Source organism: Xiphophorus couchianus, chromosome 2 (assembly GCF_001444195.1).
Source record: "Xiphophorus couchianus chromosome 2, X_couchianus-1.0, whole genome shotgun sequence".
Taxonomy (NCBI): domain Eukaryota; kingdom Metazoa; phylum Chordata; class Actinopteri; order Cyprinodontiformes; family Poeciliidae; genus Xiphophorus; species Xiphophorus couchianus.
This window is the reverse complement of record NC_040229.1, coordinates 21623556-21851637: the sequence shown is the minus strand read 5'-3', so window position 1 is coordinate 21851637 and position 228082 is coordinate 21623556. Positions and strand designations below refer to the sequence as shown.

At 38.7% G+C, this 228082-nt stretch overlaps 12 protein-coding genes and 1 long non-coding RNA gene across 21 annotated transcripts; 6 read left to right on the top strand and 7 right to left on the bottom strand.

The window, feature by feature from the left end:
* Nucleotides 1-4617: 4617 nt before the first annotated feature.
* On the bottom strand, nucleotides 4618-23509 carry mbtps1 (membrane-bound transcription factor peptidase, site 1). Its single transcript, XM_028027859.1, has 23 exons — nucleotides 23336-23509; nucleotides 19627-20152; nucleotides 18432-18695; nucleotides 16410-16625; nucleotides 16210-16320; nucleotides 14352-14461; nucleotides 14116-14232; nucleotides 13672-13739; nucleotides 13275-13377; nucleotides 13008-13159; nucleotides 11805-11966; nucleotides 11190-11334; nucleotides 10825-11013; nucleotides 10333-10505; nucleotides 10104-10219; nucleotides 9733-9889; nucleotides 8103-8227; nucleotides 7937-8014; nucleotides 7642-7782; nucleotides 7431-7562; nucleotides 6752-6878; nucleotides 6316-6446; nucleotides 4618-5423 (listed from the first exon to the last, which is right to left on the bottom strand). The coding sequence occupies exons 2-23, from the start codon at nucleotides 19868-19870 to the stop codon at nucleotides 5221-5223; spliced, it is 3264 nt and encodes a 1087-aa protein (XP_027883660.1). The 5' UTR covers nucleotides 19871-20152; nucleotides 23336-23509; the 3' UTR covers nucleotides 4618-5220.
* Nucleotides 23510-30694: 7185 nt separating this feature from the next.
* Nucleotides 30695-37063, bottom strand: pskh1 (protein serine kinase H1). The gene is made up of 3 exons (XM_028035081.1): nucleotides 36924-37063; nucleotides 35669-36592; nucleotides 30695-32314 (listed from the first exon to the last, which is right to left on the bottom strand). Exons 1-3 carry the CDS (start codon nucleotides 36990-36992, stop codon nucleotides 31997-31999), a joined length of 1311 nt encoding a protein of 436 aa, XP_027890882.1. The 5' UTR covers nucleotides 36993-37063; the 3' UTR covers nucleotides 30695-31996.
* Nucleotides 37064-41304: 4241 nt separating this feature from the next.
* On the bottom strand, nucleotides 41305-55036 carry LOC114155248 (protein mono-ADP-ribosyltransferase PARP12-like). Its single transcript, XM_028035047.1, has 12 exons — nucleotides 54613-55036; nucleotides 53620-53755; nucleotides 53259-53529; nucleotides 52984-53145; nucleotides 52714-52897; nucleotides 52287-52461; nucleotides 51008-51234; nucleotides 50806-50893; nucleotides 50516-50643; nucleotides 50211-50362; nucleotides 49857-50103; nucleotides 41305-42029 (listed from the first exon to the last, which is right to left on the bottom strand). Exons 1-12 carry the CDS (start codon nucleotides 54933-54935, stop codon nucleotides 42020-42022), a joined length of 2103 nt encoding a protein of 700 aa, XP_027890848.1. The 5' UTR covers nucleotides 54936-55036; the 3' UTR covers nucleotides 41305-42019.
* parp12a (poly (ADP-ribose) polymerase family, member 12a) lies at nucleotides 41311-47911 on the bottom strand. The gene is made up of 11 exons (XM_028035058.1): nucleotides 47526-47911; nucleotides 45688-45823; nucleotides 45333-45594; nucleotides 45071-45232; nucleotides 44780-44969; nucleotides 44511-44682; nucleotides 43084-43313; nucleotides 42897-42984; nucleotides 42642-42772; nucleotides 42373-42524; nucleotides 41311-42276 (listed from the first exon to the last, which is right to left on the bottom strand). Exons 1-11 carry the CDS (start codon nucleotides 47837-47839, stop codon nucleotides 42020-42022), a joined length of 2094 nt encoding a protein of 697 aa, XP_027890859.1. The 5' UTR covers nucleotides 47840-47911; the 3' UTR covers nucleotides 41311-42019.
* Nucleotides 45831-66516, top strand: LOC114155324 (uncharacterized). The gene is made up of 3 exons (XR_003597718.1): nucleotides 45831-47072; nucleotides 51389-51395; nucleotides 66507-66516. It is a non-coding gene; the product is annotated as an uncharacterized LOC114155324 (long non-coding RNA).
* On the top strand, nucleotides 55443-60567 carry cfap263 (cilia and flagella associated protein 263). 6 transcript variants are annotated; one of them, XM_028035100.1, is made up of 11 exons: nucleotides 55443-55598; nucleotides 56125-56260; nucleotides 56989-57150; nucleotides 57227-57376; nucleotides 57776-57898; nucleotides 58332-58430; nucleotides 58541-58648; nucleotides 59079-59234; nucleotides 59436-59516; nucleotides 60249-60286; nucleotides 60383-60567. In XM_028035100.1, exons 1-9 carry the CDS (start codon nucleotides 55528-55530, stop codon nucleotides 59454-59456), a joined length of 1026 nt encoding a protein of 341 aa, XP_027890901.1. In that variant the 5' UTR covers nucleotides 55443-55527; the 3' UTR covers nucleotides 59457-59516; nucleotides 60249-60286; nucleotides 60383-60567. The 6 variants fall into 6 exon arrangements, with proteins under 6 accessions (XP_027890901.1, XP_027890898.1, XP_027890922.1 ...); XM_028035097.1 differs by having other exon boundaries at nucleotides 60181-60286; XM_028035121.1 differs by having other exon boundaries at nucleotides 59082-59234; nucleotides 59436-60286.
* srgap1a (SLIT-ROBO Rho GTPase activating protein 1a) lies at nucleotides 60686-146812 on the bottom strand. Of its 4 annotated transcripts, none has more exons than XM_028035013.1 (22): nucleotides 146083-146805; nucleotides 119139-119334; nucleotides 111378-111540; nucleotides 104925-104987; nucleotides 100968-101120; nucleotides 99626-99754; nucleotides 97228-97449; nucleotides 96122-96223; nucleotides 89001-89198; nucleotides 88543-88627; nucleotides 86508-86535; nucleotides 85152-85260; nucleotides 82972-83032; nucleotides 82277-82354; nucleotides 81745-81879; nucleotides 79481-79586; nucleotides 79120-79344; nucleotides 76676-76755; nucleotides 70854-71034; nucleotides 68790-68927; nucleotides 64194-64554; nucleotides 60686-63168 (listed from the first exon to the last, which is right to left on the bottom strand). In XM_028035013.1, the coding sequence occupies exons 1-22, from the start codon at nucleotides 146144-146146 to the stop codon at nucleotides 62761-62763; spliced, it is 3285 nt and encodes a 1094-aa protein (XP_027890814.1). In that variant the 5' UTR covers nucleotides 146147-146805; the 3' UTR covers nucleotides 60686-62760. The 4 variants fall into 4 exon arrangements, with proteins under 4 accessions (XP_027890814.1, XP_027890820.1, XP_027890835.1 ...); XM_028035019.1 differs by lacking the exon at nucleotides 85152-85260 and adding an exon at nucleotides 84460-84493 and having other exon boundaries at nucleotides 146083-146802; XM_028035034.1 differs by having other exon boundaries at nucleotides 63044-63168; nucleotides 64118-64554; nucleotides 146083-146812.
* An 837-nt stretch (nucleotides 146813-147649) lies between these two features.
* On the bottom strand, nucleotides 147650-152486 carry rxylt1 (ribitol xylosyltransferase 1). Its single transcript, XM_028035068.1, has 6 exons — nucleotides 152248-152486; nucleotides 151953-152132; nucleotides 150376-150478; nucleotides 149941-150255; nucleotides 149635-149805; nucleotides 147650-148621 (listed from the first exon to the last, which is right to left on the bottom strand). Exons 1-6 carry the CDS (start codon nucleotides 152393-152395, stop codon nucleotides 148219-148221), a joined length of 1320 nt encoding a protein of 439 aa, XP_027890869.1. The 5' UTR covers nucleotides 152396-152486; the 3' UTR covers nucleotides 147650-148218.
* Nucleotides 152487-152614: 128 nt separating this feature from the next.
* On the top strand, nucleotides 152615-155245 carry LOC114155310 (cytochrome b-c1 complex subunit Rieske, mitochondrial-like). The gene is made up of 2 exons (XM_028035144.1): nucleotides 152615-152887; nucleotides 154446-155245. The coding sequence occupies exons 1-2, from the start codon at nucleotides 152776-152778 to the stop codon at nucleotides 155054-155056; spliced, it is 723 nt and encodes a 240-aa protein (XP_027890945.1). The 5' UTR covers nucleotides 152615-152775; the 3' UTR covers nucleotides 155057-155245.
* A 208-nt stretch (nucleotides 155246-155453) lies between these two features.
* LOC114155317 (protein C19orf12 homolog) lies at nucleotides 155454-158442 on the bottom strand. Its single transcript, XM_028035157.1, has 3 exons — nucleotides 158276-158442; nucleotides 157339-157499; nucleotides 155454-157258 (listed from the first exon to the last, which is right to left on the bottom strand). Exons 2-3 carry the CDS (start codon nucleotides 157496-157498, stop codon nucleotides 156993-156995), a joined length of 426 nt encoding a protein of 141 aa, XP_027890958.1. The 5' UTR covers nucleotide 157499; nucleotides 158276-158442; the 3' UTR covers nucleotides 155454-156992.
* A 3037-nt stretch (nucleotides 158443-161479) lies between these two features.
* LOC114158269 (uncharacterized) lies at nucleotides 161480-163737 on the top strand. Its single transcript, XM_028039622.1, has 2 exons — nucleotides 161480-162125; nucleotides 162558-163737. Exon 2 carries the CDS (start codon nucleotides 162601-162603, stop codon nucleotides 163663-163665), a length of 1065 nt encoding a protein of 354 aa, XP_027895423.1. The 5' UTR covers nucleotides 161480-162125; nucleotides 162558-162600; the 3' UTR covers nucleotides 163666-163737.
* Nucleotides 163738-168647: 4910 nt separating this feature from the next.
* On the top strand, nucleotides 168648-181831 carry uri1 (URI1 prefoldin like chaperone). The gene is made up of 11 exons (XM_028039613.1): nucleotides 168648-169030; nucleotides 172126-172160; nucleotides 175884-175962; nucleotides 176148-176283; nucleotides 177241-177332; nucleotides 177418-177481; nucleotides 177622-177817; nucleotides 179446-179680; nucleotides 179776-179927; nucleotides 180685-180925; nucleotides 181139-181831. Exons 1-11 carry the CDS (start codon nucleotides 168959-168961, stop codon nucleotides 181325-181327), a joined length of 1491 nt encoding a protein of 496 aa, XP_027895414.1. The 5' UTR covers nucleotides 168648-168958; the 3' UTR covers nucleotides 181328-181831.
* A 5609-nt stretch (nucleotides 181832-187440) lies between these two features.
* LOC114152835 (zinc finger protein 536-like) lies at nucleotides 187441-223390 on the top strand. Its single transcript, XM_028030908.1, has 4 exons — nucleotides 187441-187516; nucleotides 202195-203829; nucleotides 210501-211421; nucleotides 222945-223390. Exons 1-4 carry the CDS (start codon nucleotides 187441-187443, stop codon nucleotides 223178-223180), a joined length of 2868 nt encoding a protein of 955 aa, XP_027886709.1. The 3' UTR covers nucleotides 223181-223390.
* The last annotated feature ends 4692 nt before the right edge of the window (nucleotides 223391-228082 follow it).

Below are 228082 nucleotides of genomic sequence, written 5' to 3'. Positions count from 1 at the left end.
TAAGTCAATGGGAAAAATCCTACAAATACCCTATTTTTGAGGATTTTCTGTGTCGTCACGAATTCCCGTAGAAATGCCATTCAAATTTCATTTTGTAGATACGTCCGTGGCTCGTCGATACCAATTACGGTTTGTCCACAATTTGTCTCTAAGCGACCCAAAGTTTCTCATTTTTCCTAAAATTAGAGTGTGAATCTTATTGATTGCAGCTCCGCTAGAGTCAGAAATGAAGAGAATTTTTGACCCCAAAATAATTTTGAAATCGCCATCACGCCCACAAATATCGCACGATTGGTATCAAAATCGGTCCTGACATTGATACGCCTGTCTGCTCCGGTAAAATGTTTTCGAAATTTATCTAGACCGTACGGTTTTCTGTCACGGTGCTTCAGAGCAAAGTCATGCGACAGGATTTTCTGAGGCTGTCTCAGGCTCTCTCCCATATATTTCTCAAACATTTCAGATCTGGGCAAACCATTTCTTTCTCTCATCGCTGTAAATGCTCTGAGTGAGGTAGAGACATGAATCTCGGGACTATCGCAGAAGACACATAGCCCTCTCATACGCTTTAAAACGGTTTTCGAATATGTATTACGGTTCCCGAATGGAAAGGAGTTGTTTCCAATGCTTTTTTTGGGTGAAACTGGCTGGCTCAAAGAGAGAATTGTCTGCCCCAGCATGTATGACTCACAGCTCACACTTGCCTGAGACAATTATTTACCATAGCAACGGAACTCAGGAGGCTATTGGCTGGTGGTTAGGACTACAAATACGCATCACTGTAGTTCTATCTATGGAGGAAGACTCAGTTGAAACAGATCAGGACTGAACTGGCCTTTAGAACTACTTGCTGCTATGGGCTGTATATAACTGATTTAACTCAGTAACTGTTACACGTGGGATTAGTTTGGCCCTTTGAAATGAAGCATATTGAAAATTTCAAAATAAAAGCCTTGAATATTTTTACATCATGTAATTGCTCTTTTTGGGTTTATTTGACTTTTTCATCCAAAGCACTGTTACACATGTTATTAGTTTGGTCCTTTGAAATGAAGCATAGTGAAAATTTCCAATTAAAAGCCTTGAATATTTTTACATCAGGTATTTGCTCTTTTGGGCATTAAGTGACTTTTTTATCCAAAGCACTGATACACATAGGATTAGTTTGGACCTTTGAAATGAAGCTTAACAAAGATTTCAAAATAAAAGCCTTTCATATTTTTACATCAACTACTTCTGTTTTGAGCATTATATAACTAATTTAACCCAATGACTATTACACATGGGATTAGTTTGGCCCTTTGAAATGAAGTTTAACAAAAAAAGCCTTGACAAAATTTTAAATCATACTGAATGGTGCACGTCCACCTTACTTAACATTCTTGTGATTCTCCACATGCTATTGATTACATTGCAGCGTTCTTTAGCATTGATGCTAATTTCTAGCATGACAACGCCGGGCACACTTTTTACAGACCCCGGTTAAATTTCTTCAGGAATTTTCTAGTTTTAAAATAATATCCCGTGTCTAAGTAGTTCTAGCTAAAGAAAAGTTACCCACAGAGACAGTTGGCTATGGTTGTCTTTTGGAGATGGGCCAAAAAGTCTCAGTTTTTGCCCCAACATGGATTATGTTTCAGTAGAACATAATCCATGCTGTCTCAAAGTTTTGAGAGATTGTCCATTTGGGTCAAATCTGCTCTTTAAGACATGATTTTTGGGGTACTTTTCCTGACTGATACTAGTGCAATTAAATGGTTTTGGTTATTTTAAACCTCTCTGCAAAGTATTGCTTTTTATAAGGATGATAAAGAGCAAATGCTAATAAGATCCTGCAAGGTTGGCTGAACTTTTACAGTTCAATCAAAACAGTGACAGACACATACCAAAGACAGATGCCGAAATGGAAGCAAAGGGTGTTTAACAAAGTATTAGGGTCTGCAAACTTATGCAAACAGGTTATTCCACGTTTCTTTGTTCTTTTTACCTTTTTGTTCTCAAACAGATTTGTGTGACAGCTAAATAATGTAAGACATATGTCACATTAAAGGTTTGAGTAAGCTTTGAAAATATTTGTCTCCTAGCATAGGTGTTCACACATTTCATAACAACCAGCTGAAATTGGGCTTGGATGTAATCCAGCTAAAAGCTGCTTTTATGATTTTGACATTTGTCAAAATCATAAAAAGTTTTTCTCAACTCAACTCAACTAGAAACGCATTACGCTCAAGGAAACATGGAGTGTGGGCTAATCCAAAGACATGTGAGGAGGTGGGATGGGAGGGGGAGCAGGGGTGTAAGATGCAGAGTGGTACAGCACAACCACAGAACTTAAAATATTTCACCATGATTCTTCCAGGTGACCTGACTGGCCAAACAGGAAGTCCCCTAAATCTGGGAACGTTGCAGGGAAAGAGTGCATGTGACCTCCTCTCACCACCAGCTTTCCCAAATCTTGTTAGCATCTAGCCATCTCCGAGGTCATTTACCAGTTTCCCAAGGTTCCAAGAGAGATTAGCTTCAGAGCGGGGCCATCAACAAAGAGGACAGGTGACAGATTCACAGGCTGATCGCACCGATTAGACTCAGATAAAGAGCCTAAGCTGGGAGCCTGGAGCACCTCTGATGAAATCAGCCTGCATCACTGATTCCAGCCCATAATCAATCCCAACTCCAAGACTGGGATGGATTTGTCTGTTCAATCTGGAATTACTCCTCAGAAGGGAATGCAGTTATTTCGTCTCCGCACAGACCAGGAAATGTGTGTCGTTAAGCAGCAAGGTGAAAAGGAATTTCACATGGTAAACCTCATCTTTTTAATCAGTCTTTCACTCTGAAGAACTGCTAAAATAGTTTTTCATCACTTCTTCATGACACCAGCAGTGTAGCAATGTCTAAATGTTCAGGAAATATTAATTATGACAGCAGCTCCTCAGCAAATCACTGTAATTTCTCAATCCAGCTGGGACTTGATTGGAGTTAAACATGTTATCATCTGTGCTCCCACTCAGACATTGGTTGAAGCTAAATGTCACCCTACTTTTTTTTTTTCCTTTTACTCATCGCCAGTGATTAATAAATCCTTTTGTTCTTCGAGGTTTAGACACACACTAAAATAACACAAGTTAATAATCACAAACATATGGGCTCTAAACTATTTATAGTAAACTGCCATCGTAAAAAATAAATCACAGCCTCGTTAAGGCTTCTCCGTATCAGGACATTATTAAAAATGCCTCTGGTCTTCAGTAAAAATTAAATGATTAAAGATATTGGATCTCAAGTGTACAAAAACACACAACATATTCCATACCATCATTTATTAGGCATAAAAAGCTAACATGGAAAGGCTGTGTGTGAAAAGTTTAACTGCACTCTGTTACCGTGGGGTTTAAGTTAGATTAACAGCAATGTGCTGATAATCAAATACACTTGATTAGATGATCAGTGTGAGCACTTCTATAAAACCGTTTTTGTTCAGTTTGCAGTTTCTTAGCATGCAGGTGGGTTAACACCAAAACAGAGACACAGCCACACATAATTTTAAGAGAAGCAATTATTGTTGTCCATCAATCAAGGAAGATTTTATGACAGTAGTGTCCAAAGTCAGATTTCAAGGATGATATCTTGCATGCTTTCGTTCTCTGTGTGGTTCAACACACCTGAATAAAATAATGGCTCATTAGTAAGCCTCTGCTGCCGTTTGCCCTGTTCATGACCCAGTTTGAGTCAGACTTCAACTGTTAAAACAATCTCACAATTAATTGACTTTGGAATATTTTGTGAAAAATCATACTTTCACCACCATGTTGTTGGCAGATGAAACAAGGTGCCTGTACCAGTTTGGGTTTCGTGTCATGCATTATGTATCCAATTTGACCTGTGTTAATCTTCTTTAGGTTCTTTCAGATGTGACTTTTCATAGTATTGCTTTTAGAAAGGAGGCTTTCTCCTTTCCAAACAAGCACGTCATAAACTTCAACATGCTAACTCTGGCAAGGCGAAGGCTTTTGGCTATTTATATGGTGATTGGGACAGCTTAAAGGGACAGTATTATGTATTTTCCAGGCACATATTGCCATATTATAGCACAATCAAGTAACTATTTTACCTTTGGTTGTTATAAGAATGATGTATATATTAAACATAACTGAAAAGAAATGTAACTTTGTAATTTAACACCATTAAATAGGGCCTCTTTCTCTTTATGAAGCTCCTGCTGTATCACTCTACACAATATGCATATAACAAAGAGCTGCTTGGACTGCAACGTATGTTAGCTAATAAATCTGTCTGAATGTTGTCAAAGGTGCTCACACTGACAATATTTTATTTGCATCACCAAACTGTGACTCAGCCTACTAAAGACGAAGGAATCCACCTCGAGAACATGTGTCCTACATGTTTTAGATGCGTCTCTGCCCCAACGCAGCTGAATTAATAGCTGAATTGCCTCCTCTGTATTTTATCCAGTTTTGCAGAGGGCCAGTCACAAATCAGTCATTTGATTCAGGTGTGCTGGATCAAGGACACATTTAGCTCCAGGCCTGGATTTGAAGACCTCAGCCACAGACCTTTTTCTTGCTGATTAAGTCTGACAGTGAAACAAAAACACAATGCCTTTGATGATGCTTTTTTTATTATTGATGCGATATCTGACCAAGTCTGTTGAAGACACTGGAGTCCAAAAGGGAGGATTTCAACAGAAAGCCTGACCAGATGTATTGACTGTATAAAATATGAAAACAACAGTGATGTTCAACAGATAGGGGCAGGACTTGAAAAACCAGGATCAGGCAATTTTACCCTGTTTGTGTGCCAACTATTTAAAGAGTTACTGACAAGTGTAACACATGTTTTAGGGTAAGAACAAATTCAATAAATATAAAAGTAAGATATTTTACTTATAAAGAACCCATTTGGTCAAAGAAGAGAAAAGGAAATGTTGACACAATGTGTACTTGGACTGTAGCTGGACCTTTGGGGACCAGACTTGGGTTTTGTCTAACACTGTTCATTGGTCCACAAATACACAAAACACCAACGACGGCCTTAAACGGACAAGAGGCACAAAAAAAAAAACGTTTCCAGGAGATGTCTGGCGAGCTTTAAAAAGCAGTCCAACAGTCTGCCCAAGCAGTTCAACTCCTCTGACTTATCTCGTCAACGTCTCAGTTCTGGAGTTGGGCCCAGCTATTCGGCAGCAGTGCAAATATGCAGTCACACATTGGGGGTTTTCCCAGCTGTCGCTGTCTGCTGCTGGAGGTATGTGGGCCGTTTGATCCGGGGTTTCCTGCGCTTCGGTTTGCTCTTGGCTTTAGTGAGCTGAACCACGAAAAATGACAAAACAACCATCGCTCCCAGGAAGGCGAACACGGGGATGGTCTGACCAACTTCTTGGTTGTAGCGACCCGGCATTATCCCTAAAGGGAAAGAGAGTAAATGCCATGAACAGCTTTGTCCATCACAGGCGCATCTCCAACGAGGACATCAAATGCATTTCTGTAATTCAATTGAAAAAGTAAATCATATTCTTTAAACACAACTTTTCCACCACAATTTTTCCCTCTGTTTCTTATTATAATGAATGAATGAAGTACTCTGAAGAACCAGTTTCTTTGGCAACTGGTTCTCACCCTCCTAGTGGAGGTGGTCAATGACTGACAAACATTTGTCAAGTCAGCAGTCTTCCATCATTGTGTGGGTCACAGCATAACACTTCTGTCTTAAAAATCAGTCTCATGTAATCTTATAATATGAGAGGCTGCATAATTGGTTTTTATTCACTGTAACTCATAACCAACAAAAATTAACAAATAAGTATGCTACAAAGCTATGACCTTCACTTTTTGCTTTTAATTATTGAAATAAATTACATTTTTAAAAATATTTTAATTTATTGAGAAGCAGTTTAAATGTTTTGTACCTCATTACAGTAAGTTTTTTATTTATTCTGTTTAAGTCAATTGAAAAATATGACTTAAGATTCTTTAACAAAGTATTTTCCAAAATATTTCTTCTTAGTTAATTCAGTTTCGCTCTTGTGGCAAACTAATGTAGCTCTAGCAGAATGATTGGTAGTAACATCTTCTTGCTGGATATTATACTGTATATTTCTTTATGTCAGCAGTTGTTTACAACTGAACTTATGCAAATAGCACATGAGCAGAAACATTTACTTAAATGAGCTTAAACCAAATTCCTTCAAAAGCGTAAACAGTTAACCGACTGCCTTTTATTCTTCTATTCAGAGATCAATTCAGCAAAACTTTCATTTTAGAAAGCTGACAGTAAAAACTTGTAGAGCTCTGTTACCTCCTGGGATGTCCCAGGCCCCGCTCTCCCCAGGGGACAGGGGTCGGACCTGGGGACGGTATGACTTCATGTTAGGCACAGCCACTTTGTCCAGATCCACTGAGAGAAGCTTCTGGTGCTTCCAAAGGTTACTGGTGGAGAGGAGAAACATGAAGATAGCAGCAGAGAGTGAGTGTCAAATTAACATTTTAAAAGGAGGCAGCATGTTCTGCTGCAATTATCCTATTTTGGTTCACTCAAAGTTTGGATAAACAGCACGTTTTAATTCATTTTGGAAGCTTCAATGCATCATTCTGTCATTTAAAGAATCATTCCTACTTCACATATCCTGCTCTCATAAATAATCTCATCAAGGGAGGAAAAAACCAAAACCCATAAATTGTTAAAATAACATTACAGGTCCATGAAATGTAAACTAAATTGAACTTGGTTTCACCTGGGGGCCGTCTCATTGAGTGGCTGTGGCTTTGCCCAGGATAGGTGGGGACACGCTGGTAGGGGGCGTGGCTTGGGGTCACCCAGGTGAGCCTCCAGAACCTTGGAGTAACGGTACAGGTGGTTCCCTGAAAAATACAAGTAATGTTTAGTTATACCTACAAAAGCAGACAGAGAGAAAGAAGACGTGGAGTTTCTGTCAGTGACTGTTACATCTGAGATTCTTGTCTAAACTAAACATTTATGTCTAACCAGTTAGATTCAGTGGACAAATTTATGGAACATTATTAAAATGCAAACTAAAACCAATGACTAAATAAGCAACCATCTCCTTAAGGGAGATGAGCATGTGATTGAAAAAATTATCTACCGATAATTTAATCCAATAACAAAAATATGTCAAAATTTCAGCTATGCAAACACAACATTTTAATTTATTCAAATATAATTTTTTTTTATTGCATTAGCTGAAACTTTGCAAAAAGGACTTCAAAGATGACAACCCTTATCCAATTTAACCTTGGCATTTTGTAGAAAAAATAAACAGTTTCAGTGAAACTATTTTCAAAAATGTCAAACTTATCAGACTGTAATGAGAAAGAAAAAGAGGTATTTCCAATGAGATTTTGTTTCCTTAAAGATATGTTGTGGAGGAGAAGTTGAGCTGGGGTTTCCCTCACCTTCCAATCTCTGGGGCAGTGGCCGCTCTGCACCTGCAGGAGGCGCCACTCTGCTGTGGGAGTGGCTGAGGCTGGGGGGAGTCATACTGTAAGAAGTATACTGCAGCAGAGCATCCAGCAACCAGAAACAGTCTGAGGAACAAGCAAGACGCAAAAACATAAATAAGAAGTTCCAGATGTGTGAAAACAGATTAGACACGAGAGATTTCACCTTTTTGTCTGTGACTGTCGTCAATGCAGTTTGAGTCTCCATACAGAGCTATCCGACCTCCCCCCTCTGAAGGGGTTTGGTACAGTCCCAGGATGGGAATTCCCTCGACCACAGCAGTCTCCTGCTTCAATACTTCCAGACCTGCACAGCCACACACACACTGCAGTTTTCTTTCTTTCTTTTTTTATCTAACACACAGATTAAAATGCTTGTCTGACTGTATGTGGCTGCCCGCCAGCTCCCTGCTACACAGAGCTGTCTGACAGTCTTTAAACTTTAAGGGGGACCCTGGTACCTTGATCTTTCAGGTTCTTGGCAATTACAATTCCATCTTCTGGGAAACGGGCAATGCTGCAGCCTGAGGCGTAATACACTGCAAGAAAGCCAGAGACAAAAGCTTTATTTATTTTCTGTGCCAATAGAGCCTCAGTGCAAGACCAGAGGACTCTATAAAATCTTACTGTCATGATCAGCCAGGGTGAAGTCCCCCTCATACAGCCCGTCGCTGAAAGCCATCCCCCAGACTGAGATCAGGTCGTTCAAGGCTGGCACATTAGCGCCCCCTGTGTCCGGCATCCACCACTGTCTGCAGGTTGCAGCAAGAAGATGCTTCAGGTTTTCAAATTAAAGCATCAAAAAACACTTTAAAAATCTGATATAATTCATAACTGTTGATACTAAAGCCCTGTAAATAGCTACATTGATAAACATCTAACGTTTTCTCACCATCTCTGTAGGCAACTGGGAATAAGATGATTTAAAATGCAATAACAAGGCCAATTTCATATTAAAACAGAGCCACCAGTCACAATATTTTAAAGCCATGAAGTTTGCATTTATATGCATAAACTGCTTTAAATCTCTGGTAGGATCTAAATGGAGCAGCTGAGTAATGGTTATCTGCATGAGGAGCTCCGAATTGGAGAAGCCGTGATGTACGACATCTATTACAGAGAACGAACACATAAATAAAAGCACAGGGAGACAACCTGTGACACAGCAAGCTGCACAACACAGTTCATCTTGGGAGTGTTATCACACGATAAAACTCTAAGTGAACGTAATTGTCAGGTAATAGGACGTTCATCACTAAAGTGCTGAATAATGGAGTGACAGGACGCATTGTTTATTTCACAGACCTACCGACTGAACTGAGATGGATCTGCTGTTGATGCTAAACAATTTCAGCACAGACATACTAGAAAATATTCACATTATGAGCTGTGCAAACAAACACAGACAGATATAAAGTGTTGGACTATTGGGTGAAATTACTACATTTTGTTTTCATAATACTGAGAACAATATGTGCATCATTATGTGCATCTGTTCAGCCTTTTAGGTTGTTTTGCATCCACTTAAACAAGCATGTATCAGAGCTTTAATTGAATCACAATTTGCAATATGATAATTACACATAGTCCACAAAAAACAGAACATTAGGGACCTAAAAAACACAACAACAAACAATAACTGGAACCTCTGTTAACACTGGAAAAACTGTGCAATCTGTTTTCAGTTGTTGTAAAAAGAACAAACAATAGAAAAAAGAGTACAAATAAAGCATTATAATATGGTGTTAACTTTACTGATTCTCTTATTCATTTAGATTTTTCCTATGTCAGGTTTTCTATATAAACATCACACGTCTTAGTAACTCTTATCAAACTAAATTTGTATTCTTCTGCATATATTATGTGCACACTACATTATTCTATATTACATAAATAATCTCCAGGTCATGAAGAGCAATGAAATATATCAAATGGTGATTTCTAACATGTTGTGCAAGGCAACAAGAATTCATCACAATGCATTTTTCCCTTGCATAAATATGCAACAGATATGAGTTTGTACCAAACACTTCACTGAAATAAAAATAATCTAATGTCACTCAAAGTAGGTGTCTGCTGTTATCGTATGAGCCACACCTTTTTAATGACACGTTTTATGATCGACCTGATTTTGAGAAAGTGATAACTGCAGCACAATGCCAACAGAGGCAATTAAATTACTCATAAATCAGTCATTAAATGTGTAGTTAGACGTGTAATAACTTGCGACAGAGTTGTATGGTTCCCAAGTTGTTACCTGGTGTTTTCATCGTAGAACTTGACCTTCCTCATCACCGAGGTGTTGTACCAGTCGCTGAAGATGATGAGCGACAGCCCGTTGTCAATGTCTCTCCTCAGCTTGGTGATCTCTTCAGGAAAATACTCTTCCTCACTGTCCACCATTAACAGTGTGCCTACAGCAAAACAAGAAATATCACCCTTAAATCCTTTAGAATAAAAAATATAGATATATGAATCTTAAAAAATGTACAAGCAGAAAAGTCGTTTTCAATTGGATGTCCCAGTTTTAATATTCATTAGGAAATCTGTCCCAATAAAACCCAAGAAAAAACATCCAAAATGGTTAATCTATATTTTCGTATAGGTGTTGAGCTTCTATGTCCGTACCATACTGGCTGGCGTCGAAGCATGTCAGAGGTGCTCCCAGAACTTCCACAAAGTAGCCCATGCTCCTCAGATGCTGGTACATGTCCCTGAAGTTGGTGTGGATGTGATCCCCATTCCTGGAACCAGAATAATATCCACTAACCTTTAACCAAGCTGATTTACAGGAACAATCCAATAAAAATCTCTCATGCAAGATGTGAAAGATGAAGCAACTCCTGTAAATGTGTACCAGTCCAGCGGGTCGTTCTTCATGCGGAGGTTGTCACGGGGAAAATAGCCGGGTGGGTAGCGCAGATTGTGGTACTGGTCCCACAGCACCCTCTTACTGCGAGGTGGAGTGGGCACGATCTTTACTTTTATGGGTAGCTTGACTGTAGACGTAAGCTCCCCTCCAACTTCTGACTGTGAAAAAGAAACGACACGAATAATTACAGCACATCCATAAAGATGGACTCCTTTAAATGATCCATACTGGAGCTTTACAAAATATCCAAAAATATATATATAAACGGGCAAGATCTAATGGAATACATTTCCTACACAAAAAAAAGAAAGAAAGCTATTGGGGGCTAATGAAAGGACTACTGACTGCAAAACTAAAACAGCTAACAATAATTTCATAAATACATAAAGTACTAGAATATATCTTAACTAAATAATTTAAAACTGGAACTCAGCTCATGTGGGAGTTGTTTACTGTAGTGTTTTTCCTCTGACTTACATCATTCTCTGCAGGAGAGGCAACTGTCACCATTATATGACCTTGAGCAATGCCCTCCCACGATGCAGCTTTCTTGGCCACAGAGATGGACACGGCCAGGTAACCGGCCCACGGCCACAGCACAGGTGAGTATGAGACGGCCACATCGATGTTGTCACCGTTCTGAGGCAGGTACGGCTGCCAGATGGGCTGAGCAGAAATAAGCGATATTTACTGGCAGGGCTTAAAGAGAGGATGTTCATTTAATCTATGAGTTCATTACAAATACATAAAATAAAATAAACTAGAACGTAAGATCAGCATAGCCAGTCCAGAGTTAACATAAGGACCGTGATTCCCCTTTATTTACCATCTTGGTTGCCTACCTTGTCAATAATCCTGCCTGTGACCCCCATGCCATTGAGGATGGTTACGTTAACGATGGTGGGCATTCCTCCGTAGTAGATTGGCTGAGAGCAGTAAGGCCACATGTATGGACACTCTGTCAGGTCGATGTAGCTGGGAGAGAGACTGAAAGGAAACCTTATCAGTTACACCAAACACAAGGCTGGAATCAAGCTGTGAAATAATATCTAACATCATGAGAACAAAGATTAAATATGAGTTTTTTGTTTGCGTACAGGCAAACTGTTTCTCACACCAATTACACACATACAAGTGGATTATAAGATTATTCCACATCCAGATCAGTTTCTGCTGCTGATATTTACAGGGTGATAGTATAATAAAATTAAAACTGCTGTTCAAAACAAACTTTCCCTGCAGGTTCAACGTAAACATACAGTATGCATAAAATTCATCAAAGAGGACTCTAAAACCACTGGGCTGGTCAGTTACATCATCTTTGGGTGGGGGTGGGTGTGTGTGTGTGTGTGTGTATAAAAACAACATGACTTCAACAGATTCCTGCTCTCTGTCTGTGCACAACCCTCTGTTTCCTGCTTGTGTTTGTTTTTGTCAATTCACACTGGTGTGCTCACCTGGCCTGGGGTCTGTAGCTGTTCAGAATCTGATATGCTCGGATCAGGTCCAGTTTCCCGTGGCCCTGCTCAAACATGTTGACCCCGGGCAGCCTGCGAGCCGAGGCAATCAGAGCCTGTTTCATGGAGGCGGGGTTCACCAGCTCCCGGTTGAGAACGGTGCTGCAGGAGGAATCAGAACAGACTGAGTTCTTGTGACTCTACTGGTGTCGGATTCGCCAGGTTGCAACTCAGAGAGGAGAGTGTGTGTGGCTGTGATGTTTAACACAGCAATATAAGCTGACAAACTGGCTCAGTAACGGCTCTGCAACAAGAAAGCTTTTCACTGTGCTAGTATGTGATACTGAAAGACGGGAAATAACACCAAAAACAATCAGCAGCGTGCCTCCGCACTCATAAAGGATTACAAAACCAGAGATAATAACAAGGTTAAGCTTCAGCAATCTGGAATATATATCGTGAAATGTTACACTGAGCTGACAATTCACACACTGTTTAAAACACTCTACACAGGGATTCCTTGTAGAAATAATCTGTTATGTTAACAGAGGGAATCAGTTCTGGCAGCTTCTTTTTCAGTGTCTAACATTAAAGATGATTTCTTTTGTCTCTGAGGAGAGAAATATCCCATTAACCACAATCATTGACACTAAATTTATTGGCTCTGTCAAAATCTGACATTTCTCTGTCAGAAACCAATTTCATCTTGTTTTCTGGCACATAAATGCCAAACAACATTTCGTTTGCAAACAAACACAAGAGCAAAGAACAATAACAAATCCACCTGTAGCAGACTGGGTCAAGAAAAGCTTTCCCAGTCCTTCATGTGGAGAAACTGGAAACAAGCAGAATGCTTGATTGTTGGAGTTAATTATCTGCCCCAAGCAGAAATGTTCAACTTTCGGAGTATGGTGTTCATGTGTGACGCAAGGACAAAGTGGTAGATGGATAGACCAATCAGGGCTCTGTACTTTGGGTATCCTTCTATGCCCTTTTTTTCAATAAATGGCATTTAGCAGGTGCAACAGGTTGCATTTTGCAACCAAAATGTAACATAATTATAATTCAGAAGTGGAAAGCTCTTAGCAGTGAATGCAGGCATTACAATTTCTGTATCTCTCTCTTTAGAGATTGTTTGTGGGGTGTAAAACTAAAATATCGTCACGAAGACACAGCTAGATTAATCTGGCTTAAGAATCTCACCTGGCCAAAAGGGTGACGGCACCAGCAACCACAGGAGAGGCAACGCTGGTACCAGACAACGAGCGACATCCCTCCTTCAACCCTGAGCCTCGAACCCCTGAACCGTAGGTCACGATATCGGGCTTTACTCTGCCGTAACCCCCCGGAAGCTCCTGCACAAAGATACAATAATCAGACTGAACCCACTTCTGCATGGTACTAATGTTATAGACGTTATAAAATTGGCCGTGGACAAATTCTTTGGAGATCTCAATGTGTGTAACTTACCCAAGTTGTCATGCCTCTGGAGGAAAACCTGGCTATGTTGTCCTCAAAATCAATCCCTCCAACTCCAATCACATCCATCTGGTCAGCTGGATTGTTCAAGGTGCTGAAAGGTATCCCAAAATACATTTAAAAAGCTCAAGGGAGACATTAAAGGTTAATAGTAATAGCACTGTTTCCACAAGCAGTGGAAACTAGGCCCTCATGTCAGAAATTAAATTGGGAACTGCTGACCTATTGCTAAGTAATTGGTTCCAGTGCTAGATCACAGCTGGCCAACGTTTAGCTTCTCTGACGGTACAGCATCTTTCTAAGATCCACTGAATCAGTATTAACCAGATCAAAATGGGATTCCTTCAAAGAAGCACCAGCTGTGTGGAAGCTGAAAAGATGAACGTACCCATACAGAGGTCCGTCGTTACCGATAGCAGAAACCATGATCACTTTGTTGGCAGTCAGCTCCCACACCTGGAAGTCAAGCATACGAAACAATTGCAAAACAAGTTCAAGTGAATTCTTCAGCAAATGTTAAAAACAACAATAAACAGTATGATCTTTGATGGACCTAGTTTTCAATAAAAATTTGGTTAATTCTAGGAACACACGCTTTCATGTATACATGGAGGTTTTTTTATGTTTGATTCAAGACTAAAATGTCTGTTAATCTGATCAATATATATTTTTCAAAACTGACATCTTTTACAATATTACACAAAGAAGAACACCTTGAAGACCATTTGTTTGACCTGATTGAGCTGACTGTTGACCTGCTATGCCTCATTTACTTGTTGTAATAAAGAAGACTACATAGAGCTTCTAGGCAACACCCAGTTTTATGCTTCACCTTATCAACAAAAGGATGGTCCATGAAGTCAGGTCCACCAATGCTGAGATTCAAAACATCAATTTTCTTCAGGATGGCATAGTTGAAAGCATCCAGAAACCATGAGGTGTAGGAAACCTAAAATGTGAAAAAGGCTTACATTTTGGCTTGATTTGAGAATTAATTTCCATTGCATTTCTTTAAATGTAGATAAAATCAAACACTGCGCTTATATATTGAGCCTGTGCTGCAGGTACCTGGTTGTTTGTGAACACTCTGAAGATGTGGAGCTCAGAGTCAGGGGCGAAGCCCTGACACTCCCTCATACTGGCTATAACTCCTGCTACAAACGTCCCATGTCCCAGGCCTGAAAAACAGGATGAGCAGTTGATCACAATCTGAACTATTCAATAACAAGATGCTCAACCAGTCACACCTTAACATGTCTCTGCGTTCACAATACAGATTATGCCTCATTACACAAAATAATGTTTCAATTAAAATAAAGATTACTGATAATAATCAAGACTTCTACATGTTTCATGTAAGAACCTTAAATCTTTCCAGACTCAAGTTTCAAGAGCTTATTTTAAAATCTAAAACACTTAACACAACGAGTGCAATACAGATATTTCTACTGTGGTATAGCTTTAAACATAAAACCTGGCAAACCTGAAACTGGAAGCACAAAAACAAATGAAGGAATGAATAAATGAAGGGAGGAGTAAAGGAAAGAATGAATGGCATAAAGACAGAAGAAGGAGGGAAGGACATATGAAAGGAATGAATGAAGGGACGAAGAGAGGAAGGAAGGAAAAAATAAGAAGGAAGACAGGAAGGAAATAAGAAGGGATGGAAGGAAGGAAGGAAGGAAGGAAGGAAGGAAGGAAGGAAGGAAGGAAGGAAAAAGGATGTAAGGAAGGAGAATCAAAGAAAGGAAATAAGGAAGGAAAAAAGGTCATAAGTAGAAAGGAAGGATACAAAAAAGAAAGGAAGAAGAAATTATGTAAAGGAAACATTCAAAGAAAAGCATAGAGAATAAGTCTAAAGACAGAAATATGTTTTGATTCCTTTATTTTCCTTTTCATTCATATTCAGTGACAAAATATGAATTGTATTTCTGGCCTTTGGTCAGGTAATCAGATTACTTATAATCAGGTAATCAGATTACTTATAATAAGGTATTCAGTGTTGTGAAAGGTCAATGTACAGAGTTGTGCAATGTTTCATCTCAACAGAACTAGGTCAAGGTTCAGATCAGGCAGATTAAAATGAACAATTTTATGAGTTTACTACTTAAATGAACTAGTTTACAGCCATATACTGTTTTTATTACCTTAACTTGTTCTACATTCTGTAATATACAAAGGGTTCCTAGACTGAAATTTCAGTACATTTTCAAAATATAAAAAGAGCCTAAATCAATACAACTAAAATAATTATGACAAATAATCCTTTAACGCAATACTTTTTTAATGTTTTGTTGGTAGTTAACTTCTGTAAAATGTTTAGACAACTTCTGCTTTAGACTGAATATATTTTTATTTTTTTGTTTAGACTATATGCTGAGTTTCAAATATCAACTATAATTTGACCATGCAGAATTAGCAGCAAGCATGTCTGTTGTTTTACTTCACACCAACTAGTAATGTTTTGCCATGTAATCGCATCGTTTCCGCCAAAAACACACTGTATCCAATCTCAGGAGGGATTGCACTTGATTTTTCTCATTTTGAATTCTGTTTCAGGTGTGGTACGAGTGATTTGATGTCAGATACAGACTAGATCCAATATTCCCAGTTAATTCGGACCAGGTTGATTTTGATCTATCAAACACTGCAGGGGGTTCGGTGTTTTTGAAATTCATTTCATTTTTATTTTAGCTTCCATTACCCAGCCAAATATTTCTGCCCAAATTTTTGTAAAGCGAGATCAACTAGTCCTGTGTAAACAAACTGAGAACAACAGCCCAAACAGTCTTACCATTTCAGAATGAAAGAAATACAGGCAAAAGAAAGACCTTCAAAACCCCAAACATTATTATTCTAAGCTTCTCTTACCTCTGCAGTTAATAAAATAAGTAGTCATCTGACCTAAAAAGTTTTTCCTCCTCACCATCATCCAGAGTCTTTTCATTGGTCCAGTTTGTTCGTTCCTTGACGTTCTTAAAATGTGGATGCTTCTCACTCAGCCCTGTGTCAAAAACCGCTACCTTTACACCAGAACCTGAACACACACACAAAAAACTTTTATTGGAACGAAATGCTAAGATTATTATGTTTCTTTTTCCTTGGAAGTACAAGTCACTTTCTCACCTGTGTGTCCCATCTGCCACAGAACATCTGCCTGCAGGATCTGAGCAACGTGGCGGGGGATGGCACGCAGCAGCCGGCGGCTGGAGTGGCGACCGGTGGCGTGCCAAAAACCCGAGCCGAGCGACAGGCTGGTTCGCCTGAAGGGTCGAGAAGACTGCCACGACTGCCATTTTTGGGAGTCATGTGTGCCGTTGCAGGGTGCAGTAGGTTCAGGTGCTACAAGAAAAAAATTAAACAATGAACACAGAGAGCAAAATTAGTTTTAATCTCTACATAGTTTTTTGGAGTATGTCTAACAGTCAAATTCACTGTTATTAACTTGCAGACATGCAGCCAATCTTTTTGTTAGCATTATTAAACTGATTTCATTCTAAACACTGCCATTGTAATGTATTCATATTAAAATGTACGACTGATCACAGATGCCAAATTTGAAATTGTCTCCGCATAATCTGAGTCACTGAAAGAATAAATTATCATCAGTTGATTATTAAGCAACAGTAGAGCTCTGCACGTCTTTTTGAGGCTTTTAAAGCAGGAATCAGAAACCAGTATGAGATCCTTGTGGTAGCTTAATCCTGAGCAACAATACAACATTTACATGGTAATGCAGAAAATGTATAGCAATGATATATAACATGACCTTATTTTATTTAAGACATAAAAGCAACAACAGATTCAAAAGTAATGAAACATTATACTATTCCTTTGACTTTTATTTGGAACTATGTTTGATTCTCAAAAGATATCTTGGCTAGAAAAATCAGTCTTAAAATAAAGTTTTAGATGTTTGTTAAGCCTTCCTACCTCATGTTTTTCATGAATATCACCACAGATGTTGATTATACAGATATTTACCAAAGGTCTCGCAGGTCTAATTTCAATGAAAGATACTTCAAAGTACTGACTCAAACAGGCTGAAAACATATCTTTCACATAAAATAGATTGAAGTTTACGTTTTTAATGTAATATTAGTGCTGGACAATAAATCAACAATATATGTTACAACAGACAAGTTCAATATCAATAAATAATACATCTGATAGAATATTTAATAAATAGAATATTTATTCAACTCTAATATAGAACCACACAACATTCTGATAGATGTAGGCAGGAAAAGGGCTTTAGCTGTTCAACCTCTCATTATTGATATCAATTGGCACAAAATGTTTATATCATACTAGGTTTTTCAGCCATATTGAGATTGAGTCTTAGTACTCAAGTCATTATGGCTGAGTTGAGTACGAGGCACTGTGGGATCAATAAATGGTAGAAAGAAAAATAGTACTAGTAAAGATAATTCTCTAAGATATGACTGGGTTTGCATCTGGTGTATTCATAATGACACCTCTGAAATATTGTGGAGCTCATAAAGGAATGTGTTTCTGCATAATTTGGGAAGCAGATTAAAGTTTTACTTGTACTTGCTTTGAACCTTAAAAAAAACAAATAAAAACACCCTTTAACCTTATACCTTTTAATCTTTGTCACTTAAACTAGAGTAGCAGCACCATGGTTACTTATGACTTTAAAATCAACTGCAAACTTTCTCCAGAAACTCACACCACCCATAGTGACACAGCATGTTAATAAGCAGGCTGGTGGCACACTGAAGTCTTTCATCCAGTGCCAGGCTCAGGGCGTACCCCTCCTACTCTTCTCTGACTCACCTACTCCCACCCAAAGAGAGCTAACAGACGTTCTGTGTCCTACTTCCCATCACCCTTCAACACAAGCTAAGACCCATCAGCAACCCCCAAGCTGCTCCGGCACTTTGCATCAGGATTGTGTAGGTGCACTGTGCACCTACACTGCAGCACAGCATTCCCAGAGATTTCTCTGTCTGAGACAGAAAAATGCACCGTCTCTCAGAGCAAACAAAGCCAGTCTGTGAAAAGCAGCAGCTGAACTGCTTCCTGTTTCTGTTCAAGGTTTTGGATTTCTCAGACAGTCGTGCCAACCCTGAAAAAAAAACAGATTCTTATCCTTGCACAATGACACCCTACTGTACGACTTACAGGGAATGCACTTGAGGGATCGGAAAACTTTGCGTTGCGGCGTCACCCTCTTGATGTAAGGGTGATCCTCTAAGGTCAGCAGGCTGCTGGACGAAGCTTGCTTGATGTGGACCAGCTCGAAGTCACTAGGGAAGTCTGAAGCCGGGTTCTCTCTGGGAACGATGTGCCACTCTAGCTTTTTGTCTCCAACTCCCCTCAAGGCACTGCTGATGTACAGGCTGCGGGCCTTGGCTGAGAAGTACCCTGTAAACGCTACGATGTACTCTGCAGAGACACAGAGTGGACAGCAGTTAGAGAACAGGAAAGGAATCAGTGTTCCTGTGCATTCTTTGCAAAGTTTTACAACACTTAAATGTAGTTTCACAGAATTATTTCATAACTTGGATCATCATGCAGTTGAAAGATTTTTATTTTATCTTTCTAATTAAATGAAAGATTTTTTTTCTTTATAAGTAGATGGGTTGCATTTTTATCACATAATGCAGTCTACCAAGAAAAGAAAAGAGAAAAGGAAATTTAATTTATAGTGATTATGAGATGTTTTTCCAATAATCCTTCTAAAAGAAGCTCAATCTTTGTCTCATGTGACCACAGCATATAGGTACAGTTTAGTCAACTTTATGTTTACAAAGACACATTTCCGGCATGCAGCTCAAACAAAGAGGTTAGAATGTAGACATAGAAATGGCTGGATATCATTTCAATGCTTATCTCTGACATTTAGCTCCAAACCCCACAATTTCTAATTGTTACTGTGGTGCAAACTGATTTTTCTGTGACAAACTTTTGTTCCTTAACATATTTTTATTGCCACAATTGGTGTCAAACCCATTTTGGCATTCTGTGACGCTAAAAATTACATTTGGTGTTAAAAATGTCCAAAATACTTCTTCCATATTTTATGTTTAAAACCACCTTAATGTGCAGTTTTCAGGAAAAAAAAAAAAATATATATATATATATAAAATTGATTTACTGTCAGCTTATACATTTCTAAATAACCAAAAACAAAAAAGGGAAACTATAGTATTGTATTGTATTTCTTTCACTTTATGCAACCGTAATAAAATTTGAACATGTGGTAAATATTTTAAAAACATCTTAACCAGGGGTGCCCGTTATTAGTGCAAGGTGCATTTAGTCTTCAGCAGAAATGTTAAATGTCTAATAATAATCAATGAAAACAGTTTCCTACCGTGTTCTACCACCTCAGAAGAAAACTCCAGTTTCAGGGTCAACTGGGAGCAGTTTGAACTGGCTGGCGAGGGGAGGGGCTGCAGGTTGGGGGGCTGATAGTCAGATCTGGCGTTTGCCTCCCGTTCTGACCCCATCCCCACCACAGGCAAAAGGCCTGCCAGCGTTCCCAAAAGTGTGGATGCCAGCAACAAGAATAGAACCATTTTGCCTCGTAAAGAAAGTAGCACGAACTGTGATATCATATCAGAGGCCGAGACGGAGCATTTTCAGGTCCACAGCTCCAAAAATGAGTCCATTTTGCAGACAGCCTGGGCAGCTAGATTAATTTCTTTCTGCGTTTTTTCTCCATGGTGGCGGTCCAGAGCGGCGGCTCAGCGACACGGCCGGAGAACAAACACAGTTGCCATGTTGGGAAGTGGAGCAGTCGGAGGAAGAGGAGATGGCCGATGGGAAGATGGTAGTAAATGTGAGAGGGATGGCTGCTGGTGTTTTTCTGGAATTATACTGGATTCTTTTTTTTTTACCTGAAAAAAAAAAGAAGTCTAAGAATAAAAGCCTAATAAACACAAATTGTAGTGTGTGACAGTTCATACAGTTCAAAAATTATATTTCTAGCATGTGAAGAAAGTAGATTTTAGGAAACTGAATCAAGTGTTGACTGAAAAAATTTAACTAGTTGTACCAATCACTCATCCAGAGATTTGAATTGACCAACATTCACTTGATCCATAGTCCAAAATCTATCAAAAAAAAAAAATCAAATAGGAATATTCCCCCATATTTATGCAACAAAACTAATTACTACCCATCCACAAACAGAAAATGTTAGACAAACGTTAGGAATGTACTTAAATTTACAAATTACTACGGGGTTTTTTCCTGAATTTTATGTCAGCATAAAAGCCAATAGGTCTACTACAGAACCCTCAGCACATCTTTTACCAAATTCAAACTCACAATTCATAAAAGCCGAAGATCATCATATCTTAACTCAAAAAGTAGAAATTACTATCAGCTAGGAAAAGCCTGACCCTGCATCTCAACAGCATTACCTCCATCTTTTAAGATTAAGCTCGCAAAGACATTATTCAAAATCTAATCAAGCGTTGATCAGTTTCAAGGTTGAGTGGATTAAACCTGGAAAGTGATCCAAGTTTGAAAATCTGTAAACCAATTTCAATATTTGACATTCCCCTGCTGAAGAAAACAGCATTACTTTACAGGCTTTGAATACAGTCGGGAGTATTTCTTCCACTGTGCCAACGGGAAGGAAGGGAGGAGTTGTACAATGATGCAGGATTATACCCCTCCGTACTTTATTTTGTCATAAGAAGTGAAGTTGGTGCTGCACTCTGGGAACAGCCTTGTTACTGAACAGAGCATGCATGAAACATCAAATCTAATTCAGATTCACATTGCATTCTGACTAGCCTGAAATTGTGCTATATACAACTATGTGATTTCCCGAACACACACACCTGTGTCCATATAAAACAAAAGATTTGTGCAAGTAAAGATCATTCCCTTGTGGCCCGAGAGGTTTTTGACAACCCAGTAATGAAAAACATCACCAGAAATGTGAAACCCACAGAGTCCTCCATGTGTTGGTTACAGGTCAAACAAGTCATTCTTCTTTCCTGCACAGCCTGTCAAAGCCTCTGCTGACCTTTATGCCTGGAAAAAAAGACTTAGCATCAACACTGCTAAGTCCTCTTTTCCTACTTTGTGTTTTTAATGGTCTAAGCCCTCACCTGATCCTCACTCTAAACACTTGTTTTCTGGCTAATCCTTTAAACAAGCAGCATGAAGGCTGCAAAGATTTATCATGTTGAACTGTAACGACACAGTAAGCGTCACATGTTTAACTTAAATCTGCAGAACTGACTATTGTAAAACGTACAAACAAAACACAGACTCGCAGGTTTGTGTCCAACTGGTTGGATGTGTAAAGGAGACACAAAGAAAATCAGATTAAAGCGTTATATATGGTTTTGTTTAGAAATGGACGCGAGACAATTCGGTGAGCAGAACGCCCTCTTGGCATTAATACTGTTGTTTGAGCCACAAGTTGATATAACTTGCGCAGATTCAGTTGTACTTTTGTACATTTAATTTACCTTTGCAGTTAACTTTTATTTAGCATGTGTGTTTTGTTTCCGATTGGTGACGTTAATCAAGACACAATGCGCATAAAACCACACATTATTATCAAGAGCCTAATGGTTTCAGTTCAACTGACCTTCAGTCTCTCTTCCTCTGCTTAAGTCTTAATAACAGAGTTCAGATAAATCTTCAGGAATGCCCTTAAATAAGATGATAAGAGTGTATGTGATGTAATTAAAAGCCCCTGGCTGCTATTTGCCTAAAAGGAGGAGGATCAATCAGGACTTCCGTCGGAGCAGGATCCCTCAGGATTCAACAATAGGACTGGGAGTTGAAACTCAGTGCTGTAAAAACAGTCCAGGTCTGGTTGGGGCTCAGAAGTAAAACACAGGTTGGGCCCACTTGTGTCAACATATACACCAAACCACATAAAACATGCTGAAACAATAATTAGACAGTAGACAAAACTACAAAAAAAAAAGGTCAATCTGAAATTCTTGCTGTAAGCCAATGATAACAGTGGTAAACATAAGAAAAACAATGGAGGATGTTGAGTCAAATGTTTTTCTTTTCAGCAAAAAATCACTTTCGTGTAATATATGGCAATCCAACACATCTACAGTCAGAAAAGTGCTTGTATAAATTAATGAGCTGCTAGAAAATGATTTGTTGACGGACTAGGGTGACAGCTGAAAGCATGATGGATCTCCTTCAAGCAGGTCATTAAACAAAGTATGACCAAAGATGTTACCGTTCCCGGTCAGCTTTCTCAGAAATGTGGAGCATCAATAAACAAAATGTTCAGAAGGAGACATCTGGGTGGACTATGGAAAAAAATCAAAGCATCAGGACAGAAGACTCAAAGCAACATAGCAATGTTTGTGAGCAGACTTTAAGAAATCATCTAAAGAAAAAGAAGCCAAACTAGAATCCTTTATTTTCAGTTTTAATGGTTCCACTAACAACTTTAACAGGCCGGATAAAAGAGATTCATTGATACGTCTCATTCTGGACATATGGCAGTCATTATCTCACCATAACATGCAATGGTGGACATTTCTCATATATTTATTTTCTAATGCTATTGTCTTATTTTCTTTCTGAGTTGACTAAATGTCCTCCAAGGCCATTTATACAAAGTACTGGACCTCAACTGCAGTTGCTCTAGATATGTGCAGTGCCTTACTTTACATGTTCAACTAATAACGAATAATTAGCTTTGCACCAAATGTACGAACCACATGTCTGTGTATATACTCATATAAGAGCAAATCAAAGTGGGGCTAAAGAGAACCCAGTTTAAATCCTTCTATTGTTAAATATAAGCTTTTTCTGAAATGCTACAAACCACAACAGCTTGTGTTTCAACAGCCTATCCAGGATAAACAGGGCAACTATTATAACACGTAGAAAACAATAAACATGCCAGAGAAGAACAAAGCTATAGGTAGTAAATGTGCCCAAAAGCTTCACGTAGTCACTAGCTTTAGGCTTTGTAAACAGATTTTTGTTTCTGAGCGAGTTTATCACATGTACATTGTTAGCTGTTAGCTTAGCGGTATTTAGCAGCAGCTGTTAGAGGGTTGTGTGTTCTTCATACTCACCGACCTCACCTAACAAGGCTAGCTTTGCATTTATGTATGCGTTTGTTTCGTTTAGTGTCCGTGTAATGCGTAGTTCATGCCTGCTTGATGCCTGGTTCAACGTCCGCTGAACAAAAGCTACACAGAAGCTGGACGATTCAGCCGCAAAGTGCCTGGTCTGTGAGGGGCGCCATGTATGGCTAAATAGTTCTCCCAAATCTGGAGATGAGGTGAGCTTCTATTTACGACGTTAACGACTGATTTCTTGCATTTTTAAATTTATTTTTTTTAATCATTTCTAATAATAGCCTAATTCTACACACCTTTATTATCGTATCTTCCGTTTTTCTTTTAAATGTTTAATCACATTTTGTTTTGGGGTTTATGTCAAACCTGGCAACTCACTGGGCCTCCATCTGCTTCACTCCTGTCTCTCTGGTGTTCAGTCGATCTGCGTTTCTGCCAGAAGAGGGCGCCGTTCAACGTTAGAATACAGTGGAGAATTCTATTCCATTTGCTTTAAATTTCTCTATTTACTCTCTTAATCTAATTTAGCTTGGGACTCAAAATATTCTGATAATATTGTGAGAAATGAATGAATGGTTAATGTATAGTTAATCTGCTTATATTGGGGGGAAATAGAATATAATCTGTTTTGTAGATTCAACAATTTTAGATTTTTTTAGAGGAGTTTTTCAAGGTTTGTTGGAAGTAAGCAAATACATCACATTCATGTGAAGAGTCAATATTTAGGTTCTCAGTTGGGTTAAGATCTGCTGCGTTTCCTAACCACGTCTCCAAAATGTTAATGTCCTGACCTTTTAGTCCCTTTGTTTGACTTCAAACATGAAGTTCTATGTTCAGAAGGAGGACCTTTTATCTCCGTATTTGTCTTCACTGCTCATCCTGCAGAATTTCAGTCCATCCATAATGTACTTTTAGTTAACAGTTTAATCTGCATCTGTTTTTTTCTTCACTGTAATCCAAGTTCACAATGTGAACTATAACTGAAAGATCTCTCTTGCAAAAAAATAAAAAATACAGCCCAATTTTCACTTTAACATTTGCTTTCTGGGATGATCCCTTCACCTGATGAGTTCAGTTTTAAAAACATCGATGAGCACTAGCTTTTACTTTTTTTAATGGTTATTTTGCATCAAAAGTAAGTCATTTTAAAACTGAAATAAATTAGTATGAAAAGAAATCTAAGTAAAATATACAGTGGATGAGTGCTAGGCGGACACAGGTGCACTCAGTAGATTCACACATTTCTGGAAATATTAGTCAAACAAGTCTTTTTTATTTAAAACCACATTTAAAAATAACAAAATGAAACAAAGTTGTGTTTGAGTGCTCCAGAGGCATCAACAACTCTTTTTTTTATCTAGAAAGTAAAAGAGGAATCAGAGAGTTAATCATCACGATGATTAACTCCAAAAGAAAATAGCAATTTTCAGCTAACAGTGTTGAAATGAAAAGTAAGCATTTACACAAAATCACATAAACATAGAAATGTAAAAACTGTGCTCTTTCTGGAAAAATGAACTAATTTCAGCATTTCTTTGAACTTTATGTGCTCAGTCTTTTTTCTTATTTAATCAAAGCAAGTTCATCTAAATTGTTCATTTGTGACTTAACTACAAAAATTACATCCTCTTAAAGTGGATGACCTCATTCATATGAAATGTTACTTAAAATCACTTCAGCTGCTTTTTATTGCAATATTTTGTTTTTCTTTTTCTTTTTTTTTTCAAAAAAGAAAGAAAGAAAACTTATAATGCTGCTTGTGATAGAAAAAACACATGTTCTGGGTTCAGAAAAAAATGTTATGTGACTGATAGTTCTATGCAGGAATTTACATTAGGTCCAGTCTTTAGCAATAACCAATAGGACTAGATTAAAACAACATAAAGAAAGGAATCAAAAGAAGATCGAAAACTTGAGGTCAGCTGATGTAGCTCAATAATTTAACACGGGGATAAACAGAAATGATTCAGACTGTAATAGTCAGTATTAAGAGTGCAGAGTTTATCTTTAGAGCCAATAATTCTTATATGTTCAGCTCTAGTCTGTCTCTCTGTGAGTGTATCTAGGAATAAGATCATTCAAAGAAGAAATTATCTTCTCAAGTAAAAAACAATGAGGTCGTTTAGGGTGGATGGTTGTGCAGAAATTAAGGCAAGTTTCAAATTTCCTGTTAATCTTCAGAACATTTCTATTATCAATGTTCAGACTTTCTTTATTTCAAGATATTAAGACCCTGGGAGCCTTTGGACATAATGGCCTAGTTCTCTCAGGATAGCATAGTGGACATGATTATCTGCAATAACTATTTTCATTCTAAATTTGACAAAAACCCCATGTTTGTTTTGACATAATTTATTTACTTAGAGATAACAAGACCTTGAGAGAGTTTAGCTGCTAATAAGCTTTTCTATGGAGATCAGATAATTTTTTTTTTTAAATCATCTCATCTAGAAATATTTTGTTCTTTGTTGTGATAATGCCTTATCTTTAGACACTAGCTAAGTTTTAGGGAGTTTTACTTTAAGTTTTAGTTTTAGGGAACTAATCTGTCAGCAACAGCAAAATGAAAGTGAGAACTGTTTCTGCAGGCTGGGTTCTAACACAGGTTCTAATCAAGTTCAAATTTAATTAGAACAACAAAAACCTTTTAACTCTCATACTAAAGTTGGTCATGCAGGTAAAAACAAGATATTTGGTGACACTTGAAACTTTTAAAGTTTGTCTAATGACAAATTAGTTAAAAATGTTTTTAAAAACGATTGAAATAAGTTGTTCAGAATCCTGCAGGCCATAGCAGCAAACTAAACGTGGGTTGTGTTTCTATTTATCCGACTCAGCGCTGGCTACTTAAGTTTATAGATTATTACAATCGCAGAGATTTTCACCTGCTGGCTGTCGAACAGTATGCAGTTTGATTAACTTTAGCTTTTACCAATGGTCAACATTTTAGGCCGGACACCTCCGAAGAAAAAGAAAAAACTCTCCAAGGATTATCAAAACGTTGTGCAAAAATAACTGAAAGACTTTTAAACAATGATATGAGTTTCAGGTCTACTAAATCGCTTCTAACACCTGGTGCCTCCTTGAAAATGCAACATCTGCCAAACTTTTTCTGACCACTTTTGAGGAAGGAATGAAACTTTCTTTCTTTTAACCACAAACATAATTCAAGAGTTGCTGACAGTAGGCATGGGCAGGAATTTTCGAGTGACAAAGTTGTTAAAAGTTGATAAATTTGAAAAAACTGTTTTTTAGTCATTGTTTTAGTTGGCACTTAGTTGCTACCACTAGGTGGCAGAGACGGACCAAGCTCTTTATTGCACTAACAGGAGATATATCGTAACTAATCTACGTTATCTCCAAAAAGTTCTTAAATGTTAAAATAATTTTCAAACCCATATAAAAAACATAGAGGAAAAATCATTCAAACCAGAACTCTCAAAACGTTTTTATATTATTGGTTGTTAATTGACACTATTAATATACATATAAGGATTTTACAAATTGCTTTTTTATTTTGTTTAAATCAGTTACTCTCTCGTTTTCTTGACGTTTTGAATGACATCACATAAATCTTTTTTATATATATTTTATGTGATAATGGTTTAAAAGCTTATGAAGCTGTGCCAACTGTTAAAAGGGATTTCTACAAAGCTAACAAGCCAATGCAAACGACTGGTTGTCCTTTGATAACTTTATCAGCTGTTATAAAAAGCGAATATTCTGCAATTAAACTGGACTTCATGTAACTGAATCTCAATCGGCCTATATAGAAAGATCTTTGGAAATAAACCGAAGACATTTGCCTTGTAAAGTTCCTGTTGTAAATTAGAGCTATATGAATTTACTAAACTGACTTGAAATTATTTTGAGCAAGAAAAAAAATCTGTTTATATAAGAGTTTAATTTCATCACATATTCCACCAGAGAAACTGGACAGAAATTTCACATCTGAAATCAAAATACATTTAGTCTTTTTATGGAATTAAGACTGCAATTTACCTGCTTTACTTTTTAATATAGGGTAGACTCCGTAAACATAAAAAGAGCTTATTGATCACAAGCTACAAAAGAAAGTGTAGACTTTCTCCAGCTAAAAACAAAGTTAGCTGTATTTTGAAATGTTCCTTCCTGTTCTGAAAACACCGAGTAATTTTAATACTTTTTTTGTCTGCAAGGGTTCATTGGATTTCGCTAACCTCTGGTGTCACATTTTGGCACTGACTTCTTGAAACCCTAATTGTTATTCATTCGGAATAAATACACAACGGTATTTTTTCTTTTTCTTTTTACAATGAGTAAGACTGGCTGCAGATAACCCCTCAACTGAGCCCTATTGAAAAATACAAATCTGTATAAAATTTTTTATATTACTCTTAAAAACACTAGGAAGCGCATGTGTACAGTTTCACTTGGAAAATATTTGAGAACCAAACACTTAGACTTTATAAAACTCAAAATGTGACACACTTGATAAGATGCCTTAATTTGTTTCTCGCAACAGTAAAAAAAAGTGAAGTTTTAACTTTTAGCTGATGCAGCCAATGAATCAGAAGGTTTTTTCTGAATGTGATTTCTTTTATAATGTGCAGCTATAACTCAACAAAACAGTGCAGCTGTTTGCTTTAAAGGAGAGATGACAGCAGGAGGAGTTGAAGGTGGGGAACATTTTAGTGTTTAATACACCTAAGTTTCAATGATAACAGATTCACAATCTTGTGACAGTTCAGGAACCAGTTCAGAATAAAACTGATTAGTTAAACATCTAACAAACTAAAAATAAGCCTTCATGCTATCCTTCAGATGGTGATTATGGTTTACTATAATCTGAGTACCAACAACATCATGAGGTCTGTACAGAGAGTTCAACAATAAATTCACAGCACTTTTGATTGGAAACAAAAAGGGAGAATTTGTTCCTCCCTACTTCAAAGAACACACTGGGTGATTCTCACGAACCCAACCTGTCGAATGTCTTAGAAGATTTTAGGGGCATACTCATAAAAATCTCAAAATAATACACTTTAATTTGGACAATCATTATTTCTAATATTTGGCACAGATCATTGTTAGTTACTAAAATAAGTCTTTTAATGTTTTTTTAACTGTTTTTGGAGTCACAAATTCATTACCGTAATGTGTCCTAAGGGGGAAAAAAAGTCTTTCGCCTCAATTTATCATTAGAAATAATCAAGCAGATTTATAAAAAATATCGTAAATTTGTTTAAATATACATAAATGAATAAAATATGATAATATATAATAATTTTCTGTTAAGTAATTCAGAATATTTTAATAAAAGTGAGTGTCTGGAGGTGCAACTCTCATTACCGTTACACCGTGTTCAAAGTCCTGTAATATTCACAGCATTTTTTTAAATAAAGTTATTCTTACCCATAATGCACCACAAAGAAGAGAAGACAAAAGATGGCTACAAGGTAAGATTGTTTGACATCTTTTGATCATGATAACTGTTAAGCTTCTCCTTCCATATGCCTATTTTTACACTATAGGTGATCATTACCGTAAAGTATAATACCTCATGTTCTTAAAAAGTTATTAAGATACTTTCTTGTACAGAAGAAGTTAGGGAGTTCACACTGTTTGTGAGAAAAGTTTAACTGAGTCATCACGACATGCTAGAATTTTAAGCTAGCTCATGTGGATGTCATTCATTACCGTAATGCGTAACTTTCATTACCGCGTAATCTGAGGCCTGTTGTGGTAACGAGAAATAAGGTTACGGTGATGAACAGTGTCATTTTTCCAATAATAAATAGATACATGTATAGGTTATTTACACTGTAATGTTGTTTGTTATTATTTATTACACTTTACATTTTTTTAGGCTAAATTTTTATGCTAATTGATATCACCTAATATGAAGCGCAAAAGGAAGTGAACAGAAGAGGGCGGAATCAAGAGCTAGGGTGTGAAAAATGACAAAAAATGTTATGTAGACCTGACCTTTTCATGTTTTTGCAGATAAAACTAAACATAATGTCTCCACAGGTTGTTGCTACTGAACCAGGAAATATTAGATTTCGAGAGGTCTCGTGCTTCTGTGGTCACTTTTATGACTGCTTCTCCCCAAAGGAGTTTGTTTTCACTCAAAGGGAATCTGAAGAGACCATCAAAGTAGGAACATGGGTCCTTGTGGACTATGACGGAGACCTCTATACTTGCACAGTAACACAGGCAGGTTTAAGATTTGAGTGGAGAATGGGAAGTCAGGTGTGCAAGTATTGGATTCAGATTGTCAACATGTAATGTGGAGGTAATGATCATGTAATAATCAAATTGTCTTTGAAAAACGCAGTTGATAAATGTTTTTTTGCTTCATTAATCCAGATTGCCAGTGGTCAGTATGAGGTTGATACAATGAGCTGTGCGGGAGACAACCGCTTCTACATCCCATCAATAAGATCTGCTGGTGAGAAGGTGTGGTATTATTTGGATGACATCAAAGAAATTATTCCTGAGCCACTGCCTACCTCTTCATCCGCAAGACACTTCTGTGTGGTGTCAGAAATCTGGGCCACGTTCAAAAAGAAAGTCCAATGAATTATTAGCTACATTGGCATATTAAGGCAGCTGTACAGTAGATAGAAACAAAGGATGGAAAAAATTTCCACCAAAAAATCTCACATTTTGTAGAATATACAAGTAAATTTGTAACTTTTGAAACTCAGAAAGTTCCACATTTGTTTCTCAAAAATTTCTGATTTTAATCTCAAATTTTCATGGGTTTGGGCGTGCCTTGGTGGCGTAGTGGATAGCGCGACCCATATTTGGAGGCCTTCAGTCCTCGACGTGGCCATCGCGGGTTCGACTCCCGGCCCCGACGACATTTACCGCATGTCTTCCCCCCTCTCCTTCCCTGTTTCCTGTCAGCCCACTGTCATATAAGGGACACTAGAGCCCACAAAAGACCCCCTGGAGGGGTAAAAAAAAAAAAAATTTCATGGGTTTTTGTAGTAAATTGTTTGACTTCTTGAACTCAAAACTCAAAAAGATTGACATTTAAAAATAAAATTACATTTTCTGGCAGAAATTTACTCTTTTTTTCCTATCTACAATGGCCCTCTTACATTGTCATTTACCAGTGTTAATGAGAAGGATTAAAAAAACTTATGAAATATGTGATTTCTTGTGTACTAGCATTGTTTCCTGTTTATCTGAGTGGGGTTTTGTATTCTTCTTTTTCACACAGTGTTGTATCACTAGAAATTTGCTAGCACAAAGTTGAAAAAAATACATTAATTCAGTCATTTCCCAGTTGTGTCTCCTGTTATTTTGAATATAGTTTGATATCTTTTTTTCTCTCTGTGCCTTTCTTCTGATGACCTATCATCTCCCTGTGCCTTGTTTGCTTTTGCATTTACCCTAAATCAAACTCATTGTTTCCCATTGTCTTTTGTGAATTTGTTTTGCTTCTAACAGATTCACAAATATGAACAATTTTAAACAGTGCGCTATAGCACTATTGTAATGTTGCCCATTTATTTTAAATGAATATTACTTCAGTTTGTACTATTTCTGAACCACTGCCTACCTGTTCATCAGCAAGACGCTTCCGATTCACTTCCTAGTCCTTATAGCTGTTACTGTAAGCACTGTGACGCAAATATGGGACTATTTTTCTGTTCAGTTTGTGAATGTCGACTTAATAAACTTAAATAAAATTTGCAAATGTATGTTTTACTAGGGTATTTTATTGTTTGTGTAGTTCAATATTAATATAGTTATGAAGGGTTCACTACTGAAACATTGCTATTCATTACCGACATACGTTTTTTCATTACTGCTATGTTAACTTTATGAGGATTTATTTAGATTAGTTCTATGAATTACTTTTATATTTTAATCCCTTGATGAAATGTGCCAGACCCTTTATAAGATGGTTATATTGTTTTTTCAATGTAATGATTTGATACAAAATCACAATCCAAATTAACTTTGAAATTTGCATCACTGTTACAGTGATGAAATTATTTTTTGCAGTAAAATAAAACATTTTGCTAGAAATGCCTATTTTTGTTTATATCCGTCTCTCTGTGCACACTGAAGTCCTTGGTGTCCAAAAAATGTAAAAAAAAGGTTTTGTGGTTTCAAATTTCTTCATGGAAATTGTGTTACGGTAATGAATTTATTTGCTCAAAGTTAGAATAAAATGTTTAAAAATACCTAGAAAATGTGCATATAGATTATACATTTACAGTGAAAAGTAAAATTAGTATCCATTTTATAAAGAGTGAGTGTTTTTGTGTGTATATGTTTTTTAATTTTTGCTACGAGTTGGACCATGTTCGTGAGAATCACCCCATTGCTTCCTAGAAACATCAATGTCCAGAACTCTGTTCAGCACATCCATTTGGAAGGTCATTACCCAGCGACCGTTTGAATGGAGATTTATTGTCACAATAATAAATAAATAGTGACACAGGTGAAGAAGAAACAACCAAATGATCCAACCTGCATCTTCAGTTTTTCGATTTATAGTCTTCACTTCCTTGTTTCAGCACATTGAACTGGTAGGAATGTTTGTAGCAAAGCACCACCTTTCAGGTGTTTTTGGCTTTTTATGATTGGGAATGCTCTTTCAGTCGTTTCTGAGACCAAACGTTTGTGAGTCAAAGGGCCGCAGCAGAGCTTTCAGCCGTTATACTCCTGCTGATAGCGACGGTTCAGCTCGCGCAGCTCCTTCTCTCGCACCCTGCGAGCTTTATTGGACTTGGTGGAGCGGCTGGAGCGCGTGGACTGGGCTGACTTCGTGCTATGGCAGCGCGACGAAGCGCGTTTCAAGAGGTTCTGAGATATGCAGCGCTGCAGGTTCTTCATAGAGGAGGCCGCCGCCATGCTGACGATCCAGGGATGCTTGAGGGCGTGGCCTGCCGTCAGCCGCTCGCTGGGGTCCACTGTCAGAATCCGCTCGACAAAGTCTTTGGCCAGGTTGGACACGCTGGGCCACGGCTGAGAAAAGAGGATTAAAAAAAAGTCAGAAACATGACGTGAAGTAACATTTTTGATGCAGGTAATACAAAAATTGTTTCCTCATAAACTGCAAGGTTCTCGGTTACTATATATTTTTTCAACAAACGATTCATTCTTCAGAATGATGATTTGCAGTGTCCTGATATAGCTACAATGGTAATAGAAATGGTATAATTATGCTGCCATAACTTTATTACCTTGTGGGGCATATCTGTTCTTTACCTATCGATAGTGTAAGTCAAAACTCTTTAGGGCTCCAACTAACAATTATTTTAGTAATTGATTAGTCTGTCGATTCTAGCAATTAATCAATTAAATTCTGCAGATTTTTCATTTAACCACTATTACACATACATTTAAAAATACAAACGAACAAATAATTCAAGTCTTTTTAAAAACAAAACAAAACACTGTATTACCTGAAATTGAATAACATAGCTTTCCTTTATGGTACAGTTGATCATTTGAAGCAAAACATAAATCTTCTAACAAAATGTGAAAAACTCAGCCCTGTCTGCTTGGCTTAATATCAATGCAGCGCAGCACTAATATGTTAATTATTTTTTTGAATCATTCATTGCGATTAATCCGATTAATCGTTTCAGGCCGTAAACTTTCTCATTGTTGTGTGTCAAGAACCCCTTTTGTGCTAAAATAAGTCAACAGAAATATTCCTTCTACAGGGTTGAAATTGTTTGCAAATTTGTCCTCTGACCAGAAGATGGCAGCAGAAGCACAGCACACAGAAGACGTAGCACTAAACCCTGAAGTCTGTGAAGTCACAAGACATTTTGTCCACATCCAGTCTGTGATCGACTTGCATTAGTTCAGATTCTCTCACATCGTAACAACGGATGTAGACTTTAGAGAGCTTAAATCTTTATGTGTCTTATTGTGTCGAGTTTTATATTCCCAAAGCAGTTCGTCTAACTTTGGAAACAAATGTTCTCAGTAATGGCTGCTTTGTTCTGGCAAGAAATAAACTGCACTCAGTACGAGTGACTAGTAGTGAGTCAAACTCGACCCCCTGCTTGGCCAGGAATTACATGCTACAAACACACACAGACATACACACACAAATACACACAAAACTTGGTCACCTTGTCCTGTTTGGCCACCAGCTGTGTTTTCGGTCTCTTTCTGTTCATGTAGCAGATAAATTACCAGTGTCGACTAAACATAAATGACGCATATGAAACACATACGTTTCTGCCCTCCCAGAGCCATGTTTTGGCTATGACTAGTTCCTGGACCGCAGCTGTAAATGTGAACATTATTTATCCCAGCTGTCAGGAGTCAAATCCCAAAGGAAAACACATTCAGGTCTGTTACATCGCAACTCCTACGCTCAGGCCCATATTTCTTACAAATGTTAGAGTTGGGATTTTCTTTTCAGGACTGGTAAATTCTTCATGTAAACGGGAAAAGATGTAGGTTACTGCAACTTCTGCAACAGCAGGAAAATGCTATAAGCATAAGTTGGTCATCCTTCAGTTGTTTTGTGAGAATTATATTGTAGACTTGAAGACTAGATATAATCAGTATATTCCAATCTTAGGATTTCATTCAGTAACTACAATCAGAGCCGATCAAGGGAAAATTGATTCTTGTAGCTGGCTGCTTCACAAGTCTCATTTTTTCTTGCAAAGCTACCAAATATTAACCCGTATAGATATGCTGAAGTTCATGGTATTATTGTTTAATGGCTAATAAAAAATATTTTCACAGCAGTTTATATGTGAAGTGTGTAGACAGATTTTTGGATAAATATCGTACAGAATACTATATGTTATACATTGTTTTTAGTAGGACCACAATGTTCCTTGTAATTCCAGTAAAACTGTCCCTACAAATCACAAAGAAAACTCGCCTGACTCACATTAGGCTTAACTATTTCCAGCCCAAAGCCATGAGGACATTTGCTTCAAGGAAGGGATAAACATGTCAGGTTGGGATTCCTTTAACCCATCAGGCAAAATAAATTAATCCCCAGAAAATTGAAATGACTCAACAGCTTCTTCTTGCATATTAAAAAAAAAAAACAGTTTGTGTAGAAATGTCTGCATAAGGAGCAAAGATTTACTGAGGGTGTTTCTGGGAAAGCGTTCACTGGAAGACCAGATTAATCTGCACTTTTTCTAGCCGTACTGTAAAATAAAGGATATACAAAACTGTGGAAGCATCTTCATTCAGTCCCTTATTTATTTATGCATTCTTTCAATCAGGCGGAATTCAAATGTTTGACTGTCTACCAGTTTTTCTTTAGCCTCCGGCTGCTTTTTCGCTCGTTCAGTCCAGCAGAGGATTGCTTTCAGGAGGGTTTTAGATTGTCCAGTGATTTCACTCCGACTTCAGAATCATTCAGGCGAAAAAGACTCGCAAACTAAAAGAAGGGGTGTGTTCAGTCGACACATAACGGAATAGCTAAGTACAATATTTCAATTGAATTTTTAGGTACTTTCAATAAATCAATAACAATATTTATCGCGATAGACACATGACCAAAATCAATAGATAAAACATCTGATGGAATATTCAATAATTTCACTGAACACCAATCCAGAACCACGCAGCATTCTGGGGGATGTAGGCAGAGGAAACGCTCTAGCTGCTCAACCTTTCACAACAAGCTAAACAAAACTAATGGAATCAACTAACTCACTTATTCTTTGGTTACCTAGCAACAACCTGTTGAGTGACTTGTGCAGCGGCAGTCTAAGGTTTCGTCACTGTGCCTCATAAAACTAAATTAATACTAATAACTGCTTGAAAATAACAGCATGGAGAGAAAGTGGTGGATAAAACGGGAAAGGTCACGCCACCATTTTGGCTGTATTTTAGATATTTAAAACAAAAAAATAAATCTAAGCAATAATTATTGATATTGACTCATATGAAACGTTTACATTGTGATACGTTTTTCACAAGCTGGCTGTCACAAAGATAACCGATTTCCATTTCTCCTCTCAGATAAAGAAACATCAGTAAAGTATGACAAATGTATTACGACGATACTACAAACAACAGAGCAAAATCTTCTTCTCTCACTTGTTCTTTTCACCGTAATTTTGTTTTTGTATTCTCTGTAAACATGTTTAAAGGAATTTAGGAGAGAATTTACAAAAAATAAAGAAATATGTCTTTAATTAATGATTAAGAAATATTGAATGTGGAGTTGGAAAGGAGTACAGTGGTTTAGAAATCTAGTGAGCCTGTGTGGGAACTGTGTCAAGCTGAACTTCTTGGAAATCTGTTGATAAAGCCTCCCGCAGGGCGCAGTATGTACTCCAGAAATGGGGGAAGAAGAAGAAAGCTACAGATGTCAGTTCTTACCTCTCCAGAAAAGCTATACTTCCCCTTCAGAATCTGCCGGTAGAGCCTCATGCGGTTATCGTCCTCGAAGGGCATGGTTCCGCTCAGCAGGATGTACGATATTACCCCCAATGCCCACATGTCCACGGCATTTGTGTAGGGCTTCCTAACTAGGATCTCTGGGGCGATGTACTCCGGTGTGCCGCAGGTGGTCTTCATCAGACACTCGTCTCCTTTCTTCCGGCTGCTAGCCAAACCGAGGTCAGTGATGATGATCTTCGAGTCGGCTCCAGGGTGGTAGTACAGCAGATTCTCTGGCTTCAGGTCCCGATGAGTGATCCCCAAAGCGTGGAGATACTTGACGCCGTCCAGCACCATCTGTAGCACCCGGGTGGCGTCTCGCTCTGTGAAGGAACCGCGAGTAATGATGCGGTCAAAGAGCTCCCCTCCTGTGGCCAACTCCATGACCATGTAGACACGCTCTGCCGTCTCAAACACCTCCATCAGCTGGATTATGTTGGTGTGACGAACCCGACGCAGGACGCACAGCTCTGACTCACACACCTCCCTGCCCTCGCGGTAACGTGTCTCGATCATCTTGATGGCGTACGGCTGCCGCGTGCTCTTGTGCTCCACCCGGACAACTCGGCTGAAACTCCCACGACCTATGAGGGCTTTTATCTCATACTTAGCCGTGACTCGGGGGTCAAACTTGGCTCGGTACTTCGCCACCTTCTTTCGCTGAGGGTGTGACAGTTTGGAGGGGTCTTTAGGAATCAGAGCTGAAGCGGAAGTGGGAGTGGCAGCCTGTGCTTGGCATTGATATGCGCAAGAGTGGTCAGGCTTTTCAGCTGCCACGCCTCCAGCCTCGCCAGTCTTGCTTCCAGTGCCATCCCCTCGTATGAAGTGCTTATAAATATCCGTCTGAGGAGGCTGAGGATCAACCTGAGGAGTACAGGAAATAGGACTTTAGAACTTTAAGGTTCTGCTACTTCAGACAAAGAAAACAGTTACTTATTTCTTTCTAGTTGACTCATAAACAAAACACTTTGCCAGTAATTTAGCAATTACCAAGGAAATACATTTACAGTTCTGAATGTTCTTTATTTGCTTAAAATGTTTATCAAAACTGGCAAGACTATTGCTAAATAGCTACAAATCATGAGATAAAACAAAAACTGAACTGAAGATTAAGGCTGTTAAGACTGTTAATAAATCTTTATCATATATCCTTGTAGGAGAAGGCTGTGCAGCTACACCCCTGTCTATTACTGACCTTTTTGACCAGATCCAACTGAACATCCCCTGGAGGCTCAGGGAGGACCTTGCTGTTCCGGCAACCCATCACATCACCTCGGGCCGCTGCCCAGCCAGCCACACAGGCCACCAGGAGTCCTGCCTCATCACCGCAACAGCCGATTCAACAGGCCGATGACATCCAGGCTCTACCCAAGCTCAAACCGATGTTCATAAATGAGGCTGATCACTCCCATCCAAGTCCAGGTGAGCTGGCCTCAGCAGCTGCGTTTCATGAATACGACACCTCAATACAGCCCATAAATGAGTGTATTCAGTCAGGATTACTTGTTGTTGTTCTTTGTGCTGTTCTTTTTTTGGCACAGCTCTCTTGGCTGTCCAAGAAAACCCAAAAGCCTTTCAGGAACCTACCAGGCTCCCATTAAACAAGACTGCATTAGTACAAACCCTACAGAAGCCAACAGCACAGAACAATCGATTCGATGAATGAGGTGTTTGCCTGGGACAGGAAGCCTCTCCGAAAACGTTATCCTCAGGACTCATGCAGAACTTCCAGGGAAAATGCAGCCATCGACTGTCCTTTGATCCATTAGGAGAAGCTTCAGAGTCAGCAACAGTCTTAATTAAACAGCATCGGCCCCCAGGGAGAATTGTTGGCTGTGAAGGAGTGACGCTGTGAAATGCAAAATAATCCGAAATTTACTGAACAATGATATTATCAGCAGAATATTAGGAGCAATTTTACACTGATCATCATAAAACAGAAGTTCAGTTTAAATGAAAAGCATTTAAGTCCTTGTTGTAGGACCTTCAGGACTAAGAATATGCAGCATCAATGCACCGATTGGAGGTGACCAGAATTGGATGATTTTCAGTCTGACTGGGATTTGAAACCTCTTTTTTCCCACTCTAGTTTGCAAATTAAACACAGAAAGGTAAACGGTTGGCATTTATAACAGCGTATGGTATTCCCAGTATTTAATTTAGCAAGAAAAGTGCCATTCTTTAATATTTCTTAGTGTTCGTGTCATGAGATCAAATGAAATAAAAATGAAAGTTACTGAGATTTTCAAAGATTTCTCTGTTGCTTGTTTTTACAGCTCAATATATGGTGTAACAAAAACAAGTTAATTCTAATTATTCTAACTGCAATGTCCAATATCCTAAGCTTTTCAGAGACTTATCAATATACCAAAACTGAAAAGGGATGTGGTCAAATGGCTTTACAGCGCTTCTTAAAGATAATCCACCTCAATGTCATTTTTGACATTTGTGGCAGCAAGGCAAAATCCGATGTCTCACCATGACCATGCGTTTTGGCTCTAATTTTTTTTACATATATCCGATAAGCATAACATTGAACATGATGGGTAGTAATTTAACCACAAAAAAATGCTATGCAAATATGTTAAATATTATGATGAAATTCGGTACACACTTGTAACTTCTCAAGACTTATGAAAGAAATGTGTTGGACCCATGGTCCAATCCCAAAGGAAGTCAACCATTTTAGAGTAAAACCTATATTTTGTCCCTTTATTTCCTCAAACACATATCTGAACAAACTCCTCCTACAGCTTTCCATTAAGGAGACTTCTTAATGATTCATTATAGTCTTCACACATTGACGATCAAAAGTCATCAAAAGTTTTTTACTGCAAAGTATGTGGGCGTGGCCAAGCCTCAAAATCTGACCATAAAAGACAAAGGCGTAATAACTTTCACACACAAGGTCAGAAATTCGAGGCTCCTTTATGCTGCATTGTGGAGACATGCAGAACTGACCGACCGGTCAGTGGAAGTGGCGTTTAGGTGGCTGTCCAATGCCTGCAGTGGCACTTCGCTGCAAGGATGCCTGTTCCTTGTTTCTTACATAATTTAAGGTTTTTCTTGCATAATTTAAGGTTTTGGTTACTCACATTTGGTGTGTACCTTAGTATTTAATTTGTATTTTGTATTCTTTTGCACTTTACTTACTGTGTGTTATCTTTGTTTTTTGCCTGGGAGCTGCTGGTAACTTCAATTTCCTGAGGGAGTCTTCCCAAAGGATCAATAAAGTACAAGTCTAAGTCTAAGTCTAAGTCCTTTAATAGTTTGCACTCATGACTTAACTAAGACCTAGTTTTTTTTTTCTAGTTTGTTTAAATTTGTCATAATTCACATTCTGTACATTCAGGCATTTTATTTATCTATACATAAATAATAATTATTCATTTATTATGCTTGTCATACAGTAGGTCTGAATGTATATTTCATCTATTAAAGCATAAATCTTATATCTCTTAAATCTTGAATGTATGTCATGCAAAAACTGCTGTTTTTTGTAAAAAAAAATAAAAATAAAAAAAAATAAAAAAAAAAATAAAAAAAATAAACAAATGTAAACTTTTTTTTTTTTAAATGTGGACAGTCAAATTAAGAGTCATCTTTACAGAAATCGGCCGAGAAAACTGCAATCAGTGCATTACCGGGTTAAATGCAATCAATATCAGACGTGCATAGAAAACGATAACTAAACACATAACAGTTGAATATTATTTTTAAACAGTTGTAAAAGACATTTATGTAACAACAAATTTAATGAAACCCATATATGAAAAGTAGATCCTACTTAGTTTACTAAAGTAAAATGTTGTAAAAACAAACAAACAAAAAAAAGCGTAATTCTGGTGTTTTCTTTCTTCTTTTAAAGATAGGCCCGTTAGATTAGTTTTTCTTCCCAGAGAAAAACTAACCATAACTTTTACTTCAGCAGTACGTAACAAAGTGGCAGTCTCCAGAGGCTAACAACCAACAACTCTGTTACTAAAATTAATAAAGTGACTTTTAAATCTCATGCCCAAACTTACCGGAGAAGTGTGTGACCAAGCTAATTAGCCTGTTAGCAGCAGCTCCTGCCAAATCCAGCCTCCTCACCCCACTCTGCCTCACTCTCACTCAGCTGGGCTCTCCATTTTCACCCCACACTTTCCCAACTTCAGTTCCCGACTCAAACACCGCAAAAATCCGCCGCCAACCTCGATGGCAATTCGTCAGCCTAACGCCGGTTCTGGTAGTTTGTTTAGTAAGCGTCTGAAAGTGTTGAGAAACGTCCCACAGTTGTCTAGTCGCACTCCTGAATCTGGACGGTGTTTTTCACCCCAGGGAGGAGGACCACCTTCTCACGGCAAGAAAACCGGAAATAAAAAAAAACACCTTAATTCCGATGGGCGGCTTTCAAAATAAAAGCTATAGCACGACCTTTTTTTTCAAACTCTTCTTGCACACTCGACTATCAGACAAAGAACTCTGCACAACATTAAAGTAACACATTTCACCAATGTGATGTCCTTTCCTGGCTGATTTTTTAAAATGTTTTGATTATAATGACAGCATTTTAATTACTAGAGTTACTGAATTGGACATGCTTTCTAGCCTCATGAGCTCTATTAACCCACATTTATTTTGAGATTTATTAAGTGACACTTCATGGGTCTTTATGTCTGACGTTTTATGAACATATGTGACGTTTTGTCAGTTAGGACCCGTCTGTTTGCTGATGTATTGACGCCTGGCCAGGACACAATATGTTTGCTGTCATTACGTCTCCCACAAAGACTAGACTCTGTGGAATCTGTAAACTGCTCCAGCAATACCATCATAACCCAAAGACAGTTATCTTGGTAATATCATTTTCCAGTTCACTGCGAAATGCCCTTTCACTGAGTGTGTTCAAACTGTTAAGCTTTTCCTCCTCTTTTTTTCTGCTGTAAATGGTTCTGCAGGTTGACACAGTTGTCGGCACACTGATGAAGAACTTGATTGTTAATGCTGAGCCAGGAGAAGCACCTAACTCCAACAAGTAATCATATATTCCCAATAGATGTTCGAAGTATTTTTGTCCTTATTCATCATTATTCAATTACATTTGTTTGGTTTTTATCTGTGTTTTAGCCACTGCAATTCTCACTCCCATGACAAATCCAGTGATCCATTGAACAAACGTTTTTCTTTCTCTCTTTCTTCTCGTTCTTTGGGTACTATACTATTTTCTGCAACACAGCTTTATTGTTTGCATGTGAAAAATTGTAAGATGAAGGCAAATCACTAAATAGCATACTAAGGAAACAAACACATAACGACTTACTCAAAAACTGTTTTTATGTTCATCATGATAACTTGAGCAAAAAAAGTGAGAGAAAATCAGCAATTCAATTTTTATTTAACATCTACATATACTAACTGTATACATAGAAAAATATAAAGTTTTTCTCTACGAACATTTGTGGTCAGAATTACAAAAAATATTTCTAATAACAGTTATTGTGAACATATTAAATTCTTTCTACGCTGGACTGGGAAACATGCCTCTCTAAAGGAATATTTTTAACATATTGAAATAAAAAGTGCAAAATAAAAAATCCATGCAGATTGCATTGTCTTTAATTAGCAGCAACTATAAAAATAAATTCTACAAATCTAATACAGATCAAATGTTACTCCATAAATGCCTCCCTCTGATTTACAACATTACAGTCCTCCCCAAAACAGAAAACAACACCCACAGTAAGCACACACCTGTTCATTTGAAGTATTGATGCAGAAAAAAAATAAGTAATTGACCAATTCTGATGCAAACACATAGTCAAGTTTTGCACATGATACACAAGAAATGAAAAGATTCATAGTATAATTATGAAAAACTAAAAGGTTTGCAAATGCATTTAAAAGTGTCCACAGTGTCAGCAAAACATAGTTCCAGAATTAAACTGCTTTGGAGTGAAAAACATAAAGGCTCCATCTCCCTTAGTTTTAGCCCATCTAACCTAATATTGATGAATCACTAAACAGTACTCACTGGTACGAGGTTCAAACATGTACAAGTTGTTATCTTCAATTAAATAAAGAGACCGTGCCCAGAAAAATGCAGAAAACACAGATTAGGATAAAGTGTGCGCTGGAAGGAAAAAAAATATTCTCAACTTCCCATTACAGGTTGTCTAAGTATTTAAAATTGTATTATTTAAAGTGTTTAAATAATCTTCATCCAAACATCACAGCAATCAGTTACACTGTGAAGCATTCTATGCTGGAGTTATTCCCTCAACCCAAATTTTGAGAAAAATATGTTTTGACTTATCTGTATTTGATCAGATACTCTGGATAAATCTGCTGTTTTTCAAAGATCACATATATGCTGGGGTTGCTGGTGGAATTAACACAGCTGTCATAAAGAGCTTTGCTTCCTGCTTTTGGTGGTGGTCGAACATAGTTGCTGCTGCCAGTCGTGGATTCACCTACCAGGACCAGAGCAACAAACATGTTCTTGGTTCGACTCCCTCCAACCCTGGAATATCTGTCTGAGTAGGTTGCATCTCTGGCAAAGTAGCTCCCTAGAAAAAAACATCAGAGAGAGAATAAAGAATAATTAGAAATGTTCTACTTCTAGATTCTGCTTTTGATCAAAACACATATATGTTTTACGATACCTTTGCCATAGGCTGTTCCATGGACGCCACACATCCTCCAGTCAAAGTTTTGCTCACATATGGCATCAACCAGACTCTCATCTGTCCCGTGGAACAAGTACTGCTGATTTACAAGTTTCCCTCCATTCCTCTTCTGCATCTGCTCCTTCTGCCTGCAAATAAAGTACAAAACATAAAACACAAATATTTACCAGTAGTTACTCTTCATAACACCGAAAACCAAGTGGTCCTGCCCACAAAAACATTAAATTAAAGTGCCTGTGATTTACCATTGAAAGACTTTCCACAAGGATGGATTCTGAATCCTCTGGATGCTTTCAATGTTAGCATTAGGCAGGGTGCGCTTGAACAACATCTCAATCATATTGTAATCTGTTGCGGGTTTGGACAGAACCATTAGCTGGTAAAAAAAAAAAAGAGAGAGTCAAATAAAGAGGTGGAGTTATTAGAAATATTGAAAGCAAATCATAGAAAAAAAAATAGCCATAGTGATTTAGAGAAGGTATATGAATAAATAATAATACCTTATATCCTAGATCAGGCAGTGCATTCTTGTCCCAGTGCGATGGGACATTTTCCACAGTGGATGAGTTTGCAGTGTGTGATGTTTCACTGCAGAGAAAATACAGAAATTAGGCATCATCTCAGTGACACTGCAATGTACAAGCATAAACCTTAGAATGGCAAAGAATCCACGCAGGTGTATGTTACCTCTTGAGCTTCTCCCCCACATCTTGAGGTGACACAAAGCGAGGCCTCCTTCGGACATCTCTCTTAGTCTGGTATTGTACATTCTGCTGATACATTTGCTGGGTTCCTGCTGCATCCTTAAAGTGTAAAACATACTTTTGTTTGCCAGCCTGGAAAGAGATCTCCGTTTCTCTGTCGGCCATGTACATATTTTCCAGAGTTTGGGAAGTGATCAAGGAATTTCCAGAATCCTAAAAGAAACACAAAAGCGAAAGAACAATCATGTAAGCATTAAAATATTTGTTTCCTTCAGAAAGCTATTAGGAACACCTATATACACTTGGTCCCAAAAAAACATTGGTAACCAATGAAGAATTAAATTTCATAAAAAGGACAAAACTCTTCAAATTAAGAATGCAGTGGTAGCAGTGTTACATGAATTTATTTTGTGGTATCAGCAATCAACCACCGTCCTCTTTTGTTTTGCTGTGAGAGAAATTTGACTGACAGACACATACAGATAAGCTGTATCTAGAAAAGCTGTAGCTAGAAAAAGAGCTATGTTTGTAGCCAGTGGTTTCGTAGCCGATGGTTAATCTGGTTAATTCCTTGAATTCACATAGTTCAAGGAGTTAACCAGAGATCTAGTGGCATGTCTCAATCTGTTGTATGAGAGACTGGCTCCTCCCTCAGTCTTTTTCCATTTTCACTTCAACAAATAAGAAACACACAGGTGCGTCAACAAGGGATACATTCCACTTCTGTGAGTCTGAACATTTGCTGTTATGAAGTTATGAAGTCTGTTTACAGGGATGACTGAATACTGGGAAGTGAAACGGGTGAAACTAATTGACTGAGAGGGACTAGGACGAGTGAAGCAGAAGACTGAGGCATTTAGTCTCATTAACTAGAGGAATATAAAACAACAAAAACCAAGGACTCAATGATGTGTAAGCCTGAAAAGACAGGCTAACTAAGGGATAATTAAGATATAAATAAAATGTTCATTCATTCCTTTAATCATTTGTCTTTCCTTCTTGCAGTGCAGTACAGTGCAACTTATTCAAGAGTTAACTTATAAATTATTTTTTTTTTACTTTTTAGTTAGATTTAAAGGATAAAGGACAAAGAGTAAACCTTTTGCAGTTAATAGTCTATCACTTTACAGTCAATTTAGGCTAAAATGAACACAATTATTTTACTTCGGCTTCATACTCAGACTTAACTTTGCCCTTTTAATGTCTGTCAAAGCAATTTGAACTTCTGCTTAGACTCAAGAAGACTTGTAACTTCACCAATTTTAATATTTTTGCTAATTCTTTCAGTGACACACTGCAGGACCTCTTTTTAACAGCAGTGTTGATAATTTGAGCTCAACCCTAGCATAGAGTTGAATTTTTGCAGTCATTACATTAATGATATTTAAAAACTGAATTTGATCAACTCACCTGTCCATACTCCACCCATGTCCCATCGTTTTCCTTCCAGTACCACAACCACTCTGTTGTTAAAATGAAGTGTGGGGGCTTTGATACAGATGAGGCAGTGGACAGCCGCCGAACTTGTGATCCTCCAAATGTCATATTTTTGAAGTCCACACAAGGCTCACTTTTTGGTGCACTGCCAAAAGAAAGTAGTTACTCTCAAAGCTTAGCTGAACCAGAACACATATCTTTGGCGTTCAGTTTCACAGGAAGTGAATGAGTAACCATTTTACCTTCGAAAACTGAAAATACTCATAAATGATGAAGCAGGTTTTGGTTGATCTTTGCAGCTCGTCTCACATGATGGATCACAGAATGCTTTCTCAACTTCCTCCATGTTGACCAAGTCCTTCCAGGTCACACCATCCTGGTCTAAAACCTGCCATCTGTAAGGCAGATGCCAGTGGATACGGCTGCATTTCTCTGTGACAAAATCCACAAGAAATGACCGTTCAGAAAGTAACAATTGTGAAAACTCAAGAGTGCTGTAGATGAAAAGCATCAGCTCTCTTATGGGTTGATACCTTTGAAGCTGCAGTGTCTGCGTATAAAGAAGAGGCAGATTTCGTTACGCTCAGCATCAGTTAATGGTTTAGGAGGGCTGGCAGACTTAGTTGGAGATTGAGGTTTGTTTTGAGCAGGTTCACGGGAAGGCTGCTGATGGCTGATTGTCACCTCCGGAAGCACTAAAGTAAAGAATCATTTAAGATATATTATGTAGAATACTGTCTTCAGTTCATGGAAAGAAAAACAATGGAGCACTTTTTTATAAAAGTAACTAATAACCTGATGCAGCAGCTGGTTTCTCTTGTTGACCAGCGATGATGAATTTATTCCTATAGATCTTGTAAAGGTTTTGAATATTTTCCTCACTGAATCCTTGGAAAAGTTTCAGTGCCTGTTGGTCAAAAGTGTGCTTCCTCTTACACGAAGAGCCAAACTTACAGTCTCCCTGCAGAAAGTGCAGGCAGACATGGAGCTTTTTGCAGGTGGCGGCAAACTTGCAGGAGCCAAACTGACCGTCACCCTTGTTGTAATGTGGACAAACCTAAAGAAAAACAGAGGGGATCAAAAGTGTAACATTTTGAGGTAACAAGGCAGATTTATTGCTCATCATCTGACTAAAGTCAACAAGTCCTACCTCAGGAAGCAGAAAAGGATCATTCTGCATTAAGAGCTGCAACAACTGTTTCTCTGTCAAATCATGAAGACCTTTTCTCCTTAAAAGCCGACTGTTGTGGTGAGAGGTGAGACTGTGTGGATTTTTACACTTGTCTCTAAAAACAACAAACAAATGTTATTTTTTGTTTTAATCCATTAAAAATGTAAATTAGAAACATTTTTCTTTTAAGAACTTTAAAAACAAACAATAAGAAGATCAAATCAATCCTAAACTGAACAGGGAGACTGTGAAGATATTAAAATATTGGTGTGATGTGATCATGTTTCTTAGATTGAGTTAGGAGATGGCGGGAGTCTGTAGACTGGTTCATGCCAAAACAAAGCAAATTGCAATAATCCAGTCACAAAGGTATAAAGCAGTCGCAGCTATTTCAATGCTGTTATAATCTAGAAAGATTTTGGCCTTTGCCAGGAGCTCATCCTGATAACATTGTTTGTCAAGTTGAAATTTGAGTAAAGGAGCACACCAAGATTTTTGACTGTGGGAACGCAGCTGAAAGAAGTATTAAGGCCAGTTACTTCCCCTTCCCCAAACACTATATGTTTATTTTTTGTCCTTGTTTAAATATGATAAACACGAGTCAACCTCTGCTTAATACCTGACATTCAAGGAAGTAATAGCTTCATGGCTGATGGAATTTATTGACAGATGCATGTCATCTGCATAGCAGTGAAAGGTCAGGCTGTAGTTATTCTTCACACACAAGCTGTAATATTACTTCTACCAGAGAGGACAGGGAGTTAGGTTAAAATAGATTAACACATTTATTTATTTATCCTTCGTTGAGCAAACATATGTCTTCTACTCCTAATATGACTCAACCCAGTTCAGTTATAAAAAGAAAAACAATTTTACAGTAATTACAGTTCCATCAAAAGTATTCAAGAAAATCTGCAGATAGCAAATACATACACGTAAAATCTTTAGCAAGAAGTAGAAGAAACAGGATAAACTATAGTGTGGTGTACATCCACTGCATTCTAAACCGTGGAGATTCTATTTCTATTCCAACAACAAAATACTATAGCATTTTACTTCTAGTATACTCAAGTTATTTTTCATGACCTTCAGGGGATTGAAAAGAGGCTAAGGCCTCACTCCAATTTAGTAGAGCTCCTCTGGCTGCTTACACATGAGCAAATAACTTATGTGGCAATAATAACTCACACCAGAAAAACTTAAACATATACAAAGCTAAATCAAAACGCCTTAAATTTGTGTGAAAACTGTAGCAAGGCACTGTATTACGCAGTTTTGGAAGGAACACAATGTCTAAGGCAGTTAAACACTGCCCTCTTCTGGACGACATGGTGAAATTATCTGAACACACAAGGGAAAGACGAGTAAAAATATTTTTACGTTTATCTGTCTCTGCTTACTGGTAGACTACTTATTGAGTGCGACTAATAAAGTGTTAGTTTATGAGAAAGCTTTTAGAAGTATTTCCTTGAAAACAAAATCACATGACACACCCATGTCAATGCAATACTCTATTTTTAGCGCCTTGATTGGCAAACTTCCAGATGTTGTTTAGCAAAGCCTTGTTTTCTCATCGGTTTTATATTTAACCAAAAAATGTGCTAAGTACAAATGATCACAGTGCCGTTTGCTTAAAGTGTTAAGGTTTTGCACAAGTCGGCGAAATTTTAAATAAAGTTTCTAGGGAAGTCTGAGAGTAAGTCTTACCTTCATCTAAAAATGAATACATAAAATATAACCCAAAAATATATCGAGCCTATTAAACTGAATTGTATATTGGTTAAAAGAGTAATTACCTACTGTTCAAGTTAACTTACCCGAATGTGCAGCTTCCACCAATAATATACCTGCACAGGTGTAAACCATCACACTGGTTACACTGTCCAGCTTTCATCTGGCAAAGCCTCAGGCTGGTTTTTGCCACTACCAGACTATCAGGCCTGATTAAATAACCGCTGGTGAGCTTCTCTTTTCCTTCTCGTATCGCTATTATTCCGTCGTCAAAAAGAACTGAGCGCAGATCCGCCACCTCAAAGCCGAAATTGCTCTGGGCGAGTTCTAGCAGCTGCTCAAAGTCCAAACATCCGTGGTTGTCACACAGGACCCTAATAATTAAATCCTTAGAAGCCATTCCGAAAGAAGTCTGACCTAACAATGGCTCTTCGACTAGAGCTACAGCTGACCTGACCCAAATACTCACAACACGCCTTCTTTTATGAAGTAAGGAAAACGAAACTTATGACGGGAGGGTGTTTGGTTCTCACTCGGTGATGTATTTTTGCGTAATATTAGAATATTTAACATGGGTTTTCACTTTTTTTGTTGGCAAACAGTTTTATTGAGGAATCAGACATGAAAATTGAAACATCAACAATACAAATTTGTCCTCTTTTTGATGTGAACATAAAACATAAAGACAATACAAAATCAAAACAAAACTAAAGTGATGTAAATAAACAGGGACATTCTCAAGACCCACCCACCTCCCCTTTCCCTGGGACTTGCATCTTATCACACCGAGAATCAAATCAAATTCTCTTCAAATAGAGTTATCAATATATTTCCAAAGGGGTTCAAGTTCTGTTGAATCGCTTTAAGTTATTTGCTAATGAAAACTGTATTCTTTCCAGATGAGAGAGCCTTACCAGTTCCTCCAGCCACAATTTAACCGATGGAACCTCTGATTTTTTCCAGAACATCAACATTAGCTTTTTTCCTATGATAAAGGCATAAGATAATAACTGTTGTTGGCATTTATTAAATTTAGAAAGCTGAACAGAAACGCAGAGTACAATCAGAAGTGGGTCCAGCCTCAACTCTGTATGCAACATATCTGATAAAGTTTTGAATATGCCAGACCAAAATGGGGTTCATTTTGTACACAAAGAGTAATAATGGAGAAGGGTGGCTTCTTCAATATGGCATTTGTCACACAGTGGGGATGTGTTAGGGAAAATTTGATGCAACTTCACCTTACAGTAATGAAGCCTGTGAATGATCGTTTTCACTTTTTTTTTGTTTATTATTAAACACTATATATAATCATAGTGCTTGTCATCTTTACTAAGTGTTTAATAATAAACACTATGATTACAATAGGCCTTCGCAGCACTTTGTGTCACATTTAACGCTACAAGTGAGTCTGCTAACAGTTCATCATGAAGCTCTTTTGAAAATGTTTAATTTCCATGAAGCCAAGGAACAGATACCATTTATACTTTTGTTTGCGATGAAATTGAAGATATCTCAGGGGGATCAAAAGAACACAGGTGTCAGTACTTTCAATTTTTTGAAAGATTAACACTCCTGGAAAAGTTTATTAGCACTTTGGATAGGATAAGTCCATCCTTTTGACACTTTAAACAGCTTGTCTTTAAAAGATTAAGCATAACATTTGTTTCATTTTGATATTAAAATCATCTATATCTTACGAGGTTTGTAAAGGTGTTTAAAGAGATTAACATCTACTAGGTAGGAATAAAAATAATTTGGTTTTTGCAAGAGGATACATGCAGGTTTCAATTTCTCTGTATTAATACTTTCTAAAACACTTTGCTTTTGAAATCCTCTTTTTAAATAACCATTCATGGTATGGTGAATAATAATTAAGCTTCTTCTCTACAATATACGTTTGGCTTCCAGTTCATCTGAAATATGATATTTGTAAAGGCAAGTAAGCTTGTGTTTTCTCCATACATTTTGGTTTGAATGAAAATGTCTTAATTAAGAAAGTTTGTGCATAACTTTCAGGGGGACTTGGGTTATGAAGAGATGGAATACAAGATTGCCCAATGCCCATATACTTGCTACTGCCTACAGCACTAAGGAGCAACAAATTCAAAATTGTGTTTTTGTGATTTCCTGGACAAATTAATATTTACTTAATATTTACAAAAGACTATTTACTTAGGCAAACTCCCGACAGACATGTAGTCACCTAAGGTTATGGAAAAAAAAGAGCTATTGAGCAGTAAGTACAAAATACACAAAGAAAGCCAAACTGCATGCTTTGGACAGAACAAAGATACCCAGCAAAATGTTCCCTTATGTGTATTGGACTTTAGCAAGCTAAAAAGTGTCCCATTTGTATTTATGTTTTATTTCCCTTTAGCAAAAGGGAATTAAAGCATTTGTTTTCTCATCTGTACTTGATTAGATACTCTGGATAAATCTGCTGTTTTTCAAAGACCACAAATATGCTGGGGTCTCTTTCAGAGTCAACGCAGCTGTCATAAAGAGCTTTGCTTCCTGCTTTTGGTGGTGGTCGAACGTAGTTGCTCCTTCCCTTTGTGTATTCACCCACCAGCACTCGAGCAACAAACATGATCTTGTTCAGACTCCCTCGGACTCTAGAATATCTGTCTGAGTAGGAGGCATCTCTGGCAAAGTAGCTCCCTAGAAAGGAAAATAGTAGTTAAAAGTTACAATGCTTTTTCTATTCCTAATTGTAACTTTTCCAACTCTGATTTGATCATTATATCACCAGAATATATTTTTTATACCTCTCCCATAGGCTGTTCCGTGGACGCCACACATCCTCCAGTCAAAGTTTTGATCACAAATGGCGTCGACCAGGCTCTCTTCTGTGCCGTGGAACAAAAGTTTCTCATCCACACGTGTCCCTCCATTCCTCTTCTGCATCTGGTCCTTCTGCCTGAAGTAAAGCACAAGACTTATTATGCAGCACAAAAGTTAAGTGATAAATATGACAAAATGATGAGCAACCATGTAATAACCCTTCTTCTAAAAGCCGTGATACAGGCTTCATCTTTATCACTGGATAGGGCAAGTTTTCAAAGTGTATCACCATTGAAAGACTTTCCACAAAGACGGGTTCTGGATTCTTTGGATGCTTTCAATTCTACTGCAAGGCATGGTGCGTCTGAAATCCTCCTCAATTTTATAATCTGGATCAACTCTGGAGAGGAGCAAGAGCTGAAACATGACAGAAAAATGTCATGTTGGTAAGGTAACATGACCTTACCATGTCATGGAAGGTCATGGAAAGTACATGCCTTGGTAAGGCAAGGGGTACTTGTTTGTTTAATAATGAAATCCGTCAAGCAGAGTCAAATAGAGGCTATACATTAAATATACCTTATAACTCAAATCAGGTAGGGCTTTCTTGTCCCAGTGGGGTGGAATATGTTCAGCTGTGGAGGAGCAGGAGCTGTGTGATGGTCCACTATAAACAAGATCAATAAAAAATTAAATATCCAAATAAATTAAGATTAAAAAAAAATCTTCATACAGTACAAATAACTTGTATAAGCAGGAATTTGACATATGAACACAATACCTCTTGATGTCATTCACATCCTGAGGTGACACAAAGCGAGGCCTCCTTCGGATCTCTCTCTTAGTTTTATATTTTAAATTCTGTTGAAACATTGTCTGGCTTCCTTCATCACCTTTGAAATGCAAGGTGTATTGATGTTTGCCTGCCTGGAAAGTGATCTCTGCATCCTTGTCTGCCAGGTACATTTTCTCCAGAGTTTCAGAAGTCACAGTGGTGTCTCCTCCACCCTGAAAACAACACAAACATAAAAATACATCAAAGTGTAGAATTGACTGAAAATAAAAATGATAGAAATGTAGTGTTCATGCCACATCAGCGACCACTATAAATCAGCTGATAGATAAATAGACATCAAAATCTTGAACTGGTACAAAGTACCAGAAATAAAGTAAAAATAACAATAGATAAAGATAATAGATAAAGACTTGTGATTTTTGATTGGTAATTAGTGGCACAAAAAGTGGGTATGCACTATATGCAACATACTGGGGCGCCGCGCTATAAGGGGCGCCAAAATGATGATAGAAAACGTACTCCTAATTAAGAATGCGCGATCATATTCTTTCATCTGACTCATATTGTCATCTTATGACATGGAGCTACAGATGCTGTCCTCATTCATCGCTATGAATGAATGTGGACAGTCCCTCAAGGGACTTTATCCTTTGTCCAGGATAAAGATGCATTTGAAAAATGCTTTTCAAAGTGGTTGACACACAGCAGGTATGCCATTTCCGTCTATCAAAGAGAGGCTTGTAAATTTTCCGGTTAGATTAAGTTAACAGTAAAATGACAGGTCACTGTTGTCTTGCAGCTGTGTGCTGTGCTATAATGTGTCTGCCTACACCTCAGAAAGTACATAGCTGTGCCTCTGTTGGCAACAGTCTAATGCAACAAATAGGACAGTCTGTTGAGAATAATAAACAGTTCCTAAAGCAAATTATTCTCAATGTTTAATGTTTCACCATCTGCAGCACATATTAGCATCAACAGACAAAGGAGAATTGAAACCCAGTATTGACTGACAGTACCAGATTATGCAATATGGTATTGCAGTTGTCTTAATGTAGTTTTTTTTTCTCTGCAAGTATAATGAGAAATAAGAATATGTCAAATATCACAGTTTGCACTTTAAGGATGAATTAACTGAAACCAAAAGATTTTAAAAGAAATTATTTATAAATGCATACAAGTAGAAAAACGAGAGTTTCTATTTTGTAAAGTCGTCCATTAATCATAATAGTAATACGTAGTTTAACTGCAGTTATATTCCAATCACCTGTCCATACTCAATCCATAAACCATTGTCTTCCTTCCAGTACCAAATCCACTGAGTTGTGAGAATGAAGTGTGGCGGATGTAGGACAGAAGAAGCCGTGGACAGGCGACGAACTGGAGACTCTTTGTAGGTCATCGTTTTAAAGTCAACATGCTGCTTAATGTTAGATGCAGATCTGAAAGGAAAGTAGATTCCGTATATCAGTGATCCCCAACCACCGATCCGCGGACTGGTACCGGCCGCGCAAGAAATAAAAGAACTACTTCCAGATCTTTTATTTTGAAAACCCTAAACCGGATTTTAGCGGTTACGTCTTGCGTGTCAAAATTGAGCCAAAACAACATCGGAGTACTTGCTAGACTCTGTATGTATCACAGAACACTAAACAGCTGCAATCTGAATAGTGAACATTTGTGTCTCTCTTTACCCAAGATTCAGACTCGAGAGAATTCCCAACGTAGACAGCAGTGGATCCCAGCTACTGTTGCAGGTTGGGTCAGAGTATGCCTTTTCAATTTCTTCCATACAAGGCAAGTCCTTCCAAGTAACACCATCTCTGTGTAACACCTCCCATTTGTACGGTAGGTTCCAGTGGACACGCACACATTTCTCTGCAATAGAAAACTCAACTTAGAACATTACATAGGGATTAAATTTACGTCAGGTGTGACGGGTCAGCTCAACCAGCAGCAGGTACCTTTGAAGCTGCAGCTTTTGCGAATATTATAGAGGCAGATCTCATTCCTTTCACCTTCACTGTTAGGTTTTGAAGGACCAACAGAGTTGGTGAGGCTTCTAGGACTCATTTGTGGAGGCTGATGGGAAGGCAGCTGATGACTGAATGTCACCTCTGGAAGCACTGCAGGAGATACAAATATACAAGTCATATAATCCTCAAAAAAAAAAAGGAAGGAGAGAAATTATCAAGAGAAAAATTATGTCAAAATTCATAATTTCTTTAAAGAAACTTACCTGGACCAGCAGCAGCTGGAGTCTCGTGCTGTCCACATTGTCCATTGATGATGAATTTATTCCTGTAGATCTTGTAAAGGTTTTGAATATTCTCCTGACTGAATCCTTTGAAAAGCTTCATTCCTTGTTGAACAGTATGGGTTCTCTTGCATCTTGAGCCATACCTACAGTCACCCTGGAGGAAATGCAGGCAGACATGGAGCTTTGTGCAGGAGGTGGTGTATCTGCAGGAGCCAAACGGACCATCACCCTTGTTGTAATGCGGACAGACCTGTAGAAAGTCATTGAAGAGAATAATATTTAAATATGTCAAGCATAATGTCAGATCGTTTTAATTATGATTTTAGTCAGCAATGCCTACCTCAGGAAGCAGGAAAGGATCATTCTGCAGTAAAAGCTGGAAAAGTTGTTTCTCTGTCAAATCCTGAAGACCAAATCTTTGCAAAAGATCAGCGTTGTGTGGAGAAGCCAAACTGTGTGGATTTTTACACTTGGGTCTAAAATGATACAAGGTCTTCCAGTTAAAGAAGTTGCTTGTATTGAATAAACAAATTCATCTAATTAATTAATTCAATCAATCAAAACACATTCTGGGGTTTTCAAACCGAAGCCTGTCTGTCTATCTGTCTATCTTCAGTATCTGTGGTAAATTGTTACTAATTTTCAGCATTAACAGAAACAAGCACTAAATAAATTACTCCATCTGTAATGAGTCGATGTAATTGATGAGTTAAGATGCTTTTCATGGAATAATTGAAAGAAAAATAATTTTTAAATACATTTTCTAATGTACTGAAAATAATCTTTAGGGTTTAAAAAAAAAAAAATTTCTAGTGATTGAATAATGTTAAATGCTTCCAACGTCTGGATGAAATAAAGGGGAAGTTAAATGATTAAAGTTGAAAAACAATTTCAGAAATCATATCATAGTAACTTTTTTATGATGTTGATTCTGCAGTCTATACTGCAAAGGACAATGAGATTGATCCACACATGATGATGTGCAAGTTGCCCAATTAGATGTCACTTTTGGTCGTCTACTAAATCTGACAGTTTAAATGTTTTCATAATTGTACAGGACATTTTTAAAAGATTCAATGTATTGACATAATAATAAAACATTCAACTGTATGTTGTTGTTTTTTATTTCACAAACTTACATTTTCACCAAGTTTAATCTAGTAATGATTTTCTTTAAGGCAATACTGAGTTTCCGTGCCTCTCATTCAATGTCATATATAAGTAAAAGACCTTCGGACTGAGTTTAAGCCGCATCTAATGTATTAACTTAAATAACTCAGAGATGCCACAAGCATTATATTAAAAACAGCTGACATATACAGAAGAAACTTACCCAAAGGTGCAGCCTCCGCAGACAAAATACCTACACAAGTGTAAACCATCACAATGTCCGCATTCCCCAGCTTTTCTCTGGCAAAGCCTCAAACTGGTTTTAGCAACAACCAGACTGTCGGGCCTGATGTTACCCCCAGGAACCCGCTGTCTGCCCTCCCGAATCGCAATTTTACCGTCGTCGAAAAGAACTGAACGGAGGTTCGCTACTTTAACTCCGAAGCTGTTTTGTGCGAGCTTCGCGTTCAGCTGCCTTACCTCTAAACAACCGTCATTATCGCACAGAATCTTGAAAACTAATTTTGAACCACTAGTCGATGCCATCCCGAAAGAAGATGCATCAAATAATCACTCAAGGAAACTGTTTACAGCGGACTTGAGGCAACAACATGGACAGGCCCATTTATAAAGAACTGAAACCGAAACTTATATCGAAACTCTTTTTTTTTTAGGGACAAAAAAAACAAAACAACCGCAAGACTGACGTGTTCCCAAAACTGACCAATTATAATGTTCTTTTTTTTTTAACTTTATTTTTATTTATTTTTAACAACACATGTTCACAGTTACATTCTTCCGTCTCTTACTGACATTTGTCATCTGCATTACAACTTGGCAACAGATGAGACAGTAGGTGTTCTTAACAAATGTAATAATGATTACAACAATGTTCTTTTTTTAAGATGAAAATCGTCTGGTGTGAGAGAACAGCGTAAAAAAAACAATAAAATTATTTTCGCTTTACATAATACTTGTCAATCTGAAAGTCGAGACCAAATTCAAAACGTGAATCTTTAATTGGGATCTTTACGTCAGTACGTCAGTGCGTGAAGTCAACATAGCTAAGCTACGTGAAGTCATAGCAACCACTGTTTAAATGCTTTCTTTCCTAGCAACCTAGTAGGAAAAGCTCTTGATGGAAGTAAAAGAACAATATCCAGTAAATAAACCGACAGAACTTCTTCACAACCAAGTTAAAGAACTGAGGTAAAAATATAAAATATTTAGAAGATCTTGGCAAGTTACAGTTTAAGTGTTTGACGTACCAGTTTTATGTCTTTACCTGTTGACTGCTAATTCTTAGATAGCAGGGTTTTATGCTTATCTAATAGTAAAAATATTAAAAACATGCTTAGAAAACGGTAATCACTTCTTTATCTACTTTGAACGCTTTTACAAAAGTGTTACTTGCCAACACAGTCACAGTAAAGTAAGCTGTGTAAAGCTTTTACTTTAGAGAAGTGACTTCAATGTTAAGCCAACTTTCACCACATTGCACACTTGAGTTATGCCAATTATATTTCAATACTTTTCTATATACACATACAGGACTTTATTTTTAAACTTTACTGGTTAAAAAGTAAAGTCCAGCTATTCTTCTTTGCTATAGCGTCTAAGTCACAAGATAAGCAGATTTGTTTACTAATTTTGTTTGTGTTTATGTTATCAACAGAAATCTACCTTGGATATCCAATGTATAATTAAAATAAAGACAATTCCTTCTTTGTCATAGGTGTTCTAATATAGCCCTCCTGGTAGAAAATGACATGTTTGAACGCTTCATTGGTCGTCTGGATCCTCCGAACTTGGAGTCCAAAGCTGGGGGAGAAGGTCTGCAATTAACACAAGGCTCCAACATGGATGGTAGGGTAAGAAAACCCATGCTTTTCATAGAGAAAAAAGCAAATGCATTATGAAAACACAAACCATTAATACAGTACTCGTCTCCACAAGTAGAGCATTAAACCATGGGATCAAGTTTAGCAGAAAGATCCAGAGAGGCCCTCACTTTACCAGTTTTGTGTCTGAGAAACCAAACCCAAATGAGCTGCTGCGTGTCAGAGTCAAACATCACAAGGAATCTCTTCTAATTGAAGGGCTCATGCTATTTCGGCTTATCAGTGACCGAGAGAATACTAGACTGTTTGATTGTACGACTTATTTTTTTACGTGGTAATGTTACAGAGTAGATAAGTTGTTATTTGCTGTAACAAAATCTGTGCGATTATCGATAACATTTGAAAAGACACTGTTTTTGAAGTATGAGAAAGGAATCAAAGTAATTCAACAACACAGAAGCATTCTTTATGCTAAGATGAAACAAATAAAGGCATATAAGACAAGAACATTATAAAGGCACATGAAACAACAAATATTTGATAATAATATATACAATTTACCTAACAGTAGCAAACTGCACTATTCCCAGGAAGTCATAAGTGTATAATCCCATAATTTTACCCGAGTTATTTAAATATAAAAATATGATTTTAGACTTAGGATGGTGTTGCAGTGACCTGCTTGGTTTGCGGAAGTACCACCAAAATCTAAATATGTTGTTGCATTAGACTTTTTATGTTTTTGTGTGTCTCCTCAGGGAGCTGAGAGGAGGCAGAGGCCTCAGTACAATTTATCAGAGCCTCTCCAGCTTCTGACCTTGGGGCAAAAACTTTATGTGGCACAGAGAGAAGCAACTGAGACACAGGCTGATCAGGAAAAACTTAAAGCGTACTACGAGAGAATTCTGGACAACTACAAGGTTACAACAAGCTTTTTCAAACACAAATGAACATTCTTGAGAGACATTTGTTCAGAGGTTCTGCTTTGTTTTCCAGTCTTTCATAAAAGAAGCTGACTTGCGTTCAACTGAGATCAAGAAAGCCAAAAGAGATTTTGAACGCAGATTCTTAAAACCTATGAAAGGCAGTTTTCTGGAAGTAAAGGAGCCAGAGATGGTTCTCCAGCACATTGAAGACAAATCAAAGGTAAAATCGGGCTTCAGTCAGATAATATCAGCACATGCAAGAAAATTATTTGAACAGTTTCTGTATCCTTATACTTGTTTTTGTTTTCCAAAAACAGATGCTCCTACTAGCAAGCAATTTCTACTACTTATTCACATATTTCTGCATTTATAATCTTAACAAAATCACGGTATAACAGCTGGTAAAAAAGCCGTGCAAACTGACTTTTGTACTAATTGTGCACCTTTCTCTGTATATGACAAAATGTCAGGAATATTACCATTAATAATAATACCATACCATTCGCTTTCATTTAATTTGTTTTGCTTTTTTAATCCTTATTTATTATTTTCTCAAATATCTATCTCTATTTTGCTTCAATAATCAAGTTCTTGCAAATACTAAAATGAACTATAACAGGTCACCCAGCTAGAAAAGTTTCACCAGAAGAATCAGGCATTGAGAGTCCAAGTGATGAAGCTCCTGCAGCAGCTCCAACAGAAAAAAGAGATGAAAAAAGCAGAGTTTGTGGTGGAGGAAGAAGTGAGTATATTAAAGCAGAAGTGGAAAAGGTTGTATTTGTGTCCCAAGACTTGAATCCCTTGAATAAAGGTTGTTCTTTAGCTCTTATCTTCTTTCTATACATCATACTTTCCCTGTGTCTATCCTTCCTTTGTTTTGTCCTCCTGTGCTTGTTCTAGCGATTATCTTTCTCCCTATTCTTCCTTCCTTTTTTCTGTCTGTTCTTTGTGGTGCCCTTCCATCCCTCTCTCCCATGTATCTTTTCTTATATTTTAAAATTAACAAAAGTAACTGGTAACTGTTGAGTCTGGAAAAAGCTGAAATATTTACACGAGAAATGTGAAGAAACTCTGAACATGTCACGTATCAAAAGATGTAAGAAGGCCTCAAGTTGATTAAATTATTGCATAACTTTTGCTTGTTGGAAAATAATTTAGATGTTTCTGTCCAATAGATATTTTTCCAGGAGTACGATGAACCCCGAATGGACAAAAGCCTAAATGAACTTAAACACAACAGTTCTAAAGTTCAGCGCCTCCTTAGTTCACACAAGGTAACTTTATGTGAAAAGGTGCCATCTGCTTTATGTGTAAAATAGAACATTTTAACAGTAACATTTACCTTTATTGTCAAATCTGCATCTGTTTGTGTATTTGGGAACAGGAGAAGCTGCAGAGTTCAACACTGGAGTCCACAGAGCTGAGCAATGAAATCACTAAAAGAAAGGAACTGCTTGCAAAACTTGAGGATCAGATAAAACGTGCAAAGAAGGTTGTTAAAAAATAATCACACTTGAAGAACTGAAATCTTGAAGCCGTATTGAATAAATTGGCTTATGTATTCGGATAAGATTCGTTTGTTAAACTAAAAGTACCTTTTGAAAGAAAAAAAAACAAACAGTCCTTGAATAGGTATTAGACATGCTTTTCATTAAGCCCAAAATTTCATTTGAATTAATCTATATAACATAGTTAAGTTTATAAATTGAGTTAGTGAAATATTTGAACTTTTCAATAATACTCTAATTTAAAGAATATGACTGTAAAACCCAGCAACTATGAAGTGACGTATTTTTGTAGCAGTTGAAGTTGAAAACGAAATACTTTTGATAAATTTTTGATTCTTTTGAAATCAAACAAAATTCACTCTTTTGTTAATTAGTATAAAAATATATTCTTTTTGACTTCTTTCCTTCCTTTAGAAGAGTTTAAAGGCAGAGGGGCTCAACCAATTCCTGTGCAAAGAGCTTACAGATTATCACGCTCCTGATATCAGCGAGTATTTTTTCACCACGGAAAAGCACAAGAAGCTGCTACAAAGCATTCACCATTGGGAGAGAAAAGTTGGGATTGCTGAGGTAAATATATTTTAGCCCTACCCGGCTTTACCATGACTCCCAGTAACGATCTGCTGGATCTGTCCCATGCGTAATTAATATAATCAAAATTTTATTTTCAGTACAAAAACATGTCTGACTGGGTGGGTGGAGGAAAGGAAGTTAGGGGAGGGAACTGCTGTGTTACTATGTCCAAAACAACACAGTCTCTGTTTTTACTAGATGGCCTTGAAGACACAGTAGAGAGTGGAGAAGACAGAGAGGCACTCTCGCTCCTTCAAACAGCGCTGAGGCTGGAAGTCGGTATGGCAATCCTCAGATCTCAGTAAAGCTCCCATGCATAGCAGAAGACAGTACTTCAGATAAATGATTATCTAGATAGCAATGAAGTAAAAGTATATCATTAGAAATCACAAAAACGTGATACTTTTTCAAAGCTGATTTTACCAGCCAGGATAAGTTGCTTAAAAACAATGCAAGGATATGAAGATCTAACTTTTTGTGTCTTTTCTTTTAAATTCAAATGTAGTTTTCCCACAAAGAAACGATCATGAAAAATATAATTGTAGAATTTATATTTAGAATCTTGTTCAAATTTTCGAGATTGTCAATTGGAAGCCAAATGTTTATCTCATGTGGTCGTCTCACCTTTCCAATTTCACTGAAGAGTATATGGATATATTCATGTTATCGTCCTTATTTAAAAAAAATACAATTAAAGCTTTTGCTGTAATACTCCTAAGGTATTGTTAGAATAATTATGTTTTATCATTCTTACATAAGTAGTTACTATTTTGTTTTTCATTTAAAGGTTTAGTATTCACACCCCAGGGAGGAAGAATCTGTTAAACCGTGTGAAAGACAAACTTTGCTTTTTCCCTAAACCTTGAAGCTGCAGCTGCTTTCTAATCTAGGGATCCTCCTTAAAGGGCCTGTGTGTTAGTTTATGTGTTCTTCCTTGTTTCAGAATAGCCATTCTTTGATTTATCACTCTCCCACATTTCACTCTCGACTCCCTTCTTTCTCCTGCTTAAGAAAAAGACGGGATCTGCTGCAGGAAGTCAGAACGCATGGTAAACACCTTGAAGAAGTGGTTTGCTATGTTTTCTCCTGCAGGAGCTTGGTTGAAAACTCATAAATGTTATCTGTGGTTCTTTCTTTGTATTTAGGTAAACAAAATACCTATCAGGGATAGAAGAAATTATTCAGGCTTCTGGAAACAATGGAGCAAGTGTCTACAGGCTGATATGATGCCTACATGTTTTGTTAAATCTAAACATCACATTTAACAAATGTTTTGTTAAATCTTTGCAGATATCTTAATTGAATTAAAAATATGTGCGACAAACACGTTTTATTTTTGTATGTCTTGATGTTTGTGTCTGACCTGTGCAAATACTCCCCAAGTCATGTCCTATAAATGCACTGAAAGTATTTAAGATAAAAGTAAATAAATACAAATTCACCTCAGATTCGACAAACTATTTTCTTTATTAAAAAAAAATCCTCCATTGAAAGAACTTTAGATGTTGTGATGTTACATGCCATATTTACAGGTATATACATAAAAGTGCAATGTCACAATGTGTAAGCCGGTTAATATTATATCTGCCATAGAGCTGTTTGGGAAACTAAGTCTTAATCCATTTCTACTTGCTACACTGCATTTATTGAAAACTGCAGCATCTAAGTTGAAAACACAACAGGACAGAATGTCTAAAGTTCCATTTAAACATTTTCAAAGGCACTTTTCACAAGTACATACTACTGATGTACAGAACAGACTAGTTTAAAGTTTACAGACAGCTTAACAGAATCTTGTTGCTGATCTTGTTACATTGTGATCAGAAAAAACAAAACACACACACCGACAACTGGCTTCATACTGATACCTACGTCTTCTACAACATAGGCGCCGAGTGATTTTAACCCTCCAAAATCAAACAGAAAACAAAAACGATTATAAAAATAATGAAATCATTAATTCAGAAATTAACTTTTGATCCATTCACACACATTTTTTAGTCAAGTCAAAGATGGTGTAAACTTGCTATTAGAGAGCATTTCCTATTCTTGCAAACCAGCTTTGATCCGTGTATAATAACATACAAATGACGTGGACCCAGCGATTGTTTCTATATTACAGAGGCTGGAACATACAGAACTTCTAGAGTCTGGCACAAACAAATTTCTGAGGCTATTTCATCTTAGAAATTATTGTTCAGGAGCAAAGCAATGTGCAGTCTTTTCTTTTTTTTTTTTTTCTTGTTCCATGTCATTTAGTTGAACTCATAAATCTGCACAGAAGTAATAATACCAGTCCAAATGAAGTAGCAACAACAACAACAAAAGCAATAGATAACATGCTCACCTGAACAGAACAGACTGTAAGGCTCAAACTGTTGGCCTCCCTCACAGACAGAAGCAAGATGAGGAGGGTGGCTGTATGACGAGGCTTTCACACTAACAGTCATAAGGTCCATGGCTACCGGCAGAAACTCGGGCAAAGATGCTGCCTTAAGTCTAAACACATCAGTGAATGTGGAGGTTCAACATCCATGCTTTCACTTATACACAAGTCTTTGGGTAGATAAAGCCAAGGCATACAGAAGGCTATGACATGTGGTCCACACTGTGTGATAAAATGTTTGAAGTCATCGCTCACACTCAGGGTTGACACATATACAAAGGCATACTTACAGTTTTAGGTATAGATGCAGAAATTGGAAGCATACAGGTTCACAACAAAGTAGTGGTTTTATCCAGTTCTTCCATCTTTCTTCTTGCTTGATACAATAAAGTTTCATCAATCTGAGTGAGCACAGAAAAGAGGCGTAATCTACACCTCTGTGTAAGACAACTGGTCATACACCTTGGAGAAAATAAAATGAAAAAAAGCTGCGGTTTACATGCTACCGAAAGGAAGGGTACAAGTTTCAATAAACTTTTCATTTATTAACAGAGTACCGTTAATAAATAAGTTGCGGAGCCACACGTTGGCAACCTTTTAAGCAGTTTATTGTCCAGCACCGTTTTAACATCAGAAAGTTAAAATCAGTTACATTTCCAGTTTAGCCTGTAAAACCGTTGGTGGGATTCACGTCTTCAAGGGCACTCCCAGGTACGGACAGAAATAATCCTCTTGTTTTAGCCAATGTGGTCACTGCAGTTCTCTCTTCAGGCTTCTCTACAAGTAACTTGCTTTAGTTCTTTGTTACTTGTAAACCAAACTAAATCTAAATTCCCAAGGAAGATGCTGTGATTTGTTGTTCAAATTCATTTTTAATAACCTTATACTGTAAGGTAGATGGTAACCTAAGCATATTAACATAAAACTGCATGTTACTGACGCAAACAATTTGCTTGGATAACAAATGTACATTGCAACTACAACTTATAATTGGAAAGGTTACAAAGATCTCTTGGATCTTGTCCTCTTCTTTTCTGTGTATTGACGACACAGGTGAAAGTTCAGACAGAGACTCCCAGGAATTGGGTGAGAGTTTTGCTTTCCATCTCTTTTTTAAAAATTATTATTTCCCAGAGCTTACATGGTACAGGATTTATCTAGAGGGTCCTGAGCAGACCCAGCAGGAGGCTGCGGGGCCTGATTGGACTTAGGCATGACCATTGGTTTGGGCCTCAAAGCAGGAGGTTTCAGCTGCACTCCCATGCGTGGCGCCACCATGGGCTTGAAGGTGCTCATGGCCTCACTGGAGGAGCTGGTGCTGCGGCGGATTGGTGGCTCAGTGTTGGCCGTCGACCTCAGCATGACGCCGTGGATAGGGCTCAGGGACTCGTTTGAACTTGCCATAGTGGGACCGCCTCCGCCGCTGCCGGCGGTCTGCCGCTGCTCCAGGGTGTCCAGCACAACGTCAGGGGCGTGCTTAGCTGAGCTCTGCCGCTCCAGCTCACGCAGCTCATTAAGGGCAGTGTTCATTGTTTCCTCTATGTCCTGCAACACACAAAGAGTGGAAGAGAGGTGAGGACTTTGGAGAGAACCAGAAGAGAAACAGAATCTATACATCAAAACCTAAAAGCTATCTGTAGGATAATTCTAACTTACAAAGGAGAAAGTTAAAGTGTTCATAGACAAAATATGATTGAAACAGAAACGGCTGGCATATGAACAAAAACATATTTTGAAGGCCAAATGTTAACAAATTTTAGAACAAGAAACCTAAACATTTTGAAGATATGGTAAATTAGATTATGACTTTCCACTAGAAGTCATAATATTTTAGTGAAATCCATGGGGAAGGTGTTAGTATATTAGACCTCCAAGCTACTACTACTAATTCTTCTGACTTTCTCCTGCTTTATGCTCATGTATTTTCTTTTTGCTTTTCATTATATGTTTTCAATATTGTAGATGGAAATGGATTTAACCTTTGTAAGCTACAAGTATTAACACAGCTGAATAGGAAAACTTTCTAAATAAATAAGGAGAACACCATGAACGCTTTCTACCATGCATGCATAGAGCTAGAGGAAATATCCTGCATGCTGACTTTCTACAATAGGAGATGCAGAGATGATGAATAAAATGATCATCTGAGCATTTTCACAGTAGGCAGGCAGACAGCCTAGCACAAACACAAGAGCTCTTTGTGACCTCAGTAATGGTCTCTGAACTTTACTATAACTGCCATTTATCAATGCACCATTCATATTTATGAATATAGACAAATACACAAACGGAGAAACTCAACTACTGTGTTGAAATGGATATTTTAAGAGATTGCAATGATTTTCATTATTAAGACATAAACTACAGAAATTCTACTGAAGGAGTCCCAATGCCAAGCTGTGCCCCCTGCTGTCTGCCTGTGAAGCTAATAGTTTGCGTGTACGTAGCACACAGACACAGTAGCAGCCAGAGGAAGCAGAAGACAGGGACTGACTATGTTTTTACAGGGCGGGGCAGGGCTTTGATGGTGGAGGGAGCTGCGGTCTGGTCGCCGCTCGTCCCGCGCTGACCTGTGCGATGGTCTCCGGGTCCAGGGGCTTGCCACTGTGGTGGTGATGGCTGTCAGTAAAGCCCGTGTACTGGCCTGAAGAGGTGGAACGACGGATTGGCGGGCTCTCCATCTTCTTCAGGGATTCGTGACGGCTGATGTTGGTCAGGCTGCCGTGGCCGGTGCGCCGCCGCCGCTCTGGGCTGTCCATCGGCATGTGGTTGTGGCTTCGCAGCATGTCCCGTGGGCTGAAGTGGCCCAGAACTGGAGAGCCCATCTCCGGGGTCACTCCATGGCCCTGCTGGGACGAATGCAGCATGCAGTGGACGTTGCTGGGGCGGGCCGGGGGCCGGCGAGTTGGTGGGTCTGATCTTTTTCTATGTCTACATGAGTAGAAGTGAGAGACAGAAAAGAAACAAATCAATAAGTTTAATTGTGGCGTTTTATTTGATATCAAATGTGACATCATCAAAATAAAAACAGACTCGAATTTATCCCCTCTGTTACTTCATCCAGTGACCTTGCCTTGTAACATTAAAATGTTTTGGTTAAGGTTTATGGAATCTTTCTAACCCATTAATCTCACTTTGTAGTACTCCCCTCTGTTCTCTACTAAGGTTGTTTTACAGAGGGGGCAGAGCGAGCCTGGATGTTAGCCAGAGGAGGGACGTCTGGTGTTCATCAGAGCACTAAAACACGCTCCATGGAAGAAGCTGCAGCTGCTGAAGCAGTACGTCTGTCCTCTGTCTGAACCTGGACCAGCTTACGCAAAACAACACTTATTCTAACAGGCTTGTATTTGTAATACAGAGACGGAGAGCTGGGCCTGTTCCTTTATACTCCCACCACAATGCATGAGGTGGCAACAATTTTACATCTTCTCCCTGGAGACATTTGAAATACCTCATAAAAGGCAGAAATTGCAACACATTCAACCAAGTGTAGAAGTTAGCTTACCATTTTTATAACCTGTAACAGAGAAATATTCAGTAGTAGCTGTTATATTTAATTTGATGTAATTCTAACTATAGAAGACATTAAAAACTGAATCTACATTTCTATTTTAAAACTGTTAATATTATTATACAGACTTTGGCAGTTAGTATTGTATTCCCTGAAAAGGTCGCAAATGAAAATATTACATCCATGATATCTGGAAACTGGAGTTTATAGGATCAATAATTTCAATTTGTCCCCCGTGATGAACAAGAGGTGAATTACTCAGCCGCTAATCACTTCTCCAAGACAAATAGCTTCAATTTGAGGGTTTACATCTGCCTAACGAGCGCTGTCTGAGCCATAATCATTAGGATTTAGAAGCAGCTTCATCACTCTGCTACACAAGAAGCAATAATAAGGATGGAAGTAAAGGACACGAGGGCTTTGAGAAAGAAGATTTGAACTCTAGCTGGAAAGCAAAAGTTTGGCAATATGTTTGCAAAACTGCATAATTTATAGACATGATTTGAGAAGTGGTTTTTGGGGGGTTCAAATATAACCTGTTTGGATCCCCTCCAAACCACAAAGGCTGCATACCCCAACTAACATTTGAAAAAAATGTCCCTTTGCAAATTGTGCAGAGAACCCACACTTTACTAAAAAGCTTCTGATCTGAAGTATGGCAGTCATATTAATCTGCTTGTTGTCCCGGCACACATGCTGCTTTTAACATAGTCCACACATTTACAAGGTTGAGGTCAAGGCCATTTCAGAAGCAAAACACCTGTACAAACCCTGTGCATACCGACATAATTTATAGCTGCTAGATTCTTCTTAGGCTTGAAAGTTTCCCTTTGACTCTTACTAACGTACTCCTTCCCATTCTTACCAGATGGCTCCATCTGTTCTCGACTGATCATTTCGCCAGAAAGTTTTTGGCTTATCTAGGTTGGTATCTGGAAATTTCAATCAGGCTATAAAGAGTTGATTTTGGAGCATGCACTTCTTTCTTGGTGAGCGCTCGCTATTGCCCTGTTGATCCTAAACTGGCTTCCACAGAGAACAGTAATACTGACATACCAGCAGTTTGCAGTCCATGCTTGATTTTAGCCTTGGTGGATGCTGGGTTGTTGTTGAACAATGCAATTGATTACTGCCATCTGACGGTGAGCTTTTCAGTGATTTAAGCCTGGACATAGTTGGGTGTTTCAACAGAACAAAAATCAGAAAAAGGGTTCTGGAAATGGATAAAGGAGCCTAACAATGCTTCAGAAATGTCCCTGGTGTCAAACCTTTTGGAAATGTATGGACTATGCTTAAAAGCAGGATTCATTCCAAAAAAGAACCAATTAAAATTACCTCTCCCATTTCAAATAAGAAGGTAAAATCCATCAAGCATCTTTCTTTATTCAACTTGCTATAGGGCAATGATACAAAAATCAGTGCTTTATGTAGTTAACCCCATTTGAATGAAATAACATTTGCAATAAATCAAAACTACTGCATTCAATCATTATTGAAGACAATAAATGTTATAAAAACAGTTTAAATAAACCATTAAAAGTGCCAAATTAATATGGCTTTCATGGCCCATCTGTTTTCTGACTGCAGTAAGGATTTTAGAGTAAACAAGTGTAGGAACAAGTCAGAAACAGCAGGTGGAGCAGTGTACATTCATATAAATAGTCTTCTACTGGGACAAAGTGTACACTTATTTTACAAGCTGTCTTCAAACTGACAGTTCACATACTGCCCATTGTTGCTTTTAGTAGTAAAGAGATTTAGATCACAAAACAATCTACAAGTCTTTCATCAAATCTATAAACTGACAGATCGCTTTGGTCACACAATTTTGACCTCTTCTCCATCAATAGGACCTTTTAGAGATCCATCAGGGAGGTGTGCTGTTGGGAAAGGAGATTCTCTAAAGGGGGTAAATTAATTATTCAAAATTTAAGGATTTACTGGAAAGTGAGGAGGGGTGATGACAAGAGGAATGGAAAGATATGGTTATCACCTGAACCAAAGTGACAGGAAGGGTGTTGTAGACGGGACCACAGACAGGAACATTAAAGCTAAAAGGATGACTTATTCAGTCATATCCTTTAACTGCACACCAGCAGCTGCAGGGCTGCAAATATTGGCAGCATGAATCATCAACATTTCAACAGTGAGGAAGAGGGAGTGAGTATGGCTGAGAATAATATAGCAGTTGTTCATGTATTCGGAAAAAGCAGGAACTAGTCAGACGCTTCAAGGTCACTGAATCCAGCCGCAGATACGCACTAAACGGGGGAAGAGAGAGGAAGACTAAATACTGACCAGGAAACACGGCCAAAAAGAGACTTGAGGTGTGATTGGATATGTGCGTGTCATTCCTTTTGGGGGAGATTCCTCCGGGTGAATGAATGAAATGATTTGCAATTACTCCTGCAATATAAGAGGAACTGTCTGGACAGGGACGGTTAGGAAAAAAGCCATGGGTCAAGTTGAGTTCACTGTGATTAGGCTTAGGGAGGTCAGGTGAGGATAAACAATGACACAAGGAGGATCAGGTGCATTCTCTCCAACACTTTCTAATCCAATAAGATATAAACATTTGTTAACAGAGTCTTGGTTGGTGTATCTGTTTTTTAAATTACAAGTTTTAGTCACACTTATGAGGAACTGTGGGCCCAGTAAACAGTGTTATACTTTAAAGATATTTTTCAGCCATATTTTTACCAACTGTACGCCGACAATGAAGTTCACAGCTGAGTAATGAAGTATGGATTCTCACTGAAGGATTTTACAAAATACACAATGAATTTTGAAACTGAATAAAAAATATTCTGAATCTGCTTTGCATGTATTTAAGTCGATGAGATCACAAAAGGCACAAGAATCAAGTCGATAAGCTTGCATTAACAAACTAAAGCGAACAAGCGACTTGACACATTTCAGCTAAGAAGCTAAAGCCTTTTAGTTGCATCTGATCTGCAAGCTGTTCAGGTTTACATGTCTGACCTCATGAACCAATGAAGATGTGGAAGTAAAAGCTGGAGCAAACTGAGGATGACAATAAAATGTAACAAATCTGTATAAGTCACTGTTCAAATTATTCCACATTGGTTGCTGTGCATATTGAACAATTGCCAAGAGGGTAAATGTCATATTTTGCTTATATCTGAACTGCTTCTTGGTTTCTGACTCCTAAGTGATAGGATTATTTTTCTGAATTCTTCCCTCTAGTGTTGAGTGGAATGATGAAGACGGTATCAGAGTTGAAAAAAGTGTCTGGTACAACTAAATAAAAGACAAACTGTTAGATGATTTGTAACAATCTCGATGAAAGCAACAAGCCAGAACATGTTGGTCTGCAAACAACACCCATTTGCAGACCAAATAAATTTGTTTCAAGCGTTGCTAGAGTCTTCACCTCACTTTTACTGGAGGTGCATCCACCTTGAATTTAACTAGTAGGACTGGGATTAAAATCTGTCAGTCTGGGAAACATTTTTGGTGGTAGCAGCAAATGTTTTCTGAAATCCATGCAGCATTTTCACATAAGACTCAAACATATTTGCTGTTACCATACAGAACATAAGTCACAGAAAAACTGTATCTGGTTGATTTTACAATTTGCACTGATGTGGTTTTTAATTGTGGCAAATGTTTAAAGTCCACCCCAACAGCGTACCTGGCTATGTAGGCCTCAGAGATCCTGGTGTCAGTGGGTGAGCTGATGTCCTTTCCTGAACATTTATCTTCTCCTGCATGGCCACTGCTGGCCTCGCTGTCAGCCTTCTGACTCAGGCTGTCGGAGAAGTTGTCATCACTGAGAAGCAGAGACATTATGACATTGAGACATGGAAAGAGCAAGAAGTGACAGACAGACCCAAAAAGGAATAGCTCAGGGGGAGGGGGAAATAAAATCAGCAAATCAGGCGGTCTTTCGAATTTGCAGTTCCTCAATAACAGCGTTTGATATCGTTTTTCCTGCGAGTCAGCATCCCTCTGCTGCGTTCAAGGTCCTGAGAGTCAAATGAGTCATGGTGCTTAGCCTTTCAGTATTCTGGTGATGCTCTGCAATGCTGACAGTTACTCACACACACATATATACAGCACAGCTGGATGGGATTCAGTGAGATATGTGCCTGGATAACAGATACAGTTGGTGCCTGTCAGGTGGCAATAATCAGACCTACTGAGCTGCACTGCTGCCTCTTATGATGTGCATCAGACAATAGCCCAAAGAAAGGGAATAAATGCTTTAATGACCCTTACTGGCAGAAGAAGTTATAAAAAGATGTGTTAAGCAGTCTCTAATTTTCAGAAGAAGTGACTAAATGCTTTCACACACTTCTTAAGAAATCAGGTTGTTACTACATTTTAGGTCAACTTGTACAGCTCCAAATTTCCCATTGTATTCACTAAGTAAGAAGACACTCCATCTGCAGTGTCCCTGCTTGTGAATTATTGATAAGATTCATGTGGACAGGACTGTATCAGGGCAAAGAAGAGAAGAGGAAGCAGCGAGAAGAAATATTAAATGGCCATTTTGTCGGCCAGCCACTAAGTGATTGCAGTGATTTTGTTCCAGTCCTAACGAGACATTGAATCCGGTCCATTAGGCGCCAACACTTGCAGAGGAAGAGTGTATGCTTGTTAGTGCTGGGAGTTTGACACAGTGACAGCAGGGCTCGTAAAGAGCCCTGGAGATGGAGAACAATCCACAGCTGAGCAGATATGAGAGCAGTGGGCAAGACAAATGAGGCTGAAGGTCCTCTGTGCCTGACCCTTCAGTCAACTGATGGCTCAGGATCGCTCAAGGAGCAAAGTCAACAGGGACAAGTGCAGTATTTAACCCACAGTAATAGATTCATTCCCCTCTAACATAAAAAATACAGTTACCCCAACAGCAGAAATAGAAATACATTAAATACTATAAATTATTATATTTACAATCGATGTTTAAAATTCAAATGCGTGTCCTAACGTGTCGAAACATCTAAAGTTTTTCAGGACTGCACATTAAATCATGAATGTATCGTCATATTGTAATATTAATATTGGAAAGAGATATTTGGAATGCAATAACTGTTGGCTACTATGTTGCAAATTTAACAAACTGAGCTCTTTTTTTAACCTAGAATCACATGCGATAGCTACTGAGTTTACAGATTGGTGTTCAGTCAGCGTATTATTAATGTAGATGATTTGTGATGTTGCATTACTTATCTGTAGTAGAAGATGGGTACAGAACATAAGGAAATGGGAAGGGTCAGCAACAACAGGCTCAACTGGGAAACAAGGGGCTCAATGTGTGTCAAGAAAATATTCCACACCATTACATGACCAATGACAACCTGAATCGTTGAGACAAGGCAGGATGAGTCCATTCTTGCATGTTGTTTATGCCAAATTCTGACCCTACAGCCAAACCACTGATGTAGAGAATCAGTCAATGCTTTTCCAATTTTTAATTGTCTACCATTTGTTAGCCTATGCAAACTGTTGACTCAGTTTCCTGTTCTCAGCTTACAGAACAGGTATCCAGGTGTGGTCTTTTGCTCCTGCAGCCTACCTGCTTCAATATTTGACCTGCTGTCCATTCAAAAAAAGATATTTCACATACCTTCGTTGCAACAAGTGGTCGTTTAGGTATAGTTTAACAACTAGTAATCCAACAGGTGTTCTGGTGAGTGTATGTGTGCACACATTTCATACAATCATCCTAAATATGTTGATTTAAGTCACATACATGTCCTGGACTACGATGTACTGGTGTGGTACCAGGCCGTCAATCCCGTTGTGTCGTCCCTCCCACCAATCTTCAGACGCTCGTTGGTAAAGCAGCAGAGAGGCACCCTTCTTGAAGGATAACTCTCGAGAGGAGCGCCCAACATAGTCAAACTTGGCAATGGCCTCAATCGGCTCGCCCTCTGTCAACAGGAAGAGGATTACACAGGTCAGGAATCTGAAACATGGCCTATATCTTGGAGAGATGACCAAAATCCTCCGTGTAGACATTTGCAGGGATTGATACCTGTGTTTTGCTGCAGACATCAAAATTAAAAGTACATTTGGTTAAATGCAAATACATATTTCTAGCACACTGTGTTCAACTGTGCTGATCTGGTTGGTTATTTCAGTTGTAGTCAATAGTAAGCCAACTCCACTGGACCACAACACCAAAAGACCCAGAGGCGCTTTAGCAGGATATATATAGAAAGTTTTGTGTGGAGATCTATATGACTATGGGGCATGTCAGACAAGGTTCATAACTGCTCATTTATTGCAGAAGCACAACTCTGGTTCAGTTGAAAATAAAATAAAAGATTTAATTTTGGACAATACTAACCACTACATTTGATACCATCTTTGACTTCACCTGCTAACTCTTAACGTTAAGCTCTAATGTTAGTGTCTTCAGTAGTGTTTTGTATTCAAAGGTTCCCTCCTCTGAGCCCCTATGCAAGCACTCTGGCAACACATATCTAAAAATAGCAACTTTATTTCTCCCGCACTCCTACTTCTGCTCTCCTTGCAGCACTCTCTCACTTCATGTCAGACAGGGGGTCCCTGGAAAGAAAAAGCCTCAACCTAACACAGAATCCGTCTATATATACACTGGGAGAAAAAGAACTGAGTAAATGGTTTAAACTTGACTCACTTAGATGCCATTATGATATGTATTTTTCTACAAACTTGAGTGGAATTTCCAGATTAGCTTCTGGGTGAAAAATATAAAATATGACCGTGGCTTCCCCTTTTTAGTCGTATTTGTTAAAATTCAGTTTCTTTCCTTTTAACCTTTAACTTCCACACCGTCCTTGCACGAGCGGATTGCCAGTATTGACAAGACGGACGTGATGTGGCTCCAGTAAAAAGTGACAAGTAAGAATTTACTGTCTGAATTAATTGGGCTGCACCACAGCGGATAACGCTGTTAATAAAGCTGACAGCAGGCAGCATGATCCACAAAGAGACTTCCCCTCTCCACCACACTCCTCATGTGTCACTTCTTTCAGTATTCACTTCCATCCTAATCTGATGCACAAATATTAATGCAAGACTTTTTTGGGCTGCAGTGACGTGACTGAAACTCAAGGTGGAAAACTCAATTGCCAGTGTGGTTAGGGGCCCTTTCACTGATGCTGAATTCTCTTCTGTTTGATAATAAAATCAGAGGTAGCCTTTTACATATACATCCACACACTTGAAAGTGGAGAGCTGAGACTGTTGACAGTGAGGGTTGAAGGATTGTCAGATATCTTTCACAAATCAGTGGAGCGCTGTGTCTGCGTCTTGCTCTGCTGCATTGTTCGTACGATAGAAACAGGGCAGCACAAGCTGTAAGTGAGATGCGTTTATGATCAGGCCAACAGAACAAGGTTCAAATATATTCTTAATACATGAAAAAAAATCTGAACTCTTAGTAGTTCTGTGTAGTGGCATCCTGTTGGAAAAAGAGAAGTGGGAAAGATGAGGAGTTAGAAAACTTAACCTCTCTTCATGAGAAAAAAAGGGATGATCTACTCTGTTCAGAGACACAAATTTTTATTAACACATGTAATCCAATCTGAACTGTAAGCCTGTGGGGGCACCAGACAACAAGGACATCCTGATGTATTTCTGCAAAGTGATGTATAATCAATGTGCCAGTTAGTTCATCCCTGACCTTGCAATGATTTTTACCGGCAAACAGAACATCAATGCAATGACGGCGACCCAGAGGTGTCATTCTGAAAAATTCCCTTGGTGAAAACCATGTCACATGAAACACTTACGGTACACTTCATTACGTCAGGCTAATTGTTTGCCACAAAGGTAGCAATTTTGTCTGTTTATTTTAAAGCTTGTGTTCATCATTTGTAGTGTAAAACCAACAGTCTTAATGTTGTAATTTTAAGGTTTGTTGGGTTAACTAAGTAGTCTGGTAAAAAAAACAGATTTTGGTCTGTATTGAAATTGCAACAACCAGTTCTACGCTTTGCTTCAAACAGAGGACTTGGACTCTTGACTATTTAGCAATGATTGCTTCCCGGAGGAGTGGACTCTGTTGAGGTTTTAAATGTTACCCAATCGCTAACTTATGCCCATGACGTATGTAATGCAACAGTTCGAGGCTATAAAGCTTACCAGAAATTTCCTGTGTTGTAAACAACCATCCTCCACTGTGAAAAGAGAAGTGCTGAGCCAAATGAGGTGTCTGGTAATGTTAATTCACTATTTGGACGTGTACCAACACGGACTGAACGGCTTTGTACACTGCCTCCGTTAAAACTACAGGCAGACTACAATTCTAAAACTGTGCAGAAAATTGATGTCATTGTTCAAAACTTTACTTTTTATTTGTTGACTGACCCGCTAAAAAAATCTACCGGAGGAATCCAAGTTAATGAGAGAAAGACGCAATCTCAAGAAAATGGTCATAAAAGTATATGTAGAGAATTTTATTTTGTTTTTTAATTTAGGAGAAAAGGGGACAAACCTTTAAGTCGCAAAATTTATTTATACTAATATTTGTAGTAACATTATATAAGTTATAGGGCATGGTCTACCATCAGAATAGTTGTTCTAGACTTCATGATGGAAATCAGCCAAAGTAAATGAGAGTTCAGGAAACTAAGGTTCAAGAAAAAAAATAGCAGCTGGTGTTGGTCTTTGGTGTGCCACCAGATTATGGGAAGCCCAAGTTTGGCTACCCTTTAGAAAAATCCTACAGGTAAAAATCCTCAACCCCTCATCTTTGTTTTTGTAGTTTGATAATGCATATCATAAGGGAAGGTTAAATGTTTAAAACTTTTAGATCAGAAGCTTAAAGGCCTTAAAGGAAATAACTTAAAAGCTTAACAGAAAAAAAACATTTATTAATGTACTGGATATATGCTCTATGTGTGTCAAATTAAGACTTTAGTGTTTCCTTAAAGTGTTTTATTGATGACTTATAAAGTGTTTGCATTAAATTAACAAGAAGTTTAACTGAGGGAAAAAAAGTTACTTCAGAAAAGATTTTTTCTTTCTGAACTGCAACTTTAAATATAGCAAGTATCTGATATTTTATGCCATAACAAATATCAAGGGAAACTTTTGCCTTTCTTTTTTTTTCTAGGATCATTTTAAATAATATTAAAAGTTTAATACATGAGGACTGCACAGTGGTGCTGTTTTTAAAAATGTTGCCTTGCAGCAAGAAGGTCCTAGGTTCGATTCCCGGCCCAGGGTCTTTCTGCATGGAGTTTACATGTTCTCCCCGTGCATGCATGGGTTCTCTCCGGGTACTCCGCTTTCCTCCCACAGTCCAAAAACATGACTGTCAGGTTAAATGGTCTCTCTAAATTCTCATTGAGTGTGTGTGTATGGTTGTGTGTTCTGTCTGTTTCTGTGTTGCCCTGCAACAGACTGGTGACCTGTCCAGGGTGACCCCGCCTCTCGCCGGAAACGTTAGCTGGAGATAGGCACCAGCACCCCTCCCGACCCCCACTAGGGACAAGGGTGTACGGAAAATGGATGGATGAAGTTTAATACATACTGAACTGATACGGCTTGTTCAAATAATGTTTTTCTACGCAGATAAGAAACACAGTCTCAGATTTCTTGCTGACATCAAACTTTCCTGTGCTGACTCTTAATGTACAACAACAAAGTCAAGTTTGAGAAAAATTATTACAAAGTCTAGTCATTACCACAGCTATTGTTCTGAGAAAGAGAAATAGAGCAGGATATTTTGGAGGATGTAACGAGGGACGGTAGTATGTCACAAAAATGATCATCAGAAACTCTCATACCTGTCCAGCTAGAGTGCAAATAACTTATTTAAAGCTGGTTATAAAGATCCAATGTATATTTTATGTTATTTAAAGATTTATTCTTGAATATTTTTATTATACATTATGTACAGCAAAATAAAAGCGCCTAAACTCCTGCATGGCAATTTCCCAACCACTCTTTATGAGTTTTTTTTTTTTATCTCAGCCACTTAAAATATACATTAGATGAAGTCATTGAGTAAAAGTCCATCTGTTTGGCCAGATATGGCACTAGAATGCAGAACTAACATTTAATATTATACCAAATACCACCCAGTCCTTGCAATTTCTATATAGGTACATAGATATTGTGACCATGACTAATTCAAATGTAAACTTCTAACACAGTTAGGCCTAAAATTATTCATCCACTTGGCAGACTGAGTATAACTACAAAAACAACCCATATGCTGTGCAGTGAATAAATGGTCTACCTCTAAAAATTACACAGAAATGCAGCGGTGACAACTGTTTCACTTGCTCTTTGAAGTGCACCAATAATTTTTTATTGTTTCGAAAATATTCTCATCACCTTATCTACAAATTTTAAAAGGAAAAAGAAAAGACATTCTGTCAGTGCCGTGACCGATGGCTTTAATTCAACATGTTAAAAACAGACAGCATACCTTCACATACATCATGTCCAGGAGGTCTGTTTCCCATTGATTGCAGATAAGGAGTCAAATGAATTAATGAACTTTAACTCAGGACCTTCTTAGCAAAAAGGAGTAGGATCAATGATGTGCATTAATGTAAACACTACAGGGAAGTTGAGGCCTTTAGAGAACTTCGAACATAAATTTATGGTATCAAGAAGTGTGTAGGTTCTATAACATTTTCTTTTCTCTTCCTTTTCCTTTCTGCGATTTGCTTGACTGTTCAGTTTTTTCTCCTCAAAGTTCTGTTTTTTTTCTACATTTCCTCAATCTTGGCTTCTACTTAGATGTTAAGCACCTAAAAAGCAAAGGTAGGAATGCAAAGTTCTCCATCAAAATAATATTCTATTTTCTCTGGTGCAGAGAAAGAAGAGACTCACTCTATTTTTCATTTAGATGCTCCAGCATGGTTTCCTTAAATAATACTCTTCTGGTTAAATATCTTTCAGGTACTTGGGAATATCTTTCAGGTACTTGGGTTCTTAGAATAGCTCTGCAGCTGAGTGGAATAACCTGTAAAAGACTTCATGAAAGATCCAACAAAACCCTTCCCACTGTGGTCTCGTTTCACATTTGACTTCTTGCAATAAATGCAATTATGAAAAAACAGAATGTGTATTTTGAACAGCTGACAGCTTTTGCACACAATGCATTTGACAAATTAGCAAATTAGCATCTATCCAGAAAGAGACCATTAAGAAACTTCAAAGAGTCAAGAGGATCCAGACCACTATGGGTTTTATAATGTTGGAATGTGGAGATGTCCTGTGGCCCCACAGAAGAAGCAGAAACATTACAATATAAATAGCTGTCCATCACTCTGAGCCCAGTACTCTGGCCATTCAAGGTTAATGTATTTAGCAGGCCTGAAAGGGAGGATTAACCAGCCAGAGCTCACAAGAGCTGAGGTTAACCCTGAAAATAGAAAGATTTGGACTAAGGATATGAACATACAGCTCACTAAAATCATACTCTTTTTCATGTAAATTTGTGTGGCACAATATAAGAGTCGTCAAACAGAATTACTGTTCAATGGATTATGATTTTTAAAGAAGACAACATTATGTAAAGATTATTTTGCTTATGCACAAATAATGGAATTTATTGTCACCCACCGTCCTCACTGGTGTGCGTCTCTGTCCCTCCCTCATTGTCCACCTCTTCCAGTGCCCCATGCTCGCTGTAGGGACTCTCACTGTGGGCAAAAAAACAACAACAACATACTAACCATTAGCCACCGCAGAGGTCAAAGCTCTTTTCCAAACACGTTTCTTTCCTTGTGTTATTTTACATCTTTACAAAAAATGTTTCCTTATCAAAAGTTTCCAGAGTAACTTTGCAGATGCAACGATGGTTAATTAAACATAGAAGCCGTTTCAACAACTATTGTTATCACATTTCTTTGAAAGTCTCATAATCTCCGTCGGTGGTTGGCCCTTTTCTAAAAGCTCTTCTTTTGGCATCGGGCTGTGAGTGCTGGCAGTAATGCCCCACGCCCCTCTCCACAGATTACCTCTGCCAGGAACTGAGAGTCCCCTCCACCTCCTCTCCAGCAAGAAAGGGCGGTGAAGCTGCCAAGACAACAAATCTCCCAAGGGCTTGGTAGGCACTACCGTGGGACACGGCAGTTCTGAGACGGGTGATTAGTTCTAGTCAGGGATAAATCCCTGTCAGCCTCAACAGAGGCCGATAAAGACAGGAAGAAACCAGATATAAGCCCTGCTTACAGATGTGGGTCTGGCAAGGAGCCCTAATAAGTGTGACCTGTCTGACTGCAGTTTGTGCTGCATTTGGACTAATCATTGCTGTTTTACCTCAGCAATTTAAGTGATTGCTTCAGTCTGTCTCGTCTATAGAGAAGTCCATGGGGAGTCACCACTGATGAATGCTCTACATTGTCATGTTCTACAGCCACAGCTAACTGGTGTACATAATTACTCGCAAGAACCTCACAGTCAGCTGAAGTATTGAGAGCATACCTATGTTTAGTCGGACCTCTAGTGCTTTGGCTCAATGCCTGTGCTCCGTTAACAATAACAAAGCAGAAATGAGAAAACCACCACCACCTGTCAGACTCCTTTGGGAACTCAGTGCAGCTGCATGCAGTGACTTCATTGGGAAGTTTATGCATCTTTGCCGTTGATGATACATAAGCCATGACTCGAGCTATAGACAGTTGCGACAAAAAATCCTGGCAGTTACGCTTCAACTTAGATGTAAAAACAGAGTTCTAACCGTGCATTCAATATTTGCTGTTATACTGAACATGTAGCGCTTTGCCAAAGCGTTGTACTACTTGAACCTTTCCGTGTTTTATTTAATAGACCAAAACAAAATCAGCACATAATAATCAAATGGAAGCAAAACTATGCAGGGTTTTTTAAGATTTTTCACAAAAAACAAAAAAGTTAGTGTTCATTTGTATTCAACCCCCACAGGGTCAATCCGATGTAGAGTCACCTTTTGGTGCAATTACAGCTGCAAGCAATTTGGAGTATGTTTCTCTGCTTTGCACATCTGGAGAAGGAAATTTTTTCCCCTTTCTTTCTTGCATGAGAGCTCACCCAAACTAGATGGAGGGAAACTGTCCTTTATCCTTTTTAAGCCCTGCAACAAGTGAGGCCTGGAGTTTGACTACGCTATTTCAACAGATGACAATTGTTTGATCAAAATTATGTCATTGTTGCTCTAGTTGTATTAGAACCTGTGCAGCAAAAAAGGTTTTGGACTCTTTTTAAACTCTCATTCAGTCCTAGTAGAGGGTTAGATGATGCAATTGTTATACTACTGAACATACTTTTAAAAACCATCTTAGTAATAGGGTTCAAGCAAGACTTATTTGTTTGGATAAATTGTAGCAATTGGTTCTTCTAGTGGCTACACACAACAAAGTGTGTTAATATTCATAAAGTAACCTAAACCTGACCTGTGGAGTTCTACAGCTCCTCCAGATAAACTACAGGCCTTTTGACAGCTCCTTTGGTAAATGCTCTGCTGGCCTGTCAGTTTAGATGAATGGCATTGTTTTGAAGAGTCTGTAAATGTGTTGTTCTGTTTTTATTTTCAGATGATGGATTGATCATGGTTCTGTAAGATGTTCAAACCCTTGGAGATTGCTTTATAAGCTAACCTGCTTTAACTTAATTCCTCAAACATCTCCTGTGTTCCTTGGTCTTCATGGTGCTGCTAGTTTTTTAATGATCTCTAACAATCTCTGAACAGCATGATTTAAACTGACTTTAAACAACACATTAAATCACAGATGTACTCTATTTACTAATTAGTTGACATTTAAAAGCAAATAGTTTAGCTGGATTCTATTTAGGAGTATCAGAATAAAGAGAGCTAGATATAAATGCATCCCACAGTTTTCAAGAATCAATTGAATAAAAAATACATGGAAACCATATATCTTTTAACTACTACTTGTTTGTTTATCAAGTAAAACCCCAGCAAAACAAATGGAAGTTTTCAAGTTGTAATGTAACTAAAAGTTTAAAATTTAATGAGGTGCTAATACTTTTGCAAAGTACTCTAGGACATTCTTTATGTTGCCTACCAGTAGTCGCCGCCAGCCATGCACTTCTCGTAGATGGGCCCCTCCAGTTCTTTGGCATCAGGGAAGATGGTCTCATGGTGAATGATGATGGTCTTGATGATCTCATTCACATGAGCCTGGCAGGAGACCTGGTCTTGGGTGTCTGGAGTAGGCATTAGTGTGGGACCAAAACATATGGCCAGGTTGTATGGGTCCATCATGTTCTCATCGCTGTACTGGGACAGACTGGAAGGAGATTCAAGGAATTTAAATTTTTTTTTCCAAAGAAACATCCCTGTAACAAAAAACTTCAAACAAACCTCAATAAAGAGATGACAAGCTTTGAGATCTAGGATTAATTTAACTAAGTGTGTAGACTCACTGGTTGAGAAAGGCAAAGAGGTAACGCATCACAATGAGAACCGATCTGGGAATGGTTAGGAGGATCTTTCGGATGTATAACGCTCTCTCATACAAGTTGTCTGCTCCTAAAACAGAAAAACAGAGACAACCAATTAATGAAACAACTTTATCTCAGTCTAGGGAGTGGAGGCTTATCCCTATACATTCCTTGCAATGGCAGATTCGGTGAAGTTATTCCTTTCCATATGGGGTTTACTTTGGGGTCAATAGTTGGTTTAATGTTCTGTCAAAGTACTGTGTTGAAATATATTTGACAAAGTAGAAGTTACAGTACATACCTTGGGGATGAACAGACGTGATAATATTGTGAAACGTAGGGCGTGCGTGTTTTTTAAGGTCTACATCTCTATAGCTGAAATGTGGCACTTCTGCTAATGACATTCAACTCCTTATATTCCTCCAATGACAGGAAAAGGAAGAAGTGCAGGAAGTTTAAACTATTCACTGACGACAGCGAGGATGACAAACAGTTTCTCCTGCACCACATGAAAACAGCACAGCTTGGAAACAGTTGGGGATTGAGAGCAACCCAAAAAGAGAGGAAAAACTCTGCAGTAAACTTTACAAACATACCTTTATTTAAAGACCAAACACTGAAACTTTTTCTGCCAGAGTACTTCTGAGACATCTGAGACAAAGCCGGCACTTGTGTCTTCCATCGGCATATCATTTGTTTCACCTGAAGCAGCCTGCGTGATTTACTTGGAGAGGCTGAGGCTGTGCCAGCTTGCTAAAAATAGCCACGACATCCTCCAGCCTCTCTGTGTCATCTGGGATTTGGGCTTCTGGAATATTTGTGATGCGTTTCATTTTTCATGAATACCTAACTAGGTCTCTGTGTGGTTCTCCAGACGACAGAAGTTAATATTTAGAGTTCTACTTTGACGTAGGCTTTGTCATTAAGACAAATACATCTCTGAGTACCTCTGCACAAAACATCCTGGTTGAAGATTACAAATCCATCACAAGCAGCATTTGGTGATGAAAAAAACAGAGCAGGTAAATGGAAAATCTTGTCAGGTGTTTGTGTCTTGAAATGGGAAAAAATTATTTTACTACCGAGTCTATTGGGCCCGCAGTTCATATTGTAATCACTGGAGAGTAAACAGGGAATCCCCCATCACTCATCCAGAATAACTACATGATGGTAGAACCAGGAAAACATCCAGCAATTCATCATCTTCATTTCACAACACAAATACTTAAAAGATTTAAAAGCTTGACAGCACAGAGTGCACAGAGTGCACAATCCCCACAAGGCACCATAGCAAGCATGAGCACATGACTTTGTGGAAATTCAATTGTTCTTCGGCAGAAAGAAAGCTCCCCACATGTAAAGCATGAAAAACAAGCCGTACCAAAGTAAAACATAATATTGCTCAGTGTGACTCTAAAATTATATTCATGTCTGGCATAGCCATGGGTATCAATGAAGGCTAAATACACTTTTACCTCACATTTCTTGTTACCAAAAGCAGAATTGGTTTAACCAGCACAGCCCATAACCCTTAATATGATGACGGGTGTTTAAAGGTTAAGTTATCAAGCTAAGTGGCATGAGGAAAGTTCCTTGATGAATTAAAAAAGCACTATCAGCTTCTTATCTATAAAGACTACAGTCAGGGAAGAATAGTCTTATTGCAATTTAAAAGTTGTTTGTTCATTGTTCATATGAGCAGAAAAGCGCTATATGAATTCAGTCTAAGTGAAATGGCAAAAAAGTATAATATTCTGAAAAATGGGTTTTTCCATTTATTTTGCTCATATCTTTGTATCAAAAATAAATAAATAAATACATTTGATACAAATTATTTTTAAAACTAAAAATCAATGTTACTCTGTATTATTTCATTGGGAGTATATTTTTTATACTTAAAAACATGGAAATAGTAATATTTTTTTAAAAGTGAAGTAAAGTAAATGAATCTACTCATATCTAGTTAAAAGATAAATCAAAACTTTCTAATTATGGAAAAAATATCACAAATGAGAAGCTTTTTTTTTTTACATAAGGTTAGGTTGCTTTGGACAGTTTTGTTCCCTTAATAATTTAAGATGCAATTTGAAAACAGTTTTTTTTTATGCTCAGAGAATCATCGTTTGCAGCTGGTAAAGAGGAAAAACTTGCGGAATCCCTATCCAACATCCACAACATTTTTATTTTTTAAAAAAAGGATTAAAAAAAAATCACAGAAGCAATACAGATACAAAATGTGAACTTACTGATGCATGACAGCAGGTCGTTAAATCTCTCTTTGGGGAAAAGAGGGTTCTCCAGACCGCGGAAGTAGAGCTTGAGAACACCAGCTACCGAATTGATGTCATGATTATCCTCATCATCTGTCAGAGGGTCGTTTCCTAAAATGCAATAATAGAAACATCAGCAGGGCAGCACATCATAACACAAATATATTGTCTTGGCAATATTTGTGTATACAATAAGGACTGGTCCAAATGCTTTGTTTAATGGCTGTTAAATTTAGAGTGTCATAAATTCAGACTCTGCAGTTCAATAATACGTTCGGTCTAAAGGATTGGAGTCTAACTGCAGTAGCTGGCCACACCTGACACGGATCAAAGTGGCCAAGTTTTGGGACAATTCTAATTACAGACAAGAGAGAGAGAAGTGGATAAATATGGATGTATGGAAAAAAAGATATATAGTTAGGATTTTGCTTTAATAATCAGAGAATATTGCACGTATTAAAAAAAATGGATAAAAAGTAATTCATGATAATGAACTGAAGTTGTTCACCTCTCTCAAATGAGTTCTTGATGTCGTTGACCTCCAGCTGGGATCCAGACACACGAAAGATCCCTTGATGCTGGAGGCCTTTAGAGCCAAAGACATAAAAAGGCAAAGTTAGAACAGACTTAGTTTCTAAGTCGACCTTAATGAACATACAACACAGACACAAAAAAAACCCTCTCAACTAAAACGGTTTTCTTAGCTGGTCGTAAAAAGCACAACTTCCTTGCTAAGCCCCTTCACTTTGCTAATTAAAGACAGTAATGAGTCGAAGAGACTGCAATCATGTTTTCCTGAAGTATCTTCCAGCTGGGATTAGGATTTAATGAGGGGAGAGGTCAAGAGTCGAGAGAAAGAAAAATTAGTTTGCCGTTTTCCTCCTTTCAAATTCCACATTAAACTTCATCACAAACTAGGGATCTCCAAAAGCTTTAACTCAAAACTCTGAGAGTTGGTACTAATCTTAATTAAAGACTTTTATATTAATCCCTTGTTCACAGCTCCCGTAAACTGAAAGCTTCACAGTACATCTGGGAGGCCGAGTGGAAACGTGTCAGCTGCAGAAAACAAGAGTGAATCTGTATTTTTCCCAGAACTGTGACTTGAAGTGGATCTTAAAAAGCCACATCATCTGCTCAAATGCTACATTTCATTCAGCGCTACCATTAGAGAAACAATAGCTGATCAGATGAGTGACTCACCATATAGATTTATGTACCGAATACAACTTTCAACCACTCTGGGGATAGCTTGTCCAGAATCCTTCAGGAGAAGAGTAAACAAATGATCAGGATTTTATTTTTTTTCTAAAAATCCTGTATACATGTTCTTTAAGTCACATGAATACATGTTAGAGGCATACCAATATGTAACAATAACATAAATATCAATAAAGATATGGCAACCTGATGTCTCGCATTATCTGTACATATCAATTATTAAATTACCAGACAAAAACCAAATAAAAATGTAGAGTTTTTTTTGCTTTTTTTTAACTTATTCTTATGTACCTTCCAATTGACACATGATATTGGTAGAACTCTAACAGGTAGTGGTCTACACAAGGGTAGAGGGTCCCACCATAGTGTAAGCATGCCAAGACACAAGGCCAGAAAAGTTTGGGCAAAAAGGGAAAGCTGATTTCTGAGAACCAGAGAACAGACTGAGTTGATGTCATGAATTTGTTTACTCATGCCCACTTTCAGAAATCGTCAAGTGTTACGAAACAGAGGTGCAGACTGCGCTTTTGAAAGCCGAGTATAATTTTAGATGTTTAATATTTGTCTGGAAAAGTCTCTGTAAACCATACATGTATTGATGTTGTACATTTAATTTGTAAAACTCTAGGCATGTGACATTTTCAAAATTAAGATTTTTAATCTTATTAATTACTGGGTTAAAAACAAAAAAGATGTTTACCTTAAAATTAGGGATAGGGTTAGAGTACGGTACGTTTCCTTCTCTTTCAATGCTAATTGGTGCTGGAGAAGGAAAATGTTGACTACATGATACCGAGCTTCCTTCCAAGGACTTATGGAAGTCCTGGACTTATATCGAAGTTATATGGAAGTTAAATTAAATTTACTTAATTTAATTGTAAGCAATTTGAGAATGAGGTGGATTCCAAGTTAAAAGATTGCATTAAAAGCTTTTTGTTATGTTAAACAAAAAAACATAACAGATGCTTATGTTATTTTGTTATGTTAAGAGCATATCTAGAGACCTACACAATATGGCAGCCAGGGAAGAAGGACTAAAAGTCAAAACCTAGTAGTTTCATAGATGTATATGTGGACTGCCCTTTCATTCTGATTTTCTGATCCAATGACAAACACAGACTCTGAATCCTTTTTAATCATACAGTGGATTTGTTTACAGCCCTCCGGGGTACACAGTGGATCCAAACAGAACAACCATGCCAATATTGATTACACTAATTTCAGTAGAGTTGATGCACTGACCAGGATGCAGCTGCAGTCTGTACCAGCATGTCTTTCTGACATGTGAAAGTGGGATCACTGACGAAATGTCGATGTGGGTGTGTGTCAGATTATCTTTTGAAAGAGAAAGTCTTCAACTCAGTCTGTCGAAAGGTTTTATTTAGGAGAATACATAATGAAATATTCATCATGCCAAAGGAATGAACAAAGTAAAGAAGCACAAGCTTCCGAAACCGCTTCGGAGTCTACCTGATGTCGAGTATGTGAGTTCCTGCGTCCGCGGCTAAAGAGGAGAATCAGTAGAGGCAAAGAGGGACAGAGTAAACCAGAAGTAAAGAGAAAAAAGAAAGACCCAGGTTAGAATCGCACCAGCTGCCCACCTAAGCTTATAGCATAATAGCACCTTCACTCTACCCTGTGCTGGTATCAAACCTACAAAGTTGAGACTTTGTGATCTGAAAAGAACCAGGCAGTGTTGGGTACGGACCACCAGCCAGAGGCAACCAGGGGATTGGAGGAGAGAGGCAGCCCACCTTATCAGCCTGGCATCTGCCCCTGACTGCCATTTACCCTGGTGTTTCCACTGGCTGAGGGGAGAAAATCTCTGCCAGAGCGGCTCAGACGTGCCAGCTCAGCAGGAAGCCCGGGTAGCTGACGGACACAAATATTTAGCCCACCAACTGCTGTTGCTTCCCTCCTGCGACCCTTCAAATCTATCAATGCCACCCTACATCCCAGAGGCAGAGCGCCAGAGCTCAATGACTCATGCTGACGGCTTCCAGAATCCATCTTAGCAGAAATCTGTTGTTGGTTAACAATAAATCAAAGCTGAGATGCTTCGGGGGAGCCCACCAAAACGGTCAGAAAGCCAGAGTGGAAAATAAAGAAATGGAAAGAATAGGCGGAGAACAAAAGCCACCCAGCAGATGTTAAATCTGTACCTTGATAAATGACTCCAAATTTCCATTAAATAGCTTAACATTGAAACAAGAGCGGGGTCTATGCCGCCGGGGGCCTGTGAGGGTTTTGTACAGCCCATTGGGATGTCTACTGTAGAATACAAAGAATGCATTAGAATAAACAAACATCTCAGTTCATTGCAAAAGGCTTGTACATGGTGTACTACTTCTTCAAACCATTTTATGTCCTCCAAAACCTTGAAGTTTAAGCTAGACAATCTTTAAATCCCTTTTACTCCACATGATGGACAGGTTAATGAAAACTTCTTACAACTATTTACTTTTTTATGCAAGATATCTCAGGCCACTGAAATGTCAGAGCTGCTGGGAGCATCGTATGTGTCAGCATCCATCTCACGACAGACTTTGCTGGCAGCAGCCTCTGCTGCGCTGTGAGGACGTGTGTGTTGGTGTGAGAGACATCATGCAGTTTGGCTTCTCGCCACCTGTAGCATCCCAGGTCCTCACATTTTCAGCTCTGCTTCCTATTCATAGCAACAAAACTGCAAGGGCCAGGAAAACTCTTAAATGTGAGACCAAAAGATGAAATCTGAAGAATTAAAAAAAAAATTGCTCTTACGGTTGTTTTCATAAAAGGCTTTCTTGGACAAGAATGTCGTGCTGGGCTATTTGATTGAAAAAAACGTACATTTAGGAAGTTCTGTTCACAGGCTGACACATTTATTTAGATCTTGCTGACATCTTGTGACATGCTTTGGTCAAAATACAACATCCCCACACAGTTCTCTTCACCAGTATCAAGCTACAGAAAATGTAACAGGATTCGAACCTGAGGCTGGTGGACTTGATTTTAAGGGGTGGGAAATGCCACAATCTAATAACTAAATAAATATTTGAAATGAATAGATCAAACAAATAAAGTAATTTAAACTATCATGTTAATTGTATCCAACATTCCAGTGCCAAAATGGAAGGAATGTGCTGTTAGTTGTGCCTTACATGATCAAAAATGGGATTTTAAGTGCAGTAAGGCAACAATTGTCCCAAAGGTTTCCTTGTCATACTGCTTCTGTTTGTAAGATCCTTATGAAGTCAGTCTGAGCTGGTCATTGCACTTTAACCACTGCTGCTGTTGTTTTAAATATGATCTGTTAATTCCACAATTCCATAAAAATGTCGGCTCTAAAATGACTGTCAGTTTCCCAACAATCGAGAATTGAACTGCAGAATTTCATCATCCTTGCATTGAAGCTGTGAAACACCTCACACGCTTTGAAAGCGTCGGTTCTGAAGACTCCACCTGCCCTCTACTTTCAACATGAATAGTAGCAGATGTGTTTGCATGTGGCAGTGTTTGCATGTGTGGGTGTGTTTTACCTTGTGGTCATGTAGTCAGCTCGATGGCCTGCAGCAAGAGGAGAGACGAAAAAATAACAGAGAAGACGCATAAAGTTGGAGTTGGTGCACATGCCAGGACCTGTCTCGGGTGTCCCGGCGGTGAAATGTGCACACGGTTAGTGAAGCGTTTGAAGCCTGCCATCTGTCTACTACCGTTGGCCCCTTGAGCAGCTAAAATAAATCCTCAGCACAGGACCATGTTTGCTTTTATGCTCTCACTTGTGCACTCTAGCTCGCAGTCGACACAAAAAGCTACATTACAAGTTCAATAGATTAAAGAACCAGGGCATGCGGACATTTTCTGACCACACAATCTACAAGTTTTGACTAATAAAATAAGATTAGAAGGAAAACATCTACTTTAACATTAATGATCAGAAGATGCTTAACTTTTATGAACAGCATAAAACCTGCTACTGTGTTTGACCGACACATGCTGTCCTTCAGCTCCGTGACAACAGGAAGATGAAGTAGCATCTGTGTCAGAAACAGCAGATTATTCTCCTCGTTGCTCAGTCACGGCTTTGCTGCTCATTAAGTGGGCAATTTTACGGAGACCACCAGGAGTGAAGGTCACCACAGGCACTGACAGTTACTGACTGAGATCCCACCAAAGGGGAACAATGAGAGCCCAATCCAGTGAGCGTTAGCTGACTAATACGAGGCAGTCTTAAATGGGGAGCAACGTCAGTAAGTCGGATAATGCAAATTAAAATTCCCTTTCAGTTGTGGCTTGAATGACTAAAACCCAGATTTCTATTAGGATGTTTTTCAAGAATAGGGGGAAAAAAAAGTAAAATATAGGAGTTTGCGAGAGAAAAGACTAAAAGTAGGACAACTTAAAGTTTAGTGTATTTTAGGGGCATTTCATGGGATAGATCAACAAAAAGTAAAGCATCATTGTAAAGTGGAAGAAGGAAGATAAAAATCTGAAAAGTGTGGGCTCTATTATTTACTTTCAGTCCCTCTGACTAAACATTTTATTGTACTTAGTCTAATTGGTTTACGCCTCCACCCACTTTGTGCATCTAGAGACTTAAACTTTTTCCCCCAATTGTTCTTTGCAAAATAGCTCAAGTTCAATTAAATTTCAGACAGAATCAATTTTCAAGTTTTGCCAAAGATTTTGGTTGGATTTTGGTTTAGTTTGGCTGAGCCAGTCTAACACATGGCTATGCTTTGATCTAAAGCCTTTTCATTATAATGAGTTATAATGAAAAGGTCAGTCTTTTAGAGCCACTGACAGTTTTTTTTAGGATTGTTCTGTGATTAGCTCCATTCATGTTACCATCTACACTAAATAGCTTCCATGTTGCTGCTGAAAAAAAAGCAGCCTCACATCATGATACTGCCACCATCACAGTGGGAATGGCTATATGCAGCATCAGTCACACATTTTGCTAGGTGACATTATGGTTTCAGCTGACCAGTGCTGCTTCCTTACAGATTTGCTTTGTCCTGTCTGGGCTGTGGCTATGAGCAGCTCCTCTAGAGTTACTGTAGGCTTGACTGCTTCTAATGAGGGGGTCAGCCACATCTTGGTAGATTCCTAGTTCATTTTTAGATAATGGTTTGAAAATTGTTCTGTGAGATTTTGTCTTTTGTAAACTAAAGCTGCTTTAAACCTCCCACACAACAGCCTTGAGGTATCCCCCTGTTTTTCTTTGGTTCTCACAAACTTATGAGAGCTTCACTAATCAGCTGTATTTGCACTGAGATTTTATTATACACAGATCGATACTATGTCCTAATTAGGCTATTTTTAAATGGAACTAGGCAGATTTTATTTGGGGGTGTCATAGAAAAGGAGGCTGAATATATGAACACAATGCACTTTGTCCTTCTACTTCAACTTTCACAGTTTTGTTGGTCTATCAAATAAAAACCTAATGAAATTATCAAAATTTTGTGTCTCTGAAAAGAGTTAAAGCTCTCATGGGAGAGACTGGAGGAAGCACAACAACAGGGTACGAATGAGCACAGGGGAGGGCAAAAAAAAGGACTTTGACCGTACCGTCACCGAGTGTCCTCTTCAGCAAGTTGTGTTTGGCCTGCAGTTTGGAGATGAGATTACTGCCCTCCAGAAACTCACGGAATTTCTGTGGAGAATTGAGAGTAATTACACGGCCGCCCCGAGTGCCAGCCAGAGAGCCAGCTCTCAAGACAGCAATCACTGATAAGGCAGCCAAGGGCAAAGGACATCCTAAAAGCCTTTTTAAAGCTTTTATCAGAACATGTCCATCTTCCAACCAGTCCAAGATAGCAGTTTGCTTTCACAATATAGAGATGTTTAAGGAGAGTAAGACCTCTGCCAAAGATAATCAATTTCTAAGTAAAAAAAAAAGTACATTTAAGTGAAAGTAAGAGCTTTGATGTGAGGTAAATTTTGTTATAAAATCTCTGATATGCATTTTAATTTCTTTTCAAAATAAGACACGCATCAAATATTTATGTTTTCTTTCTGCCTCTCACCATGAAGTAGAACTGCTCCGTTTCCTGTTGGTTGGCTCTTCTCTTAGCGATGCTGGGTTTGCTCAGGAACGTCTCGGACACGGTGGACTTGACCGATTCTGTGGAGCGGCTGTGGTGGAAGCACTCGGACACATCATAGTCTTCAATGGTCACCATATCCTGGATGGTGGTCAAAGTGGCCTCTGATGTCTTTTTCACCTGTCGATCAGAAGAAGAAGCTATGATCAAAGTACAAAAACAAAACCAGCTTAAAATTCAGATATCGCCTCTTCACCATCACAATGTCACCATTCCCCCATTTTCCTCCTACTCTCTCCAAAACATTCTCCATCTCATAACACTAAAAAATTGAGGTGCTTTCTGACAAGATACACAATCTTTAAAAACTGCAGGCTGCTTAACATGATTCCCAGCCAAAGCAATCAGCTTGCTTGCATTCAGAGGGGCTGGAGGTGAGCAGTGCTGGCTGGAGGTGGTACATCCACTTGCAGCCTTCAAAGATTCATTTCCATAACCCCCTCTAGCCTGTCAACGCTGCTTCTCCTGAAGCACATAAATATCAGGGTTTTGGCCAAGCATACCCTTCTCCATTCACTACAAAACATGTCTAAGTTATCCAAGAGCTGCAGACCATGACTGGCTCTATCATGTGGCGACATAAGATTATGGGACAAGCAAATAAAAAGTGAAAGTGCATCCGTAAAAGCCCTGCAAATAGCAGATGTTTAATAACCAAAAGAGTGCATGAGAAAAAGAGACCACAATCAGAACAACATAGTAATTTGTAGAAATACAACCGCAATTTTTAATAATGCTATAATTATTCTACCTTAAGAAAAGTTCAAAACCACACTCTGACTGATCATCATATATATATATATATATATATATATATATATATATATACACAGTACAGACCACAAGTTTGGACACACCTTTTAATTCAATGAGTTTCCTTTATTTTCATGACTACTGACATTGTAGATTCACACTGAAGGCATCAAAACTATGAATAACACATGTGGAAATATTCACTGAACAAAAAAGTGTAAAACAACTGAAAATACCCCTTATATTCTAGTTTCTTCAAAGTAGCAACCTTTTGCTGTGATTACTGCTTTGCACACACTCTGCATTTTCGTGATGAGCTTCAAGAGGTCGTCACCTGAAATGGTTTTCACTTCATAGGTGCCCTGTCAGGTTAATAAGTGGGATTTCTTGCCTTATAAATAGTCATGAAAATAAAGAAAACCCATTGAATTAGAAAGGTGTGTCCAAAATGTTGGTCTGTAAAATATATATATATATACTGTATATAGCAAGAGAATGAATCATTGATGCGGAAAAGCTGCAGAGGAAAAGAGGCCCGGAAGGTGCAGGAACAAAAACAACTACCTCTCTGGAAAACTCCAGGAAAATACTTCTTTGACCGGTTGACAGGGAGATATCCTGTCCGAAAACAGAGGGTTGTGACCATCTTAGTTCTGTCTGCTGCACGCATTGAAGGGACCCTTATTACAAAAAAAAAAAAAAAAGATTTCCTTCCAATTATTCTTAATGATCCCATTCACCTTTAACACAAAGATAGCATCCCCGTTTTTCAGGTACTACTTAGCAGGTCTGACCTCGATGATATTTAAAGGACAAGGTAGACTGGGGATGTAAATAGTTAGACTTCATCCAGACAAAACAATTACAGCTTGTTTCTCACAAGCTATTTGACCTTTAAGCCTGTCTGCGTTCAAAAGAGAAGAAACCCCCCAGGAAAATAAAAGGCTGTCTTCTCTGCCTGTGATGGATTACAGTGCTGAAACATGTCTTCAAGCACACAGTGTGGCTGTAGTCTCAATGTTATCCAACATGTCATTCGGGTGAAACAAACTACAGGTTGGAACATGAGTAATGACAGAAAAAAGAAATAAGATAGTGGACTCTAAACTCTTAAAAAGTTGATTTGAAAAGAATCAAAAGAAGTCCTAAGAAAATGTAATGTATTGTGACATTCATTCACTAGTTACGCACTGAGTGTGTTTGGGATCCCTCGCTCACTGGCAAGTCCCATCCCGGGTGGCCCCTTCAGAGGAGAGAGGCCCAGCTGTCATTATGAAAACAGAAGTCATGCATGCAAGAGAATGTTTCCCAGTGAAAAAGCTGTTGAGTTTATTCATTATTCAGCGTACGAATCGTTATCGATGTTCACTGCTGGGCTCAATTACAACACAGCTCACGGGGACACTCTGACTATATGCCCACCATGCCCCGCAGCTGTACAACAGACCTACTCAAAGCCCCATTGGTGTCGTCAAGTTTATTTTTCTGTGCTAAGCTATGTCTAAAAGCTCACTGTCAACATTTCAGCTTACGGATTATTAGTGTGGTTTATTCCAAAAACTTCATTCTGGCAGCCAAAAATAACTTTTGCTCTGTCAAAACCTGAAATACTTCCAGTTGTGAAGTTTTAAATAAGTGTGACTCTCCAGGTCAGAAGGAACCCATCACTTAGCAGTTATTTCAGCATCTATCAACACATCTCTGAAGCCAGACTGCAGTCCGATAGCTTTCAACAGACCCTGCAGTAAGGGTGTAATCTGCCTTTCATCAAGCTATGAACACAGACAGACACCAGCTTTGATGCGTCTCCCTGAAATGTATCTGTAGAAAAATAAACACTCCCTTCAGAAGAGATGGTATGAGATTACCAGAAGTTCGTGTGAAAAATTGTAGGAACAACATCTCTGTCGGCTTGTGTTCTGCTTAGAGGATACCAGGCACCAGAGAAACATTAGTGTGAACTTTGAATCACACAAAGGTGATCCAATGGATATCACCTTTGTGTGATTGGAAGGTGGACTAGGGAGCAGAAAACAAAACTGTCCTTGCAGGAAAAGGTTGATTGCGATTTTAACAGTGAGCTCCTCCCAGCTGAGTTGAAATCCAGGGTCAGACTTCCCATTTTGCACTCCACCCACCAGTGAATTATTCAGCATGATTTCTTTCACCAGTTCAGAAGTGCTTTGAGGATGCAGCTGCACGTCTACAAAACTCTGCCCTGTCTCTTTTCCTGTCCACATAACGACAGACTCTCTTTTAGGTTTGACAGTGGAGCTCGCAGGTCGCCGCCGTGCTTTGAGAGTTCGTTTTTCAAGGGTGAATCTGGCACACCATGCCCAGGAAGAGAGGCCATCTGGTGATCTGTACATGAGGCTGTAGTGCCCTCAGATTCTGACCCAGCAGGACATCCGCAGGCAGACAAGGACACAAAGCAAACCGGGGCTTGTCAGCTTCCACACACTCAAATGTACAAAGTGGGTTGGGGGTGGTGGTGTTGCATGTGCTCAGAAATCCTGCAAACACTGCAACTTTAACTGGGCTGACACTGAGCATTTTCTCTTTCAATTATGGGCAAATAATGTAAAGAATATATCATGGTGGCAGTAAATGACATTTGATTTGGGGAGTGAACAAATGACATTTCCTGTAATTTCAGGGGCAAAGTTCTTTATGCAGAAGAGTCTCAACATTACTCTGCTAAGCTGGTCTCTGCCTGTGGCGACATGCTGACCTGATGATGAAAAAATAGATTCCTATGCACAACTTTCTCCTTCCTCTTCATGTTAAACATAAGTGTCATGCCACAGCTATCAAAACTTAAAGGCGATATGAAGTTTTTTTGGCACTTTGATTTTGATGCTACTGTGCAGAACCTGCTGCAGGCAACGAGCGAGACCAGGTACACTTTAAGTACAGCAAAGACAGGCACAGAACAGAAGGTGCAATTTGATTTATTCTGTTACTTCTAACTATGCTCTCTAACTGGTATATAAAGGCAAATAAAGCCAAAATAAAAGCACAGATGTTGACTTTAATTGATATAAATTTTGTCAGTTCATGTGGTAAAAGAAAATAAAGGTTTCATTAAAGAGAAAGATCACATGCATATCATGTTAAGAGTGGTAGCAAATGAAAACATATTCTATAAATGGGCAACTTTCAGGCAGCATTTCATACTCATCTTGCTTTCTAACATTTAAAGCAATGAATGTTATTTTAAATTCCAAATTGTTTGGTTTGGAATTCATCCATAATAAAATACTGCAGGTATAGACAAATAGCGAGTAAGTGAACTTGTAGAATACTGCAATTAAATCAGGCTGTAGCTGTTAAATGCATCAACTCCCAACTTAAGTTTTTTTCTGTTTTTGCAAAGTTCAAATGACTCACAGAGTTTGTAATCTGTCAATCTTTTAAAAACCTATCATTGCCATTTGAATATTTTAATGGTCAAACCAACAACTTTAAGGGATGTACCTGAAAACAGCACCATTTCTTTTAATTTGTACTGTTTGGTTTGAGGATCTGACTTTATCCAAACATCCAAAATATGTTGATCTGAGATTTGGCAGACGCCAGACAAAAACAACAACAAAAGCTCTGAAATAAATTCTGAAATAAATTTAGAGCTCGATATTTTTTCCCTCTTATAGAAGGATCAATGTCTTGACCAAGAGTGTAGAGTCTGCATGAATGTTTACATTGCTTAACAATGGCCAGTGGCAAACATTTTCTGCAGCCTGCTGTCCTGATTATCTACCTTTTCTAGCTCAACTTAGCCTTCATTTTCCTAGCGTCATATCTCATCATAAATAATGTGCAAACAACCAAACATCCAGATGTAAAAAAAGAAAGAAACAAACCAAACTTGAACATGGTTCCAAACACTGATGGCAGTTCATTTTTCCTTACCACTTTTGCTAATCAGTGCTCACAGAGAAGGTCCCATGAAAAGGACCTGCTTCTATCTGGAGTCTACAACACAGCAACTAAAAGCTGCTAGCATGCCATCTAATATTTCACATGCGCTGACAGGTTTAACACAATAGGTGTATTTTTTCCCCCCACATTTAAGCAGTTGAATAATTGCAATTAGCTGCTCTATGATTACCAATTAATATTAATATTTTGTAATCTTTAAAGAATATTTTTTATATGCCTTTTAAAATCTGAACTAATTTGACGACAGCTGCTGAATCACATTAAGAACATTTAATTGGTAACCACAGCAAGCTTGTGATCGAGTAAATTATATATATTTTTAATCTTGTCACATTGCAACTCCAGACACATAAAAAGACCCCAGGTCTTTTTATGTGTTAGTCCAAAAAAAGTAGTACATCACTTTGAAGAGGGAAGAAAATTATGCATGGTTCTGCATATCTTTTACCTATTAAAATCTGAAAGGCATAGTGAATAGATGAGGGAATTGGCCGTTTGACATATGCTATTGATAGAGTAATTATTAGGGTTGATTGAATATGATCAACATTCAATATTAATAATGCTTTTATAGCAGTATTCACCTATAGCACATATATTTCCCTGCAGGCTCAACATGATTCAAAAGAGACCACACGCCCTACATTGCTTCTCTGCTTCAGTCAAACACCCATCTATCCTGTGCTGCATCCACCAGACAAATACCACATCACCAATCCAGTTTCTCTCCCTCCTGACACACATACGATAAACAAATGGCAACAAGACAAAAATTAACATCGACTGTTCATTTTGGCTCATTTTTACGTATTGCGCTGATATCAATGCTGATTGTTTTATGAAGTATTTCAAGACTCTGGCAAGTGTCCTCTTTTATTGGAAATCAAAGTATGGTCACTGAAAGCAATTGGTTGCACTGAAATGTATATGGGGGGTTCAAACTCAATTGTACTGAGCAGTCTTCAGATTTTTGATGAAGAAACGACGTTTCTTACTCTGTGTTATCACATTACCTATAACAAGAAGAAAGCCAATAATGTGCATTGAGGTTTGTGGTTTTAATGTGTCACAATGTGAAAAATTTGTAAATTCCTCTGCAAAGCGGTGCACATTTTTCTGTTAGCAGGTTCAGACAGAAAGGCACAACTTGTATTTCTTTTGCCATCCAAATATTTTTATCTATATTACTAACCCCTTGTTGACGTGCAGAAATAGGAGCTACAATATGTCAACTACTTAAGCAAAAGAAAGCATGATGCTAATCTGTTTTTGCATGGTGAGATATGTAGCTATATGCAGACCTAATAAGTCAATATGGCTTGAAAGTGTCAGGATCACTTAAGATCTGAGTGTTGACTCAAAATATCAAACAGCAATAGATGTTATGGACGTTGACTCATGTGTTCCTGCTTCTTTGTATGAGTAAAAGTAAAGGAGCCCAAACACAGAAAAATGGAGGACAATAACATCCATCCATCCATTTTCTTACACCCTTGTCTCTACTGGGGTCAGGAGGGTTGCTGGTGCCCATCTCCAGCTAACGTTCCGGGTGATAGGCGGGGTTCACCCTGGACAGGTCGCCAGTCTGTCGCAGGGCAACACAGAGATACACAGAACAAACAACTATGCACCACACACTCACACCTAAGGAGAATTTAGAAAGACCAATTAACCTGACAGTCATGTTTTTGAACTGTGGGAGGAAGCCGGAGTACCCGGAGAGAACCCACGCACGCACAGGGAGAACATGCAAACTCTGTGCAGAAAGACCCTGGGCCGGGAATCGAACCTTCTTGCTGCAAGGCAACAGTGCTACCAACTGCGCCACTGTGCAGCCCGACAGATGCCTGAAAAAGGAGAAGCCAGTCAGGCATAATACAGCAGTCAGGCGGATATGTGTGAGTGAACAGTGTGAACAAAAAGGAGCAGTCAAGGCCTTCGTTCTTTTAGCTCAGCAGCATATGTTGAGTTGCTTTCTCACACAGATACAACAGAAAATAGCAGCATACGTTTGCACAAATAAAAGAACTGTGGTGAATTCTTGCAGCAAAAAAGGAAAAGGACTTTAAAACTATCTGTGAGATATGAAATAGATGAACATAAATAAAGTGTAAATATGAGCTTGTGGGTTTTCTGTATGTGTGACAAACACTTAAACTTGAATCTTCAGCGCTATTATTTTCTCCTCCAACCTTGTTGACGTCAGACAAACTTCCTTTAGCAGCTTTAATTCTCTGAAGTTCTCTTTTATCCAAGTCAACAGAAGTCAACTCAAAGACAGGGGATGTATTTATAATGCCCCCATAAATTTCTGGATTATTTATTTAAAGTGCAGGGCACCATCTTACCTCTTCATTCTCAATCTTCAGAGTGGCCAGTCGAGACTGCAACTGCTGGAACCTGAGAATGAGCTCCCCATTGACTGGCGGTTGTGCTGTGATATGGCACACCTGGAAGAGAGAACCCGTCTTTATGTAGTAATAAATCTTTTCCACATTCTTTTTTAATTACAGAGAAAACCTCAGTGACTTCTGTGAACTGAAAGGCAGACAGCCACAGAAGAAGAGCTACCAAACAGACATGATATCAGCAAAGTGGCATCCGGGCAATTAAACTCCGAACACATGTTGAGCTACTTAAAGTCCAGGGGAAGGAATAATGCTTGATTTGCGAAATTTAGTGCCCTATAAAACGTGATGCTGCAGCCTGTTCACAATAAAAAAAAAACAACTGGATTGCAACACCTACTATTAAAACCTCATTTCATTATGTTTGAGATTGTTTCTCATGAGCTTAGAGCTTAGATCAGGCCTAAAAAATCCAACCAGGCCCTGAGCCCATAGGCACTGTGTCCAAGCCCGATCCAACCCAATTAATTAACTCTAATTAGAGACCCGAGTCCGAAGTAAACCCGACATATCTTAAACTGATACCAGTTGAAAATCCTCCCAGATCTCTGACTTTGCACGCTGCTATGTTATTAGTTATTGTCCCGTTTTTAGCTTCTGTTTAACATATTCGAGCTCCATTGCGTCGTGTAGCTGAAGGTTGAGTCAAGTGCAAATCTTCTGTAATATATGACTGATAGGAGCGGAAAAAACCAGCTCTATGTGCGCATTAGCTGTGCATTGTGCTGGGCTTGTTACAGTCTAACTTCTGCACCTTTCTTTCCTTAACAGGGTAAACTACGTACCTTCTATATTTAGACTATTATAAGTAAATTAACTTAACTTTATATTGTGCATTCTTGTTAAGTTTTCTCTAAGCTGTGTATTGTAGGCTTATTAAAAATGCATCACAAAAGCTCATTGACTACTAACCGTTTAATTTTGACCCAATCGACCTTGAAATTCAGATTGGGTTCGGATCTAAACTCTCCATCAGCTACAACAAAAATTAACTGTGAAACTGCTACAAAACTGCCACCTCACATCAATACATTAGTTAAACATACTTCGTCCCCCATGTGAGACTGGAACTCAAATTTGGCTGGTGGGCAGAAGGCTGTCGGATACATCTCCATAAACCTCTGTCGGTCACTCCGTGGGTCCAGACTGTCCACCGCATTTTCAATGATATCTAAACCCTCGTGGCGTGACGTTTCCAGGTTGTACTCTGCCGAAAGGTAGGTCCGCAGAGCCCGGTTCAGACTTGCATGATATCCCAAGTCGCAGCACTAGATGGATTAAAACAGAAGAGAAATATTAGATGAGCAATTTCCAGCAAAAGCAAGAAAATTTAAAAGAATATATAAGAAATAAAACACGATTTCTCAGAAATTGTGATGTATGAAAAGAAAAAATCTCTTCATAAAATGAGTAATTTGATTGTATATTTTCTAATGACTTGTAAAATTAGGATTTTTCATACACAGCTGACTTGCAACTTTAAAATTCAAATAGAGAGCATCAGTAAACAAACAGCATCATGAAGACCACAGAAAACAGCAGATAAGAGAGCTTTAAAATGGGATTAGGTTATAAAACAGTGTCTCAACTTAAAACTTCTGAGTGAGCACTTTTCAATGCATCATCTGCAACTGAAGACTTAAAAAATCCATAGTTCAAGTTGGAGAATCCGTCAGCGGGAAATTATTAGCTGTGCACTTCACAAGTCTTGCCTTGGTAGAAGAGCAACAAAAAGCTCATTGTTGAAAGAAAGAAAGAAAGTCGCAAGATGTTTGCAGTTTGTCACAAGCCATGGAGGGGTCATGAAGGTGTGCTGGTCAGAAAAGATCAAAATGTAACATTTTTTTGGCCCACATGCAAAAGGCTCTGTGTACTGGAAACCTAACTGGAAGCATCAAGCTGTGAGAATGCTTTTCTGTAGCAGGACAAGGAAATTTGTCAGAGTTGAAAGGAAGACAAATGGAACTAAATACAGCAATACTGGAAGGAAAACTAAATAAAAGACATACCTTCCAGCAGAACAATAATCTTAAGCATACAACTTCAGCTACAATGGAGTGGCTTTGATCAAAGCACCTGTTGTGTATTAAAATGACCCTGTCAAAGTCCAAAAGTCCAAATATGCTATTTTAATTGAGAACCTGTAACAAAGTTTGAAAAAATGATTGTAATCTCTAGAGTAATAGCCAGAAATACTTGATATTTATTTTATTTTTCACAAGCCTTTCAACAGACATTGTTAAATTATTTTCCCTTTCTTTCTTTGAACAGATGATAATCCTATGGGAATGCTTAGTTTAACAACAAGATACACAATAAGTGAAAAATTCCAGTTTCACCTTTAAATTGAAAGACATTTCAATATTTTTAATCCAAGAGTGTTACCTAACATGAACGTTATGTTCAGGGTGCTGAGTCCTAATACAATGAACCTCATCTTATTCTATGACACATGACTCATAGTCACACATTTCAGTGCCTGTTCTGAAATCACTAAGAAACAGAGTTTCTAAAAAAAAATTACTCTTTCAATCTTTTCCACAATTTCCAGAGTTTCCTGTTGGACTTAGGGATGGAGTGAGAGATGGAAAGGTGGACAGAATAATGAATGATGGATGGATGACAATGACACGTTGAATTAAATCTGTAAACAAAACATTAATCATATCCAGACATGGAAAAAATTTACATCAAATTCTACATTTTTCTAGGGTTTTCAGCCAAGATGCAGGGATGTTTCTGCTCCACCTGCTTGGAAGCAGACGTTGTTTTTGACCATGAAAAGTCTCTCCATTAATTTAAAAATATGTGCAATCCTGCACACACAGCTCCTGCAGAGTGCATCCTACATAATATCACTCAACCACACACAGATACACACACACCCTGGTGAGATGTGAAGGCCTGTGAGCAAAGCAGGGAGAGGGGTAATTTCAGCACACAGCATGCCGCCTGAGAAGAAGCTGCATGTCTCTCCATCCTTTAGTCTTGTTCGGAATACAAAAACCTAAAGTCTCGCTAAAAACCCCAACCTTCCCCTGCTCCTATAGAAAAAACAGGGAAATTAGTGCAGCAGTCTGTGTCTCTAAACTAAAACGGGAGGAATGCAGGTGTGCTGGATCATAAATAAGTCATGGACACAGCAAAAGGATCCAGCTATAAAGTCTGCTTATACAGCAATGAAAAGAGATATGATTGATTACTAAAAGTGCAAGAATTCAGAAACTGATACAATTTAGATTTATGGTAACCAAATGTAAACCTTTATTTTAACAAACAAAAGCTGATGCAAAACTATCTCCTTTCATTAGAAAAAAAAATCTTCAAATGTGACTGATCAGGGTGAGAAGCCATAAGAACGATTCAAATTTTGCTCTAAAACCCAGAAAACTTCCACAAAAACTTTATTTCTATCGTGGGAGAGTTGTGTGGATTCATACTCACATCAATTAAGTCCGACAAATCGTGGATGTAGTACTTGAAAACGGACGCATTTGTCGCTTCCAGTGTCAGCAGGTACTCGTTCCGCGCTTTGATCGACTTCAGCTTGTTTTCCGAGTACTTGGCTTGACGCTGACAAGAGGATTAGAGGCAGCAATGAGAAACAACACAGCGAATGTGACAGGATAAATTTAATGAGTAGAGAACAGGCTTTTTGACAAGTGATTATAGTTTTATGTCTCTGCAGGGAAGGTGAATCACAGAGCTGAAACTGGATTACAGGCAGAAAGAAAGTTTTCAATAAACATTAGAAAAAAATTAGCAAGATTGTGGTATAAATAATGAGAAGAAACAAAACCAGAAAGGAAAGAGTTTGTGCTCTTTGATTCAGCCGGATGCCTTCATCCCACACCAGACGGACATGCGACTCTTAGTCACAGTTTCCCGACTGACCAGTAGGGTTTGACTCATCATCATTCATATCTCAACACTTTAAAATGCATTCCTGGCAAGGTTCTGCTAAAACCGTTCCACATTTAACAAATTACAGGCCTGTTGTATGGGTAAAACCTCTTGTTTGGACGTGAAAATGCTCTCAGTGTGTTTTTCTTTAAATGGGTCAAGGGATCTGAGAGGTGTGTACTCTTGCCAGAACCAAACACATTTTCTGTCATTGTTGGAAGTGTTAAAGTTATTACACAATATTATGATTTCTTTCAACTACTTGCAGTAAGTGACAGAAACATTCATACGCCTACAACTTTTACTCATTTTACAATTTTAAAGCCACAAATGCATATGATACTTCATAACTTAATTGTTTTATGATATTTTTTACCACTAAAAATATAAAAATGGACAAAAACCATGTCATGGTAAACCAACTCTGCATATTGGACACAACATTCCCACCATTGAACATGGTGGCGGCAGCATCATGATATGGGGATGCTTCTGTTCATCAGGGATGCTAAATATGAACAGAGTTTGTGGGAAGAAGGATGGAGCTAAACAAAGCTAACTTCTAGAAGAAATCTTGCTGAAGGCTGCAAAATTTAGAATGGAATAGTTTGCATCAAAGCATGTTTTTACTTCCCAATTTATTAATTACTTTGGGGTAGTCTAAAAAATAAAATCCAATTAAAATACATTGATGTTTGTGGTTTTAACCTGACAAAATGTGAACGCTTCAAAGATTATTCACATTTTTTAAGCACATAGCAAAAACGCCAACGGGGAAAGCGAGTTGTAAACAACTGACTTAGTTTTATTTAAATATGATAATTTAATTTATTTTTTAAAATTAATTTCAAAATAATTTGCACTATTCAAGCTCCTTTTTCACCTTCTCTTTTATTTTCTCAATCTTCTTCTCCATCCGTATGCTGAAGACAGGGTCCCCCCTCCCAATCTGCTTTTCTTCCTGCTTCTCAGCATCCTTCAGCTTGCTCTCGGCGTTGATGCTTTCTGAGTGGTACATGTGGTAGGTCTTCATCACCTGCAGATGCACACAAAAATAAATCAGACTAAGATTCAAGGAAAACAATCCTCATTGCATATTTATTCCGGCATCATTTTAAAGAAAGAAAAAAATCCTAAATTGATGCAATGTGCTTAAATGACTAAATTCTGAGTATCCAGTCAGTTTCTGTGGCCGAAGGTCACAGTGTTTAGCTATGACTGGCCTTTTATAACCCACTACTAAACGCTCTGTAACTCAAACTGCTTATTCATTACATATCAGATAATTTTATCCCACATCCATTTCACTTTGACCAAATAGCAGGATGAATTATCTCAGGGTTGACTGTACATTTACAACTTTGAACCAACGCAAATAAACTCAGTGTCTGGGAGTCTTAAATGAAATCTGAATGAGTGTAATGCAAGTCCTGCAAATGTATCTGATTATGCGACCTGCGAGTGAGTATTTTTACTGTGTTGGCCTTTATGTCGGCTGTATCTGTAACATATGCTTCTTGAATGATAATTCCCACTCTGTGAGCTCATCTCCTCTTGCTGCCAGTTCATCAGTGCTTCTGTATTTTGGAAACACTCAGAGACACTTCCTGCAGCCTGAGTCATCACCCAAAATGGAAGGAGTTTGTGTGCTAGTCATACTATATCCATGATCAATTAGGAACTGACTCACTTGTAAGTAGAAGGTAGACTATGAAACATGAAAAAAAAAAAAGGTTCAGCAGAGCTAAAGGAAGATAAAAGTGCTCAGAAGGAAAAACAATTATTGGAGCTTTATGGAGGATGATGAAGAGTGTAACGATGAAGCCAGCTCAGACCAGACCTTACAATATTGGGTTTGCAAAAATGAGACAGGATTTTAGCTATATTTTTGGCAAACTGAGAATCTCTGGGGTTTCTTCCCACGTAAATACAAATCTGATTAAGAACAATATATATAAACAAATCTAGTCAGTGGACAATAATTTAGTCCATATTTGACTTATTCTGATAGAAAAAAAAACATTACTGGATAATCTTTAAAACTGAAGCAGTTTCTTAACACAAAGTAAGTTGTCATGATTGTTTTTCCACCTCTCCTTTATTATTTGGTACCATTACATTTTAGAACCAATGACTTTGCTTGGCGTTGAGTAGTTTTAGTACACATGCTTTTAACTCAAAACAGACATAGCAAATTAGATTAGAAACTTTAAAGATCGTTGTATTGTTCATATTTTATGCTTGTCCCCACCCTAATCCATCCATCCATCCATCCATCCATCCATCCATAAACCACCAGACGTAAGAATTAAAGTGAAGGACACCCTGGATATGTTGCTAGTTCATCACTGGGCCAACAAAAATGTAGAAAACAATTAGTTCTGCAAAAAAAAAATCCTTCCTATGAGCTTTATTTGAAGCTATGAACCTATGAAGCTTTATTTAACCTAACATGTATGATTCTGAATTGCTGCAGTCCAGAATCATGCATGCAGAACCCACACAATCTCATAAAAAATGCTAGAACAAAACTGATTTCTTTGAGAAAATAAAATGTCCTATAGTCTTTCTAGTTAGGTGTCACTATTGACAATAAATATATTTTCATTCTATGTCCATATACCGCGGTACACAGCAGCAGTGGCTTCACCTGGATTGAACTTTCTCCAGCAAATTATAACTTCACAACCTGTTTCTGAAACAAGCTTGTCTGCTCAAAACCTCAACTTCAGTCCGGAGACTCTCCCTTCTCAGAACATAAACATTTTACACCCAAATGGAGTTATTTTTGGACGTATGGAACAACACAGATAACCCTGATTTGTCTGGAGTTCCTCTCTTATGGTTGGGGTTTGGCCTAACTGGATTCAGTTTGGAGATGGGTGACTGACCTCAGGCCCTGCACTCTTCACTTACTGGTCTGGAGTTTGCCACGGCTGTGTTTACTCTGCAGCTGTTTTTGGAGGGACACATTTAGAGCAGACCAGACCTGTTATTTCATTCTCAGAGGCCAACACGGGGACTGTGACTGTCTGATGCAATAGCTACAGTGTGCGTGCGTGTGTGTGTGTGTGTACCCTCAGGGGACTAAATCAGGTCAAATCAGCTGCATGGACAGTGGTGAGACTGACACTCTGAGTTGAAAGCAACACTTTGTTTGGAGCAGCAGAGTTACGGTCTGAGAGTGCAACCATGCTGGTTCTCTGAAGCGGGTAACTGGAGACTAAAAGCAAACTTAAAAGCTTTTCATTCAATCACTGGGGATGGCACAACAGCTGCGTTGACTTGTATTTAATTAGTTTACACCCATCGTTACCATGACGATCAATAGAGAGGCTATTGATTGCGAGTTCCGAGGAGAATGATTAACCAACATGACAATACATCTCAAATTAGCAGTCTTCCTCACTCTGATGTACCAAAATACTTTGTTTTGACACTATCTGGGTATTAACAAGGGAGCAAAATATGAAATAAAAAAATTTAGATATATTTCCTTTAGTTCAATACAAATTTGGAACAAAAAGTTACATGTAATGCTCCAAAGAATGAGCAACACATCAAACAAATATAGCTGCCTGATATAGGAAGTTACAGTTGCACAAATAGCAAAAGATTCATGATTAACCAGCTGCCCACATTTGCTTATAAACAATTGTTGGGCAGAAATTATTTATTTAAGGTCTATTACACATCTTAACCAGGAATGCTAATAATTATAAAAGATTCCATAGATAAATCTAAAATAATTATCAAACTTCCAACAGATGTAGCTTAGGAGTAAGAGCTTAAATACATTCAATGCCTGAATGGTCGTCAGTCTATCGTAACAATGAGGTGCAACAACTATGTGGCTGTCCTGATTAGTGCAAAGTTGAACTTGTTGATTAAGACGGACATGGACTGTTTGTTTTTTTTATGTCATTTCTAGTGACAACTAAAGTGAAAGTGAAGACCTATTTCTGCACATATCTACCAAGTAGCATTTTTAAACTAAACATTTCAAGGCTTGTCTGTAACTTTATAACTAATCTGCAAACCACAGAAAAGTTTTTAATCAAACACCTCTGAATTTTATGACAACAGTGATGTTTTACAGCATCAGGAGACTCTCTCAAAGCTCGACAACACCCCAGGCCTCCAAACACCCCAGATCCCAATCTGACTGAACATCCGGGGTAACTTCCTCAAAAACCCTATCCCACGGAAACTCCACCCCACAATCCACAGGTCTTATCTACTGCAAGCATCACATCTCACCACAGACCCATGGCAGAGACCTCATCAGGTCTACAGCCTGATGGATGCTCCTAACTATAAAGTTTTCTTCAAAGCAATGTCTGTTGTTCTTTTACAACTACTGAATAAAGTCAACAATGCCAAAAAGAAACAATACAAAACGAAGTCTAAACAGCAAAATGCTATTTTGCTCCAAGCATCCCTCTGTGGGTTTTTATGAGTTTTCTTCCGATGAGATGGAGCAAGTAGCTGATGAGGGCCATTAAAAACAAAACATGGGGTCTAATGATTCAAGCAAGCACAACCTGGATACTTTTGGAGGATTTAATAGCTAGTTTACTGCTTAATGGTTTCATTCTACAAAAGAAGTACAGATTCTACAGTAAATGGTGCAGTGGATTGTGTGTGGTGCTGAAAACAAAGTATCAATTTAGATCTGTCAGATATCAAATTACAGATGAATTCAGATGTGAAACTGAAAGACATGATGGGAAGCTGTTCTGATTAGAGCTAGTTCAACACCAGCAAGCAGCCTCAACCACAGTCAAGATGAACATAATTAGATGCATTAGTGGAAACAAAGCAAGTCATTAATACTTACTGTGTATAGCTCATTTAGCACTTTCATTAAGTCTTCCTGAAGCTGGAAAGCAATTTCCTTGCTCTGCAAAATAAAAGAAAAAAACAAAAGAGACAAAATAGTTACACAATGTATTTTTTTCACACTGCATAAAATTAGTAAGATATTTTTTTCCATTGGTGTCCATTTTTGTCACAACAAACTCCCCCTTTTAATACACACATTTTTCAGATTATAAATCAAATTTTCATATGACACAAAAAATAATCATACTTAATAGAAAAAGCAGTTAATATATAATTAATTAGTCAGGATAAAGAACATGTTTTTTAAAGTGTGCAGTTTCACAAACTACACACAGGCCTGATTTCTGGCAGACCTGTAGAATTAAAAAGACACTTCAAAAGAACCTGTCTGACAACACAAAGTAGGCTATTTTATTATTAGATTGACTAATTTCAAATTTTATGTAATTTTTGCCAAGTTGACTTATAACATTACATATTATTGTTACAGGTTAATTTTCTAAGCTACAGAAAGGAAATTGTTAAGGACCTAAGCCTATATTGACATCCAATATTATTACTGCTTTTATGGCAGTGTTTACCAGTATTTTACTTTATCTTTTTTTATATTTAACTATACTCAATTAATCATCTGAATAACTGATAGATTAGTCGATTACTAAAATAATTGTTTACCCTATTAATAAGCTGCTACTGGAGAAACGGTCGGTGTTTTTTGTTACTGCTGAGAAGAAGTTTCATGCATTCATCTGCTTGATTTGTAATGTAACAAAGGGTTTTCTCTGAATATGAAACTGAATAATAATTAAATGCAATAAATGCATCACAAACAACGTGGCAGCTTATAGATAAGAGCGCTCAACAGTTTGGACATTACGACCTTATTAATGGTACTGTTTATTGCACAAATGACCACACTTCTATTTTAAAAAACTGTACTGGCTTAAATCAGAACAAGACACAACATAACAGTGAATTACTTTTTTTTTTTTCCCCCAGGATTTTCAGTGTGAAAGCGATAGTGTCTTGCTCACTTTTCCACCCAACAGCAGCTCGAGTTTCACTCCCCACATGCTCAACGCATTATTTGGCTGCCAAGACTAAGACTTCTTCCCAATATGTTAACTCAATCAGCCGTGCCACAGGCTTGACTCAGTAACACAATCACACACATGCCCACATTAATGCATCTAGCAGTTGTGGGATACGATTTTAACAGTGCTGGACTTAGAGGGACCTTTTTCTATTAATCTAATTGTGGCACTTTCATATTTCCTTGGCACTATTTCCTTGACTAAGACAGTGTATCACATGTTTATGAGGTTATGAGTCATGACAATGAATTTTTGATTGCTCCACTGCAGTTGATACCGCAGGCTGGATGTTACCTGGATGATGTTACAGCCTTGGCCGGCACGTCAGGTCTCTTTCTAACCCTGTTAGCCTCAGACAAATCTCATTCTGGGAGCTGCTTGGCGCAAAAGGCTATGTGAGGGTTTTCTGGGGGTAACATGAATCCTACTGGAGAATAATTTTACTTCTGATCAAAACATGGAATGCACTGGCTAAAATCCATGGATTTTCAATGGCTTGAAAAAGTGTCCACAGACATTTTCCCAAGTCATTTTCACACCAAAATAAACTTTGTTTGTATTGAGATTTTATGTCATAGACCAAGACAAAGTAGTGTGTAACTGTGAGGGTTTTTATTTTATTTTTTACAAATACAACCCTTAAAAGTATTGCAAATGTTTGTATTCACTGCAATACTTCTAGAGTGTGATTTCACAAGCTCTCCTGGAGACATTTGCCAAATAGCTCAAGCTAAGTCAAGGACAGCAAACAAACCTCTAAACTAGACTCATTATGACCTTCTTTCATAAACTTGCTTCCTTCTTGCCACTCTTCCATAAAGGCCAAATTAGTGGAGGGCTCAACTCCAGTCATCAGATGATGACACTTGACCTGTGGATCTCTGCAGTTCTCCCAGAGTGTGTCTGTTTTAGGCTCATCAGCTGAAGTCAGCGGTGTCGAACTCAGTTACATATTGGGCCACATCAAAAATCTGAATGTTCTTAAAGGGCCGGTTGTGCCAGAATGTCTTGATAAATCCCATTAGACTGTTAAAAAATTATGAAACAACTGTTTATTTGTGTTTCTTAAAATTAAATATTGTACATCTTTTCACACTAATCAGTCCCTCCAGAATTTTGTGATTGGTTTTTGTGTTTTGTTGTTTTTTTTTTTCAATTAAAATCACAGATTTTGTGGATTTGTGAAAAACTCGGGGGTCCTACTAATGTAATTTAGAGTCTAGAGGGTCACATAAAAAGTTACGGCGGATTAGATTTGGCCCCTGGGCTTTGAGTTTGTCACATGTGGCTTAGGTGGACAGCCGTGTTTGAATAAGTTAGTAGTTATTACATATTCTTCATTTTTCTTCTAAGAAAGTGAGATGTTTAGAATTTGAATGTGCTGTGTTCATTGGTCTTCATGATGTTCTTTAGCAAACCTGGGAGATCTTTGTAACTCAGCTGTAATTAAACTGAGACCGAATTATATGCCTGCTCCATTTACTCTATTTACTAACTTCTAAAGGTAGTTGTTGGCACTTGATTTTATTAAGGGAAATTAGAGTAAAGGGGATGAATGGAAATATGCACCACAGTTTTCAGATCTAAAGTCACATTATTATACAGTTTTAACAAATCAGCATTTTTCTTAATCTGAAATGTAGCAATAATATGCCTCTTAAAATATTAATTAAACTAGGGATATTCAAAATCAAATAAAAGCTCCAGCATTTTTTTCAATTATGATTCCGATTTATAATTCACTCCAATTTTACAGCTCCAGGGTTTCAAACCTCAGCACCAAAAGTAATGCGCAGGCAAGGATGAAGAGAGAAGAAACATGCAATCTCCTTTTCATTGCATGTCTCTTACTGCTAAAGCTGCACAAGCAAGAAGACAGGCAGCAAAGAGGATTAGAGTCTCGTGTCTGAACTTAGAGAGTCTTGCCTGGGGACTGGGATTATCTGCAACACTTACCTAATCACCACCTTGTGAGTAACGATACTTGATCTATTGCAGTTACTTAATCAGGGGGGAAACCGAGAGAACCAAATCTCGTCCATGGTCACCTTATGGGTGTTTCACTCAACACAAGGCATTTAAAATGGTAACTATAGGTTTAGTATTGATCTCATCTAAACAAAGCAACTTCTTCCACATGTTTGCTGTGTCTCCTACATACAATAATGTGTTGCAAAATTCCAAATGTCACTTCAACTCTTCCATCAACTTGTGTAACTCCTGCAAGGAATTTAATTCAAGTTTATGGTTGCATTGAGACAAAACCTGAAAAAGTTCAGCGGGTGTGAATACTTTTACAATGCATTGTTGATACCTTATCCATTATGTTCGTCACAGTCAAGTGAATTTGTTTATAAAGATGTATTTTTTCCCATATAGAGCAATAAGACGTGAAACGACCCCTGTGGGAAAAGTCTTAAGCAACAGTAAGTTGAGAAGACAAAACCTTTGACTATCTGTCAGATCAAACGCATATCAGCTCTTCCCCATTTGGAAAGCTGGGATGCGATCCAGAGCTCAATGAAAAGCTTTCCCAAGGATCTCACGAGCTGTGATACGGTGTCTGTGTGAGTGAGAGCAGTAAAGACAGACGTGGCAGTAAAGAAACAATGCATTCAAGACATTACTAACCTTTTTGCTTGAAGAACCAACACTTAGAATGCTTTGAATCTTGAAATGTTCTCCTCTTTTATACTGTAGCTAAATATAACACAAAATATTTACCTCAAATTATAAGCAGCGACAGTTGCTTACCAAATGTTGTGTTGCATAACCAGTATTGATTTAATTTTCTCAACTTTACTCCCTTTCATTTGAAAAGACTCTCAGTTGGGGGAGTTTCCAAATTACTCTAATTCATCACAAGGATCTTACAAATAGATTTCCTCTTTTGAGTTCATTCCATCTGTGAACCAACCACATCAGAAAGATAAAACAAACCAAGAGAGGAGAAAACAGGGAAGCCTATAGGGAGTGGTGGGTTTCATAAAGCTGCTGACATAAATCACAGTTTAACAGGCAGCAGTCGCTTAGGGCCTCTGTGTGTGGTGCTGTCCTGCCACTGCAGAGCAGACTTTTACTGCATTTAACATAATACTTTGATTAAATCTTGATTGAGAAATATATGGAAATGCAATCTTAGATGAATCTGTGTATGCAGTAAAGACTGCTTAGATGCAAGATTTGCTAAAATACTATATTTCAGATGTCATGAATTCACCTTCTCGATATCAGTACTATATTTGACCAATTTAATGGACTTTAATTGTTCTTAAATTCCACACAATCTATCTTTTTATTGCCTGAGATGCTACAGCTCATGGACGATGGTCAGCATCGTGTAACGGTAAAGACAGGAAATTACTGATATGAATCAGTCATAATCAATATAATCGGCACAATTTTAGACAACAGATTCTCTCTGCTATTTTTAACACTTTGCCTACTGAAAAGTTTAAAGCTGCATCAGACTTCAGAAATACCACCTTGTAGTCTCTTTCTCCCACAGAATAGGACTGTCATGAATAAAACAGAGCAGAATAAAACAAAGAGCCAGTTGTATGAATAATGGAAAGTGAATGTGATGAAACCCATCCAAGCATAAAAACAAAAGATATATTGTCTATCTTAAAATACTTTTAAGATAGACAATATATATAAAAGCCAAGTGGTCAAGAGGAGGATGTTGATGGAGGCCCCAGGACCTGTCTTTCTTTGTTTACTTGCTCTCTGTGAATGGACTGCTCAGCATGACCCCTGAACATTACAAGAAACTAAAAAGCCCTGGTCTTTGATGTGCTGGAAGGATGACAGCCGTACATCTGTCTCTTCAACTCTGCGAGGGAGCTCACGTAATACGGGGAAGTTCTCTGTTGTTTGTGCCTCATTATTGAGCTCCGCTGAGATCAAACGCTCAGGGAAGCTTTAATTAGAGGACGAGATGTGACCTCCCACAAGGCAGCTGTTTGTCTGCACAATGTCACCTGGATCCACAAAGAAGCTGCAGAACTTTAAAGGGACAAACATTCCATGATGTGGTTTGATACTCCAGATTCCACAGCGTCAGAGTGAAAGGTGCTGCAGTTGCAGTGAATCAGGTCATTGAGGATCGAAAGTGTGCTCAGAGCTGCACCATAATGTAATTTCAATAAGTTAAGCATTAGGACTAAATACAACCACAAGACTTAAACCGAAGCACATTGAGGGTTCTTGGTAACTATTTGGGCTAAACCAGTGTTAAAAACCAGAGTTGAAAGCAAAAACTAAACAATACATTTCATTTTCTAAATAAAGAAGGGAAAATTTGAAGGTTTCTGATCAATTAAAGAAAGAAAGAACAGAGAAGCAGAATATTTTCTGCAAGCTAAATGTACACAAAGGCACTCCACTTAGGAAAGGCAACTTTGTAATTTAGCTCTGTGGTAAGTTCATGCGACTCCTGCAGCAAGGAGCTCATAATCTGTTAGGGAGTTGTCATCTTTGTGGTGAGAAAAAAGGCAGCGGCTTGGTTTTGACCAGAAAGCCATGAAAGAGTGAACGTACACTGATTTGAAGCTGCGGTGCCCAAAGTTCAACGCCATTACTCTAATTCAGAAAACAAACCACAGCGGCTCAATGGAGCATCATGCCAGCAGAGGCAAAGATGAATATAACTTCCTGCATATCATACAACTAAGTAGGCCAGCTTCCAAGTGAATGGGTTAATTTATAATTAGAGACTGTTTATACAAAATGCTGACCTGACCGCTGTGGAAAAATCTGGATTGTGTTTAGTTGCGTTAAACCGTGTTTAAAATTCAAAAAGAAAAAGTCACGTCTGACCCCTCAGGTTTAGGTTAAATATAAGCATGGAAATTTTCTTGAAGTATATTTTTTCAGCGACATGCTACTTGAAGTTGAAAATTACATTAAAGAATGAAACCAATTTTGTGTTGAATACAATACACATGACAGAAAAGAAATTAGCTGTTATTTGCACAGTGCCCAAAAATGAATACGGTTCAGGTTTCTCATGACAGTTTCTGCAAATTTGTTGGAGTCAGATAATCTGTCTTAATTTTAGCTGTCAATTAAAGGGACATATCTGTCTTGTTTTAGGCTTAGGAAACATTTAGCTGAGACACAGAGGAAATTATTAGATTAATTATGAGCAAATTCTAGAGAGTGAGGGGGAAAGGTCACTTTCTAAAACAAGGTAGTGACCTTAATTCTACATGATAAAATCCATTTTCTGTCAGTCTCTGACCTAAACAATTCAATTTTGAACAAATATAGATAAATGACAGGTAGGCATCCACAAAAGAAATATAGGTCAAGTCATTAGCTGATTAGCCAAGTAATCTGTCCATCCTCACCTTTTTCAGTAGCCGCGTGGAGTCCTCGCTGATTTGCATGAACCTCATGATAACATTATTGAGGTAGATGTCACTCAGTGTTGCATGGTCTTTACTCTCCCTCCTGACCTGGTTCAGCAGCAGGTACCAACAGTTGACTGGTGACAGCAGATTCTGATCTTTTCTAAAGAAACCAGAAGAAACAATCAGACGCCAGGAAGAGAAAATCCAATAAGGTTGTTTATTTTCTATGTGTAAATGAAGAAAATAAGAGCAAGAAGAGTGGATCTTCATCTTTAGGAGACTTGGCAGGGTAAATGGATTATTAAAGGGTGTAATGAAGTCCATAGATCATGACTGACCTAACTCCATCATAGAGGGACTCAAAATGGTTCACTCATTCATGCTTATGGTCACTGCATTTGGACATTTCCCTGTTTGCTTGTTTCGGCACCAGTCTTCAAAAATAACTTAAACAGAATACAAGGACAGTCTTTTTAATAAGCTGAAACATTTATTAAGATCCTTGAGTATGCATTACATGTAGCCCATTGCTCTGACCTAAACAGTAAAGTTGAAAATATCTTCTGAGTTATATTTCTGAAATAGATCTCCATATATTACTCTGAGCCAAGATAAGTTCTTACAATCAAAGTGTCCCACAGACCTAAAACATTCACATGGGTTACATTTAGACATTGAGGATTTTTCTGTTAAAGTCAGTAATCTATAGTATCTTGGTTAAATTGAAATATTTCCTCTGAATCCACAGAAAGTGTTATCCGGGTTGGAAATACCGGATCACGAAAAGATTCCCAAGACGATTTCAGAAAGCCAAAGCATTGTCCACACTACGGTTTATATTTGTGGGTTAATTAAGTCTCATTAATATATGATAATGTTGGTTGTCAACAATAAAAAGCTGTTATATTGTTGTACAAAGGAGCAGCTTCAAGTCTACGATCATGAGCAACACCATGAATAAGTAATTTGTGCCAACGTTGGTTTTTTATTTATGACTCTTCACACATTGTGGCACAGGTTAAGCTAATACTTAACTTTTCTCATTTTTAGAGCACATACTCTAAAACCAGACTGGAACAGTTCGTGCAGATCATTTTTCTACAAATTAAGAGTTTATTATTTTAAAAGAGTCGAAAACCACAGATTTCATTTATTGCATGACAAAAAGTTAAATTGTGAACAAATCTGGTCAGCTTGAGAAAAAGAAAAGTTGCACTAAAGAATAAAAAGAACAAAACAAAATATAGCAGGCAAAGAGCCATTTCCTGCGTCGTGTGCTGGCTGCTTCCAGGCTAACAGTAGGACATTGTCCAGACCGCCGCAAGTGGGGCCCTGTATAAGCACCGGCCTGCAGACAGACTTCCTTTGGGTTAATCTGTAACATTCCTCCAGCATGCAAAAATCCAGCACAATATGAGTAATTGTGACAGTCCACATACATGTGCAATTTGGAGGAGGTTTAAAGGTCCAGGTCTTAGGTCAAGTCATGGAGGAACCATATGGAGACTCGCCTCTGCTCCCCCGTCACAAAGTCAGTTTGCACTGACAAGCTGCACTTGTCAGCACAACAGGTGAAAATGTGTCCTCTGCAACTGACCCAGCCCTGAACTGGCCTTCAGTGATGGCAACACATCAGTTGGAATAGCAAAAACTAATCAAATGAGCCCGATACCAGCATTCCAACCAGCTGAAGCGTTCTCTAACGCAATGCAAAAACAGGAAGAAACTGAATTTGATAAAGGCAGAGGCACACATATGAAAACCATCTGAAACCAGTGTGTTTCCAGACAAAGATAAGGTTTGTGGACAAAAAAAATGTGAAAAACCTGACATGTATTACTGTTGGGCTCACCAGGCATCAATAAAAGCAAAAACTCTGTTCTTGCACTGTGAAAATCTGAACACTGTACATGAATATGTAGCTCCCTTTACTCTGATACCCCTGAATAGACTCGAGTGGAACCTTGAAAAGTCACTTAATTAGTGAATAGACTCAAAACTGTTGGTGATTTAATCTCAGCTTCTCAAAGGTTTGCTAGAAAATGTAGTGAAGAAGTTGAATCAGGGAGACCACATTTCAGAAAGAGCATAAGTTTTTAAATTTCCACTCCAGGCAATAAATTACAAAGTCAAATTTCTTTTAAGTCATATTTGATATATGAAGCATTTTTATATGACTAAAGTTAACAGTGTTAATTGACTGTGCTGTAAAATGGCACTATGTGCTTGGAAAACACATAACACTGCCCCCATAAGCAGAGAGATGGAAGTCATTCAGAGTTGATAAGAATAGTGATAAACAACTCTGGAAGAAATCTAACACCGGTCACAAAAGAACTGATGTGGGCAGACATCTGGTGTCCAGCAGAACAGCCACTTTAAACACAACTGGAACCAAAATGGGAAGGTTTGAATGAAGTCCAAACCTATATCCAATCAAGAATTTGGCAAGTCGTATAAACTGCTGTGTACAGGTGATCTTGAATCAAGCTCTGAATGAGCTTGAGCTTTTTGCAGAGAACAAGGGGCACAATTTGAGACTATGTGCAAAACTGGTAGACATACACCAACATGCTTACACCTGTAATTGTATACAATTGTATATTTCTTTAATTAAAATAAAATCGTTGAAAGTTAAAGCAATGTACTGATCAGTACGCTGCGTAAAACATGAAAAAGCAACATGTGAGAATGCAAACTTTTGTATGCCCAGAAAAAAAGCACATAATGTTTAGACATGACAAATCCTGCAGCTCCACGTGAACAAATGAAACAATTCCACTAACCAAAATCAGCTGGATAAAATGTTTCAAATCAGCCTGTACATCAGATGAGGGATACAAAACATCTGAATGAAAGCTCTTTGTTCTTTGAATGAAAACTACAGACTATGCATACTAGCCCTGTAGTATTGAAACATTCACATAGCAGTAAAAGGCAAAAGGAGCCTTATTCTCCATCATGAAGTCCAGAAATAACCCTGAATACTTGGGAATATGACTTTCATTACAATAGTTTAAACAATTACACACTTGGAAAATGGTCTTCCTATTTTTAGTGCAAGCAGTTCTGTGAGTATTTAAGAGACGAAAACTTTAAACTTGTGACAAAAAGAGGTCAGACTAAGAAGTAATGAGATTCATTCACAGACTGCTCTCTGAGAGCTGCTAACTAACCCCACATAATGGCAGGAAAATCTCTCACTGTCATCATTTCCCTCTCAGCCAGGGCAGGAACTGGGTCAGACAGATTCCCAAATGATAGTCAGGCTCCCAGCAAGCTCAAAGACCAGTATGAAAGGGGAAACTGCTGTCCAGAAGAGGCAGGGGGAAAAAAGAGAGTCGGATAAAACATAGTTCTCGTTAGAAACTTCTTCCCTCTTAAAATGTAAATGTGTTTGTTTTATTCATTTATGCTGTGCAAATCCATGGGTAAGTGGGTCAATGTCAACGTACTTACTGTACTCTCATACAGTCAATGATGCTGACAAAGAGAGATAATTAACAGTTTAGTGTGCAGTTTCCTGAAACACGAGCTTTTCATCAACAACGAAGGGAAAGCAGTAGAAATTCTAAGTAATCTTTCATTTCATTTTTCGACTGAAAATCTTTCAATCTAAAAATCTTTCATTAATAAACTAAGCAACCTCTGAGTCAACAAAAACAAAGACATATGGAGTTTGCTCACAACAAACATAACAAAACATACTTTTCTGTCCCATGTCACACAAACCCAGCACACAGCACAAAATGACATGAGGCATTATAGATGACACAGCATGTTTCATCCTGTTTCTTTAGGGACAAAGTGACTTAACCAAAGGCAAATACAAGGCAATAATAACATTCTCAAAACATCCAACTAGAGATTTAGTCATAATAATATAGTAATAATAATAATAATAATAATATAGTTTGTTTTGTTTGACATAACATCTCGATGTTTGCATTTGCATAGTAAATGAAAGACGCAATGTAAAGCAACAACATGTGTCTACATTTGCTCTCAAACTCAAATTAACATGAAAAATCTGTTCATGGAGAAAATAAGCACAACCTTTTAGCTGAGTCGCAGCAGGACTCAAAGGAAAACTAGCAGTGATGTTGCTGCAGCGCAAACACACTTGATGTGGATCATGTGTGTTAACACAATGCCAGGAAGGAAGAACATCCTCAATAGGACTGCACTGTATGCAAAAAAGTTATCATTATCACAAATACAAATGGACACAATATCAATATCACTAAAAGCTCCTTGGTCTGCAATAAATATCTGGTAACAATGTAACTACTACGCTTTCAAGCTCACTTTCCCAGTAAAACATTCAGCAATGCTTGCTGTTTTATGAAGTCAAAATGTGTGATGTTCTATTAGTATCAATGAAAAATGACAACTAGGGGTTTTCTTTGCCAAAATAGCAGCTGTGTCTTTTTCAGTGTTGTGGAGTTAGATATGATCTATACCTTTTTCAAGTAGCTGAAAGTATAACACTCACTGTCTTGGGTCTATGTTAGCATCTAAGTTAAAGCACAAAGATTTTTTTTTTTTATTTTTTGATTCTTTGCCTTTTAGTTTATATACGTGCTGTAAAATCAATTTCCCATTTGAGACACAAACGAATCTGAATCTGTGAGGCCTCCTATCCAAGAGTTAAAGCTTGGCTAAAACTGAGCTATTAAGCCTGAACAATACAGCATATTATATATATATATATATATATATATATATATATATATATATATATAAACTGAATGAGTAAACAAAATAATCTAATTATTGTGATGGTCTAGTTAAAGTCCAGATCTCAACAGGATTGAGATGCTGATTGAGATAATGTGTCAGTTCTGCATGATGGCAGTAAAGAAATGAAAATGAAACAAACAGAAGTAGTGAGAAGAAGTAATTTTGTCCAAAATGCTTAAATTGAAAGAGGGTTTACTTTCTTTTAGCCATGATGTTATGTGTGTGTCTGCTTTTTGTATTAAAATACTACAGAGCACAACCTAACTGCACACACATATGGAGACCTTATTTTCTAGTAGGGGTGAAATTCTGGTCACCAGATGAACAGATAGAATTTTTTTATGTCAAGACCTAGATTTAAGGTTAATTAATAATTTAATAAATGTGTTAGCAGCAGAGTTTCTTCATGGCATTCAGTTGTAATGGTTAAAGTTACGAAAGCATGCCCACAGGCTCTAAGAGATGGACATGTTTTTATGTGTTTATTCCACAAATAGCCACACAAGCACAAATGCAAGACTTTCCAGCAGATTCTTGCTGTGTGCATGGGAACTCTGATGTTGCCCTGCTGTTTTATGTCTCTACTGGAGAGGACTAGCTGCATTATAGGTTTTTCCCTAAACATCTTTGACACATAAGCAATGGTTCAGTTTAATGAAAGACTGCTGCTATTTCACCGCATCATCTGACATCTAAGAAGCTCAAAGCTTTTGACATTTTTCAAATCGAGTGCGTTAGCTTTCATTTACTGAACCTGTTATCTGTGCAGTTTACTAACGCAATTTGATTACTAATAGTTATGTTTAAATATTTTTTCTTTTATATATGCCTCTAAATTTACCCCAACAAAATGTACATCCTCTTATCAGACTTTTAAGAATACATGGATGAGGGAGAGCAGTGAAAGTCCAGTCAACAAATGAAATATATAATTCTCAAGCAGAATGTAAATGTAAGGCATGTAAAATCCATAAGCCAAAAAAATAAAAATACTGTATCCTAGCAGTATTTTGCAATTGCAATATTGTACACATTTGTGTCACAATAATCACTGCAATATTCCAAGATGCTCCTGTTTTACAAAGAAAAATCCACAAAACATTTAGCCTGGATGCGCGACGGTAGAAGAGACATATCCCAAAAGATCTTGCTAGTCTTTTTTTTTAAGTGAACAGAACCGTGTCTTTTCCATAACTTAACTTCTGCTTTACTCCCATTTTTATCAAGCTTCATGGTAGTGCGGAAGAGAAGAGAGCTCCTCCAGAACCACACTGAATTCCTCTGCAGCAGTGAGTCATTGCCATAACCCCCAAATGTCACCAAGCCTGTGATTTCTGACATTCACAACCTTCATTTCACTCCTGAGGAGGATGGAGGACTGAACTCCAACTGTGTGAAAATGTTTTTCTGAGCCCATAGCTGTGTGAGAAAGATGCTGTTTTAGCTCCTTGTAACAACATAAGTACATTTCTGTCTTGAAATGCCTAGATTTAGTGTCATTGGACACAAAAATAAACCCAAGCAATGATTCTTACAGGCCATTAGGAGCACACTGTGAGATGATGTTTATATAGCTACATCATCAACATGGTTTATTAGGAGAGCCTATATGAGGCACAGCGTCTACCTCCACCTGCATCTCACCTTGTTACCTAGGCGCCGTTTAAACAAATATTCAAGGGAGGAGGCCCAAAGTTAGAATAGGCACATTCCTAATGTTGTCTAAATATACTTAGCTTGACACAAACAATTAAAGTCTCTGCAGTTTTATAGAAAAAAGCAACATCTTGACAGCTCATCTTAAGATGAGTTAAGTTCAATTGCAGCGACCTCCCTTTTAAATGCAGCTTGTCTAGACTAAGGTCCAGATTTAGCTTCCTTTTTAGATTGTTTTCATATTTTGCTGCTTTACCATAACAAACCATGTAAAAACTAACTTGGGGTTCTTGAGGCTACAGAAAAATTAAAACAAAAATACCCTTTTTCACACACAAGGAAATGTGCCCAATCAAAGCGACCCCTGAGAACATTATGGCCACACTGTGCGTTTGTTTATGTGAGCACAAAAAATTATGATGATTTAAAACTTGCACGAAGGATTTTTTTTCTTTCCTAAATGTCATATATTTACACTAGAAATGTGCTCAAAGCCAAATGTGGATCCTGTGGACAAAATGACCAGACTGTACAATGAAGTAACCTCAGAGTCCCATAATAGAGTCTCCATGCAAGTATTACACAGGGGTGTACACCCAGCTGCTATAGTAATCCAGGCTTCAGATGGAGAGTGGGGGTTATGTAGAGACAGTGTGGATTTGACTTTATTTCATTGCACCAGTTTAAACAATTTGTCTGCTTTTTACATGAGCAGATCAATTCACCATGGTAATGTAGCGAGGACTGCAGAAAGTTACAAAAAAAATCTAAACGGTACCTTAAATACAAATTAATGAGAGGAGAATATTTGAACAAATGTTCGATTCCCACAACTTTTACAATCAGGTAAAATTTCTGTTCTGTTGTGTCCGTCATTTAAATGTAAATTTGTATAATTGCTGGCTAGCCTGACTAATTAGCCAACTACAATTTGCTTTATTAAACTTGTTTTAGTCTATAAATAGCTAATTTAGAAAATATTTATTCAATGTTTATAAATGGAAAGAGCCATAATGTTTATAAATAACATTATTACAATTAATTCTACTGAACAGTATTACTATAAACTTACTGTATAAAAAGAAAGTGATTAGTTAAAAATATAGAGATTAAATTACATGTACTTGGTGGCTTTCTCTTATGTTATCAACATACAATATAAGTGAAAAAATATATACAATTCAAAAGTGAATACGGTGAGCTTACCAAAAAAGCTTTAGTAGCTATCGTTAACAATAGCTAGAAAAAAACTATTTAAAAAAACCCTGCAATATAGTTAACAAGGAATAGTTTTTCTTTGACCCTTTTAACAGAAGCCAATCATGAGCAAAAACCATCAGAAAATTAGCATCTACTTACTTATACTGCTGGTGGTCCTTGGTGCTGCGAGTCTTCGCCATGAAGCGCTCAGCCAGTTTTTCCAGGTTTCTGGAGTATTCCATCTCAATTTCTGCTTTCTTTCTGAAGAAGTCCTGAAGGTCCTGCAGCAGCTGTACCCGCATTTCCGTCTGCTGGTCGAGGCATTTCTGCTGCTCCACTAGCTGGGTCCTAATCTCTGAAAACATGCAAAGGTGAGACGTACATGAGGAACAGGGTAGTAAAAATATCTAAGGAAAGCAGAAACATAAATATCCGATATACAACAGTCCAAAGTGGATCTCAACTTGTCATAAATGTTCCAAACAGTTCCAAATGTTTCAATTCATAAAAATAATAATGACGCTTTGCAATTTAGCTTTGCAAAATATTACTATACAACTGTCTGCGTCAGCACTGAGGATGAGGACAAATGATCTGCATTTCCAATAATTTTGAATGGGTCAAAACAGGCTATTATGCCTCTGTTATGAGTCTCTGTAAAGCTTTTAAAGAGGCTGGCACGGTGGACAAAACTAGTCCCAGGTGTTTCATTAAAGCTACAACTCCTGCAACAAATGCAATCAGTTTCTCCTGTTTCTCACCATGGGGAGTTAAAAAAACTACAAATGCTGTTGTTTTTGCAGCTTTCACATCGATCCACAATATCCACTTTAAAAAACAGAGGGACAGGTCAGATCTCAACCATCTCTTTGTGTCTAAAAAATAGCATCTAACTTTTTTTTTTCCTAGGGAATAATGCCAACAACTTTCCTGTTCAACAAGTAATCTGGGATCCAAACAGACACATTGTGGCCTCTGCATGCCACATCCTGCCCAGGCATTGTGTAATTGATTTCTTCTGATAGAAAAATTTTTCACTCATATGTCTTTTACAGAGAAAACAGATTAAAGAGGTAATTTAGAGCTAAGTGGTTACTGATGGAAGCAGGTAATTTGTCACATATGGCCCAAAGGCTGCGGCATATCAACACATATTTTTTATCTGGATAGTGTTACAAAAACAGCAACAGGGTCAAAAAATACCAAAGGTTTCAGGGCACAGCTTAAAGAATATTATATTTCATTGACACATAATATACATAATCAACACCACCAAAAGTTCAAATAGGTAAAAGATGATTATACATTCAAAATTTAACAGAAGTTAATCTAAATCTTCATCTTATTAGATTAGCAATGAAAAAGAATCTGAGGCCTTTTAAAGTAAAAAAAAAAAAAAAGACAGAAAACTGTCCAGTAAAAAATATAGCCTTTGAGCATGGTGCAACTTTATCAAGTTACATATAATCATTACAGTTCTTATTAATCATCAATGTTCTTTAGTCTGCCTCGTGATTTCAATAATAAAAACTCTTCAGATAATATGGGCCTCAAATGCTAACCAAAATCAGTCAAAATGAAGTAAAAGTAAAGTAAAAACATAAAGAAACAGGAGAAAGAGACATTTAGGATGTAAAGTTTTCTTAAAGTAAAATCTGGGCAGAGAGGTCATCAAGTTTCATCACATTTTGTGTATGCACCCCTGAGTACGACATTCAATATGGCTACAAAAAATAAGTTTTGGATCTGGTGTAAAAAGAAGTCAATCATGTCTTCAATTTAATGTGGTGGAAATTCTGGTTTAACGGTACAGGTTTAGTGAGCACAGAATAAATTACTTGAGAACAACAACAAAAAAACTTTTAAAAGTCACCAACATTCAATTTGTTAATTTCTAGTTAAAGTTAGTTGAGAGGTTCAAATGTATGTGCACTTAGACTTGTGAGCCTACTGCACTGTATATGCAAAGAGAAAGTGGAGAATGAAAATAAAGTTTCATGGCACAGATACAAAGAAGACTATCGGATCATTTGACACAATTACACTCATGACTGAACAGGAAAACTCATTAAATCGCTCATTTTCCAACTCAAACATTGCCAGTGGGAGGCGTAGCTGGCATATCAGTAAATGAAGGCTAGAAGGAAACCACCTATCATGGGAAAATACAAGCCTGGCCATGTCAACAACACAATGTGATTTGTAAATGATGTTTTATTACCAAACTATTTTACACTGTGACTACCATAAAAAAAAAAGCTGGTCTTTAATCGACATCTGGCTGATGATGACTGAAAATCTTGGCTGTTAAAATTTTTTTTCCATATGCTGACCAACCAAATTGAAAAAAGGAAATATTTTGTCATTTATAATTAATTGGATTTAGAATTTTTGCACAATAACTTACATTGTATATTGTTTGCTGTCCATTTCAATCATATTTTTTTCATGCAGAGTTTTATTACAAAAACATTAGCTGGCGAGGCTTTATCAAAACAGATACTAAATCTTTAATGAGCCATTCAGTAAAATTAGGCAAGACCCACACATGCAAAATTACACAGGAAAAGATGTTATACATAATATAAAAACTACCAAAATTTAAAAATGCCAAAAAAGCAGATTTTGAAAAATCCTCCAAAATCATCGGTCTTGATGAGGATCTTTAAGCATAACCTCATCAAGACAGATGATAAATGGATAAACCAGTAGTTAGCCAACTCTTCACAGAAGATTGAAACAAACTGGACATTTATATTTTTAAAGTTAGCTAAAAAAAGAGAAAAAAAACAATGGAAAGAACCCTGCAAATTCATAAGAACAAGTTTTATTCATTGTTGAGTGGCAGAGAGATGCTCTTCATTCTTTACTAAATCAAGAACAATTTAAACAGAAACCTCTGTTCGTACTGACGAGCAGTTCTCCCCCCAAAAGTTGCAAAACGTTGTCATATTTATCCATGTCATGGTAAGCATGAACTGAAATTCTGATCTGACAGGTTTATATAAGAAAGAGAGAAAATCATTTAATCCCACAGGCAAATATCTCAAGTGAAACTTCCTTTGGAGTTTGAATCCCGTCGAGCATCTCCCTTTGATCAAAGTGAGGCATTTTATGAGCCCCTTGCAAAGAGCAATGTCAGGTGTCTGACAGGTTTCTTACAAATCAAACAGAATGAACTGGATCTGACACACATGCCCTTTAATGCGTTTTTACCAAACCCAAAATAATCTGCCTGTCCTTGTATGTTTTACTCTACTACTACAGGCTGCATTCTTGCCATTCTGAGCTGAGGCAGTATGTATGGCAAACACATGTGGAGGCCTCAATACTGTAGGCGTTTATAGAAGGGAGTTCAAGTACACTGCATTTTATTTCTTTGCTTTGAAACAAGCCATCTTCACAATTGGATTAGTTTTTATAGTTACATTCACACCTTGGGACACCGGAAGTAAGGCACAGTCTAAAGCCATTTCAAACAAAACCATCTTAATGAAAAAACATGGAGTCAATGAGAGCAAAAATGATTTCTCTATTGGATACTGTCCAAGAACTCCAGTAGGAAATGTGCTTCCAACACGACCATTCACGGAAATAAAAATCCACAAAGTTGCAGCTCAGTTTCGCCAGACAGATCCGTTCTATTGTCACCAAAAACGCGCAGTAAGCAGGATGGGTACTGACCCATTGTGAGTGAAAAACCACACCGCTGTAAAAACAACTCATCTGATGTCAGAGAGTGACAGAAAGAGACATTGTGAGCAATGACATAAATTTTCTGTGCTGTTTTAGAATTGTACGCAGTAGTTTTAGCAATAGCAGCGGAGGAAATCAACAAAACCGTTCAGTCCATGTTGGTCAAGCTTCCAAATATTGAATTAACATTAACAGCCAACTCGTTCAGCTTAGCATGTCTTTCTTCGCAGAGATTTCCAGTAAGCTTCATGGCTTTTAACTGGTGAATTGAATATGTCCAAATACAGCCAAACGGTAGCAATTAGGTAAAATGTAAAACTTCAACTGAGTTCAGCAATAAAAAACTGCTTACTTCAAGGAGATTTGCTTTTGTTGCTGCTGCATATACGCGCACAAGCTTAAATTAGCCTGTTTGCATGCATTCAAGAGTCATATGAGCATTGTGGTGGTGGTGGAGGGTAATAAAGTAAAAGAAGTTGGGAACCACTGCTCTCAGACTACAGTTTCTCCAAGTTAGTTGCCATTTCAACTTACAGAACATATCATACAACATCAGTCCCAGCACTGCATTTACACATGCAGTTCAGCTCATGTACCTCCTCGTTAGCACCTGAAATAGCAGCAAAGGCCTGGAGACTGATGCTACAAGAGGGTTGTCGGCCTCACCATCTGCTAGAGATCTATGACTTGGGACCAGGGGAGTTTTATTTGCCTCAGCTGGAGGCTGGATACAAGACAGGATAAATACCATCAGAGGTAATTACGAAATAGCTGCTGTGTGCTGATGGAGGAAAAGCTTTTGATTACATCAGCAGCTTGATCACATGGCAGAAAGATTTCACTGTTAAAAGGCAGGTTAATGTCTGATAAACGATGAACTGGGTCCCACGGTCATCTGGTGCTTCTTGAGCTTCTTCACATTCTCTTTCATTAAGGCCAGATATGTACAGTGTATACATAATAGCTGTCCTTCCAGCAGATTCTCCCACCTAAGCTGTGGATCTTCTCTGGTTACTTCTCTCCTTGACGGTTTGGGTGGACACGTCATTTAAAGTACCCTCATGTGTGCTGACATTCCTTCAAAAGTTTTATTTGACAATGTGACTCGTCATCGTGAGGCCAAAAAAAACGTATGACCCAGAATGTCTACACAATCAACGTAGAGGTAATTAGAGCTTTGCCGTGAGTAACAGTCAATGGAGATTACAGTTACGACTTTAGCAGCAGTCTGGATCTGTGCAGTAGTAAAGTAAGATCTGCCAAAATACCAAATGGATTCCATCAGAACACTTAAAACAGCACCAAATTACAAACAGAATCCTGCAAACTTTGAGAATGGGCTTTATCTCAAAATATTACAGATCTGGCAATGTGTTCTCCATTACAGCATCTGACTGACATCCTTCCAAAACCACAAAGACGCTTCCAACACAAGTACTGCAGGCTACTGTTATCCAGAGGATGACTGCTGGGTCAGAATGGAAAAAAGGCCTGATCCTATTACTCTTATTCTTCAAACTGAATCAAAAGTTACACAATGCAAAGTAAGGCTTATTCTTAAATACTCTTCCTACTTATATCAATTTGCTAAACAAAACATCCTTCCTTCACAGCAAATATGATTAAAACAAGCAATGAAAAAGGATATTTTTATTACCAATCCATGTATAGGCCTAATAAACAAATGTCAAAGCATAAATCTGTAAAACTCAAATAGCAAATACAACAGCAGTTGAGATACGAGTCACATTTCCAATTCAGGGATGTTACATTAGGTTTGTAGCAGTCCAAAATGAACCCCTAAATCTTTGTCACTTCCACTCTACAAGGTTATATTTAATAATGCAATTTCAATAAGTGGAATCTAATAATCCCTGCCAATTAGACTGAGCTCTTCTAAACTGCTTATGAGCCAAAAGCCACAGCAGCTAAAGCAACGCCCCCACAGATAAGAAGCCCAAAGCAAGCAGGAGAGAGGGATCAATCACGACAGAGTTTATGGTGGTTGGTAAGGACCAGCATTTTGATCCAAACCAAATAACAGAATTAGAATCTTAATGTTAGGGGATAAAAGCGCATTTTAGAGTCAGAGCTGTTTGCTCAGCTGCAGGTTAACATTGAGGCATCTTGTTTGATTTGGACACCAATCTGTTGTTATGGGACATCTAACAGAACCAGCAAAAAATTGTGTGGTTTAATGTTCGCTTTGTGTTGAGTATTTCTTTGTTGTTGGAAATGGGTAATGTAGTATAGAATAAATGTCACTGATTTGTGATGTTTACTATCCAGAGCAGACATCATTGAGCGATAGTAAAGAACATTAAACCAGGTTCTGAACTTTGGTTTCGATTTAGCCAACTTTTAGGTTATTATTGATCACTGATAAGAGTCTATCATTGTAGAGAGGCACTTTTTTGATTTTGAGTCATTCTACTTCCTGTGAAAATACAGGTCTTTCTGTCGATAGTACTGGGAGCACTGGGTGAAGGCCGAGGAGCTAGATTTTTCACAGATTATATGTCTCACAGTATACTGTCACAACATAGTGACAATTTTTAAGTTTTTCTTTTATAAAAGATACATATTGCAGCTTTAAGAGTGCAAAAATATTTCGGTACAAGCATAACTGTGTCTCAACATCAGAGAGGAAGGAATCTGAGAGAAATACATTGATCCCTTTCAGTCTCTCGACCAGTCCTCGCCCACTTTTACCATTCATCTCCAAAGCATTCCCAGCTGTTCTGTCTGCTGCAATAAATGGACCAGAACTGGTCTCACACTTGTGTGAAACTTAGAGACACAAAGTTAATCCTTAAACTAAAAGGCTGCTTGGGCAAAGTGCTGCAATCTGGCAAAATTGAAAAGATTACAGCACAGAATAATGACAAGTTCTAACTATTTTTGCCACTGCAAATGAAAAACGATACCCCACCTTGCATCAGGTATGCCTTTGTGCTTTTGTTTGGGGATATTAGTGATGTGAGAGATAAAGGGTATAAAACTCCCATGTCAAAGCGGCGACTTGCTCTCATCTAAACTAACCCCAAGCAACAAACTTGGCCAGGCATGCCTGCAGCTTTTACAGTTGGGATGCTTGTTTGGGGTAACAATACCATGAATACCATGTGGCTTCAGAGCCAAAGAGGGATTTTACATACTGTATGAAACATTAGGAAGAGATGCACACAAGCTTTCACCTGCTGGAATATTTACTTGCAGGCAAGCAAAGTTAACCTGTAACATCCTTGGCACAGAGTTGACTAATGCAAACTATGAAAGATAAATCTGTGACATGGGGCAATAAGGGATTTCTTTTACAGCTGCAGTGGGTGACTTTTAAAGGATATAGATTTTTTACGTATTTATTTAAAACTGTCACTATGTCCTGACAGTATAAAATGAATCAGATATTTGCAAAGTATGTATGAGTTCAAGATTGCTGGTTTGCTTCAGTTGTGCTAATGGTGGCGAAACAACTTAACGTTATAGGAAAACCGTTAATCTGCCATCATCAGTGGTCATATTTACTACCCTGGGAATTGAGCAGCGCGTACACCATCATTATTGACAGTGCTAAGACCATCCTCCTGTCTCTTAATTGGTTGTTTTTGACCAGACGCAATGTATTCCTGCACATGGCAACAAAACCACATGGAGGAGGTAGAGGAGCTTGATCTTTTCACAGATGATCTGTTTTACTGTCAGTTGTTAACTTATTTTTTATACAAGTTAACAACTGCAGCTTTAAGAAACTATTCCTTCGTTGTGAACTTCAAGGGGATGTGTACTTCAGAAGATAAAGTCAACAGTGTTTGAGTCTGATGGCTGCTTCTAGGCAGATAATGCACTTTGTCATTTTAAATCATCCCAAACTTATTTCTTAAGCTTGAGATGAATTCACCGTACTCCTATGGACTCCACAGTTATTTGAATAAAATACTGTATTTTACCAGACAAATGAAGCATTTCTTGCCCTTGAGGATTGCATTATTCAGCAGAAGTGAATACATTGTTCCATTTAAGCAGGCTTGCAGTTTTAGACCTGCCAAAGAAAATGTTCATCGTGTCAAAGTTCAACTGGACACAGGGAGTGTTTAATCTGGACAGTCTTAAGGTGGATCACCAGGGTAAAGAAAACATCCACTAAACAACCACGAACACACATGCACATAACTGACTTAAGTCTTTTTAGCCAAGATGCACCCAACCTGACATGCACATCAAAGAAAGCAAGAGTTTAAAACCATGAACATGCAGCTTTCACACAGAAAGCTCAGCCAAGAGTAAGAGTGGAAACAATGCAGGCTAAGCAATTCAAAATGATTGAAAAAGGAAGCAAAAGCAGGCAAAACAAACAAACCCAGGGGCTATTTTTCACTTTCATCTCCATACACAAATATTCTTCATTTAAAGCTTAATGACAACAAATGCCAGCAAGAAGTGGTATAATATTAAATACTTCCCATGGCACCAAGAGGGCTAAAAGAGAGTCAGGGTAAGTGCCTGGAATTAATGTTATTACAGAGATGGTTTGAAATTAGGGGATTCACAGAAACTCAAACAAAGATGTGGAAATCAAGGTTACAGAAAATCCAGTAACATATTCCAAGTTGGATTTGCTTCAATTTGATTTAAAACAACAACCACAACAAAACACATATGAGGCGGCTTCTCTGAACTGCATACTTGATAGTCTTTCAGGCTTGGAAACCCCCTACCTTTCATGACATAATGTAACAGCAGAAGCCTTTGGGGGTCTGCTACATCTTCTCTGTAAACATATCTACTTGGCTGGAAGGCTGTTGAACTGCGTAGAAGGGAAAATCTCATTTTAGATTTTTTTTTTCCTGCATCTCCAACATTTTTGGTGTTTGCTTAAAAGTACAGCACACAAAACCCAACCAAGGTTAGACATCCTCCTTTCTGTGATAAATAGCTAAATTTACAGAAAGAATCCTGCAGCTCCCAAAGTCACGGAAGCCTTTATAACTTATTCACAAGTACATGAATTTGTCATGGGAACCTATTCAGTGGTTTATCCAATATCTGTTAGGTTAGTGTAGCCAAGTTATGACAGCCCAAAACTGAACTGAATCTACTGGCAGAACCAGCCAAATTAAAAAAATTAACTGGCTTACAAACGACTTTTACACTGAATTATGCTCTAAATCCTAGAACTCCCTCATGGTGAGTTATAAAGTTAAAATGTTAAACTGCTGGCCTTAATTGTTTTCAAATGCACACACAACATTTTATAGAACAGACAGTACGTCAGTGTTAAATAGCTTGGGATCACTTTTCTGCAATGTGCAAATAAGAAGGAAGAAAAGGAATAAACGACCTAAAAGGAAAACCGGAATTCCTTCTTGATTTCCATGTATCCTCTAAGCGGCTAAGAATAGCGTCATCCACATCGTTCATGTGCTTCCCTTCTTATGTTGCTAAACATCCATAACTGTACCACAAAAAGAGGATGTAGCAGGATGTGTGGTTTCTGGGCCTTTGATAGGGTTGAGCCAGTGAAGAAGCTGGATGGGGAGAGAAGGAACAACCCTACTATTCAGGACCAGCCCTGTAATTCCAGAGGATAAGGCGTACGCTGCCAACCCACTGAGAAGGGAGAGTGAGCAAGAGAAATAGAAGGCAGGCAGAAATAGTATGAGGCCAGTCATTAGTTGGAAAAAGTGGTGGAAAGGAAGGCCAAGAGTTTGGTAACCTTTCCGACAGTAAGAAGGCGGCACAATCTTTGATGTTGATGCATTTTCAAAGCAAGCTGATAGGTAAACTCTACAGGAGCAGACATTTCTTTGCAGATACTAAGAATACGCAGTGCCTTGCAAAGGTCTTCACACTGCTTTTTTTGTTGTTTTTTTTCTCATGTTACAACCACAAAAAAATCGATACATTTTGTTGGGATCACACTTTTTGTGACCTTTAGCATCTTGGGCACTGCAATCTGTGTCAGATAGAAGCATCCTCTACAGTGAGATACAATCAAAGAGACTTCATATTTTGTTAATGTGCAAAGTGTGAACATATCCTTGAAAATATTACCTTGCAGCAGGAAAATATCCCTATACCAACATATACATTTATAATGGTTTCCATGAAAGCACATCCAGGGGTTAAAATGTCCCAGTTTAAGTCCAGAGTTAGATTTAATTGAGAATCTGTGGTTCTCTTTTGTAAAAAAAAAAATATAAAATGGGCAGAATTTTTGGTTTGAAGGTGTTTAAACTTGACAACCAGTTATTAGGTTAAGAGGGGATTAACTTTTTCACACAGAGCCATGCAGGTTTGGATTTTTTTCTTCCTCAGTAGTCAATGCCATCTAAACACTGTATTTTGTGTTTATTTGTGTTGCCTTTGAAGATACAGTATTTAATATGGTTTCTGAAACACTGAAGTGAAACAATCAAAAATTAGTAAATAAGTAATGAGCCAAACACTTTTTCACTCCACAGTATACAAGAAGAGGAGCAATGCAATCAGACAAAAGCTCACATGAAAAGTCTGGGAAAGTCTCAACAGTCTAAAGAGCTCCCCAAACTTCAGCAAGACTGCACATGTCCACATTTGCACTACAACAAACAATAGGCTTTTTTGTATCATATACAATGACTTCCATCTGGAGCCCTCTTTTAGCTCATGCAAATCTTAGGATTGTTTAGGTGGACTTTTGTTCATCGGTAAATCATCCTCTTTATCTACTACTTTAAAAACAAGTTTGTTTTAATTCAATAAGATCGTATTAACCACAATAGATTTATAAAGAGCTTAAAGTACAGAAATGGATTAAATCAAAGTCTCTTTCAAACAGCTCCAATTCCCTATTGTGAACAACCTTTGAAAAGAAAACACTTACTTCAAGGTCATAAAAAGAAGGAAAACCTGTCTTATCTTCAAAGAAGCAGCTGTCTGAGACCAGTATAAATAAAAGTTTGTCCTTCTGTGGTTGTTCAACACATGCTATAAAGACACACATGCATCCTTTATCAGGCTTCTCTAAAAATACTTTTACAAACCCTACTGTGTCTACCCAACAGGCAGTACTGATTACTCGGGTATAATGCATTTAAATGAATCTCCAAGCAGCACAGAGCATCTTTGTATCAGCTTTGTGAATGTTAACAGGATGTGTTAATGTTTGTGAAACAATGTGCTCTCTATCTTTATGCCATTTGTCTGTCTGTTTCATTGTCTGTACACAGTTGTATGTTGTCCTTTTGTTTGGTTAAAAAAACTGGCATAGGATACTGTTAGTATCTTATTTTTAGTAAAATGATTTTTTTCATTGAACCAGAGTTTCATCAGACCAGGCCACCAGTTTTAGCTGCTCCATGGTCCAGTTCCCATGTTGTCACGCCCTTTGAAAGCAAGCTCAGTTGGGTCTGGTTTCATTCTTTGTTTACCACTGCATTTACTAAACTCTGATGTGTGTACATTCTGACAGCAGTCACACTTACATAGCTCAATACTAGGGCAGAACATATGACGTTGAATATCTTCTTGCTTTAAGTGGTTTCGGGTGACCATGATCTTCCCTTAAGCCAAGTTATTTCACTGTTAGAAAATGAGAAACTACATAGCCATATAATTGTTTGACTTGGACATTATTTAATATTAGAAAACCTTGTGTACATGAGACTACAGCCAACAAATGTAATCTACCTGGATTGTACTCAAATCAAACTCTTCAAAGACAATAATGTTGTTCTTTCCCCCCCTTCCTTGTTGGGTGCCTACAGTTGTGACAGCTGCACTAATCCACTCAGAGACTTCTTAGCCTATTGTAAACACACTCTCTGACATGAGGAACAGAGTGATTTAAGAGACGTCCTTCAGCAGTACTAATATACAACATTAGATACACGCAGGACTGAATGCCAAGGGTTTTTCTCATTATGAGATGATGTTGAAACAAACTCCTAGAGACTGTCAATCTAAAGCATCCAAAGAGGTTGTCAAAATGTTTATAGAAAAGTCAACTTACTCTAGTCAGCTTTATACATCAACTAGAGGTAAATTTTCTGAATTTCGGTCTGCATGGTCATCCCTTTCCACAGTGATCTCACCTCAGACTTTAAGAGGAATACTAAACACCAGATTTGTCAGATCAGCTGACATTCTTTGAAGAGAATAAGAAGTGGAGGCAAAGTTCCCAGAGTCAGAGTCATATGATGCTTCTGTTTAAGAATCCTCTGGGTATTCTTGGCTATGACGTTGTGTCTCGTAAATTCAGGATAATATAGTGCGCCAGACTAGCATAATTATAGTATGAAGTTTGCACAAACTTTGTTTGATGCATTTACTTCAGATGCCCTGTGGTTTCTATTCAGAGATTAACAGAAATGCCAATATGCTCTGTAAATGTCCAAATGTTTCCCAAAAGAGAAGAGATATAATTATTTCCATAAAAAGATCTGCTGAAAAAATAAATCTGGGCTGTCTTTGTCTAATACAAGCACGTTTTGTGCTGCAGTATATTCTGACAGCTGTAATTACATTGTTTAATGAAAATACGTCTGGACCTCCTACACCCAAAATGACTGGCAGACTTGTAGCGCTGACTATGACTGATGGGCAGAAATATTCATTTGCACTGAACTCTTTCACATTTAGTAATGCTACAAGCACATATGTATCTGTGAACAGCACATTTCTGTTAATGTCACAGATGAACTCTATTTCTTAATTATGTGATTTCTAAATACAATGAATTGTATTTAGCATTACCAGAGTAAAGGGGGCAGAAATGCCACAGTTTTCATTTTCATTTTTTTACCATTTGATTTTATTTTCCTTTGTAAGTCACTGTATAGAAACAAAAAAAAATGTATATAAAAATCTTCAATACCAAAAAAAATTAACAAATACATGCTGCCAATTACTTTTACAATTTATTTGATTCATGTGAGGATCATCTCAGAAGCTCACATTTAATGTGTTGCAACTCACACAGGTAGAAAAATCCCAACTTTGTCAATTTTGGACCAACTCAATTCAGCAAGGGTGAATGAGAACCTCAAAAGCATCAGGGCGATGTTAGTGCTAAACTCGGCACATATTTGGTTGAGGACTGATGCCAGCAGCTTTAGGGTTTAGGGGAGCAGGCTGGGGGTCAGAGTGAAGGACAGTTATTGATTGGACGGCCGCTCTTAAACTATGGTCAAAGATTGAGGTTAATGAATTAAGGACAGGTGGAGGATGGGACGAGCCTTAGCAGGTCCTTAAATCTCTCTTGTCCTTATAGCCAATAATCTCACTGATCTCAACATAGCTTTAATAATTCAAAATATATACTTATAATATCTTCAAGTGTTGATGTGCTTGCTTGTAGGCCTTCACATATAGAAGAAAAAAGCAAGACTGCTTCCACAAAGACAATTGTAGGGGGTCATTTCCTGTGTCAACAGGAATTTTGACAAGAGTAAAACTTCAAAGAAATGGTACAATCTGAAAAATCTAATAGGGTATAATTATGCTCATATGTTAACTTTTTAATTTTGATCAAAATAGGCAGACATGCATTTTTAATGGCTATTTAAGGGCTGTGAATCAGTGAGTGAGGCCAACAGAGAAGCCCTTCAAATGTGTATAATCACTAGAAGTTACCTGTCATTCAACTTGAAAACATTTCCAGAAGTGAGGGAAATTGCCTGTAGAGGTCCATATTTGTTAAGCTGTAGCTAATCAAACTGATGACCCAAAGCAAATGAAGGAGGTACTGTAATTTATTGCTATACTGGAGGATTTCAGTTCTTCCTGATGTAACAAAATCTGTTTGGGAAAAGTCGTACTGCGAGGGCATAATAATGGGGCTGCCTTGCAAGAGACAGAACATTGTGGTGCAGATGTGTTAAGTTGTAAAAGTTACAGATGAATCTTCCCATTATTCTTTCTATACCCATAGGCAAGATAAACAACAGAGAAATCTAAACAACGCTGACAAACTGAGAACAAACCCTTGGAGATCGACAGAAAAAAGAATATTTCCCATAAAATGATTACTTGATTTATTTCTTCATTTCAAACAGAAACTGTCTGTTCCCCTCTATAGTTCCACTTAGAGGTTTATGGTTTTGGTTCAAGTGTTCTCATTCCTGTGTAACTTTCAATGAAAGCGTCCCATCAAAGCACTCTTTACCAACAGTTTTCTTATGCAGAAAAAATACCTCCAGAGATTCAATGACCTCATAAATCCAGCTCCACTTTGAGAATCTTTGGTGCAAGAGTGTGGTGGAAAACACTGATCAGTAAGTGCATAAAACCTCCAACCCCATATTGTGATTCAGGCAGTATTATTGATTGCTCCTTTCTATTAGATCTTGCCAAGTAATGTGATAGATGGAGCCATTTACTGTGAAGCAGATACATGTGAGCCACCGTTGTGTGCAGCCAATGTTCTGTGTAGGCCTCTAGATGTGCTGTAGAACATTAACAAATGGAATTGTGATAACCAAGGAACACACCAAACAGGTCCAGGATAAAGTTTTGGAAAGGTTTAAACAAGGGAAATAATATTCCTAGTTCTGAACAGTGTAAATCCACAGTTCTGGTGGGAGCATCTATAGACAGGATAGCTATTAGTTGTGACTTTTTACAAATCTGGTCTTTATGAAAGAGTGGCAAAAATAAAGTAAATATCGAAAGCAAGCCTAAAGAAGTACTGCTTGCAGTTTGCTGCAAGACAAGACATGTGTAAGGTGTACTAAAATAATTTACCAACACTTATTTCAGTCCAGCCAGTTCTTCCTGATATGCATATTACACACAGTGATACTGATAAATGTACACAGCTGGTAAAGACATAAGCTAAAACACTTAAAGCTGTAACTGAAGTTGCAACGCTTGAGGAGTTGTGCTTTTTTCTTTTAAATGAAAAACAGACAAGTAGAACATTTTCTGCACAATGCAACTGCACAACTGGAGGCGTGTTACACATTTTATTCTTTATGTGATAAATTATTTTGACTGATTTAGCATGATAGTCCTACTGAATCATAAAGAATCCAAGGTACCTTCATTTATCAGATCACATCCTGCATCCTTGTCCTTCCTCAGGTTTCAGAAAGAGTTTCTTCGCTGAGCCCCAAACTGCAGCTCGAGGCTCAATCAGTACCCTTGTCACAGTCCCATACACAGCCAGCAGGGATTGATTTCTTACATGGCATTCAGCAGTGAAAGCCAAGCTGTAAAGAATGAGGAAGTCCATAATGATCCTCCATCCCCCCACTAAATAGGATACCATAGTCCAAGACAGGTTAACATGATTAGCTCTGACACATATATAGGAACCGAGAAAATAAGCAAATAAAGAGGCCTGAGAAAGACCTAATCACACCTTAATTACAGCAGACGGCGATATTAAGGAAGTGACAGAGTTACGAGCTGTTATCTCCTGGAAACTACCTTCAGGGAGGCTTTAACTGTCAGTCCTCTGCCACCCCTCAGAGCGCAAATGTCTGAAGTTGAGAAAAGGCTGCAAGTCTGGCTTCCAGGCTCTGAGGTGACATGGCTTTAAAGTTGTCCCATAAAGCATCTCATTAAAAGCCTTTTGTTTTCATCGCTGAACAAACACTAACACTGACAAGACTGTATAGTTGACGCAGAGTGCCAGTTTTGCCTGCAGGAGGTGACTTTAACAGGATCTTCACAATGCTTTCAGATTACCAAGACTGGACAGAGTGATGAACCTCGGGGCAGCTGTTCAGACAGCATGAGTACAGGACAAAGAGGGAGTCAGTACAAAAGAAGAGGCAGATCAGCTTTCACTGCTCTTTATTGTCCTACACTATGGAAAGCAGGACTGGAGCTTTCTCTTTTCAGTCTCCAGCGGTGCTGGGAGATGGACGGGGGAGTTGACGCTACAGGGACTCATGATTCACACACCCACCTGGGTTAGTGGGCATCACATCACTCGAACACACACCATTACCAATTACAAATCACAAGACCCCAAGGAAGAGGGGAACTTCCGCCACACTGCCTGATTAAAAAATGAAATATATGAGGCTGGTCACAGTGCTTGTGTTCATGCAGGGCAGCAAACAGAGCCTCAGCCAAACACAAATGACTGACATTGACATTTTTCAATGTATAAATCAATATTATTAGTAAACTTATAATGACTCCCTCAATGATTTCTAACATCTCCTTATATTGGGTGATTACAATGTATAAATAAAAATAAGATTTTAAAAGTTTTTAGTGAATATTTGACCATTTCTGCCAGTTAGGCTTTGCTCCACTTATAGTTGTAAGAAATGGAGCAGGTCAGGACAGCATAACGCTTGTTCCCTTTCCAGGCCAACGTGATTTTTAAAAAAAAAAAGAAAACACTAACTTTGCTTTGCACTTCTTGCCACTTTCATTAAACTATAATAAGATGTTCTGTGAGGAATATGGGGGGAAACAGCAATCCTAACCTAAAAATATGCCACCATAAATAGGAATGACTAGACAGCATTTCAAGAAAATTGAGTAAAAGCTTCTTGATCTCCCAGCCACTTCTTTCATGTATTTTTTAATTGCATTCTGTAAAATAAACACCTGGAATAGAAGGTGTTGTGGTCGGTTGTGCTAAAAGCACTTCTCCCTTAACTGTGAATAAATAGCAATGCAAGCTGAGGGCATTTATCTGGTACTTTGAAAAAGTACCCTGATGTTAATTTGCTTGGCCACACCTTGTCATAAATAATACTCCTGTTTTCTGTTTTGTGAGAACTTCTTATAGACGTCTAAGATTCCTGTCTGTCTGTGGAAAGGTTACAGATATATATAGACCACGATTTCAAAAATTTAACTTATAAATCCATTACAACCTTTTTCTATTCGGCATGTAGTAACATGGTGTTGCTCCTCCCCCCCTTAAGGCTGCATATAGACAGTCAGCTGGCAATAAAAATACAATTTTCTTGTGCTAAAAGGGACTATTTTCACTTTACAATAGAAATATTTTTTATTATCCCACAATGGTGACATTTCTGCAAAAGCAACACATGAGGAAAAGAGAGAGGAAAACTAAACACTGAATGTGTCCACTGGCAAAATAATAACTAGTCCTGTGATCCTGATTGTTTAAAAATAACTGCCTCCATCTTGCATAGTTGGCAAAAGATTTCTCATTTACCTGAGTAATAAACATAACAGAATTTTTTCCATGTAATTTTGGGCTACTTAATATAGAGCTGACAGGCACTCTCTTACAGTGCAATCATGCTAGCCCTGTTTAGTCCACCAAAAAAGAGAACTCTGGTTCACCTAAAAACACAGGTATCGATTTGGTTGAAGTGAATTCTGGCGTGGTTTGAAAGTATATGTGAATGCGAAGAGCACCGGAGACTGCTCCAAAAGCAGGAATCGAATGAAAACGCAGGGCATTCTGGTTAAAGATAACCAAAATAAATGCTACTGGGAGAAATGGACCGTATAATCTTTTACCAACAAAAGAAAAATCCTACAACCACTAAAATCAAATGCCACTCCATTTTTGTTTACATTTCGTAAAGAAGGAAGTTGAGTCTGTATCTTCTTCAAAGGTTCAGATCTGGTCTAGTTCAAGGTAATTAGACCAGATTTTAAGGCGCTAAAGAAGCCCTGCACGTAGTTAAAATACAAATATGAAATTATTGTGGTTTAGTTTGGAAGGACACCTTGATAAATTATGTGATTTGTTTGGTTAAATTGTCTCCGAGTACTCAGCTTGTTCACAAAACGTCAGATAATTCCAGATTTAGGGTCCAACTTTAACCACACAAGACATTTTTAAGCACCACAAATTGTCTTCATGCACCGTTTCTGCATATGGAAAACCAACCTGGTTCTTTTATAGAACCAGTAAAGGACTGGCTTTAGCACCAGCCTGGATTCAGCACCGGAGCAACTTTGATAGAAAATTCATAACAATGTTTCAAAGAAATGTTGATGTGAATATTTGTGATGATAGTCTAGTAAGTTTCTTTTGTCACCTGACATTTGATTTATTAGATTTACTTTAATATACTAATGCAATACTAAGTAGGACTTTGTGTGTGATCACTCACAATCATCACAATGAGCAGAAAAGAAACATGGATGACAGTCCTTTTCCGTAAACGGACCATTATTTTAATTCAAGGGCACTCCACAGATCTGTGGCTAGAACCACAGATGTGGCTTTAGTTTCCATCTCCAGAGAGGGAGGGACGAGTTCGGCCCGGAGCTTATGAGGTCTGCCAGAGGCTCCTCAAGCATCCACCACTGCTGCTGTGTAAGGAGCTCAAGTCTCCTCCTACTGCAAAAACCACAATGAGCCTTTATTGTGTTTCTGATAAGTTGAGAGCTCTATGGATGTGAAACTCTTCCTATCCTTTTGGGTTACTAAAAGCAGACCAAGACCACTGAAAGGGAACACAGACAATAAGAACAGAAACCATATCAAAGAGTGCAAACATTTTATGGTATCCAAGACATAAAGACCTCCCAATATGCAGTATTTATAAACACAAGGCTGGAGTCTTATCTTCACCTTCGGCCATAGTCAATCTAACTTCCATCTGCAAAAAATGTTAGGCTGCAAGAAGTAATTCTTTCTGTAACAATGAAGCTCCTATGCAAGCAAATTTCTCGTCAGAGCAGTTGTGCCTCAAGGGGTGGTCTTTGGCTATTGATTAGGGGGGCAACAGGCTCAATGGCTGCTCCCCCCAGGTCATGAGGTTAGGGCAAATAATAGAAAAATGGGGGGAAGGGCAACACCAAGCTATAAGATTAGTAAATTAAACTTCTGTTCATCAACATGAAGTGTTAACACTCCATGGGAAAATTAATGTGGCAAGGGCAAAGAAAGATTGCTTTGAGAAATATGCAAGTAAAAAGACACTTTAAAACATACCTCTGACCTTTCACCTTTTCCTTTACTTTAGCAAAAGCCTTTGTTACCAAACATCTTTTCTTTATTAGATGTGTTAACCAGTTTAAGAAACACTTGGTATGTGGTGCTAGAAATAGTTGAAGCACCCCTTTATTTCTCCCTTATGTGAAATGTCATGAAAGGTTACTGTTATCATGCGACTTGGTTTGGTAACATAAATGTAAGCCATTTTTAGTGGCCCTCAAAATAAGTGATTGTTTTAACCACAATACCCTGTCTATGTGTCTATGTGTGACTATTATTATTTTTAAGTAATGAAGGAAGTGGTTCTCTTGTAGCCCTGTTGAGTTGATCAAAGCTATACAGAACTATTGTTAGGCCAACCAACAACCGTTACAAAAGCATAGAAGATGCTCTTCTAAGTCCTTTTTCCAGGAGCTTTTTGAGCAGCAGCAGAAGAAAAAGTATGACTGAGACAAATACTTATAAGCACTGTGGTAGTACTACGATAGGTAAATGGTTAGCCTTTAACCTCAGTCAAGTTGCTACACTTGCGCAATAGCTTTCTATCAGCACTAAATGGCCGTTTCACAGTTTTTCAATGGGCCTAGACTGATCATCTCTAGTTCAATATTAAAAACACTTAATTCTTTAAAACAACAATTTAAGAATCATAAATTATTACCCTATTTGTGTACAAAATAGATGGGAATTTCTGTTCTTTTTTGCCATTATGACCACCTTAGATTAAGACAAACATAAATACCATAATATATGGATTAGGTAATCTGGACTGAATTACTTTCCACTTTCTCACTACTTTCTCATTTTCCTGAATGCAAAATTCACGTATAGTCTTGCATGCTCGATGTATTGTTACTCTTTTAATTTTCACTGTTCAGTGTCTCTGTTGTACTTTTCACAGTCAAACTATTGTGTCAAGATACTAATGACCCTTTACTAGCAACAGTCTACTGAACAGAAAGACCCAACAGGCGCCTCACAAATCTCAGTTTTGTTTCCCAAATCAATTGTTAAGTAAGAGATTGGTTATTGAACCTCATGTTAACAGATTATCCTGCTAGTAACTCATTTGATATGAAAATTACAGTAAAGTGGTAGTTACTGTATCACAGTTTAGACCCTAACTTTGAAAGAACTTTCCCTTAGAAAACCACCCAAATCGTTTCAATCCATCCAAAATATTTCAACAACTGGTGTAGAAACGCTGTAGATAACAAATGTGAAACAAAGCAAAGCATAGGACCTGTGTTCAGACCTTTTCTGGGCCTGACCTGCCATCCTGTCCCATCCCCCAATCTCCTTCCTCCTAATCCAGTCCTCCTGGGAGGAGTTACCATGGCCCTGATGGTCAAATTGTGTCTGTTTGCCTTCCTGTCTGTCCATCTGCTAAGCTCCTGCTGTCAGTAAAAGGAGTCAATACTGTAAACGAAGTGGTCTAAAATCTCTTGTAATCCCAGTTTATTTCACTTTTATCCAACAGTTTCAACTTTCCCTTAGGATAGTCCAGTTCTATCTACACCCTTAGCCTCCAATGTGCAGCTCATTACCACTCACTCCATGGTGATTATTCTCTGTGCTGCAACATGTCCAACTGAGAGGACAGAAAAGAACAGCAGAACCTAAAGAGTTTTACAGCAAAACTAAAAAAAAAATAAACTTGTATTTTGCTGTATATATGTATACTTCATTCACATCCTGAAATACCTTAGTTGAGTTCTTACTGTTATGGGTTGTATTTCATCTTACGAGGGAACAAACAGCATTATCCATTGCTGAAAGTGTTGGTTCCTGCATGAATGCCAACCTGCCCCCCCCAAAAAATCCCTACTCATTTTCTATCCCATCAGAAATAAGCAAAAGAAGCAACTGCTCTACGATGGTCTGTTTTATTAAAGGAAGTTTGATGTACAACCCAATTATACCTGAAAGTATTTCAATTTTAAACACAGGATAATCAGATCGATTTTTTTTTTAAAAAACAACTGTAAAATAGCTCTTTAACAGAGTACCTGTTTAGAAGCTGTGGCTTAAACACCAGGTTCATTAGTCATTGATCAGCACAGAGCGTTACCATATTTTTATTGGAAATGCGATTCAGTAAAAGAAAGCGTGTTTGGGTACAACATCATTTTTTTCATCTAGAGCCTATGGTGCCCCCAAGGCAAAGCCATTCTCTGTGGAGAGCCACATAACCCATTTAAAAACACTACAGAGTGCTGAATACAACCTGAGACAGCAAACCCTACTTGGTGGTTTGCTTTAGTTTAGAGAGCCATAGACATGGGTTTATAAAGGTTTTTGGGGGCTGCAGGGATGTTCTTGTGATCTTTGCGGCTCCAAAGAAAGGCACAGCAGGGAACTTGAAACCTTGCTTGTGCTCAGCAGAGTTTAGAAAAACTGCAAAAATGCCTGAGCAGCCACAGATGGTGCTGTCAATAACAATTCATTCAACCATGGAAATGATCACTTGTAGACAAACGGCACACCCAGAACCATGCCACCTCTAGGAAGCATACAAGCAGACATAAAAGGAGTGGGTACTAAAAGCAGATGGTAGATGTGTGTATGGACGGTGAGCTGAGCTGCAGAAGGCGTCAGAATTCCATTAGTATTTCAAACTCCATCCCCCATCAACACATCAGAGATGCCTACTGGAGTTTACCATTAAAGCACAAGTACTCAGAGTGAAAGATGCAACACTATTAAAAATATTTGAAGTAGATATTATTGTTTCATAAATTGGTTGAAGTCAGAAGAATGCAAGAAAAAATATCTGCATTTGCGACATAATTTCACTTGCCAGATGAAGGTGGCAACAGTTAGCCTAATATTCAGATAAACAACTTACAAGTGATACAAGATGCTGAATTTGACTAAATTTCCCTCCTTTATCAATTTTTCATGCCCATACCATCCTGTTGAAGCTTGCATTACATTTGCACATGACAACATCATTCCTTGGTGCAGTTGTTTACATCTCCAAGTTTGTTATGGTACAACTCTATGTAACAAGGCAAGCCGCAGTGAGTGAGAAATGTTTCACCACAAAATGCTACAAAATAAGAGACCAGGCAGAAACCCAGTAATCATAAAGGTAGCCAAAATCTTGCTTGTTGGTGCAGACTCAAATTCAATTTGCCTTGCTGATGAAAGAGCTGTCAAATATTGTGGTAAGAGGGGATATGTTAAACCCTGATAAGTTAATTTCTTCATCTTTTAGAGTATTTCGATTGACCTCTGCATGCAACAGAAAGGCAAGACCTGGTAAGGCCTAGTAGCAGAGTGAGGAAGACAAAATGTGTTTAGGGTTTCAGACTAAGAATTGGCTTAGTCTGAAACCTAAGCCAATTCTTATGCACATAGATGCATAAGAATGCACTTATGTGCAAGTGCATTCTTATGTACTTGCACTTATGTGATAAGTACTTGCATTCTTGTCACATAAGCAACATCATCAGAACCGTCTTCTTCCATTTCAGAAACTTTGCTTTGCTTTGTCCATCACTCTCTTTCTCTGCATTATAATGTTCACTATGGTTAGATTAACTTGACTAAATAATTTTGTGTATAAATTACATATGTTTGTCTTGCCTGCGACAGACTGCTGACCTGTCCAGGGTGTAACCCGCCTCTCGCCAGAAACGTTCGCTAGAGATAGGCACCAGCACCCCTCCTGACCACTCTAGTGACAAAGGTGTTAGAAAATGAATGGATACAGCTTCTGTGAACTGGTGGTATATACAGTACAGACCAAAGGTTTGGACACACCTTTCTAATTCAATGGGTTTTCTTTATTTTCATGACTATTTATAAGGCAAGAAATCCCACTTATTAACCTGACAGGGCACACCTATGAAGTGAAAACCATTTCAGGTGACGACCTCTTGAAGCTCATCAAGAAAATGCAGAGTGTGTGCAAAGCAGTAATCACAGCAAAAGGTTGCTACTTTGAAGAAACTAGAATATAAGGGGTATTTTCAGTTGTTTTACACTTTTTTTGTTTAGTGCATATTTCCACATGTGTTATTTATAGTTTTGATGCCTTCAGTGTGAATCCACAATGTCAATAGTCATGAAAATAAAGGAAACTCATTGAATTAAAAGGTGTGTCCAAACTTTTGGTCTGTACTGTATATAAACTGAATGGAATCTTTCAAACATTGCCCACCAACAAAATAGGTGAAAATTCCTAACCTCCTATTTTAGTTTCTCTTCAAAATCAAATCTGTACATTGGATGATATTAAAATCACTTATGCGTACCAATAACAGGGGCGTCAGTACCACAAGTTCCACAGACCGGATACTGTACAGAACATATGTAGTACTGCAAGTACTTATGTGACACGTTCTAGAAAGAGGGTCTAGAACACATTTCAAGGAGGTTTTTTAATAGACTACATACTGAACAGCTCTAAAGAATTGCATTGTTACATAATGTATACATATATATATTTTTAACAACAAACCACATTCTCCACGGTTGCTTGCATTGAAAACTGAAAGCATGTACTTGTTTGAAAAACCAAGGTAAGAGATTTAAGGCTAATAAACTGAAATCAGTTTGTAATTACAAAAAGACACATAGCTTTCTGCCATTCCATAAGTGTTTAATTTACTTTTATTTACGTAAAAACTGTATCTTAAACCAAATGACAGATTCCATCTCAGAGCACTTTTCTCTCTTTAATACCCCAGTGTGCAAACATGCATGGACTCATCTCCCTGAGCATGCAGGGGGGGGAAGTCTCTGGTTTCAAGCAGCAATGCAGGCAGGTCAGAGGGCAGCCTTTATAATGATCTAAGAGGATGCCTGTCAGTGTCCCAGTATCTCAGTCACAACTCCCAGGTCACAAGCGCCAAGCCACAGCTTGACATGGAGCCAACTCCTTTACCACAGTAAAACACACAAGTGTTGCAGTTACAACATTACAAAAAAAAAGCTTAAACACACAGAGAATTCAAGGGTAGACATGACCTTTCTATCACTGTCTGTAATGTTTCAAATAAACAAACACTGATATCCACAATGCAAGTTGCACAAACCCAATCGTGGTAGTACATGTTTCTCCAAACCAGACTGCGTCTCGTTTCAGATGGCGGGTCTTGGCAATTTGAAAAACCTAATCACAAATGCCTCAGAGCATTTCAATAAATGGATAATATCCTTCCGAGTCAAAACCAAACTTCCAATTTCCTGTGGGATGTATAAATGGGCTGGTGGAAAGTGTTTGACAAATGTCAGCTGAATGACAAACCAGGCCACAAAACGGTAGTTTCAGCCATTGTAGGAAAGCTTTCAGACAGTCAGTCACCACAGAAAACTACATTATATACCCTACATCTCCTGATTCGATGAGCAATAACTGTGTAGAGCTGCTGTAATGAGAGAAATGTAACGCAAAATGGATTCGTATGGTTGTGTAAGAACAGCTCACACAAAAGTTGTAAAAGTACTGAGTACAATTTTAGAAATTGAAACAAAGCATGACTTAATGATCAAATACTGGTTTTGTCTTGTTTCCCTCATTGCTTGTTGCGCGTTCTGAGCAATTCATGTCTGCTCACCAGACTGAATCAGCAATAAAACTTGTGAAAGCCAGAGGCAATTATCATCACTACAAACTCAGAAGCAGAAACAATCACTTACTACTCAAATGAGAAAAAAAATCATTAGCTTCATAGTTTGTGAGTTGTTATTTCAGAACAGATCAGGCTCAACTTTGCAGATGATTACTAGAATCAAAGAATGCCAACATTAAAAAGTTTCAAAGATGCAAAAATATTCCATCATCCTATTTCTTCCGTTTACAGAAGACAGCAGCTAAAATATAGGAGTTTAATTTAACTGTGCGAAGTATAAAGTAGTGTAGTGCTGTGTTAATGTTGCTGTGCACTCTGTCAACTGACTGGAAGGTCGCTACTCTTTTACAATAACTTTTCCATATCATTTTAGCTACATATGAACCACCAGAGGATACAACTCTTAAACTATCAGGTTGAAAACTTTTTGAACAAATCAGTATAATAACGCAAAAATCAAATACTACCCTGGTATCCAGCTGTAGAAGTATTCTGGGGAAAAAAAGGTATCTGCATTTTAATAAACAGAAACACTGCTTGGCTATGACTCAGTTTAGCCCATCAAGCAGCAGCTTTCCTCTGCACCAGGTTGTTTTTCTTTTTTTTATTCATCTTCCCTTTGAGTTCTGCATGACAAGTTAGAAACTACCTCACATCTTGTTGCTCAGTATTCCTCATAATAGTGCATCATCCTCTGTAACAGGTTGAAAGCACTTACTCATACTTACAGCAAAAAGAAAGGGGTCCTGAACATTCTTTGGAAATAAGAGCTCATGCTCAGCCACTTGTAATTTCCCCGTACAGCTCTGGCAACCTTCTTACAACCCACCCCCCTCTTTAAATCTTGCCGACCTCTGCTAACCTCCCTTCTATAACAGCCTTTAAGGTTGGACACATGGGTGTGAATAGGTGGTATTTCAGCATACTAGGGGCACTAAAGAACAGAGCTGGCTGGCCAGGGGCCAAATCCCCATGGTTACCCCAGTGCAGCGACTGCCTCTTTCCTGTGTGTGTCTGCCTGTGACTAAATCACCTCTGCTCTGCATGCATGGGAGACCTGAAGGAGACGAGATGAGTTAGGGTGGCAATCATTACAGAGTCTTGCACACCTCTGAACCACCCCAGTAAATAAGTAGCAGATTTGTGCTTTACAGTGAGAGCTTGCATGGGGTAAAGACAGGGCGTGAAAAAAGCAAAACCCTAAAGCCAGTAGTTCTTCTTAGGATGAATCCCATATTACCCTTTGACCCTCGCTTTTAGCCGTTCACCGAGGGTAGGGTGTCCCAAGTCAAATGGCTTAGTAGCCTGTACAAGCTAACATTTTACAAGGGCACACATGAAAATAAAGATCTGTGCTTGCAAATACACTCAAAAATATTATCTTAAATATTATACAAATGAATGGTTCAATGAACTCTGTAATGACTGTTTTGAAGTGTTTCAATATTTTGTTGATTGTTATTGTTAATTTAACAAGTGCAAGGAATAGCAGTCAGTGTAAAATATTTTGCTCCAACAAATGATTAGAATAATACCTTTTCTGTATAATTTCAATTCTTCTCAACAAGGGGAAAAGGATTTCTGTTTAAAATATTTCATCAAAACAAAACAAAAAAGCAACTATAAAGTCTATGCTGATGATTCCTGATATTTACTAAAATGAAAAAAAAGCAGACATCTTTAACATACTTGATCATATTTGCAATATGACTTATCCTGAGTGTACCACAAGTACGTGTATTGAAGCTCAGTATTCCAAATTAAATGATCCAAATATGAAAGAAAAAAGAATAGTGAAACAGTGGGGAGATACAGAATTAAAAGATGCATTAGGCCCAGTATGAAGTTTCCACTATCAGTGAAGATTTAGGACCTATGCTAGTTCACAGTTTTATTAAATCCAAAGTTAATAGAGTGATACAACCAGAAATGTAAAGACCTTTCATGCTTGCCTCTGCTAACAAGCTTTATGGAGATGCTGACCTTAGGAGTTGGACCCGGACCTCACTACCTGGTTTGATGACCATGGTATCAATCTGCTTGGTTGACCAAGCAACACAACCTGACCTAAACCCCATAAAGAATGTATGGACAAAACACCACATCTTACAGTGTATATGAGCTGAAGACAGCTATTAAACCAACCTGGTCTGGTCTTTCTTAATACGTCAGCATATCACACACTCAATGCCATCCACCTTTGATCCAGTCATCTATGCAAGGATTTCTGACAAATTACTGAGCACATTAACTGCAGGCTAACCATTCCTCAATCAAAATATGCATATTTTGTGATCTTATTTAAAATAATTCTGAAAAACCAAGTATTTGGGGTTTAATTAGCAGCATCCAACTGAAAGAACTTGCTCAAATTAATTTAATTTCAATTATATTCAGATTTTTTTGAGGGACACCTGTTTCTGTAATTCAACTAGTGGTATCAACCTCTTGAAGGAGTGACATTTTTTTTGTCGAATATTAAATTCCATGTCATGATACAGAGGAACTGATTTTGGTCAGGGAAATGGGATTCAGCAATGAGCAACACTGAGTTTCATTGGTGCAACAATTTATCCCCCTTGCATAATCTCTGTCCTGATGGTGTGATAGCACATGATTTAACAACGCTCTCACATTCAACTGAAAGTAACAGGTTGTTACTTCTGCATACTGAAAGACAACCAGAAGATATGGTATAACAGGATTTTCTTTTCGTGTGAGACCTTATCTTTTCTTTGGAACTGAAACAAATCAAATCTGATACGCACAATCAGAACAGACTTTTTAGCAAACAACATCCTAAATCTAACCCTTACATTTTTATTTTCCCCAAGTTGACATGAGCAAAGAAAGGAAGATATTCTGATAACCCCCCGCCATCACTGGCTATGACTCATGCAGGTAGTGATGAACCAGCCTGGTCCCAATTAGTCTTTTTCCACTTCCTTACCTTTGACTTGGCTCTCATAGTCTGCGATGATTTCTTTATCCTTTTTGAACCTCGGTGTGGACATTGTTCCCCTCTTCTTGCGCTCGAAGCTCGTTGGAAAGTTCTTGGGAAAACTGTTTGTCAACAACAGAGCGGAATATCCTACAGTAGCGGACGCATCCTGCCCGTGAGGAATGAACGGCAGAGCCAGAGAATCCGCGTCAAGGAAATGACTATGTGAAGATATTTAACTCCAGCAGTGACGTTTGGAGCGAAAAAAAAAAAAAACATGAGCTTTTACTACTGCAATGTTCCTCTTCCCTCTGAGGTGGATACAGACAAGAGCCAATGCGCAATCCTCTCCCAACCAATGAGTCTCCTAAGCACGGAGCAACAGCAGCGCTGCAGAAAAAAACAAGCAGAAAACAGTCGCACAAGTTTCACGGGGGTCTCTGTTGGAGAAGTGGCTCCAACAACCCGACGAGGGAAATGCCTCGTAAGTCAACTTTAGTCCGTAGTGCGCGAGCTTTTTTTGGAAATGGTTTCCAGTCTGGGACACGCACACGTTACCCCACCCGCTTGCTTTCCCCGCGACGGTTTGTCCACCCCCTCCACCTTCTCTACCTCCAACTCCAACTCCCAGCACGCTCCGAAGCAGACAGGGCAGGCCGAACTGCAGCAGCTGGAGGCAGGCAGGAACACAGAGCAGGAGGGAGGTGGATGGGATCTGCTCGCTCACTCACTCACACCCAGCCAGTGGATACAAGTGACACTCATGCCTCCCAAGTCAAATAGATTTACGGTGAGATTGTGCAAAGTATTTCATTAAAAAAAATAATAAAATAAACATTTCTAGAGTTACTGCTTGGATGAAGATATTACACTCATTAAATGAGTAGGATCGAGGGACACTTAATAATGCTTATGAAACACCGCTGTATTCCTTAAATAAATAAAATCTACAGGCTGTCCTAGTGCTGGAGAAGGCCGAGCTTGACAGAAGCCCCAAATTCCTCCTTGGCTTCAGGACATACTGAATCCAACAAATTCTTGTTTAATTTGTTGGATGAAAAGTTGGGCTTTTCCTAGAGTTGAAGCTGAAAGTTAAGCTAAACCAGAGCGCCATCTTGAGGCAAATTTGAAGCACAGTTAATAGAGTATGTTAGCAATACTGTTTGTGAAAAAAGAACAGGGTAGAGAGCTTTATCGATTACATTTCAATGGCCAAACCCGCTGCATTTAAACCTCAGATAACAAGAGCAATGCAAAGCCCTCGTGAATCATGTCTCCTATGTTTGGGAATCCCATGGAAGAGTCTGGCTTGGTAGTTGCCAGGAGGATGGCACTTGTCTGACAACACTGTCAACTTTAAAGTTTGGTACAGAGGGACCAAAGACAATAAATATTATGCTCCCAACTATGGAAGTTGTTGAAGTTTGGCTACTTCCTGCTCCAACAATGACTGCACACCAGTGCATGAAGCAATGTCATAAAAGACATGGATGAGCAAGTCTGGTGTTGATATAAATATGCACTTTAATATTTTGGCTGTATGCTTTAAGTAAAACCATCAATCAATCAATCAATCTTCTTTTATACAACACTCCACTTTATTAATTGCACCATTTTATAAAGTCCATGCAGAGCAGAGCTAAAATAAATAGAAAACTCAAACCTCAAAATATTAACAGTTGAAAGATCTAAAAAAACAATTTTTAAGCCTCTCATAATAAAAAATGAACTGTATTTAAAGTTTTTTTTCCCCCACACAAAATCTAAATGCATATTAATGTTTTTTTCACACATAATATTTAGTAGATTTTAAAAATCACAGTTTCCAGTGCATAAGAAACAAAACAATATTTAAAATAAAAAATAGGGACTCTGAAATGCAAAGGCAGTTTACAATTTGTGATTTCTAAATGCCTGTACATTCCACAGCTGTAAACATCTCAATAAAAATGTACAGAATTGATACTAATAACAGCAAGTTTACAATTTGACAACAGAAATGTTTGGGTTTTTTTTTTTCCAAGACCAGCCTCAGAGAGTACATCACCAAGTTCACTATGTAAGTAGTACACCACTTTTTTTTTGCCACAAACAGCATAAATAAAAACATTTATTGTTAACAATGTTAAGATTTAAAAGCACCAGTCAGACAGTTTTGAAGAAATTCTCTTCAATGACCTCAGTGAACCTCTCCTTCATCTGCTGACGAAAACCAGAGTACCACTCAAGCAGCCTCCTCCTCCGGTCCACCCTTTGCTCCTGACTTATTCCTCTCTCCCTCTCCAAGATGGCTGGCAGTTCCCTCCAGTCGCTGACGAAGATGAAGGGCGCCCCTGCTGCTTTGAGGAGACGTAGCGGGGAGCTGGGACCTGCAGCGCAGTTGCCAGGAGTGAGAACGTCTTCCACCACAGGCACTGAGCCGTAGGAACACGCCTCATAGATGCGGTAGCACTCTGTGTTGATCCCCACTGGGCAGAGAGTGAGCTCGCTCTGAGCCAGAGCTGTCTGATAGCGCCTCAGACTTTCAGTTGTTTCCTGGGGAACCCACCTAATGCAAGAAAGGATTTTATTTTATTTTTTTAAATCAGAACAACAGATTACATCATCAAAATGTGCACAAATCACCTGGAAATTGATGCTTTGAAAAGTTAGGCAAATATAATTTTGCAAATCACAACAAAACTGACAATCTTGTGATTTTAAATGTTTTCATTTGAGAGGCTTTAAATCCTAAATAAGCAGAGGGATTTTCAGTGGATTTCAACACTGAAATATACCGCATAGAAAAGTGAAGGTAAAAACTTTAACATCACTATAATATGGCAAGCTCCAAGCACAATAAGCCAACAAATAAAGAAATAAGTGATAGGATAAATATGAATAGATGCTCATTTAGTAAAATTGAATTCAAATTTATTAGGTGGTAAAAATCATAGGGTGTTGATTCTAAAGGCCTCAGTAGTTATTAAAGCTTCTTAAAAGCTTTAAGATTGTACACCTTCTGACAATATTAGTATTTTTAACATACAAGTAATATGGTCTTTACAAGGTCCTGCTATTATTTAAGTCTAACAATTAATTTTAAAAAACACGCACCACAACTTCCATTGGAGAACAAAAGCAAGGAGGAAGCTAAAATGAAAAACTTTGAGAAAATGAAGTGAACTCTAAAAGTCTAAGAGACAGAAAATATGTGAAACCATGGAAGCTAGAAGGGGGTACTTTTACTTTATTAAGCTTGCTGACATCATCGAGATATATGTCCTTCTCAGCAGTCCACGTTCTTACTCCATTTAATACAAAATTAACATTTTCTTTCCCCAAACTATGCATTTCTCATGCTTTTTAATTGAATGTGTCGAGTTGTTTGCAGATTGTTTCATTCTGCTTTTAATCTCTAGAGTGCCCTTGGACTTATGGGCTCAGTCAAGTTGGGGCAGATTATATATTTCTTCTAAACCTTGATATAAAGCCACAAAGCAGAGGCATCTATAGTACAAGCAATAAAGTGATAAAAACCGTTCTAGTTTGTTCATCTATAAAAAATAAATCCAGACCTACTTTTCCCTGGCAGTGGTGAGACATTCCTTATCTAGGCCAGACTGTTTCAGCACATTCATCAGTACTTCCCTGGAGGAATTTTTGTAAACAGTACCCAGGAAGCTGCAGAGGTATGGCCGATTAGAAGTAATCAGCTGTGCATTAGGCCTGATCATAGGAAACTCTCTGTATCTGCATAGAGACAAAAAGACAACAGCAGCAGAATTGTTACACAATTCTGTTCAGTTAGAGAAGACAGGCTCGCATAACTGGATGTGCTACAGTAAGGTCTTTGCATATGTGTTAGATTAAAAAGAAATGGCATACGTGGCAACACCGAGGGGCCACTGGAAGACGTCCTTGTCATTGACCCACGGGCTGTCATAGATCAGGAACAACAGATCCACAAATCCGCCGTTTCTCTTTAAGTGTGGGGCGATCCAGTCGTTGTTGCATTGCTCATTGCCCAGCAGGACCACGGCCACATGGGACACGGTATTAGACTGAACCAGGGCTTGAACATGCTCCAGCCACCTCGTCGAGTAAGAAACTTTCTGCTGTTCGCGACCGTTGAGAACCAAAACCAGGCTGTTCATTTCCAGGGGAACGTGTCCCTGAACCACTGCTGGGCCGGTGTAGAAACTGAACACAGAAAAAGTTGGTTAGTAACGAGAACGAGTTCATCGGTTTTCTTTTATCTTCCAGTGGCCAAGACATGAAGTGAAGTAAGTCAATACTAAAAATCTAATCAGTGAGTTTTACCTGAAATCAACTTTTCCAGACTGAAGCTCCCCTTCCCTCCACTGTGCCACCTTGTCAGTTGGGTTAAGGGGTCCTTCTAAAATATGTTCCCAAAGGTACAGCCCTGAGGAAAATGTAATGCAACATTTCATATGTTTTTGCAGTTAAAGCTTACCTTTCTAGCAAATACATCATCATTAATTTGGTACTCAACTAAAAGCTGTAAAGACAATGGATATTTATGACAAATAATAATGTATCCAAAAGAAAATCTAAGATAATTCTTCTATTAAAAATATTGAATATGATAAAAAAAACACCATTAGGTAAAAATTATTTATTGTGGTCCTGTCTTATTTTGGGGAACTAATGTAGACCAAAATATAACAAACATTGGGTGGTGTGGAAACAGAGACTAACTATAATTTGTTTGTTGGAATTCAATGTTGATAGGCATATTGTAAGTAATTTATAATAATATTATGTCATTTGAAACATAATATTCAAATGACATAATTAAATTGAATGATTGCATGTACTTTTCCAATGTGTGTTTGAGCTGTATATGTTTGTGTAGCAAACAACATGAGAATTAATCAGAACAAAATAATTGAACATTTTCAAAAGCCGCGCTGTTTAAACATTGTTCATTTTTCCAGAATGTACAATAGATGTTTTTGCATGTTCTATTATATTATGTATGACGCCTTAACTTTGTCTGTGTGACCAAAAACTATTTGGGATTTTTTTTTATTTTGCAGCACTTACAGGTTTTTATACCCAGAACAACAAAGTGAGTACAGAACCACAACACCTGAACATTTGATCAGTATGAGCAAAGCATAACAGAATCTAAGTTTTAAATTTTAACTTTGGACCTATTCAAAATTTAATCAAAAGAATACAATTTTAGCTTCAAAACTATTAACCATCAAAAACAAACCATTGAGTCTACCAGACTTATAATAGATTACTTACAATAGTGATCAAAGATATGAGCAGCCAATTATAGTTAACACTCACAGCAATTAAAACATCATATTACCCTTAAAAAAATCTACAGCTGTGATCAGATGGCATCCATCCATGACAGTCATGAATATCATGTTAATTTTAGGATATATTTAAAATGCATTTTAAGTATTCTTTTTGCCAATGAAATTATCAACATAAAACTTCAAAGATTTTTAAAAACTGAGTGTACAAGTTGGAATTTATTCACACAAGTTCAAAAGTATTCTCCCAGCCCCAATTATAGTAGGTCAGGTTGCGACTCAAACTTCTGGCATAATTATGGCTGAATATTTAACAAAGTTCTGACTACTACTAGAGTTCATTGAAACTGATTGGTGTCCTGTCGCAGAAGTGACTTTTAATTTTTATAGCAATAATGCCTAGCTGTTAGTATAATAGTTTTCAGATCTGTTTCAGGTCAAACAGCTAAAACTCCGTCTCGCCTGAGCAGATTTTTTTTTTTTTTTACTCAGAGACATTCAGTTTGTTCATCTGTGCAACTGCAACCTTTGACATTGAAGCCATTCTTTCTCAGTTGGCAATCTCTCAATAAATGGGTTATTTATACTTATAAGGCGACCTACCGATGGCAGCTTTCCCCCAGATTTGAACCTTGTATCTTTTGGGCTTGCTCCTGTCGATTCGAGCCATGTACTGTTTGAAGGCCTTTCTCTTCTTGTTCAGAGCAGAGTTGTACTCCACCTCTTCGTCCTCCCACGGATTCCACTCATCTGCAACAAACGGGGCTCCATCTCTGACACCACCTAGAAGCAAGACATGGTTTCATTCTGTTAACTATACACCATATTTTTTTGGAAGCATTTCTTACAGCTCAGACAAAAATAATGGCTGTTCTTTTTTATTTTTTCTTGAAGTTACCCGCTGGTGCGTTGCTCTCTTTCTTCACCACCCTGTGAACGCGGGAGATTACTTTATTGCTGAAGAACACATTATAAGCGGCATACAGCGAAAATGCCACATATGCAAAAATAATAAGAAGAAACAGCTTTCTTTTTGGTATTTTCATTTTCTTCTCTTAGCTCAGGTTACCATTGTGCGGCTAATCTCCGTATATTTTGTTCCGAGGACCCTTGTTTACATCACAAGGACCCCTGCTTACAACTGACTTACAAATTGCCTGAGCTAAATACGTGTTTTAATCTAGACTAATCCAAATAAAGGCATCACTACATTTTGTTTGGGTTGTGCAGGTATATTTTAAAATATGTATTTTTTGATAAAGTCATTTGTTATGGGTGAAAGAGCAAGATTGGTAAAATACGAAACCGCACCGTTACATAGACGGGAGTATTTCTGGAAAAGGCAGATCAGAACAGTCCGCTCAAGCTACACGCAAGGTCGCGTCCCCAGCTGTGGGGTTGAGGTGTTTTTATTATTTGGACAGAGATGATGTCCACTGTTATTCGCCCGGGGGTCTTTTCCCCCTACTATCAAGTAACCAAACACGGTGTTAAAAGCCTGGTGTTCCCTGGAGCCAAGGAGCTGCTGCCTGCTGCTGGTAAGGACGAATAGAGACAACAGCCACCGGCGTTACTTAGTTTTGTGACGTATCTCAAAAGCTTCAGAAACTTTTCTTATTTGTTTATATATTGTGTAGTTAGTATCCCTGTAGAAAATGGAGACCTATTTCTTGTGAGTTAATGTAACTCTAATTTACAATGTTTCGAAACAAGTGAATACAGCTACCAGAATGTAGGTGTGATTTTAGAAAGTACAATTATATGAGCTGATTGAACATAAAAGACATGAAAAGAAAGTTTAAAAATATATATATATTGCCTGAAATAATGACAGTTCTTTCATTTTAGTATGTTATGTTTTTATATTAGAAACATTGAAAATTCTCTAAATATTTACGTTAGGCTTTACAGTTACAACCGCACTAATAATAACAATAATAATAAATACAAACACAAGAAGAAAACTTAAGATTTTGTGTAATTGGTAAAAGCCCAAACTTCTCTGTCTTTCAGAAAATACACCATTTTTAATCCATATGTAAAACATAAAATGTTCCACTCTGATAACATGAAATCAACAGATTTAACAAGTTTTGATTTGTTCCTCTTGACCTTAAACTAACTATGCTGCTACGCAGAAAAATATTTTTAAAAATTTTATTATATATCTTTGATCCATTAACTTTATTGTACCTGATTTTTAACAGTGCCTTATAAAACTATTCATACCGCATTATTTATTTTTCGCATTTTGTCAACCATAATCTTCATTGCTTTTATTAGGCATTATTTTGACCCAGAGTAATGCATAATTGTGAAGTGAACGAACTCATTCATGATTTAAAATTTTGTAAAAATAAAAAAATAATATGTGGTGTGCATCATACTCAGGAAAAACTGCTGAAAGGACAGGTAGTTATCCACAACACCTTAATGGAGGAATGTTTTAGGAATAAAATCATGGCTAAAAGAAAACCACAAGTATTCCAATTTACACTTTGTCATATGCCATGTAGGTGGCACAGCAGGTATTTAGAAAAAGTGGTAGGAAAGTTAACACTGCACATCACCCTGTACATACCACCCCCACTGTGAAGCATGGTATCAGCAGCATCCTGTTGTAGGAATGCACTAATTTAGCCAGAGTCAGAGTTAATGGAAACTGGTTGGAGCTAAATACAGGACCAAAGAAAACCTGTTAGAGGCTGCAAAGGACTTGAGACTGGAGAGGAAGTTTACCTTCATTTCTTGACATTCCTAAACACAAACCCAGAGCTACAATGGAACGGTTTATGTCAAAGGATACTCATATGTTAGTAGTAAATGTAAAGACTTTTCATCTATTTGACAATCTAAACTTGTAAATTATCAAATCCAATCTGACTGCCAGAAGAAAAGTAATCTAATTTCTAAAAACAAGATAATACAATATTTATAAATCTTTATTGCTGAAAATAAGCAAATTTGCTGAAAATTTCCTTAAAACCATCATTATACTAAAAGCACTTCATGATGCTTTTAGTATCATGAAGCAGCTAAATTGACTTGACCTGGTTTGTCTGCAGCTCCTCTTTAAGTATTTTGATTTTTGTCCAGCTCCAGCAGGAACCCGCCTTGCCCACACAGACATCAAGATTCCTGACTTCTCTGACTATCGCCGACCCGAAGTTTTAAATCCCCAGAAGTCCTCACAAGAGAGCAGTGAGGCCAGGAGGGCCTTTTCCTACCTGGTGACCGGAGTTACCACTGTAATCAGCGTGTATGCAGCCAAAACTGTGGTCACCCAATTTATCTCCTCCATGAGCGCCTCAGCGGACGTTCTGGCCTTATCCAAGATTGAGATCAAGCTGGGTGACATCCCAGAAGGCAAAAACATGACCTTCAAGTGGAGAGGGAAGCCCCTATTCGTCCGCCATCGCACCGAGAAAGAAATCGCGGCAGAGGCAGATGTGAATCTTGGAGAGCTGCGTGACCCCCAGCACGACAAGGATAGAGTGCTCAACCCCAAGTGGGTCATCGTTCTCGGAGTGTGCACCCACCTGGGCTGTGTGCCCATTGCTAATGCAGGAGAATATGGGGGCTACTACTGTCCTTGCCATGGTTCACATTACGACGCTTCTGGAAGAATTAGGAAGGGACCTGCTCCCCTTAACCTTGAGGTTCCCTACTACGAGTTTCCAGATGAAGAGACAGTTATCGTGGGATAAATACAGGAGATCTTTAAACTGTTATAAAATATGTTATTAAATATGTTAGTTGAAGGGGACCTAAATGTAAGTTTGCTAATAGTTATTTGCAAAGGCACCATTATGTCTTAAGTGAGTCTTCACTTTCTCACTCATCATGATTTGTTTCAAATGTTGCCTCTGCAGTAATAAAGTACTTTAACCATGTAATACTGTCATTTGTCAATGCTTTTAGTATCTGTAATAACACTTTAAGGTTTCATTGACCCACAGAGAGCAGGAAAACAGGACCTAGTTTTCCTGCAGAAACGGTTATAACAGGACAATAAGTATAGAAGAGGCAGATTTGAAACAAAAGTAGAATTAATAACATTTAAGAATATTCTTAAAACACCATGTGAAAACAATTAGCCAAGGGTTTTTGAAAACACTCATTTATTAAACAGGCAGGACCATTAGACAGAGCTGGTCATTTCACCCCTCTACTATCTCATAAACCCTCCTTTAAACAGTTTCAGGTATTTTTATACCTAAATTAAAGAATATTAGTTAAATCTTCATAAATGAATATTAAGAAGTGACTTTATTACTCCAATTAAGGCAATCTAATTCATTACACAGTTGTGTATTTCAAGGATGTTTCTGTTATTTACAAGATTTATGGCTTATAGCAATAAAAACCTAACTTGAATATCTCAGAAAGTCACACCACGGCTCTTTTTGCATGAATCACTGCTGTCGTCTCATCTACCTCTCCATAAAACTCTATAGGTTATCTATATCTTTAGATCAACCAATCTTTTTGACCATTAAACTCAGTGACACCACGGTTATTAAACCAGGTATTGCTACTTCTGGCAGTGTCGGCATCTCTGTGAAGCTTGTCAGCAGAAGGCAGCAAAAAGTGCTCCAAAACTTCATGGCTGTAATGACTTTAGACTTGATAAAATCCAGTAGATGCTTCTGGTGATGTTTCTTAAGCAGAAGCTCAACACAAGGAAAACAATAGTTCTTAAGACAAGAATATTTTTCCTTGTGTTAAAGCAATAGTTTTTCTTCAGCTACATGCTCCACTCCAGCTGGTGACCACACCTAGTTCGGACTTCTTTAAATTGCCCCAAACTCTCAAATTAGCTTTACTTTACAATCCTATTAAGGTTCTACTAATCGCTGTTGCTTGTGCACCTTTATCTACGTCTTTGCCTTCCACTCAATTTTTGAATCAATTTAAGTGGAACTAGAAATCCAAATTCTCAGATTCTGTAAGAGGAATCTTGTTGTCTACCAGCCTTGTGAAGGGTATCAGTGGCTGTCTGATGGATGGCTGTCGAGTCCACAGTCTTTTTTCTGTAATTTTGTAGTCCACATCATTTCTGCATTAAAAATTATTTTAAACTGGTCCTATTTTTTTGTTCTAATTTCCTCAGAAATGAAATTCTAGATTTTCACCCATAATCAAAAAACAACTGAAAATACTTGAAATACATCATCCTGTGTGTGCTTTGTAGTGAATATTCATTAGCTTTTTAATTGCAATCCATATGCCTTTCAATGAGCATTTTTATGATTAACTCCATGATTTAAAAAAAATTATTAACTACCAAGGAAAAAAATATGAGTGAACTAGTTGAACACATGGGTATATAGTGATGTTTCCCATTATCATGTCCGTCAGGCCATAATTTCCCCATTACATTTAAAGCCAGACTGGTCTCTTCAGTGCAGGCAAAGGCATAATAAATAATTCCTTCAAGTAAAAACTGTAGATTTCTTTTGTCCCAAAACATACAGCACAGTTTTATAACAAATGCTAACTGGTTTATTACTGACAAATGATGATTGTGTTGGCACTGCTGTATTTTTACATTCTTAGCAACAGTTCACATTTTTTCTTCATGGTACTATTCCTCTGAGCCTGTAAGACTTTGGGTCAGCCCATTCAGTTTTTAGATGGACACTAATCCACATAGTGCACCTCAGCCTGGAGCTCCTTAGAGATGTACCCGATAAGAGCAGCCGTGACCTGCTGCTTCAGGATGGAGTTGCCCATCACCAGCGCAGTTAACTGAGCCAGGTCGGTCCACTGAATATCTCCCAGGATCCCCATGAGATCATCATACAGCTTCTGCTGCTGCTGAGGGCTGAGCTCCATTATGATCTGTGGAAGCGGCCTGAACTGCCCACTGGTCAGCCAGCAGCCAAGGAGACCACCCACTGCACCACCTAGATGGAAGAAAGGGTTTCTAATTCTCCTGCGGAGGAACGATGGGGTGCAAAGGTTCATAAGCAAGTCTAAGCCTTACCCACAGCAATACCGAGGGGACCCCCCATCAAGCCTCCAGCGAAAGCGAGTCCACCTGCAGCTGCTGCTCCCTTCGCAGAACCTTTTACTGTGGACTTGATCTGCTGATTGGCAGACAGCTCACAGCACAACTTCATCACATCGTCAATTCGATGGCCCATTCTGTGGATCACAAGTGCAATGTTCGGTTAAACACCATATACGTCTGTATGTACCTTACAAAGTACCTGAAATACAAATAATCTCAAGTTAGCATCATAGATTGAACTGTGTTGGATGTGTTATTTACACAAAGAATGAAACATTGATTAAAAAATAATAATAATAATAATAACATAACATAAACCAGGATTGTTGAATCCTCAAGAGTTTAAAGATAATCCACGGTAATAAAACAATTAACAACAAACCACCTGGTAAAAAAAATTAACACAAAGTACTAACAAGCAATATATCACGACAAAAGGCTGCTGTTTAGTAAATTTGTCTCCTTTTTCAGTCATTTTGCTGTAGAAAAAACTTTAAAAGTCATTAGAATTTTTTTTTTTATTATTTGTTATTTTAACCTGGACCTGTCAACAGCAACAATAACAATTATATTAATATCTGTCAATATTACGACTACTAATATTGTTGTTGGTGTTACAACAGTGTTTGTTGTGTAATGTTAATTCAATGATTATTTTACAAATTAAAAGTTCCCAACAAAAAAAAAAGACATGTTTAAGTAACTGTAATATTTACAGAAACCTGTAAATACCGAACACACTCCGAGTCCGTATGGTAAACAACAAGTTAATGTTAACAGGTCAACATTTATACATCAGAGAAGCATAATAAGGTAAAAGCTAACGCGCTATCAATCGCTCCATGAATTACAACAGATCGTCGAGAGACACAGACAGCAGCAAGAACCTTAGTGAAGATTTATATCTTACCTTACTGTGGAAATAAGTTATTTAAGTTATATAAGTTATTTATGTATTCACAGCTTATTTTTCAGTGTTTTTAACTGGATCAAGCTTTCTGTTTAAACATGATTCTTGAGCTTTCGCATGCTGCTTGCATGCCGCACAGCCTGCTGGGGGAAATTTTATGCTACGTTCAAGGAAATCCGTCAGCTCTCCTGTGTCGCTCTTTGAACTCGGTTGTTCGTGTTAAAAAGTCAATTTGACAAATAATAGGGTTCAACTCATACTTTAAATATTTAACTGCTATTAAGGAGGAAATTTACTAGTTAGCTTAAATTTTGGAAAAAGCTTGGCTCTCTTTTTCCTCCTGTTCGCCCGGGTCCCGAGCGGATGGCGTCACGGCTGGAAAGAAAACGGCGAGGCGCGATGACGTCACAGAGATACAGAGTTTAATCTAATAGAAAAAACACCGTATGAATTACAAGAAAACTGCAGAGTTACAAAGATGTACATTCTTTACCTGAGACAAAAGAATTAAAAGGAAAAGAACAAAGGCGCCTTTGGAGAAAGCTGATGCATAAAGCAAAACAGGGCAGCTGTCTGAATTCTTATTATTGAGCATTCCCTTTTCTAGTGAAGGCGTTTCTCTTTGTTAATATATGCGAATAGGGCGTACCCCTGTTTTTGATCAACCAAGAGCTACCTTGGAAAAACTTAAACCTTCCCCTGAGTTTTAATGACAAAAATCAAGAGTCATTTTAGTTGTTAAAGTTATAAGTTATTTTCACAAAACCTATCTTACTCCTCTGCACTCAGCTTCTCCAAAGATTTGAATCTTTGCCTTATCACAAACAATAATGAGATAGAAGTCTTTTTCAACCTGTGAAACATAACATTCAAATCATTCCCTTTTGATTCCGATATTGTCATAGTTAGTACATTTTCAAATACATTCCATTTACTAGATTAGTACTTGTAGCTTGGGTAATATACTTTAATCTAACACACTATTGCTACCAATATTTAAAAGGTGTATCAGAAATTAAACCTAAGTGTTTCCAAGATTCCAAGGCTGTGATCAACTCCACATGCAGCTCTGAACCCCCGACCTCCGACCTGTGAGCCGGGGAAGATATTATTTATGGCCTACTAATTTAGAACCTTTCAAGAGAATAGTGTTTTATGGCTGCTCTAAGTTACAGCCTTGCCAGGAGAATGTTTATCTCTGATCTTCTACCTTGCATCTGCTTGCCATTTGTCCAAATAGGAATGTTGATCTACTTAAACGCACATGGCATTAGATTAACTATATTAAACACTCAAAAATAGCCATATTTCCTTAACACTGCCTATGGTTTCTGTTGACCTTGAACTGACTGCCTAAAACCAACTGGTTGTCAGACAAATTCTGGGGCTTATTATGCGTCTCTGCTTCATAAGCAGAGACGCATAATACCAAAACCCAAATAAGCAACTTCACGTTCAAAAACAAGCCCCAAAAAAAGCGCAACCCGCAACTCATTAAACTTGCAAGTGACTTTAAAAAACAAGCCCCAAACTGCTTATAATAACCGGACTTGGCGACCGAAACTCAAAATAGTTCCTGTTTTTCCAGCAACAAAATGCGCATCGCTCTCCTCCCTCCATTGTTTACAAGTTTATCACGGCGATCAGCTGCTGCTATTGCATACGGTAGAGTAGCGACAACGTGTTCACCGGATTGCGCAGGTCACTGTACACCTCAAATGATAGGATACACTTAATATACAGAAGCACCAAACTGAAAACTTTATTCATCCAGTTTTTGGTAGAAAGAGAAACAAATCATGGAAATGGATTTGAGGACGGGAAGGCGATAACAGGCCAGGAGCAGGTTACAAGTCAAACCCTTTAACGACTCAAGAATGAAATCCCTTTTCAAAAACTCACTTTTAAATATTACTTAAGCAGCAAAATACCTGCAGCATTCCTTAAGGAAGACTGCTGAGAAAGTTTCAAGTTTCAAGTGGAGAACAATCAGGAAGCGTCACCTGGGAAAGCTTTCAGGGTTTCCTCCAGAAAACCTGCTGAGCCCGGTGGAAGAGCTGCTGGGGTCGTCCATCAGCGCTCTGCTGTGTGTTTGGGTTAAAATATGTCAAGTTACAGAAAGTCTGAGGTGCAGAATCAGGCATCAAAACTCAGAAATAACAGCGTGTGAAGCCAACAGGCAGCTGATGGGACAGCACAATTAGTTCAGAAATCCTCAGTCAGTTCAATGCCTCAACTATAAACCTTTAGCTTAATTTGTCTTTGCTATCACTGGTGTAGAAAAATCTCTATTTAAAATAACAACCCATAGCCTGGTGGGGGAAAAATGAAGCCTGGTGGCCCGCTAGGCTGATAAAACACTGGGAGAAACTCTGACTTCTGTCTACAGCTCTGGTTGTAAGCAGGAACCCTGTCTGTATCGCCATGTTTAAAAAGAAATATTTCTAAGCGATCTTTGGGCTGCTCTTGGTCCGATCCCTCATCTAGGACTAGTTTGCTTCAGTAGACCTGACCCAAATAGAGGCACAAAGCCTCCGACAGCCCTAGGATCACTAGGACACGCAAACCCCTCCACCATGATAAGGTGGCAGCCCATGCAGGGGAAAAAACAAAGCCAGAAACAGTTCCCTTCTCTGAACTGAACTGATCTGGAGAGAGGCCAGAAGGTGCACTCTGGTGTTTCTAACTAAACAATTAGTTTAGTTAGAAACGAAACCTTTTCTAACTAAAAAGTTTAGTTAGAAGCTAAGCTTTTTGTTTTCTCAGTTATTTTTTTCTCCACAGAAGCTACACCTGGTCTGGTGTTGATTAGCTGTGGTTGCTTCCTGGAAAAGGGCATTGGCTGACATGATGCTGCCAACATCCAACATTTCTCCCTCTCCTTTTCATTTCCACAAACAGAATGTTCTCCTGATCAGTTGACCTGTTGTTGTGTCTCTGTTGTTTCTTCTCTCAGCTCCAGTCGGTCATGGCAGATGGCTGCTGGTACTGAGCCCAGTTCTGGTTCTGCTGTTGGTTTGTTCCTGTTAGAGGGGAGTTCTTCCTCTCCACTGTCACAACATACATGCTCTGTATCAGGAACTGCTGTAAAGTCAACAATTCAACACAAGTGATTTGCTGTCGCCCCCTGCTGGTCAGGTTGAGTGAATGCTGTACGTAACAACTCCATACAATCTGCTGGGTTTCATTTGGTACAAAATTTTTAAATTAATGTAGCAGCATAAATGGTACGCTGCCACTTTAAGATCAATTTCGGCTGCTGCTTATAAGCAGGTGTCTACCTGCCACAAGACTACTTGCGTCATGACGTAAACTCATTCTGCTTAGTTTGTTTGCTGTGCTGTGCTGGCCTCCCTTGCTGTGCCTCCAACTCCTGGACCAATTTGTTCGGTTGTTTGTTTGCTGCCGGGAAGCTGCGCTCCATAGGTGACCTTGTGGATCTGTTAATCTGGCCGTGTGGTAATTTACAGCCCCCTGCCGAGTCCCTGACGACTATTAAATTTGGACGTACACTCGCTGCTGTTTTGCCTACGATTAATTGTTTTAAAAGATTTGTATGAACTTTCCCCCGCTGCCGGGAGTATTGATGGCACTACGACCGGGATAAAAAGCAATATTGTAGTGCTATTGTATCACTGTTTTACTTATATTGTTTCATTTTTTGTCTTTCTTTTAGGGACTGAGGCTTCTGTGGTGGCGGTGGTGACCCCTGGTGGCGGTGTCTTGTCTTGTGTGTTTTGTTGGAACACCCCTTTTTTTGTGTGCGTGTTTGCCGTGTCTTTGTAGTGTCCAGGGTGATCCCTTTTCTTCACTGGATGTTGCCCCTTTTCTCACTACTCTCCCCCCACTGGTAAGCCTCAGTTTCCTTTGAAATTTAACCATTTTATAATCAACTTTATTAAAAAGGCATTCACTGTTTTAACTATTCAATTTCAGGTTATTGTTAATTTAAACAACCTATTAAAGTTTAATAATTTTTTTGCAGAACTGTCTGAATCTTGTCTCATTCCCAGTAGAACGTACCTGTGTCCTTATTATTATTATTATTCTATTTTCCTGGAGTTATTCCAGGTGGCGTTGTCGGTTTCTCTTATCTTAAACTTTAACATCTTACATTTGGGTTTCATAATAAAGAAAATCCACCCCAGGTTGCCACAAATTGGCGTTGTCGGCAGGATGTGCTGTGTAAAGTGAGACTTGATTCTTCAGCTGTTTCTTTTTTTTTGTTGTGTTTTTTTGTTTGTTTTTTTTGCGTTGGAAGAGAATTGTGTTGTGTGTACAGGCAAAACAGCAGCGAGCCTATCTAATCACAAAGGATCCAGGTCATGGAGGAGGAGGAGATCCAAGAAATGCTGGACTTGATTGCCCAATTGAAAGCAGACAACGAGCGATTACGACAGGAACAGTCACGCTCGGCCCCAGGTACTTCTACTGCCCCTTCTACTTCGAGCACATCTCAGAGTGCTTTGCCTGCCTTGGGTCCCCCTGTGTCAGAGAGGTTGGTGTTTGTGCCTCGTGACAGGAAATGTCCAATGTTCAGGGGAAGATCAGGAATAGGGTTAAATGAGTGGTTGGAGGAGGCTGAGGCCTGTATGAGGGCACGTCACTTATCACCTGTTGATCAGGCTTTTTACTTGTATGATCATCTGGAGGGTGAGGCACGAGAGGAACTTAGACACCGTCCTAGTGCTGAACGGACTGATCCAGCTTGCATTATTAGAGTGCTAAAAGAGGTATATGGTTGTACTGATTCCTATGTCTCATTGCAAGAGGCTTTCTTTTCTAGAAAGCAGCAGGAGGGTGAAACCCTTCAAGAATTTTCCCTTGCACTAATGGGATTAATGGAGAAGGTTAAAGCTTGTGCACCCACTAGCATGGTTAATGCTGCTGTATTGTTGAGGGATCAGTTTGTGGAGCATGTTTTAGATGGTCCACTGCGGCGTGCATTGAAACAGTTTGTACGGGAGAAACCTGCAGCTACTTTACTTGATGTCAGGGCTGAAGCTATTAGGTGGGAACGGGAGGGATCATCAGGTGGTAGTAGGGCTCGGAGTCTTTCAGTTCCATCACTTGGATTTCAATATGCTGTCCATGGCACTTCTCAGATTAGTCCAAGGGATCAGGGGTCAGAATTGAGGTCACTGCATGATATGTTGGCACGTCAACAAGAGCAATTAAATCAACTCACTCAGAGCATTGCCTCTCTTAGTCAAACTCACCAACAGGGTCGTCCCCCTCGTAATGTCCCTATAGTCTGTAGACGGTGCCAACAGCCAGGTCATTATGCTAGGGAATGTGATGGTGTACGTGTCCCTTCCCGTTTTCACACTCGAGGCCCTCAGCAGCCCTCGAGTTCCCTGCCTCATAATTCTGCGGTCTCGGAAAACTAGTTCCCACTGAATTGTTGAGCCGCAGTTCGGGTGGGACCACTATTGGCTCAGTCACAGCACCATATAATGGTATGGAAAAACGCCAAAGCTTGTTGCATCGTGTCCTCATTTAGATGTGTGTTTGGGAGGTGTTCAGGTGCCCTGTCTAATTGACACTGGTTCTATGGTGTCGACCCTTACAGAAAGTTTCTTTAAGGATCATTTCAAGTCTGGTGGCCCTGATGGTTTACGCCCTTGTCACTGGTTGCAGCTTAAGGCAGCAAATGGGTTAAATATCCCATACCTTGGCTACATAGAGCTTAGTGTTGGGCTTTGTGGCAAAGACATCCCAAACTGCAGGGTTTTAATTGTAAAAGATCCTCCCGGCAAAGTGGCTCCCACACCAGGTGTTTTAGGCATGAATGTAATCCAAAAATGCTATCATGAGCTTTTTGTACAGCATGGTGCAGGGTTGTTCAGTCAGGACAATGTCCCACAGGCTCCTCATGAAATCTGGCCTGCATTGCAAAAGTGCCATCAGGCAAGCTTGCAGGGCCCATTAGACTATGTGGGGAAGGTAAAGGTGCGGGGACGTGCAGCATGCAGGGTCCCAGGTGGGGTTATGAAGCTTGTGGCTGCTACATGCTCTGATCAGCTGTCACAGGCTGTACTATTCGAGCCCCCTGAGGCAGGTCTGCCAGGAGGGTTGCTTGCTTCCCCTGCCCTAATCCGTGTGGTGCGAGGCACGGCCTACATACCAATTGTTAATGTAGGCTCTACAGATATCTTGCTTTACCCACGTACTGTTATAGGTACTCTGCATCATGTTAATGTTATCAGTCTGCCTCCTGGTGTTAAAGAAGAGCCCTCATATACAGCTAAGGTGTCCTCTCAGATTGTACTCCCAACTGTGCAGGACCAAATTGAGGCCATTGACCTCTCCCAACTGCCCTGCACACACCAGGGGCAGGTGAGGACCCTTCTTAGAGATTATTCATCAGTTTTTGCAGAAAATGACAGTGATTTGGGGTGTACAAACATAATTAGTCATGACATACCCCTTATTGATGAGACCCCTGTAAACCAGCGATACCGGCGTATACCACCGTCAGACTATGAAGCAGTAAAGGATCACATCAATCAGTTACTTAGTACTAATGTGATCAGAGAGAGCTGCAGCCCCTATGCATCTCCCATTGTGCTAGTCAAAAAGAAGGATGGGAGCCTGAGGATGTGTGTGGACTATCGGCAGCTTAATAGCAAAACCCGCAAAGATGCCTTTCCATTACCACGCATTGAAGAGTCTTTGGATGCACTTACAGGTGCTTGCTGGTTCTCTACCTTGGACTTGGCAAGTGGTTACAACCAGGTACCTGTTGCAGAAGCAGATCGTCATAAAACGGCGTTCTGTACTCCATTTGGTCTATTTGAGTGGAATAGAATGCCATTTGGCCTTTGTAATGCGCCCAGTACATTTCAGAGGCTTATGCAACGCATTTTCTCTGATAAGCAGAATCAATCATTGCTGCTGTATCTTGACGACATAGTTGTGTTTTCCTCCACTGTGGAACAGCATTTGGAGCGCCTGGGGATGGTGCTTGGACGCCTGAAGAAAGAGGGACTCAAGGCGAAGCTGACAAAGTGCTCCTTTCTTCAACGAGAAGTTAAATACTTAGGCCATGTCATTTCTAGCAAAGGTGTTGCAACTGATCCATCTAAGATTGAGGCAGTGGTTAACTGGCAGCGCCCCACCACATCCACAGAGCTGAGGTCCTTCCTTGGGTTCGCCAGTTACTATCGACGGTTTGTTGCAGGCTTTGCCAAGCTGGCTGCGCCCCTTCACCAACTAGTGGGACATTTAAGCAGTTCAAAAACAAAGAAGCGGCTAAGACAGGATATCGCTGAGGGCTGGACTGCAGAACACCAACAGAGCTTTGAGGAATTGAAAAGGAGGCTAACTACTTCACCTGTGCTAGCCTACGCTGACTTTTCTCTGCCTTTTATCCTAGAGGTTGATGCGAGCCATGGTGGTCTGGGGGCTGTCCTCTCCCAACAACAGGACGGGGTGGTGCGTCCTATTGCCTATGCCAGCCGAGGATTAAGGCCAACTGAACGTAATATGGATAACTACAGCTCCATGAAACTTGAATTTTTAGCCCTTAAATGGGCCATGACTGAAAAATTCAGAGAGTACTTGTTGGGCCATAAATGTCTTGTATTCACTGATAACAATCCCCTCAGTTATCTTGGTACTGCCAAGCTGGGTGCCACTGAACACCGATGGGCTGCACAACTTCCCTCCTTTGACTTCAAGATCCAGTATCGCTCAGGGCGTACCAACAGGAACGCAGATGCTCTTTCCAGAAAACATCCGTCTACTAGAGAACAGGTTGGTGCTCTTGTTCCAGGGAGTAGTCTGCCTGAATCTCTGCAGCTGATGATGGAGAGACGGGAAGTTACGCAAGCTGCTATCACAGTCCTCCCTGAACGCACCACAAAGGATATGCAACTATTACAACATGCTGACCCAGTTTTGCAGGAACTTTGGACCTTTTGGGCTCGCAAGAAACAACCCGACCGCACAGAGCGAAAGAATTTACCTGCACCTCTGTTGGCATTCCTGAGGCAGTGGGATCGCCTGGTGGAGAAGGATGGTGTCCTCCACTGCAAGACCTTCCGTCCCGATGGTGCTGAGGAGATGCTACAGCTGTTGCTGACCACAGCCTTGAAGGAGGAGGTCCTGACTCAGGCTCACCAGGACCATGGCCATCAAGGTGTGGACAGGACTCTCTCACTGCTGAGAACAAGATGTTACTGGCCAAAAATGTCCTCTGATGTCATTGATTGGTGCAGGTCATGTGAGCGATGCCAAGTGGCAAAAGATACTCGACCTCTTGCACGGACCTATATGGGCCATTTGTTAGCGTCACGACCCAATGAGATCCTTGCCATGGACTTCACAATCCTGGAGCCTTCTCAAGATGGGCGGGAGAATGTGCTCGTCTTAACTGACGTTTTTAGCAAGTACACCCTGGCCATACCAACCAGAGATCAACGTGCCTCTACTGTGGCTCATGTCCTGGTGACAGAGTGGTTTTCAAAGTTTGGTGTACCAGCCCGTGTTCACTCAGACCAGGGGCGTAATTTTGAAAGTTCCCTCATCCAGCAGCTCTGTCAATTTTATGGCATCAAGAAGTCCAGGACCACACCATACCACCCTGCTGGAAATGGACAATGTGAAAGGTTTAATCGTACGCTTCATAACCTGTTGCGTACTCTCCCCACCACCAGTAAAAGAGCCTGGACCTCTTATTTGCCACAAGTTATCTTTTGTTATAACACCACATCAGAGCACTGGAGAAAGTCCCTTCTTCCTGATGTTTGGCCAACAACCTAGGCTTCCTTTAGACTTTCTGCTTGGCCATGTATCAGAACCAAGTGCTGGTGGTGTTGACAAGTGGGTTGCAGAGCACCAGACGCGCTTGCAACTGGCTTTTGAGGAAGCCAGGGAGAAGCTGAAGATTGCTGCAGATAGGAGAAAGAGAAATAATGACCAGCATGTTCAAGATTCTCCTCTGCACGAAGGCCAACTTGTCCTACTTCGAGACACCAGTCAACAAGGAAGACACAAGATTCAAGATCTGTGGCGCTCCAAGGTGTATAAGGTCCTAAAAGTACTGGGTGATACTGCAGCAGTTTACACTGTGGCTCCTGCAGATGAGCTGAACAAAACTAAAAGGGTCCACCGGTCTCTACTGAAGCCAGTTGTTTGCAGTGACATCCCAGCATCCCCTATTGGGGAGCCACTGTTAACTGATTCATCCTCTGAGGATGAAACTGATCCTGATTTGTTTTTGAGGGTAAATGTCCACCAGTCAGTTAAAAAGGCATTCACTGTTTTAACTATTCAATTTCAGGTTATTGTTAATTTAAACAACCTATTAAAGTTTAATAATTTTTTTGCAGAACTGTCTGAATCTTGTCTCATTCCCAGTAGAACGTACCTGTGTCCTTATTATTATTATTCTATTTTCCTGGAGTTATTCCAGGTGGCGTTGTCGGTTTCCCTTATCTTAAACTTTAACATCTTACATTTGGGTTTCATAATAAAGAAAATCCACCCCAGGTTGCCACATTAAGCAAGAAATCATGTGTGCTGGAGAAAGCAAAACAGGACAGTAGGGTGTAGGTTTCATAGGAGTACCAGGAGTACACTCACCCCGTAAGTGGTGAAGCTCACTGTCTGACCACTGGTGTCCAACTTTAGTGCTTAAGAGACACATCCCTTTTCCAACACACTGATATCACAGAGGATTCAAATGGCTGAATTACATCCTCATGATGTCACCTACCAAAGCAGAGTCCTGCTAATAAACTCTGCAGTTGATTCAGGCATCCATTTTTTTTTTAAAGTATGCAGGTATCCACCCTTGTGGACTGACATTGGACACTGCTGCTGCGGAAAACATTCCCCAAATGACACATCACAAAAGCTGTTGTCTTTCAGAGAACACTGAGATGATATTCAATGAAAGTTCCCAGAAAGTCACACAGTGCGTAACATAGCAAATCTATTGAAAAGGTTCTCAGTAAGTTCAGAGGATTAAATAGCAAGAGCAACACCTAGGGAAACCTCCCTGGGTGTTATAAAGGTTACTTAATGAGCACTGTAGTTGACCTTCAGGGAAACTTTAAAGAACATTAATTTATAGTTCCTAGAAAGTCGTACTGTCAATGTTGGGGCTAACCTTTGGAGAATATTTAGAGAATGTTCCCTGAAAGTGGGTCAGAAAATCTGCAACCTGTGGGGAACATTCAGAAATTGCTGCCTGAAGGGTCATACATTGCAAAACATTTAGAAAAAGTTTCCTAAATATTCTGGTAATAGTGTTTGCTGGCTGCTTTTTATGTAAATTATATCATCATGTAAAGATGGCCATTTTTTCAGCTCCGCTCCTTGATATGAAAGCTTTTCTTTTGAAACGTCTAACCGGATGTCCCTGATGTACTTCCGCCATCTTGATGTTGAAGTTCATGGCGCAGCGAGAGTGACGAGTGTTTTTTTTTTTTTGCTAATCTTTTGGACCTTGAAACGGTGGATATATTTCGGGGAGTCATGCAGAAATCTTGAAATGAGAGTGTGAAATGATATCACCTCCGGAAGTGTGGATATTCATCACTGCCTCATTGATGACAGCGCGCAGGACGCATCTGAGGAAAAGCTGCTGGATTCATAAACACTTCTTTAGGACTCACAGAAACCCCTGAGCATTGTTTTGTGGGTCACATTTACCCTTCTGCATTTGGGCTGACAATGGCTGAAAAAGGTGACACGAATATGGAGCATCTCGGCGGAGTGGTCAGGCTCAGAGAGGAACACCAAAAGGTAATTTGAATCGTTCACTCGAAGCCTTTTGCTTTTGGCGTTAGCAGAGCCACTGTCGGTTCCTGACCATGCGGTTGGATCAGTCAGTGGTTTGTTTCGGATCCACGCGTGGATTTGTTCAAATGTGCTCTGCAAAAAAAAAGAACTCCATGATTTGATTCCTCTTTCTTTCGCATCGGATTTCGAGAAGCTTCCTCCAGTTACGCGCACGTCTAAGTTTCATTTAAATGTTGAAGGGAGGCGTGTTCGGTTAGTTTCGGGTCTTTTATTAACACATACTTTGCTCCTGTAGTTTACACCTTAACGCATGCAGTTCTTACTGAGCTTTGTAGACTTGCCAAAATTAATATTTTGATCCATTTTCAATCAAAAAACAAATTAAAGGTGAAAGTTGGGGGTAACGTCTCCGCCCCCCACATGACGCTGAAGTTGGCTTTCGATTTAGCTCCTCACTAAGGGGCAATTTCACCACATTTTACGTCTCTTGTTACACTTGATTTGCTGGAGTTTAAATTATAAACTTCACAAACTTGTACTGGTTTATTTTCATGCATGTATATTCTACAAAATTCAGACCGCAATGGCTGAACGCTTTATTCACGTTTGTTCAAACAGAATAAATTGTTTGTTTAAAACTGTTTAAAGACTTAACAAAAAACATAAACAAATCAAACTTGGAACAATTTTTTTCTTTCTTTTTTTGTATACGGACATAATCTGTAAAATTAAAGTTTTTGTTTATTTCAGCGCCATTGCTCTGCACTTCTAGATATCCCTGGTCCAACACATGTGAATAAAATGACAGAATTACAGTATGCTGTAAAGTTTTCCAGAATCCTTCTAATGATTTGATTATTTGACTCAAGTGTGTCAAAGCAGAGGCACAGCTAAATGTTGCAGGACACCGGTCCTCTTTGAGGACGCCTGGTTAATTCAGTTTGTGAAAACGGGCACAGGATTTCTTTTTTTTCCGTATGCAAGACTACCATTAAACAAGGTCTGTCAACTACACCACCTGCGTAAGCCAAAACCAGAGCACAACAGGCAAAGTCTGTAAAACCTTTGCTGAAATTAGTGAAAACAGAATAAGATACTTTTTATCCTCCTTAAGCACACTTTAGGTTCACATCTTTAAAACTACTTTACATACCTGAGCATAATTGTTCTTCTGTAATGACAGAGTGTAGAAAATACAGTTTGAAATCATAAGATGATAAATAAGATAAGAAATGCATAAGTTAAACCCCTTTCTATGTGGTTTTGGCTATGCTTGTTCCTGACCAAAACAATCAGTGAGATTCGTTTTTTCAATTTTTTCTAAATTAAAAAAAGTTTTACTTTTTACAGTGTCTGTCACTGACGTAGTGTAATTATGTCAAGGTTTGACGTGTCTATGTGAAACACTTTGGTCAATCACAGTTGAACAAAGTGGTCCACGTAGGAAAAGCGTTAAGGTAGTCTCATTAAATAAAAAATAAAAAAAACAACAACTTAACATCCCCTTACTGTCTTTACAAATTGAATAAAGATTGCACAATTTACAGTATGTGTCTAGTAGAAAATGTAGTAACCTTTTTTTAAAATTGCAGGTTTCTGTAATGTTTCAACGGTAATGTGGATTTGTTAAATGTTTGAAGTAATCCTTTAATTAATAATCAAATAGAAAACCTTGACTCGGGTACCAACTTCAGCCTCACACACATGATATTTAGAAGGCCACAGACAGTCATGGGTTATACTTGAGGGAAAATAAAAGCAAAGTCCTAACCAGTACTGTCTGCAGAAACTTTGCCTTCAACATGTCACAGAAAAAAGATCTGAAGATGTTCTGAACATTTAGATGATGTTTTACACGACTGAGTGTTTCCACTTGTCCTATTTGTTTGGTATATCTTCTGCTTCCTTGTACATAAAAGGTCAATTACTGTGTTTAGCTTTTTGGTGTAAGCAGCATTTTGGAAACACAGTTAAGTAAAACTAAAACCTTCTCTAGCTGTCGCTTAAAATATGTGCAAACACTGCATCAATTTCAGGATAATTTGACAACAAGGCAACATATAGATGCGGCTTAGAAGTTTTTTTTTTTTTTTGTCGATAACCAATAATGTTGAAGAACCAGCTCTGATGTAACCCTAAAACACAAAGACCAGTGGCTCATTTGGAAGTCTTGCAATCTAAAAGTTGTCAGTTCAATTTCAGGCTCCTCCATAACTATGTATTGGTCTATGAATCTAGTGCTTTGAGCTGTTGCTATTACTAGAAATGTGGTTTTAGAAGTGTTTATTAAATATTATATTGCCACAGTGATTACTATGTTTTATAAAAGTCAAATATCACAATATTTTCAGAAAATAATTTACTTTGTTCCTACCCAGCAATTTATTGTACTTTGCATGTGTAAAATATACTTGTTTGACTGGGGCACCAATATTGGTTCTGGCATATATATTCAAAATCTGACTCTGGCTTTTACTGAAATACCCCAGGGAGACACGATGAGTCCTATCAGACAATCAAGTCTTCAATGCCGTCATCTGGAGTAGAACGGGGCCATTATTTCAGTCAACCAGAGGTGGTGTTGGTAAGCTAAAGTAGTTTGAGTTTGGGCTGCTTACATTGCCATTACACTGGTAAATCAGGTTTATAACCATGTTAACTATTTAAGGCAAAGCAAGCAGAATATGCCAATATTTTAACATTTGACATGAAGCACAGAAATCAGGATGGATGGATTCAAACAACTGAACTTATTTGTTTGTCCCAGAAAATGAGGCCACAATCTGAACATGTAAAATCATAATCTGAGAAGCTGCTTTTCTGTTGGTGTTTACTCCTAGCTCTTGTGATGCTCTTGTAATGTACAGGTATTTTGTTTCTATGGTTTTTTTTTACACTTTATTTTTTGAAATCCTGCAATAGAAAGTAATACTTTTTTTTTTTTTTTTACCTGACTGTGTGTTTGTTTGCAGGTGTTAGTGAAAAAGAAATACCCCATCCTGTCTTTTTAACATTTTTGCATTGCTAAAAATTGTGAACACACCCCTTATGATAATAAAGGAAATTGAAACAAACTATCATTATTTATCCTAAAACAGGTGATGGAAGACTGTGAAAGTCGGATTCAGCACTGGTAAGCATAGATTTTATAATTATCGTGTAAAAATGTTTTTTTTCTCCCGCTTAACCAACGTGCTGATCTTTGCCATCATTTAAGATAATAAAGTACCTAACCTATGTAGGTTTCCAAATCCTCATGTTGCTGCACCTCACTGACCTGACCTCAGAGGGGCAGTAATGTTAAGTTTTAGTTCTACAGGAGCTCTTGTCTAGCTTTACTTTGCCAGCAGTGACCTTTTGGCCAGTGCTATGTTTGTCCAATTTTCCATTAAATAAAGGAATTATTTTGTTTTAAAAGTGATGAAGTCAGAGTTTTGAGATGTAAATTCACTGGCCACCTGAAGCGTAATGCATTCAGGTATTTTGGTGACTTTGCCAAACAAATTGTAAGTATTTCAGCAGGGTTCCCCCCACTGTATTATAAGCCTGGCGGCCCACCATGCTTTGTAAGCACCCCCCCCCCCGCCCCCCACCCGCCAGGCTAAGCGTTGCTTCTTCTTATGTTTAGAGAAATGGATAATTTTGGATAATTCTTTAAGCCGGATTGCAACTGTCTCTGTTCTGAGCGTTCCACTGGCAGAGCAGATTTATTTCTAAAAGTTTTATAGTTTATGCATTCAAAGAGCGGACCAATCACACAGCTGGCGCCTCTGCGCGTTGCCTCGCGCGCAGCCGCTGCTTTATTAAGTTTACCTCAGCGCGGATCCCGCGCGCGCCTCCTTTCGCTCAAACTGGACACAGGCTGACCTGTATGGATATTTACATCAACACAGTGTGGGTAGTTATTTTTCTTTGGAGAACTCTATATCAAGGTCAGAGTTTAAAACGAACCGCGTTAGCTCTGGTTGTGCAGCTCAATGTGAACCGCAGCAATAACTTTTGGTCGCGCGTCTGTTTGCAGCCATTTGCGCGTTGATCGAGTGGTGAGAATGATTTATATTTTTGGACAGAATTTTGTGCGGCGTTTACATTTCAACACGCTGCCCAGCGTGTTTCTCTGTCTCCCCTGTAAAGTTTATGTCTATGGTCCCGGTTGGCCGGAGCGTTAGTGCTTAACGAACCAGCGCTAACCTCGTCATGCAGCTTCAGCCCGGTGAGAAGCTTTCGCGCTCGCCTCGTAGTCACGAATCACGCAGTTTTTATATTATTTTATTATTTCAGTATTATTTTTCCGGTTAAACGGTGCACCAAACCATATCAAATGCTTTGTCTACTTAGTCAGCCAGAGTTAATGCGCGCGGCATTAAATCTCCCGTTTGTTGGGCATCTCTGCGCGCAGTGCAGCAAATTTGACTCATCGTACAGGGCCGATCCAAGACTGCATGAGGCCTTGGGCAGAATTTGACTTAGGGGCCCCTCTTGCTGCTAAAAACATTAGCACCTCTAACAGCTTCTGTGTTAGATTTAGTGAAACCCGGGAGAGGGGGAGTAGTTTAATTGGCCAACATAAAAAGCAATAAATTATAATTACAGTTTACTAATTTGTATTTGTGAACAGAGCTCAAACTCAAAGATTAAACTCACAGAATCAGATTGTTGCTGTGGTAACAAAACAATCTAACTATGAATATTGTTCTTTGAACTTTTACAAAATATACTTGCCAGCTCCTTAAAATCTTAAATTTACCTTTCCTGTCTATATAACATCTTTTTTTTCTCCCCCCCTCCAGGGGGTCTTTTTGTGGGCTCTACTGTCCCTTATATGAAAGTAAGCTGACAGGAAAGGGGGAAGTAAAGGGAGAAAGACATGCGGCAAATGGTGCCTGGTCCAGGAATCGAACACGTGATGGCTGCGTCGAGGACTCAAAGCCTCCAAATGTGTTATCCCCTACGCCACCACAGCACACCCAACATAACATCTTTAAATACAAAAACACGGTGGACCGCCGGTAGACCGCCTCGGCGCCCTGACCACCGGGCTTAGCAAGTTTTCTGGGGGAAACCCTGTTCAGTATAAATATCTGGCATAGTTTCCCATATAGGTTCTGTATTACTCTCTGGAAAGTGTGTGAGGAATCTTATTATGTAGAAAGGAGCCCCCATGATCATGATAGAGAGAGCAAAAAGCTTCAAATCTGTGCAGTTATACAAGGATTTGAAGAAGTGCAATAGATTTTTATTCATTTTTCCCTCCTGTCATATCTGTTTATTGCATCTAGTTGTGCCCCTGCACTGTATAAACACACAGGCCTGATGGAGCTGTGAATTTGATTAAAGGATTTGAGATGCATCCTGTGTGCAAACAGTGGAGAACAGTGAAGCTCTCTACTGGCAGATTAAACTGAATCACCACTGTGGGTACACTTTGAAATTGTACAAGCTTTAGAAAGGTTCAGGTCTGGGACAGTAAGTACATTTCCATTGACTCAAGCATACTTCCTTCAGTACACTTGGTAGTGAGGATAACAAATTGAGAGTGATTTTTTTTTTTTGCGCAGCAAGACACACTTTTATGTGCCAAGTCGGCTCGTATGGATGCTAAAATAGACAGCCGGGAGTTCAACTTATTTTTCTTAAGTTTTCCTTTGATAAACCTGCTTGTTTAAGTGCAAAACTATGACAGATTTACTTAATGCTGATTAAAACTACTGAATGGCCTTTCACCTCTCCTGTTAAATACCTACATGCATCTTTCTACATTAGTGCTGTACTTTGATTTAATAATGTGGTTTAAATTAAGTTTAAAGTATATTAGGCCCCCAAAATTAGCTATTTTACTAAATCAGCAACAAACATTCTCTTTATCTGCTCAGCTGGAAACTAAAACGCAATATTTTATTGAAACAAGTACAAAGTACATCCTAAATGTATCTGTTTTCTTTTTTGTTTGTTTGTTTAGCCTAGAAAATTTTTTGTTTGTTCTCACCAATAAGAGAATCACCCCTTCTCTGAAAATGCTTTCCTTGATTAACTCAATTTAATAAAAGCTGCATCCCAATCAGCTTTTGAGTAAAGGTCACTGGAGATTAGTGGCTCTATTTACTACGAAAGTTAAATGAAAGCAAAAAATATGGTTAATGGATTAACTCTTGACATTTTAAGATTTTAAATTGTCTTAATTTTGCTAAGGCCTTGCATAAATTTCCATCTGCATCAAAGGCCCAGTGCTGTTTGTCAAATTTGCACTATTTTTTAATTCATTGTTGCAGGCTGCACAAAATCATTCTAACCCCATGTTACCATCCTTATTCATACATCAATGCAACTTTCCCTTACTTCATTATTTTTTATCATTGATCTCTATATGTTTGTTATTAATGTTAATGAATAAAGTTCATGAGTTTGTTTTCCTTTTCTACAAGAGAAAGCATCTTAGGTTAGCTTTTTGGCATAGACCTTGATGTGGAGACTTAAGTTTGAGGTCTCTCTTTCTAAGTACAAATAATTCAAAAGTACGGTAACTAAAGATTTGCTGCAATGAAATCTTTGCATCAGGAAGTTCATAGTCTTACAATTTGGTGCAAACTCTTAAAGAGCAAAGGTTCCTAAAGTAATGCGAGGCTCATTTTTTACTTTTAAGCAACCTCAGTCAGTTTTTAAGGTTCAACAAGCTGGTTCCTTCAACCTAGCTAGAAGTTGTTCGAAAGCATCTTTCAAAAAGTAGGAAATGATGACATCTAGTGGTGACACGTAAGCTATTGTTTTTTGGGGAAAATAAATGAGCAAATAAGTGTGTGTATGATGGATGCTTCTTATATAAATATTTTATTGATTGGTTGGTTGAACGCATCTACAGGAAAAAGATATTGGCTGACTATGAAGCCCTTGATGATCGCCTTCGGACTCTTCCCGATCAGCTGTGTTATGACATCATGGTGAGTGCAGACTTTGTCTAAATGACACTTTCATACAAACTGACTCATTACCGAACTGCCATTACTGAAACTTGTGCTGCTTTTTTTTTGGTCTACTTTCTCACCGAGTCTCTTCCACCTGTTTTAATGTGGCCTACTTCTCCTTTTGTTCTGCTGTTTCTCACCATCCTCTGCACCTTGAGCAGGTGCCATTTGGCCCTCTGGCCTTCATGCCCGGGAAACTCGTTCACACCAACGAGGTCACAGTGCTGCTGGGCGACAACTGGTTTGCCAAGTGCTCCACCAAGCAAGCTCAGAAAATTGTCGAGCACAGAATGAAACGTGAGTGTCGTTTCCTGTCATCTGGGGATCTTTTTTTTTATGTTCTCTTTTTCTAATCTAGTCGTTCAACGCCACCGTTCATCCAGCAGAGGGCGATGGAATATCACATGTGAAGAAGTTGTCTGTTTTTAATTTCTTACAGCTTTGAATTCGTACTGGAGTTTGGAGCATAACGATGTCTCTTAGCGGTGTAATGTGTTGCTGATTTGTAAATGACATTTGCAGGAGCAGATTTGTTGTTAAGCGTTTGCAAGCTGCAAGGCATGTTGCAAACACTGTGTGCTTTTTTTTTTTTTTTTTGCATTTTTAATAGCTTATTGATTTTAAACGTTGCACTATTTGGCTAAATCCAACCCTGTCTGAGCATTTGTTTTTTTCATATAACAAAGATCACTGCTTTGTTTCTCTGTGCTCATTCTAAGTCTGAAAAATCTCATATCAAGTCAAATGGACCCAAGCAACGATCTCTGATGTGAACATTATTAGAATGTTTAGTGAAGCAGAAATGTGCTGCCACAGACCCCCTCCCCGCCCTGCTATTACAGAGCTAAGTGCTGTAATACAAACAGAGCTAGCTGAAATGTGTCAGACAGCGGCCGAGTTGTCAGGCCTTCTGTATTTGACCTTTCCTCACTTCCAGTTGATGCGCTGACTGGAGGGGCTCCCGATCGCCATGGAAACAAGGGCCCTCTGCTGCTATTAGTGAAAGGGCTTAATTGTTGTGAAGATTTAATGATCCGGAGTAGTATTCAGGGCAGAAGATATTATGAACTGTTTGTGTCATCATTTTTCTTCCCCCTCTTCCCCGACTTGTTTAGGATTTTAACTCTTCAGTCGCTGCTTGTCATTCAGCCCATCGTTTTATCTGCATGCCACAGTTTTCTTGCCGCCAGTTTTGGCATATTTTCTTCCGTGGTTCCGCTCACGTTCACCGTGGCGCATCTGTTTTCTCTGCAGACGTGGGGAATCAGTTGGACGATGTGACCAAGACCATGAAAAACTTTGAAGCAAGAGTGGGCTTTGCGAAAGATCTGGAAAGCATGTCAGCTGTATGTTGCATTTCTGCACATATCAGACATTGTGTAAGACATAATCGAGGACAAAAGCATTGACTTTGGCATTATTGTGATTTAGAATACAGGGAACTATGTCGACATCAGAGAGGAGGTCGGAAACAATGACTCGCCCGTCACAAAAGGTACCTTTATCTGACCTCATTTCACTTAATCATGGCTTATGAGAAGGCAAAGAAAACCATTAGTTTGCCGCTGAATTCCTTACCACAGTTAGTGTTTTTTTTTCCTAGAGCTAACGAGTGAACTGATTATTGCTTCACAGGAAAGCAAAGAATAGCTCACAAGCCAAATTCTAAGCCTAAGATGGATGTGATGTTTGATCTGAAAGAGGAGGATGAGGAGGATGAAGGAGAGAGCAGAGACACAGGTAGCAGGAAAGGCAACATGACTGAGGAGGAGCTGTGGGCTAGATTGGATGAACTCGAGAGACTGGAGGAGCTGCAGGACGAGCAGGACAGGTATATCCTAACCTATCATATACTCTGATTAGTAGAAGTAATATGGTAAAAGTTTATGATTTTATTTTCTACTGTAAATTACCTTTAAGCACTTTTCCATATCGTCAACTTTCAAAACTAATGGGCTAAGTCTTTTTTTTTTTTCCTAAATCATCTTTTGGCAAAAAATGACTTGGGTCATTATTTTATGAAGGTGACGGTATATGAAATTAACAATAGACCTACTTAATTTAGAATATTGTCCAGAGTTTTTGATCAAAAAGTGAAACTTGCTGTGTAGATTCATAAGACATGCAGAGAGATATGTATTTTAGCATCAGTTTTGGTTTTCTATTAATAAAAGCACACATTTCAGTTTTTCAGAGACTGTTGATTCAAGAGAAGACACAAAAAGGACAACACACAGTCATATCCAGTACGAATATGATCAGACTTTCCATTAACTGTATGGTGTACAGCTATTAGCTTGTTTAGCGGCTTTAGCAATGACCTTTCATGGTTTACCATTCTGGAGGAGGATGGTTGTCTACTCAACAACTGCCAGGTCTTCTCAATGATTGTGTAGGGCATACCCTGACAATAACATTCTTCTAGTAGATATCCTTTTTTTATTGGTCTTATGTAATATTGTAATTTTCAGAAAGATTGAGTTTCTAGGTTTTATTAGCTGTGAGCCATTACCATCAAAATTAGACATAAACGCTCTAAATGTATCACTGTGTGTAATGAACCTATGTAGTAATATCAATCGAATGACTGAAATAGCATTTAGGTTATTTTCTCATTCATCCACCTCTATACAAAGCACAGATTTTCATGTTTGTGCAATTTTGAAATTTAACGCTTTAGATCTATTTTAAATTAAAGATGAACAACAACACTCTGATAAACTCGACTCTAGCTACATTTAAGTTTTATTTTTTGAGACTTTAGGAAACAACTTAGTATAAAAATTGATGAGACTGTAGAGTTAGAACAGCAATTGATAGAATCCCTTTTTTTCTCCCAAGTTTCCATTTTCTACTTTTGAATGTTATGTTTTACTAAATATCAACACTTTCTCTTAAAAGGATCTAATTTTAAAAGTTAAATTAAAAAAATAACCTACATTTAATTGGATTAGTAACAACTTTGTAAAGCTCTTAAAATCTTAGTTTTGTAAAATAGAAAAAGAAACACAAATTAGACTCCTATGATTATCAAGCAAAATGGCTATTTTAATGTTTATAGTGTTCTAAGACCCCGATGTCCTTCCTATCATTTGTTTCTGAAGAACATCCTTGGTAAACGTGCAGCTTTATCTGCTTTCAATCTCTTCAAGGTGGGAGTTTGGTTAAGTGGCAGACTGATGTTATCTTGTGTCCTCTCTGTTTTAATATGACTGATCATTTTTTTCAGCCAAACATATCTGATGAAACTTGCATGAAGTGTTGTTCTTGAGCTTCTCAAACTAAAGTCTTTGTGTTGAAGACTGTAATTATTAGATGTATTAGATCTCTCTGCATGTTGTAATCCTTAAATATCTAAAACCATTATATTTCTCACCACTACTTATTGGTCCCCACTATTCTCCACTTTATTTTACAAATCTTGATCTTGAAAGAGTGATGAGCATTTTTCCCCTCTAGATTGTCTGATAATGCAGACATGAATGGTGAAGACACCTCATCATCTTCATCAGAGGAGGAGAAGGAGGCAGATGCTGCACCTCCGGTAAATGGCCTGAGTTTGAAGCCAAGCTGGAGCTCTGTGCCTCACAGCATACAGCCACTCACAGACAGGAAAGAGGAAGACTACGAGGAGGAGGAGGATGGCAGCTGTTTGCCAACCATTTTCTTCTCTCACACTGTCGAACCCAAGAAGGTCGGCTCATTTAAAAAAAAAAAAAAAATCATGGATGAGATCTTAAAGATATTCTTTGTTTTGGTTGTATTCAACCTGTGTTTCTTTCATTTCAGGTGAGGATAAACACAGGTAAAAACACCACCTTGAAGTACAGTGAAAGAAAAGAGCAAAAGGAGCATTCAAAAAGGAAAAAGAAGAACGGCCACAGTAACGGGCACTCCCATCACGAACTTCATAAAATCACCACACCAACTGATATTTATAGGTAAAAGCAAAGCAAACCTCTTTGCAGACTCTGACGTAAACACAAAGGTATTCATACTCGTGCAACTTTTTAGTTTATGTCAGGTTACAGCCACAAACTTCAACATTGGGGTTTCATGTGATAGAGCAACACAGAGCACATGGACATGCTTTGATCTGAACCAGCACTGAACAGCTCCAGGCCTCAAGAGTTGGTGTCCTTCATGTTTTTGATGTTCTTCTGGTTTAACACCCCTGCATCAAGTGAACAGTTCATTACAAAGCCTCTGTAGTACTTGATGCCATGCTGAGAAATTTATCCAGCTTTCAGCTACATATTGAAAGCATGTTACATTGTTTTATAATCCAACTCTGGTTCAAACTTCTCAACTTTGTCCCTGACCTGACTGCTTCACTGCTTTGCTGTTTGTTCTGTAATGTTTTTTAATGAACCTCTGAGGCCTTCACAGAATTTCTGGACTTAAACTGAAATCAAATTACGCACAAGTGACTTTGAACGGGAATTGGTTGCACTAGATTTTATTTGGGCGAGACAGATTAAAGAGGGTTGAACACAGATGCAAAACTTCCAGTTTTTATGCCCAAAACTGGGTTTTTTTGTCACATAAAATCACATTAAAATACAGAGAAGTTTGTGGTTGACAAAATGTGAAAAAAAAACAACAACTAATAGTTGTTAATACTTCTGCAAGGCACTGCATGCCCATCCCACATGTGGAAGTGCAGCTGATGAAACATGACTGTTGCTTTTGGGTCAGGTTGTTCGTGGACATGAAGAACGGGGAGCCGATCCCCAGGAAGTCCATCCTGAAGTCGCGAAGCCGGGAGAACAGCGTGTGCAGCGACACCAGTGAGAGCAGCGCCGCCGACTTCGAGGAGCGCAGGATGATCGGACGCAGCTTCAGCCACGATGAGATGACGCACAGCGACACCAGCGATGGCATCACTGAGGAGGACAGCCCAACCGCGATGCCTCTGCAAACTCCCAGCAGATTTGAAGTTAGTTTTGTCCTGGGTCTTTGTCAGCGTTTTACTTGTGCAGAGCTGGTGCATAAACGCGGCCCATTTGAGCTTCAGAACATTTGTTTAGAACGGAAACGGTGACCCGAATGTGTCCAGTTTAATTATCTTACAGTACAAACCCATTTATAAGTATTTTACATGAGTGAACGTGAGAGTTTGCTCTCTTTTAATTGATCTTTTTCTCCTCAGGCTTTTTCAGGTACAGTGGTAGAAAAGGACCCGATGCCTACAGCTGTGCCCCATCTGACCATCGTCCCACCTGCTTTACCAACCATACTGGAGAGGAAGCAGGAGGAGGTTGCACCTGACGTGCCCCCTCCTGAGCAGGCGCCTAAAAGGGTATCTAAGTTCAAAGCTGCCAGGCTGCAGCAAAAATGACTTTCTGGGTCTTTTTCTTCTTCTTTTTAACAAAACTGAACAAAACACAAGCAACTGTCTCCCTTGTTCTGATCATCTTGCATCCACCCGTTTCTACGATCAAAAGGATTCCTGTCATAGCACTATCAATAAATCTGTCTCGTTTCTGCTTTTCCTCAACCTGATACCCAGAACCATTTACATTTTTTCCTTCTTTTCCGACCTTTGCTGTTTGTAGGGAAGGTGACACTAGCTTTTGACACTTTGGATGAGTTACATTGTTTTCTTTTTGTCAATCTGTTGCTACAGTGAAATTTCTACCTTCTTTTGACCTATCAGATGAATGTATGTATTCTTTTGTGACAAGCTTTATGTTGAAAAAAAATGGATGGGAACTAAAACAAAAATAAGTAATTTTACCCACTTTTTTTACATTGTGAAAAACATGCAGTTTCTCAGTAGTTATGAAACCTTACTGATGATTGGGAGTTATTTTCCTGAATAAATATGTTAAATATGATTCTGCAGCTGTTTTGACATGCATTTACTTTTCTTCACCATTCGTGTTATAGTGCACCAAAGCCTTTAAAAGCAATATTACTTTACCAGTTTTCCTCACTTGCAGTAAAGACGATCCAAATACAACATCAAAGTTTTGGAGCAGAAAATGTCTTGGATGTTTGAAATTCTGATATTTAATGTAATTAGAACTGTTGTCTTGCAGCAAGAAGATCCTGGCTTTGAATCCTAGCTTTCTTAACGAAGTTTGCATATTCTCCGGTACATGTGTGTTTCTCTCTGGGTACCCTGGCTTCCCCCCACAGTCCAAAAACACAGTTTTAGGTCATTAGTATTCCCTCAGGTATGAATGGCTGGACCTATGATGAACGGGGATCTGTCCAGGCTCTCATTCAGTGACCGCTGGAGAGAAGCACCTGCGACCCCATGACCATGTACGGATAATCAGTCAATCAATCCAATTTTATTTGTGTAGCACATTTCAGCAGCAAGGCTTTTCAAAGTGCTTTACATCATAACAAACACAAAGTCATGCAACATAGAATCAACAATCAAAACATTACATTAAGTCAAGTGTCATCGTTAAATTCGCAATTGATTACGTTTCAACTTTAAACAGGTGGTTTTTAGTTGAGATTTAAAAGGAAGTCTGTGTTTCAGCTGCTTTACAGTGGGTATAGACATGGATAGTGTAGAATCTAATGCAGATTTATCAGTAGTTACTCTTGATTTCAACCATAAATCTTGGATGGCTACTGCATTCCAAATGCATTATTTTGTTTGCTGCATCAGCATAATGTTGCACATTTTAGAAAAATCTAACCTGTTAAGGTTAGGTGGTACTTTGTTACTCCAGAGGAAATTATGAGCTAGTCTGTTGCTTGCATGTATACATAACCACCCATAAGTACTAGAGTACATTAATTTAGTGAGAGAAAATGCTAAATCTGTTTACAAAGCTTATCACTTTTATTCATTCTCCTTATAGCTACTTTCGATAAGTTGAAGCTACAACAAGTTCCTATAAGACAAATGCAACTAGTAATTTTTACTTTTAATTAAATCCATTGCATAGGAGTTTTGGATTGTTTTACCCTTGACTTCCTGTTTCCCTTGGGCATAAATGTGACATGAGAAATGGACTCATTTCTTGCAGAAAAAACCAGAAAGGTGTAGAATCTTTGCACTTTTGACAGAAAATAAACCCTAAAGTTGGAGTGAAAGGCATCAGGAAATCAATGAAATACAAGGAGATGTCTGCCAAAAAAAAAAAAACTTCAAATGGGTCATCATTATGTCTTTCACCAGGACAGTGATTGGAAATATTAGACCAAATCAACACAGAAATAGTCGCCCAGACCAGATCATCTCATGCATCTCATCCCTCAGAATGTTAAAGTAAGGGCAACACACCTGAGGTCTTAGACAACAAGCTCATTTATGCTACTTTGCTTTGATCTCTTTTTACATTTTGATATTTTTACTTTAATTCCCAAAAATGAAATGAGGATTTTGAAAAAAAAATGTTTGTAAAGTTGTATGAATAGTTATGGTGGGTGAGGTTAATTCTTTGAAAAACCAAATGGTCTCTTTTTTGTTACTTTACAGGAGCAAAAGTAACAAAGACTCATGTTTTCATGTTTTAGAGGAAAAAGCTGATTTCAAATGGATATCCTCAGAGGTGAATGCAAAATTATTGTTTTATATTTTTTTTGTACTTTTAAAGAGTACAAGAATAAGACTATTATAAAAGACAAATTATTATTATTATTTTTTTAAATGTATTTGCTGAAATTTTGCAGATTTACGGTCCACTCTGTGAAACAGGATTTTCGGTGTAATCTGCACACTGTACTTTTAAACGTTAATAAAATATAGAATCTTGACGGTACAGAACTTTTACTGTAATATTCTGTCAAGAGAGCCCAAAAAATGTAGTTTTACAGTTTCAGATTTATGTCCTCAGGATAGCTTTAATAAGATTTCCTGCTGACCAGCCATATTTTTTTATTTCTTTTTGACTCAGGAATGATGCAGATTTTATTTGGCGGATTAATTCACTCAGACATAGCCAAGCTGGCAGTCTCACTGTATTATTTCTTCAAAATAAGAGGCTGCCTTATTTTGAAGAAATAAGGCAGCCTGTAGCTTTCAAAGCTGCGGTTCATACAAATTTTGTGCCCAGTTTATGAGGCAGATTCTTGTTGCTTTTTGCCTATAGATGTATTCTATTAGGTGTCATCTCTGGAGTCATTTGGTTTAGAGTGCAGCATTTTTTGCAAGATAAAAATCACTTCAGATTGCTACAAGTCAGCATGAAAGCTCTTTAGATCTCCACTCTGGTGTTTCTTTATCTGCACCAAAATAGTCTCAGCGAGTTTACTCTGTTTCCAAACGATTCTGCGATTGTGCAAGTTTCTTAATTACATCACATAACTGATCAAATAAAAAGATGTTTGCTGATTGTTTTACAGCCTTTTTAATGGTTTTGCCTTTAAATTTGATTCACCCACAGAGGGTTTTTTTCTCTTAGATGTTGTAATAAAGAAACTGTGAAAGATCAAACTTTTTCTGCACACCGGAACCATGTATCATGACAATTGAGGTCAAGTAAGCAATGAGAATTACCCCCTACAAAGTTTTTTTTTTTTTCTTTTTGTGGATTCTGAAGTCATCAAAAGGAGTTGTGATTGTGTTTGATGTTAATGTAACACCCATACTTTTTATTTTATCATCTTTACCTGGGTTGAGTTTTAAAATGCATTAGTTATCACGTTGTAGTTTAACTTCATGAAGATTTTCAAGATTACGCGTCAACTACAGACTGTTTTGCTGAAGTAGTTCATGAAGAATGGCATGTAAAAATGAGAAGTATTCTTGTTTTATTTAATGTGAGGCACCTAGTTGTCATTTTTCTATAACTTTAAACATTAGCAGGCCAAATGATATATACCAATGTTTCCCTTCCTTTAATTAAAGCTACGGATTAAGATTTAATGGGCTATCACTTCCTTTTTAGTAACAAAAAAATACTGCAGTTCTGTGATAAGAAGCTTTTAAACAGGTCTTAAGGTGACTCCCCACCTCCTGCACCTTTCATTAGGATTATTTCTCCAATATGAAAATCCAGGTAGCATGAGGCAGATTAGGCAATGCTTAACATAGTAGCGTTGTGTTGGTAAGACACAGATCAATGGACTTATGTAGGTTAAGCTGCAAAGGTATATGCCAGAGTGCGGTGGAACTACATTTCAAAGAAATCTAGGATACAAACTTAGTAATGAGAGAGAACACTCCGGAGATCTGCATTGCTGGGATTAAAAGGGGATTTTAAGAGTTGTTTGATGAAGGTTTCAAGCAGGAATTGTTGTCCAGACAGGTGTTCAGGCCTGAGCGAGGCGAGGTGAAGAGTTGCAAAAGACTCCAAATGATAAAAGAAAGGATTAAACGGCAGCCAGTATATCTGCTTTACTACATTGACATCAGCAACTTTCACACTTTAAACAACTCCTTTTTAAAAAATAAAAATAAAAAAATGTCTGGAGACTCCTTTCTGCGTTGATTTGGCAGTATGTGTTCGATAATCATATTGTTAATGTAACAAAAATAGATTAATAAAATTTCAGGTTTCCAGCAAAGGATTGTATATTCAAACTGTCTGGATACTTTAAATGGTTCACGATGCCATTCAACCTAATAAGGTTCCCAGGATCTTTAAAAAAAGAGCGGTCTATCAGCTCAAAACCTCCACCATGCTGAACAGTGAACAAACATCCATTCCATCCGAAATTAAGTTGTAGAGAGGTTAAATGGACCCCCACCTAGCCAGGGAATTACAGAATTATTCAGAAGTAGCCAAGAGGTCAATATTAACTCTAGCAGAGACCCATAGCTTAGATGGCAGATTCTTTTGGCAGGGCAGTTATTAGTCATTCAATCCACAAGTCCAGTCTTTATGAAGAGGTGGCAAAACTAACGGCGACTTTGAAAGAAAACTACAAAACCTGTTAGAAGTTAGCCATGAGACATGCAAAACATGTGGAAGAAGATGGTCTTATCAGATGACCTTTTGGTCTCTGAGCAAAGCAATGCACATCACTCAAAACACAACTTGAAACATGGTGGTGGTTGCATCATGTTGCGGAATTATCTGCTGATCAGAGCTGATGGGATTGCAACTTTGATCCAGAAAGATTTGTAAGAGCCAGCTAAAGTTTTGAGTCTGAGTACAAGGTGACCTTCCAGCAGGACAGTGACATTAGACATACAGCCAGAGTGGTAATGTAATGGTTTAGGATGTGTTTAAAATCTGCAGCAAGAGTGGAACATTTCTGATGATCTCTTTGGAATCTTTCTAAATCTGAGCTATTTTGTAAACAATACACAGAAATTTTCATCTAATTGTGCAAAACTAACTAAGACAAAACGGACTTTGAGACGCGAACTGATTCAAGAGGGTTGAATACAAATACATGCCATCTCGGTGTATTGACTGAAAAATCATTAACATATTTGTTTGGTTTTTTTTCACTGAAAAAACCCCCCAACAACCTGTTGCTGTTTTTACATACAATACATAGTTCTTCATTTGGGTTTTATTTAATCTTTCTAAAAGAACATTTCTGCAGTGCATTCCCCCATTACAAACAAGATGACTGGTAGTACTCGATGTCTTGAGGGGCAAAATCTCCAGTGAAGGTCAGATGGTTGCTAGAAGTGTGATGGATGTTACTAGCATCCAATTAAACCTCCCTAAGCGAGCCATTATCCAAGTAACATGTTTAAGCACTGTGTTATAAGCCCTTCTATGGCAACAATTTGGAAACGCAAAGAGAGAAACAGTAATTTCAACAAAATAGCGGTGAACAAAACACAGGATCAAATCGTTCAAATAAAAACCTTGTAAAATGATAGTCCTGCTTTCACGGAACTTCTCAAATGTAAACTACTGGTGTTCCAGATAGTCCCCATAACAAATGCGACATGCATAGTACGATGTAATGCATCCAAATACCTGCTTATCGGGGAAAGGGTTGTCGAAGTCTGCGTCCTGGAGACGCCAGTGCACATTTTACGCACGGTGCCAGACAGTCTGTTACACTTACATACCAGCGGCCAGATGAGGGAGACATACGGCTTCGGGACATGTCGAAGTATCCCGAGTCATTTTACAAAAAAAAAAAAATTATAAGATTTCATTTTCTCTTTTCTTCACTTGAAAATAGTGCACAGCAAAGCGCACAGTTGGCTTCGCCCGGTGCTTAGCGATTTAAAAAAAACCTGCCTCGTTGTAGAAGAATCTACACTTAGAAAGGGGGGAAATCAGCGTCCTACCGTGAGCTGGGCGTTTATGATAAAGCGAGCGAAAGCGTTCAGTCCGTCAGTCAGCAGTCAGTGATCCTGTTCCACATCACTCTCCACTGAACTCCATCCGTCACATCGCGTCCTCCGCTGCGCCTCGTCGAACCGGCCAGGTAAGGGGGAATCTCTGCCCTCCTTGTGTAAAATTTTACTGAAGTTATTTGTGAAAAGTTTCTGAGGAGACGGATTCTGACAGGCACGCGTTTCACAGAGATGTCTATGTAGGATTTTCTTTTGATCATGAGACGCAAGTAATGGCGAAGAGGTTGAGAGGTGATCGAGGCATTCAGCAGAAGTTATCCTCATCAGCGGAGTCAAGATTCGAAGAAGGTGCAGAAACAGCAAGTGTGCATTTCTTCAGTGTTTATTTCTGGATAGTTGGATAATTTGCGACCGTTTGTCATCATCCATTTTACACTTCGTTAACCTTAGGTCTTGCAATATTACTGTCAGTTCTTTAAAAATTAAATGTTCAAATGAAGTTGTGTGTACAGTGGCGTTTTTTTTTTTTTACTTTGGACGCTATGGCTCACTGCCCAGAGCAGCACAGCTTTGGGGTGGTCGGGCGCTTAACATGTTTTTAAAGAAAAGTAAACTGTCAGATGTACCCCAAATAATTTAACCAATGCTTATTTATTTGCATGCTGCATTAATGGGGAATGATTGACCCCAGCATAAGAAAATATAAGAGCAAATATTGCTATCTGACTTGGAGCTTTGATTTGATGCTTGATTAAATAAAATCAGTAACTTTAGTTCAAAGTCAAGAATCTTTTGACTGATCAAACTTGAGCTGAAATATTCTACACAATGCAAAAATTCTTTGAAACACAGATTGAGAGTTTATTTTTGTTTTATTTGTTAAAACAAAAAAAAGGAGGCAATTAGTTTAAATATTCTCCCTGGCATTGACAGCATTTATTGACAGGAAAAAGCCAAAGATTTTGAGGAAGGGTCCCGAGGTTGAGAGTCGAGCCTCTTTATAGTGTGTCCACTCTACCACCATGATCTACACCGCCCCAAAGGGAAATCATTTTCAATGGTGTTTTGATGTTAGGATCACCTGAGATTGTGGTTGGTGTACAGAGGAAGAGGATTGCACAGGGTTCTATTAATTTCAGATCAAGTTTGCTACAATGGCTGTGGCTGAGAATAAGGATGCAAGGTGTGTATATGTAAAAAAAAGAGCATTTATAAACTACCTTTAACTTTCAGTTTGTGTCTTTAATTATAGATTTTTTGATTTCCATCGCACTTAGTTTAATAGAGGAAAGGTAACCTTTTTTTCTTTAAGCCTTCACCTGTACAGAGTGGCACAGCTACTTTCAAAGCTACCCTCGCCCTTCTTCACCTCACCCCTCTGCTCCCCCCTTCCTCCTGTTTCCAAATGCTCTCCTTTGAAGCGATGATGCCCCATCTGTCATATGTGCGCAAAGAGAGACCATGCTCTGCTCTTCTCAATTACTGAATTCTCCTCATGCCAGCTCCGGTGGGACAGGAGGAGGAGCAGGTGGGTGGCAGTCAGTGCGATCAATCAACATGAAATATTCAGCTTTGAATATACACATCATTTACTGATGATGTTACTGCCGCTGCTGTCCTTGTTAGGAACAGCTCCCCACTAAAGAAAAAATTACAAAGAAGCAACTTGAAGAGTCTGACTTTTTTCTTTCTGTGACCAAATACAACAGCACTATTACTTGTTGATCTGTCTCCGACATAGCCAACAGAAATGATTCAATTAGCGTAAAAATTCAATTTTACCAATTGGTAATATATGATCAACTGACTTTAGCTAACTTAAATATCTTTTATATGTAATTACACATGAATGCAACCTCTTTATTACTAATATTTGTTCTGATTTCATGCTGTCTGCATTAAATGTTCCCTAATCTGTACACAAGTGGTGCCTTAACCTGTCCTGTGTAAGTTAAAGTGCTGCTACCTCTCCATTCCTCTGCCTCTCCACCCCCTCACACACATAGGCCAGTTGAGTCCCATTAACACTTGCAAACTTTGCTTTGGCACCCACTGTCACACATTTAAGCAGATCAGTTTGTGCTCAGGTAAAACACTTTAAAAAAAACGGAAAAATAAGTCCTAAAACAATCTCTCATAAATATCTGATAGGAGATGAACAGAGTTTGATTGGATGAAACAGTATTAAAAGTAACGCTGCAGCCTGTTTCCTCATTATGCTGCTGTAAATTCAGACAGATTACATGACAAAGCTCATGTTTGGCAACTTCCTTCCCAGATAGAAGCACTTGTTTGAACATGAGGCACATGATTTGAATATCTGTAATCCGCGGTAAAATCAACAAGCCAGATGAACTTTTTGGCACCCTCTAACCACCACACTGAGAAGGATTTTCTCCCCGCAACAATGCCTAAGCTGTTTAGACTTTAGGCTTAAAAATCATTTGGAAAAAAAAAAGAAATTCAAAAGTTATTTGATGTCTCTTTCCAACATGGAAATCCCAGAACTTTGAAATCGCATCAGAGAAAAGTCAGAAAGTTTCCAATCATTCAAACTCTTCAGGAAACTTTTAATCTCCTAAGTGTATGCTTTGTGATAATAATATCGCCGTAATGTTGCCTCATGAAATTTGCCTGAGAACCATGGCCCTAAGTATTTGAGCTATGAGGCAATACAGTGAAAAGCATAGCCCCCTCATATGAGAACACAACAGTGAATAATTAATAACCTTGCTCCCAATTCCAGGAAAACAATAGCATATTGTAGGAACGCTGCACTAATTTAACCAGAAGAGGGAAAAACACAGACTTTAAGTTCGACTAAAGCTCTGATCCACTTCTATTGCATCCCTGCACAAGTTTTTGATCCACTTACTCTGGCTTGCACGTATAGAATGTGGTGCTGCATGCTTCTAATGTTGTAATGTAGCATTGTTTGCCTGTGAGATTAATCAGAACCCATTAAATATCCCTCTCTCACCTGCTGGCAGTATGTGAGGTGGAAGTGCACATGCAGGAAGCTATTTTCCACAGGCCTCCTCTCTTGGCTGTCAGCTCCCATTAAGGGGGAAGGTGTCATATCTGTAACACAGCTGAGTGCAGATGGCAGAGTGGAGGGGATGGCTCACCGATTTAAACAATGATTAATGAACAGAGATGGAAAACAAATTACATTGGACTATTGGAGGCCGGGAATTGTTTTTATGAAAATGTTAATTGTGTCTGCCAGGCTGATACCAGGCGTGGGGGGAAGGGTGGAGCGAGGGCAAGGCAGCGAGAGAAACCAGGGGGCTACTGATAGGACGTCTACTACTCCCCTGACTCAGATTATCGCCGTGTCTCAGCATGCCGCGTTTAATACCGCACCTTGGCTTTAAGACCTCTAATGTGCCATAACTTTTAAGGTTTGGCTTTTTATGATGAACCCCATGAAGAATTGTCGCCCACCACTGCACCAATTAGCGTTATCTCTAATAATAAGTGGTTGTAAGTGACGAGAGAAGGCGCCCTGTTCTAGTTGTAATTATTGCAGGCGGGTGCAGCTGCACTACTTAGGGAGATGATGATAATTATTTTTCTTTTTTTTCATTGCGGGTTGATTATTTAAGAGCATCATACACTCATCAGAGTAATCAGGAGAGAGTGATTAGTGAAAATCCACGAGGCTAACAGCTGCCACATTAAACACTTGCCTCTGTTGCCAACACACAGAGGCAGTCGGAGCCCTTTCTGCAGGACAGAGACGAGCGAAAGCACTTCACCTTCAACTCCTGGACCACATGTGTTTGTTAGAAAGTCAAGGCTTGGGAAACGCAGAGAATTACAGTAAGCTTCCCATGAAAAGGTGTGTTTTTGTGTGTGCTACAAGGTCACTCTTCAGAGCTTTGGCAGTTATCTAGAAGGCAGTGGAAGTTTTGATATGGGATTTTTTGGAAGCATGGGAAACAGATATGGTTACAACTGCTCTTTGTATTCTGTTGGATTAATTCAATCAACCTTGTGTTGCATGCAGTTTGCCACAAGCAGAATGCTACAGTCAGTGTTTCTCTCTGTTTTAACATTTTGTTTTAAATTCTTAACCTGTATGAAATATAAGCATTGAAAAAAACCTTGTAGTTTACATCAGGGGCAACAGCGATCATGGCATGTCCGTAAGAAATCAGCTACCATAAAATCGTGGCTTGCTATTCTAAAACAAAATAATTACAAGCTGAGATTTGAAATTTTATTCAAGATGCTATATTAGCTATTAGCATGACTAATATTAAAAAACCAGTAGCCTCCGAGTGTCTTAGCTTGAGCACTCAGATTCTTATCTTCAGTCTGAGATTTTCAATAGTCCGCCAACATTTTGAACTCCAGAGTGTTTCATGACCGAGGTTAAACACTAAGAAAGATCAAACAGAGCATCTTGGCTGTCGTCTTTTCAGCCTTCCTGAAATGAAGGCTGAAAACCTTGAAAACTTTGCTCTCTTGCTGCCAGAATATACCTCATGCAAGTCTGACCACACCAGAAAATGTCTCTTTTTTTCTTTTCAACCTATTGGTCCAGCTCTGCCTTAAAATTAGTTAAACTTCCGATTTATATAGTTTGCCATATATACAGCAAAATGGTTTTGATTTTTCTAGTCATTTTATTGCTTTTATGTGGACAACATGCACCCTGAAAACACGGGAGTCTAAATTTTACTGTCATCTTAAAGGATGGAGTATTGTTAATTATATCGATGATTTGTGTTTTTATTCTGTTTAAATTCTCTATTTAAGTGCTACTTAGTTGAATGCTATTTATAAGTAACCAACCACCTGTGTCATGTGTGAGAACATTGCAAGGGTTTTTAGATAATTGTGGCAATAGATGATGTGGGAAAGCAGTTTGTGAATAGAACCATGGCAAACTGAAAATTTGATTTGATTTGCCAGTACCAATAATATAAGATCAGGGTGCATTGTAGTATGACTCTTGTACTGACATGCAACGTCACTCGATAAAGCAACCCCAATATGGCAAGCATGACTGGCAAACATGCATGGAAATCAGTTAACAACACTGTTTGATTTAGTTTCATCGTCTATATTAGCATCCTTAATGATTTGTAGATGGTCATTTTTCCCCCCAAAAATACAAGGTTGAGCTTCAGCAGTTGGAGAGATCCTGTTGTCTAATCTGTGTCATGTTAATATCAGGTGACCCAGATGTTCCCTTTGTGAAAATTAAAGAGGTTCTCTTGAGCTGGGTTTTTAAAAACTCATTATTTTGGCTGTTTTTCTGCTTTTATTAATCATACAGTCATTGAAAAATAAATGCACCTCTGGTTATTTACTTGAAAGCAAGTAAACCATAAACAGCAGTTTGACTGAGCTTGTGATCAACACAGGGGGAAAATTGGAGATGTGCTCCAGAAACGCCATGTCCGGTGTTCACGCCGCTTCGCCTGCCACTGCGAAAGGCCCGCTAAACTAAGGGCTAATTCTCTTAGCCCAGATGTTGCCTGAGCACAGTCCTGGGATCCCACTGGGTTGATGAGCTCAATCAGTGAAATGATGAAAAGATGATTTTGTCCCTGTAATTACAGTGTGTAAACTACTTAGCTAGGATTGCAAAGGAAGTCATTTTCTAATTACGCTGGTACCCCGTTGTCTAATGGTGGATGTTTTGTTGTTTTAGAGAGACAGAGAGCGTGTATACAGGCGTGTGTTTGTGTGTGTGTGTGATAGGGCGAGAGAGAGGAAGGGATAGAGAGTTAGGAAATTCATAAGGGGTCGGTGCTCTGCTACAGAGAAAAAAAAAGACCATCACAAGGGCAAGATGGCTGCCAAATGAGAGTTCATTGAATTATCAGCCCAGTTAATGTGCCTTGGATTATGCTCTTTGTTTGTCAGTTTTTTCCTGTGGATGCCATAGCTTAATGAGTTACTGTAAGTGGCATTACCAGAGCCCTGCTGTGATTTTGTGATGACTCGTTTAATGACTTTTGTTTTTAGTGCCTTCAAGTGCTTTCACAACTCAAAGTGGATCGAGTTTCTCCTCAACTCCTTCCTCGTTCTCAAATATTGGCTGATGTAAAGCACGGATGCAAAAACAAGATTATCTCCTCGCTGTTAGGAATCCTGTTGAATTAAATGGTATAGCAACAAGAGTTTGCATTTCTTTCGACAGGGGAGGTTGTACTTGTCGGAAAGGCAAAACATATCAGTATGTTGCAGACTGAAGGAGATCTGTGTGAGTTTACATTGGAGGCGGCTTCCGTCACACGGGGCCCAACCATCTGATCCAGCCTACACCATGCGGATAGGCTTCTCTTGTGCAAGGCATCCCCTACGCACCCCACACTGTTAATTCGCCCCGTCATACGCCAGACCTTTGTTTGTGTCCAGAAAGAACAGGTGGTCTGTGCAAACATGAGCAACTGTTTACACATTAGTGATTTAAAATACATTCTATGTGCATGTGCCAGTGTGTGTGTGTGTGTGTGTGCGTGGGTGTGTGTGTGTGTAGGGGTGTTTGGGAGAAATAGATTGTGTTAGAGTTGCCGTCTTTGCATATGCTTCATGAGTAAGTGGTTTACCTTAATGTGTGTGACAGCTACTGAGAAAGACAGATTAGTGCTTTTATTGCAGAGTTAACATCTAACATGCAGTACTTACAGACTGATCTATAATAATATATTACGTGTGTTTTTTAGTTTGCTTGTGGCTGTTTCATTTCAACATATTCAGTGTCCCATAACTTGCATTTGTGACATTTTGACATTTCAAAGAATTGATACTTCAGGATTAGTGGTTGGCCAGTTAGCAGAATCAAGGCATATAAATGCTTTACAAAGTTGCAGCCTAAAAACAGCTGAATATTCTTTTCAATAAGAAATGCAAGTGCCAGAGTGGCTGGATGGTTTGGCCTCTTCTGAGCATAGCATAGCACATCACCAAATTTGCACTTGAAGCAAAGCAGATTTTCCCCACACTGCTGCAACTGATTAGTCCTTGTAATTGAAGTGGCATTTTTTACTCTTTACAGATTTTATAGGCAAGTCAGAGGTTATTAACAATGATCAGATCCAAAATACCTCTTTTATAGAGTAAGATAATCCTCTGGGTCTGGGTATCACACAGGAAATTCTTCATCATTCATTTAAATGGCCAAGTAACAAAAAATAAAATGAGTACAGTTCAAATTTCTGTGTAAAGTTGTTTCTGGTGTTTAGCTTAAATATGAACCAACTCAACATAATACTTAAGTTATATCTGAGTGGAACAATCAGCATAACATCATGACAAGTGAAGTGAAAACCCCTGATGAACTTTCCCCCTTGCCAGCTCTTAGGGTGGATATGTTAAGCAGCAGGTGAACATTTTGTCCTCATCTTCAAAACTGCAGCTTTTAGGGAATGTTGCTGGGTCACAATGGGCAAGATAAAAATTGGTACAAGAGAAATAAAAAGTGGCGAACTGCTGACAACTCTAATTTATATGGATCGAATGCTGACCTGTGCGGTCTTGATCCAACACACATGCTACTGTAGCTTTAACTACAGTTGAGATAGGCATCAGAATGCATCTATTAGTTGTTCTATTCCCTTACTTTCTAATTTGTCATTCACTCTGACCGGAAACACTTAATAAATTTGGTTCTTAATATATTTTTACATAGGTAGATTACTCATGGTGCTCTGCCTTCTGCCTCCTTAAATTAGCATTGGGTTTCTATATAAAGATGTTAAAAGGAAAAGGAAGAAAGTTTTAAATGTTAAAAAAAAATTAACCACAATGAGGCTTTTGAAATTTCTTGGCCCCCCTGACTAGCTGTTAGCATTAGCCTTCAGGAAAACCCAATCAGGACTTACAATATATGAAAATGATAAAAGAATTACTTATTGCAGTGGCACAGTTGGTAGCACTGTTGCCTTGCAGCAAGAAAGTCCTGGGTTCAATTCCCAGCCCAGGGTCTTTCTGCACAGAGTTTGCATGTTCTCCCTGTTCATGCGTGGGTTCTCTCCGGGTTCTCCGGCTTCCTCCCACAGTCAGATTAATTGGTCTCTCTAAATTCTCCCTAGGTGTGAAGGTGTGTGTGTGCATGGTTGTTTGTCTGTCTCTGTGTTGCCCTGCGACAGACTGGCGTCCTGTCCAGGGTGTACCCCTCCTCTCGCCCCAAACGTTCGCTGGCGATAGGCACCAGCACCCCTCCCGACCCCAGTAGGGACAAGGGTGTACAGAAAATGAATGGATGGATGGAACCTTTCAACAGAAACTAACTCAAAAAATGTTTGGACTGTTGCTTTAAAAGCATACTTTTTTATCTATTTGTAGAGGCTCAGCTGGTGGCCTTCTTACAAACCTGCTATTTATTTCCATCTGAGTTACTAAAATACTATCCTGTATCTTTAAGGAACTTGTTCTCCCTTTGCCATGCGTTCAATGCCACTAATCTGCATAACTGAGAGAGAGGGAGACAAACAAAATTAATCGAAAGCCTCCTTTCACTGAACATATGAAATAGCTGACTCCCAAATAACTGCACATCATCGCCGCACCACATGCACGCCTGATTTATTTTTACAGGGCACAAGCCAGATTTTTGATAGTCGTAAAAGGAGTGGCATAGATTTACTGCATCCACAACAAATGTGTATGTATTCCTTTATGAGTTCTTTAGCTATTACTCACAAGGAGCTAGTTTGTCAGTGCTGTGTGTGCTCTTTCTGTGCTCTGTATACCCGCAGTAATGAATGGTGCTGGTTAGACTATTCTGTCTCCGTCAGGCTTTTGGGAGGCCTACAGAGGAGCTCCTATAGGGTTTCATTAATCTGGCTGTCAGAAAGTATATGGGCGCTATCTTTTGCGCGGGTCATGCCGGGCAGCTGTGTTACCACTGCCCTCTTCCTTGTTCAGGCTCTTCATCCCCCTGACAGGGCAGTCCATGTGATGATTGGCTTGCTACTTTGGTGGGTGGACGCGTGGGTTGAAGTGAGATGAAGGGGGGCATAAAGCATGGCATCGGGCTTTTACTTTCCACACATGATCCTGCTTTGTAATATTTAGACAATCGCCCTTTGTAGCCTGCAAAGTCACTGAATTCCAGGAATTTTGACCATAACTTGTCATTTTGAGGTAGGAAGGCCCACAACAGAAACAATGTCAGACATCAACAGATCTGCTCGGCATCAAACCGCTTCAATATCAATGTCATGCCCAGCTTTTCTGTTAGGTTCGGGTGGCTCAGGCAATGTTTACAACTTTCAACTGACCTATGCATCAGAACATTGTTTAAATTTTGTGAAATCCTGTTTGAGTAGCTCCACTTATCTCACACAGAAATCATATTTACATGCATGTATTTAAAGCTGTGGCATATGGTATCCACTACAATCATTGTCCCCATCCTAGCAATGTGGTAAAACACGATGCTGCAGCATCATTTTATTTTGAAAAAATACCACATTTAATCTGAATAAATTTATTTATTGAGGTAGAAGCCTAACATTAAGAAATGTTTTACTCTGTTGTAAAACAGAGCAATAAACAGCAAATATCTAGATTTGCTGTTTATCCTCTGGATATACCCATTTTTACCTCCTTTTGCCAAAAGGTCTGCAAACCAACCACTGAAGAAGGTAGTCAGAATCTGATGAATCTGACCATATGGCCTATTTTTAGCTATCTAGGTACTGCCACCAGATATCTATTTAAAATATTCTGGTATTTCAAAAGAGTTCACGATACCATACACTCTAACAAGATTCAGAAGAAAAAAGAAAACAGGCCCACAGCATTACAGTCTCCACCATACACAAGGTACTTTTCCACACATTCTTTTGTTTCATGCCATAGTCACCTGGGATGTTTGCTGTCAAAAAACTTAATCTTGGTCTTCTGACCAAAGCACATGGCCTCAGGAGATTTTAGCTTTGGAGCAAGTGGCTAAAAAAAACATAAGGCTAAAGTCATAATTTAATTGCAGGAAAACAGAAAGTCTTGTGTTACTCATTAGACGTTCCCTGGCATTCAGACTGACTTCAAAATGAAAATAAAAATAAAAAAGGCTTCAGTTATATTGTTAGGTGACTTTGTTAAAAACAAAAGTATTCAAATTAAACACTGTATTTACATTTAGACACATTTAGAAAATACTAAATTTCTAAATGTGATAACGTTGTTCCTGCTGTGGATCTGGCCACTTAGCAAACAGCTTGCTAGCATATGCATAGCTTCTGGTTGTTTGTCTATGAACTTCAAGCTGCAGCTTTTTTGCTGCAGTCCTTTAATAGTAAGTTTTGGAGATGTCTTGATTCTCTTTACCCTTATGCTCACTTTGTGTGTTGGCAACATAAGCTTGCGTCCTCATCTAGCCTCTTTGTTACAATTCAAATTGTTTTGCACATTTTAATTATAGCTCCGACTAAAGATAAACCCACACTTATTTTCATAGCAATGTTTTCTTAATTATTTATTGTTTATTTATTTTAATTTTGAAGAGGGGCTCGGGGAATTAGGTCTCTCTGTCCCATCATATTTATAACAAAGTGAAACAGAAATTATATATTCTTAAACTACATTTATTTTATAGAAAATGTTAAGCATGGCAATAACTGTAGCTCTGATGACTGGATAATATGAATGGCAAGACAATTTTATTTCTGTCGCAACAGAACAATTAAAAGAGCTGCACATTATTAAAAATAATAAAACTGAAAACAATTAAAGCATAACGTTGGCAAAATAAACAAAGATATAACAAATTGAAAAGTCAAAGGCAACTCTAAACAAGTGAGTTTTTAGTCTTGTTTTGCATTTTTTTGGAAGTTTGTTCCAGATTTGTGGTGCATAGATGCTGAATGCTACTTCTCCTTGTTTGGTTCTGGTTCCGGAAGACCTGAGAGGTCTGGAAGGTTGGCACAACAGCAGGACTATCATGGATTTGGTGTTAAGCCATTCAGTGATTCATAAACCAACAGAAGTATTTTAAAGTCTATTCTCTGAGTTACAGGGAGCCAGTATAAGGACTTTAGAACTGGAGATGTGTTCTCTCTTCCTGGTTCTAGTGAGAATGTGAGCAGCAGCAGCATTTCTGGATCAGCTGCAGCTGTCTGAATTTTTTTGCAGTCATTAATTTGACCAAAGATAAACACATCAACGAGTTTCTCAAGATCTTGTTGGTACATTAGCCCTTTAATCTTGAAAATGTTCTTCAGGTGACTGAAGGACAACTTTGTAATTGTTTACATGTGTCTAATATGTGTCCTTCACCATTCCCAGATTGTGGGCTGCTCACTAGTTTCTAGCTGTAATAGTTGAAGCTATGTGCTGACTCTTGATCATTCATCTTTTGGTGAAAGGAAAACTTTTTTTGTTTCTATTCAGCTGCAGAAGGTTATGGCACAGCCACGTATTTATTTGTCCTAAGCATCTGCTTGGTGCTTGAAAGGATTAATAGTCACCTGGTGACATTTTAATATAGAGCTGTGTTTCGTCTGCATAGTTTTAGTAACTAATTTTATTACTACTTGTAACCTGAGCTAACGGGAGCATTTGTTTTGGGGTTTTTACACATCTTTATCAAAGGTGCAGATAATTTCGGAGAGTAGTGTAAATCCTTGTGTGATTGTAATTAAATTATGTTTACAATATGCATTATACACTAAAGTGTGAAAACACTGAATTTCTATTTTAGTGGTGATTTTTTTTGTTTTTTTTACAGATTTCTTTGCCTGACTGTAGTGAAAGCAGATTTATCGCTTTATCTGAAATCACCCTGAAAGCGCAGCGCTCTTGGCTGCTTTGACTGTGCGTGTGTGTGTGCCTGCCACATTTTTGTTTCCCCTTTTATTGCCTGTGCTAAATCACACCTGCTCCTTTTTCGTCTATGTGCGGCCACACCTATGAATCGCTACTGTGACACTGTGCTTCATAGCAATCAAGCACCCTCTCAATCTGCACCAAAACAGCCTAATCCTCTCTGACAGAGAAAAACACCTAATGGCCCAGCTCACATCTCCACCAATTTCTGCAATACCTGGCCCACACTCAGAAGTGATGCATTTTCTTCATTTTTGGCCTCCTTGTTATTGCTTAGTTAATCAGAAATACCCCCTCTGTAAATATGAAGTAGATGCAGTGTATGCTAATGTCGTTTGCTTACTTTCTCCCTGTCAGATATGATTAGGTCAGGCCCATATCCTTACATTGATCTCAGCACAGAGCAGACACATTTCTCAGAGCAGCCGTGGCTGCAGGCAGCTCTTTATCTGTGGTTTTATGTGTAACGTTTTCACGTCTCACTGAGGTTGCTATGCAGCAGCAGGTGGCTTAGACTCATGGTCAAACTGATTTTTAGGAAGCCTTTAGTTGCATTAACTCTAGTTTGGAAAAGTTTTTTTTTTCTTTAGGGTATAATTTCCTCAGTTTTTTTTTTTGCTTTATTCCCTCTTTCTTTCTGTGCCACAACTGAGAAAATGGTTTTTTTCTTAATAAACGAAACGCACCAAGTGGTTAAAAGATGTAAAAAAATATAAAAATACACGGCATTTGTAAAGTCATTTAAAGCTGAGTTTAATCAATTATTATCGACTCTGTGCAGATTCCAAATTAGATACAGAGTGCAATATTACACATTCAAGGCTACACTTCTATAATGATATTATTAGAGGCAAATGCAACAATGATTATAATGACCGTAATCCTTGAAAGGGAGTGGGAAGTGGGAGGAGGCTAAACTGTGCTTTCTAATATGGCATGAGACTACCAGGTTAGGAAATTAAAGAAAAATAAATAAACTTTGGTCACTTTTTGACACAATCTGCAGAATTCCTAAGAGTAAACCAGTTCCTAATGGGTGCAATGATTTTTAAAATTTTTTATCTGCAGCTTGAAGCAGCTAGAACAAAACATATCTCCCAGCCTGCCAACTTTTTATCTGTGTGGTGTTGTGTACATCATTTTCGTGACTGAGTGAGGTTGCAGTCCAGGATGATGTAAGCCTGTGTTAATTCAGAGTGGACAGTGCAGCCTTTGTTCCGTGCCCTTTGCTGCTGCTCTGGAGCTGTGCAGGGCTCGTCTATGTGACCTCTACCATTGTAGCGCGACGTGAATTTGAAGCTTTGTTTTCTTGCCACAGTTGAATTTAAAAAAAGGGGGAACTGGCAAGTGCAGGCTTTCCGTTTGAAAATCCATATTTTACTGTCTCTGTTATTTGATTCTTTTCTTTGCAATGTTGAAATATTTATCATTTTTATTATTCTCATAAGATACAGTGCAATAGAAAACTACTACTACTTCTTAAATGGTTCAATATTTTGTCCCATTATGTTTTTTTTATATAAAATCTGAAGAGTGGGGGAAAGTTTGTATTCAGTCACCTTTAGTCTGATTCGCCTGAGTAAAATCCAAGTCAAGGCCTTCAGAAATCAGTAGAATCCACTTGTGTGTGATTTAATCTAAAGATAAATCTATTTGTTCTGTGAAGGCTCTAAATGGAGCACTGTCCAATCCATCAAGCAAAAATATAAGGAGTGACTTTCCACCCAAACTGACAGGCAAGCCAAGGAGAGCCAAGAGGCCTGGTTTAGCTCTGGAGGAGCTGCAGAGATCCACAGCTCAGGTGGCAGAATCTAACAACCATTATTCATTCACTCTACAAATCTGGCATTAGTGAAAGTGACAAAAAAAACATTATTAAAAGAATGTCAAAATGAGCCCTATTTGCAGTTAGCCACAAGGCATAAATTATTGAATATCAAAATGAGCCCTATTTGCAGTTAGCCACAAGGCATAAATTGTTGAATATAACATATAAAGTTAGGCTCTCTGGTTGAGTTGTTTAGCCAACATTCAAATTGCTATCTGTGAATGAAGACTTACATTGCACTTTAGTCTGAACACGTAGCTTTCACCGCTGTGAAACATGGCAATGATAAAGAAAACTGCTACAAGCTGCTAAACACTTATGATCAGGGAGGTGATTCCCCTCCAGCAGGATAACAACCTTAGACATACTACTAGGGCTACAATGGAATGGTACATTTCTAATTTACTAGAAAGTATCTATAGACCCTCTTCATCTAGCCAGGCTGAGCTTGAGCTAATTTGCAGAGAGCAATACAAAACAAGTTTAGTCGGTAGATGTGCAAAGCAGTTGTAATTGCAGCTTAATCTGCTTTTAAAAACTACTAACTCAGAGAGGCTGAATATATATATGTCAGACTTTTCAGACTTTGTGCTACTCTGTGTTGGTCTAGTACCATAACATAGTACATGCTGGTTAATGGATTTAACATAACAAAATGGGAAGGAAATCAAAGGTATAAATAGCTTTGCAATATGCTGGACTTATTCTGGTAAAGGGCTTTCCACAAATATGCAACAGATCAGCTTGAAAGAACCGTGAGGATTTACTTTCATGTTTTCTTAAAAGTGTTTCACTTTTTTGTGTGAAATTCAAAGGAAGGCCAAGTAGAGTCAGACCCTCTTTGATCTTTGTGCTGCTTTTGCATTGTGTCAAAAATGTGATCTAGACAAAATTTTTACCTTACCCTTTTGTAAAGATGAGATATTTGTTGAGGAAGCCTTTGTGGTTAGACATAATCAGCATTTTTACAGTCTCCAACAATAATCTAAAACCACAGGTATACTTAAGACAGGATGAGCAGTGTCAGAACCTACTTTGCTCTATTTCCTGACCTATTTGTGGTGTGTCACTGGCATTATACAGCAGTTGCAGAAGTACAGATTTACACTTTAAATTGACAGCACGTAACTGCAGTGACACTTCTCACGGCTGCTTATGTGATTCTGTGCTTGTTTTGTAATGTGTTTGCATGATGTGCATGTTGTTGTGGAGCTGCAGCTGATTTAGCTTTTGTTCTCTCTTCAGGTCTGAGCAACAACAAACTGATGCTTCATCTGGACAGCGTGAACTCTGAGCCTGTTTCTGCTGATTAATTGCAAACTGACATCATTTCACTGCCGACATTCGAACTGTACCAGACCAGCACCGCTGACCGACAACACAGGAACACCACCCAATTCCTGAGCGAACAGCGTCATTACCCCATCCACCCACCCAGTTAGGAACCAGATGGCGCTTCTGGCCAATCAAATTGTGGATGCAAGAATACTCAGCAGTATGAACAGGAGAGTGGAGCTGTCTCAGTTCCTGAGAATCACCAATCAAAGCATTGTCACACAGGTAAATTCTGCTCAGGATGACAACCGCAAGAACAGGAAGTATCCCTGCCCGTTGTGTGGGAAGCGCTTTCGCTTCAACAGCATCCTCTCTCTCCACATGCGCACTCACACCGGGGAGAAGCCCTTCAAGTGCCCATACTGCGACCACCGGGCAGCACAGAAGGGCAATCTCAAGATACACCTTCGTACACACAAGCAAGGCATTCTGGGCAAAGGCCGTGGGAGGATCAGGGAGGAGAACAGGCTGCTTCATGAGCTGGAGGAGAGGGCCATACTCAGAGACAGGCAGATGAGAGCTGGTAACATCAGCCAACAGCAAACACCAGCTTTTCTGCAGACCGTTTCAACAGAATCGCAGTTCTCAGACGTCTCTGGAGCAGCAGATCTTCCACCACACCGAGCCACATCTCCTAAGGTGACCCCAGATGAATCCATCCAGCCCCAAAGCGCTGGCTTCCGCTGCTCCTTCTGTAAGGGAAAGTTCAGGAAGCAGCAGGAGCTTGAGCGTCACATCAGGATCCTGCACAAACCCTACAAATGCACTCTGTGTGAGTTTGCTGCTGCACAAGAGGAGGATCTCATTGGCCACGTTGAAATGACACACATAACAGCTGATTCAGGCCCAGGACAGAAGCTGTCAGTGGGAGCCAGTGATAAGGGGAAGCCCGCCGGGGAATTTCCTTGTGAGGTGTGTGGCCAGACCTTCAGCCAGGCCTGGTTCCTGAAGGGTCACATGAGAAAACACAAAGACTCTTTTGAGCATTGCTGTCAAATTTGTGGTCGTCGCTTCAAAGAGCCCTGGTTTCTCAAGAACCATATGAAAGTCCACCTCAACAAGCTTGCTGCTAAGACTAACATCCTCTCTGATCACGACTCCTCTGTTACCATGAACAATCTGACTCAGGACCATCCGAGCAACATCTACTCCCAATACATCTCCAGAATGAACAACAGGTTCCAGGCGCCTGAGCGAGCAAATTTACCTGATTACGACCACATGATGGCCACAGCAGGCACTGACATGAAGGTCAGAGAGGTGTTGGGGAGGATGATTTCTTCTGGTCCAGGTTCGCTGACAGATACAGAGAGTTCCTTGTTGACCTTAAATCATCTCCACCCTCAACTGAGCTCCACTAGCATGGAGTATCTGCAGAAAGTCATCTCAAACCGAGATGCTCTCAACAGCAGTGGTAGCTATGCAGGTTGGCAGATCATGCCACCTGGGCTCCCTGTTGATCAGCAAATGTACAGGCCAAAAGATCATCATCAGCAGCAGCAGCAGCAGCATCAGTGCTCCACCTATTTGCCTGAGAGGGGCGTCTCTGTAGATGATGGGAAACTGTGTCTCAGTGATGCAGATACTAAGGCTGTCAGCAGACCTGGGAGCCCAGGCAGCATGAGTCACCATGGGCCAGCGGAGATGATCACAGAGGCAGGGAATCCCATCAACAATCAACCAGAATCCTCCTCTACACCTACAGGTACATAACAAATCAGCAAATGTTAATAAGTCTGACAAAGAGCACTACTCATAATGGTGATGTTGAGGGTATTGTTTTAATGATAGATGCATCAATCAATATTTTATGAACAATTTCCAATATCTGTCTTTTTTAAAGTTTTCACCTTCTGGTATTGATTTTAGCCAATTCTGATTTCTTTGTAAAATTTATTAAGTGGGTAAATATAAAAATAAAGAAATATCCAAATTCATGTAAAGACATACCACAAGTCTTTTATGGCATTTTTAGTTATATGTTTTAATGCACCTTGATTTTGTACAGTTTGTTGCGCTCGTGTGAATGTAGCTGACCCTAATATAATCAATGTGATGAACATGAAGAGGGGATTTTCCTTTTCATAAAGAATTAAAATGTGTTTAAGTAGTTTTAGTGGTGGTGAAAGTTTAGATAGTATTTATAGTTAAGCTCAGAATTTTTCACAACCCTGGCAAAATTAGGTTTAAAGAAATCTTTTAACATGTTTTTTTTCTGACTGGAAGTAATGTTAACATTTTGGAGTGTTATTTGAAAAAAAAAAATCAAATTTTTGACGTTCAGATTTTGGAGTTGTTAATGATTGAGTTTTCACCGATCAAGATGATATTCAGCTAACTGTGTTACTAGCTGATGTATTGGTGAGTCCCTGCTTAAGTTGCCTAGATTGCCATTTATCGATTGTTTTTCTTAATATTCCAATTTTCTTCTTTTACAAATATGTGCTGTAGTCTTTCTGTCACTTTGAGTAGGTAGGAACGACGCCCAGGGTCAGTATCACACCACAGATATTATTTTCCACAAGGGCTTTGTCTTTCTTTTAAAGATAATGGCATCATGTTGAAATGTGGGGATAATTAGTACTCTCTATTTTATATCTGTCACATCCCCACCCCTTGCCTACGGGGGCACAAGATGTTAATGCATGCCATCTGGTGTTTTTAATGATTTGATATATACCACCCAGTGATTTTTATGATTTGATCTACCACCTGGTATTTTTATTGATAGTGTTCTTTTCCACCTGGTGATTTGGATGATTTGGCTCAATGGGTAGATGCCTTTCTTGTCATGGCATCCTGCTAACATGTTATCAAGAAGCTAAATTACTGCTGTAACAGTGTTGTTAAGAAAATAAATGAGACCAAACTTTGTTTTATTTCTTTCATTACTAATGTGTGTGTTTTATTTTGTTTATTCTCCCTGCTGGAGTAGAACTGTTATGTATATCTGAGTCTGATGCGCTCTGGTGGGATTTGATCCAGTATCCTCTTAAATGATGTCCGTATAGCAGAGATAAATGGATCAGGTCTAATCCCCTTAGATGTTTTGTTTCCATATTGTACGCACATACTGGTAGCTGCATATTTACATGTAAATGCTTGGCAGTTTTGTGGCCAAATCCCTCTCCGGTTGCTCTTTAAGAAACACATACAAACTCCGCTGTTTGCACTTTTCCCTCCTCTCCCATATCTCCGAGACCATACGGTGTCACTCCCGGAAACATTTATGATAGTTGGCTAGCTGAGGATTTGAGTGTGCAGAGTTCTGGGATGGCACATTCAGTATCAGACTCTAATTTCAGTCAATATTAAGCATGGAAACTAATTCATTGTAAAGGTCAGGCGTCATTGCTTTAGTCAATGATGGATCCGGCAGGCTTTCTCTCTCTCCCTCTCTCTCTTGGTCTCCCTCCTCCTCCCCTCCTTTCCTCCCTCTTCTTAGTCCTGTGTAATGGTAGACTCACTCTGGGGGCTTAGCACCGCATTGTTTAGCTCTGACAATATATCCCAGAGACCTCTGCAGCTGCTCCCTGCGCTCACAATGACAGATTAATTAACACAATCACACAGTGCTGGCCCTGGCTCAACGCACAGGTCTGCTGTGGGACAGATAGGTAAATCCTACACATATGGAGAACACGCACCACTTGATGAGGGTTTAATAACAAGGATAAGTTTTTTTCAGTGAAGCGACAGAGGGGTTGGGAGGGGAGTTTTGGAGGGGTTGCTTGCAACTGATCAAGCCTGTCTGTCTTGATGGCTGGACGAAGAGGAAGGGAGAAGGAGAGAGTGTTTTCTAATTCAGGAGAACGGAGATGCCGAGGAAGAATTACCACTGCCAGATGTTCAGCTTGAGGAACATTGATTAGTTCAGAATTACTGGCTGCATTATTCATCGTCAGCCTATGGTGGTCATGAAGTTATTGATGTTCTCAATATGGATAGCAAATATAGTACAGTGGTGGCTGTCAGAGTGAGCGAGTCTGCCTTTGCTGGAAACATTCAGACGCAGTTCTAGATTTAGATATTTAACTGCAAATGCCCAGCATCTTAAATTAGAAATTCTACTTTCATTGATTTCAAAAGGAGGGATGGTTACAAATGACTTGTCTGAATATCTAATCAGGACACAGTTTAAAATGCACTTTAGCTATAATTATAATTTGAGATTAGGAGTTATAACTCTTTTTTTTCTTAAACGATAAACTCATAAAAGCTACATTCTGCAGCCCCCTGACCTACATTAGGCCAGTTACATCCACAATCTGAATAAAACATGGCTAAAAAATATGAAATCTGCTGACAGTTATTAATTAGTCCCATTCAAAGCTCTTAACCTCAAGGTCAGTGAGCAGACACCATGTAATGGCGCTGTCCCTACATGTGTTTTGTTCCTTATTTCCTGCCTTCATGCCGCTCTTACTGTAAGCCACGAGAGCCTAAAGTGATAAGCGTCTGTAAAACTGTGAATGGTAACATGAGCAGTGGTTTGGCCAGAAACACAGATAAAGTGGGCTGCTGCATATAATATCGCATTTCATTTGGTTGCTCCAGTTACTTCCCTGTATCCTGTGTGTTTGCTAACAGTAAAAGCATCTTTTAACTTGCAATCTGGTGTAAGAGAACTGCATCATAGGCAGAGATGAGCCTCTCTGACTGGTTTGCCTGAAGAGATTACCTGTTGGCTTTTCGATCTTCCCCTCACTTCTGTCTTTTAATCCTCTTTTTAATTATTATTGCAGATATGAGGCTCAAATTAAGCTCAAAATGCTTGTTTTCCTAGCATGCAGATAAAAAGATTTACCCAGGGAGTTCTGAACACCTGCCTTGAAATATTGTTCCGCCGTCTCCTGAATGCCATTTGGCTTAATTGACTTGGAAACGTCCCAAATGCGTCATTGACTATGTGGTCTAATTAATATTAATAATATATGCTATTATAAACATCAAAGAACATCTGGTGCCCCTGTTTTTTTCTCCCCTCACTAGTCTTGTGTGCGACTCTCACTCTGTTTCATCTTAAACCAAACCAGCAAACATGTATCTGTGTTTTGCATTTCAGGTGCTTGATTATGATATGAAGTGCTGTAGAAAAGTATTTGCTTCTTTGTACATTTGTTTCTGTTTTTTGTTTGTTTGTCACAGTTAGATACTTTAGATAGTCAAAGACATTTTTACATCAACCAAAGATGACCTCAATAAATGCAATAGGCAGTGTTTGAATGTTATTTATTAATTAAAAAGAAACTGTCCAGTCATTGACGTAGTCTAGAAAGGATTACAAAGCCATTTCTGATTGAGAATCTGAACCACGGGGAAAAACCTTCCTTCTGAATAAAGAGAAAACATTGAAGAGTGTTATAGCTTCCAAATTTACTCCAAAACCCAACAAAATAACAGAACAAAGTGAGCACTGAGGGGTCTCACTTTGCTCAATTAAGGTCAGCATTCAAGGTTCAACAAACGAAAGAAACAGAGTAAAGATGGCATCCAAGGAGGAAAAAAACTATCTAGATGATTGGTAAGACTATTTTATTTGGATTAATGAGACAGAAAATGAACTTTCTGGGACGCTTGCAATCTGATACAACTTAGATAAAAGTTGTATTAGACAAATCATTTCAGAAAATTGCAAGCAATTGGTTCAGGACCTCAAGCTCAATTACAGTTGAGTTATCCTGCAGAACAATAACACAAACTACACCAGCAGGTCCACCTCTGAACGCACTGGACTTAAATTGCACTAGGATTCTGTGACATGTCTTTAAACAGCCTGTTGATGCTTGAAACCTTCCAATGTAACTGAAGCTGCAAGCAAGAGTGGTGCTAAATTCCTCCACTGCTATAGAGAAGACTCATTGCCAGTTATCACAAATGCTTGATGGTAGTCTTTACTGCCAAGGGTGGCGCAACCAGTTATTAGGTTTAGGGGGTAATTACTTTTTCACATATGGCCAGGTTTCTTTGAATAGCTTTTTTGCCTCTATTGAAGAAATCATTATAAGAAAGGTATGTTATCTTTGTCTGGAATTAAAATATATTTGATGATCCGAAACATTTTAGTGTGGCATAAAAGAAAAAAACACACAGACACACACACACGAATTGTATATGGGGATAAATATTGTTCACATCACTGTAAGGAGAGGGAGAGCCAAAGCCCTGCTGTATACAGAATTTGATATCTACAATATAACTGCCAAATGCCCATGTAAGCAAATAATATGTGAGAATGAGATTGCATTGACGGGGATATATGGCTGTAAATCTTAAAGCCCATTTCCATATGAAATGAATCACTTGTCCAAGCCCAGCTGCATACTTTTTTTTCCCAACAGACATGGCTCACTTGAGGAATTTATTTATTTATTTTTTATTTACCTTTTTCTGCCCCCTCTGCTGTGAACACATCCAGCAAGAAATGGATAACTCATACGCATCACTTCATTAGATGCTCTGTGTTAGGTGAGAGAGGCTTGGGTTTGTAATGATGCAGTAATTGGAGTTTTGGTTGATAAATCTAAGCTCTAAAATTACTCCCCTCACATAATGTGAGCCTCAGCACTGTAAGTAAATCTTAAACTGATTAAGTTAGCATGAACCAGGCAATCACAAAGATGGCACCCATCCAAAGGAAGAGAGAGGAGGGGAAAAAAAAAAGGAGGCAGAGGGAGTCTTCATGCTTTGTGTTGGTTTTACGGCTCTCGTGAAGGCTGGCAAATGGGTTTAGGAAGGTCCTCACTGGAAGATGAGGTCAGATATGTGTGTTTTCTGCATTTGCAGCATGCCCGTAATGTCATCGTAATTTAAGCCACAGAATAATTGAGATATATAGTGTGTCTAAAAGAGTTCCATTAAGATGTTTGGATTTCTGTCTTTCTCTGTGTGTGTGTGTGTGTGTGTGTGTTTGTTTGTTACTGGAGAAAAAGGGTGTGGCACTGTTTAGGGTCTCTTTCCCGCTCTCACACGCCCACGCACTTTTAATGTACGCAGACATTAAATCACACGTATTTTACTGCACACCGCACACACGTGATCATATACAGGGTAAAAAGGGGAGAACTGACTTTACTTCAAGGGCATGATTTTTCAATTTCAGCTGTGACTTTTCAATCTCATTAAGTAGAGCTCAATATAATTAATACGTGGGTGTTATTTTACGGTTTTGTAAATCGTAATAGTCAAGAAAACAGCCCTCCCTTGCTCTACCATTCAGTTCAAAATTATGGTTTTGCCCACTAAAGTGGGAAAGAAAATAGAGCTGCTACTACAGATCATTAGATTTGGATTTACCTCAGAGAATTACCTTAGGGTCAGATCCTAAGGTGTATGAAATGGATATTTCTGAGGCGGGGATGAATCACTGCAGTAACTTAGGTATTAGTCCATTAAAGAAGAACAATAAGGCATCAATATGCATAGAATTAAATTAATGGTGGTGGGTTTATCTCCCCATCCCAGACACATCCCTAAAAGACACAGTATAATGTATGACCTGACCTTCAAATGCCAGGAGAGTGTTGGGCAATAAACTGCCAATATTTGTGGCTTAATGGCGCCGGATGACTTTTACTGTAATTGGAATGGCAGCGAAACAGCTGGGCTGTTTAAAGACAGTGCGAGGCAGAGGTCTGAGACAATCACTAACTCAAAATGGTCACATGGTGTGTGTTTAACCCTGCAGGGTATTTCTCTGACGGCTGTAAGGATAAAAGTGTAGGTAAACAGAGGGAAGAAGACGGTTGGATTACATTTAATTAAAAGTTATGCCGTGCGAGATCAAATCTTGTATCCAGATGGCTATTATTCACAAGCTAAAAAGGAGAAAAATTACCCTTTGTCATTTTCCACAATAACACACTTTGTACTTTTTGAATTATGTTTCCAACATGCCATTTTTCAAGTATGAAGCAAAAATAAACTCAGTTACAGTAGATGGCGTGGTTAATCAGGGCCGCTCACATGTCGACGTTATTTTTGACTCAGAAACCCACTTTATGAGCTTTGATGGAGCGCGGCTTGTGTCTGCAACATCTGCCTTGTTCTAGTTGCTTAACAATTTCACTGTTTATTATTTCTGGAAGAATCTTGTTTAGTGTTAACATCTTTGGGTGTATTTATTGCACATGGTGGTGGCGTCCATACTGTAAGATGATGGATCACTGGAGCTGAAAGCTGATTACAAGCTTGATTTACTGCAGGGCAGCACTTAAATCATTCAACTCAGCCTGGTGTGAGATTGCAACATTTTTCATGTTTAGACAACTGGTCTTGGTGCATGTACAGCAAAAATGTTCAGAATGCCTCTTATAACAATAGATTCTTAATCTGATTTGAATTATAACATGTTTCTCTTGTTATTCTTTTCGTTAGGTGAGAGTGTCTACAGGTGTCCAATCTCCAGTGACTACACAAGTGCACAGACAGCCTCTCTCAGTTTCCATCTGGACCACTACCACTTCCCCCACTGGCAGAACAGCAGAGATCTTTCTTCTCCTTTGCAGCCCAGTAGCAGCAGCAGCTCCAGTCCCAGCACCAAACACGGACCAAGATCCAGAGAAGACTGGAGTCCAGCTGCGGGGCAGTACCTTGGTCTGGAGTGCCACACCGAGGAAGCCATACTTGCCACAAAGCAGTCCAACCCCAATGATAAAGATGTGGAAGCCTCTGTGTCAGGTAAAACCAGAAAGTCCCAGTACGAGCCATTGGATTTGTCCGTCAGGCCGGAGTCTGTCCCATCTCAACCAACCTTGTCTTCTGCTGCACTGGTGCAGCTCTCTGGCCTTTTTAGTAATGGGCTCTCGTCCACAATTAGCCGCCGGCTAATAAGTTACCCAAATGCAGGAGCTGAACTCAGTATGAAACCAGCATATCAGTGTGACCTTTTGTTGCAGGGAACAAAAGAAGACATGAACTCACAATCTGCAGGCTCCATGGGTCACGATGTTGAGGTTGCATTTGAGACATTTGAGAGGGAAGATAAAAATGAAGATTCTGCAAAGTGGAAGATGCTGAAAAATGATGCCCCTGAGTCAAAGGAGCTGGGACAGGCCACTGCTGATTTTGAGGGTCAAGGCGGAAAGAATCAAACCAAGCTTGGTCAGTGGGGAAGAGCTGTGGCTGATACTCCCATCTCCTCTTTTGAGAGCTTGACTCCAGGACGGGAAGACTCACTCCTGCATCAGGGTGCACTGCTCTCCTTCCTCAGGTCCCAGGGGAACCTGAGCAGCCCACCTGTGAGTGCACACAAAGTCAGTGTAAACGGCGGAGATAATATGGAGAAAGAAGCTGGAGGTGAGGATAAACTTATCAATCATACAGGAGCAAGAGGTATTCATACCTCTTGAACCTTTTCACATAACATCCACAAAGTTCAATGTATTTTATTGGGAGTTTTATTCTAACTCATGAACATGCTTTGATCTCAACCATTCCTTAGTAGCTCTGGCTATTTAGGGTTGTTGAATCTATGCCATAGTATCAATCAGTATGCAGTCAATGGTTTTCTTCCATTGACTGTATTTAGAATCATCTGCATATTTCCCCAATCAACTCTGACCAGCTTCTCTTTCCCTGTTAAGGAAATGCATCTCAACATCTTAAAGCTGATGTGTATTGTTAGTTCCTCCACATATAACACTTTGCATGTAGGCTAGAAAGATCAAACTGGGTCTTGTCAGACAAGAACACTTTCCTCCACGTTTGCTGTGTCTCCTACAAACTACAAACTTTGAATGAGACTTAAAGTTTTTTTTCTCACCATTCTTCTATAAAGAACAGTTTGGTAGAGTGCACAACTATTTCTTGTCCCGTCAACAAGTTCTTCTACATTCTGTGGATCTTTGAAGCTCTTTCATTATTACCATGAGTTACCAAGTGCCTTTAAACTTAGTCAGTTTAGGTGGACCACCATGTTATGCAACTAAAAACATAACATGGTTTGTTATGTTTTAAGGTTGCGCCGTACTCTCTCCATTTTTGGATGATGGATTAGAACATTGCTCTGTGAGCTGTCCAAAGTCTATAACATTTGTTTTTGACCTAAATTCACCTTAAACTGCTCCACAACTTTATTTCTGGCCTATCTGGTATATTATTTGGTTAATCTGAGTTTAGATTACACACGTGTGGATTCCATTTGCTGGGTGACTTCTGAAGCTGGTTTATTACTCTGGATTTATTTTAAGGGTGCCATATTAAAAGGTTTATAAATTTTAGCTATAAAAAACATCCTCTTTCCCCTTTACAATCAAGCAGTACTTTGTAGTGATCCATCACATAAAAACCCAACATAGTGTACTGCAGTTTGTGGATCAAAATGTAAAGAAAATGCAAAGCTCAAATTTGAACGAATGCTTTTGCAATGCATTGCACAATAAAAAACATCTGTCACTGGCGCCAATTTCAGATAGTGCTCTCTCAAGATTCAAAGGTATGTGATGCCATCTAGTGGACAAAGCCTAGCTGGTCATCATCTTGTTATCTACTGATAGATGCTTCACAACAGACTGCTCGAGTTAACTGGGGCTCAAACTTCAGGGCCTGCATCTGCACGTGACGTCGCCAGCCACATGTACTGTGCTACACGACTCCAAAAAGAGTTTTTGGCAGGATCTCAGCCTTCATCCCCCGACAGTGGGAGTGTGAAGAGCGAGTGTGAGTGTGTGTGAATCGTGCCAATTATGAGCAACACACTTCCTTTATACTTATAGCACTTGAGGTTTTTTTCCATTCTTCTCTTCCCAGATCTTAACTCCCATCTCAAATAAAGGCTAAATAAGACACAGGTGTGTGGCACTGATTAGCTATACACTTTAAAGGATGATATAATCTCCTTGTGTGATAGGTTACAAATCGCCAAGCCGATGGAGCCCACTGATGGAGAGGCTTAAGCTCTTGTGCTGGTGTGATATGCTTGCTGAGTGCAGATTTAATAATGCTGTCTCTCAGGAGAGGGAATCCAACAGCTGGGGTCTTTGATATGCATGTATTATGAGTGCAACATGATACACCTTCCCTCTGATCCCCCTCTTATTCAGAAACTCAATATGTTCATGTGAAAGACAGGAAAGTGCCTGTCAACTCCATTAGGGATTAACATCTGTTCCCTTTCTTTATGATTCTAACAGCAAGATGTAGTTTTCTATTTGATTGTACAGATGGTTATTATAATATGCAGAGAAATGCCCTTCCCCTCCACCTCCTGTCTTATAGCTGCTGCACTGTTTGTGTTTCTTTCTCTGTTTTATTGTTTATGATGCTAATTGGATTAAAATATTACACAGGATTCCAAAAGGCAGAGAGATTTTTGGTTTGTGCCATTCAAAGCGCGTTTCAGTTCACTTTAAGATGTCTGCTAGTCATTAAGGCACATTTTTCCCATTCAGCATATTCTGCTGCAACTGTTGCCTATATTTCTCAGTAATCTGATCAATGTGAGCTATTTTAGGCGTTCCCTGCCTTCTGTTTGCTGCAGATTGATCGTTTTTGCCTCGTCCCCGAGGAAGTGAATGTCAAAGATACAATAAACACCTGTCAGTCACAGTGGACAGTGAGATGGGTAGCTGACATTGGGACTCCACTGAATGTCCTCCAAAAACCGAACTGAGCAGGTGGCCCTGCAGTCTGTCCTGTCTTCCGTGATGACCAGGTGGCTTTGTCACGGGGCTGTCTCCTGTTGCCCCCATCCTTACCATACTGGATGGCACGTCGAGTGGCATGGTGACATATTGCCGGGCAGTTTGGACATGGAGTGATGTGTTTGTGATGACAGTTCGGGTCGGCTCCAATGTGCCAGCAGTGGTAATTGGCCAGATGGTGACCTCTGGTTGAACCTGTCTGCATGCTCATTATTCTCATCGAACCCTCCCTTGTGTGTTAAATGGTCCGTCAGTGTTGCATTACTCGGCCTAAGCCACTAGATGGCAACATTTACCATATTTAGCCCGAAGCATGTCTTTAAAATATCTCTCTTCTGCCCACATTGGCTATTGTAAGTCTTTTAGAAAGTCAGATTTTTAATATGTAGAAAAATGAAACACACTTTTTTCCATTTTTTTATTTGACGCAGCCTGTGTTTAATAAAAAAAAACAAAAAACTAAAATCTTTAAAGAAAACAAAGTGCTAAAGTGTGCAGACTCTTAAACTAATATATTGTATGTTGATCGTATTACAGATCTTGGCCTTTGAGAGTATTAGTCTATGAGCATGACACATCTTCACTTTGCTGCATTTTTGCCTCCCCTTTGCAAAAAAGATTCAAAACTTCTTGGTTTTGGTGGTGTGCTTTGTGTTTTCCTCAAATATCCTCTTCATCTTCAGCTTTCTAAAAAGAGTGTAAAACTTTGAAGGTTTAACCTTCAAGCTCATGATGAAGCTACCAACATGTTTCACTGGTATGACATTCTGTTGATCAGACTTTTGATGAGAAGGTTCTCTTTAGACTCATCAAAAAATATTTCCCCACATCACTTTTGATATATGAGAATATAGATGTGAATTTACTGCAGTGCCAGTAAAAAAAGTAACAGACTGAATGAGTGATGCAGACTCTGAATATATATATACAGTATACACACACACACACACACACACACACACACACACACACACACACACCCACCCCACACACTCCCTCCCCTACACACATATAAATATTATGGCAAATTGTTGTCACATCTTCATTGCATCCAGAACTTGCCAGAAATTCCAGCAGCTTTTTAAATGTTGCTTTAGGCCTCTTGGCAACTGTTCTGACCAGTTTTTTCTCTAATTTTTTCTTAGATTTTTAAGAGAGAGGGTGGTGTATTGTGTAGTAGTAGAGCAGGCATCCTGTATGCAGTGGCTATTAGAAAAAGGTACATGTTTTGCACTCTTTTCTCTTTACCAATTTTCTGTGTGAACAATTACTGTAATAATATTAGTAACACTGACAATTGGTAATGTTATTTTTGGACCATACTTCCTCCATTTAATAGTGACTGTTTTCACTGTGTTTCACTGTTTTATCTAGTGCTGTGTAAATTCTTTTATAGCCTTCCCCTGACTGATACCTGTTGATAATGAGATCCTGCTGATGCTATGGAAGCTCTCTGTCCATGGCCTTTCCTGCAGGACTCAGAAAACATTTGAATAAATGTGTTATGCAGAAATAGTATTATCTGGATAATCAGCCTGGCTATCTGCTCACGTAGAAAATCTGCAAATGCTGCTTTAGCCTCTCATCATATTCTTTGTACTTTTTTAAAAAAAGACATTGCCTTTGTAACAAGAGTGGGTGACGTTCCTTTCGTTTCATGACATGACTCTCCAAATTATCCCCTTTGTTTCTTGCAAATAAGAGAAATGTGTATAACTAATTGGTAGTAATTCAGATCACTCAACAGATTCATCTGGTATCTCTTTTAAAGAGATTTAAAAACTAAGAATAGTTTGGATTTTTTATGGAGTTTAACTCTTTAAAACGTTGTTGTTACCTGTAATGGTAGAGAAAGGGATGAGAGTGACTCAAAGGAACAAGAACAAATTTTGAGTTGGGTACAAAAGACCTTTACTTCAGACCTAAAATGTCTGCCTGGAATGTATTCAGAGAGCATCTTAGAGAGTTAGGAAGGAACGTCACCGGTAAAAGCCAGTTTTGATTTTATTTTTTTTATGAGGGTAAAAAAGTGCTTTGGTTTTAGGCTTTCTTGAACTAGCTGTTAGTTTCAGCTTTTAGGTCTATCTAATCTGGATTTATATGAAATATAAACGCCAAAAGAGCTATCTTCTACATGTAAGACATTAACTGCTTTTACACTTTTGACAGAACTTCACTATAAAACTCTCCCTTTAACTAATCAGCCAAATCATCTGCATCGTCATTGGCCATCAGAGCAGACTTCTCAGATGCATGAGAACAAGGAATATGAGAAGATCAATAAAGAAAGGATTAAGAATAAAAGAACATGGAGAGCAGAGAGAAAGAAAAGGCTCTGATTTGAAAGGTTGAAAGGGGTGAGTCATTATCTCTTTGTCTGACCTCTGTGTACCCTCAGCGGAGAGGGTGACAGAGAGCGAGAGAAAAGGAAAGAGAAAAGGAGTGAGAAAGATCACCGTAGATGGAGATAGATGGAGCGACAGCGAGGTGAAAGAGGAGCGGTAGTGCGGCTGTCTCTGCGAGCAGATGTCGTTTGAGGGCAGCGAGAGGGCAGCGTAGCCTGCCTTTGTGCCGTGCTTCGTCCCATAGAGATAATGAAGGGTGGAGCAATGGGAAGGATGTGCAGTCATCACTCACTGTCTGTGTGCCATCAGAGCTCAGGCCTGTGTCATCCGTCACCATTCAGCTCCTCGGGCCCCCGTCGGCCACGCCACTGTCATCATGGTCATTATCTCAGCCTGTGACACGCAACACACTCGCCTCACACAGCACACAGACACATAGATTCATGCAGCTCCAAATACATGTGTAAAACCTCGTGTGCATATCTGTGTAAAGCCAGTAATGATATATTGCTAAACACTGTTGATGGAAATCCCAGAGTCAAAATACAATGTGTTCACTAATAGCTTTTAAATATGAATTTTACTGCAAAGCAATACAATGTTTTTAAACAAACTAGGCCTTAGAAAGGATAGTGGAGGTGAATGAGTGAACCTCTGACTAAAGATTGCACAGAGAATTTTCTAAATTCAGTTGAATAACTAAAACTATGCAAAACCCTGGAAAAAATTTTAAAAATGTGGCTACTGACACGTACTGGATGTGGATGTGGTGGCAAACATATTTTTCCATGGAACCTTTACTTTACTATAAGAATATCAATGATTCTTCTGAAAAATAACAATAGTTGTGTCAAATTATAACTACTGTCAGTTTATTTTTGCCCAACATTGTTATAATCTTTCCACATTTACCCTTCTATATTTTTTCAGTCCTTTTTTGCTTTGACTTTTTCAGGTGTAGTAGGAAGACATTTTCCTCTGACCTTGTATTATTAACATGCATAACCCACTGAGACAAACAAAGATTTGAAGTTATTTTTCTGTTATCAACTTTAAGGAAATGATTGTGAATCAAAGAATAACATCTACTAGCTGATGATATTGATATTGATTTTGGTTTGGTCAGGGGGCATATTTCATTACAGTCAACTGATCGAAATGGGAATCAGAACCACAATCAATTGAAAGATGCAATGTGACATTTTCTGGAAATTATATATATATATATATATATATATATATATATATATATATACATATATCAATAATTAAAAAAACAATTACTGAGAGAAATAAATATATATGCAGTGGTGACATACTTTATTTCCAAATAATTTGTTTATGAAGTTGAAACGAAAACAGATCTAAGTAAAGTCACAGTTCAGTGCCAGTAGATGAGAATTTCAAAACAGATTTCATTATTAGACAAAATTTTGTGGTGGAAATGCCAAAGACTCAAATTATATATTTTTTGTATGTAAAGATACATTTGAAAAAAGGTTTCAACCATAACATCCAAGAAAGTTTCTGGCCTCAGGATTAATCTGGCAACCAGGTTGTTTACACAACAATTAACTTTATACATACAGCTGTTCTGCACTTGCTTTTAGTTAACTATAAAGCTCTTTTCAGATCATGTGGTTGTGAAGGTTTCATTATGTTGTCTGTTTAATGTCCAACACCAAAAATGAACAGCAGTCTTATAAATTGGTTGCCTCTTTTGGAGCTGTATAATAAAATAAATCCTTATTGCAGATTTGAAATGACAACACAAAAAGTTGCATTTAGCAACTTGCACTGGACTTTTGTTGGAGTTTTATGAATAATTATTCAAACTTTCAGCAGAAATTATAACTTGCATTAATATTAAATTAAGCTTTTTTCCTTAACTCCATTGTCAAACTAGAGGATTGTAAAGTGAATTCTGATTTTCTCTCTAAGGTCTCTAACACATAAAAACTTATTTGTGTAGACATGTTTTTTAATTTGCCAATTAAATGAACCAAATAATGACAAAAGTGATTTTAACATAATCGTCAATTATGGATCAAAGCCTTTGTTCCCAAACTTAATTTGTTTTTGTCTAAACTCAAAATAAAATGCATCACGGAAAATATATTTATAAGGAGTTTAATTTTTATGTATTGAGTAAAAGTAGAAACAGATCGGCTGGTAATTGGCAGATTTTGAGCACAGCTAAATTGACTTCATAACTACTATTATCCTTAATAATTTAATTATATTGTTGCACTAGTGTTCTTTATTCATTATTGTCTGGGCGGGAAGAAGGGCAGAGAATAAAGGGGAAGACATGCAGCAAATGGTCAAGAAACAGGAGTTGTGCTGCATATGATGGACCTGCTCTGCCAGAGAGCCAGGCTGATGTTATGATTATGCATGTATTAGCTTTCAAAACAGTAAAATACACACAACAACCAAAAATATGTCGACACACATTTTAATAATGCGCTAAAATGTAAAAAGTAGAAAAATAAAACAAAACAATCAAAAAAAAAAGCAAGACATACGTCCTAAGGATAAAACGAACAATGATTCTGGACAGGCCAGATGATATGCAGAGAAGTCAGTAATTAGTAACTCAGTTTTACTATTATCAATCAATGAATCAATCAATGAATCAATCAATCTATCAAAGAACTTTTCATAGTTAGATGCAAAATAAAGCACTTCACAGAAATTAAAATCAAAGCATACCGATGGCAATAAACCCCAGACAATGCTACGCTTTCAAAACAGTATATTAATCATCAACAGGAGAAAACTGTCACATAAAATTAGAACTTAGGTAACATAGCAATGCTTCACATGAGAAAACAGACAGATTTACTCACTAAAACACTTACTATTAATGTACTTAACCATAAGTATAATAAAATATATTTTCCTTCATTTATGATGAAATTAAAAGGTAGTAGCATAGAGTTCAAAGTAAATAATGTTAAGTTATGAAGATCAAAAAGCAATAGAATTGAAGGTAAAAGTGATAAAGTGTAAGGAACAGATTGAACAAAAGATGCACAAATAAAATGAATTAAAAGAGGAATAAATCTAAAGTAAAATGATTAAAATTCAACTAAAAGTCAGGCTGAAAGGCTACAACAATTACCTCAGTCTCAGATGCCCTCATGTCTACAGGAAGGTGAAGACTGTAGAAAAAAATCAAAAAGCCTCAGTGAGTTTTTCACTTTAAGTACCAAACCCAGTACTACTTCTGAAAACATGAACACAAATCTCCACTCGGTTAAACACTAAGCAAACCCTTCTTCATTCTCCATTTACATTTATTTACCAGCACATACATGAACTCTTATGTACGTGTTTATCTGAATGTAAGCGGCTGCTATGAAGCTCGGGCTTGAGCCGACTGTGAAAAGCGGATCATGTGGTGAGGAGATGGATGGCTCCGAGCCCACTGCTGTCTTCCCTAATTGTAAAATATTAGTTACATTAGTCTCTGGCCTGTGATTAATGGAACTTATTTGGAGGTTGCCCTCTCTCGGACCTCCCCTCTCCTTCTGGGGGGTGGGGTGGTGGTGGGGGGGACAAGGTGGGATGGTAAGTAAGGTAACAGAAACGGAGAGAGGGGGATGCAAGCAGGGTAACAAGCAACTAATGTGGACATAAGGCCTTTAGGCTTCTTATAAACTCAGTTTATGAGAGGCTGTAGACTTGTTCCCACTGTCTATATGCAATCACAAAGTATTTAACAAGACTGAGGAAACTCTGCTCAGTTTATTAAGTTACACCACATGTGTGAAATCTGAGAATGTGAGATGAAAGCGATGTGCCAGACCCAAATCACAGAATCAAAAGTGTTTATATTTCCCCAATTTTTTCATTTCCAACAGTAGAGGCTTGTGGAAGTTGAGGTGAGTCAGGTGGGCTGCAAATTGCTCTCTACCTGAGTTTTCTCCTACTATTGTCCAAACAGTTTCCACACAAACTCCTCTATGCCACCCTGATAACATTCAGACGTGTCAGACCTCATCCTCTCTTTGACTACTGTGTGGAAATGTGTGTGTTTGTGTGTCCTTTACGGCCATCAGGTTATTATACACCGACAGATGGGGCATTACCTTTTATTGCTCGCACCTTCTGTGAGTTTTCCCTCTTTTCCCCCCCAAAAACACCTTTTTTATGTAGATGTGAAAGTGAGTGTTCAGCCGCGTGCAGCTGTCTCCCCTCCGATGAGGAGCATGATAGAGAGGAAGAGGCGAGGGTGGGGGTGAAAGGGCTGAGACAGCCCTCAGTTTTTGGGAAGTGAAGTCAAATGACATCAGCACATAATGGTTTACTGTAACCATGAATCACAGAAAAAAAACACACACTGCAGTGTGAGACAGAGAGGAACAGAGAAAGTCGTTATGTGAGGTAACATCTCAAAAATAGCACTGCGGTGAACAAGGACATTTGGCTGTCTAGGTAGAAAGGTAAATGAGTCAGCCGGCTGCATTTTTGTTTTGATCTTAGCTGCACCTTCAGGCTTCAGTGTCATACAGATTTCTGCTGAGGCCACAGTCAATACTGGAAGCTATTAACGGTATGCGTTGTTGTTTGTATCTTAAGGGTACATGGTGTGCTGCGTCATGTTGCTTCACTTTTGTTTGCTGCGAAACTATGTAGCAGGCACTAAGGAGGTGGATAGACAGGAAGTTTTGGCATGCATTTCTGCCCAGCTGCAGACGTCTGTCATTCCTCGGGTTCAACACTTGTGTGCATGTTTATTTATCTGTGTGTAGGGGTGTGTGCACGTGGATATGTGTGTATTTTTACTCAGAGCAGGAAATGTGAGCGAAAACACGCAAGCCTTCCCATAAATAAAAACCTATCATCACGTTAGTCGTCATAGAGTTTCATTGTATGCTAATTTTCAAGCGATTAACAAGATGTCAGTTTAATTTGTCCTTCACTCATAATACACTTATTTAAAATGGTTTTTACTATAAATACCTAGAAGGTACAATTTCCCTGTTGCTTGTTCTGCCAACATGTTATTGTCACCTCAGTAGGAAGACATTTCATGGATATTCTTGGCAGATATAAAAACCTCACGTTTTCTTGTGCACCATGTTTCACTACTTCCTTTTCCACCTGATTCACAGTGGCTTAAAAAAATATGTTTCTTGTTAAAGCAATTTGTCTTTGTTCATAAACAAAGATACTTTATGTTGTTGATTACATACATCTTTCAAATTAGTGAACCGTGTTGTTTTCCTCAATGATTGATTTTATTCAACTTTTTTTCCCCATGCTTTCCATTCTCATCACAGTACTGAAACTGCCCTCGTCAAAGTGTTCATTGATATCCACATAAATACAGACTGTGGAAGAACCGGAGTGATGGTTTTGTTGGACTTCAGAGCTGCGTTTGTCCCAACAAGATCTAGAGAAACCAATCTAGAGAAATCCAATAAAAGTACTTTTGTTAGTTTATAAATTGCTGAATGGCTTTTCACCAAAGTATACTGCTCAAAAAAATAAAGGGAACACTTTAAGTGTGAAACACCTGTTTAAGTGTTCCCTTTATTTTTTTGAGCAGTGTACATTATAGTCCTGTTGTATCAACCTTCCAGAGCACCCAGTCTTCTGGTTCAGGTCTACTCTGCATCCACAGAACCAGAACTAAACATGGAGAACAGCATTCGGGTTTTTTTGTATCACCAATCTGGAACAAACTCCCAAATTGGTGGGAGTTTGTTCCACCATTCTCAAGGCTGAAAAACACCACCTGCTTAGCGCGTTTGATTAATAACAACAACTAGAACAATGGTCAATATATTTGATTTATATTTGATTAGTATTATTCTGGGTGATTTTGATGATTGCAGTTTACAAAATGTAATATTTGTTGCCTTTTTCATAAGTGATGATCAAAAACTGAGTAATACAGCATTAATATTAGACTCTTTCATAGCAGTTATAGCTTATATACAGTCACTCCAAATTCTGTAGACATGTTTAACCAGAAAAAAACTATAACCAAAGATTTATAATTTATATGAAGAGTAAATTCAACCTCATTAAAAATGTAGCTGCCACAAATTTAAGATTAATTTTGGCGGTGCAGAGACATTTACTTGCTTTTGGGCAGCTAACAGCGAGTCTGGAGGAGCTGCAGAGATCCACAGCTCAGATTTTTCATTTCAACAGGACAACCGCTAGCCATGAAAAGATGCAATCTGTGTTGACAGACCACACTGTAAGCTCATGGAAGATGGGATGAAATCAAAATGGACGTTTTTGGCAAAATTGACAGAAAACTAACACTGCCCACAATCCTGAACATGGCGTCAGCATGTTGCTGTGAGGATGCTTTTTTTCCAAGAGGGAATGTGAACCCAATTAAGAGTTTATGCAAATTGGCACTGAGCTAAATACAGGGATGTGCAAGAAGAAAATTCTTAGAGGCTGCAAAAGATTTGAGAGTGGGGAGGAGCTTCACCTTTGACTAGGACAGCGGCAATAAACATAAAGTCAGCGCTACATTGTAATGGCTTTATTTAATGGATAACCATGTCTAAAACTAAAGCACCTCAAACATTTCAGTTTTTTATTTGCATAAAATATATAGAACCATGTTCCTTATACTTAACAATTATGCGAAACTTTGTGTTGGTTTAGTCCATAGAGTTTGAATAAATTAAGTTTATGGTTAACATAACAAAATGCATAATAGTTCAAAGTGTGAATATTTTTGCGAGGCACTGTAAGTTGTTAGTTACTTCAGAAGTTGAAATGTTGAACAAAAAATTTATTTTTTTGTACTAATGTGTCTTTTTTGTTTTCTCTGTGCTCCTTCTCCTTGTTTCCAGTTCGGAAGCCATTCCAGTGCAGGTACTGCCCCTACAGTGCCTCCCAGAAAGGAAACCTGAAGACCCACGTCCTCTGTGTTCACCGCAAGCCCTTTGACAACAGCCTGTATCCCGACCGCCGCCTACGACGCTCGCACACACCCCAGGCCCCCTCCAGATTGTCTCTGGGAGTCACAGGAGATGGTCGTGCGTCAGGGAGGGACCAGATCAGTGTGCCATCGCTGGGTGGGACTTGATGCTGCCATAGCAACCGAAGATACAGACAGACATGATAACTGTTTTAGCCTCACCTTGAAAGGGTTAAGATGATTGAGATTGTTATAAAAAATGTTAACGACCAACCTTGATGTACATTCCAGTGTTTACTTGAAGAGCCACAGTACGTATTTATCTGTAGCAAAAGAAGCTGCCTATAATAATAAAGTCCATTGTGATGTGAAAGTGTAGCAAATGTGCTTGTTGCTGTTTATTTTTTCAAAAGTGTCCACATGATTTGCTCGTGTTTATATGCATCTATCAGTCCAACACTTGCCTGACACTAAGGGTGTTTCGCTCCAGCCCAAAGTTCTTGTTCTTTCATCCAGTAAATACCCCGTGTTGCATTTTTTTTTTTGTAAATATCATTTAATTTCTCTTCCAGTCCACAAGTCTTGTCTATCTGTCAGGATGTGGTGCCAGATGTTCGGCCTTTAATCGCAGCAGATGTAATGAAGTAGAATGTTGCACATCGGAGCTTCCATTTGTTCTGGATTCCACTCCAGGGAGAAAGCCTCTCTCACATATAATTATTACCCATTAACTCCTATGCTTCATGCCCTCGTGCTGGAACAATGCTCAATTAAGGGGAACCACGGAAATGGAAAAAAAACAAAAAAAACCTGCAGAGATTCATTGATAGCACATTCAAATGGATTTTACTATTTTCTATTCTTTTTTTTTCTTCTTCTTTCTTTAAAGTGGAACCACCCATGTGTGCATAAGCCTAATGTACTAGCTAGTAGAGCGCAAGCCTAATCAACACAGCTATTGTAAGCTGCTGCTGCCATGTATGGTAATTTTAGCATGATGTGCGCTGCCTCAGCTTCCCGTGCCAGTAGCCTGCCTGTACACCCAAAGATCACCTTGGGCAGCTGTGTGCCTGCTCAGCCGGGCCCTTGTAGCCACAGCGATGTGACTTTGACTGACAGCCCGCCTGACAACTCCATTCATGCGCCACCTGCTAGCTGTCAATCACAGCGGCCATCCTGGGGCTATTGACGGAGCTGTCAGCCTGTGTGAGATGTGTCTGTCAAAGCCCACCCACTCTGCCACTCTGTCTCCCTGCCTGGGCAACCTGACGTTCGTTTACTGTCCTCCTTCCACCTCTCTTTCCTTTCCACCTCCGTCTCTTTCTTCCTCTGGCAGTCTGTCTGTCTCCTGCCTGGCTCCCATCAGGGATACGACAGCCCCTTAATCCCCGATCCAATCACAGATTCTTTGGATACACATTTGTCATCCCTAAACCCTCTGGTTTTTGTAATGGAGTGCTTCACAAACACTTCTACAGACCTGATATACATGTTTTTATTTCTGTCTCCTGTTTCCGTCCTCCTCAACGCCACCACGTTTTTTCTCCTTCCTTTGCGTTTCTGTCCCTGCCACCCTCCTCCTGTGCTCATTCACCCTTCATCTCTCACTCCGACAGTTGACAAGGTCTGGGCCTCCAGCTGACTGGAAAATCGGACGCCTGTCATACCTGTCAATACTGTTTTAAGACTGTGCCAAAGTGGATCAGGCCAGAACAGTCGATCTTCTGATTTGACCAAGGTCACAGAGTTTTTGTGACAAGATGAGGGGAAACTCTTGAAATTCTGCAACTTGTGCCCCTCCAACAGCCCTCTGGATATGGATCATCCCTGAAGCCTCATCCTGTCAAACCTCCTAATTAAGCACAGTTTCCCTTAAAGCAAGGCTGCTTAATTAATGCTGGGGAACTTTGTTAATTACTCTTAATGGTGATGAATGCTTTAGTTAACGTCTCGCTGCCACTATCAATGTCATACTCAGGCTTTTTGTACATCAGAAGGGCCCATGTCTCTGGAGTTCAACCTGTGTTTTTTTTACTGGTTTAGTTTTAATTTAAAGTCCAAGGTTCATACTGTATTACATCGACCTCTAAAATGATTTTCACATCAGTGAAGATCTGTCAAAAGTATTAATGTAAATTGATCTATTAAGCTGAATTTGTGAATGAATGAACTGAACTTTCATGGCCAATTTCTGATCTCTGGGTTTTGTAAACCTAAACAATCTTAGCTGATTCCAATTTCTTTAAAAAAAATATTACAAACATTTAATATATATATATATATATATATATATATATATATATATATATTTACTTCAGCTTTCTTGCTGTGAGTTAACACAGTTGACGATACTCCAGTAAAAAGCTTTTTATTCAGGACTAAGAAATGTAAAATACAATTGACATTGCATTTTTATCCTCCCTGGTTTAAAATCTCACATATTTAGGAAACTCACCTAGATTTAGAGTTTCTGGGTGTTGTTTTAAAGTTTCAGTGATTTGAAACTGAAAAAAAAAACTAAAACTAACAAACAAGGCTGGACAAGAGACCAAGACTATCTCAGCACCAAACACAGTGCTGGAGCACAGATAGATGAAAATAGAGGGTCGTTGCCAAGTCTTTTCAGCCTTTTGAACACAACTTTACAAGGGGTGATAAGAGTTGTGGAGATTTTGTGTTTTTAAAGGCATTTTGCTTCCAAGACAGCTGCGGTGTGGCCAATTTTGTGCATTTATTAAACATAATTGCATCCAGTGAGTCCTTACTCCTTTCTCTCTAATCAATAATCCTGGTTGATCTAAGCATGTGGGATTAAAGTCATGCAAATTTGAACTTTTAGGTTAAATGTTGATCAATTCAACTCTTATCACACTTTATTTGCTCATTTTCCTCCAGTTCTGGCTAATCTCTTGGTTATCCTCCGCTTCACTACTAACATTCGCTGCATATCTGCAGATCATGTTTGAGATCTCTCTCTCAGCCACATTGAGAGAGGCAGGGCATGTACAGCTAATCAGCTTGAATAAGTAAAGGAAACAGTTTGACAGGCCAGGTAATGAGAAGTAATGAATCACTAATCACAGTCTCTTACAACCCTTGGAGCACAGATGAAAAATTAAAGGTAATTAGCTTGCACAGTTGTGAAAACAATATTTAAGACTGTTGGCATCGCATGGCACAGACTTAACCGATTTTCTCTGCTGATAGCATACATCAGCGCCACGCTGAAGTCCTAATATCAAGCTGTTACTGGAAAAGCTTTCTCAATGTAATTTTAGTGACTGATCTGATTGGGGTGTACAAGCCTCGCTATTTTCTCCCCTCTCTGAAGCAATCTTACAAAAATGCAAACATGATAAATGTTTCAGTTAGTTTTTCCTCTAGTTTCTCCCCACCGATGTTAAAAGAGAACATGGCTGCACCTTACTTTGCGATTTTCTTCTGAAAATAAACACAGTGGAACAACAATGCAGGTGATTCAAAAACATCTGGTCAAAGCTGGGATGTTTCTGCAGCTTCCCATTGTTCCTGTGCTTGATGGCACTGAGAAAGATGCTTTGATGGAGCACATGTTTGACAAGTCCGTGTGAGACTCAAAGTACAGGATCCAGACATGGACTGTCAGTCAAAGCCGCCACATCTCCCAGCTGAGACGTGCCAGTTTAGTCACAGTTACAAAGGAACTAATATGCGTTAAGTGGAGCAAGGCACACATATGGGCCTGGTAGAGCCCCGTGTCCCGAGGCAGGGATTGAATGAATGCCAAAGAACATAAGCCCAAGATATAAAAAGAATTACAAGGGGACAAATAAAACACGGGGATTATGTCAGTGTGAGAAATGGAGGCGTTGTAATTCTGCCTGTGTGCTGGCTCACCTCTCCCTTTTCAGCATCCGGGCCCGTGGGCTGCAGCCCTGCAGTCCTGCACCTGTGTTCTGACTATCTAGGAGATTTAGATGCAGAATTCAGGAAAGGTCTTATCACAAGAAGGAGGACAAAGGAAAAAGAAGCAGAAAGTGAAACAAGCTAATGGTTCCTGTAAGCTTCATTAGGCTGTGTTCATTTGGGATCTGCAGTGTTAGTTTCACATCATACACATCATTTTATGTCTTGGTGAGTTTGGAGTTTTGCTACATGTTTATATTTTTTGATGATGGATTGAGGATCAAGATGTCCAAAGCTCCAGATATTGTTTTATAAACTTTTACTTATTGAAAACTTTTTAAAACTCTCTGCTGTGCTACAGATCTCCTCACCGACAATGAAGCCTGTCGGGAACTCGATAAATTGTTACTTTTCTTGTAACATTGTTGTTTCTCCACCATTAACACAGCTGAATCACATCGGCAATCTTCAGCTTGGACTGACACTGCTAAGACATTCCTCCTGGGTCTGATTGGTTGTTTCTTACTGGGCACATTTCTGCAGATGGCTGTAGGACCACTGGGCGGAACCAGAGGGACTTGTTTTTTTCACAGATTACCTGTCTCGTATTCTTCTGTCGTCATGACACAGTGATCGTTAATACATTTTTAAGATACACATTTTTACAAAAGTGATCTGCTGCAGCTTTAACAAAATTGATTGCAGTTTTCCTTGTATGAGGCAAAATACATAACCACTTTTACAAAGTGCAAAAATGGGAATAAGTTTAAGTGCTTCTCCAAAGTTCTGTACACTTTTTTTTCATATTTGATTTGTGTAATTACACCACTAAAATGCCTCACTGAAGGATGGTGTCATGAAACTTTCCCAACATTTTGGCAGAAACACAAAAATAGTTTATTTTGTGATCCTTCCTTCATCTTCAGCAGTATTTTTTTCCACTACTCAGGAATAAACCCATTATTTACTGACAACCCTCCACCCCCACCTCTTGTTTGATCAGGCACAGAAGATAAGGAAGCAGCAAGTAGCAACTCTTGATGAATCTGGGCATGCATTAGGAGTTTCCACTTGAACCAAATTTAGAAATTTCAGAGAAATGGTCTGTGTCATACTTGTTGCATCTCCCACACAGTTTAGGATGTGCCTGTCAATAGGGTGTTGTCTCCCCAGTGTCTTTTTCAC

What these genes read in the sequence shown, in the direction of transcription:
- LOC114158269 (XM_028039622.1), top strand. Translation starts at nt 162,601, where the DNA reads ATGGAGGAGGAGGAGATCCAAGAAATGCTGGACTTGATTGCCCAATTG.
- uri1 (XM_028039613.1), top strand. Translation starts at nt 168,959, where the DNA reads ATGGCTGAAAAAGGTGACACGAATATGGAGCATCTCGGCGGAGTGGTC. An exon ending in TCAGAGAGGAACACCAAAAG is followed by an intron (nt 169,031 to 172,125) that starts GTAATTTGAATC and finishes ATCCTAAAACAG; the next exon opens with GTGATGGAAGACTGTGAAAG. An exon ending in ACACTGTCGAACCCAAGAAG is followed by an intron (nt 179,681 to 179,775) that starts GTCGGCTCATTT and finishes CTTTCATTTCAG; the next exon opens with GTGAGGATAAACACAGGTAA.
- cfap263 (XM_028035110.1), top strand. Translation starts at nt 55,528, where the DNA reads ATGGAAGTAAAAGAACAATATCCAGTAAATAAACCGACAGAACTTCTT. An exon ending in GAATTCTGGACAACTACAAG is followed by an intron (nt 57,151 to 57,226) that starts GTTACAACAAGC and finishes TTTGTTTTCCAG; the next exon opens with TCTTTCATAAAAGAAGCTGA. An exon ending in AGTTTGTGGTGGAGGAAGAA is followed by an intron (nt 57,899 to 58,331) that starts GTGAGTATATTA and finishes TCTGTCCAATAG; the next exon opens with ATATTTTTCCAGGAGTACGA.
- rxylt1 (XM_028035068.1), bottom strand. Translation starts at nt 152,395, where the DNA reads ATGAAAATACCAAAAAGAAAGCTGTTTCTTCTTATTATTTTTGCATAT. An exon ending in CTGGGGGAAAGCTGCCATCG is followed by an intron (nt 150,479 to 151,952) that starts GTAGGTCGCCTT and finishes CATTTTCCTCAG; the next exon opens with GGCTGTACCTTTGGGAACAT. An exon ending in TGGCCCCTCGGTGTTGCCAC is followed by an intron (nt 149,806 to 149,940) that starts GTATGCCATTTC and finishes GTCTCTATGCAG; the next exon opens with ATACAGAGAGTTTCCTATGA.
- srgap1a (XM_028035013.1), bottom strand. Translation starts at nt 146,146, where the DNA reads ATGTCCACACCGAGGTTCAAAAAGGATAAAGAAATCATCGCAGACTAT. An exon ending in CCACGCGGCTACTGAAAAAG is followed by an intron (nt 104,988 to 111,377) that starts GTGAGGATGGAC and finishes TTTATTTTGCAG; the next exon opens with AGCAAGGAAATTGCTTTCCA. An exon ending in ATTTGGAGTCATTTATCAAG is followed by an intron (nt 83,033 to 85,151) that starts GTACAGATTTAA and finishes CTTCTCCTGAAG; the next exon opens with GATTCTGGACAAGCTATCCC.
- pskh1 (XM_028035081.1), bottom strand. Translation starts at nt 36,992, where the DNA reads ATGGGTTGCCGGAACAGCAAGGTCCTCCCTGAGCCTCCAGGGGATGTT. An exon ending in AGTTGGATCTGGTCAAAAAG is followed by an intron (nt 36,593 to 36,923) that starts GTCAGTAATAGA and finishes TGTACTCCTCAG; the next exon opens with GTTGATCCTCAGCCTCCTCA. An exon ending in AGTATAGCTTTTCTGGAGAG is followed by an intron (nt 32,315 to 35,668) that starts GTAAGAACTGAC and finishes CTCTTTTCTCAG; the next exon opens with CCGTGGCCCAGCGTGTCCAA.
- mbtps1 (XM_028027859.1), bottom strand. Translation starts at nt 19,870, where the DNA reads ATGATATCACAGTTCGTGCTACTTTCTTTACGAGGCAAAATGGTTCTA. An exon ending in AGCTACAGACCCCAGGCCAG is followed by an intron (nt 11,335 to 11,804) that starts GTGAGCACACCA and finishes GTTTCCTTTCAG; the next exon opens with TCTCTCTCCCAGCTACATCG. An exon ending in CTTCGACGCCAGCCAGTATG is followed by an intron (nt 9,890 to 10,103) that starts GTACGGACATAG and finishes GTTTTGCTGTAG; the next exon opens with GCACACTGTTAATGGTGGAC.
- LOC114152835 (XM_028030908.1), top strand. Translation starts at nt 187,441, where the DNA reads ATGGCGAAGAGGTTGAGAGGTGATCGAGGCATTCAGCAGAAGTTATCC. An exon ending in GGAGTCAAGATTCGAAGAAG is followed by an intron (nt 187,517 to 202,194) that starts GTGCAGAAACAG and finishes CCAATTCCTGAG; the next exon opens with CGAACAGCGTCATTACCCCA. An exon ending in ATCCTCCTCTACACCTACAG is followed by an intron (nt 203,830 to 210,500) that starts GTACATAACAAA and finishes TCTTTTCGTTAG; the next exon opens with GTGAGAGTGTCTACAGGTGT.
- parp12a (XM_028035058.1), bottom strand. Translation starts at nt 47,839, where the DNA reads ATGGCTTCTAAGGATTTAATTATTAGGGTCCTGTGTGACAACCACGGA. An exon ending in TGCCTGATCTAGGATATAAG is followed by an intron (nt 42,773 to 42,896) that starts GTATTATTATTT and finishes TTTTTTTACCAG; the next exon opens with CTAATGGTTCTGTCCAAACC. An exon ending in TGGAACAGCCTATGGCAAAG is followed by an intron (nt 42,277 to 42,372) that starts GTATCGTAAAAC and finishes GTTTTTTTCTAG; the next exon opens with GGAGCTACTTTGCCAGAGAT.
- LOC114155248 (XM_028035047.1), bottom strand. Translation starts at nt 54,935, where the DNA reads ATGGCATCGACTAGTGGTTCAAAATTAGTTTTCAAGATTCTGTGCGAT. An exon ending in TGCGGAGGCTGCACCTTTGG is followed by an intron (nt 53,756 to 54,612) that starts GTAAGTTTCTTC and finishes GTATCATTTTAG; the next exon opens with ACCCAAGTGTAAAAATCCAC. An exon ending in TATGGATTGAGTATGGACAG is followed by an intron (nt 51,235 to 52,286) that starts GTGATTGGAATA and finishes TGTTGTTTTCAG; the next exon opens with GGTGGAGGAGACACCACTGT.
- LOC114155310 (XM_028035144.1), top strand. Translation starts at nt 152,776, where the DNA reads ATGATGTCCACTGTTATTCGCCCGGGGGTCTTTTCCCCCTACTATCAA. An exon ending in GGAGCTGCTGCCTGCTGCTG is followed by an intron (nt 152,888 to 154,445) that starts GTAAGGACGAAT and finishes ATTTTTGTCCAG; the next exon opens with CTCCAGCAGGAACCCGCCTT.
- LOC114155317 (XM_028035157.1), bottom strand. Translation starts at nt 157,498, where the DNA reads ATGGGCCATCGAATTGACGATGTGATGAAGTTGTGCTGTGAGCTGTCT. An exon ending in TCCCCTCGGTATTGCTGTGG is followed by an intron (nt 157,259 to 157,338) that starts GTAAGGCTTAGA and finishes TCTTCCATCTAG; the next exon opens with GTGGTGCAGTGGGTGGTCTC.